This window comes from Miniopterus schreibersii (genome assembly GCF_964146895.1).
Source record: "Miniopterus schreibersii genome assembly, chromosome: 4".
NCBI classification, from domain to species: domain Eukaryota; kingdom Metazoa; phylum Chordata; class Mammalia; order Chiroptera; family Miniopteridae; genus Miniopterus; species Miniopterus schreibersii.
The window spans coordinates 80,491,225-80,757,896 of record NC_138105.1 but is presented as its reverse complement, the minus strand read 5'-3'; the positions used below and the strand labels follow the sequence as shown (position 1 = coordinate 80,757,896).

The window sequence follows — 266,672 nt, the reverse complement described above, 5'->3', positions numbered from 1 at the left end:
TTAGCTGACTACTTTTGTATCCTTTATTAAAATATGTTTTTATCAATTTCAGAGAGAGGAAGGGAGAGGGAGAGAGAGATAGAAACATCAATGATGAGAGAGAGTCATTGATCAGCTGCCTCCTGCATGCCCCCTACTGGGGATCAAGCCGGCAACCTGGAATGTGCCCTGACAAGGAATTGAACCATGACCTTCTGGTTCATGGGTCCTCGCTCAGCCACTGAGTCATGCCTGCTGGGCTACATTTGTAGTCCTATAAATATTCTTCAGCTTTATTTTAGAATACAGTTAAGTTACTTGAAAACAGCTTGGTTCTTTTTTTTCTTTTTTCTTTTTTTAAAAAAATATCTTTATTGATTTCATAGAGAGGAAAGGAGAGGGATAGGAACATCAATGATGAGAGAGTTGTTGATCGGCTGCTTCCTGCATGCCCCCAGATGGGGATCGAGCCCGCAAACCCGGGCATGTGCCCTGACTGGGAATTGAACCCCAGACCCTTTGGTGATCAGGCCAACACTCTAACCACTGAGCACCACTGGCCAAGAATGTTTATGTTTTCTTTTTCATACATTCCTATGGGTTACTTGAACATTTTTTAGAATTCCATTTTGATGTATCTAGTGTGTTTTTGAGTGCATAGCTTTGCCTCACTTTTTTACTGGTTCGTCTAGGTATATAACATCACAGTCTGCTGATGTAGGCATTTTACCAGTTCAAATACAGTGTAGAAGCCTCACATTTGTCATTTATAATAGAATCATCTTAAACATTTCCTCTACATATTTTGAGCACCACACCAAACAATGTTATGTTTTGCTTAAACCATTAAACACAATTTGGAAAACTCAAGAGGAGGAGAAAATTCTATTTTATTGATCCATAGTTTTACCCTTTCTTCTTTCTTAATATTCCATGACTTTTCCTTTCTGTTCCATGAATATCCTTTAACCATCCTTTCAGGGTTGGTCTACTGGGGACACATTATCTACTTTGTCTGAGAATGTCTTTATTTCCTTTTCATTATTGGAGAATTTTGTTTCTGAATATAGAATTCTGGATTGACAGTTCTTCTTTCTTAGCACTTGAAAAGTGTTGTTCCAGTTCCTTCTGGTCTCCATAGTTTCTGATCCAAAATCTGTTAAAATTCAAATTGTTTTTCCTTTATTGGTAAGGTGTCACTTTTCTCCTGCTGCTTTCAAGATTTTTTCTTTGTCTTTAGTGTTCAGAAGTTTGACTGTGGTGTGCTTTCTTTGGGTTGATCTTGCTTGGAGTTTGCTCAGTCTCTCAAGTTTATAAATATATGTATTTTACCAACTTTGGGAAATTTTTAGCCATTATTTGTTCCAGCACTTTCTCAGCCTGGCCCTCTTTCTTCTCTCCTTCCAGGATCCCAATGACAGACAGATCTAGTTATATAGTCCCCCAGGTCCCTTGGGCTTTGCTCATTTTCTTTTTTAGTCTACTTTGTTTCTGTTGTTCAGACTGGGTAATTTCTATTATCTTGTCTTCAAGTTCACTATTTTTGCTGTTCTCTGCATTCTGCTATCAAGCCCACCCAGTAATTTCTTAGTTATATTTTTCAGTTCTAATATTTCCATTTGGTTCTTTTTTATATTTTCTATTTCTTGGCTGAAAATGTCTTTCTTTCTTTCTTTCTTTCTTTCTTTCTTTCTTTCTTTCTTTCTTTCTTTCTTTCTTTCTTTCTTTCAATTTCAAGTGCATTTGTAATTTCTTATTGAAACATTTAATGATAGTTTCTTCAAATTCTTGTCCTATAAGTTCAACATCTGTGTTATCTTAGTGTTGGTGTCTGTTTCTGTCATGCAAGTGAAGTTTTCCTGAGGCAGATTCTCTTAGGGTTTCTTTGGTCTACACTCCTTGTTATCTCTTGGTTTCTGGGTTCTCCAACACCCAGGCCAGGATCTATGGACGGAAGGAGCACAGGACTCACTGTTGCATCTTCCCTCAGGTCCCAAGGTCCTGGTGGCCTGCCTTCTCTCCACCTGTCACATCTTGTTTCACTTGGTTCTTTTGGAACCAATCTCCTATTCATGTTTCATGAGGTCCTTGAGTGATGGTCGTGCTGCTTCTGCTTCAGATGGTGGCTAGTGTCCTGTGGCCTTTAATCTGAGATGGTAGCATTTCCAGCTCTTTGTCCTCTGGGGCTTCCAGCCCTTTCAAGCAGAGTGAGTTAGGAAGAGCCTGAGACAGAACTGCTCTGGGTCAACCCATGAGTCCAAGAGGGTGTAGGATGAGCCTGAGCAAAGGGTCCAGACCCCTCAAAGATGCTGCGAGCCATTTGTGCTAGCTGTCACTCGGAGCTCTGGAGGTGTGGCAGGCACCTGACACCCAGGAAAGTGCAGGAGCCGGTAAGCTCTCTCCACCCACCTAGGGGTTTAATTGGGTTTACACCCCATCCCCGGGCTTTTACACATTCCTGAAATGAACTCATCTGTGGGCACCAGAAGCAGAGGTCAGGAACTATGACTAAGTTCTGTGCCTGAGGGATAGGTTTAGATGATGGGAGGAGGCAAGACTGGAACACTCAAAGTTCTCTGTCAGATGAAGACCTCCAGGGTTCTCCTTCTAATGAAACAAAGTTGAGTGCTCTGACTCACACTGCCTGGGTGGCCTCCTGCCAGGGGGAGTTGTGGCGAGCCCCAGGTTGAGGGAGGGCTTTTTGAATGGTGTGGACTTGTGATGAGCGATTCTGAGAGGGTCTGTCAGCAATCAGGACTTCCAACAGTCTTATCTGGGGGTGGGGGCAAAATGGAGGGTGGAGGGAAGGAGTGGCCACTTGTGGTGCAGTGCAGCCTGAGGAAAATTGTGGCTTACATGGCCTTCACCTGCTGAAAACTGTACATTAAGATAGATGTGGAAAGTTGTGTCTGAAGAGATCCCTTGAAGCTCGGCACCAGGTGTACTAGTTGTTGGTTACCGCAGAACAAATCAGCAAAAGGTCAGAGCTAAACCAAACTCATGCACCATGTTGTCAGTAGACAAAGTTGGCCCAGTGTGGCCGGGCCCTCTGCTCAGGGCCCCACCTGGCTGATACCAAGGGTGGGAAGTTGCGTTCTCATCAGGAGGCTGGTCTGGGGCTAGCACTGCCTGAGCTTCCTCAGGTTACTGGCAGAACCCTGGTCCTTGTGGTTCCAGGGCCAAGATCCCCATTGCCCCAAGTATTGAGAGGCCTGTGAGCTCTCCCTATAGGGAGGGCCAGAGCTGCCTGCCACTGCCAGCTCTCTGGTCCACACACATGATTCTATAACCAGTTTCTTCTCTTAACCTTGCCCCACAGCCCAAGGGACCATGCCCTGGGCTCCAGACCTGCATGCCTGCTTGCTCAGCACAAGGCCGTGTGTGATCTGCTTCCCTGGTGTCCATCTGACTCACCATCTCCCCTGCACTCTGGCCTCTTCAGTGACCTCCATGCACTGACAATGGGGCACATACATTCAGCTTGCTTTGCTCAGATGGGGAGACCACAGTGGGGAGCTTGCCTGGTTGAAGTGGACTCTGCAGTTAGCAGAAGGCACTTCCCTACAGTGGACAAGTCAGCTGGCTTCTGTCAGAGAATCGACTCAGCAAGCAGTAGTCTCCACCCATCCTTGATCCTGGGGCAAAAAACTGACATCGGAAAAATAGATGTTGGTTACACACATCCCGCCTCAGGTCTTGCCCTCCTAGGCAGTGTTTGACTTCTAAGAGTCACAGAATCTCAGCTCAGATGCCTAGCCTTGTACCACATGGGCAAACTGAGGCACGGCAGGGTGCTCAGCCTGGACTGGACCCTCTGTCCCACCCTATACCCCTTAACCCCACATGGGTCCCGATCTTATCTCCACTCTCTTTCTCCCTGGACTAGGCCTCATTTCACCTTTATCACCTCTGTAAAGGCCCGTATCCAAATACAGTCACACTCTGAGGCCCTGGGAGGGGGGCACAATGTAGCCATAACAGTCTCCCTGGATTCTGGCTGTCTCCTCAATCGGAGACTCCGCCTGGACACTGCCTGGACCCCTGCCTGTGCTGCGCTTGGGGAACCCGGGCTTCCTGCACTCTTCACCCTCCGGGGTCATTGCCCTGTCCCGCCTGCTATCCAATGCCTGAAAACCTTCCCATAAACTTGGTCAAGTTTCCCTATTGTTTTGGGAGGTAGAGTAAATCTGGTCCCTGTTACTTAAACTTGGCTGGAGCAGAAGTCTCCCTGCAGACACTAGCCTGCCCCCACACCCCCTTTTCCGCCACATCCCCCTGCTGCTAGCCATGCTTGTCCCCAGGGCCGTCCCTGGAGAACCCACCCTCCTTTTGGTTGTAGCTTCTTCGCTTGGCCCAAACCCGCGATCTGTTTTCTCTCTTTCAAAAATCTGTTGTAATCTCTCATCAGCTTCTCCAGGTCACTTTGTCCCATGGGTCCTATATGTTTTTATTCCTTTATTATCATTTTAGTGAGGTCTTGGGAGGAACAAATCAATGTGTGGGCTCAGCAGTCATCTTTAGCCAGAAATTTTCTCATGTCTTTAGACAGTTAAATTTTCCTGGAAACATTATTTGAAAACAGATCTCCTCTGGAGGACATTTATAATGCTTGTAATTTTGTACTATTACAAATAACGCTTTGATAACTATCCCTGTCCACAGTGTTTGTGCCTCTCTGTTACTTTTCTAGCATAAATGCCTAGAGACTGGGTTTAAAGTTTGATGAGGTTAGCGAGCTCTATTGCCAGACAGCCTACAAAAAAATGTGCGTTTTACCCTGCCCCTACCACTGCTTTCTTCCCATGCTAATGAAGGGCTTTCTCACCCTGAAAGCAACAGAAAGTTCTCCTGTATTTTATTTTCATTATTTTAAAGTCCCTTTAATCCCTCTGAAAATTATTTATGGCAAAACCAGGAGTGTGTGAATTTTTCTTTTTCAAAGAGTTAATTTGTTCTCTTTAAATTGGTTTTTAGTCAGCATATCCCTGCTGCACATTTACACCTCCTCCCACCTCACAGTGGCCACAGGGCCGGACCAGCACTTGGGAGGGACACTTGGGTGGGACACTTGGGTGGGACCAGCTTGCAGCCTGGCTCAGGAGGACGGCTGTCGGGTCCTGCTGGCCCAGCTGTGACACCAGCAGCCGCCTTCACTGACAGAATAGCACCTCACCGGGTGCCCAGCTAACAAACGCATCTCAGGAAATTCTCCCCATCATAGGTCAAGTTTGAGCAAGGACACCGGCTTTCCGGAGAGGTGTCGGTTTGTGGTAAAGTCTTGGCTGCATGCAGTTCTGGGGCAGGCCACACAGTCTGCCTGAAGCTCTTCATTTGGAAGTCCACACAGACAGGAGGGACTGGAGATAAATGAGGTGTCCTTGCAGGGGGTGCTGCTGCTCTCTGCCCTGCAGTTGGGACACCATGGCCAGCTGGAGGGCCCAGGAGGAACAGAGGACCAGATAGCCTGGTGTCCACCTCTCAGGGATACAGGCTGCTGAGTCTGTAGGATGAAGTCATGGGAAAGGCCGCGGTGATTCACATTTGGGCTCCCAAAGGTGAAGGCTGCTCAGCGTCCCTGTCCCTCCACTGCTGACATCTGGACCCTTGCTGAGCTGACAGCCTGCCTCCCTGGCCTCAGAGGAGCCTGCTAACATTGAGGTTGCTCCTGGCTCAGCGTCTGTCCCAGGGAACATGCTGCCCACCTGGGGAAGCTCAGCATGGCCTGTGCAACCACATCCCCTCTGGTGAGCCAGCAAGCCCCTGGAGTAGGGGCACCTGATTGAACACGGTGGTCTTGGGGTCAGAGTCCACAGGCCAGAGGGGAGAGTGAAGAGTCCCAATGCAGGATCTGTGCCCCTAGGCTCCCAGGAGCCTGCAGCCACTGGACTCTAGCCACAGGGAGGGCCCTTTAGGGGCAGAAGCCAGGCCTCGACCACTGCATGTGCCAGCCTAGCCCCTAAGTGGGAGTAGGAGTAGTGCTGCTTCCACTTATGCTCCAGGAGGGAATAGTCTCTCCATCTGAGCACCTGTCCACTTTTTCTGCTGGCCCTGTGATGGGCATGGATCAGCACCCACTGACTGGGACCATGTCCTAGGGGTACCGTTCCTACCAGAAGTGGATAAACCAAGGAAGAAGAGGCTTTCCAGAAATCTGGTTTGGAGTAGATTATTCATACAAAATCCCTTCTCAAATCATGTATCAGTGTCAAATTAGGGGATAGACTACTTCTACTTTAATTAAAAAACACAAATTTGAAAAATGTATTTTTTTACTTCCTTTGAGACTATTTGACTCATGGGTTATTAGAAGTGTGTTGTAGCCCTGGCCAGGTAGCTCAGTTGGTTAAAGCATTGTCCTGATATGCAAAGGTTTCGAGTTTGCTCCCCTATCAGGGTACGTACAAGAATCAACCAATGAATGCATGGATAAGTGGAACGACAAATCAATGTTTCTCTCTCTTCCTCTCTCTTCCTCTCTCTCAAATCAATTTAAAAAGAAAGTGTGTTGTTTAGTTTCCAAGTGTTTGGAAAATTTCCAGGTGATTTTCTGGCACTGATTTCTAGTTTGATTCCACTGTGGTCAGAGAACACACCCAATGACTTCATTCCTTTTACATTTGCTCAGGTTTGGTCTATGTTACATAGCTGTCTGAAAAGAAGGTACATTCTGCTGCTGTTGGGTGGACATCAATCAGACCTCTTGGGTTGTTGACTTCCTCGAGGTCCTAGCTGTTTTTTTGTCTGGTAATTCTGCCCACTGCTGACTGAGGGGCATCCATGTCCCCAATAATTGTGGGTTTGTCTACATCTCCTTTCAGCTCTGCCAGTTTTCGCTTCATGGATATTGAGACTCTGTTGTTTGGTGTGCACACATTTGGAAATTATATTGAAAATACAACATATCTTATATGTGGGATGCAGCTAAAGCAGTGCTGAGAGGGAAGTTTATAGCCCTGAATGCTTACATTAAACATGAGGACAGTTCTCAAGTCAATATTCTAAGTTCCTGTCTTATGAAACTGGAAAGAGAGGAGCAAAATAAAACCAAAGCTAGAAGGAAGTAATAAGAGGAGAAATCAATGCAATTAAAAACAGGAAAACAATAGAGAAATCAGTAAAAACAAAAAGCTGGCTCTTAAAAAAAAAAAAATCAATGTTTACAAGCCTCTAGTAAAACTGAAGAATATAAAAAGAGAGAAGACACAGTCACCAATGGATGAAATAGAGACATCACTATAGATCCTGGGACATTACCTTGTTTATAAGGTAATCATATGAAGAACTTTCTGCTCATAAATTCAACAACTTAGAAGAAATGGACCAATTCCTCACAAACTAGACTACCAAAACTCAACCAAGTTGAATTAAATAACCTGAATAGCTCTATAATCATTTAAAAAATTGATGTAAATAAGAAACAGACTCATAGATACAGAGAACAAACCAATAGTTGCCAGATGGGAGGGGTTTGGGAGGGCTGGGTGAAAAAGGTGAAGGGAGTAAGAAGTACAATTGGCAGTTACAACATATCTCAGGGATGTAAAGTACAGCATAGGGAACATAGTCAATAATATTGTAATAACTAGGTATGGTGCAGCTGGGTACTAGACTTACCAGGAAGATCACTTCATAAGTTATATAAATGTCTAACCACTATGTAGACAGTATAAAAAAGAGAAACCCACAGACTAATATACCTTATAAATATAGAGGCAAACATCCACAACAAAATATTAGTAAACTGAATCTAGCAATGTATGTAAAGAATTATACACCATGACCAAGTGGGATTCATTCCGGGTATGCAAGTCTGAGTCAACATTTGAAGTCAATCAATTTAATTCATCATATCAACAAGCTAAAGGAAAACACCATATGATTGTATTGATGCAGAAAAAGTGTTTGGAAAAAATCCAACACCCATTCATGACAAAACTTTCAGCAAGTAAGAATAGAGGGGAAATATCTCTACTAACCTCTAGCTCATTTCATACACAGTGGAGAAAGATGAATGCTTTCCCCCTAAGAGTGAGAACAAGGCAGGGATGTCTGTTCTCACCACTCCTATTAAACATTGTGTGGGAAGTCCTAGTCAGCGGGATGAGACAGAAAAAGATGAAAAAGCATACACATAGGAAAGGAAGAAATAAAGCGTTCCTATTGGCAGATGACATGATTATCTACGTAGAAAATCCCAATGAATCTTAAGAACCGTTCCCCCAAACCTTCTAAAACTGAGTTCTGTAAGGTTGCAGGACATAAGAACAATACACGAAACTCAACCACATTTCCACACACTCACAGTGAGCATGTGGGAACTGGGGTGTAACACACAGCACTGTTTATAATCACTCCAAAGAAAACAAACTGAACACAACATGTGTAAAATCTGCATGCTGAGATTACAAAATGCTCACAGGGAAAGTCCAAGATGACCTAAATAAATAAAAATACATTTCGTGTTTGTGGGCTAGAGGACTCCATTCTCCCCATATTGGTCTACAGGTCGAACATGATTCCTATCACAATCCCAGCAAAGCTTCCTGTTGGCACAGACGGACTTATTCTAATTTTATACAGAAAGGTGCAGGCCCTGGAACAGCTAAACGGCCTCGAGAAAGAAGAAAGTGAAAGAATCGCCCTACCCAACATTAAGGCGCTCTACACCTACAGAAATCAAGACAGTTGGTGTCGCAGAGGGACACACACAGAGATGAACAGAAGAGCACACAGACATGCACAACTGATGTTTGACAGATGTGCAAAAGCACTTCAGTAGAGGAAGGAACCTTTTCAACAAATGGTGCTGGAGCAACTGAATATCCAGAAGAAAACAACAACAACAACCCCCCCAAAACAAACAAACAAACAAAAAACACCCTTAATCTAAACCTCACAGTTTAGAAAAAAATGGACTCAAAATGGATCATGGACTTAAATGTAAACTGTAAAACTATTAAAACTTCTATTTAAAAAAGAGAGAAATCTTAAGTATCTTAGGCCAGGCAGAGTCTAGACATCACCAAAAGTATGGCTGTAAAAAAGAAACATTGATAAACTGCATCAGTATAAAAAAGTTTTGCTCTGCAAATGCCCATATGAATGGGATGAGAAAGACAAGCTACAGACTGGGAGAAAATACGTGCAAACCAGGCATCTGACAAAAGAATCATACCCCCAATATATAAAGAACTTTCAAAACTCAACATAAAATAATCCAAGTAGAAAACGGGCAAAAGATGAACAAACATTTCACCAAAGAAGAGATACAAATGGCAGGTAAAAATCATTAATATTGAACATTATTAGCTGTTAGGTAAGTGCAAATTAAAACCACAATGAGATACCACTACGCCCTATCAGAATGACTAAAATAAACACAGCAGCAACCCCAAGTGCTGATGAGGGTGTGAGAAACGACTACTCACACACTACTGATGGGAGTGAATGGCCAGCCCCTCTGGAAACAGTTTGGCAGTTTCTTACAAAACTAAATATGCAACCACCTTACCCAGCTATTGCTCTCCTGGGCATTAGTCCCAGAGAAACAAAACCTATGTTCACACAAGCCCTGTACACAAATGTTTACAGTACTTTTGTTTGTAGTAGCCAGAAACTGGATGGAACCCAGATGTCTTTCAATGGGCAACTGGTTAAACAGACTGTGGGACATCCACACAGTGAATTTCTATGCAGCAATAAACAGGAACTGTGGATACGCTTGACAACCTGGGTGACTCTCCAGGGAATTAAGCTCAGAGCAAAAGCCAATCCCATAAGGTTACATACGGTATGTAGCATTTTTGAACACACAAGCGATAGCAGATTAGAGTGTGCCAGGAGGTAGGGGGAGCAGCATAAGGGATCCCGTGCTGATGGAGATGTTCAGTATGACTGTGGTGGCAGACACATAACCTCCACATGTGATAAAAGTGCACCAAGCTAAACACATGTGCACACAGATGAGTGCATGTAGCAAGGTCAATGGACTTTGTCAGTGTCGGTTTCCTGGTATATTGTCCTAGGGTTTTGCAAGAGGCTACCATTGGGGGAAGTGGGGGAAGGGTACAAGGGTTCTCTTTGTTATTTTTTACAACTGCATGTGAATCCACAGTTCTCTCAAAACAGTGTTTTAAAATTTTTGAAACATTAAAAAATACGTATTATACATCCAAGTCTCCAACACATATCTCACAGAGGACAAGACGGTATGAACAGATGGTGTCTCACCATGAAGAATAACCTCCACATCTATTTGGCATCTGACCAAGAAAGGTCCTGTGCTAGGTGCTGCCAAAAGGGTGTGTGCATGTTGGACCAGGATGCTGAACTGGGTGCTGGACCAGGGTGCTGGATGAAGATGCTGAACTGGGTGCTGGACCAGGATGCTGGATGAGGATGCTGGACCAGGATGCTGGATGAGGATGCTGGATGAGGATGCTGAACTGGGTGCTGGACCAGGATGCTGGATGAGGATGCTGAACTGGGTGCTGGACCAGGATGCTGGATGAGGATGCTGGACCAGGATGCTGGATGAGGATGCTGGATGAGGATGCTGAACTGGGTGCTGGACCAGGATGCTGGGCTGGATGCTGGATGAGGATGCTGGATGAGGATGCTGAACTGGGTGCTGGACCGGGATACTGGATGAGGATGCTGAACTGGGTGCTGGACCAGGATGCTGGATGAGGATGCTGGATGAGGATGCTGGATGAGGATGCTGGATGAGGATGCTGAACTGGGTGCTGGACCAGGATACTGGATGAGGATGCTGAACTGGGTGCTGGACCAGGATGCTGGATGAGGATGCTGAACTGGATGCTGGATCAGGATGCTGGAGGAAGATGCTGAACTGGATGCTGGACCAGGATGCTGGACTGGATGCTGGGCCCTTCCCTTGTTGACCTGCAGGGGGCAGCCTGGCCATGCAGGGAGAGGGCTGTGGTGAAGGCTCTGCTGGGCTCCAGTTCCCAGTCCCAGCTGTGTGAGCACCAGTGTTCTCCCCCCTCTCCACCCGCCCTGCCACACACCACACACACATGCACACACGCACGCATGCTCCACAGCCCATGAGCTCATTCTGCCCAGGACTGGCAGCCTGGGTGGGATCATTTCTCCTTGAGCTCTTTGTCCGGCTCAGTTTCAAATGACTCATGAGTGGCTTTTGCTGTCTCCCCCAGGGAGACCCCCTGCCTGGCCCCATAAACCTTCCCAATTAGGCAATGTTTCCTGATAAGCGGCTGTTCACCCACTCTCCCAGACCACCCGAGAGAACTGCTCCCCCTCCCGGGCAGCAGCCTGGCAACATGGCCACCCCAGCCAACTGGGAAGGCGGGCCTCCTGTCCTGTCTCCTCCTTCTCTTTCCCTCTGCCTCTCTCTGTCTCCCTCTGTCTCTGTCTCTGTCTCTGTCCCCGGAAGGAGGGGACTAAGGAGGTCTCTGAATGGACAGTTGAGGCCTCACTATTGCACCAGACGGTGCCTTGAATATGTTGGGTGGCTTGCCCTCATCCAGCCTGGAGTCCAGCCCTCTCCAGAGGGGACATAGGTGCTACCACCTCTGTGCCTGCGGCTCCTGCCTCCCCCACACCCAGTGCAGTCATGGTGGCGCCCTGACTCAGCAGAACTTTGCTGTTTGATAAGTCCTTGGCAGCCTTCTGCATGGCCAGGTGCCCCTTCCCTATGTCAGCAGGCTCAGGACCTGTTGCTGTGCTGACCCTGGCGGTTCACAGAGCCAAGATCTCATGAAGCTGGACGTTTACAAAAGCTCCAGATCTGGTGAGCACTCACAGCTTGCTGCCTTTATGCTTTCCATCCCTGAATGGGCTCTGCTTCAGAGCACACACCCCTTCCCAGGGCCCATACAGCCCTCTTGAGGCTATGAATGTTCTAACCCGTTAGGAAAGTGTGCAGGGTGGAGACAAACCCAGCCCAGCCTGGACCCTTCCTTGTGTGCCTTGCTTTGCATGGGGCAGTTGCAGTCCCTGAACCAGTGAAAACTTGTCCTGCCCCCGACTCTGTATGTCCTCTCCTGGCCAGCTAGTCTGTGCCAGGCAGGCCTGGTAGCCACAGGAATGAAGGAAGCCCAAAGCTCAGCTTCTCCAATGTAGGGCCACTTTGCCATTGGCCAGAGCACACTGTGCTGAGAGAGGTCTGCCCTCTGGGAAAACATTGCTCCTCATGCTCTGCCTGAGGCCATCGAGATGATCTGCAAGGTGACTAAGCTGGGAAAGCAGGAAGCTGGGCTCAGTGGTTGTCCTGTAGCTTGCCCTGTGCCCTTCAGCAGGAGTTCTCCAGGTCTCAGTTTACCATCCAGGTCAACTGAGTAGGTGCTAGTCTGCCAATGGCTGTTCTCCATGAATTCACTTTCCTTCTCCAGCCCGCACAGAAGTGGAGTGGCCAGGGGAGGTGTTATAGGTGACCAGAGTTAGCACAGGTAGATTGGACCAGGTGTGGGGGAGGCAGGAGCTGCAGGCACAGAGGTGGGAACACCTAGGTCCTCTCTGGAAAGGGCTGGACTCCACAGGGGCCTTGAAGGCCACCTTGACTCTCCCTGCAACTTAGGACCGCCCCCCAACAACTGTTGGGGAAGTGGGAATGCACGCAGGGGCAGGGCAAGGCAGCCAGGCCTGAAGCGGGGCTTCACACTGCCTGGGATGGGGGAGCCTGTGTCCAAGGTCCAGCTGAGATGGGGGTAGCTTGTGGTACCACCTCCATCTACTGCCATCTCCCCAGGGGCAGGGGCAGGGGCAGGGGCAGGGGCTGGGGAAGCCTTTCCCAGAACTCAGGTGTATCCATCATCACCTGCACTGGGCACTGTCCCCCGCCATGTAGCCTGGTAAAGCCTGGTTCTTCTGTAGGCTTTGTCCCCTCCCCACATCCCACACTGAAAGTGTGTCTTGGAAGCTCTTCCCTGATACCTGGGGTTTCAAATGGTGTACAGTGGGGCTGCTTAGGGCTGGCTGAGCTGGCAGGACCATGGTTGCCTTCCCCTTCAGAGTCCACAGGAGATGCACATCTTTCCAGATCCCTTGTGCCAGCTGCTGTCCACGGGTCCCAGGCTGGGCCTCCGGCAGTTGCCTCCTTCCTCACACTCACTGGGCAGCTAATAAGAACCCTATGCTCCCAAGGAATGGAGCTCTAACGCTGGCAGTGCCTTCCAGACACAAATTTACAATATCACACTTCATTTTTCTTGGACAAAATCTCAGTGCCTTTAAACATGTCATCACTCTGCACCCCCCACGCCATGCCTCACACTTCCCGGGTGTGGGGGCCAGGCCTTCAGGTGAAGGCACTGGGGGCTGTGCCCACTGTGGTGGGGAGGACAGGGTGCCCCCAAGCCTGCAGCCTGGGTGGGCTGGAGCTTTCTCTGTTGTGCTAGCCTGTTGGTGAGATGACCAAGTGGGCAAGGGAGAGCCCCCTCTCCCACAGGAATGAGCCCCCTCCCCGGAGTGAGGAATGATACGAGGCTGTCACACCCATGGAGAGACAGAGACAGAGCCATGGCAGGCTTCCACAAACTGACATCAAAACTGAGACAGAGCCACAGGTCTCTGGAGGTTGATGGGTCTCAGATGCGGAAACAGGTCCAGGGAAAGTGATTTGCGCAGTCCCCATCTCCTTCCTGCCCACCCCTCACCCAGCCTTACACCAGGAACTCCCCAGGAGGACAAGGCATGCTCACCTGGGTGGCCTTCCCAGAGAGGCCGGAGCTGAATGGTGTCCTGCTCCAGGAACATTGTAGGAGTGAATTTCTCACCCCCTTACTTAGCCTCTCAGCACTGTCCAGACAGGTCACCGAGAGTAGGTTCTCAGAGCCCAGGACTGAGGACACTGGGCCTGAAAGCAGGTCCTCCAAGTTCAGATGCTGATAGGGAGCTACACTCTGCTCTGCTGATCCAGTCTCCGGGCCACTCAGTGTCATCTAAAGGCTGCCAACATTGTGTGGGCATCCAGCGCAGCCCAGAGGGACTCAGAGCCACGCTCTCTTCCTGTGTGGCTGCTGACAGGGAGAACCCCTGGCCCAGAAGGTTTGTAAAGATTATCGATGCCACACCCCCTCCGGTATCTGCTAATTTATCTGTTTTAATTTACATTTGGGGGGTCTCCATCTGACACGATTTGCTTCAGAAGTGGCTCCATCTCCTCTCCTTTCTGCCTCTACCCACTCCAGGCCTTCCCGTCTGTCCCCTGAAGCCCCCTTTTTCCAGTCTCTCCTATACAGAGGCTCTGAGAAGGGGGTCGCCAGAGGATCAGCAGTGGCTAGGACCTTAGCCTCTACCTCATTTTCGACTTAAGGATGGGGAGACAGAGGTCCCAAAAGCTTGAGCTCCTCGGCTGGCCTTGAGCTGGCCAGGTAGCCTCGTTCCCAGGTCAACAGACCAAGGAGCAGCGCCTCCAACCCGCCGCTGGCTTCCTGAGCGGTCAGGTTTCGCCAAGGGCGCGGACATCACCTGCTGTCCCCGCTCCCTTTCCTCCAAACTCCCCGGGGAGCGGATGGGCTCAGTTCATGTCGGGCTGACAACGGGTCCCCAGCAGCACCAATCCCCGGCGTCCCAGCCTCGAGTTCCTACCAGGGCCCGCTCCGGCCCACCCTGCCACCGCCGCTGCCCGGAGTTCTCCCGACAGTTCCCCCGACCCTCGGCGGCCCGGCGTCCACCCGGTGCTCGCCCCCCTCCGCCCCCGTCCTGTCCCGGGGCCGCCTACGCTCCGCCCGGGCTCCGCCTCCACAGCCGCTCGGGAGCGCGTCCCCTCCCTCGGCCCGCTGCACGCTCCCGCCCCTCCCGCCGGTCCCCGAGGTCCCACTGCCCCTCGCACGCCTCCCCTCCCCAAGCGCCGGGCGCGCCCCGAGGCCCGCGAGGACAGCAGGCGGTGCGGCGGGCCGGCTGGCTCGGGTTTCGGCCCGCCCCCGGCGCCGGCGTGATCCCTCCCCGGGCGGGGCGGGCCCGGCCCAGCTGGCGGCCCCGCCCCCGGCCTGGCGCTCCGGGCGCTATAAGAGGGCGGCGGCCGCGGGGCGCCCTGCGCGGGGCCAGGAGCGCGATGGTCAGCCGCCGTGGCGCGGCAAGATGCTGGATGGGCCCCTGCTGGCGCGCTGGCTGGCCGTGGCCTTCGCGCTGACGCTGCTGCTTGCCGCGCTGCGCCCCTCGGCCGCCTACTTCGGGTAGGTGCCTGGCGGCCCGGAGGGCGGGCGGGCGGGCAGGCCCCGGGCGGGGGCGGCGCGGGGGCGGGGGCGACCAGGTGCGCGGGGCTCGGCTGGCGGGGGCTGCCGGGTTGCCTGGAGCTGTTTGTTTGCGGCGCGCGCGTCGCTGGGTCCGCGAGTCCGTGTCCCCGCCGCACCGCGCGGGGACAGGGGCCCGCGTACCTGACGGGCTGGCGTGGGGCTGCTGTCCTCTGTGAGTCCGGAGTCGTCGTTGCCGCGGCCGCAGCCGAGCGCTGGGCTCCCTGGAGCTCGGGGACCAAGGTGTGGTCCCGGATCCCTTAGGCCGCCGAGTTCTTGCCAAACGGCTGGAACCTCCCAGCCCCTGCCCACCCACCCCCCTTGCAGCTTCCCCCTCCTTTCTCTCCTCGAGAAGTTAATTTAACAACAACAAAAAAATACGTACAAAATCCAGATGTTCCTTGCACTGAGCCCCAAAGGAAAAAAAAATAACTCCAAGCCGGAGGAATTTATTTTTCTTGCGCTTTGCTTCTGACGCTCGCTCGGCCCCGGCCCGCGGGAGCGCGTCTGTGGGACCCGGCCGAAGCGCAGGGCCCAGCGGGGCCGTGAAAGCCATCGCGCGCCGTCTTGGGGGTCGTTGCCCTGTGCGCTTCTCCGCAGCAGCAGTGTGCGTGGTTTCCGCGCGTCCCTCTCCGCCGTTCCTTCCTGCCCTTCCTAGCCCCTTGCTCCCAGATCTGGGATATCCAACCCAGCAACCTTTGGGGACCCTCGCTATGATACGCATATGGGCATACTTAAGTTTGGGGTGGCACCGTTAGGGCAGCCTTCTGGCTCTTCTCAGCCTCGCCACTTCCCGCCCCACTCCTGACCCTGAAGCTATGGCCCACTGTCTCCCCCTGGCCCCAGTCCGAGGTGCCCTTCGGCCTCACCCGAGCCGCCGCCCTCCGCCCTTCACCCTTCACCTGTTCCCTAGCCCCTGGCCCCCTCGCCGGCGGGCGGTGGCCTGGCCGGCAGAGGGCCCTATTGGTCCAGAAATGTGGCACCGCCAGGGCAGGGAGAGGCCGACTGGGCGAGGAGCCCTGCAGGTGTATCCTGTTCTCAAAGAAAATAAAATATTTTCATGGGAAACTTTTCCTTTGTGTTTTTCTCCCCCCTTCTCCTTCTGTTCCTTTCTCCTGGGGGTTGTCTTCCAGGGTCAGCTCCATGTCTTACCTGGAGCTCCCACCCCAAGGCACTCTCCTGGCTATCTGTGGGTCTGGCCCTGCCTGGGGCCCAGGCTGTGTGGAGGCTGGCACACCCCTGCACGCCATCTGTGCAGCCTTCACCTCACCCTCATGGGCAGAGGGAGGGTCAGAGGATGGCCGTCTGGCCACAGGTCCATGGGTGAGTCACACCGGCCTGTCAGCCAGCTGTGCCTTCTTGCTGTCCTGGCCCAGCCACAGGTCTGTTCCCCAGGCTCCAGACACACCCGGGGCTTGTCTGCTCTGGCTTGTCTGCTCCAGCTGCGCTTTGCCTAGAGTCTCTGCTGCTGCCCCACTCCTCCTGGGGAGGATCAGTTCAGGGGGAGGTTGGGGTCTTAGCTCCCAGCTACCCACCCCCCATTCCCCCAGGCAGCATCCCTCTTTCCCTGATTTTCCTTCACTCTGCATCTCTGGGGAAGTCTTTGAGCTGTTAGTGTATATTTTAGCTGCTTCTCAGAGAAAAGTCCTGGTAGGCACGTGGCATGTGGGGAAAGCTAGGCGCCCCATGGCTCCTCCGGCCTGCTGACTTGGCTCTCCTTTTTGGCCTCAAAGGCCTCATCAAGTGAGGTTCCTGGGGAGTATAGGAGGCAGATGTGCTGCCCTGGTGACAGCTGGTTCTGCTGGAGGCACTTGTCACCCCTGGCAGCAGGCAAGAGCCAAAACTCTGCTTGGTGGATCTGGAGGGTAAGGGCAGCAGGCCCAGCACCAGCTGGACAGGCAGAAGGAGGAAAGGACCAGGGACTGGATGGGTCCATGCCCAGCATACTCCTCAGGACAATGTCAGGACAGAGTTGATTCCCAAGGGGGTCCAGACCTGGGAGGAGGAGAGGAGGCAACACACACTCTGCTCTATGCTACTGTGTATGGAGGTCCTGCCTCTGGCCCATGGTGACCTGCTGAGCTGGGGTCTAAGGTCCTTTCTCCTGGCCCAGCAAAGAGGCAGAAGCCAGAGGGAGAAGGAGGAGGAAATGGCCCAAGGGAGGCAGGGTCCGGCTGGATCCAGGGGCCTCCCTGTGCAGTGCACAGGGCAGAGGGAGCAGGAGGAAGGACCTGATCCAGGCCCTCTTATCCCTTCCCCCTCTCCGAAATCTCTGCCTGGCACCGAGGCTCACAGTCAGGGCAGCTCCAGTTACAGCCCAGAAACCCAGAGAGGCTGGCCTGGGGGAGGGTCACGTGGGCGGTGGGAGTACTCCCTGCCCCCTTCTTGAGGCTGCAACCCAACCCATGAGCTGCTGCCCTGTTCCTGCTGCCCTCCTCTGGCCTCTGGCCACTAGGCAGGACCTTGCAGGCCGCCCACTGGCTCTCCTCTCTTCCCCCTGGCCTGGCTCTTCTTCTCTGGCATATTAGCAGGTGGCATTTCCATCTGGTTCTCCCGGGGCTTTGGAGATGCCTATGCTGGGGGGCCTAGAACCCTTGGCTGAATGCCCTCTTGGAAGGAGGGGGGAGCCTGGCTCCTAGCAGGAGGGCTGCCCTGGGTCTCTTGGTGAGTTGGGGATATACACTCATGGACCTGGGTGGACTGAAAGTTTTGGCCTGCCTTTGGGGGGGTGGCCCGCCAGCACCTGGCCCCTTTCCTGGCCTTATCCTCAGGTGTGTGCTGAAACCTTCAGGAAGGAACTCCCCAGACCCCAGGACAAGGGCCCTGCTACTTCCTGAGTGGGTAGCCAGGATCTGGGTCTGGGGCTTGTTGCGAACTGTGTCTGGCTCCAAGGCACATTGTTGCCCTTTTCTTAGAGATCCAGGTGCATGCTTAGGCAGCCCCCAGCAGAGGCCCCCAGGAGGTTGCTAGACCTGCATCACAGGGCTGCCCCAGGTGATCAGGCCTGTGGCTTCTAACGGGGTTATTCTTCAAAAGGGGTATCATGAGCCCCAAGGCTGTCTCATAGTATTGCCCCCCCCCCATTCTGCAGGAAGCATTTATAGGCTTGCTTGGGGGAGTGGGGCCCTGATGTGAGGTCTGCAGGCTGGTCCTACCTCTCTGGTCCAGGCTGCCTGGAGGCCTGCATGGAGGAGGTGGCACCAGGTGTGGCACTGAGGGCTCCCCCAGCCAGGATGGGCATTGGCACTGACATATGAGGGGTACTTGGAGCAGATCTGAAAGGCAGCTAAGGCACTGTAGGGGCCAAGTAGGTGTGAGACTTTTTGTTATTGAAAAGTAACTCACATCCTGTAAATTTACCCTGTTATAGCAGACAGTTCAGTGTTTTTTAGTTCATCCACAAGGCTATGCAGCCAGCACCCTATCTAATTCCAGAATATTTTCATCGCCCCAGAAACCTCATATCCCACCGCCCCACCCCCAGCCCCTGGCAACCACTAATCCACTTTCTGTCTCTGGATTTGCCTGTTCTGGATGTTTCATAGAAATGGAATCATATGATATGTGGCCTTTGTGTCTGGCTTATTTCACTGAGCATATCATTTTCAATAGTCATCCATGTTATAGTGTGTTTCAGTGCTTTGTTCCTTTTTGTGACTGAAAATATTCAATTGGATGGACACATGCAGTTTTTCTCATCTGTTCAGTTGATATTGGGACTGTTCCCACCTTTCGGCTATTGTGGGTAATGCTGCTGTGAACATTGGTATACAAGTTTTTTTGTGGACGTATGTTTTTAATTCTTCTGGGTATACACTAAAGTGGAATTGCTGGGTCACATGATAATTCTATATTTAATATTTTGAGGAACCACCAAACTGTTTTCCACAGTGGGGACACCATTTCACATTCCCAACTACAGTATACAAAGGCTCCAATTTCCCCACATCCTCATCAATGATTGCTATTCTCTGGTTTTATAATTTTTAATTATTTTTATTCTAGCTATCCTGGTGTGTGTGACTGCTTTCTTGCTGTGGTTTTTATTTGCACATCCTTGGTGACTGGTAAGGTGACACCTTTTCATGGGCATGTTGGACATTTGTGTGTCTTCTTTGGAGAAATGTCTATTTTGTTCCTTTGCACAATTTTTGGTTGAGTTTCTCTTTCTGATGTTGAGTTGTAAGAGTTCTTTATATGTTCAGAATCTTTCTTGGACTGGGGAGAACCTGGTTTCTTAACCCGTGACAGCATGGTGTCTGACCCCTGTATGCAGAGGCTGCTTCCACCGGTCTTCATAGCTTGGTCCCCAGCCCTGGATGTGTGGGGAGCCAGGGTGCAGGTGATTGCTGGGTTACTAGAGTCTGGTCTGGGAGCCTGGTGGGGGCCCTGGCTGAAGAGGTTGCCCCAGCACTGCTCTGGAGGGGCTGCTGTCATAGGGGCTGTGTATGCAGGATCAGGGAGGTGAGGGCTCCCTCTGCTTCTCCATGAACCCAGCCCAACTGAGGGAGTCCATGTGGCCACATGCCTGCTGGCTTCTCAGAGGGGGGGCACCCAGCTGGTCCCTGGAGGGGCAACCCTGTTATAGAATGATGAGGCTGCATGGTGGGCCTGTGAGGGGGCGAGGAGCAAGATAGGGTGCTGCCAAGAAAATAGGACAGCCCCAATGGGGCACCGGGGCCTCTGTTTGGGGCTGGGGGCTGAAGCTCATCTATGGGTGACCAGAGGAAGACTGGCAGTAAGGGAGGTGACTCCCTGGCTGGGGGCCAAGGGTGCCTGGAGCTGAGCAGTTAGGAGTTTGGATGATAGTCAGGATGGTGCTGTCCATGGAGACCCACCTCAGGACAGCTGTGTCTGGATCCAGAGTTTCAGGGAGAGGCCATGGAGAGCAGAGTACTGGAGGGGAGGGATGTCAGGAGGGAGTGGTTTTGCACCAGGGGAGGGGTACCCAGGTGAAGGACCTTATCACCATGTCTAGGGCAGCCGAGGGGCCACAAGGAGACTATTGAGGGCCCTTGGATGTGGATGAGACCTCCAAAAGTCAGGCAGGGGGTGTGCAGGGTGGGGCTTCTGGCTGGGGGGCACACTCAGGTCAAGGGAGGATAGAGGGTGGTGTGTGGAAGGGCCTGGTTTCCAGCTTTCAAAGGAGGGGGGATTCTACCAGTACCCATGACCCTTCAGAGGGACTGAGGTCCCCTAGGTAGGCCTGGGGCAGGAGTGGGGAGGCAGGTGGAAGGAGCAGGCGGACAGACTGAGGAGATTCTTTGGGGGGACCAGCCACTTCCTGCATCTCTGGTCTCCAATGTCTGTCCCTCCTTTCTCCCCTCTCCCAGCCAGTCTTCTCTGGGGCGCCACGAACCCCCCATCCTGCTGGCCCCAGCCAGCCCTGGTCCCCTTCCACAGTCCCTGGGGGCCTCTATCCTGGCCCCCTAAACCAGACCAGATAGAGGCAGGTGGGAGCATGGGGCCAGAATGGGGCCCTAGGCTGGGGCCTTGTGACGAGTGGTGCTATGTGCAGGCCTTGCGCTGGGGCCTGAGGTGAGGAGGAAGCCACGGCCACCTGGCTCCCTCAGCTGTGTGAGCAGACGTCCTGCCACAGCCGGTGGCCATCTGGATTGGGGGGGTTAGACAGCTGGCCTAATCTTGCTCCTGTCCTTGCCACTATGGTCTTGGACCTGACTGCAGTACTTTGGGCACCAGCAGGACCCTGCCCTGACTCCAGGGTGGCCCCAGCCAAGGGCACTGCCTGCCGCCCGCCCAGGGGCCTCTTGATGTCGAGGACAATAGGGGAAGTGTGTGGGTAGATTTTCTCCTGGGAAAGAATCTGTGCACACGATTCCTCCCCGTGGGCTTTGGGCCCTGGACTCAGGAGGAGTGATGAGCTGATAAGGGCCTGGCTCAGATCACCTGGTCCCAGAAAAATGACACCTGTCAAGGGCCAACACTCAGCCCCCTTAATCCTGGCCTGGGGGCACTACTAGCTCCCTTTGTGTATTGTCCCTGCAGGTGGTGGGTACCCCTGTGGTACCCACCCCTCTCACTAGGCTGCGGGAGGGGGAGATTAGGAGGAGGCACAGTTGTCTGGGAAGTGGGCAAGGCCAGGCCCCACTTGGAGGTGAGCCTCTGGCAGGTAGGGGGCAGGGCGCCATGCTTTAGGTTGGCCTCAGCTGTCAACTCTTCTAGGAAGCCATAGGACAGCCCAGTAGCATCATTCTTTATTGTAGCTGGAGCTCAAGTCTAAGGAGGCCAGGAAGGTCCCTCATGGGATCTCCTCCAAACTGTGCTCGACTGGAGGCCTGTGGTGGTCCCTTCCCCCTGGCTCTAGGCCCAGGAGCCCAGTGTGAGGTTTGAGACACTCATTCACCAGGCAGGCCAGCCCCCCTGCTACCTCTGGCTCTGACGTCTGCCTACTGCACCCATACCTGCTGGCCTTGGGTGCATGGATGGTGGGCCAGGTGCAGCAGACCACCAACCTGGACATCTAGAAGCTGACTTTTCGGGTGGCATGGGCACTGTGCTAAGGGGTGGAGGGCTCCCTGGAGTCCCCAGGGTGCAGGTGTGAGGTGAAGGCTTGGGGCTCTGCTGGATGAGGGTGGGGCAGGGTGGCTGGCTGTACTGCAGACCTGGTGGCCTGGGCTGGGCGATGACCAGCCTGCTTTCCCAAGAGGGCTGATCATTAAGGGACATCTGTGGGCTAGGCCAGTCTGGTTGGCAGGTGGCTGTGCTGGGGCTGCCACAGAAGGGCAGCCCCCGACCTGGGTGGCATGAGGCCGCCAGGCTCTATGACCCGAGGACCAGCCCTCGTCCTCCCCTGCCCCTCCCAGTGGTTCTCTGCTGGCCTGGTGCCTCTGGCCACAGGAGGAAGCCCGGCCGCCCAGCTGGCAGGCCCTGCACCTCGAGACCAGCAGCCGGACGAGGGAATGGAAAAAGGCAAGCCTCAAGCTGCATTTGTTTTTCTTAGCGATACCTGAGGTAGATGTGGCCAGGGAAGTGGTCTGGACCGTGTGGAGAGGCTGCCAGGGGCTCCCAGATCAGAGCATGTCAGAGCTGCTTCCTCCCGGCCCTGGCCACCCTGTCTGTGCCCTGCACCTGGTGGGCCAGCTCCAGGAAGGAAGCCAGTCATCGAGGTGACTCTGGTGGTGGCCAAGATGGGGTCCCCCTGGGGGCTATCTGAGCTCCTTCCTGGTCTCCTACCTGTCTCTTCATATGACATCCCTGTGGATCTGTGACCATCTGTGAGGTCTGGGGTATGGTGACTGGGACACAGAGGTGGCCTGCGGGGGTGTGGTAACTGGGACACAGAGGCTGCTTGGCTGCTCTGGTTCTTCCATGAAGCCACTGCTGCTCATCTTTTCCTTTCAGGCATCAGTGAAGCTGGGGTTCCACAGTCCCCCCTTTCCACTCTGGGGTCCAGCATCTGCTCCTGAAAGGGGCCAGTCAACTAGAGGTCCTCAGGGTCTGCAGGTCCTGCGAGTTATTTTCTCTGGGGGCCACCAAGGGTGGACAGGGACATTTCTCTTAGTGCTGTGGGTCCTGGTGCCCTGGAGTTTGCTGAGTCATATGTCTGCCAGGTGATCTCCAGGGTGGCTGGACCTGGGTGAGACGCTCCCGTTGGGTGGCTGGTCAGTGATAGAACTGGGGGCTGAGAGCTCTTTGTGCCCTGGAATATTGGGGTCCTATAAGGTGGGGAAGCTGGGGTCCGGTGGTTCTCCCAGCCAACGGAGACGACAACCATTATACACACGAGGTCTCCACCCAGTGTGAATGGCCTGTCCATGTGGGACTGCCGTCCTTTCCATGGCCTTCTGTCCATAGCCTCCTGTCTCGGCCTCCTTGCATGTTGGACACTGGGTGATGGTAGAGCCCTTGGAAGCCCCCAGACCCTGTCAGTGCCTCTGCCGCTCACGTGCTGGGTGGAGGCCACAGGCTGCAGGAGAGTGGAGGGTTAATCTCGGAACCTGTGTCTCAGCGCTGGAATTTGTTTTGAATTTGATTCACACAGAAATTAAATGCCGTCTGGTGGGGCTGAGGTTTCCTTGGCAGGGCACTGCGGCTTCTGGAACTCCAGCCTCTTCCCCTCCGCCCAACTCAGGGTCTCGGCTCCCCCCACGCGCAGCGAGCTAAGTTTGCGGGCAGGGTGGCCCATGGGATGGCCAGGCCTGTTGGCAGGAGGAAGGGCCGTCAAAATCTGTAGCCACCCCCTCCCACCCCCAGCAGGAAGTACCAAGATACTTGGACAGGAGCTGTTGGGCAGGGTGGGCTGAGCCTTGCTAGGCTGTTCAGGGGTGGGACCCTGAGGACAAGGACGTCTCTGGCCTTGGCCTGGCTCATACCTGTACCCCCAGCCCCCATCTAGCAGTGTCCATCTGCCACCTGGCTGCCCTTGGGGGCAAGTGTGATGGTATGTGACCAGCTGAGCCCTCAGACGGGCAGCCCCTCTCCCCAAGCATGTGGGCATGATAGCCTCAGGCCTGGCCCTCAGGGATGGGTATCCCCAGACTTGACTCTGTCTATCCTGGGTTCTTTCACACTCTCTCTGGCACTGGGGTGGAGTCTCTGCAGAGTTGCTTCAGGTGGTCAAGGGGTGGGCTCTCAAAAGTACGGGACCTAATCCAGGACGATCTTGTCTCAAGATCCTTACTTTGATCACATCTGCAAACACCCTTATTCCAAATAAGGTCGCACTCTGAGGTTCTGTATGGGTGCGAATGTGGGTCTCTTTATCCTTTGATTCAGGTTATCCCTGAGAACAGTTTCTGTGAGGAAATGCATCTGAAGCACTGCCGAAATGATGGCAGCAGATCAGTCAATGTGCGGCACAAAGCAGGTCTCACCAAGACCTAGCAAGTCTGGAAAAACCAAGTAGAACTGGGGAGAAAGTTTAAGTAATGGGCTGATTTGAAAACAGATTAGAAACTGCTGAAGAGAATTAGCAAACTGGAAGATAGGTCAGGAGAAATTACTGGAGGGAAGCCTGGGCAGGAGGCACATGGAAAACAGAGAGGGCGTGAGACCTGGGCAGGCGAGGCCCCGCATCTTCAGGGCCCAGAGGTGGGGACAGGGTGGTGTCTGGGGAGAATGGCCAAGGATTTCCTGAAACTGCTGGGAGCAATCAAGAGGACTCAAGAGGCACCAGTGTCCTTCCAAGCAGAAACATGAAGATTCGGGCCGGAATATACTTGGAAGTGCAAAACGCTGAGCACAAGAGAACTGGAAAGCCTTCTGAGAAAACAAAACACAGGTTACCCTTCTGGGTCCTCGAGCTGACTGCTCACAGGAGACACAGCAGGACGGTCCACTTGGTGTGTGAAAGAAAGTAACTGGCCAGAGTAAAGTGAAATAAAGACATTTTCAGCTACAGCAAGAGTTGCTCTGAAGGACACATAGATGCGCAGCTCAGGCCTGAGGAGTGCCCTGCTGCACTCCCGACACCGGAAGGAATAAAGCAAGGAGACAGTCACATGAAGGGACAGGGAGCACTGGACAACCTCTTGTCAGGTCCTAAAAGTAGAACTAAGTACACAACAGCATTCAACGGCCTCAGTGGAGTTGTGCTCTCAGTCCTCCTATTGCCCAGAGGGGCCAGTGGTGACCATATTGGATGTGGGTAAGTTATAGACTCATGTCATTTTGAGGGTATTCATGAAAAGAACAGAAATGTAAAACTTCAGACAACAAAGGGGAAAATGGAATAATAAAAACAATCTAAAAGGAGGCAAGAGAGGAGAGAAAGAGAAACAAAACAGGCATCGCCAGTAGAAAGGATGCCCAGGCCTAAGACTGAGGGGCAGGGTTGTGGTCAGGTCCTAGCTAATTAGGCTACATGTGACAGGTCCAGAGAGGACATAAGGAGCTAATACACCAACTCAATGGGTCCTGAGATAAGGAAACAAGGGAGGAGAGTGAAGGATGCAATGTGACCAAGACTCAATACCTGAGCTATGACTCAGGCTCTGCTTGGTGACCTGAGGCTGCAGTTTTGGAGAGACTAAAGCAGTCACAGTGGCAGCTTAAATGCATATTTTAGAAATGGGGAGACTTGAAAGTCCTCAGCAAGCATCTGTCACAGAAATGAGGAGAACAGTTAGCCAAATCCAAAGAATGCAGAGGGAATGAAGCAGTAGTGAGAAGTTAACAAAATAAAAACACACCTGCATTCGAGATGAACAGATCTGTGTCTGTGAAGGTCTTGGAAACATCTGAGGAGCCTGACTGAGGAGGAGGCTCAGGACATGTGTCCTCCTGTGGGGAACATCTCACACATTCTGCAGAATAAAATAAGGGAATGTAATGAAGAGTTTTATGCCAATAAATCTGAAAATTCAGAGGAAATAAAGAAACCCTGAAAAGTAACAGAAACAAATTCAAGATAGAATGTTGACTAATACCATAATAAGTCAAGAAATTGGGGCACTGGAATGTAAACGGTGAGGCTACTGTGGAAAGCTCTGGCAGTTCCACAATTAAACAGAGATTTATTCTATGACACAGCAGTTCCATTGGGGACAAAACCCATGAGAAATGAAAACATGTCTAAGCACCAATGTGTATGTGAGTGGTCATAGTGACATTGTATATAAGAGCTAAAGAGTGAACACCTCACATGTCTGTCAGCTGAGGAAGAAACAATATGTGCTCCATCCTACCGTGGGACGTTATTTGAAAATAAAAAGGGGTGAGGCACTTACACTCACTGCAGCATGGATGAATCTTGAAAACGTGCTCAGTGACAGCCTCATAATGTGTGATTCCATTATATGAATCATCCAGGACAGGCAAATCCACAGAGACGGGAAGTGGGTTAGTGGTTGCAAGGGCAGGGGGAGCAGTGGGGTTGATTGCTGAAGGGTAAAGGCTTTCTTTTTGAGGCAATGAAAATATCCTAAAATTGACTGTTTGCCCATATCTGTGAATATCCTACCAAACACTGAATGGTATAGTTTAAATTCTATGGTAGCGAATTATGTCTCAATAAAGCTGTTTAGAAAAATAAAACAAAAATCCCAGTAGAGAGAAACTGGACCAGAAACGAAATCTTTCCACTGAGAAAAGGTCAGCCTGCATGGCTTCGTGGCAAGTTCTACCAAATAGTTAAGAAGACACAATTCTAATCTGACACAGCTCTTCCAGGAAATTTTAAAAAGAACATTCACTAAGGCACCTAAACTCAGCAGGAAGAACACAGAGAAGAAAATTACAAACAGATGCAAAAGGCCCAGACAAAGCAACGCCAAGATACATCATTCCAGGACCACTTGGTGTCCAATGTGGGAATTCCCTACTTTAGCAGATCAAAGGAGAAAAGTCACATATCAGAAGGTGCAGGGATGACATCTGATGAAGTTCAACATCCATTTATGATTTTAAAAAAGGCACTTAGCAAACTAAAAGCAGAGAGAACTTCTTTAACCTGATACAGGGAAGACACTTCGCGAACTATACATAACAGTGAAATGGTAAAAGCTTCTCTTTAAGACCCAGAGTAGACAGGGACGCCTGTGGCCATCCTTGTCTGAATGAGGGTGATGCCAGCTGTCTTAACAGACCCTCAAGCAAGATGAGTATCTTTCTCTTACATAGTGAGCGTGTTCTGGCTCTGCGGGCACACTTTCCCAGTCTCTGGCCTTGTAGCTCTCTGTCAGCCTTTAGGGCACCGTTGTTTCCCATGTGAGTTTGTGCATGTGGAGGGGATGTGACAGGGTAGAGGATCCTCACTTCCTAGCACTGGTGCACAGCAAGATGGGGAGCTTTTGGAGGATATTTAGGGGACTATATTCATGATATTATAATAGGGTGGGTTTTAAAACCAGGTAGAAGTAACATAGACAGAAGAAGGCTAAAAAAGTTAAGAACTTTCATTATGGAAAGACACCGAAAAGAATAGAAAAGATAGTCATCCCCGGGGAAGGGGGGAAACTCCCACTCTTCCTGCAGGACATCTGTGCCTGGTGTGGTTGCTGTGGGGATTGGATGGTGGTCCCACTGCGCTCTGTAGGGAGGGATTCAGGAGCTTGTGAGCACAAGGCTTCTTCCCTTCCCTCCCCTCCCCTCCCCTCCCCTCCCCTCCCCTCCCCTCCCCTCCCCTCCCCTCCCCTCCCCTTCCCTTCCCTCTTTTTAGAAGTATTAAAGTTTTAGGCTTTACGTTTAGGTCTGATCCATATTGAATTAATATGTTAATATTTGTATATTGTAGAAAGTATGGAGCAAAGTTACTTATTTATTTGTTTATTTGCTTATTGCTCCAGTACCATTTGTTGAAAATATTATTCTTTCTGCACCAAGTTGCCTTTGCAACTTTATTAACAAAATTTGTTTCCCATATATGTGTGGGCCTATTTCTGGGACTTTGTATTTTGTTCCTTTGATTTATTTGTCTATGTTGACACCAACACCATAGTTTCTTGGTTACTGAGCTTTATAATAAGTCTTGAAATCAGGTAGTGTTGCCCTCCAGCTTCGTTCTTTTTTTTTTTTTTTTTGAGTTGCTTTGACTGTTTTATTTTTATCGTTTCCATCCCCCTGATGTCCTGCCTCCCCTTCGGCAGTCATCAGTTTGTTCTCTATATCGTGGATCATTCTGTTTAGTTTAGTTTAGTTTATTCATTTGTTTTTTTTAGATTCCACATATAGGAGAGATCATTTGGTATTTGTCTGTCTTTGTCGGACTTATTTCACTTAGCATAATACCCTCTAAATCCATCCATGTTGTCACAAATGGCAAGATTTTATTCTTCTGTATTACTGAATAATATTCCATCACATATATGCAGCACGTCTTCTTTATCCCTTTATCTATTGATGGACATCTAGGTTGCTTATGTATCTTGCCTTTTACTAGTAATGCTGTAATGAACATAGAGGTGCATATAGCTTTTCAAATTAGTGTTTTTGTTTTCTTTGGATACTCAGAAGTGGAATTGCTGGGTCATATGGCAGTTCCATTTTTAATCTTTTGAGGAACCTCTGTACTGTTTTCCATAGTGGCTGCACCAATTTACAGTCCCACCAACAATGCAACACTTGTTTTTTGATTTATTGATGACAGGCATTCTGACAAGTGTGAGGTGATATTTCATTGTGGTTTTAGTTTGCATTTCCTTGACGATTATTAGCATCTTTTCATATGTCTGTTGGCCATCTATATGTCCTCTTTGGAAAAATGTCTATTCAGGTCCTCTGCCTATTTTAAAAATCAGATTGGGGTGTGTATGTGTATGTGTATGTGTGTTTGGGCATTGAGTTGTATGAGTTCTTTATATATTTTGGATATTAACCCATTATTGGATGTATCATTTGCAAATATCTCCTCTCATTAATTTTGTTGATGATTTCCTTTACTGTGCAAAAACTTTTTAGTTTGATGTAATCCCATTTGTTTATTTTTTCTTTTGTTTCCCTTGCTCAAGGATACACACACACACACACACACACATATGTGTATATATATTGCTAAGAATAGTGTCAAAGAGTTCACTACCTATATCTTCTTCTAGGAACTTTATAGAAAATGTTTCAGTTCTAACATTTAAGTCTTTTACCCATTTTGAGTTTTTTTTTGTATATGGTGTTGGAAAGTGGTCTAATTTCTTTCTTTCTTTTTTTTGCATGTATCTGTCCAGTTTTCCTAACACCATTTATTGAAGAGACTGCCTTTACCCCATTGTATATTGTTGCCTCCTTTGTCATAGATTAATTGACCATATAGGGGTGGGTTTATTTCTGGGCTTTCTATTCTGTCCCATTGATATATGTGTCGGTTTTTATGCCAGTGCTATGCTGTTTTGATTACCATAGTCTTGTAGTATAGTTTGATATCAGGTAGTGCGATGCCTCTAACTTTGTTCTTTTTCAAGATTGCTGTGGCTGTTCAGGGTATTTAGTGGTTCCATATATACATATTAGAATAATTTGTTCTAGTTTTGAAAAGAATGCCATTAGTATTTTTCTTTAATCCTCACCTGAGGATATTTTTTCCATTGCCTTTTCAGAGAGAGTGAAAGGGAGAAGGAAAAGGAGAGGGAGAGAAAGGGAAGGAGGGAGGGAGAAAGGGAGGATGGAGGGAGGAAGAAAGCGATGTGAGAGAGATACATCAATTGGTTGCCTCCACAAGTGCCCCAACCTGGGCCTGGGATAGAGTCTGCAACCAAGGTACATGCTCTTGGCCGGTATGTCCCAGGGCCAATGCTCTAATCACTGAGCCAAACTAGCTAGGGCGCCATTAGTATTTTACTAGCAATTGCATTGAATCTGTAGATTTATGTATGGGCATTTTAACAATTTAATTCTTCCAACCCATGAGCAAGATATATCTTTCCAATTATTTTTGTATTCAATTTATTTCTTCATTGTCTTACAGTTCTCAGAGTACAGATCTTTCACCTCTTCCATTAAATTTATTCCTAGGTATTTTATACTTTTTGATGCAATTATAAGTGGGATTGTTTTCTTAATTTGTCTGATTGTTCATTATTGGTGTATAAAATTGCAACTGATTTCTGTATATTGATTCTGTATCCTGCAACTTTACTGAAGTCATTTATTAGTTCTAATAGTTTTTTTCTTTCTGAGTCTCTAGTGTTTTCTATATATAGTATCATGCCATCTGCAAATAATGAGAGTTTTACTTCCTCTTTTCTGATTTAGATGCATTTTATTTCTTTTTCTTGTCTTATTGCTGTGGCTAGGACTTCCAGTACTGTGTTAAATAAAAGCAATGAAAGTGGGCATCCTTGTTCCTAACCTTAAGGAAAACACTTTTAGTTTTTCACTATTGGGTATGATGTTAATGTGGGTTTATCATATATGCCCTTTATGATGTTGAAGTATGTTCCTTTTATACCCATTTTGTTGAGAGTTTTTATCATAATAGGATGTTGAATTTTGACAGATGCTTTTTCTGTATCTGTTGAGATGATGGGCTTTATCTTTTATTTTGTTAATGTGATGTGTTGTATTAATTGATTTATGGATGTTGAACCACCTTCACATTCCTGGTATAAATCCTACTTAGTCATGGTGTATAATCCTTTTAATGTACTGTCCAATCCAGTTTGCTAATAGAGTGTTGAGAATTTTTGCATCTATGTTTATCAGGGGTATTGGCCTGTAATTCTTTTTTTTTGGTAGTGTCTTTATTTGGTCTTGGTATCAGAGTAATGCTGGCTTCATAAAATGAGTTTGGAAGTATTCCTTCCACATGAATTTTTAAAAATAGTTTAAGAAGGATACATATTAATTTTTCTTTAAGTATTTGACTGTTTCTTGAGTGAGAATTGCATTTCATACTTCCCTGGCCATATTGAATCTTAGGAGAATGCTGAAGATTAAAGGGAAATGCCTGAATGTAGTAAAGTGCATTTAGATCTTGTTATTTCTTTCTGGGAAGTGGGCTCAGCACTGTGAGAAGCGGTCAGCTGGATTAAGCAGGGTTTGAGGGGTTCTGCTGCCTGTCAAGGGGCTGCTGCCTGTGGGCAGTCTCCCGGGGCTCACTGCCTCTACTGGCTGCCTGTGCAGGCCTGTGAGCTTGTCTGTCCTGGGCCAGACGTTTGCTTGGGGTGTGTGTGGGGGGAGCAGGGGAGGTGCAGCAGCTGCGTTGAGCAGCTGGGCTGGCTGGGTGAGCCGGGCGAGGCCTGTGCTGTGCCAGGAAACCTGGGCCATTTTCTGGGCTGAGACAGGTTGAGTGGGCAGAGGCTCCTCACCCAGGCTAGCATGCAGGGCTGAGAGCTTGCATTGGGGAGTGGGTAAGGTGGGGGCTCACCTGTGCCACCTGCTATATGCTGAATGTTGTTTCGAATAGGTCACGCATGCATAGCACAGTGTGTGAGAAGCTCACAGGGTAGAGGGAGAGGAGTGTTTCCTCTGCCCTAGGCCATCTATGTCCTGGGTTGCCGTGTACCTGTAGACATATACACAGCATTGAAGCAGGCAGATCAAGTATGCCATGGAGGGGTGGATCCCAGTTACTTAGTCAGTCTCCAGTCTTTTGTATAGTAGCCCCTTAATTTGTGTTCAGTTTTGTTTTATATATTTCCAGTTACCTGTGGTCAGAAAATATTAAATGGAAAAGTCCAGAAATAAACAATTCATAAGTTTTAAATTGTGTGATGTTCTGAGTAGCATGATGAAATCTTACGTTGTCTGCTCTGTTTCACCCGGGACATAACTTGTCCCTTTGTCCAGTGTTTCCATGCTGTAGTCACTCCCCACCTGTTAGACACTGAGTACCTGTCTTGGTGATCAAATTGGTTGTCAGAGAGAGAGAGAGACCATGTTCATACAACATTTATTACAGCATATTTTATAATTGTTCTATTTTATTATTAGTTGTTAATCTCTTATTGCCCCTAACTTATAAATTAAACTTTATCATAGGTGTGTATATATAGGAAAAAACACAGTATATAAAGGGTTTCGTACAATCCTCAGTTTTAGGCATCCACTAGGGATCTTGGAACATATTCTTGCAGATAAGGGGGGACTACTGTATAACAAACAGTACTTGCAGTGTTTTTGTATGACAGCATTGTGTTGGATAATGTGTGAGTGGTGCATGCATGTACATTTTTAAAATTTTAATTTATTGATTTTGAGAGAGAGAAACACTGATTTGTTGTTCCACTTATTTATGCATTCATTGGTTTATTCTTTTATGTGCCTTGACCCAGGTTTGAACCCACAACCTCAGTGTATTGGGATGGTGCTCTAACTAACTGAGCTACCTGGCCAGGGCCTATGCATGTGCATTTTAAGGTAATATATCTGTACCCTGTATTTCTAGAAAGAGAACTGGTGGGTGATTTTTATAGATATGCCAGTCCAGAATTCCAGCCATGGAGGGACATCTGTTTCTCCTGGCCTTGACAATAATCTTATCAGACACCAATTTGCGCTCATCTGATGAATGAAAAATAACATAAAAATATCATTTTATTTTGTGTTTCTTTGAGTAGGGCGGAGTCTCTTAAAAGTTTTAACAGCAGCTGTATTTCCTACCCTTGAACTCTATGTTGATATCCTGTGTCCTCTGCAATAGACTCCTTTTATATTATTATTATTTTTAAATATGTCTTTATTGATTTAAGAGAGAAGAAGGGAGAGGGAGAGAGAGATAGAAACATCAATGATGAGAGTCATTGATCGGCTGCCTCCTACATGCCCCCTGATGGGGATCAAGCCCACTACCCGGACATGTGCCCTGACCAGGAATCAAACCACAATCTCCCAGATCCTAGGTCGATGCTCAACTGCTGAGCCACGTGCAGCAGGGCCTTTTATTATTTATCTTTAGGAAAAGATATACACAAAGGTGCACATGCGCACACACACAAGCACAAGCAAAGGAAGTTGGCCCTTGGTTTGGGATTAGAGTTGCAACATTTCTCCTGACTTTTGTCTATTGTTTTTTAAAACTCTATGCTACTTTTTCACTTTGTGGAGATTGTAATTTAGAGTTAAATTTGTTAATTTTTCAAGGTCTTCTAGATTCTGATTCACTCTGAGAATAGCCTTCCTGATTCAAGGAGTGTTTTATAAACCTCTCATCTTTCCTCCAGCGCTGCTGTGGTTACTCTATGTGTTTGGGTTTTCTGTCCTGGATCCCTGGCCCCTGTCACTGGAACCTCTTCCACTCACCCAGACCAGCCTTCCTCCCCACACCCGGCACATCATCTGCCCACTTATCTTGCCACCTGTCACCTCCACAAGGGTTTGTCCTCTGCATCCCAGGCCATGAGCCCCGAGGCAGGCCACACACTGAACACACCCTGGCAGTGTAGGGGGTCTGGGGCAGGGGCCATCTGGGTGCTGGTGTTAGAAAGTTAGGGAGGGGTTGCCTTGGGAGCAGAACAGTGTGGCTGCAGCAGGGTTCCAGCTTCACACCACTTCTAGAGCATGGGGGAACCCTGCCTTCAACCTCCATGTATAGTATGGGCACAGTTGGCCCTAGGTGTCGGGGACCCATTCTCGGCCCCCATATGCAGTGTGGATGAAGAAGTCCTGGGTATGGGGGTCCCCTGTCCTCAGCTTCCCTAGACTGAGAGGTAGCATGGCCCCAGGTACAGGTGGACACCTGCCCTCGGCCCCCATGTACAGCATGGACTGGATGCAACCTCAGGAAGGGGACCCTTGCCCTCTTCTCTAGGAAGCAGTGTGGCCCTGGGTGTGTTGGGACTCCTGCCCTCAGCCTCCAAGGGACTGGGAGGCACTGTCATCTACCATCCTTTCCCTCTCCTGGTTCATTCTCACAGCTGCCCTTTCTAGGCTGGCCCCAGGTTCCCCCACATTGGCCCTGCCTTTAGGGGGTCCTCTTGGATGCTGGAATGTTTTGGCACTGCCTGGAACTTGGTTAATCTCGTGCAGGTTGGAGGCTGCAGGGTTTCTGCTGCCTGGCACTCATTCTGGGCACAGCTGTTGACATTCCTGTCTGGGGACAAGTCTCCACTGTGTGAGCTGCCTTTGTGTGGGGAGCATGGCTTTTCCAGCCTCAAGCTTGGGGTCTGCAGGCCCCAGCCTGTTCCCCGTCTGCCTCAGCAGCTGTCTTTGGGCAGGAGGCCTGGAAGTCCACGAAGCCGCCCATGGCAGTCCCTGTTGTGTCACTGTGCCCTAAGGCATGAAACACTAACTCCTGCAGCAGCATTGGGGGTGCAGGTCACTGGCTGGCATGCTTGCCTCTCTAGCACAGCAGCCTAACTCAGAGCGTACAGGCACCTTCTCCTCCAAGGCTTTGCTGTCTCTCTGTCTGCACCACTGGGCCACCCACTCTGGCCCCTCTTGTGCCTCAGGGACCTTTGGGATTCTCCCCCAGCCCTCGCCCATGCTGGTCTCCCATTGTGCATGGGGGTGGCGGTGGCAAAGGGGGCTCCTGGCTCAGAGCATCACTTAGAGGAGAGCTTGCCCTGCAGTGAAGTCTGCAGGGGCTGAAGCTGGTAGGGACCTTTCCAGGGCTCTGCTCTGGTGCCATGCCTTCTCTGAGCATGTGGCAAACAGGGCCCAGACCTGGGGTGTCTTCTAATAGAGCTAGAGTGTGGAAGGGGTGGGGTATGGGGGCGCATCCTTGGTCTGGGGCCTGCTTGTATGGCCCCACCCTCAGGGGTGCCTTGCTCCTGCCTGCCTGCGACTCCTTTCTGCACTCTGAAGCCTTCTGCCCTGGTGTCCCTGCAGCAGCTCCTGGCTCCCTGCTGGGGCTCCTGCCTTCAGGGAGCTGACTGGAGTGAGTGAGGCAGGCCCAGTCCCTTCAGAATCTAAGAGCCCCACTGGGCCCTCAGCAGGGTAGATGCACCCACCCCAGGCAAGGCCAGAGAGGCCATGCTGAAGTGTGTATGGGGGGTGGGTGAGAGGGAGCGGAGGGCAGGGAGGCTTTGAAAGCCAGGACCTAGGTTATCCCCAGAGGAGCATCACTTCTGGGGGTCTGCTATAGGGTGGGGTTCTAGGAGGGCCCACCACATCCCTTCTGCTACAGAAAGCTGTGGCTCTTGAAGTTAGCCTGGTGGCCACTGTGCCCCTGAGTGGCCTTTTGAGTGGTAGCAGGAGGGAGAATGGGGCATGGTGAGTGGACCTTGGTTCCCATAGGTGGGCTGGGATGGGAGGCTTGTTTCCAAAGATGCTCGAATGGGAGTTCTGAGCCCTGCCCCTTCCCCTGCCCAGGTGGGCATCTCTCCCTCTGAAGGGCTGAGGGTCTGGATGTGGCTGGGCATGGACATGCCTGGGGCCCAGATGTACAGTTGCTCTATCTGGGGACACTGAGGCCATAGCAGAGAGAAGGCCAGGCCTGTCATTCCCTGGATGGAGCAGGTGGGGGGGGGGGTAGGCCAGAGAGCAGGCTACAGACTCTGTGGGCCAGAGCGTTGGGCAGAGCTACAGGAGAAACTGGCCAGCTTCTCAGTGGCACCTGGGTTCTGGGTCGGGAGGTTTGCTGTGGTGCAGGTGTTTTGGGAGATCTGTCGGGCTGTGTGTACAGACTGTTAGAGGGCAAGGAATGTGTTATGGCCCTCCCAAGGGCCCACCCCAGCTGGGGACAGCAGAGGTGGGTGTCCAGAAGCAGGGCTTCCCCAACTGGGTAAGCAGGCAAGACAGTGGGTGTGGCGTATGTGCCTTCTGGAGGCCTGGCCTCCTGAGCCCTCACCAGGGTGTGCACAATGGCTCTTCCTCTGGGGTGGTGCTCACCCTGGTCTCTCTGCACAGGCTGACCGGCAGCGAGCCCCTGACCATCCTCCCGCTGACCCTGGAGCCAGAGGCAGCTGTGCAGGCGCACTACAAGGCCTGCGACCGGCTGAAGCTGGAGCGGAAGCAGCGGCGCATGTGCCGCCGGGACCCCGGTGTGGCGGAGACCCTGGTGGAGGCGGTCAGCATGAGCGCCCTTGAGTGCCAGTACCAGTTCCGCTTTGAGCGCTGGAACTGCACCCTGGAGGGCCGCTACCGTGCCAGCCTGCTCAAACGAGGTGTGGTGCACTGGAGGCAGGGCTGCGGGGTGGCCGGGCCCGGGTCAAGGGGGAGGAGCTGGGGGCATAGAAGAAGACCCTCCTTTCCCCTCCCAACTCCTCTGTCCCCGCCCTCTGGCCCCCATCCCTTCCTCCTGCCCTGTCCCCAGACAGGCCTGAATGGTTGCTGGTGGGACTAGGAACCTTTGGCAGTTTTGACAGGGCACTAGGGAGCTCTGATGGCTTTTTCCACAAGCCTGTGGCCAAGGCTTAGTGGTGGCAGGGACGGGAGGGGTTCAGCTGGTGCCCAGAGCACAGAGCCTCATCTCCCCTGTCTCCCTCTGCACTTGGGAGCTGCTGGGGACTCTCATCTGAGCCTCTCAATGGTCTTGTTTAAAAACTGGGTACCTGAGGCCCAGGCAGGGCTCCCCTAGGGCCCCAGGCTATTCTGGTGGGTGGGAAACCCGGATGGATGGGGTCTCTGATCGCCAGGCAAAATCAAGGCCACAGTACCTGTGGATTCCCCATGCATATAAGAGAGCTGTCAGCCCAGGCAGGTATTTCCCCTTCTCCCCACCAAGTTGATCATGAGAGGGTTCCAGCAGTTTCTGATTTGGGGCTTCATCTGGAATGCAGTGGTTCAGCTGCATATAGTGACGGGGCTGCTTCCGCTGCAACCACTGACCAGCCCTGCTGCTCCCTCAGGCTTCAAGGAGACTGCCTTCCTCTATGCCATCTCCTCGGCTGGCCTGACCCACGCGCTGGCCAAGGCCTGCAGTGCAGGCCGCATGGAACGCTGTACCTGCGATGAGGCCCCTGACCTGGAGAACCGAGAGGCCTGGCAGTGGGGTGGCTGCGGAGACAACCTCAAGTACAGCAGCAAGTTCGTCAAGGAGTTCCTGGGCCGGCGGTCAAGCAAGGACCTGCGTGCCCGTGTGGATTTCCACAACAACCTCGTGGGTGTGAAGGCAAGCGGGGCGGGGGTGGGGTCCAGGGTGGGGGGGTGGGGGTGGGAGTGAAGGGGCAGGCCAAGTTCAGAGAAGGCTGGGGGGCTGGGAGGAGGTGAGATCTACTGTCTCTGTGCTTTAGTTCTAGCCATGTGGTACCAGCCACTGTCTTCCAGTCTTCCTGTTTATGTAAGGCTCATTACCTGCCAGATAGATGGAGATTCTAGTTGTTATGGAGAGTGTCCCATGGCCTCCCCTGAAGGGTGCCCATGGCCTGCTGTGGAGAGTGCCCTGTGGTCTCCCCCCATGGAGAGGTAGAACTGGAAAGCCTACTTTCTGCTGGTTGGGGAAGAGCCAGGTGGGTCTGGGCCCATCTGTGTCTGGCCCTGGGTGGTCAAGGCCACCAGGAGGGTCTCTGTGATGAGTACCATCTATCTAGGATTATGACAGATTGAGAGCCCTGCCTGTCAGGGCGGAGGGGTAGGTGATCCTGTTACCAGGGAACTAGGTGGAGGCAGTCTGGAAACTGTGCAAGCCAGAGGTCCCAGGAAAGAGCTGGGGTGCAGCGCTGGTCCAAGAGTTTGTTGGGGGATGCTTCTGCCTCAGGGATCTCATCTGTGGCCAGGACTCTCTTCTGAGGGAACCCAGCTCAGGAGACTCAGGAAAAGAAATATCTTGGTGTTTTGACTGGGCCCTTCTGGGGGCTGCTGCTGCAAGCATGGCTGGGCCTGGCTCCTGCCACCCTTTACCCTCCCTGTAGTCCCTCGGCTCTTGGGTCCACAACACTGGAGTAGGCATCAGACCTTACCTGTGGTCCTTTCTGTGGGTGGATCACTGCCCCCTTAGTTCCCCAACAACTTGGGCCACCAGTTGCCCCCCCCCCCCCAGGCTCAGCCATTGCCTGGGACTGGCAGGGGACGCCAGGAATGTGGAGCCCTAGCCTGGGGGATGTAATTAGAGCGAGCCTACTGTTAGACTCTTTATTGACTAGCTGGAGTTCTGAGTCATGGATGGGAGCTCCTTCCCTCCTTCAGTCCTCTGGGGAGGGGTGTGGGGAGATTAAATCCCCCAGGCAAGACCCTTTCTTTTCCTTTGTACTTCCCTTGTGTAGCTATAAACGAAAAGTTAGAATATGAAAAGTGCTCCATTAGCTCCAGGCCTGGGTAAGTAGTGTTTTAATTAAATTTGTCATGTTTCTCAGCAAAGTATCATTAAGTGCGACTCTTCCATTGCGTGGCCCCGGAGCAGCTATGTTTCTTAATCCCCTTATGTGGCCCTCCTTGGGAATTCACGCCTGGCTTGGGCCACTGGGAAGGGCTTCCTTGCCCTTCCTCTCCACATCCCTCCAGGGACCCCTGTGTGGGCAGTCTGGGCAGGAGACTCAATGGGGCAGCTGGCCTGACTTCCTGACTTTGCAGGTGACACCCAAGTCCTCGAAGGGGAAGGACCCTGTGTGGGTCTCGGGCAGCTTCCCAGAGCCTGAGCAGAGCTTGGTGCTGGGCCACACCTGCTCCTGCCCTGGCCTGCTGCCTTTTACCTCTGGCTCAGTTGGGTGGCACCTATACATGCAGTAGCACCAGTTCCCGATGCTCAGGCAGGGACGTGGCCAGCTCAATTATAGACACCAGTGGCCAGTCCTGCCCATTGGTGTGCAACTCTCCAGAGAGTAGACTGCTAGGTACTGGCTGATGGGGTGCTGATGGTGGGGCTGGAGGGTAGCCTTCCCTGCCCTTGTAGGGGCAGCCATAGACATAGGGAAGGACATCCGGGTGGGAGTGGAGTGTCTCCACAGGGCCATAGGTGCTGTGGTGGCCACTCTAGAGGTCACACTTCTGGCCATAGGATTTCTGCGATCTGTGGCAGTGGGATGGGTGTGTAAGCCAGGGAGCCTGGGTGATGGGTAGTGGTGGCCCTCTGGGCCCTGCCTGGGTTTGGGGGCTTTGGGGTTTGGGCCTAGAGTGGGTGCCGGTTTCAGCCCCTCTGGGGCTATCTGTGGGGTCTGGTTTCTGTTCTGCTAAGCATGGCCCTCATGCTCACCTTCCTCCATCCCTCTCTCCAGGTGATCAAGGCTGGGGTGGAGACCACGTGCAAGTGCCATGGTGTGTCAGGCTCCTGTACCGTGCGGACGTGCTGGCGGCAGCTGGCACCCTTCCATGAGGTGGGCAAGCGCCTGAAGTACAAGTATGAGACAGCACTCAAGGTGGGCAGCACCACCAATGAGGCTGCCGGAGAGGCGGGTGCCATTTCACCGCCAAGGGGCCGGGCCTCGGGCACAGGTGGTGACCCACTGCCCCACACACCCGAGCTTGTGCACCTGGATGACTCGCCCAGTTTCTGCCTGGCCGGCCGCTTCTCCCCAGGCACTGCTGGCCGCAGGTGCCACCGCGAGAAGAACTGTGAGAGCATCTGCTGCGGGCGAGGCCACAACACACAGAGCCGGGTGGTGACACGGCCCTGCCAGTGCCAGGTGCGCTGGTGCTGCTACGTGGAGTGCAGGCAGTGCACGCAGCGGGAGGAGGTCTACACCTGCAAGGGTTAGTGCCAGGTGCCAGGCCGCCATGGGGTTGCAGGCAGAGTGTGCAGCAGAGGCATCTACACTTGCAGACTGAGCCCCGGCTTAGGTGCCCCCAGCACATTTGGGCATGAGGCGGAGGCAGGAGCCCAGCCTGGTCTGACCTCCGCATACCCTCTGCTTCTCCCTCCCCGGAACCCGACAGCATTGCACTGATGCTTTCCAGGCTGTGTCTGTCCTTAAGAGTCCAGTTCCTGTGTCACAGCGCCCCTCACCACTTAGGCTCCCTCTGAGGAGTACGGGTGCACCTTCGTGACCACACAGGGCCTCTGTGGCAGCCTGTTGGCTGTCCTCCAGCAGCTCTGGTTAGAGTCAAACCACTAGGAGAGGGACAGCCAGCTACCCAGGTGTAGAGGGAGGGCACTGTTGTCTCCCTCTGACATCAAGCACTTCTCTTTGGAGTGATATCAGTGACTTTTAAGTTATTTTAATTTAACTAATATATAATAATTATTTTCTTTGTCCCCAGTATGTTCCAGGCTGTGACTCTTCCAGTCTGGAGGGGCCCCTTCCTCTCTCCTCCCCCCCTCCCCCCAGACTTCTTTGCCTGATCTGCTTTGTGTTTGAAACCACTAAGTCAAGAGAGATGTTGCTGTCGTTGTTCTAAAGAATTAAAGCAAGCTGTGTCTGGCCACCTCCCTCAGGGCTTCTGGAAGTCAGGTCCAGGCTGCTGCCCCCAGGAAAGCCATCCTGGGAAGGGCGCCTGTGGGCATACAGCCCTGCACTCCAGCCCCTCAATGCAGATTCTGGGGCCTGGGGTGGCAAGGCTGGCCTGCCTTCCCCAGGGGGTATTCATGGGCAGAGAGGGGCAGGGTCAGCCCCTTGGAGCGTTTATTTCACAAGGAAGGCACAGCTTGCTCTGTGTCACTGTGGGGGAAGCAGGGTGGGGATAGACGTGATGGAGTGTGTCTGGGGCTAGGATTTGGCAGATGGACGGCTGTGTTCCTTGGCCAGAAGGGGAAAGGATGGCCGACACTGACCTGGTTAGGTCTTAGTGTGAGCACTCGTGTGCATATGTGCTTAAGTATGTCTATGGGGGTGGTGTGTGCATGCATGTGCAGTGTGTGCTTGTATGAGTTGCATGTGCACAAGCACGTGTGATATGTATGCATACATGAGTGCACGTGCATACGTGTGAGCACATGTATGTACTCGTGGCACGACTGTGTGAACATATGCAGGTGTTCATGGGTGTGCATGTGCGTACATGGATGCATGCATCTGAGCATATGCCTGTTCTGTATGCATGTGTTATGTGTGCGTATGTTTGGAAGCACGGGTGATGTGTATGCATGTGTGCATGTGAGTGAGCATGTGCCCGTGCGTGTGTGTTGGTGTGGTCTGGGTGGCTGGGGTGTGGCCTGGTCCACCTTGTGCCCTTCCTTAGCGTGGGCCTCTCCTTCCCACATTGACGTGAATGGCAGCCTTGGCTCTGGAGCTTCTGCCCTGGGCCTGTCCTGCTCGGCTGGGTGACTGTGCTTCAAGGGTGCAGGCAGTGTGGAAGCGGGAACTACTGAGCTAGGGCATTCCTCGGAGTCCCAGGGGCTCCAGGAACCCCAGGGAACTGTGTTTTTAAAAGAAAACCTATTTATGTTGATGTGGGTCTCTTTGTCCCTGTTTTATAGTGTAAATAGTAAAGTTTATTCTCCTGTGGTTCAGAGAACACCCCGTGAAAAACTGCTGTGGAGGCCCATCCTGGAAAGGAGCCAGGCGGGCTCCTCAGTGGCAGGAGATGTGGACCTGCCCCCCAGTCTCTGCAGGCCTGGCTGGACAGGGGGTGAGCTATGGTGCATCCTGGTGGTCCCCACGCATCCCTAGCTGCTGGGGCCCAGAGCAGGTGGAGCGGCACGCTCCCTCGACAAGACTGTAGCCAGTCACTACTGGGTCTGGAAAGGTGGCAAGTCAGAGGAAGGATATATATTTTTTAAATTAAATACCACATTTAGCTATTTTTGTCATAAATATTAAGAAAAGTATTTTTTAAAACAAGGCAGACTGAAAATGTCTGCTGGCTGGTTTGTTTATATATAAATATATATCAGAATGTCTTGCTAAGCAAAGAAGCAACTCCCGCTGATGGAGCCTCTCCTAAAGTGCTTCTCTTTCATGTGGCAGAAGATCTCTGAAGAAAACATGTCTGTCGTGGGGCCAGTCCCCGGGTTCAGCCTCTCTAGGGGCTGTGGGGGTGGGCAGCCGAGCTGAGGGCCAGGCGGGTCCCGGCCACCTGCTCCCACCAGCCCCTCAGACGTGGGTCCTGGGCGTGGTTCAGCCAGGTCCGGAGGTTGGGAGGAGAGGGGCATTTACACACGACAACCCTGCTCGGTGTTCAGCCGCTCCTGCCGGCCACCCACTTCTCTACCTCATCTGTATAGCGAGTAGGTGTGTACTCGAGTGACTAGGAGAATGTATTTATTTAACGGCTTTGTGTAACACAACAGAAACAAATGGAAACACTAAATAAACGTATTTTAAATTATAGCCCGACTCAGTCCGATGACTTCAGAGTAGTTATGGTGAGACTCTGGGTGAGAGGGGGACCCATGCCTGAGATAAGGCTTAAGGGAGAACCTGAGAGAGGAGGGTCAGAGGGAGGGCCCGAGGGAGAGGGACCTGAGGGAGAGAGACCTGAGGGAGGGGGACCTGAGGGAGAGGGGCCTGAGGGAGAGGGGCCTGAGAGAGGGGGACCCGAGGGAGAGGGGCCTGAGGGAGAGGGGCCTGAGAGAGGGGGACCCGAGGGAGAGGGGCCTGAGGGAGAGAGACCTGAGGGAGAGGGACCCGAGGGAGGGGGGCCTGAGGGAGGGGGGCCTGAGGGAGAGGGGCCCGAGGGAGGGGGGCCCGAGGGAGGGGGACCCGAGGGAGGGGGACCCAAGGGAGAGGGACCCGAGGGAGAGGGCCTGAGGGAGGGGGGCCTGAGGGAGGGGGGCCTGAGGGAGAAGAGATCAAGTAAGGGTGTTGGGGCAGGACATAGAAGAGAATGAGGTAGGAGAGCTGCCTTGAGGACCTGTGTGGTGGACCCTGATGATGTGAGAGTGTTTAGGGAGCTGAGTGTTTTTTGAAGCCCAAGCACAGCACAGCTGGGCCCACACGTGGGATGGGTGGTTTATCCATGGTCATACCTGGAGAGGGACAGCTCTCAGGTGCGGAGACCCTATCTGAGATCCCTGGTTACCGAGTGGCTGCATTGTCCCGCTCATGGTGCCATCACTGGGGTCCACGTGCCCAGCTGTGTTGCGCTTGGCCTCTGTCCCAGCATAGCCTCAAACTAGGGAGGGCCGAGTGAGCCTTGAGACCCTTGTCTCCCCAAACCTGGAGGCAAAAAGTCTGAGATGAAGGTGTTGCAGGGCCGCACTTCCTCTGGAGGCGCCAAGGGAGGGTCCTTCCTGCTCCCCCTGCAGCTGCTGCTCCTGGCGTCCCTGTCTCTGCCCCTTCATCATGTGGCTTCTCCCTTCTCCACGTCTTCTCCCCTCATGCCCTCATGTGAGGACGCCTGTCATGGAAGGTAAGGCCCACACAGACACCCTGGGATGCTCTCATCTTGAGATCATTAACTAAGTACATCTGCAGAGACCCCATTTCCAACTAAGGTCCCACCCTGAGAGTCAAGTGGGTGTGAATTTTGGGAAACACAGCTCTACCCATGGCAGTCATGGAGACCTGGGTGAGGGGCGGGCGCTGGCTGGGAGGACTGAGCTCTCTGCTGGTGGGCTGGCTGAGCAGGACGCAGACCTCCTCTTGATCTTCAACAAGGCTTCAGTTTCTTGGGCAACCCTTCCCTCCACACTTCAAGGCCCATGTCCTTTGTTGGTCAGTGGGGAGAGGCCTCCAGAATGCTGGAGGGGTAGCCCACCTCCCAGCACATTGGACACTTGCCTCTGCCTCCTTCTCCCTCCCCCAGGAGTGTTTGGGGGCCTTTCAGCCTGACCTCAGGATGGCTGCTGTGGCCCCACTCTCCCTCCTGCCCTCAGTCTGCAGCCTCTTCCAGAAGTAGGTTCCTCACACCTCCTTACAGCAGCAGGTCCCCAACAGGGCCCATTGGTCCGTCCGTCCACCTGCTCTGAGTCTGGGGTGCTCTGTGCACAACATACAACCCCCATTGGTCCCTAGTCCCCATACCCCTCCACCCTCCTTGCTGGCCTGCGTCTTCCCTTGAACTACCTCGTGTGTCCCCCCAGAGCTGTGATGTGCCCTGCTGGACCCTCGGGGGCAGGCTATCTCCAGTCTCACATGAACCCCCTAGTTCCCTGAGAGAAAAATGTGGGGTTACCCTTCTAACCTCTGTGCCCAGGCAGAGGGTTGCAGCATCCCCTCTCCAGCCCATGGACACTGCCATGAAGAGACTGAGGGGCACTTCCTGGCATCAGACCCTGTGCCAGGCCGAAGGCCACCAGGCAGCCCTGTGAGGCCCCTCAGCTGGGCACTGAGCTCTGTAGGTGAGGGATAGGGGACAGTGGGGCAACAGGGTAGAGGGGGGGTTGGAGAATCCCACCACTTGGGGGACCCATGGGGGCCAGTTCTTCCTCATTGCATATTGTAAGACTGAGGCCTCCTGAGTAGGGGTCTCAGGCCCCTGTGCCTGGTGGGAGGGGGCTGCGAGCTGCCCGGGCACGGAGCAGGCAGCTTGAATGAGGCCATTCTTCCTAGGCAATGGTGGCCGAAACTGCAGCTGAAATCAACCCAGTGTGAGAGGGCAGGGGTCAGGCTTCCGAAGGGAGCAGGGGCTGCTGGGCAGGACAGGCAGAGCCTCTACCAGGGCCTACTCTCCTCCTGCCTGGGCACGTGGTCCCCTGCCGAGGAGCCCTCTCTGGGCACCTGGGTCTTCCCTGGATCCTGGGGTCCTGATTATGGTCGCTCTACCTTGTGCACCTGACTAGTCTTGAGTGTTTCTGTATCTGCGTGTGTGCGTGTGTATGAGTGTGTGGAGGTGGACTGGGTTCATGCATCTGCCTACATATGTGTGCACATGTGCATGGTTATGCATGTGTGTGTGTCTACACATGTGTACGTGTGTGTGCCTGTGTGTGTTGTGAGGACAAAGTGCTGGGCTGTTGCTGTCCTTTCTGGCCACTCGCCTTGCCCTGTGATGGTGGTGTCCTGCCTCATCATTGGCCTTCTCTGGCTGAAAAGCCTGGCCCAGCACCTGAGGCAGGGGAAGACCTGCCTTGTCCAACCACATTTGCCTGGTGGCCAGAGACACCTAGGACACTACAAGGTGCTTCCCATCTGCAGGGAAGCAGGCAAAAGGCCTCAAGAAGTTCCGGAGGACAGACTGTCCCTGCAGCTCACTGGCAAGGCCCTGTGAGGTGAGAAGAAAAAGGAGAGGAGCCTACAGGGCTCAGGGCTCAGGTTGGGAGGCTGCTCAGAGTTGTTTCTGATTGGCCCCGCTACTATTTGCAGGTGTGGAGGCAGCCCAGGTGCATGGACAGGTGGGCCAGAGGTAAATCTGGCAGCGGGGAGTCAGGAGATGGCTGGGAATTAGGGGAGGAGGCTCGGACAGGAAGCTATTCAGCTGTATCCTGCCTGCCTTCCCAGACTGACTTCAGAGATGGAGGGTGACCCTCAGCCGGTTTGGCTCAGTGATTAGAACTCAGCCCGCAGACTGAAGCGTCCCGGTTCAATTCCAGCCAAGGGGCACGTACCCCAGTTGCAGGCTCGATCCCCGGCCCTGGCTGTAGGCAACCAACTGATGTGTCTCTCTCACATCGATGTTTCTCTCTCTGTCTCTCTCCCTTCTACTCTCTCTGAAAAGCAATGGAAAAAATATTCTGGGGTGAGGATTTAAAAAACACACACAGAGATGGAGGGTGAGGTGGAGAGGGACATTTGGGAGCAGGAGGAGGAGGGTGAGGAGGGGAGGAGGGGGAGAGGAGAGAGTGAAAAAAGTGAGGCCAGTGATGGGACTGGCCATGGCGGGGGCTGTGTCACCTTACTGTGAGACCCTGGGGAACTTGGGACCATCGGGAACTGGCTGAGCCACACACAGCAGGTGCTCAGGGAGTAGCCCAGGATAGATGGGAGAAGGAGGAGGGAGGCTGCCCAGGAGGGCTGAAAGCTAGGAGTCCATGGGCAGATTAGGGTCACTCCACCACCACCCTGGAAGGCACACAGTCCCTACTGCTGGCCCTGCTCTGGGTGTTCCATGGCCTGAGTGAATCCCACCCCTCCTGAGGCTCTTGGCTGCAATGGAAGCCACACAAATGGGACTGTGGCAACATTGCATTGGACTTGTGTGCTAGTGCCCTGGATGTCCAGGCTGGTTGAGGCTGCGCTGCCTCAACTAGCTTCTCAGCTCCACTCCAGCTGCCTTCTCCCTCCCCACCTGAAATGCCCTCTCCCACTGTGCTCCTCTGAGTCCCTTCCTGCTTACTGCCTGGGGGGTCCTCTCTTGGATGGGATCCTCTCAGCCCACTGTCCAGTGCACGAGTCAGCTTTGGGGCATAGCCTGGCCCCCCAACTCTGGGTGATGGGGCTGCATGCCCACCTGAGCTCCCAGGTGGAGGTGTTATTGGTAGAAATGGAGTTCTTGGGGTGCACCAAGGAAAATAATTTCCTGAGGCCCCCACAGGAGGATGGGTTTTGTGGAAAACTTTATTGATGATGTAAAATTAAGGGGGTTCCCCTCCGAGGTCCTGTCCATCTTGCCATGGAAGAAGTCCAATCTTATCTTCAGCAGAACCAGAATTAAGGCCACTGCCCATAGTTTCTGCTCCATACTGAAGTCCAGTCCAGTCCAGCATCTGGCTAACTTAGCTTGTGTTCCCAGCTGCAGTCCATTCGTGTGGGGTCTGCACTGCCATGGGCCATGCCACTGGTTAAGGCCACATGGCTATGGAGAGAGAACAGGTGAGCACACGGGCGAGTGTGGGTCATGGAGCCAGAGAGAGCAACAGGCAACAAGCACCAACGAGACAGAACAGGAGAGGAGCAAGGGGACCTTAGTGATTTTAACCAGGAGTTTCTTTATACTAACCCACCAACTTTCCAGGATTTCACTCACGTCTGATGGGTCCATAGCTAATCCATTGTTCCCCATGCTAGACTGACAGGCAAGCACCTTCCCAACATCACCCTGACTTCACTGCGCAGGCATCCATCTCCCCCTTTGTTCGATCCCTTTTCCCATGATCTGCAGGGAACTGGTGACTCCCTGGGGAGCGTGAAGCTGTAGCTTCCCGGTGAAGCTGCCCAGATGACCTTGCTTATAATGTCTTTGCTCTTTTCCTACTATTAATATTAATAAACTAGTTAATTTTGATGATAATAGAGGGAGACCCCAGTCTGAGGACAAGTGTCCTGGTCTGCCTGGTTCCCAGGCTCACTTTCCCCATTTGGAGGTGGGGCTGACCATTATGGCTGTTCCCTGACAGCCCTGGGTTCTGGGTGGGGCCAGGCCAGGGTGGGAGGTGGAGCTAGGGGCCTGGGGCAGCTTAGTCCCCTGAACCAGCAAACTGTGAGTGGAGTGGAGGAGGGGTCTAGCAGGTTTCCATGGTAACAAGACCAAACAAATATCCGCACCCCTCCCCCTGCCACCCCTGTGGCAATGACCTCATCTGCCCACCAACCCTGTGCTGTGGGGGGTCCTGGGCTGGCAGGGGAGCTGCAGCATCCATGTTTGTGTTGGGCCCTCGTCCATGGAAACGGCTGGAGCAGGAGCCCAGAGGCTCCTGCTGTGGTTATTAGCTGGGTAGCCAGAGGCCCTTCCCAGAGCAAGAGAGAAGAGGGGAGAGGAGAAAACAGGAGGGGGAAGGGAGAGGAAGAGGAGGCAGGAGGAGGGGGGGATTGCAAAAGAGGGAGGAGAAAGCAGAGGAAGGAGGAGAAAGAGGAGGAGGGAGGAGGGCAGAGGGCAGCGGCTTGATATCAGGACACTGGAGTAGACAGTGGGAAGCCTGCACACCAGGGGCATGGACAGGCTGCAGGGCCTGGAGGACAGGAATTGGAATGTTGGGACCTGGAGGGCAGGAGCTAGAGTGGGCTAAGGCTTGGGGCAAGGTAGCCTGCAGGGCCTCAGTGAGGATTTTGTCACAGGGGCATGGTGCAGTTTCTATGTGATTCTGCCTCCAACTGTGAAGGAGACTTTCTAGCCGACCTACAATGAGCACTGCCTATGGGCAGGGAACGAGCACCTGTCTGCCTCCTGGAAGCCCAGATCCTGTACCGATTCACCAACTGTTAATCGCATTTGCTTTGTTCTCTTCCCCAAAACACACATCTATTTTACCCTTTGAGAGTCACTGGCCCATCCCAACACATCACCTGTCATTTGCAGTGCATCTTCCCGTGACATGGGCAGTCACCCACGACTCCCAACAATTGAACATGGAGGAAAAACCTCATTGTGTAGCTTGTTAGTTTTTTGTTTCCTGATCCGGGACCATAGACCATGTACTGTTTGCCCTTCAGGGCTGCTGAGGTGGGTCCTGGGCAAGGCGATAGCCAGCCTTCCCCTGCTCTGTTACGGGCACCAGAAGCTCTCCAGGCAATGTCCTAATCCTGCCATTCCAGCTGCAGTTACTACATGTTGTTCTGCAAAGAAACTCCCCTTCACAGACTTTTTACTCTTGTAGACACACGGATTGCCTTTTTTTCCATTTGAAGTTTATATTACAATGCTGTTGTTATGCTTTGAGGACTGACAGTTTTTCCAGACATGGCTGGGAGGCCCCTCCAAGTGGCTTCTCCTTCCTTCTCTCAGTCTGTAAGGATGTCCTGCTTTTCTGGATTCCAGGGGTTTTAGACAGAAGTGAAATGTGGTTACAGAATTAATCTGGATGCTCTTGGGAGATATACAAAAAGATGACATTGGAAGAAATAGAGATAATTCAGGACACAGAAGGGAGTTTTAAGTAAAATCATTAGCATCATTAGAAAGGTTTGTGAAGGAATTACACAAAACAAGAATCAATGGAAAAGTAACAATAAAAAGAAAAGCAAACTATTGGAAATAAAAATATAGCAAATGAAATTTAAACAACTTCTCCTTGGCTATCTTGCAGCCATGGAGCTCCCCTGACAGTTTTGGCCAAGGAGATGTTGTGATAAGTTCCTGTGGAGGGGGTCCCTTCTCTAATGAAAAGGCAAAGCTTTACTAAGAGAATGCTCGTTTTGCTCATCACCTCTACCCTTCCACCTTTTTCTGGCCTGGGACATAGGCCATGATGGAGCAGCTGCAGCAGCCATCCTGGGATCATGAGTATGGAAGCTGCGCATGAAGGATGAAGAGGCAAAAATAGAAAAGGCTTGGTTTCCTAGTGACTCCGAAGAGCTACCCCCACATTGCCTCTTCTGTTTCTGGTGTGCGCGTGTGTGTGTTCCCAAGTGATTGAAAACAAATGAACTTCTGTTTTCTTAAACTCCAGTTGGTTGAGTTTTGTTATCTGCCACCCAGATCATTCCTAACCCCACGTGGAGCCTGGAGAAGGATGGACAGGCATCTGACATCGTCAGTAGTTGGGGCGCTACACAAAAGTGGAGCCATACCTTTCAAACTCAGGACTGCCATCTCCAGCCTAGAAGTCGTGCCTCACCAGGCTTGCATTATAAAAACAGAACAGAGGCATTTGGGGACAGGCAAGTTCTCAGAAAGTTCACTCCTGTTTACACACTCTTTCTGGTAAATTATTTGAAAAAGCACTGCACGGAACGATTCAGGGGATGCTGAGAATGAAGTTCTGCCTGGAGAGTAGAGAGAAACCAGGAATGGCTGGGCAGGGGCAGGAACCCCAGGGCAGGGGAGAGGTCAGCTGGGAAGAGGAGTGTAGACCCCTGTGGGGGAGAAGGGAGAGGGAGTGCAGCCTAGAGGCCATTTTAAAAAAGAGTGCTTTATTCATTCACTCACTCAAATACCTGTTGAGCATCTGAGACATGCAAATGCTGAAATTAAAGATGTAAACATTAAAACTATCAGCTTAACAGAGGGAAATACCTTTGTGAACACACCACAAGAACACAAGGCGAAATCAGAGTGCTGATGTTGATTATATTGGGGGAGTAAGCAGGAAGGCATCTCCAGTGTTTGCCCACCGAGGCACTCTTGCCAGGGCCAGAGATACAAGCCACCCCACAGGAAACGAGTTGTGGAGGCTCCTAGAGCCACCAGCAGAGCCATGTCCCCATCACTGTCCTGGAGGGCAGGACACACATCTTTGTACTGGCCACAACTCAAGCACAGGATTGCAGGGGCAGAGAGCCAATTGCTGCTGCCTCTTGTCCACCTGGGGCCCCCCCATCTCCAGGGAGCTGGAAGGCTGAGAGGAGGGGATGATGGACACCAACTGAGCCAAACAGCAACACAGGCTGGTCCAAAAGCACAATCTGGAAGAAAAAGTTCAGAGTAGCGCCACTCAGGTAAATTAAAAATACATAGAAGGGCCCCAGCCGGTGTGACTCGGTTGGTTGGAGCATCATCCTGTGCACCGGAAGGCCATGGGTTCTGTTCCCAGTCAGGGCACATGCCCAGGTTGTGGGTTTAATCCCCAACTGGGTGCGGGAGGCAACCGATTATTTCTCTCTCTCTCTTACCGTTCCTCTTTCTCTCTCACCCTTTCTCTCTCTAAAATCAATAAAAACATATTTAAAAAACTACACAGACAGGCACAGGACAATCCATCACGGGTACAATCTCAGCATAGAGGCACCCTAAAGACAGGAGCATGGGTGAGGGTGCCCCACCACTCATACCCTGTTCTGGGTGAGTGGAAATGAGAGAGCAACAGAGAGCAACTGAATGTGCAGAAAAGAGGGCATTCCTTCCTGCAAGAGAGAGTCGGGGCCAGGAGCCATAGGTAAGCTGGTGGTGCTGGCTCACAGGCCCCGGGAACAGGTCATGGTGAGGGTGTGCCTGCCGGCCACCCACCATGGTCAGCTGTCCAAGTGCAGACAGATGAGGTGAGGGTTGGCCCAGTAGGATTGTTGGAGGCAGGGCATTGAGGGTCTCCCTGGAGAAACAGTGGATGCGGAAGGCTTAGGGGCAGTGAGAGCGGGCCCTGAGGGGGCTGGGCCCAGAGCCTCAGCAGGGCCATAGTCAGCTGTGGTTAAATGGAGGTGGCTGTGGAGGTGCGAGGGGTGAGGTGCCCTGGCAAGGGGCAGGTGTTTGGGAGGGGCTTCTTCACCAAAGCTGGAGCCAGTTCCTACCCACCCTCAGAGGCATCCCCTGCACCCCGAATTTGGAGAAGAGCCAAGTTGGGGCAATAGGCAATGAGCAGGTCCCCACTTTGTGGTGCAGCTCCTCTGGGCCATGGCCTCTGGCCCCACAGTGAAGCTGGGGTGGGGGAACCCTGGGTGATGGGGCTGTGGGCTGATTAAGGGTGACTCCTGGAGGCCCTCTCTCCTTCGAGCAGACTACCCACAGTGTTCCTGTCACTGCACTGGACTACTCCAGGGTGATCAGGCAGGTGTCCTCTGAGCCTGGATATGAGGCCTGAGGGACTCATGACTACGCCCTGAAGATGCTGCCCCCTGCAAGGTGGTGGTGGGCATCTGGACCTCCAGATTAAGGATGAGAGGAGCCAGGGCTTCTCTCAGCCAGATAAGGGCATAGGTGCTGGGGAACCTGGGATAAGGCTGCCTGGTGAGAGAGTGGTGCGGGGGCTGAGGGTTTGAGGGCTGCCTGAGGGGAGGCTGGTAGAAGGGCCAGCTGGGCAGACCCAGAGAGTAGCTATGGGGAGGGGTGGAGGTAAAGGGCTCATGTGTGGGTATACATATGTGTGTGTGTGTATGTGTTTGTGAGTGGGAGTGTCTGTGAGTGTGGGTGTGTGAGCTGAGATTGCTTAGAGGGACTCCAGCCCTGGGCTGGGTGCTATTGAGCCAGGGCTTCCTAGGGTCTGAGAATGGGTGTGTCCAGGGCAGGGCAGCTGGAGCAGAGCCTGGAAGCTTCCAGTATGTGAACTCGGGAACCACCTTCCCTGTGGGATTACCCAGGGGCTGGACCACTGTGGGAAAGCTTAGTGCTTGGTGGCTGAAGGATTCTTGCCCAGGGCAGGGGTGGTGGTACTGGGAGGGGACCTCAAGTGTCACCCTGACCATTTCTCTGTGTGGCCATGACTCTGCATTGGACCCACAGTCCTGCACTCTGAGGCATTTTCTCCCCTACTCCCCACCCCGCCTCTTGCATCTTTCCAAACTCATTTCAGGTGGGGGCCCAGAGAGGGTGAGAGCTTCCAAAGGCCACACAACAGGTAGGGAGGAGGAGAAGCCCAGCACCGGCTAGGATATTGGTCATGTCACTGCTGATGGTGTCCATGGCCAGTGACGTTTATGTTGCTCTGGGAGGTGGGCAGTTCCATGCCAGACAGCTCAGCAGGGCCACATGTGACGAACACATGAAACTAGGACAACAGGGGGCTGTATTGACTTCATTACAGGCGTCTGGGCTGAATGGTCCTCCCGGCCGCTGCCCGGGTCCAATTTCTGCCAAGTATGTAACTTGTCAAGCTGGGGAATGTCTTAGCGGCCGTGGTTGGCTGGATTCCCTTGTCCAGCAGGGCTGGGAGGGGGAGGGGCTGTGCCTGTGTTCCCCTACCCAGCTGAGAGGGGCTGAGAGCTCAGGGCACACAGAGTGCTCAATGCATGCTCATATGTGGAGCAGACTCAGGGAAGACAGGAAGGCCCCATCGAAGCCAGTCTTTATGGAGGTGGAGTCCCCTGGACTCATGTCAGGGGACAGCTGTGTGAGGGCCCCAGCCCCCTAACTGTTCCTGAAAAAGAGCTGAGTGCAGCTGGACAGTACCCAGGGGAACCTTGAGGTGCCCGGCTTGCTCTGCACACGAGGCTTTGTAGAAACCCAGGACCATATCTATTGGCAGTGATGTGCTTCCTGGGCTGGGTCTGTGTGGGGCCTGAAGGGACTGTCCCCAAATTCTCCTGCCTTCTGCTATGGGTCCAGGTGGCAGGACCCTCAGAGCGGCAGGCCATGTGAGTGCCCAACCATGCAAGCCTCAGGTCCAGGGTGTCAGGAGGGCTGGTCCCAGCCTGGAAGAAGGCTCTTGAACAGATGAGATTTGGACTGAAGCAGGGACACGCTCCAGCGGCTGAGAGGAATGCAGGGCCTGCTGTATGGCCAGCTGAGCCCCGCCCCTCCACATGCCCGAGGGTGGGAGCCACCCTGCACCCATGGCCTGGAAACAGCTTAGCTTCTGGCTCTGCTGGGCACCTGGACTATCCAGCCCTTCTGATTACATCCAGGAGCCCCAGGCCAGACCCTAGGGCATATCTGTGTCCCCCAGACCAGACCCCAGAGCAGAGCTGTGTCCCCCAGACTCCAGGGCCAGCTCCAGATTCTCTGAGGCTAACTTCCTGAATCTGCACCTCTTCCAGGTGGGGTCTAAAACCCATAGTCCTTGGGGAGATGGAGGGTGAACACAGTCAGCTGGCTATCCCCTCACCCCATATCATTTGGGTGTCCTGTGCCCACCTCAGCCTGGTGCTGCTGCGGGGTGTGGCGAGCTCTCCTGTGCTCCCACGTCCTTTGGGTTTCCACACCTGGGACAGCATCCTTGTCTTGGCCCAGGTACCCACAGAAAGAGGTCTGTGAGGCCCAGGATAGCCTCTCCTACCTATGGCCTCTACTACTCCCTGGGCTCAGAATGGCAACATGGGCCTAAGGCCCCCTCACCCTTCACTCCTCTCTGCATTGGCTCTCACTTGATCTCCATCCAGTCACCATAGCTGCCCAGGTCCCCGTGTGACCTGGAGGACCCTTTCCCCCTCAGGTGGGTGGGTCAGGGGCTGTGATGACAGCCTCCCTTCTGCATTGGCCTAAAACCCCTGTCTCAAGGCAGTCCTGAGGATTCCAGGACAGACATAGTCTTCTGTCCATCTATCTGACCTTGGACCTTCAGGAGGGTCCTTCTCGACATCCTCAATGCATGGGTGAGGAAACTGAGACCTGAGGGGCTGGAGCCAGCATGACCCCCTCTCTCTGACAGTGCTCAAGAGCCCAGGGGTCCAGCTTAACACCTGGGGGGCCTTGGCATTGGGCCCCAGGTCCAGGTTGGCCCTCAGCCCCACCGGGTGAGGAGTGTCACCAAGGAAGACCCAGTGCTGCCCCCTCTGGCATGACGACTGGGAGTAAAGGCCCAAAACTGATGGAACCTGTTCTGAGACCCTCAGGAGCCCAGGTCTAGGTGGTGACCAGAAGGGGTTAGAGGAGAGTGGCCACAGAGCAGGGCGGATGCTGGAGTAAAGCCCAGAGGCAGCCGGTGTCCTCACTGAAGTTGTCGTCAAGCTTCTGCCCTGGGCACCTCCCAATACTATCTGCACCTGTGAGGCTGGTCCCTGCAGTCTCTCTCCGTTAGTCTTCTCCCAGAGCTTCCAATGCAGAAACAGGCTGCTGTTTTCTTTTTGTGTGGCCTGCCCTCGTGCTTTGGCCCCGCTGGCCAGCGTCCTCTCCCTTCCTGTGGCCCAAACCCCTTAGAGGCCTCTGAACTCTGCCTGGGTCCTGACCCTCTCATCTGCCTGATGAAATCCCATTATGCAAGACTCATGGCTGCTGCCTTCTGCAGGCAGCCTTCCCAGATTGCCTGCTCCAGGCCTAGGTGCACCCCTGAGTGAGAATGTTTCTATCCTCAGTGGGGCTGGGTCTGTCCAGGGAGAGGGGGCCTTTCTGGGGTCAGGGTGGGCTAGCTATGGAAAGCCAGAGGACGGGACTCCTGGCACTCTGCCGGCTGGGACTGCACATGGAGGGGATGCCTAATTGGCCTAATTTGCAGCCTGAGAAGTAGCTCCAGAGAGGGACAGTGGTCTGGGCCGGCTGCCTGGACCCAGGGGGTGGGGAGCTGAGCAGCTTACCCACCTTTCTGCACTTCAGTTCCAGGGGCAGGGGATGGGGGGAGCAAAGTGTTTATGTAAATACTTCGTGCTGCCAGATTCTGGTGGGGTGAAGTCATCCTCCTCTCGCTGAGGGGAGTGTAGCTAGAGCTTGCCGGGAGGGTTGGGGAGGGGCTGAGACAGGCCCAGGCCCACCCAGAGTGGGGTCCAGCAAGGGAGGCCTTGCAGCACTTGGAGCACCAGCAGCAAGATGGGGAGAAGAAAACCCTCAGAGGCCACCTGCGGTGGGCACATCAGGGGAGAGGGACTCAGAGGGTGGGGTCTCTGCCTGCTCCTTCCCTGGCCCCAGACCTTCTCCCAGGGCCCGAGGAGGGAGGATCCAAGGAGGGAGGGCTGCTCACAGGGGTGGCTGACACCCAGCCAGGCTCCTGTGTGACTTGGCCTTATTCCAGGAGGCTGTGAGCCCGGGGGATGGGCCTGCACACCATTGGTGCTCCATAACTGCACAGGGATGAAGGGAGCTGGTGAGGGGGCGTTGGTGCTGGAAAGGGGCTGAAAGGGGCCACACGACAGGGCACATGTTTCTTTTTGCCCGGCTGCCCAGTGGGGCCTTTTAGGTCAGAGGTTTCTGTTTCCATTTTGTAAAAGTTAACACTGAAGGACAATGACCATGGTGACTGGCCAAGGACAGTTCAGAGAATGAAAGATCAGACAGCCATGCTCATGCCAGACTCAGCCACGGTACCCACGGTACCAACAAACCTCAGGAGAGAACATTCTAGGAGGGGCGACAGTGACTGAGAACCCAGGAGCAAAGGGATAAGTAACCCGAAAAAAATGCCATTAGCAGAGAAGGCTGGTCCTTAAGCATGAGACCTGTGGGGACAAGAGGCTGAGGAAATGTGGTCACCCAGATGTGTTCATTTATTTATCTACTTGTTCATTCATTCATTCATTCATTCATTCATTCATTCATTCATCTAATGAGGTTGCTATGAGGCTGACACTGAGCCTCCGGGTAAAGCCAGGTCAGAGACCCCTCAGCCTGCAGGAAGGACCCAGTCCTGTTTTCGCCTGAGACCCACCCCACGTGGGGAGCCGATGATCTCCAGTCCTGGTAGAGCCAACATGGAGGATTGTTCTACAGAATCATTATGTTCTAGGAGGTAGGGGCTCTCCATGGCTGGGAGACTGCAAGGATTTCCAGGCAGGGTCAGCTGGACACAGAGTCCTAGGTTGACCCCAAGCCAGCCATGCACCTCCACCCAAGGTCTTCCCTTCCTCTCCCTGTTCTCAGCCCCTTACTCCTGAGCCCAGGAAGGGGTTTCCCACTGCAAGGCAGACAGTTTGGAACCTGTCAGTAGTTGGCAGATCCTCCTTCCAGCATCTGGCTCAGAGCAGGGTCCAGTACTGTGACCCTCTGTCCACTGAACAGTGGGATGAGCACCCCAGGGGTAGCTGCTGTACCCACTGCTGGTGGCATCCCCAGTGCCTTGCCTACTCCAGCATCGGGCCTTGGTCCTTCATGGTCAGACCCTGGCCTGCTCCCCTTGCTCATCAAGGCTCTGCCTCTAGTCACTCAGGACCTCAGTGGGTGACCCAGGGGTCAGCCAGGGCCCTGCTTCCTGTGGTGTGTCACCCTGGGACCCTGGGGCTAGCTTCCTATGTAGCTCGATGTTGGGTAAAGCACACATTGCCACTAGTGATATCTGCCATGGCTAGAGGCGCCCAATGAGTGGCTTTGCCAAACTCTCATTCAGATGTCCCCCACCTGGCCACCCCTGAACACCCATTCCTCCTGGCCACTTGATGAAGTCTCCAAACAACCCAAACCCAGGCCCCTATTCCCTCCCACAGCTCCCACCTGCCAGGTCTGTGGCCCCAGGACAGAGCCTGGCACAGTCCTCCTCAGCATCAACTCCACACCTTCACTCAGGTGTCACCTCAGCGATGTTTTCTTGAACCCCAGGGTTGTTCTGAGCGCTGGGCCTGTACTTACATGGGACTCACTGAGGGGCAGCACTATCCCATCCACCCCTCTTTGGGCCTTGAGGCCCCTGGTAGAGCCCCTGTGGCCAGAAAGATATTGCAGATGTTGAAAGGAGGCCTGCCCACCTGCCTGGGTGAAACTTCCACAAAAGAAGGAAGGTGCCTGGCCAGTGTGGCTCAGCAGTTGAGCATCGACCCATGAACCTAGAGATCGAGGTTCGATTCCCGGTCAGGGTACATGCCCAGCTTGCCGGCTTGATCCCCAGCAGGGGGCATGCAGGAGGTAGCCGATCAATGACTCCCATCGTTGCTGTTTCTCTCTCTCCTCCCTTCCTCTCTCTGAAAGCAATAAAGACATATATTAAAAGGAAGAAGATGAAGGAAGCTCTCTGGCCCATTCTGGTTTTTGTGCTCTTTCCCTTGTCCTAACCTGGGATACAGATGTGAGACTTGGCAGACAGCAACCGTGCTTGGACCACGAGGAGAGGGCCAAGACTCTTGCACAGACAGGGCCCTGCCTGGCCCGGAGTGGCCCCTCTGTCCCTTCCAGCAAGACTGGACCTATGTTGCCCCTGCTCAGAGTGTGAGCCGAACATCGGCATTGCCAGGCCCTCAGCCCCCACAGTCCAGTGGGCAGAACCTGCCTTTGACAAGGGGCGGGGCGGGGATCACGGAGAGCTCTGTGTTTTTTGTTCTGTGAATTCCCGGAGGAGGGCAGGCACTGGCCTGGAAATCCCCCCACGGGGGCTACACTGCTCCCTAGGAAACCCGCTGACCCCCGTTGTTAGGCCTTTCTGATTCCTTCCAGTCTCACTGTGTGAGGGCGGTTTTAAAAATCAAGTTCCAGTACTTTTTAAAAACAAACAAATTGATGTGGTTCTTTAATACTCCAAAGGCAGAGTCCTGTTGTAAGTGGGAAATGAATTTGAAGGAATAAATAGGGAGATGGGCTTGGGCCGGACCTGTTTCCTCTGACGGAGACGCTGGGGGCCCTGGGTGGAGGGTGGACAGGGAAGGGGCATGCACAACACACCCAGGGCTCCTGTGGCCCTCGTGGCCATCCTGGGGTGGCCTTCATTCACCTATTTCTCTGGTGAGGACACTGAGGCCCTGGGGGGTGAGGGAGGCACAGGATGCAGGCCTTGTATGTAAAACTCAGACCCCTGTTCTCCCTCCCTGGAATGTGGTGGGGGGCTCTGAGGCTGCCCCAAAAGCCTAAGGTAACCACCTGGACCCCCAGGGTCTCTGTGTCCCCTGTAAATGTTTGGGAGAGGGGAGACAGGACAGGGAACTGCCTGAGTCCCCACACTGAGAGCAGTGGCAACCGCATGACCCAGAGGGTCACATAGGATGACAGGCAAGGGAGAAGGGCCAACTGGGGCCACCATATGAACATCTGAACACTGGTCACCAGCTGGCCTCTGGGCCTTTGAGGTGTAAGGGCTCCAGGGCAGCAGGTGCACCATCTCCGAGAAGCTGGCCTCAGCCTGTCCCCTGTGCCCCTTCCTTCTGCCAGCCCCCCTCTCTCTTGTTTTTGTCCACCAAGCCCCTCAGGCCCTCCCCTGTCCAGGCTCCCAGAGGCCCCACAGCGAGGAGTTTTGGGTGTGTGTGGGGCTGGTGTAGACCTCTGAGCTCCTGGGCTCTCTGGCTCACATCTGTCCTGCGATCCTAGGCTGCGACCCCCACCCCACTTGCTCCCCTTCTCATACAGAAAACCCCCTCCCCAGGCCACACTGCAAAGCACAGTTTGTTTTTCTAAGGTTCAGGAGAAACAGACCCAAATGCACCAGGAGATAAGTCATCTCCTTTTACCTTGTTCTGTGTTTTGTTCTTGATCTTTCAGAGTCTGAAGGTTCAAGTATGGTGAGTTGAGTGGTAGAGAGGCTGGTGGGCCCCTGAATCATGTCTGGAGGGGGTCATTTGGGGACATCCTACATGCTCCAACTTGGACTCTAGCTCCCAGGCCGACCCCATCCCCGGGACCCTCATGTTGCAGACTCACCCTGCATCCCCAACAGTGGCTGCTCCAAGGGGAAGATGTCAGGGCTTCCTGCAGGAGGAGGTGCTGATTGTTAGGATGATGCCCCGCCTCCCCGGGGTTTGCGGAAGTCAGTGTGGCCAAGAGGAGGGGACCTCAGGGACCCCCAAATGCCCTCCCCCCTCTTCACAGCCTTCCCAGGGCCCCTTCTGGGAGACCTTCCCTCCTTGAGGCGCCTCCTGAGGCTGCAATGCTTGCTCTGGCCCCATGCACAGAGCCTGTGGGTTTTCACAGGGGGACTTGCTGAGGGAGTGGGCTGTTGGGACAGAACATGAGCCTCCTCCCTTCTCCTGTCTTTGTGGCTCACTGTCCAGCAGGGCTGCAGCTGGACCACAGCCCACCAGCTTGTGCAGACAGGATCCCGGGAGCGCCCACCACCTGCCTGCTGTGGGGGCAGGTGAGGGGGGGCAGTGCTGCTCTATTCTTTTCTCCCAGGGCTGTGTGCATACCTGCCTCCTTCTACCAGCATCAAACCCCAGGGCTGTGTGGAAGCTAGATGCCTGCTCCCAGCCAGGCCCTGGTCTGCTGGAGCCACACTCAGAAGCTGGGGTCACAGAGGCCCTCCCCAGGGGCCAGGCACACAGCTCTGAGACCCGGATGGCCCTCCACAGACCCTGTGGTGCTGTGTGGTGTCACCTGCTGAGCTGGCCACTGAGAATATCTGGCCCTGGCTGTATGTCCTTGCTTTGCTTGCCCTTGGACTCCAAGGTGGGGCCTTGGGTGGAGGTTTTGTCTCACCTTTGCACCTGGATGCTGGCACGGAAAGCATTCAAAGCCATTGTGGCCCCTGGGTGGGACCTGGAGGTGGCAGTAGCCACAGTGGTCAGCAGGAACTGAAAGCATGGCCTTAGCCTCAGGGTGGGGAGCTGTTAAGGATTAAAAGTTGCTTTTTCTGGTTATAAACATAACACAGACTCTGTCTGTTGATTAGGAAAGCAGAAAGAAAAGTGTGCACCACCCCTCAGAGAATCTGGCAGGCGGGGCATCCCTCCTCCCTTGGTTTTCTTCCCTCTCCCCTCAGATTCCCGAAATTCCTTCTCAGTCTCCTTTCTGGCTGGTGGGACCAGGAGCCATAGCCCCAGCACTTCTGTCCAGTCCTTGCCCTGTGGCCTCCAGGCAGGTCCAGGCCAGCGCTCAGCAGTGCCCACAGCCTCTCAGAGCCTACTGCCTCAGAGTCACCACCATCTAGGGTCCAGGGTGGGGGCTGCATGATGCCTGCCCCATGACAGGGCCACTCCCAGCAGCAACATTCATTCTGCTCTGGGTCTCGGCTGGGACAGGAGCTGGTGGATGGCCGGTTCCCACTTGATGCAGCCATAGGGTCTGGGAAGCCCCACAGGGCCTGTGGGTTTGACCACTCTTGGCTTCCTCACAGCATTGTGGGGGCTCCAGGTGGAAGCTGTGTCCCCTGGGGTCATCCTCCTCATGTCCAAGGGATCAGAGAGCTCCCCCTCTGACGGGGGACTCCCCACTTCCCAGTGGGAAGGTCTGAGGTTCTGGCTTAAAAATCTTGGTAGCATTCCTGGAAAATGCAAGAGCCACGTGGATGCACCAGGCCAGGAGTGCACCGCCCCCACCGGCACCCAAAGGGAAGACCTGCTGCCAGGGAAAGCCAGCCCCCAACCCCCACTCCAAGGCCTTTGCACCTCCTCACCTGTCCTTTCCTTCCCTCCCATGGTGAGGCCTTGTGGGCAGCTCTGTCCTCTTGGTCCTTGGAGGGTCCTGTCTTAGCCACCCACCTAACGTCTTCTCTCTGGGTCTTCATTTTTCTTTCTTGGCATTTATTACACATCTTAATTCCATATTTGTCTGTTGTTAGACCCCCACCCTTGCCCACCCCACCCCACTCCACCTTCACTGGAAGTTTCAGCTGGCTTTATCACCATGGTGTTCCCAGGGCCCCAGCAGGCTTGGTGTAGATAAGGTGTCTGTGGGGCCTGGGAGCCTACATGAGGGTCCCTCCTGGGTGGGTGGTGCCTCACAGCCCACTTTCTGCTCCTGAGGGACCTGCTTGCTTCTGGGGACATCCTCCAGGCCCTACCGCAGCCACTTCTATGGACCCTGCCCTGGTGTATAGGGTCCTGGGCTGTGCCACCCCCTCATGGGTCCCCCACTCTTGGCCCTCTTGGATATGGGGTGCTGGGACCCCCACATGAGGCCCCCACATGACGCCTGATATGGCCTGTGAGCAGACCCCACTTCCAACCCCAGCCACCTTAACAGTGCTTCACACTCAGAGAGGTCTTCCCACCCCAGGGTCCCTCATTGGGCAAGGGTCAGAGGAATGTAGGGTTGGAGGGCACCAGGGCCATGCTAGGCCAGGGCCCTTCCAGCTGGAGGACTGTGCCTACACTCCATCTGCCTGCAACCAGTCTGAGTGGAGAGGCCCGGATTCTGGGGGCCTCAAGATGAGGCCTGGATTCTGAGGTTCAGGAGGAGCCTCAGGAGAGGCTGTCTCTTCTGCCCCATCCACTTTTGTGGGCCACCCACACTCTCTCTCCTGGCCAGGCCTTCCCTCTGAACCCAGAGGGACCCTCATGTTCCCCTGACCCCCTTCTGTTGCACTTCTGGAGCTGCCCTTATCACCACCTTCCCTGCCTGCCCACACCCACTGAACATTTGCAGGCTCATCCAGCCTCAGACTTGTGCCGTCTGGATGGATGGATGTGTCCCTCTCTGTCCTGCCAGAGCTGGCCCTTGCCAGGTCCAGGGGGTCCTGGCCACAGCCTCAATCCCAGACTCACCGTGGCCTCTGTGTAGCCAAGGCCAAGTCCCTAACCTGCAGGAGCCCTTGCAGTGTGTGGGACCCCAATGTGGGAAGCACCCTGAGTCCAGATCCTGCTGGGCAGCCGGGGTCAGGACAGCTGCTGGAGCTGGCCAGAGACTTTGCTTCTACTGCAGAGGCTGGAGCCTAGTGGCCATCTATCTGGTCAACTCAGGAGGGCTCCAGAGGAAAAGCTCCAGCCCAGAGGGAACCAGTAGGCCTGTGAGTGTGGGCACAGGGCCCTGGGCACAAAGGATGGCCACTCCATCGACTGCTGTGGCCCCAGAGAGAAAGAGCAGATCCTTGTGGCTGTTAAGCCAGGGCTGGGGCTGCCCAGTCCCCCTCCAGACAGTGTTGTAAGAGCCCAGGACCAGGCTTCCACAGGGCTTCCCACAGACTCAGGGATGAAGACTATCCCAGTGGAAATGCCCTCCATGTGGGGACACCCATCCATGTGGGGACAACCTCCATGTGGGGATAATCCTCCACGTGGGGACACCCCTCCATGTGGAGATGCCCCTCCCCTTGGGGATGTTCCTGGTGTGACAGGGATGCCTTTTCATAACCATAGTTGACTGATACATCTTCATATTCCCTGGTGGGTGAGGTTGCAGCTCCCCCTTCACCCACATCACCTGCCCTCTCTCCTATAGCAGAGGTCGTCCCCAAGGCAAGGGTCATGTTTTCCTGTGACAGGGTCCCAGCAATGGCTCAGCCTACCTGACCCCAAAGTGGAGGGCTCTATGCACTCTCCCCGCTTGGCCTCCGTAGCCTGCCCATGGCACAGACTGAGAGGTGAAGGGAGGCCCAATGGGCTGCCCTCTGTTGCAAATCTGCACAGCCTGTCTAAGCTGGGAGTCTGGGTTTCAGGGTTGCACCTATATGGACCTGGTTCTGCTCCCCAAGAGGATGTGAGCCCTGACACAGCATCCCAGCTGTCCAGGCCACGTGTGTGCAGTGGCCCAGGGCAGCCGTTGACATGTGTGTTATTTCACCTGCTGGATCCAGCGTTTTAGGGCAGGGATGGGAAGGTCATAAAAATGTTGTGGTGATCTATATATTATTTTTATGCTGGTGCTTAATACGATGCCTTTGACACATGTGCAGGACCTATCGTCAGGCCCAGATCCCAGGTCCACTGCACACACATGCTGTGGCCCCCTGTGTCTTTCACACGTGTGCACAGGCCCCAGGGCTGGCGCCAAGCTTCCCTAGTTTGGGTCTGCGGTCCAACTGCTAGCTGCCCCATCCTACTTGCCTCCCACAAAGTATCCCTGAGTCATGGTCAGGGAGGGGGCTGGCCAGTGACAGCTGCCCCCAGCTCCAGGCCAGAAACTAAGGGAACGCCCAGGCTCATTTGGCAGCCATGCCTACATGCATGTGTGAGTGTGCATTCTCCTGGGTGTGTGTGCATGTGTGTGAGAGTGTGTGTGTGTGAATGTGTCTGAGTAGTCTCCGTTTACTCCAGACCAGCTCCTGAAGCCCTGCAGGCCTCACCCTTGGCCTGGATGGACCAGTACTAGCCTTCTCTACCTGCCCTACCTCGACTGGGCCCTTCACACCCCACTGTGGTCCCCAGCCCCAGGGAATGACCCCAGGCTTTCCCCAGAGCAGACAGATGGCAGCTCCCCAAAGTTCCAGGGTGTCTTCTGGTCTCAGGGGACCATACTGAGTCAGGCTCTGCTCCCTAGCTCTCTGGGTCCCAATTTCCCCATGCACACAAGGCTGGCTCTGGCACTGTGTGATGAGGTGAGGGGGGCTTGGGAAAGTGATACCTGCTTCTGAAGAGGAGCCTGAGGAGGTGACCAGGAGGAACACACAGCTTCTGAAGACCAGCAGGTCTCACATATGATGGGTTAGGGCCTCAGGCCTTCCTTACTCACCCCGTAGCTGCAGACTCTGTACATCACTCCTGAACCCCCTGCTTCAGGCAGAGGCCCTGGGTCAGGGCAGCTGAGTGCTGTGAGCTCCGCTTGCCCCTGGCACCTTCATTCTCCTGGGGCCATGGCATGTAGTGCGGGTCCTGAATCCCCACTCCAGAGGGCCTATCCTTACCCTCCCTCTTCTCAGCCACAAGAGCAGCTCCAACACCCCCCCCCCCCCGCACACTTTGCAGGGGCTTCACATCACACTGGGACTGGGATATATAGATGGATGGACAACCCTATGGCTACTCTGGGGTGACTGGGCACTGCAGCCCGTGATGCCTGTGTGCACAGCTACCTGGGATGGCAGAGCATCCCCATGATGCCTGGAAAACCCACAGAGGGCTTTTGGGAGATAATGTGCTGGTAGCATAAGGAACAGCCCCAAAGTGGGCAACTGACACAATAATCGCAACTGCTCACTGCCTGTTTTGGGGGTCTGCCTGGTGGTTCTGGCTGTGGACCTCTTGCAGGTGGCTGGGGCTGCATCCATTCTCCAGTGGGGAACTTGCTCATGACTGCTGGGCTGGGGTCTCAGTGTCCGATCTCTTCACATGCAGCCCAAGTCCCCATGACATGGTGGCAGGTGTCGTTGGACAGGCAGTCCAGTGGCCTCAGCTGCACTAACCTCACTCTAGGCTCGAGGTAGGAAGAGACCTCCAGGGCATAAAGGTCAGGAGGCCCATCTTTTGCTTCCACATGGAGAAGGCTGGTCACAGAGTTGCTTAGTGAACACAGCAGGCAGCTGACACCCAGGGGATGCTGAGCAGAATCAGTGGCTCAGGGCCAGGCCAGCTTTGAAAAGGTTTCACACTTCCAAGTCCTGACCCTGAGCCCCAGCCCAGGACTCAGTACCATCAGGCCCAGGGGCGGGCATCCTGGAGATGCTTCCCTTAGAGAGAGCCCCAGCTGCCTCATAGGGTGGGAGGCCAGCTGTTTCCTCTCTCTGCCCCCATCCCCCGTGGGCTACTCCCTCCCAGGGGCACTGACCACCCCACAGAAGCCGAGTGCCCTCACACAGGCCCGCACATGCCCTGCAGTGGGGGACAGAAAGGTAGGCCTCTCTCCACCAACTCATTCCTCGGGGATGCAGGATGAACTCCGATCCCAGTGCCAGCCCCAGGGTCTCCTTGCCCAAGGTTCCAGACAGTGAGCCCCATCCTGCTCCTGGGTCCCATCCTTTAGCTCTGCCCGAAGTCCCCTCCCAGTCGGCTCTGCCCTGGGATTAGGGCTGGAGGCCTAGGGTCCTTCGAGTGCAAGCCTTACCTGGCTCCTGCCTTCACATACCACTGTCTGGAGCCTGACTTGTCACAAGATCTGTTCTGAGCCCCCTTCTCCCTCCTAAGGGAGGCATCTGCAGAGAGTCCCTGAAGCCCCTGGGCCTGTCCCATTGCTGCTGCTGGGGTGGCGCATCCCCACCTCTGACCTCTCACCTCCAGGTCAGCCCTGGGCACACCCCTCTCCTGACTTCTGCCCTGGGTACCCCTATGCTCAGGAGTTCAGCTCTCCTGTTACTACCTCAGACAGACCCAGGGTTGCAAGGCCCTGTCTCTTCTGGGCTGGAGCCCCTCTCAAGGACTCCTGAAGCCCCAGCAGGTGCTGGACCCAGAAAAGTGGGGGAGGGTCAAAGGGGGCTACAGCCCATGCCCCCACCCCACAGAGTGGAGGTTGGGAGCTCCCTCCCAGCATCTCACCCATCTTGCCCCTATAGTCCCTCCTAGGCCATGCACCTGTGCCACGACAGCATCCAGGGAGGATGCCCCATCCCCATGGGGTGGGCTTTGGGATACTGAAAGGAGGAAGGGAGGGAGGGAGGGAGGCAGAGGCCAGTGGGAATAGCAGGCCCCAGGCCCTCCCATGGGTGGGCCACTCTGGCTTCTATCCCAGTGAGTGTCTACTCCCAGGTAAGACGCGGGCCAGGTGGGAGGAGAGGGAAGAAGACAGGCTGAGGACCTGGAAAGAGTGTTCTCACTGTGAATCATAAATAGGGCTCCACCTCCACTAGATGTTCCTGGAAAATATTTAGGATCCTTGTGGACACATGAAATTCCCATCAAATCTTTATTAATGGAGGCATTTGCTGTTAACCCCTGCCTGACCTCTCTGGACATTCCTGAGAGGGCCTCGGCCTGGGGGTGTCCAGCCCTGCCTTGGGGTCAGCCGGAGGGGTGGGCCGGCAGTGCAGGGCTGCAGCTCTCTGTACTGTCTGAGGCCAGACTGGCTGTGTCTGAGGCTGTCACAACCACGCAGGCCCGGGCCAGCTGAGACCAATACCGAGATCAAGAGAGCGCCTCTGTGGGTCTTCAGCTCGCACTTCCCACGCTCAGAGAACTCAGGGTGGGGCAGGTGGGAGAGACGCTGCCAGGGGCCTGGCAGGGCCTTCAGGGTTTTGGCCAGCTGTTTCCAGAGGTTCTGGACTGTGCACAGCGGTGATCTTTTTATGGAGTGGGAGACTCGTAAAGAACCAAGAGCCCCACTTAGGAGCTGAGAGCGGGGCTGACTCCTTGGGCAAGGAGAGGGAGGTCCAGGCAGGGCTTCTGGGGGAGGGGGCCTGGTAGAAGAGAGGGTCCTGGGGAGGGGAGACCTGGTAGGGCTCCAGAAACCACCCAGGATCTTCTCCTCTCCAGGACTGAGCCAGTGTGGGTGGGATCCCTCAGACCTGGAGCCCCACAGGCCCACCTCTGGTCCCGCACATGCTCCCTGTGGTGGCCACACACCCTTCCCAGTCCACTCCTCGGCTGTAATTCCACACAGAAATACCGGCTGCTTTCATAAAAGCTGCATGTACTTATGTATGTATTTTCCCCAGCTCTGGCTGGGGAACATGCTCCCACCCCTGTTGGGCCACCCCAGCTGACCCCTGACCCTCTGAGATGGAGATGGAGGGAAGGGATTCTGCAGTTGGCTCTGGGGTCTCTCCTGGCTCAGCCTCAAAAGCCCTGGGCCTGGGTCCATTTGGGGTATTAAGCTGCATGAAAGCTGTAGTAGCAGGGGGGTTGGGTGGTCAGGAGGGGCTGTGTCACCTGGATCACTGGGGAGGGGGAGCCTGAGAGGGCCCACCTCCCCATGACCCCAGAGGTAACCTCTTACTCAGGTCTCCCTTCTGCTGTGGGGTGGCAGGCCTGACTGGGATTGGGGCTGGGGGCTAGGGGGTGGTGGTTCATGGAAGTAGGCACTTGGATCCTGCCCACCTGGTGAAAGGTGGCTCACCCCCATCCCAGTCCTGCCTGGGGTCTCAGGGCTCAGCGGTCAGTGAGACCTCTGGCTGTGGATTGGGGAGCTGGCCTGACCATGGAGGTAGGCTAGGGGTGCAGCACTTAACACAATCTCTCTTGAAACAGTTCTGGGACAGTCGGGTGGAAGATTCCCCCCAACCCAGGGTCGGTGGGGGGATCCAGGTTGAAGTGGATGGGTGAGGAGACCTTTCTATCCTTTCTACCCATTTCCTTTTGGTGGATGGCTTTACTCTGACGCTTCTGAAGGCCACAGTTGGGTGTCAGTTTCCAGCACTTATTAAGCACTGACAGTATGCAGCGCCCCTAGCAGTGCTGAGTGGAAGAAGGACAGTCTTAATAGGAAGAGCCATGGTGGGGGTCTAAGTGGATGGCCTGGTTTGCATTCCTGTAGATTACTCACCTGCAAATGGGGAGAGGACTCTGGCCTTGGGGTGTGCCAGTGCCTTTCCACAGACCCTGTGGAGTGAGGGGTGGCAGGACAATGGCCCACAGCAGCACCACTCCAACTCCAGTTTGCAGAGGATAGATATCAAATTTAAATGTGCTTCTCCCCGAAGGATGGCTTCAGGCCCACCCTGTGCACTGAACCCAGGAGCAGGCAGAGCACCTGGGAAGGGTGGGGGGTGGAGAGGGGCTTTTCTAGCAGAGGTGGGGGGCTTCTTGGGAGGGCTAGGGAGGGGCTTGGGCCCCCTGGAAACCCCAGGGTGATCAGAGCTGAGGCAGTGGCCACATCAGCAGGGCTAGGGGCGGGGTAAGCAAACCCACCACCCAACTGTTCTGCCTAGTCCTGAGAGGGACTGGGTTCCTGTGCCCTGGAGCCCTCCTCCTGCTACCCCCATGCCTCAGGTCCCAGCTCCATCCGTGCCAGGGACCCCCGGTGAACTGCCAAACAAACATCCACTCAGAAGCTACAGGCCTGCAGGAGATACGAATATTTGTCCCAGGAATGATTCCTTGAGGGGACAGCTACGATGGGATCCCAGGCAGGTAGCACCAAGGGACAGCCTGGTGCCTGGGGTGACTGGCCTAGTCTCTGTGACCTTCCTGGTGCCTCACCATGAGGCCACAGCTCTGACCTTGAAGTTGGCCACACAGCCTTCTCTCTGACCCAGGAACAGGAACAGCTGGCAGCTGCTGTACTGGCTGAACCCCTAGGCCTCTTGGAGGGTCTTCCAGGCTGTTCTGTGGAGAGGGCTGTGCTGGGCTCATCTGTCCCCATACCCTCTTGTCTATTTGAGCATGGGGGCTCTGGGGCAGAATACCTTCCCCAGGGACCTGCTAGGTCCTGCCCGGTGGGAGGCTTATCCACTGGCCCAGCAGAAAGGGGCTGGGAGTCGGCTTGACTGTGAGCACTAGCTGAGAGTGCTATTTGAGGGCAGTGTGTTACGATACAGCTCACAGGTGAGGAAATAACCTCAGAGGTTAAAAATACCTCCTTACTCCCAGGTAGGGGTGCAGCTGGGCTGACTCCCCATGGAGTCCCCTTACCTGGCAGTTGGGGGCAGTATATAGGCCATCTCATCCCTTAGTTTGGAAGCTGAGAGGCTGGCTGGGTCTTGGTTGGGGTAGGGGTGTTGTCCAACTTTTGGGATTTGGGGACACGAGAGCATCTTTTCTGTTGAGAAAAGAGAACTCCTAGGGAGTGGAAGTCTTGCTGGTCCCTACCCCCAACACCACTGTGTGAGGTACAGAACCCAGGGGAGAGGCAAGGGGCCAGCAGGAGCCACACCCTTCTCCCAACACCAGGTGCTCTCCACACAATGATCTATTGAGGCTCAGAGAGGCCGAGAGGTCAGCCTGGGCCACAGTGGAGGTGGGCAGAGGGAGGGTGGACCATCAGACGATGGGTGTCCATGTGCCAGAGAGATGGGCAGTGGAGCAACAGAGAGGAGGAGCAAAAAGCAGAGGGAGGGGTGATGAATATAAAATTTTAATTATAATCTCAAAAATTTTACATTTTCCCTCATGGGTAATGTTTTTCCTGTGTATGTTCACCCTTTAAAGGAAATATTTGCCTACAGCCAGGTTGGGAAGATACTTTACATCGCCTTCTGGAAACTTTGTTTTGTCTTTCACAGCTGGATCCAAGTGGGCCAGGAACTGACAACGTGGGAGGGAGGGGTTGAGTTTCAACATTTTTCCACATAGATATTGAAAGTACCATTTTCTCCACCACCCTACAGAGTTATTTCTTCTTATATCAGGTGTCCACATGGAGATGTGTCTACTTCTCAGCTCTCTCTGTTCTGCCACCCCAGCTCGTTTTTTAACCTACACCAGCACCTCACTGTCTTACCTCTGTAAGCTTGATTATGCCTTGTGGAGAAAATCCTTCTACCATGTTCTGTCTAATTTACCATGTTCTGGTAAATTTTAGAATCAGCTTGTCAATTTACACAACATAGCGGAATTTTTGTTGCAGTAGCATTGACTTTATAGTCCAGTTTGGGAAGAATTGACACCTTACAGGATTGAGTGTTCCGACTCATGGCCATGACATAGCTCTCTGTTTATCTACAGATTCTTTCATTTCTCTCAATACTGTTTTTGTGGTTTTTTGGGTAGAGACCTTGTACATACTTTGCTAGATTTATTCCTGGGTAGGTAATACATTTTATTCTGCTGTAAATGGTGACCTGTCTTAGGTTGAACTGACTAAACTATTAAAGCAGGCTCACGGAGGGCGGGGTGCTCTCAAAAGTGCATGGAGCAGCGCAGGCAGAGGAGGGATCCGAGCCAGGATGTGGTCTGCACTGAAGCCACAGGAAAACTCTTGCCCAAGAGCTGGTGGCTGGCCATCCCAGCAGTCCATCTGGTTGAAGTTTGCCCTCAAGGGGTGGTGCTAGCCTCCCAGGCCAGGCACTCCCACTTGAGGGAGGATAGATCTCCGAGAAAGGACAGCTGTGAGCTGCTCCAGCCAACACTAATAGCAGCTGGCCAGTGGACACCTCTCCTATAGAGGATCTGAGAGGAAGCCACTCCCTTGCTTCCCTTATTAATCCACTCTACCTAGACAGCTTTATTGGGATTCTGCTGGTCACAATTTCTGAAAAAAGGTTGAGGAGGACAGTTAGTGGGATAAGCCATGGTCTGGCTGTGGCCATTGGTCCTGAGCCCTGATACTCGCCATCTCCCCGTCCCCTCCATTCTACATTCATTCCCCTTCGCTGGCCTTCTGGCTTGCGTGGGGTAACCCAGGTCCTCTTCCTTGAGGATTCTGAGACCCTTCTTAGGCCATGGTGACTGCACTTGCCACTTATAGTCACAACCGGGCATGGGAAGAGGGACACCCCCAGGGTTCACCTTGGTCCCACACATGTCTTTCCACCTCTGCTTCCATTATGTAGCCCCAGACCATAATCTTGTGGTGGTGACCAAGGCCCACTATGCCTGGCAGTAGAGGGATTGATCAAGTGGAATCTATCCCTAGAAGTCTGGTGGGACTCTTACTGCATTCCTTGGTGGAGGTATCTTTACTTTTGGAAACCAAGAGCTCTGCACCATATGGCAACCATTGGTTAAGGTGCATGCCACATCCTGAGATGGCACCCTGTCCTTATAGGGTTTCACCTCTAAGCTGGTACCTCCGCTGCATCTTCCAGAGGCCAATCAAAGGCAGCTTCTGTACTGTGCAAGAGTTGAGACCAGTGGCTCCAATGATTGTTGTAAAGGAAACCCCTTGATGAGGTTCTATGGGATCCTGTGTAGGTAAATCAGTGAGCTGAGACTGGGGTTGGCTAAACCACTTTAGGCCAGAAAGGAAAATCCATCCTCAGAGACCAATCAGTCTTGATAAGGAAGCCTTGTCCCATGCAGGCAACGTGGCCGCAAGTTGGTTGGCCTCTTCAGGGGGTTTTATTGTATAGGGCTTCAGCTTTGGTCTCTTTGGCTGACAAGTGGGCATTCAGTGGGGCACAGGCAGCCAGATCAGCCTTGGTGAGAGGCAGAAATCCATACTGGAGGGCTGAGCCCAGGCTCCATGAGCTCTCTGCATAGCACATGGTGGTTGCTGCCTCTTCTGCAGTGGATGTTCTCAGGTGGCCTCAGCATGTGATGGGACAATCTCACTCTTTGTACATACTCCCATAAGTCCACCACTCTGGCATCTTCCCCAGACCTCCTTCTCCCCGCTCTTCCAGTTTCCTCCTTCCAGGGCCCTGACCAGCCAACTAAGCCATTTGTTGTTTATTTTTAGCTATATATTTTTCATTATCCTTTATATCTTTATCTTGAGCCACAAGGTAGATGGCTAGGTGTCCCACCAGGAGCTCTGCCCATTGGGAGGTCCCCTTACCACTGTTTTCAGGGCTTCCCCTGGATGCAGCAGCAGTTCTTTCATGAAGCCAAACCATCTGTGAGCCAAGCTTTGGCTTCTTCCTTTTCTTTCAGCCAGATTTGGGGGCCTCCAGGAGGCCAGGGGGTTGAGAAAATACACCTGGACAATGGCAGGGGTGTCATGGAGGAACCTGTTTATGCAGCTTACTGTCCCCTCTAAACCTGAGTGGACCCAATCCCAAGGAGCCATGGTAGTGGGCTGCAGGCCCACTTGCACTGTATGTCTGGTGGGTAAGCTTATCCTGGGCAACTCTGGCCACATGTCCACTTGGATTTCATGGTTAGATGCTTGCTTTCTGCTCTAATATATTAGTTCTTTATTTTCTGCTAGCTTAAGTTTAGTTCACTCTTCTTTGTCTAGTTCCTCAGGGTACAAACATATGAACAGATGAACATTATTAATCATTTAAAAAATGTAAATTAAAAACAATGAGCTATCACCTCACACCCACTAGGATGGCTACTATCAAAAAATAGAAAATAACCCAGAAACAACACACTTGGTGGCCAGCTTCAGACCACACCAGAGCACCACTCAATTAGTTTCACAAATGACACCAGAGCCCTACTAAAGTGAACCCCTATCTGTGAGGTTAGCCCCTGCACCACCACTTATCCATTGTAGGCATGGCCAGTCCTTCCAGGGAGTCAGCAGGAGGGTCAATCCCATCTACTGACGTGAAACAGCGATCAAAGCTCAACTACAACAAGAGGGCACACACAACCCAAACAAGGGACATCCCTGGAGTGGACATCATCTCAGGTGATCAGGAAGACTATGCAACTAGACTCCAGAAGTCTCATACCACATAAGGCCACTCTACCAAGATTGAAAAATGCACCTGATCTACCTAATACATAGACACTAACTCAGGGAGGCAGCCAAAATGAAGAGACAAGAAACATGTCCTAAATTAAAAGAACAGGACAAACCTCCATAAAAAGAACTAAACTAAATGGAGGCAAGCAATCTACCAGATACAGAATTCAAAACATTGGGTATAAGAATGCTCAATGAATTTAGAGGAAAAATAGATCAACTCAGTGCTAAGAAACCATAAAAAAGAACCAGTCAGAAATGAATAATACAATAATTGAAGAATATATTAGATGGAATTAATAGCAGATTAGATGAAGCAGAGGACTGAATTAGTGACAAGGTAGAAAAGATCCAATCAAAACAACAAATAGGAAAAAATTTTCAAAATGTGAGGACAGTTTAAGGGATCTCTAGGACAAAATCAAGCACACCAACATTTGCATCATAGGGGTACCAGAAGGAGAAGAGAGAGAATAAGGGATTGAAAACCTACTTAAAGATATAATGGCCCTGGCCAGGTGACTAAGTTGGTTGTAATGTTGTCCCTTACACCAAAAGTCTACGGGTTTGATTCCTGGTGAGAGCACATATGTAGGTTGCAAGTTCAATCCCTAGTTGGGGTGTGTACGGGAGGCAACAGATTGATGTTTTTCTCTCTGTGTGTCTCTGTCTCTCCCTCCCTCTCTGTCTCTCTAAGAAAAAATAAATAAACATATCCTTGAATGAGGGTAAAAAAAGAAAGAAAGAATGACTAAAAATCTTCCTAACTTGGCAAAGGAAATAGACATACAAGTCCAGGTGTCACAGAGAGTCCCAAACAATATAAACCCAAAGAGGTCTATGCTTTTCATAATTAGAATGCCAATGGTTAAAAATGAAGAGAGAAACTTAAAAGCAGCAAGAGAATGCTGTGTGCCCTGAGGCTAATATGAAGTAGTGTTGAATGTAAACTGTAATTGAAAAAAATTAAAATTAAAATAAAAAAATTATGTGATATAAAAATGAAAAAACAAAGCAGCAAAAGAAAAGCAGTTAGTTATATACAAGGGAGCTCCCATAAGACTGTCAGTTGATTTCTCAATAAGAAACTTTTCAGGCCAGAAGGGATTAGCATGAAGTATTCAGAGTGATGAAAAGCAAACCTACAACTAAGACTACTGTCTACCTAGCAAGGCTATCATTTGAACTGAAGGAGAGATAAAGAGCTTCCCAGAAAGAAAAAGCTCATGGAGTCCATTACCACCAAACCACTATTATAAGAAATAAATTAACTAGATTTCTTAAAGAAGAAAAAATTTTAAAAATTTAAAATATGAATAATAAAGTGGCAATAAGTACATACCTATCAATAATCACTTTAAATGTAAATTGATTAAATGCTCCAATCATAGGGTGGCTGAATGGATAAGAAAACAATACCTGTACATATGCTGCCTGTAACAGACCCACTTCAGAGCAAAAGACACACACAGACTAAAAGTAAAGGGATAGAAAAAGATATTTCATGCAAATGGAAATGAAAAATAGTTGGGGTAGTAATATTTATCAGACAAAATAGATTTAAAACAAAGGTTTTAACAAGAGACAAAGAAAGACCCTTCATAATGAGAAATAAATCAATTCAACAAGAGAATTATAACCCTTATAAACATTTATGCACCCAATGTAAAAGCACCTAAATATATAAAGTAAATAATGACAGACATAAAGGGAGAGAGCAACTGTAATACAGTCAGAGTAGGGCACTTTACATCCCTTTGTCAGCTGTGGACAGATCACCCAACCAGAAAATCAACAAGGAAACAGTGACCTTAAATGACAGAGTAGATGTATTTAATTGATATTTTTAGAACATTTCACCAAAAAGCAGCAGAATATACATTCTTTTCAAGCACATATGGGACATTTTCCAGGACAGACCACATATTAGGCCACAAAACAAGTCTCAATAAATTTAAGAAGATTGAAATTATATCAAGCATCTTCTCTGATCACAATGGTATAGAAGTAGAAATCAATCACAAGAAGAAAAATGAAAAACACAAACACACAGAGGCTAAATCACATGCTATTAAATAATGTATGTGTTAATAATGAGATCAAGGAAAAAATCAAAAGATACCTTGAGACAAATGAAAATAAAGGCACAATGACCCAATATCAAGTGCAGTTCATCACCAATGGGAAAGAGCCCTAAGCAGTGCTAAGAGGGAAATTTATAGCAATACAGCCATACCTAAAAAAATAAATAACAAGAACAATCTCAAATACATGATATAACCTTACACCTTAAGGAAGGAAAAAAAAAAAGAAGAAGAAAAACAAATAATGCCTGAAGTGTGTAGAAGTGAGCAAATAATAAAGATCAGAATGGAAATAAGTGAAACAGAGCAAAAAATACAAAAGATCAATGAAACCAAGAGCTGGTTCTTTAAAAAAAAATAAATAAAATTGATAAACTGCTAAATTCATCAAGAGGACCCAAATAAATAAAATCAGAAATGAAAGAGAAGTGACAACTGACACCACAGAAATACAAATGATTATACAAAAATGCCATTAACAATTATATGCCAGCAAATTGGACAGTCTGGAAGAAATGGCTACATTCCTAGAAACATACAATCTTCTAAGAATGAATTAAGAAGAAACAGAAAATCAGAACCGACCAATAACTACTAACAAAATCGAATCAGTAATTTAAAAACTCCAACAAACAGAAGTCTTGGAGCAAATGGCTTCACAGGTAAATGTTACCAAACATTCAAAGAAGACTTAATGACTATCTTTCTCAAACTATTCCAAAAAAATGGAAGAGGAAGGAAGGCTCCCAAGCTTATATTACGAGCATTACATCGATTCCAAAACCTGATAAAGATGTTACAAATAAAATTATAGGCCAATATTCCTGATGAACATAGATGCAAAAAGCCTCAGTAGCCAACCAAAATCAGCAACACATTAAAAATGTTATACATCATACATAATTAAGTGGGATTTATTCCTGGGATGCAAGGCTGGTTCAATAGCCACAAATCAATTAATGAGATACACCACATCAACAAAATGCAAGATGAAAATCATAGTTATATTCGTAGATGCAGAAAAAGCATTTGACTAAATCCAGTATCCACCTAGCATAAAAACTCTCAGTAATGTGGGAATAGATGGAACATACCTTACCATGATAAAGGCCATATATGACAAACCCACAGCTAACATTATACTCATGGGAAAAAGCCAGAAGCATTTTCCTTAAAATCAGGAACAAGACAAGGATGTCTACTTTCAGCACTTTTATTCAACATAGTATTGAAAGTCAAACCCACAGCACTCAGACAAGAAAAAGATACAAAAAGCATCCAAATTGGAATGGAATGTCATTATTTGTAGATGACACGATATAATGATTTCACCAAAAAACTATGAGAATGGCTAAATAAATTCAGTAATATAGCAGGATGCAAAATCAATATTCAGATATCAGTTGCATTTTTATACACCAATAATGAACTATCAGAAAGAGAACTTAAGGCAACTCCTATTTACATTTAAATCAAACAATAAAATATATAGGAATAAATTTAATCAAGAACGTGCTTAAAGACCTGTACTCAGAAAATTATAAGACATTGAGAGTTCTGATCAAGATGGCAGAACAGGTAAATATGGTACTCACATCCTCCCAAAACCACATAAAAATTGCAACTAAACTATAGAATAACCATCATTCACAATGGCCAGAAATCTGGCTGAACAGAAGTTGTATAACTAAGGATAGAAAGAAGCTACATCGAGACTGGTAGGAAGGATAGAGACGGGGAACTGGCTGGTTCCACATCCATATGTGGTGGTTAAACATCAGAAGGGATATCTGGGCTGTAAAGGTCACCCCTGAGGAGTGAGGAGTCCCAGCTCCACACCAAATGCCTTCAGCCCAGGGTTCCAGTGTTGTGAAGAGAAGTTCCAATAACTTCTGGCTGTGAAAACCAGCAGGGATTGTAGCTGAGTGAGACAGAAGTTAGCTGGAGAGCCAGGTGTTCCTCTTAAAGGGCCTGTGCCTGGACTTACTCAGAGTCAATCTGAGCTTCAGGGCTGGGGTAGCAGCTCAAAAGGCATCAGAGACATATGGGGAAGAACTGAATTGTCTGGCATCAGGACTAGGGTTGGAGGGGCAGCTTTCTCCCAGAGTGCTGGCTGGGGCCATTATTCCTTTGCGGAGCCCTTCCTCCTGAAAGAGCTGTCCGGCAGGCACCATATCTGAGTCTCCATCAACCTGGCTCATACTGTTCTCCTAGACCTGGTAATTCCCTGAGACCCTGCCACACCCAACTTTCAGGCCCACCCAAGCTGTTTCCAGTGGCTTTCCATAAAAACGGCCTGTCTTGGCTCATGCTGCACACTTTCCTAAAATCTCTTAAACAAGCAGCATCTGGCCTCAGCATGCCCCATAGCTCTTGCTAAGTGGACCCAGGCCTGGCAGTAGTGGCAGCCAGCCTTGGTTTGCAGCTTGGCCTCTCCCGGGCACCTCAAAGCCCAGCTCAAGTAGCAATCATCTGCAGATTGCATTACAGCTCATGCCAAGTGGTCACTAGCAGGGCACAGGAGACAGATGACCTTGGCCTGCACCTCCCAGAAGGCTTCAGAGTGAGCACACCTGGTGGACAGCATCAGACCACTCAGAAGCATTACTTAACTACCTCCATGAGCAACACACTCAAGGGATGGACTCAGCAGGCATCATAGCCCTGCTGAAGTGAATCCTGCTCCCTAGGGTCAGCCCCTGCACAGAAGCTCCTCTGGTGTGGTCTTCGCCAGTGCTTGCAGCCAATTGGCCTGATAGTAAATCCCTCCTACTGACATGCCAGCAGCAATCAAGGCTCATCTACAACAGGAGGGTGTACACAGCCCGCATGGGGGCCACACCTGGAGTGCCCAGATCTGGTGACTGAGGAGGTTGTGCCACCTACTCTATAAGGCTGCTCTACAAAGACTCGAAAATGTAGCAGCCTACATCTAATACATAGAAACAAATACAGGGAGGCAGTCAAAATGAGGAGACAAAAAAACATGTCCCAAATGAAAGAAAAGAACAAAATTCCAAACACACAAAAAATTAAATTTTAAAAATGGAGACGAGCAGTGCAGAGTTCAAAACACTAGTTATAAGGAAGCTCAATGAAATTAGGGCAGTTATTTTCAATCTTTTTCATCTCAGGACACAAAAATTAATTACTAAAATTCTGCGGCACACCAAAAAATATTTTTTTTGCTGATCTGATAAAAAAAAAGGTATAATTTTGATTCATTCACACTGGACAGCTATTATTGTGTTGGTTGTTGACATTCTTAATTGAGTTATTGATTTTAGAGAGAGAGGAAGAGAGAGAGAGAGAGAAACACTGATATGTTGTTTCACTTATTTATGCACTCATTGGTTGACTCTTGTATGTGCCCTGACCAGGGATCAAATCCACAACCTTGGCCTATTGGGACAATATTCTAACCAACTGAGATACCTGGCCAGGGATGTTATTATTTTTGAATTTGACAATCTAAGGAAAAAGAGGTCAGTGACCCTGACTACATAGTCAGGTATTGCCTGTTTTAAAAATCCGCAGTACACCAGTTGGAAATCGCTGACTTAGGGAAGGAGTAGATGAACTTGGTGAGAACTTCAACAAAGAGATAGGAAATGTAAAAATGGAGATATAGAACATAAAAAAGAACTAGTTGGAAATGAAGAATACAATAATTGAAATGAGGAATACATTAGATGAGATGAAGAATAATTTACAGGGACTCAACAGTAGAGTAGATGAAGGCTGAGGATCAAATCAGCAATTTGGAAGATAAGGAAGCAAAAAACACAAAAACCCAATCAGAACAACAAAAAGAAAAAGGAATTAAAAAATTAGGATAGTGTAAGGAGCCCCTGGGACAACTTCAAGCATATCAACATTTGCATCATGGGGTACCAGAAGGAGAAGAGAGAGAGAAAGAAATTGAAAACTCATTTGAAAAAATGACTGAAAACTTCCCTAACTTGGTAAAGGAAACAGACATATAAGTCCAGAAAGCACAGAGAGTCCCAAACAAGATGAATCCAAAGAGACCCACACCAAGACACATCATAATTAAAATGCCAAAGGTTAAAGACAAAGAGAGAATCTTAAAAGCAGCAAGAGAAAAGCAGATAGTTACTTATAGGGGAGCTCCCATAAGACTGTCAGCTGATTTCTCAACAGAAACTTTGCAGGCCAGAAGGAATTGGCAAGAAATATTCAAAATGATGAAAAACAAAGACCTACAACCAAGATTCCTCTACCCAGCAAAGCTATCATTTAGAATTGAAGGTCAGATAAAAGAGCTTCCCAGGCAAAAAAAACCTAAAGGAGTTCATCACCACCAAACTGATATTATATGAAATGTTACAGCATCTTTTCTAAGAAGAAGAAGAAAAAAAGATAAAAAATATGAACAAAATAATGTCAATAAATACACATCTATCAATAACTGAATCTAAAAAATAAAATAAATGAACAAGCAGAAGAGAAACAGACCCATAGATACAGAGAACATTTTGACGGCTGCCAAATGGGAGTGGGGTTGGGGGGACAGGTGAAAAAGATGAGGGGATTAACAAATTGGTTGTTACAGAATAGTCATGGGGATGTGAAGTACAGCATAGGGAATGTAGTCAATATTATTCTAACTGTGTATGGTGTCAGATGGGAGCAAGATTTATTGGGATGATCACTTAGTAAGTTATGTAATGTTTAAATACTAGGGTGTACACCTAAAATAATAACATATGTCAACTATAACTGAAAAATTAAAAATGATTAATAAAAAAGAAAGAAAAATGAGCAAAGGACCTGAATAGACATTTCTCCAAAGAGGACACACAGATGGCCAATAGATCTAAAAGATGCTCAAGGTCACTAATCATCAGAGAATTGCAAATTAAAACCACAATGAGATATTACCTCACATCTGTCAGAATGGCTACCATCAATAAATTAATAAACAACCAGTGTTGGCGAGAATGTGGATAAAAGGGAACACTCATGCTCTGTTGGTGGGATTGCAAACTGGTGCAGCCACTATGGAAAACAGTATGGAGGTTCCTCAAAAAATTAAAAATAGAATACCATATGACCCAGCAATTTCACATCCGAGTATTTATCCAAAGAAATCTAAAACACACACTTGAAAAGATATATTCACTCCTATGTTCATTGCAGCTTCATTTACAATAGGCAAGATATGGAAGCAACCTAAGTGTCCAGTGATAGACTTATGGATAAAAAAGTGCTACATATGTACAATGAAATACTTATTGGCCGTAAAAAATGAAATATTACCATTTGTGACAACATAGATGGACCTAGAAGGTATTATGCTAAATGAAGTAAATCAGACAGAGAAACACAAATACCATATGATTTTCCTTATTTGTGGAATCTGAAAAACAAAATAAACAAAACAGAAACAAACCCATAGATACAGAGAACAAACTGATTGTTGCTAGATGGGAAGGGGGTTTCAGGCCTGGATGCAATAGGTGTAGGGATTAAAAAGTACAAATTGTCAGTTACAAAATAGTCACAGGGATGTAAAGTACAGCATATGGAATACAGTAAATAATATTACAATAACTATGTATGGCATCAGGTGGTTACTAGACTTCAGTGGGATCAGTTCATAAGTTATATAAATGTCTAACCACTATGCTGTATACCTGAAACTAATATAATATTGTATGTAAACTGCAACTGAAAAATAATTAAAAATTAAAAATAGGAAATAGAAAATGTGAGTAAAGATGTAGAGAAATTGGAACCCTTAGGCACTCTTGGCAGGTACGTAAAATAGTGCAGCTGCTGTGGAAAACAGTGCAGTGCTTCGTCAAATAATTAAAAAATAGAATTACCATGTGAACTAGCAATCTCTACATTACTAAAATGTACGCAAAAGACTTTAAAGCAGGGTCTCAAAAAATATTGGCATACCCACATTCATAATAGCAATATTCACAATCACAAAGTGTCCGTGGAAGCAACCCAAGTGTTCATCAATGGATGAATGAATATACAAAATGTGGTCTGTCCATGCAATAGAATAATAGCCTTAAAAAGAGAGAAAATCTGCCCTGGCAGGGTGGCGCAGTTGGTTGGAGCATCATCCTGTATGCCAAAAGGTTGTGGGTTTGATTCCTAGTCAGGGCATATACCTGTGTTTTGGGTTCTATCACTCGTTGGGCTTGTACAGGAGGCAACCAATCGATGTTCCTCTCACATCAACGTTCCTCTCTCGGTCTCTCTCTCTAAATCAATTTAAAAATAAACAGAGGAAAACAAGTTGTCGGCATAGGTAACAGCTGCACCCGCTGCCGCCTCCTGCAACCACATCAAAATTACAACTAAAATACAGAACCACCATTACTCAGAGCCTCCTGAAATCCGGCTGAACAGAAGCCCTACAACCAGGGAGCTGAAGGAGCATCAAGAGCGGTAGAAGGGGTGGAGAGGCAGGTGGATCAGGGCTGAATCTCAGATACTCAGCCAAGGGCCCACACCTGGTGCCACGGTTGAAACCCTGGAGGGAATCTCGGTGGTGGGGGTTTCCCAGAGAAGTGAGGGCTCCCATTCCCACAGCAGGCCCACAGCCCAGGGCTCCAGGGCTGGGAGGAGACGTTCCCACAGCTCCGGGCTGTGAAACCAACAGGGACTGTCTCTGAGGGTCTCAGAGGCTGCGGGAGCCCCAGCAGCTCCTCTTAAAGGGCCCATGCACGGACTCACTCAGACGTGCTCCCTCTGAGCCCAGCGCTGGGCAGCAGCTGGAAAGGACCTGGGGAACTAACCTGCCTGAAATCCGGGTGAGAGGTGGAGGGGTAGCTTTCTCCCAGGCAGAAGAGTTGGCAGAGACCATTGCTCCTTTGGCGAGCCCTCCCCACACACAGCCGGCAGGCAGGCACCATATTTGAATCACCAGCACCTGACTCACACCTTTGGCCCCGCCCCATGATTCCCAGACCCCCCCCCCCCACCTGCAAGCTCATCCAGGCCATTTCCAGGGGCTTTTCTGTGCAAGTGGCCTCTCGAGCCTCACGCTTAGGACTTTCCTAAAATCTCTCAAACAAGCAGCAGCGGGCCCCATACAGCTTGATAAGTGGCCCCAGGCCTGGCACTAGCGGCAGCCTGCATTGGCTCATAGCTTGGCCTCTCCTGGACACCTCCAAGCCCAGCACAAGTAGCAGCCATCTACGGTTTGCTGTGTAGCTCATGCTGGGTGGCCCTGGGCAAGGCACTGGCACAGGCTGACTTTGCACCTTCCGGGAGGCCTCAGAGACAGTGCACCTGATGGTCAGACTCGACCATGTTGGATTACAACCCTACCACATCCACAGGTGACACACCTAAGGGGTGCACTTGGTGAACACCAAAGCTCCACTGAAGTTAATCCTGCTCCATAGGGGTGTGTCCAGCACAGCAGCTCTCTGGCTGTAGTTGCAGCTGGTCCTCACAGCTGATTGGCCTGGGGGTCAATTCCTCCCAGTGACACCACAGCAGCCAAGGCTCAACTACAACAGGACTGCACGCAGCCCACACAGGGGAGCACCTACAAGGCCCAGCTCAGGTGACTGGGGAGGCTGAGCCACTGGACCCTAAAGGACACCTACTACACAAAGCCACTCTACCAATTCCAGGAGACATAGCAGCTCTACCTAAACACAGAAACAAACACCAGGAAGCAGCCAAAATGTGGAGGCAAAGAAACATGTCACAAAGGAAAGAACAGAAGAAATCTCTAGAAAAGGAACTAAATGAAATAGATCCAAGCAAGCTAACAGATACAAAGTTCAGAATAATGGTTATAAGGATGCTCAAGCATATTAGTAAGAGTATGACGAAAGTAATTGAGAAAATCGATGACATAATAAAGTACCAATTTGAAATGAAGGCTACATGAACTGAAATGAAGAATAATTTACAGGGAATCAATAGTAGAGTAGAGGACACTGAGAATCAAATCAGCAATTTGGAACATGAAGAAACAAAAAACACCCAACCAGAAGAGCAAAAAGAAAAAAGAATCCAGAAATATGAAGATAGTATAAGGAGCCTCTGGGACAACTTCAAGAGGCCCAACATTCATATTTTTGGGGTGCCAGAAGGAGAAGCAAGAGAGCAAGAAATTGAAAACCTACTTGAAAAAATAATTACAGAAAACTTCCCCTACCTGGGGAAAGAAATAAACTTACAAGTCCAGGAAACACATAGGGTCCCAAACAAGAGGAACCCAAAGAGGTCCACAGCAAGACACATCATCATTAAAATTCCAAAGGTTAAAAACAGAGAATCTTAAAAGCAGTAGGAGAAAAGCAGTTAGTTACCTACAAGGGAGCCCCCATACGACTGTCAGCTGATTTCTCAACAGAAACTTTGCAGGCCAGAAGGGAGTAGCAAGAAATATTCAAAATGATGGGAAACATGGAACTACAACCAAGATTACTCTACCCAGCAAAACTATCATTTAGAACTGAAGGTCAGATAAGGAGCTTCTCAGACAAGGAAAAGCTAAAGGAGTTCATCACCACCAAACCAGCACTACAGGAAATGTTGAAGGGTCTTCTTTAACAAGAAGCTAATGAACAAAAGAATCTGATGAACTAAACAGATCCAGAGACATTGATGCATGCAACAGATGATCATATTTCAGAGGGAAGAGGGAAGGGGGGTGGAGGGTGGGAAGAGGTTAACCAATGAAGTTATATGCATATATGCATAACCCATGGACACAGTCAATAACGGGGTGAAGGCCTGGGGAGGGGGTGGGAGCGAGGTGGAGGGGGTCAATTGGGGGGAAAAAATGGGACACCTGTAATACTTTCAACAACAAAGATTAACTTTTTAAAAACTTACAAAAAATAAAGAAAAATTAAGAGACAAAGATGGAGGTACGTTCGTGAAGTGGGACTCCCAGATGCAATAGAGAAAGGGAAGAACTGAAGGTGGATGGGAGAGAATATGACCAGATTGGGGGTGGTAGTCATTGTAAATTAGGCTCAGGAATATGGGGGGACAGCAGGTACTGCATCTGAATGTGTGAGTGAATTTCACACCTAAATCACCTAGTACCTAGTTTTGTATTTTGCGCACTGTAGACTTTAATAAATTTCTGTTGATTTGTACTGAAAAGGAAAAAAAAAGAGCCAGTACAGCATAAAGACATAATTATAAATGTATATGCACCCAGTCAGAGCCTGAATACACATAAACCAAACATGACAGAATTGAAAAGAAATAGACAATTCACCAATCATAGTTATAGATTTCAGTACTCCATTCTAAATGACCGATAGAATACACAGAAAATCAGTAAAAATATAGAAGACTTGAAAACATGACAGCAAGACACACATTCTTTTCAAATACACATGAAACATTTTCCAAGATAGATCATAGAGTAGGCCATAAAACAAGTCTCAGTATGTTCAAAAAGTGTGAAATTATACCAAGTATATTCTCTAAGCACAATGGAATTAAAGTTGAAATTAACAATAGAAATACATTTGGTAATTCACTAATGCTTAAGAATTAAAGAACACACTTTAAAGAAATCATGAAGGGAATGACACAATATCTTGAATTGAATGAAAGCAAAAACACAACATGCCAAAACTTGTGGGATGCATTTAAAGCTGTGCTTAGAGGGTATTTACATCTTTAAATGCTTATGCTGAAAAAAAAAGGTACCAAAACATTCTAAGCTCCCACCTTAGGGAAGTAGGGGGGAAAAGAGCAATTAAACTCAATGCAATCAGAAAGAAAGAAATAGTAAATATCAAAGTGGGAATCACTGAAATAGAAAACCTAAACTAGAAAACCAATAACCAAAAGTTGGTTCTTTGAATAGAACACCTCAAATTGATAAACTTTTTGTTACAACAATCAAAAACAAACAAACAAACCCAAAACAAAGCAAGAGAGAATACACAAATTTCCAAAACCAGGAAAGAAAGAGGGGACATTACTAATGACTCTTTAGAAATTAAAAGGATTATAAGGAAATATTATTAACAACTGTGTGCCATTAAATTAGACACCTTACACTTAAGAAGAAATGAAAACCTGTATAAGAACAAAAAAATTAACAATAAATAATGAATTAATAAATAGATAGATATCCTTCCACAAAGGGAAGCCTAGGTGCAGATGACTTCACTAGTTAATTTTATCAAATATTTAAGGAAGAAACAATACCATACAACAAAACCCAGTATCACCATGACACCAAAGCCAGACAAAAATCACAAGAAAAATACAGCCAATATCTCTCATATATGAGATAAAAAAATATTTAAACAAATTATTAGCAAACTGATCCCAGCAACCTATAAAAAGGATTATATGTAAAGATCAAGAGGAATTAATCATAGGAATGCAAGATTCAACATCCCAAATTAATAAGTATAATATACCTTGTTAATAAAATAGAAGTCAAGAGTCATGTAGACATCTCACAGATACATAACAAGCATTTGAGAAAATCTGACTCCTATTTATGGTAAAAACTCAATAAACCAGGAATAAAAGGAACCTTACTCAATCTGTTAAAGGAAAGCTACAAAAATCCCACACCTAACATCATCCTCACTTATGAAAGACTAAATGTTTCCCTCTAAAGATCTGGAACAAGGCAAAGATATTCACTTTTACCATGTTTATTTATCACTGCACTGGAGGTGAAAGCCAGTACAATGAGGCAAGAAAGAGAAAGGAGACCAGACTGGAGAGTGAGAAGTAAAACTGTCTTTGTTCACAGACAACATAATATTGTATGAAGAAAGTAATAATGAATCTATGAAAAAAATTTAAAAACTATTAAAACTAGGTTGCAGCCCGGCCGGGTGTGGCTCAGCGGTTGAGCGTCGACCTAGGATCCAGGCGATCGGGGTTCGATTCCTGGTCAGGGCACATGCCCGGGTTGTGGGCTCAATCAATGACTCTCTCATCATTGATGTTTCTATCTCTCTCTCTCCCTCTCCTTTCCTCTCTCTGAAATCAATAAAGATATATTTAAAAAAAAACAAAAACTAGGTTGCAGAATATGAGATAAACATACAAAATCAAGTGTATTTTTGTTGCCCACAGAAACACTGAAAAACAAACAGAAAGTATTAAAATTGACTTTCTCAGAACTCTGGGAAAACAGTCAAAGGATCACAGCATTCAAGCAAACACTGACTCCAAAAAAAGGCATCTTCGAGATGGCAGAAAAGCTTTAGGGCATTTTTACGTGTCTTTTCCCTACCTCCAATGCCAGTGCAGTGGCAGTTTTGAAGAGGGAAGCCCATGTTCTCAGTATGGGACCCTGGTTGCAGAAGGTGCATAGTAGACATTACTTGCAAATTACTGCCTGTCTGCCTTAATTGGTCTAAGGGCTACCTAAAAGACTGGCACAGGCACTCATCTCTGTTTTGCCTAGTTCAGAACTCAGGCTGGAAAAATGGTGGGTACTTTTCAAAAACTCTGCAAGCCAAGCTAACAATGTACAGAAGTCCAGGGCAAAAGATTATTGTCAAACCATACAACAGATTGCCTAAAGCCCAGGAGAAGAGCTGGGAAGAATTTCTTTGGGAAATTAAGATATTCAAAAGTACTGCTGTACTTGAGAGAATTGAGGTCAATATATATGCCCAAGATAAGACAAATATTCAGAAAAGACATGAGAAAGACCCTAAGGTTTTATCTTGTGCTGATCCCTAGGTTCAGTGCAAGTCTGGCTAAGTGCTGAAGAAATGCTATGGCACAGAGTCAATCTGCAAAAAGCAGGAGAAGAGATTTGCTTGCTTTGTTTGTTTGTTTTTAGTTCCTGTCTTTCAAGAAAATATATGTCAAAAAAGTAGCTGAATTACTTCAGTGATTACACATGACGAGAAATACAGCCTTTGCAAAATAGTTTTGGAAAGTCATTAAATAACAGACTACTACAGCTATCAACAATTTTAAAAAGCCTGGGGAGGGACAGAAATGGATTTCAAGAGTTACCACACTATAATACTCAAAACTCAACTACATACAATACTCATTATATTCTCAAAAGCACAAAACTCAGTATTCCAGTTTTCAGCAACAACAAAAACCATATGGCATACCAAGAAATAGAGAAATATGGCTTATTCAAGGGAACAAAATAAACTGGTAAAACTTGTCCCCAAGGATTTTAGAACTGTCTTAAATATTCTCAACGAGCTCAAGAAAAGCATGGACAAAGGATTAAATTAAATCAAGAAAATGATACATGAACAAAGTGAGGCTACCAATAAACATAAATTATAAAATGAATCAAACCGAAAATCTGGCATTGAGAAGTCTTATAATTGAAATGAAAACTGCACTAGAAGGGCACAACAGCGTAACTTAGAAGGCAGAAGAGAGAATCAGTAAACTTGAAGATAGGACAACTGAAATTATAAAAACCTAAGAAACAGGAAGGAAAAAAGGAAAAGCAAATAGAGCCTAAGAGACCTGTGGAAGAGCATCAAATGAGTCACCATGTTTTATGGGAGTACTAGAAGGAGGAGAGAGAGAGAAAGGGCCAGAAAAATATTTCAAGAAATAATAGGCCCAAACTTCCTAATTTGATGGAAGATATAAATTTTCTAATCCAAGAAGTTCAACAAACTTCCAGTGGAATAAATCAAAGAGAGATCCCACTGAGACTCATAATTAAACTGTCAAAAACTAAAGGCAAACAAAGAATTTTGAAACCAGCAAAAAGTGACTTGTCATTTGTAAGACATCCTCACTAAGATCAATAGTTGATTCTAAAACAAAACAAAACAAAACAAAAACTATGAAGAAAAAACTGTCCACCGAGAATTTTAGATCTGGCAAACATTGCCCTTCAAAAATGAGAAATTAGACATTTTTGGTTAAACAAGTGCTAAGGGTTTGTTATTATTAGATCTGCTTTAGAAGAAATGTTAAAGGGCATTCTTCAGGTTAAGATGAAAGTATACAAGACAATAACTAATAGAACTCTGGTAAAGGTAAATACATGGGCAAATATATAAACCTTCATTTGTCCTTTTGGCTTGTAATACCACTTTTTATTTTCTACAAAATTTAAAAGAAGAATGCATAAAATAATTCTAAATATAGGTTTGGAACACAAATGTACAAATATGTGGTTTGTAGTTTTTGTATGCTATTAAAGTTAAGCTGGTATCAATTCAAACTAGATTGTCATAAATTTTGGATTTTAAATGTAATCCCCAAGGAAACAACAAAGAAAATATCTAAAATATTGCATGAGAAATTATGAAAGGGATTATAACAGATCACTGCAAAACATTAACTAAACACAAAAGAAATCAGCATTGGAGGAAATAAAGCACAAAATGTTTTACAACATAGAGAAAACAAATGGCAAAATGGTAGAAGTTCTTCCTATTGGTAATTACTTTAAATGAAATGGGTTAAACTCTCCAATCAAACCTCAGAGATGAGCAGAACTGAAGTGTCCATCAATGGATGGGTGAATGAACAAAATATGCTATATAATGGAATATTTAGCCATTAAAAGGAGTACAATTCTGATACATGCTACAACTTTGTTGAACTCTGAAAACAGTATGCAAGTGAAATAAGCCAGACACAAAATCACAATTTTTGCTTCCACTTATATGAAATATCTAGAACAGGACAATTCTTACTGATGTAAAGCAAAATAGAGGGGCTGGGGAGAGAGATGTTATTGCCTAATGGTCACAGAGTTTCCATTGGAGTGATGAAACCATTTTGAAGACAGATGATGACGGTTGTACAAGATTATGAATGTAATTAATGCCATTGAATTATACATTTAAAATGTCAAAGTACATACCTATATTTAGATCAAAATCTAATCTTCACAATAAAAAGTCTCAGCTTTTTAAAATAGAAATTGAAAAGTTGACCATGGATAGCTGAGCCTTCTCAACTGTTTCATAAGAAATAACTTCCATCTTGTTTGAGCCACTGTAATTTTGGATTTCTTTGTTATAACAGCTTAGCTTTTAATCTAACTAGAATAATTAGAAAATAACAAAAAATATAACCAACCAAATAATAAATAATATAAACAGTAAATTCACCAAATTAGAATCCTAAATGGCCAATAAATACATGAAAAGATGCCAAAACGTTCTAGTAATTAGGCCTACAAGTTAAAATCATTTTACATACATCAAGTTGGCAAAATTAAACAGCATGATAACACTAAGTGTTAATGGTATGGTATAAGGAAATATTCATGCCTGTTGATGGTACTGTAAATTAGTGATACAAATTAGTAATATAAGTTAGTGAAGATTGAAGGTCAATTTAATATTTAGTAAATTCATATATGCTAGTTGTACAATCTAAAAATTCTACTCCTAGATATATAATCTATGTAGAAATTCTCCTCAGAGGTTTGGAGGTAAGAAAGGCGTGTCAGGGTATATTTGTAAATGCATGCTGGTATAGTTGGGTTGTGACATGACTGGAATTTAATGATGGGATCTGGGATACAAAATTATCCAAAATCCCAGGAATGCAGCACTCAATTGTGAATTATCCTGTCTATTGCCCCACCCTCCAAGATCCACTACATTAAAGATACCCTCACAGATGGAAATAAAGAGAAGCGTTTATTAATGTTCACTGCAGCATTATGTATAATGGCAAAAAGAAACCAATGGAGGAGTCAAGCCCAGCAAGCACAGAAGCAGGCTTTGCTGCTTCTTCCAAGCTATGGCGGCATAGGTAAATGCAGTACTAGAACCCTCCCACAACCACATCATCCAGAACCACCTGAAATCTAGCTGAATGGATTTAAACTAGGGATTTAAAGAAGAAGCCACATCAAGACTGGTAGGAGGGGCAGAGATGCTGAACTGGATGGTCCCACAGCCACATATGGTGGTTTAAAATCAGAAGGGATATCTTAGCCTTGAAGGTACCCCCTGAAGAGTGAGATCTCCCAGACCAGGGTTCCAGAATCAGGAAGCAAAGTCCCCATAACTTATTACTATAAAAACCAGTGGGGATTGTAGCTGAGTGAGAGAGAGGACTGCTGGAGTTCCAGGCAGTTCCTCTTAAAGGTCCCATTGAAGAACTTACTCAGACTCACTAGCAGCTTGAAAGGAACCAGGGACATATTAGAAGGAACTGAATTATCTGGCATCAGAGAGCTGGAGGGGCAGCTTTCTCGCAGAGAAAAGTTCTAGCAGAGGCCAATATTCCTTTTATGAGACATCCCTCCCCCCAATCAACCTGGCTCATACTGTCTGCCCTGCCCTGGTGATTCCCTGAGATCCTGCCCCACCCAACTTGTGGGCCCACCCAAGCTGTTTCCTGTGGCTTTTCCATACAAATAGCCTCTCTTGCCTCATGCTTCAAACTTTCCTAAAACCTCTCAAACAGGCAGCATCTGGCCTCTGTGTACCCTGTACATTTTTTTTTTTTAATCATTTTTAAATTTTTCAATTGCAGTTGACATACAATATTATATTAGTTTCAGGTATACACCCTAGTGATTAGACATTACAAAACTTATTAAGTGATCATCCAAAAAAATCTCATACCCATCTGATACCATACATAGTTATTAGAATTTTATTGACTATATTCCCTATGCTGTACTTCACACCCCCATGACTACACTATAACTACTAATCTGTACTTCCAAATCCCTTCACCTTTTCCACCCATCCTCCCAACACCCTTCCCATCCGGCAACTATCAAAATGTTCTCTGTATCTATAAGTCTGTTTCTGTTCTGCTTATTTATTTTGATTTTTAGATTCAATTGTTGATAGATATGTATTTATTGCCATTTTATTGTTCATATTTTTTATCATCTTCCTCCTGCTGCTGCTGCTTCTTCTTCAAAAAGTCCTTTAACACTTCATGTAGTACTGGTCTGGTGGTGATGAACTCCTTTAGCTTTTTCTTGTCTGGGAAGCTCTTAGTATGATGCTAGAATAAATATAATTGTTTTTGTAATTTTTAGATGCTTCATCTTGTATAGAAATACAACTGTCTTTTGTGTGTTCACTAGTATCCTATTTTGCTGAATTTATTTATTAGTTCTAATTGCTTTTTTGAGGAGTCTTTAGGATTTTATACATATAAGACAATATCATCTGCAGAGATCATTTACTTCTTCATTTCCAGTGTGATGTCTTTTATTTCTTTTTCTTGCCTAAAGGCTCTGGCTAGAACTTCTATACTATGCTGAATAGAAGTGGTGAAAGTAGGCATTCTTGCCTTGTTCCTGATCTTAAAGAAAACTTTCAGTCTTTCACCATAAATTTTATGTTTGCTGTAGGTTTTCCTATATGGCTTTTCCTATATGGCTTTTTTTCTATTCCTATTTTGTTGAGTGTTTTTATAATCATGAAAGGGTACTGAATTTTGTCGCACGCTTTTTCTGCAACAATTGAGATGAGTATGTGGTTTTTACCCTTCATTTTGTTAATGTGGTGTATTACATTGATCAATTTTCATATGTTGAACAATCCCTGCACTCCAGGAATAAAACCCACTTGGTCACAGTGTGTAACCATTTTAATATGTTGCTGAATTCGTTTGTTAGTATTTTGTTGAGAATTTTTTGCATCAATGTTCATAAAAGATATTGATCTGCAGTTTCTTTCTTTTGTAGTTTCTTTGTCTGCCTTTGATTTCAAGATAATGCTGGCCTCATAGAATGTGTTAGGAAGTGTTCCCTCCTCTTCATTTTTTTTGGAAAAATTTTAAAAAGATTGGGATCAGTTCTTCTTTAAATGTTTGGTAGAATCCGCCAGTGAAGCCATCAGGTCCAGGGTATCATTTTGTTGAAAGATTTTTGATTGCTGGCTCAATCCCTTTACTAAAGGTCTAGTCAGATTATCTATTTCTTCATAATTTAGTCTTGGTAGGCTTTCTGTTTCTAGGAATTTGTCCATCGCCTAGTTGGAATTTGTCCAACTTGTTGGAGTACAGTTGTTCATAGTCCTTTCTAAAATCATTTTTATTTCTGTAGAATTGGTAATAATGCCCCCAATTTCATTTCTGATTTTAGCAATTTGAGTTTAATCTTTTTAAATCAGTCCATCTAGCTAAAAGGTTTGTCAATTTTGTTGATGTTTTCAAAGAACCAACTTGGTTTCATTGATTTTCTCCATTGTTTTCTCTTCTTTCTTTCACTTATCTCTGCTCTAATCTTCATTCTTTTCTTCCTCCTGCTAACTTTGGGTTTAGTTTCTTCTTTTTCTAGTTTCTTAAGTTGTAGTTAGGTTGCTGATTTGAGATCTTCCTTATTTTTTAATGTAAGCATTTATAGTTATAAATTTCCTCTTTAGCACCACTTTTGCTGTGTTCTATAAATTTTAGTATGTTGTGTTTTCATTGTTTTTTTTATCTCTAAGTATATTACAATTTCCCTTGTGATATTTTGCTTTGATACAGTGGTTGTTTAAAAGTGTGTTGTTAAGTTTCCACAATTTTGTGAATTTTCCAGTTTTACGTTATTGATTTCTAACTTCATCCCATTGTGATCAGAGAAGATACTCTGTATAATTCTCTTTTAAAATCTATTGAGACTCACTCTGTAACCTAACATGGTCTATTCTGAAAATTCCCCAAATGCACTTGAGATAATTTGTATGCTGTTGGTGTTCGGTGGAGTATTCTGTATATGTGTGTTATACTAGCCGGTTTATTGTGTTGTTTAAATTCTCGATATCCTTACTTATCTTCTGTCTGGCTGTTCTGTCCATTCTTGTGAATGGGGTAGTAAAGTCTCCAATTATTTTTCTAGAACTGTCTCTCCAATTCTGTCAGTTTTTGTTTCATATATGTGTAAGTGCTTGTAATTGTCATATATTCTTGATATAGTAAGCCCTCTATTAATATATAATGTCTTTGTCTCTTGTAACCTCTTTTTTATTCAAAGTCTGTTTTGTCTGATATTAGTACAGCCACTCCTGCCCTCTTTTGGTTACTATTTGCATGAAATATCTTTTTCCATTCTTTCACTTTCAACCTTCTTGTGTCTTTGGATCTCAAGTGAGTCTCTTATAGACAGGATATGGCTGGTTCTGCCAGTCTATGTTTTTTTTTTTTTTATTGGAAATTTTAATCCATTTGCATTTGAAGTAATTACTGACAAAGAGGGACTTACTTCTGTCACTGTGAAATTTGTTTTCTACATGCTCTATAACTTTTTTGTCCGTCATTGCCAGCATTCTGTTTTATGTTGTGCTTAGTTCATATTTTTTAGTGAAATGTTAATTTCACTTAATTTCCTTTTGTGTATATTCTATAGCTATTTTTTGTGGTTATCATGGGAATTCCATTTAACATCCTAAAGTTAAAACATTCTAATTTTAATCTATAGCATCTTACCTTCAATACCATATTTTTAAAAATTAAGTAAACCAGATTTTGAACTTTCTTAACCTGGTATAAGATATCAGTCTAAAATTTCCAGACCAAAGCATCAACTTAATTGTAAACTATTAGAAGCATTTCCATTAAAAGAAAAGAAAAGGAGACCTAGCATCATTTCTACTGGAGTTTCCAGCCACTGCAATAAGATAAGAAAAAAAGAATACAGGTAAAGAAGGGATGAAGCAACCTTATTTTTATTTGAAAAAACCATGCTTTTAAAAAAATCTAGAACAGTCAAATAATCAATTGACCAGCTATTAAAAATTAGTTCCATAAGGTGGCTGGAAACAAGGTCAGTGTGCAAAAATCAACATCTATGACTGATTAGCAAATGCAATTTAAAAGCATCTTTTACTTAGCCATAAACATTCTAAAGTAGCCAGGTACAAACCTACAAAGAAATACTAGGGTTTTATGCAGAAAATGAGAATAACTAATAATTATTTTAATAGGCTAAAAAAATTACTTTAAGTTAAATTTACAGTCTTAGGAAATTTTACTTTGAAACTTGTGGTCTTGAAAAACTAAATATTAATTCCACACTCAAAGTAGAAGTAACTACTTCTCTGTATACAACAAAGCCAGCCAGGGATAAAGCAAAACTCCATACTGACAGAGAAATAAGTTGGGATTATAGTCCTCAGATACCTGCAACCCTGTAACTGATAGAACACTTTCTTTCCTTAGTGCCATAGAACCATCATCCTACCACAAACTCCAATAAAGGGACTGATGTTGTACTTTGTTCTCTTACCTCTTGGGGAGATGAGTCCCCAGCCTGTAGCCCAGCAGGTAAGGTTCTGAAGGTTCATGTCTGGGGTTGCAAGGCAGATGGGGAGTACAGAGTCAGAAAATACAATGCGAGATTTCAGTTGCACCAGAGCGATGTCACCTCCAACAGGGTGGTACACTTCATATGTGTGATGCATGACAATTTTATTCACCTCAAACCACTGGGTATGACTGCCTGCGATCTTGAGGTGCACAAGGCCCACGTACACATCAAATGCCTCAGTGTGGTTGTCCCTGTGGGGACAGAAAACAAAGATATAATGGCTCAAGTATCTTGAACCTGGGGAGAGGAGCCACCACTAGCTCACAGACACAGAGAGGCCTGGAGCATGGCAGCTTGGTATCCAGGCTCTCAGCCAAGGTATGGAAAAGTAATCTGTTGCAGGACAGTGGGGACTTGGTTGTTGGAAGAACTGCCCCCAAAGAAGTCCTGACCTAGGCCCACGGAAGATCCAGGAAACCATCAGGACCTGCCAGCCACCCACAATCCAAGATGAGCTTGTCAGGTGTAAAGTGGGCTGGCTGCCCAGAGGCAAGTCTCTCCTCAGCTCTCACCCTATGGTGTGCCTCTCATCCCCGCCTATGATATGTATCCTCTCCTCTCATCCTATGATGTGGCCCTTCCCCTCTTATCCTGTGATGTGTCTCCTCATCTGTCCTATGATGTGCCTCCTCTCCTCACCTCTCATCCTATGATTTGGCTCCACACTTATCTCAAAGAGCAGATGGTCCTAAGGATCCCTCAACCCTGTGCCAGGAGAAGCTACCCAGGATGGAGCTGTGTGTTGGCCCCCACTCTCCAATTCCAAGTAGTCCCAGCTCGACCCGTCTTGTGTGGTCAACCACATGGTTCCTGGACCTCCATGGGAGTGGCAACTGGCACCACTCACTCACTTGCTAAAGCAGTGGGCTGCTGACAGGACCCAGTACTCATCGATGATGGACCCACCGCAGATGTGGAAGCCCGCGTAGTGCAAGCTGACCTGCCACGGCCACTTCTTCTCAGGGGCGTCCATGCCCCCTGCGATCTTTCCCGGCATGTGACGCTGGCCGCAGGCTGAATGGAGAGATACAGAGCGCGTGAGCAGCAGCTCCGCAGGAGCAGGCCGGGCCCCAAGCAAAGGGGCGGGAGGCTCTGGCGGCCCACAAGAAGAGTGAGTCTGGGGGAGAGGAGAGGCTGGGGTCACAGGGAGGGGGAGAGAGGAGTAGGAGCGGGCGAGGGGGAGGGGGAAGTAAGGGAAAGGTCTCCAACAGGGAAGGGACGCGGAGGGAGGAAGTGCTGGACTGCCTCCAGAACCACTGCCGACGGGGGGGGGGGCGGGGGTCCTACCCACGCTGCGGTTCGACACCTCCTTCCTGAAGGGGCACCTGTGCGCCATGATTGCATCCCGGGCGGGGGGCAGGAGGAGCAGCAGCAGCAGGAGGAGGCTCCAGGCTTTGCTCGAGGCTCCAGGCCCAGAGCGAGGGCAGAAAAGAGGGGCGACCATGAGGCTGAAGGCCCCTGGGGTGCGACAGCTGAAGGCCGCTGGACTCCCGATGGCTGCCTGACACGCGCACGACGCCCTGACACCGCCGAAGCGCGACTGCCGCCGTGTGGGCCCAGGACACGCGCACGCGCAGGACGCAACAGCCCCAACGCGACCGCCTCCCGCGCGTGAGCGAACCCTGACGCCTGGCTTTGCCTCGGCCAATCGCGGTGTCCCCCTGCCCCTCCATCCGGGCACGTTAGGACGGCCCTGGAGGCCCTGGCAGGTCACCCGCTCACCCACTGGCGGGCGCAGGCGCAGGCGCAGGCGCAGGCGCCCAGTGGTCGGCCTCCAGGATGACAGGCTCCTGGTGTTCTCACCCCCGGGCAGCTGTGGTCAGTGGTCTCCAGGGATCTCACTCCCGGGTCGGCTGTGGTCAGTGGTCTCCAGGGATCTCACTCCCGGGTCGGCTGTGGTCAGTGGTCTCCAGGGATCTCACTCCGGGGCAGCTGTGGTCAGTGGTCTCCAGGGATCACACTCCCTGGATGGCTGTGGTCAGTGGTCTCCAGGGATCTCACTCCGGGGCAGCTGTGGTCAGTGGTCTCCAGGGATCTCACTCCCGGGTCGGCTGTGGTCAGTGGTCTCCAGGGATCACACTCCCTGGATGGCTGTGGTCAGTGCTCTCCAGGGGTCTCTCTCGGGGTCAGCTGGCCAGATACAGTGGAGATAAGGTCACACCGTCTCCCAACATCTAGCCAAGTCCGGGTTTGGTCATATGAGGCAGTATTATAAATAAACGTGCAAGCACAATTCCTCATCTCGATCATACTGATGTGACACTGAACAAAGCAAGTTATATGACCGTCAGAGAAAATAGGGCTGGGAAAGTACACTATACCACTGAAGCCCCCTGAAAACTTCAGAGCTCTGCTGTCCTGACAGGATGTACACAAATGAACAGGACTTTGTTCCAATAAAACTTTATTTATAGACACTGAAATTTGAATTTCGTTTGAGTTTTACATCTCACAAAATATTCTTTTGTTTTCCCTCAAGCACAAAAAAATGTAAAAACCATTCTTCATTCACGAGTTCGCAGAAACAGGTAGTTTGCCAGCCTCTAGGTGTTTCATATATGCACATGGTGTCCCCAAAAATGTATACACCCTTTAATAGCTGATTCTATTACATTTTGAAAGAAAATGTATTTTAATAAACATTGCCTTTATAATTATTCAAGATGTGTATACATTTTTTCAAGGTGTGTATATATATTTGTTGTTTAATCTTTTATTTGGATGTGGTCCTTTTCCATAAAATTACTTCCCCTGGGGTTTATTTTATTTTTTTTAATTGAATTTATTGGGGTGACATTGGTTAATAAAATTATATAGGTTTCAGGGGTACAATTCTATAATTGTACCCCTGTATATTGTATTGTGTGTTCACCACCACAAGTCGAGTCTCCTTCCATCACCATTTGTCCCCCCTTCACCCTTCCCCCCTTCACCCTCTTCTACCTCCCCCCTTTCCTCTACACATATATTTAAATAGATTTTATTTTTTTATAGAAGTTTTAGGTTCACAGCAAAATTAATTAGAAGGTATGGAGGTCGATAATGGGGGTGTGGGGTCAGGTGGTATTGGGAAATCTTTATATTTCTTGATATTAATCCCTTGTCTTTTACAGATGGTCCCTGACTTATAATGGTTTGACTTAACGATTTTTTGACTTTACAACTGTGTGAAATACCCATACAACCATTCTGTTTTTCACTTTCAGTACAGTATTCAATAAATACACAAGATATTCAATGCTTCAATATAAAATAGGCTTTGTGTTAGATGATTTTGCCCAGTTGTAGGCTAATGTAAGTGTTGAGCATGTTTAAGTTAGGCTAGTCTAAGCTATGATGTTTGGTAGGTTAGGTGTATTAAATACATTTTTGACTTATGATCTTGTCAACTTATGATGGGTTTATTGGCATGTAACCTCATGATAAGTTAAGGAGCATCTATACTATATACTGCCAATAATTTCTGTTCTTTCATGGTTACTCGCACTTCAATATGTTTAATATATTTCAAGTGTGTTCATAATTGCTCAATGGAGAATTTTTATGATAGCTGCTTTAAAATCTTTGTCCAATAATTCAAACAATGTATTAGCTTGATGTCTATTGATTGTCTTTTCTTATTGGAGTTGAGATTTTTCTAGTTCTCAGTCTGACAAGTAATTTTGAGCTGTATCCTGTGCATTTTGAGTATAACTTTATAAGTCTCTGGTTCCCACTTAAATCTATTTTAGCAGGCAGTCAACCTGGTAAATTCAGAATGCATATCCTGGCTCAATTTAGTGGACTGTGGTTCCAACGGTAGTTGAGTTTATAAAGTCTCTGCAGGGGTATGCTGCTAAACATTCTATAATGCACAGGACACCTTCCAGAACAATGAATTTTCCAGCTCCAAATGTCAGTAATGCTGAGGTTGAGATACCTTGGTCTATAGGCTCGACAGGGGCCACCTTACTGGTGGGAAAAGGTTTGGAACATAGCTTCCCATCAAGGAAGCCAGCTTCTTCAGTGAATTTTGGAGGACAGAGGGGTGCAGCTTTCCTCATATTTGCCTCAAGAACAGGCAGAATGGTGAGGTTTCTGTCATGTTGGCCCACCCTCTCCTGACCCTTGGCTGTTCTTATGGCTAGTGTGTGTGGGGGGTGGGGGGGTGGGGGGGTGGAGAGGGGATGGCTGTTGGCATTTCCAGGTTGCAGGCTTCTGTAACCCCAAGATGGACACACAGGGAAAAGAAACACCCCAGGGAGCTCCCCAGTGGGTTCTCTTTCCAGTCCTGAGATCCTACCTAGTCTACCTCCTTTTACTCACCTCACAGAATCTTTTGGTAAGGGACTTGTGGTGTTGTGATTAGTGGCATAAATAAAATGGAATGTGTTCATCATTTTTGTCTTAAACCTCAAAGAACTGGAAGTACTTCATAACTTTAATTTTTTTTCTTCTCCCAGCTGAGTTTGTTTCCCACAAATTGCGATTTTCAACGTGATTGATTTGGTGTTTATTTTTCATGTTAGAGGCCCTTCTTAGATGTCTGGTATGGGTGGGAAGAGATTAACCAAAGAACTTATATGCATGTATGCATGACCCATGGACACAGACAATAGTGTGGTGAAGGCCTGGGGTTGTGGTGGGGGGGGAGGAGGTAGAAGGGGTCAATGGGGAAAAAAGAGGACATTTGTAATACTTTCAACAATAAAGATAAATTTTTAAAAAGACTATTAGAATAAAAAGCGATGGGAAACTCTGGGCTGTGGACATGGCTTATTTACTTTGATCTCAGTGAGACAACTGGGTGAGTCATGGGGAGCTGCAGATATCAGTATCTTTATAACATGTCTTCTGGGCTTGTCAGCTTCACAGATGATCAAAAATTCTTTCCTGAATGGCAGGGGTCTTATTGCAGGGTTCTGGCATTTAGGTAGAAGGTATCTGTGTCTAAACATTCTGCATTAAGTATGTTCATCATCTCCTAATCTTCCAATGTTGGCATCCAGGGCCCTAAAAACTGTGCCTGGGACTCCCCAATGTAGATTACCTGTTTTACTCTCTGCAGAAAACAAAATTCCAGATTTCTGCAATAGGAAGCTACGTTAGTCCAGAGGTATGGAGTAGGGAGAAGACTTAGCTATATAGTAATTGCTTTCAAATAGCCCCTACCCCCTCCAATACTCCTAGGGTTAGCATTCCATCCCATAGTCAGATCTAGACATACTGGTTCTTTTTGAGAACTCTGTGCTACATAGATCATGACATTTTCAGCTTTCTTTATGGCTCACTCAATTCTATTAGGTCAGTTACTATTTATAGACCTGCCATTCAGCCATAAAACCTGTTCTGTTAAGGTATAACTTACACACAGTAAAATTTATCCGATCATGCAAGTTTTGACAGCCATATTACCACCACAGTCAAGCTATAGAAGAGTTTCACTGCCCTGCCCAGTCTACTGTACCCCCGTGTAATCAAGCCCTCCTACCTCCAAAGCCCCTTGAAACAACTAATCTAGTTTTCCACCCATATAGTTTTGCCTTTTCCAGAATATCAAATATGTAGTCTAGTTAGCGTAACACATTTGAGATTCATCTATAGGGTGGCCAATAAAACCAACTTGGCCTGGAATTTTATTTTCTGAATTCAACTTCTGTAGCACATACAGGACTGCTGGTTTCTTCTTGAGTGAGTTTTGATGCCTTGTTTCTTCAAGAAAATTGTCCTTTTCATTTGAGTTGTTGAATTATTGGCATGAAGTTATTAGTAAATATGCCCTTATTATCCTTTCAATGTCTGTAGTAATGACCCTCTTTCACTCCTGATATTGGTAGCTTCTGATTATTGTTTTATATATGAAGGCTATTGTTTGTTTGTTTGTTGTTGCATGCTACTTTACTGAATTTTCTTTCCATTCTTGATAGTTTCACATCGATTCTCTTTTTGTTATTGAGTTGTAAGATTTTTATAAATTCTTGATACATTCTCATCAGATACATGGTGTGCAAATATCTTCTCACAGCTGTGTGCTGTCTTTTTACCTTCCTGAATGTGTTCTATGACACACAAAATTTTAATTTTAAAGAAGTCCAGTTTATTTATTTATTTTTGCCATTTATACTTTGGATTTTCTCATCTAAGAAACCATTGCTTAACCCAAGAGCATGAAGATTTACTCCTATGTTTTCTTCTAAGTGTTTTATCATTTTAGCTCCTGGCAGCCTCTCCCTCAGCTCTGGGCAAGGGTGTCACTCAGGGAAAAGATGAGTGGGCTTGGGAAAGGAGGACCGAACGCTCTCCCACTGGCCCCTTCCCTTGGGGGCCAGGCGGACCCTCCCTCTTTCACCTCTCACTGCTGTCCCCATGGCACCTGTGGACAGTACCAGGCATGTGTCCCCTAACCAAACACAGCTCTGGAGTCAGGAGGGGAAAAGGCCAGCCCTGGGCAGGCCTCCTGGTCAGTCTCCTGTGCAAATCCTGGTGGCCAAGGCCTGAGGAGCCAGAGGTTAGGGATGGAGCAGGCCACACATCTGGTCAGAAGTTGGGACCCTCAGCAAGGGGCCGGGAGCCTCCTGTGGTTGGCTGATGCCCTCCCAGGCTGTGGGTAGCCTGTGTGCAAATGTGTTTGTCTGGGGGCCCTACAGTATGGGCAAGTACCACTGTGTCACCTAACTTACTGTTTCCAGATCATTTGTAGGGCTCCCCCCGGGTCTCCCTTCCGAGGTCTGGCACTTGGAAGGTGTGGATCCTTTGCTCCCCCCACCCCATGCTTACTGAAGATCTCTCCTAAAGAAAAGTGGCTCAGCACCCACCCCTCCCACCTTCAACACACTCTGGGTTCCAGCTGAAGCAAGATACCAGCAAGCTCTGCCCTGCCCTCTGCCCCCTCTGCCCTCTGCCTGGATGCCCTCCCTCTGCCCAGGTCCAAATCCCTGGTGGCTGCCACTTCATCCCTCTGCCCCACCATGGTCATCAACTGGCTCTCACCTCCCTGGGGGTTGGTCAGAAGGGCAGGGTCCAGGTGCGCCCACACTTGCAGGGGAGTGTGCTCAGCAAACGAATGAGTGGAATACTTCCTCCTGCAGAGAATTTATCTTGATTCTTTTCAGCACCACATGGGTAGCAGGGCCTCAATCTGTACCTCATTTCTATCAGACTCTGAACATAAGGAAAGAATTGAGTTTGAGGGAGGTATCATTTCCAATCTAAGCAGATTTCGGTTTTGGAACCTTCTCCTTTGAAAATCACAGAAAGCCAATCCTGACAGGAATGCTTTCTTCTGAAATTGCAGAGTAATTTATTTATTTGTTCAGGCCATGCACTCAATGGGATGGCATCTGGAGATAAACATCTGCTTTTGATGAGAGTCTGCCGTTTAGCCATGCGCCGCACACTGCAACTTTGGCCACACAAATGCAGAGTGCCCGGCCCTCTTTCTAACATGAGATGCCGGCCAGAGTCAGGCCAGGTGTGGAGTCTCCCACAGGATGGCCGATTACAGAAGGAGGCTTAGGGCCTCCAGCCCTCCTCTCCCCAAGACCCTGCTCCAGGCCTTCTGCTTTCTGCTTGTCTGTCCCCCTCCTAGCCCACGAGACACACCCAAGCTAGGGCGTCAAGGGCAATAAAAAGTAACTTCCTGGGAAGAGGCACATGCTCCGGAGTCCTCCTCTACTCTGTCCAGGTGAGCCTCATGCAGCCATGGCCCTAATGGAGTTAGGTGCTGGCTGTGTGCCTAACATTGTACAAAGGACTTCCACTTAAACCCCATGGGCCCAACTGGAAGGGTGGAGGAGCCCGACCACACGTGGGTGTCACCAACACGCTCCAGCATCATTTCTGGGCCTGTCTGTGGCTTACCCTGGATGAGGGAGCATTGTAAGCACCTGTAGCTGTTACCAGGTGCGTCTGGGCCTGGGGTGGCCTGTCTTGGGCCTGCAGGTAGCGTTTGGGTTCTTGACTTTGTGTAGGAAAGATATCACTACATGAGTCCTGGTGATTTTAAGAGTATGTTTCACTGCTGGGGACAGTGAAACGAAGGAAGGGCTTAAGGTAGAAGCAGCAACAGGAGAAAGTCAGAGAAAAAAGGGGGCCTTGGAGACAGGTTCAGGGGGTAAGCCCAAGACGAGCTGCCGCTGCCTGCTGCTCCCCTGGTTGCAAGTCTCATGGGGTCCCTTAGAGTTTAGGAGAAAAACAGCAAAGATATAAGGCAAGTGTGTGCTGTAGTGAGATTGTGCTGTGGGTCCTTTGTCTTAAAGCTTTTTCTCTTTCTTGAGCCAGCTGAAATCCTAGGGGAGGCCTCAGGGAAGGGTCTTAACAGAATATTCGTTAGCTTTTTCAGGTATGTCTTTCAATATGTTGATTCATCAAAATGTGTGTATAGAGGGGTCAGGGTTATTTTCTGGTTAGTTTTATTTTTAAAGAACATTATTGAAGGGGGACCAAGACTGAGGCCATTCTGTCCCGGGATGGTCTGGAATGTGTAAACCATTTGTTCCTAAGTGTCGTTGGTTGGGGAAGATAAAATCTTGTGATTCATTAGCTGGCTGCAAATTGCTCAAATTGTTTGGCCTTGCCTAATTATTTTGTCTCAGTTTCCATTATTCCACTTGTCAAGGAATTTCCCCAGCTTCTTACTATCCGGCCTCATAGCCATCTGCTCCTGTCCCCGACCTGCACTCTTTCCGTCTTCCCCATGAAGAGCTGGGGCACAGAGCCAGGTCTCCTTGCCTCTGCTCCTTCCACCAGGTGCCCTCCTGCATGAGTGTTCCTTCCCACACAGTTCCTGCAGCCTTGATGCACAGAGAGAGAAGACCTGAGACCTGGGGGACTGACATCTTGAGCACCTCCGGCTGTGTCTCACAGAGACTGCAGCCATTTCCGGAAAGACTACCAGGCACTGGACAGGTCAGCTTCTCTCCATGCAATCCCTGGATCCATCACCATATCCTTCAGAAGCACTTAGTCCTGGTCACACTGCAGAATTCCAGACACCTCTGACTTGTTTCCTCTGCTGCTTCTGTCAGAGGGAGCCCCCAGAGCCCTGAGTGCCACATGAGGAGCCCACCCCCCTCTGCCCCACTGCCCCTCTCTCCTTGGACACTGATCCCCTCCAGGGGCGGAGCGGTGCTTGTTGAATAAAGTTGGTCACCAGGAGCAGGCAGCATCCTACTTGCTGCTGGACCCACATTACCTCCCATCTGTCCTAAATTCACTGCTGTAAACACCTGTGCCATGGCAGAAACCAATAAATGAAAAACATGAAGAGCGTGGGGAACCAGTTGGAACGTTTCCGTGGATGGGGCTGGTGTCCAACGGGCCACTTTCACTGGAAGTCCCCAGCCCCACCTCCCTAGCCCAAAGCAGATTCTAGTCTTGCTGTCACCTGCCATCAGCTTGCCCGGAACTATATAGCAAGAGGTTCCTGCTGAGACTACGAAGGTGCCCAGTCACGTCACCTACCAGGTCAAAAGCAAGGATGGTCTTGTCCCCATGGCTGTGACCCTCATGATGAGCTTCATCTGCTCCTTCCGTCTCTTCAAACACGTGAGAGAGAGGAAGGGGACTCTCCCAGGACTACAGAACTAAGGGACTCCTGGAACAGGAGCAGCTTCACTGTCGCTCAGTTCCTGACACCACCATAGAACAGATGTCGAGCAGAGAGGCAGTAACACCTTGGGCCAGGAGCTCTGCCTGGTTGTGACATTGGGTCTTCAGGATCCCCATGTTACAGGTGCAGAAATGGGTGTCCAGAGGCAGGCTGTAACTTTCTGAGGCCCCATTGGTGGTGAGAAGAGCCAGCACCAAGGCTCGAGCGTCCACTCCCTTTGGGTAAGTGGGGAGTGAGGGCTGGAACCCGGCTCTCCTGGATGATGGGACAGAGGAGCAGATTCTAAGATGCCCTGACATTCCTGTCTGGTGCACACACAGCTTTTCCCAGTTATTCAATCACATACTAATTAGGTGCTGCCACAGGATTCTACAGATGGAATCATGATCCCTGATCAGCGGGGCTTAAGATTAATACTGGGGTGGGCTTGACCTGATGCACAAGGCCCTTTAAAATCAGAGTTTTCTCTCCAGCTGGTTGCAGAAGGGACGTCCAAGAGTCACGGCATGAGAAGGGTTTTACTGCTGCTGCTGCTGGTGCGAAGACGGAGGGGCCACGGCGGAGGAATGTGTATGACCTCCGGGAGCTCAGCGCAGCCCAGCTGACAGCCAGAAAGGAAATGGGGATCTGGATCACGCTGCCACAGGAGCTGTAACCTGCCAACAACCTGGAGGAGCTCGGAAGAGCCCGGAGGAGGCCAGATGAGGACGCAGCCTGGCCAACACCCTCCCTGATTTCAGAATTCCGGCCCCAGCGCTGTGAGGGAATACATTTTTGTTTTTTCAAGCCACCCAGTTTGTGAAATTTTGCTATAGCAGCCCCAGGGGGAAAAAATACAAATCCTGTTACCTGGATGCAACAAATTTGTTACCTGGAACAAATACCTAAAAATGTGGAAGTGCTTTGGAATTAGATAATGGCTTGAAATTTTTGAGACAGAGGATAGAAAAGGCCTCGACTGCCTTGAACAGGCTGTTGGTAGAAATACGGACATGAACGACTCTGCCAGTGAGTGCTCAGAAGGAAGTGAGGAACACGTCACTGAAAACTGCAGGGAACTGGTTAAAAGGCGAGAGAGAACTTAGGTAAAAACTTGTAAATAATAAACCTGAGCCCTGCCGGGCTTGGCTCAGTGGTTGAGAGTTGACCTAGGATCCAGGCGATCGGGGTTCGATCCCAGGTCAGGGCACATGCCCGGGTTGTAGGCTTGATCCCGTCAGGGGCGTGGAGGCAGCCGATCAATGATTCTCTCATCATTGATGTTTCTATCTCTCTCTCTCCCTCTCCCTTCCTCTCTCTGAAATCGATAAAGATATATTAAATAATAATAATAAACCTGAGATTTCTAAGCAAAATGCTGAAAATGCAACCTGATTTCTTCTTGTTGTGTACAGTAAAATATGAGAGGAAAGAGATAAATTGAGGGAGAAACTGTCAAGCAAAAATAAGCCGGCATCTGATGGTTTGGGGAATTCTCAGTACGTCCAGATTGCGAAAAGATGCTCAAATTAGGAGATTCGTGTTTGGGAACGTGTGCACTGGAGAGAAAACCAACAATGTGGCTAAAGAGATTAAGTGTGTGACTTGTGATTGCCACAACCATCTCAGCAGAAGCCAGGAATGGGATGGGGTTGCCTAGGAAAGATCTGTGGAGGACCCTCCTCTCCGATGGTGTGCATCCCTATGACAAACACAGGAGACACACAAGGTATCTGAGGTTACAGCAGCAGAAAAACTGCATCTTTAGATTCAAAGGGAAAAAATGAAAAAGGACTGTTGGACTTCCAACATTCTACAGGCAGGAAATAGGCTGACAGAGCTACTGAGCTGCGAACATGTTCTACCTTTCAAGGAAAAGAGTGATTCCGAGAGTGGAGTCATGGGTGCAGAGCGCAAGGCCTTGAATCACAGAGGATTCTTTTCAGGTCTTGAGACCTAAAGGAATCCACCCTGTTGGGTTTTGATATTACTCAGGCCCAGAGACTTCCCTTCCTTTACTTCCATCCTTTCCTTCCCTCCTTTTTTTAAGTACTTTTTTTTTAAAGAGCGGTTTTAGGTTCACAGCAAAATTGAGTGGAAGGCACAGATATTTCCCAGATATTTCCTGTCCCCACATACAAACAGCATCTACGACTGTCACCATCCCACACCAAACAGGTACATTTGTTACCACATTTGAGCCCACACTGACACATCCTTATCACCCAAGGTCCATAGTTTACATTAGGTCCACTCTTGATGCACTCTATGGGTTTGAGACAAATGTATCTGCCACTGCAGTATCGCAGAGTAGTTTCACGGCCCTAAAAATCCTCTGTGCTCCGCCAATTCATCCTGTCTGCCCCCGGCCCCTGGCAACCCCTGATTCTTTCACTGTCTCCATAGTTTTGCCTTTTCTAGAATGTCATAGATTTGGAATATGATATGTGGCCTTCTCAGATTGGCTTCTTTCACTTACTATTATTTATTCAGTTTCTTCCATGTCTTTTCATGGCTCAACAGCTCATTTCTTTTTAGAACTGAATAATAGTCCATCATATGCATACAGCACAATTTATTCACTCATTCAGTCCTTTGGATAACAGCCCTTTATCTGATGTATCATTTGCAAATATTTTCTCCCAATCTGTGGCTTGTCTTCTCATTCTCTTGACAGTCTTTAACAGAGCAGAAATTTTTAATTTTAATTTAGTCCAGTTTGTACCTTTAGTGTTCTATCTAAAAAGTCATCACCATACCAAAGGTCATCTAGGATTTCTCCTAGGTTATCTTCTGAGAGTTTTATAGTTTTGTGTTTTAAATGTAGCCTATAATCCGTTTTGAGTTAATTTTTGTGAATGGTATAAGGGCTGTATCTAGATTAAAAAAATTTATTTATTTTTTTGCATGTGGATGTCCAGTTTGTTTCAGCACCATTTGCTGAAAAGACTATCTCCACTCCATTGTATTGCCTTTGCTACTTTGTCAAAGATCAGTTGACTATATTTACGTGGGTCTATTTCTGGGCTTTTTATTTTGTTCCATTGATCTATCTGTCTTCTTTCACTGACACCACACCATCTTGATTACTGTAGCTTTACAGTAGTCTTGAAGTGGGGTAGTGTTAGTGCTCTGCCTCTGTGCTTCTCGTTCAATATTGTGTTGCCTGTTCTGGTTCTTTTGCCTCTTTATATAAATTTTAGAATCAGTTTGTTGGTATCCACGGGGAAACTTGCTGCGATTTTGATGGGGATCGCACTCAATCTATAGATCAACTTGGGAACAACTGACATCTGACAACATAGAGTCTCCCTATCTCCATAAATATAGAATTTCTATTTATTTAGTCCCTCTTTGATTTTTTTCATCATAGTTTTGTATTTTCCTTGTATAGCTCTTATACATATTTTGTTAGATTTCTACCTAAATATTTCATTTTGGGGTTCCTAATGTAAATGATGTTGTGTTTTTAATTCCCAATTCCACATTTTCATTGATGGTACAGGAAGGCTATTGACTTTGTATATTAACAGTGCACCCTGCAAACTTGCTGCGATCACTTGTTGGTTCCAACAGTTTTTCCCCCCCAGATTTTATACATAGACAATCATATCACCTGCAAGCAAAGACAGTTTTATTGTTTCCTTCCCAATCTGTACTTTTTATTTCCTTTCCTTGTCTTATTGCATTAGAGAGGACTTTCAGTGCAATGTTAAAAGGGATGGTGAAAAGGAACATCCTTGCCTTGTTCCTGATCTGGGGAAGCTTCCAGTTTCTCATCATTAAGTATGATGCTAGATGTAGATTTTTTGTAGATGTTCTTTATGGAGTTGAGGAAGTTCTCTCTGTTCCTAGTTTGCTGGCAGTTTTCATCATGCATAGGTGTTGGATTTTGTCAAATGCTTTTTCTACATACATTGATGTCGTCATGTGACTTTTCTTCTTTAGTTTGTTGATGTGATGGGTTATATTGATTCATTTTTGAATGCTGAACTAGCCTTGCAAACCTGGGATAAATCCCACTTGGGCATTGCATATAATTATTTTATGCATTGTTGATCTGCTAATATTTTGTTGAGGATTTTTGCATCCATGGTCTGTAGTTTCCTTTTCTTGTAATGTCTTTTGTCTGGTTTTGTATTAGAGAAATGCTGGCCTCATAGAATGAGTTCAGAAGTAAACAGCTCCCTTGTGGGGATGCTCTGAACACTGGAGCAGACATGAACGTATGATTTTCAGATGAAGCACTTACTGGGTATTGGGAATGGTCCCCGCCCTTGCCCTCTGACCTGCTTCCATCATCCTCTTTTCTAATCTTCACTCTCCAGAGGAATGTCTCAATGCTGTTGTCCCACATTCAGAACCAAACCACCCTTTGGAGCATCACTTCCATTGGAAAATGCAGTCCAAGGCCCAAGCTGCTGCATCCCAGGGACCTCAGGCTGTGCTTTCTCTGCTTGTCCTCACCTCCACTGTGGAGGAGCCCAGTCGATGGCTACTCACCCTTTTCCAGGGCATCTGCCCCAGAGCCTCTGGACAAGGGCTGGCCTCATTAACCTCCCAGCACCAGCTGCATGTGCCAGGTGTGGAAACAGAGGGAGCGCTGAGGCGGTGGGGCAGTTTCAGTGTGCAAAAGAGGAGACCCCAAGGGCAGCAGCCTCAAGCTATCTGTGCACACCCTGAAACATCCAGCAGGCCCACAACCTCCTTCACGTCACATGCAAGCACACAATGGACATGAACCCTGTACTCATGTAGGAAACATGACCCTGCCTAACCCTCTGTCCTGCTTGAGCGGAAGGGATACTCCCGTCCCCAGTATGAGAGGAAGGGGCAGAGGTGGGGATAAGAGATGGTGAATAAAATGCAAAGAGCCCTGAGGAGCAGGTGCTGCTTCAGACCCGATGGGAGAACATGCTGGAGGGTCTTGTGGCGCTGGTACCCCAGGGCAGCAGCCACGTGTGATGGGATGGCAGCCACAGCTTCAGGATGTGTGTCCACATCTGCAGGAGCCCTGGATATGCAGTCAGGGCCTCAGAGCACAGCCCTGACCCAGTCCTTCTCCCAGGTCCCTGCCCTCTAGCCTATGTCTCCCTGCCCAGGCTCAATGGCCTTCACTCTGGACAATACAGATGGCCCCTGTGTGGCTCTCCCAGCGGCGAGTAGCTCCTGGTGTCTGCGAGTGGATGCCCTCCCTTCTCCACCTCCCAGGCCTACTTCTCGCTAAGGAAGCTGAGGGAAGGATGAGACCAAATGGCCCTCTGGGAAGCAGGACCACCCTTGCCTTCAGAAGAGCTGGAGGACCAGCCCTGTGGCTTTTCACTTTCAAAATGAATCAGGGAAAATTGCCTCCTCGACAAGCCCACTGCTATTCCAAGTTTCCAGAAGGGTGCCAAAAGCTGGAAATATCATGTGGACGTGGAGATCAGTTGCAAATGTGAAAACTAACTACAATTTGGGTGTCTTTCAACTTTTACTAAAACCCACAGCTAATAATTAAACTGGCAGCAGTGACATGGGCAGGGGCTCCTCCCAGGTGAGGCTGGTGGGGCCTCAGAGGGGCCTCCTTGCAATGGGGTCTTACTCCAGGGCTAATGCCTCAACCAGTACAGCTGCCTCCAAGAGGGCATTTCATCCAACCCCAAACCAAACCAAATCCCCACCCCGACTGCATACAGTTGAGTTTTTTGTGGTGTTTGAAAATATCTCAAGGACTGATGGATTTTTGTTTTTTCTGCTCTCCTAAAATTTCTGTGTGTGCTGATTCGGTGCATCCAGGGAAAATCACTTGTGAAAACCAGCATGGGTCGTTCCCCATTTTGTTCCCCTCCCCACTGTGCCCCTCTTCCAAGCTCTGCCTTGAAAAGGAATAGGACCAAATGTCTGTGAAGCTCTGGACAGCTGAGCACAGGAAACGAGGTGGTGAAGGTCTCCCAGCCACAACCCTGGCCTGGCTGTGGCATTGGCAGGAGTGTCATGCTGAGGGTTCAGGCCACTCTTGAGTTTGAGGCCAAGAAGGGCAGTGAGTCACCTTCCAGGACAGACAACACTGAACTGAGGTTGTAGCTAGTGATCGGTCACACCCACTGGGCAGGTAAGCAGGCACGGCAGCCACAAGAAAGCCCTGTCACCTGCTCTTCTATGGCCTGCATGCTAAGGACCTATTTGAATTTTCACTGGGTGAGAGAAGAAAATCAAAACAGGAATAACATTTTGTGACACATGGAATTCTGATTTCACAGGTAGTTTTATTGGAACACAGCACACCCATTGCTCACAAGTCCAGGCTGCCTTCATGCAAACAGCAGACCTGAGATGTTGTGACAGACACCATATGGCTCGAGAGATGAAGTAATTACTACCTGTACTTTTATAGAAAGTCTGCTGACCCCTGCCCTAAGCAAACAAAAGAATCAGCCCTTTTTGGTGAAATGTCAGAGCTGTTTCATTTAGGTTCAATGTGGATTTCACAGCTGCATTCGATGAGGGACTTGCACTGTGTCCACCTTCATATAGAGCAGGGGTGGGGAACACTGGGCTCATGGGCCAAAATCATTTGGTCTGGCCCTGCCACGGCAACCACAGGCAGGACTCGAAACTCAATAAATCTAGCTTTTTTCATAGCTAATTTTTAAGTTGATAATTTTGTATGGTCCGTGAATGATGTTATAAATATCCAAATGGCAACTGACAGAAAAAAGATCCCCCACCCCTGATACAGAGAGTAACTCAACTCACAACATTCAGTTTTAGGAACTGCAAACACTTTACAGGGTGACGACAAACTGACAATACATTCACATGACTGGCAGGATAAAGGGCCGACAGATTTTGGTGCAGGAATAATGAATGTGGAGAGCCCAACCCCACACGCAGGCCCAACATCAGTGTCAGAGGATAAGCTCCAACTCAGGAAAGGGAGAGCAAGACAAGAGACACCATGCCCTTATTCAAAGAGCCACTCACGACATGACAATGAGCTCATGTCAGCCCTCATGCCAGTCTCCAGAGGGTCTAATGACCGGGTGTGATCTGCTTGGTGGAGCCATCAGGGCACATGCTATCTGGATGCACGAGATCACCCTGCCTGCACAACTCCTTTCTCTGGTCCAGCATCTGAGCATCATAAGGCCCACTCTCCTCGTGTCTTTCCCCAGGGTGAAAATGTAAGGCAAAGACAGCGGACCAGGTAAGGTGGGAACCATGAGAGATGAAGACAGAGAACTGGCAGTGGGAGCAGTGGAGGGTAAAATTAGATCACTTTGGGTGTGTTAGTCTAAGGAACTAGAGTTTATGCTCCTACGTGGTGGGGTCAAGAAAGATAAAGAGTTTGTGTATCTGATGTGGAGGGGCCAGGAAAAAGTGGAGTTAGTGCCCCTGGGGTGGGAAGCAGTGGGAGGCAAAGGTGAGCACCTGGATGGGGAGCAGTGGGAGGCAAAGGTGAGCACCTGGGTGGGGAGCAGGGGCTGAGGGAGTTAGTTCTTGGTGTCAGGGTTTTTGCAACTTTTGCCTCAGCTTGGTGATTGTTAGATGGGTTAAACAGGCTGGTTTCTGTGTTTTGGGCTTGAGTCATCAACTCAGACTGGCAGATGAATTTTCTGCTAATGAAAGCTTCTAAGGTGCCTCAGGAGGGAGAGCAGCCCTGTGATACCGTGACCTTGGACTTCTGGCCTCCAGACCTGGAGAGCACTCCTGCTATATCGTCTACTCTATGTGGCACTTCATTAGGTTAGCCCAGAAATCTAGTGCTGCACAGTGCAGTCACCCTGAACTCACCCAGACTCAGCACATGGCCTTGCGGGCGCCATCTCAGGAAATGCAGACACTCTTCAAGGTCTAAGGAGCCTCTCCATGTACAGCCCACCAGAATGCTATTTCAAACTGGTCTGGGAAATGCACACTTCACTTTCCCCTCATTGCCCCAAAGGGCCCTCTCATGGACTCCAAACCAAGCAAAAAGCAGCATCAATATGTATCTTCAAAAAATATTTTAACACTAGCATTTCTCTCGTTTCTGCATAAAAATGGGCAGTAAAAGCAAAAATCAACACCTTTTATTTTTTAATATGTTTTTATTGATTTCAGAGAGAGGAAAGAGAAAGAGACAGAAACATCAATGATAAAAACCATTGATGGGCTGCCTCCTGCATGCCCTCTACTGGGGATTGAGCCCACAACCCAGGCATGTGCCCTGACTGGGAATCAAACTATGACCTCCAGGTTCATGGGTCAACATTCAAGCACTGAGCAAAACCGTCTGGGCAAAATATCAACACCTTTAAAACAGATGCAGTACGTACTATTTTCACATTTGGGTAAAAACTAGGCAGCGAAATAGTATTTCAGGTGTTTATATGATGACCTCAAGGTATGCCAGACTCTTAGCTTCAATTAGAAAATTATAATACAACCAAAAATAAACCAGCCTGTTCACCAGAGAGATGGAACAAGTAAGGCTGTGGGTTGCTTAGCGGCCCAAGGAGGGGAGCAGGTGCAGGCGCAGTACTTAGACCCACAGAGTTAGAAAAAAGCAGATTTCATTCGCAGAGGCTTAAACCCTCCTTTTACACCCAACAAGGGAGGAGAAAGAATGGCAATGCAGCTACTGGTGATGCTAGAGACCTGGGATAAAGCCACGCAAAGTGGTCCCTGGGTGCTGGGTTCAGCCCATCCTCTGAATGAAGAGCCACCATGCAGCTGTGCAGGGCTTGCGACGGCTCAGCCCCGTGTTTGAGTGCGTGGGTGCTCTCAATGCACCAGCAGCTCGAGAGAGCCTTGGCGGGATGCCATTCGCCGTGTCTGTAGGCAGAACTCCTTTCTTGCAGCTGCACCTTCAGCGCCCTGCAGAGGACCCTTAGGTGGCTGCCCGTGGCCTTCACAGTAGCCTTTGGTCCTGAGGCAGGTATGCCTCTGAGGCAGGGCTGGCAAGTTTCTCTCTGGTCCCAAGAATGACTTCCTGTGGTTTTCCTATGAAGGCAGCATGCAGGGGTTGAAGAGAACATACCGAGAGACATGATTCTTATCAAAAGCTCTCACCTCTACACTCCTCTGTCCTTTTAGGTCAGTTTTTTCACTCGTCGATTATGCTTGTCAATAGTTAAGGTTGTCCTGTCCACGGCAGTGGCAATGACATCCAAGACCTCATCCTGTCTTTCCAGCTCTGCCTCGGCATCCAGGGCAAGACCCTTCAGCTTCCCCAAGATCTGGCGAGAAGCACAAAGACAGGGGTGACTTTCCTTAAACTCTCAAAAATAGCCAATACTTCCATCATTTTTATAATGCTTAAGGAATTTTGTGAGTCAGTGGGGATAATGTGCCCCCTGTCCCTATGATGGAGCCCAGAGCCAGAGCTTGGGTTTGGGTCTCAGCTCAGCTCTGCCACTGACTAGAGAGCTGTTGGAAGATGATGCATTTGCCCCTGGCCTTGCTCCAGGCCACGGGCAACAGTCTGACCTCAAGTCTCTGGGGTGCTGCTATTCCAACCCATGGTATGCTGTGTCACCAATGCCTTACCACATCCATGAGGAATTCCAGCCACAGCAGTGGGCACAGGAGAACCAGAGATCTGGGGCCAACGACTAGGATCTGAGTTCCAGCTCTTGCCCAATCATTGCGTTCATTACCTATCTGCACCCAAGTACCCAACTGCACACTGAAGCTCAAAAAACAGTATTTAAAAAGTAAAATCCTTTTCTTGTCTGTATATTTGAAATATTTCACATACAAATACAAAAGGCAGAACAGAACATAGCACAAGTAACTCAACTCACACAGCCCTCCCCCCACTTCCCCATGCCCTGGGGCCTGAGAAACTGAGAAACAAGTGAACTAACCAGGGAGTTTGGGCCTGGGGGCTCCAGGAGATAGAGAAGGGACCAGGGTGAAGACAGGGATAGTACAGAAATGCCACAAACCACAGTGATGACACAGGGAAGGCTGGTGGGCGCCCACAGGGTGGAAGTTGCTACAGGTCGGCAGAGTGGGAGAAGTGGATCAGGCTGGACTGAAGGCCCTCCCCCACTTGTGACTCATGTCATCCTTCATACAGTTTCATAAACCAGTAAGAGTGGCCGTTTTATGACAAGTCTACTGAGACAAACTGCACTATGAAATGTACTTTAACTACATTCTTACAGAGCCTGGTTGAAAAATTTAATATTCTCAAGCTGACAAAAGGAATGGTTTTAAGAGAAATTCTAATGACCAACTATTTGCTATAAATGTTAATGCCTCTTTTGGGGAAACTTTTGATCACTGGTTAGATCAAGAAGGAGGAACACAGAATATCAACATGAAGGGCGGTAAAGCCTTGTTTGTTCCATGGGGTCAACCACCTTGTCACATAGGGATAGATGTCAGCATTGAACAGCCTAGAAGACCACCCCAGAAGACTTCAAGTCCAATATGTTGATACAAATAGTGCCCCACAATGATACCAGTCCCAGGTCCCACCAGATGGTCTGGGACAATACTACCCCTGGGAGAGCAGAATGAACGGCACCATGTAGTGTCAGGAGGCGGGGATGGTACCTGTGCCATCACATGGCAGCTCTGCACTTAGAATGACAAGAAGCCTGGTGCTGGCTCAGTGGTTGAGCATCAATCCATGGACCAGGAGATCATGGTTTGATTTCTGGGTTGCCCTGGTTCGATCCCCAGTGGAGGGCATGGGGGGGGGGGGCAGCTGATCGATGATTCTCTCTCATCACTGATGTTTCTATCTCTCTCTCACTCTCCCTTCCTCTCTCTGAAAAATCAATAAAAACATATTAAAAAAAAAACACCACAAGAAATGCCCAACCACTATGGTCACCACCCACTGCCTGGGGGGGCTGCGTCGTCTGATTAACAAGAAACAAAATCAAGGCAGGATGATGGCCAGGAGGATAAGATCAGCTCTTTCCCCAGGAATGATGAGGCTCCAATGAGGTTAAAATGTGAAAACTGTGACATGTATGTGTGGTAATTCAGCCAAGTCTCAGCATGCCTGGACTACAGGAGCCCAGTGCCGCCTCCATCTATGGAAGGGACAGGGATGAGCAGAGCTGAGGTCATCCACATGCAGTCACGTGCAGGTTGGTGGCAGAGGCAGGACTACCACACATCTCTCTCCAAATACACCATCACTGGATCTTCATCATGAGACACGAGCAAATCATAACCCAGGTCATCAGGCTCAGGCACCACCTTTCTGCACCCTCTGGGAGGTGGTGGAAACTCCATCAGTTGAATCACTTGAAAAACTGGATGGTGCTCTGGAAAGTACACCAAAGGGTCAGCCTGCTCTGGAGGGGCTGGGCTGGATGACCTAATACAGGAGGTCTTTTCCATCTCTCATTTGAATGATCTCACAGGGCTGAGGCCCAAACAGTGTACTAAAAAAATCAGCGCTCACCACCATGTCACACAGGTCCTTCCATGCCACTTTCTCTGGTCAACTATTCCCTCCTAATTTACCTCCATATTTAGTGTGATAATAAGGCTGCTCTACCAGAAATTTGCACAAAATGTCCCCTGGAGGACTAGCCTCTGCCACACATGTGCACCTGATCTGGCACCCCCGAAGTCTGTCTCTATGTTGAGTGATCAGGCTGCACAGTCCCCTGCAGCTCTCTCTGCACCCCCTATGTCGTTGTCAAAGTGTGGTCAAGTTCATTTCCAGTTAAACTGTTCTTCAGGCCCCAGACTGTAAAGTTACCCTTGTGCTGTGCTGAGGGGGGAGACGGCTCTGTGCAGGAAGCCACTGTTCCCTTCAGTGCAGATGAGAATACAGAACTTGAAGAGTCCACCGAAATCCATATCCAGACCAGGGCCTGTCACACAAGCACTGTCAGTGATTGCGGTGTCACCTTCCCTCTACTTCCTCTCACCCCAACATCCACTCTCGCAGAAAAATAAAGTTGTCCTTGGAGAGTACATAGAATTGCTTCCTGTTTCTCATCCCCTAGTCATCCTAAATGACGCCGAGTTATGAGGTCCCTGAGATATGCCCTAACCGTCCTTTCTCTGTTAATCCTCAAAGTCACTCCGCTTCACAAACTAGGCTGAGGGTGCCGGGTGACTTGTCTGTTTCCTAAGCTCTCGGGGTGCATCTTCCAGTGTGGCCCTGACATGACTGTTGCACAGATAACAGATGCCACGGTGCAATAACTCAGAGGTAACATCACCAGGACACTGAGAGAAATCAAAAATATCCTGTAAGAAAATGGCAAAAGGGCTACCACCAGGATCGGCAAGCCATTGACACACCAAGGGAGGACTGTCAGCTTGTAGAGCCCTCAGCAACTGTGGCAAGATGTCCAGTGTAAGGAGAGCCACACCTGTAATTTTAAATTTTCTAATATAGTCAAACCTTGGTTCTTGAACATCTCTCATCTTAAACAATTCAGTTCTCAACCAAGTTGTTCAAGGAAAATAATATCTTGGTTGTCAAACAAAACTTCAGTTCTCAACCTGACAACCCTTTCATGCTATATCATCAGTCACACATCTCTCAGGTGACAAAGGAAAATGTGTGAGTATGAGTCAGTTTACCACTAAACCTTGCATTGTTAACATCTCAGGAAATTGTGCTGTGAATATTTTCTAATGGGAAAAAATGATTCAGTTTTTAGTTTTCGAAGAGATAGCGTCTTGAAGAGCCTTCTGGACCAAATTAAGTTCGAGAACCAAGGTTCCACTATACTCACATTTTAAAAAGTAAAAAATAAGTGTAATTAATTTTAATAATATATTTTATTTAACCCAAACAACTCCAAATAGTGTCATTTCAACATGAAATCAATACAATTATTGAGATATGTTATATTCTTTTTTATATGAAGTCCTAGTAAGCTGGTGTGAATGTTTATATATATACATATATGTGTATGTGTGTGTGTGTATATATATATATATATGTATATAGTATATAGCACATCTCAACTTGGACTGGCAATTTTTCAAGTGCTCAGTAGCCACACGTGGCTAGTGGCTACTGTGCCACATAGCATAGGTCCACACTACCATACAACAGCCCCTGTGTGTCCTACATATCCCTCGGCTGGCCACCTTCTTCAGGAGGATGAATCGACTGCCTTTCCCAGTTCACATTTAGACAGTGGCAAAAGCAAGAATACCTACATCCTCAAGTCTGTGTTTAATCAGCACAGTAATAATAGGCACATACCACTTATTTTGTGAGCAAAAACAGCTGACATGCCTACAGAAGTCAAGCATTTTACTGAGTCTGTAGTACAAACAAGGGCTGGCTCCTGCTGAATTTTTTTATTTGGAAAAAGTCTCCAAGAGGATGGCCTTAACTATAGCACTCATTTTATGCAGCCTGTTGAGACCCTTAGATGCTCTGCCAAAAATGTACTTGAAATTAATTCTTCAAAAATACAAGAGAGCTTTACAGCTACTAAGTGTACAAAGACAATTCCTGAGTAAACCTCCAAACTACTGGTACCTCAGAATACTGGTACTGCGTCTTTTTCCTTTAAGACAGGGATTGAAGTAATTAAATGGCATTGAGTGCATTCCATATAACATGGGATGGAAAGAATGGAGACTAGGAAGACTGGCCAAACCTTAAACACAGTTGTTACTTCTGTGGCCCAGGATGACAAGCTGTCTAGTCATCGACATAGGACGCTGCCAGCCTCTGAAATATCAGCTGGCCTCTCAGATGGGCCTTCACTGGGCTCTGAGTCAATAACCAGGCTCAAAGTGGGCTCTTCTCTGCGTTCATATGACACTGATAGATAAACCCACGAGCCTTCTTTCCAGCCATAATCATACCTACGTAGAACTACCTGATTTAAAAAGCATTGAGTTTTACAAGAAAATAACTTTATAAACTCCAAAGAAATATACAGTGCACTTAGCACAGGCAAGACACAAAAGCACCTGTGCCAGTGCTGCCCAGCATAGGGTCATGAAGAAACAGGAGCACTTAGTGCTCCTTAGCTAGAGGGTCGCAGGTGCCCCACAAAGCCAGTGCAGGAGGCTGGGTCCCAAAGGCAGATGCACAGGGCCAGCTCACCAGTGTCAGTGACTGGGGATGGGGCAGCCGAGAAGACTCAGGCAGGAAGTGGGAGACACCATGTGACCCCCAGGACAGAGCAGACATTACTGTCCTCTCTGGAAGGGGAAGAACCTCTACTTGGGTCACATACTATGGTGCCTCCATCCCCCAACACCACAGATCTCAGGACTGCAGCACAGGCACTGTCTGGGTCAAATGAGAGGGGATACAGAGATATTTTAGCCTTCCAACCACTTTCATTTTGTTTATAAAAACATAAAATAAGCTATGGAAAAATAGCTCATCCAGTAGAGTAGGTCCACTTACCAAAATAGACGTGTTGAAATGTTTGCACAAAATTCTAGTTGTTATCTCAACTTATAGTTAGGAAAAAAAGTTTTGCTCTACCTCATGATAAAAACTTCAGGATCCAGAGTATTACCATATTAATGTTAAGCACTTAAAGTGAGTTCAGTATTAGCTAGATTGTCTGCCCTCATCTTGTTATTAAGCTGACTCATTGCAAAACTGTGAATTTTCTTGCAGTGAGAAATTAGCAACCATTTAAGAACAGAGCTGGGATAAATCAAGTTGTCTGCAACTCCAAATAGTTCTACCAGTTGGGGCCATTAATATGCTATAGAGAAGGGTAAGTGGGAAAAATTGGCTTCCAGCACAGGCAAAGCTCTAGAGGCTGTAAAGAACATTCTAGGCTACAATCTGTCACATTCAGACTCACAGACCACCCCTGTGTCCCAGCAGATCCCTCTGCTGCATTCCTGAGGCCCAGACACAGGGTTCTCTTCTAGGGCCCCTGCATGATTCATGCCCTCTCTCAGGGCAGAGGGCAGAAGAGCTGAGCACAAACCCGCCTGATGAATCAGGGCTGTCTCCACACAACCCTGAGGGAAAGGTCAGCCCTCAGTTACAAGTGGCCTTTCCAACTCTAGGTCCAGACAGGGAAAGCACAGGTGAGCACCTCCCATGACCAGAGGGGGTTCTGGGAGCCAACCTACCATCAGACCCCAAACAGAGCTACCATGACAAGAACCAGGTTTTTAAGAGAACAAAGAATGGCCACTAAGTAAGACACTCAATTAACTGAAGGTTCCTCTTACATGTGGAAGTAAATGCCTCAGTGGGGCAATTTTCAGAGTATGAAACATATGGAAAACGCATTAAGCTTGTGGCTTTTCAGAGCTGACAGGGTCACAGCCAATCAAAGCCCCACTGACATGTTTGTCTAGAGCTCACTAAACAATGTGCCAAAATTCCATCCCACATAGTGCAGGCCTCCTCACCTCATCCCTACACGAGCCTTGAGGAGGGACCCTGTCCTATAAAATGTGACAGGAACACTGAGGAAATATGAAGCTTGCTGAACGCCATATGACTCATGTGACAAAGGTACTCTCTGGACACCTGAAGCCAAGCCTCCAACAAATAGTCCCCAGACCCTGTGCTATAAATGAGATGGACAACATTCTCCCCAACACTGGCTCACATGTTCAGTCTAATTCTACTCTTAAAACCACACAAACCAACTTCCCAGAATGAACCAAAATCCACCTAATACCTGTGACTTCAAAAAGTTAATAAAATGATACCAATAATGGATAAGACACCCAGACAGAAGATTAGTAAGGAAACAGAGAGCCTGAACAACACTATATAACAACTGTACCTAACAGATGTATATAGAACACTCCACCCAAATCAGAACATGCACATTCCTCTCCTGGTCTCCAGGACAGACCACATGGTGGGCCACAAAACAAGCCTTAAACATAAAAAGACATAAGTAATAAAAAGTAAGTTCACTGGCCACGGTAGAATAAAACTAGAAATCTAGAAAACTAAAAAATTCACAAATTAACATATTCTTAACCAATGGTTCAAAAGCAGAAATTAGTAAAATTCTTTGAGACAAAAGAAAACAAAACACAACATACTAAAATACGAGCAAACCAAATCCAGGGATTTATCCCAGAATACAAAAGTAGTTCAGTGTAAAAAAATCAATTGATGCCAACACTCAGTGAAGCCACCTGGCTGGTGAACACACTGATGTGCTAAGAGGGTGGCGCACCAGTTGTACTGGGGAGGCACAAAGCTCCGAAAGTGGGCCCCTCTCAGACCTCACCCCAGGTGTCTCTTCATTTGGCTATCTCCAATCTGCATCCTTTGTAATCATAAATAGAGGGAGTTCCTGAGTTCTGTGAATAGCTCTCATGAACTATCAAACCTGACAGGGGTCATGGGAACCCCCCCAATTTGTAGCCCATTGGTCAGAAGTTTAGGTGGCCCGGGGAACCCAGTGCAGCTGGTGTCTCAAAGAGGGGCAGCCTTGTTGGGGACCAGGACCATTGTGGGGTCTGTTCTAACAATGGGTAGTTAGTGCCAGAATTGAACTGCTGTTCACCAGCTGGGCTTGGGGCCAGAATTATGTCAAAGGGCATTATCAAGAAAGTCAAAAGACAACCTACAGAATGAGACAAGTATCTGCAAATTATGAATTTGATAAGGGTTTAATATCTAGAATATATAAGAAACTCCTACAACTTAAACAAAGAGATAAACAACCAATTAATAAATGGGAAAAGAACTTGAATAGACGTTTCTCCAAAGAGGAAATACAAAGGGCAATAAACCCATGAAAAGATGGTAAACAATGCTAGTCACCAGAGATGTGCAAATCAAAACCATACTGAGATGGCCCTTCACATCCACCAGGATAGCTATAACAATTTTAAATTTTTCAAAAAGGAAAATAACTGTTGGTGAGGATGTGGAAAAATTTAAATCCTCATACACTGCTAGTGGGAATATAAAATGGTGCAACCACTATTAAAAACAGTTTGGCAGTTCATCAAAAAGTTAAACATAGAATTATCCCGAGACTGAGCAATTCTACTCCTAGGAATATGCCCCAAAGAACGGAAACTAGGACTTAAACAGACATTGTACATGGCAGCAAAGTCACAAAAGCCAGAAGGTGGAAGCAACCAAGTGTCTATCAACAGATAACGGGTAAACAAAATGTGGTCTATCCATACAGTAGAGTATTATTTATCCATAAAAAAGGACAGAAGTATTGATTCATGCCACAAAATGGATCAGCCTTGAAAACATCATGCTAAGTAAAAAAAGCCACTTAGAGGAGGTTCCTAGAATAGGCAGAGTCAGAGGAGACTAGAGGTTGCCCAGGGCTGGGGGTATGGGGATGGAGATGAAAGAGCTTTGGAAAACATAAATGGTGGTGATGGTTGTACAACATTTTGAATGTAATTAATGCCACTTAAAATGGTTAAAATGGCAAAATTTGCATTATGTATATATTTTACCACAATAAAAAACATGGTCAAAATATATATAAATAATGTATGTATATAACCTTCCACAGCCAGGCGCTCAATAACAAAATAATCAAATACTTGATTTTAAGACTTGAGGTTCATTTAAGTGCTGACTGAGAAGACAGGAAAATGTTCCAGGGAGAACAAGTCATCCTTTCAATTGAAATACCAGAGCATGTTTCCTGCCCCCACGTTCCACTCACTGCAGCCACACAGCTGCTCTAGACGAGGCTAAGATGCTGGTATGGTCTGGAATCCTAGAGTTCCTTATCTGGCAGCTCCCTTCCTGTCCCCAGTTCCTGGGGCGGCGGAAGGTACAGAATATACACCCAAGATTCATGTGCACTGGTATCTGGACCGTGTAGCCCAGGTTTAGCCATGGCTTCTATTTGAGAGAGGTCCAGCACACCTGCACAACCTTCTGTCAGCTGCAGGCGACACACAGCCACATGCCTGGACAGGCCCTACCACTCTGAACAACCACTAGCACAGACAGCATGGGCCTATGCTAGATAGGTGACCACATTAAATGTGAAAAGAACTCTGACGCCTGTTCCGGGGATTTTAGAGGAACCACAGCAGGCAGGGTGGGACGGGGGGTGTTGCATGTCTGCTGTCTGTCAAAGTTGTGCTCATGGTTACCAGTGACCTAGTTAACCAACAGAGCAGACAGAAAAATCATGAATGAATATTTAAAAGGCTTGGCATTTTTTGTAATTCAGCTTTCATTTCATCATGGTAGTTTCTTAAGTAGACAGTGGGGACTGGAAGTCAGGGCCTCGCCTTTCAGAGGTGGTGACTGAGGCCAGGGGAGGAGCAGCCTGTCCAAGTCTATGGGCCAACAGGGCAGGGCCAAGAGCAGAACCTGGACCCTGATTCCTAATCCAGAGCTCATCCTAGGGCACATGTGCCTTTTATTAAAATGTCAATGGAGTGTGGATGTCAGAAGTTACTAAGCACCTTTTCCCAGTTACCAAGTATGGTTTAACATTTAGAAATGACATAGGATGTGATGTAAGGAACATTTACTAATAATTTACAATTAAAGTAACAGATATTGAAATAAGTGGCTCAGCTCACTGGTAATATCTGGACTGGTATCAAAGCCATAAATAAAAACAGCATCATAAAAACCTCCCCCCCAATTAATGAATAAAATGAACAGTCTGGAAAAGGTTCAAAAGGCACAGGACAAGAAGAGAACTTGAGGAGGTATTAAAGTCTGAAATTATCCCACCACTCCTCACTCAAAAATCCTTAATGACTCCAAACTGCTTACAGGACACAATCCTGACCCCCTGCCTGGCAGGAAGGTCCCACTGTCTGTGTAACACCCCTTGTAGGCCCTCCCTACCTGTCCACCCTTTAGGGTCCCCCAGCCCAGCCATCTGTCTTCCTAAACGCACTGGTCCTAGAGCATGGCCTGGCCTGCCACATGGCTTATGCAAGGATACCCTCCTGGTGACTGTGTGGCCACTGCACAGTGCACACACTGACAGTTAATACATTAACTGTTCAGATATTTATTTGGGGTTAAAGAACACTGGTTAAGTATAATCCTCTTATGTAAATTAGGTCTACAAGAAATGACTGATTTTTTTCATGACTCTGAGAGGAGACTGATGAATTAGGACTAGTTTTGATACCAGGGAACTGAGAATAGGGGAAAATGAGTAGAGTCACTGAAGATGAAATGTACTCTATAATTTCTTAAAAAGAAACAAAAGGACATGTTTCTCTTAAGATAGTTTCACAGCAAGTAGAGAACCACAGCACCCTTTTCTGCCCTAGAATTGTCTCAGGAAAGTTCCTGAGAGTTGCTGGCACCAGTTCCTATGAAACATCAATCACTCCCCTAAGAAGGCAGAGGGCGGCACCACAGAGCCCAGAGCAGGGCCTCAGTCACCTCCCGCCCAGTGCCACCGAGAGGTGTCGCCGCCTGCCCCTCCTCAACAGGGCTGCCTCTGCAGTTAAATGCTTATCTTCAAACCAGCCTACCAGTTGTCTGTTTTCCAGTGAATGGACTTTTTTTTTTTTTTTTTAGTGAATGGACTTTTTGATTGAACTGAATGTAACACCACAAATTTTCTTTCAATTTTTGTGTTTATTGTTTATAAAGATAACAGACACAACAGGCAGACTAAAAGCCCTAATGTAATCAAACAGAAAGTTCAAATCTAGGACCTAAAACCTTCCCTGAAATACACACTGTGACTCTCTTTATTGGGAAAGACAAGGGCATCAGCTCAAGTCTTCTGTCGTCACTGTTTTCAGTGCTGGGGCTCCCGGAGCTCACATAGCACCTTCCCTGCAGTCCACCAGGGTGGGAGCCTGCCTCAAACCTGCCTGGGTAAATCAAAACACCAGACTCGTGCCAGCTTTTCATCTGGTTCTTTCCTGGTCAGAGAGAGGCAGGATGAAGAAAGACCAAACACAGGATAAGACAGAGGAGTGGAGGTTCAGAAGTTATAAAGAAAATGTCCATGAAACCGAGACGCCCTCAGGGGAAGCCAAATGTGGTTTTGTTTTGTCATCTCCAAATGCTGCATCAAGTATGTGGCAGTGACAGACTGTAACAAAGAGCCGCAGTTCTGAGGCAGGGAAAATTGGCCCATCCCACATTAGAAAGGAGTCAGGGCACACTGCCAAGCCCATCCCAGCCAAGCCGTGCTCTCCCGCCCCCGCAGGGGTCCTCCTGCAGTGACGCAGCCATGGCCACCACATGGAGCCGCAGTCCCCACCATGCTGAGCTGCCGCCCCAGGAAATCAGGAGCACATCTCTCAGCACCAAATGCAGCTTAAGTCACCAGGACCCATTTCACGTAATGACTCTAATAGCATTTGTAGTAGAAACCGCAGCTGAATTGGGGGTGCTCTTACATTTTTTCTCCCCAGAAACTTAACTCATTCTTCCATATGCTTGAGCTTCATCACACAGCGACATCTCTTCTCTAAATAGGAAACATGTGATTAACTCTAAAAGATCATCTCTAGTGAAACTAGGTTCTCCCAGCAGGAGGGAGGGTGAACAGCTGACAGTAGGAAGCCCTGCCCCTCCTGCAGCAGCTCTGCCCAGCCCACTGCTCGGGTCACCACTTCCTCCGCCCTGAAGCCAGAGTCCTGACTCACTTGGCCGCTGTTCCCAGCACCAATGCACAGGCTCGCTAATAAGACTTGTTGACGACAGTCAGGACCAGCCACACAGACATGTGCACTCACAGGCTGTGGGTACATTCATCCTGACCTCTCCCACCCCTCACAGCTTTCAGGGGAAGGGCCCTATGAAACTGCATGGCCACCTTCAGAATCAACAGATAAAATCACTACATCTCCCATAACAAAGCTGCACGTACCTTCCTCAGCCTCACCACCACCATGGGGCCCAAAAGAGCATGTCTCAGATTCAACACCTTCTTGGTGGGGGGCTCCCAGATACCACCAGCCTGAGACCCACGCTTTCATCTACTCTCAGGAGTATGGGCAAGTCAGCCTTTACAGGTCAGTGGTTCTCAAGCCCAGAGTTGACAAGAGCCACGTGTTCTGGAAGCAATTAGGAACCTGCCACACTTGCTAGTTGCAGCTAAAAAGCAGCATTTCTATGTTATTACAAAAAGTGACTAAGTTAGACCAGGAGGAAAAAGTGACAAAACATGTATATTTAAAATACCCCACAGTAAAGATGAACACTTTTTCCCCAAAAGGAAAGGGCTAAGCTTAAGGAGTCTATGCCGGTGCAGACACATAGAAAACAGGCTGGCAGGCGTGTGTGCAGGACCAATGAACTGGTCTCTCCAAAGCAGAGCTGGGCCTGATGAACCCTTCAAGCTATAAACTGACCTACAGGGCACCGGGACAGAGAGCATACTGCTCACCCTGGGGGAACCAAGTCAGGAAGATGCAAACTGTAAAACATTGATTTCAACAAATAAACTGCAAAGGAAAAAGAAAAGATGACAGAGGGAAGCTGTGCACTGAGGCCCTTCACCGGGCACAGTGCTCAGGCCTCATGGGCTCCTGAGCTACAGATGCACAGCACCCTCCCGAAGTAGGAGGATGGGGAGATTGGAGCACTGGCTTGATGTCTGATGACAGAAGAAATTATTTTTTATTTTTTAAAGGTGAGTATGATATGATGTTGGTTTTTAAAAAGTTTTTATCTTTTAAAGATACACACTGAAATATTTATGAATAAAATAATGTCTACGTATTTGCTTCAAAATTATTAAAAAGAAAAAAAAGCCATCGTATTGACCAGCAATAACAAAGGAAGACAAATTAAAAGTATTTCTATCAAACACTATTTAAATTTCAACTTTCTGGTCACAAAGTTGCAAGCCTCTTCAGAATCCAGTTGAGCACTTGAGAGATGACAGAACAAATGCCCTCAACTAGGTGCACACACACAGCACATGGCACACATGTGTACACACGTACGCAAAAACTCACAGCATACACATAGTACACATGTACATACATGTAGGAAAGAGAAGGGAGTCATCTGCAAGGGAAGATGAAGCCCCCAAAAGTATGTTACCTGTCTGAGCTCCTGGGTGTCCTCCTCGGAAACGAGTGGCTCACACATCTGTAGCTGAAGCAGCCCGCCTTCCTGGCTCCCTGAGGAGGGCTCTCGGTGCCTGGCGCAGTCCACTGGCCTGGATGCTGAAATGCAAGTCAAACAGACATCTTCCATAACTTGCACACAATGCAGAAGCACCTGCGACTTTACAAAGATCGCCCCAGCTCTTTGGGCCAACAAAGTGTCCCCACCGGCATCTGTCCATCTGCAGTCTCTGTACTGCTGTGGTCCCCTCCCTGAGCCTCTGCAAAACCGAGTGGCTGTGGGGCCTGCCCAAGCCTTGCCTTCCACTCCAGTCCAGGGTGGTTTCCTTACTCCACTCTAATCCCAGTGAAACACTGTACATACCCAGGGTCTGGTTCTATAACTGGCTCTCAGAAGAAAGGCCCCTATCCAGGAGTAATCATTTTCTTTATGAGAAAAGACTATAGATTTGGAGTTTAAGACAGTATTTGTTGAAACCTCATGAACCCTACAGGGTGCTGCGGGTCTGGAAAGCACCAGCTGGCTGGCCAAACAAAGGTGACTATGGAGTCATGAGGTGGGGCAAGTGAGAACGCCGTGAGGCCAGGCACTGCTCAGAATGGGTTTCTGCTCAAACAGCACCTGCCCGGGTAATGTCCCTGAGGAGCAGAAGGGCAGCCTGGATGGAGACAGTGCTAACCGTGTGGCTTACAGCCCCTCCCGCGGTGTGCCACCTGTCCTTTATTTAAAGAACTGACTCCACCTGTACCCTGGCACTGGGAGCCCAGATAAAGGCATCAATTAGAGTCTGCTGGCTGCTCTTCTGCACAAACCACCTCAGGTACAGAGCACAATTACTAATTAGGACACTGGAGAGGAGAGCAGGCAGCAGAACGTGCACTGATCTGAGAATCAGCACCGGATCCTTTGAGCAGCCTTCTCTGCTTTAGTGGAATGGAGGGCACAGCAGGGCAACAGTTGACCCCCACATCCTTCCAAGGACTTAGTGGTGATGAGCAGAACCGCCTTTTATCAGAGCGACTTGGAACTCCTGCTAAAGAAAGGAGACGAGAAGCAAACCTGTTGTGGTTTGGCTCTCACTGGGCTGAAGGGCTGCTGCCCAGCTGGTGGACTTCCGGACACACTGACTGCGCCAGCCCCTCCTTGGCGGCAGAGGTCAGCCACCTCCAGCATGCACACAAACACCCCCACTATTCTTATTTCTTAAAATAGTTCTTACAAAGAACATTCCCTGAGAGTGCCTGGCCTCATCCAGGATAAAAGCAGGTTGTAATGAGAACGGGAAGCAGGTTTCTCAGAGTCCTGGGAAGAAGGGCCTAGGCCAAATCGAGTAAGCTCAGGAAGCAGTCAGAGGAGTGAGTCTGCTGGAGGCAAGACCCCAGCCCTCCCCCAGGCCCATCTCTAACTATGCAAGTGAGAAACGCATCCTGCAGAGCCGTCACATCTGTACCACATCTCCAGGTCTGGAAAAGTTTCACAAGACAAAACTTTACCGCAAACCATGCACTCAAATGTCTGCTGTTCTAGTCCATTCTTTATGAAAAGGCTAGTTGAAGCCCTTTTAAACTAATGTCATAACTTGTGTTCTACACTTGCTAAAGTCTCACCTACTCCAACATCCTGGGGGGCTTGTTCATTAGCATGATGCCCATCATTCCTGTGTGGTCTAAAGTGTTGCTGACTGGGACGTGACATATGAAAAGTCCTTTTTAAAGTGTCGGTCTGCAGCAGAGCACCCTCAGCTGGGTTGGAAGCTATCATGGCAGAACAGAGGGAGTATCCTACTAATTATTAGCCTAAAGGAGAGGCCACCTGAAGCATGACATTAAAGTGTTATCTGTGATGACACAATGGCCAAGTGCACTTCACTGGCCCATGAGAATAGCAGTTCTCCGGCCTGAGGGGTAAGGAAATGCCTCCCTCAGTCATTCTGCATGCCCCTTCTTTATCCCCAGCATGCTGGCCCCACCTCCCTCTCCGCCCACACAGGTCCTGCACTCCGCCCTTCCCTCAGCAACCAGTAATCCTAGTATCATTCCATTTGCACACCTTTTAATGAACTTGCTTGGAATTGCCCTTCTGTTTATTTTTTCAGCATTTTCTCACTCCAGGATCTCCCTGACTAGCTTCTGTGAGAGCAAGGTCCACTCACTGACACTGTCCCAGGGACTGCGCTCTGGTGTCCATTTCAACACCTATAGCTATATTACTGACAGAGACGTACTCTTTTTGAACATTTAACAAAAGGATATTACCTAAACAACCAGAAAGCCAAAATGGAGGATATTTCTTCCTGGAATATACTAAGTCAGGGATGTTTTTCAGCGGGATCCCACTCAGCACAAGGCCTTGGCCACCCCCAGTGCTCTGTGTTGACACTGGAGTTGTTGACTCAGTTACCTCAATGCTTTGAAATATCTTCTGAGAAAAATTAATTTGGTTCAGTATAAGATGGTTTTTGTCTCTAAAGTCATTAATTATCTCTGTTAACCAAACTAAGCACACATTGTTCAAGCTACAAGGAAACTTACAGATTTCACTTTCCAGGAAGGAGGGGACATCGAGGAGGACCTGACTGGGTTGAAGGGGCAGCACCAGAGGGCAAATGTGAGGCAAGATTTCCATGGGGTGAGAGGGTGACCAGGGCATCTTTAATTAGGTGGTCAGGGAAGGCCTCACTCAGAAGGTGACAGTCAGTAAACAACAAAGACAAAAATCAGTACCAGAACCCTTAATAGTGCCCGGCACGGACCCTACTCTGACGGAGAGAGATCTGCGGGCTTCCTCCCACACCTGTCACTCCAGGACCATGAGACAACCTGGGAGAATGCTAAGGTTGCTAAAAAGCATCAAGGCCACTAAAGCAAGGAGAGTCTGAGTAACCCACACAGTCAAGAAGAGTATAAGGAGATGTGCAGCAGAAATCTCAAATGTCACGTGGGATCCTGAAAGAGTAAAATGTAAAACCATCTGGATAAAATATGGCCTTTGAGAATAACAACGTATCCATATAGGTTCACTAGTTATGACAATAAACAACACTAATGTCAGGTGACAACAAGAGGAGAAACTGGGTGTGGGAGACATGGGAACTCTGAACTATCCTTGTAACTTTTTTTGCAAGTCTGAAACTATTCTAAAATTTGAAAGATTATTTAAAAGATACGGTGCAGAAAAATAGCAATTTGCAACTGCTCTTCCCTAAGGTGGAAACTGCCCACCGGTGTCATTCTGGGCCCTCACCGGTCCACAAGACACATTACCTCAGAGGTCTCTGGAAAGTTCTTCTGGATGCTCACCCAAAGCAAACACCTGTCTCCTGTTACTAGACTGCCACCTTCTGGCCACATATTCTACCCAAATACCTCATCAAGGAGAGGAATCCATTTCTGAGATGTCAGTCACTGTTTCCACCTTCACTGTCTCTGCAGTTTCCAATGTGGAATAGTAAAAACAGAGGTGATGGCAGACACGACACAGAGGCGACAGTGAAAAATTGGCTCTCATCACTAGGCTTGCAGAGGACACTGAGAAGTTCCTAGCAAGTCAGATACCATCTTGCTTACTAAACTCAGCAAGCTGGCTTCTTCCAAACGCACCATCCCTCATTACCTGAGCCTCTTCAAACCCACAGCTGTAAGGTGCACCTACTCTGCGAGGCAGAGTGGCCTTGCAAAGGGAGGATGGCACCTCTTGCTCAGAGCAGATGCAGACATTCTGCAGGGATCCCACCCAGAGCTAAAGTTAGCACCGAGATGAAAACCCATCTGTCAGCTCATTCCACACACATTGATCCCTTACTGTGAAAGACCAGGCTACAGCTATTCAATCTAGGTGTTGTCGGGAAGGTATTTGTAGTGTGGATGAAGGCCCATAATTGTTGGTTGACTTTAGCTAAGGGAGACTGTCCAGATAATGTGGTGGGTCTGGTACAATCAGTTGAAAGGCTTTAAAAGCAGATCTTTGGCTTCCTGGAGGAGGAAGATGATGTTCGGCCTGTGGTCAGCAGTCTCAGCCTGTGCACAAGAGGTCCAGTCTGCCCTTCCTGACAACAGGCCCTGTGGAACTCGCACTCTCCTATCTTCCTACAGTCTGCCTGTGGTTGTAGAGGCCCTGCACTTGCTTCCTGCTCCTCTCCAGCCCTATATGCCACCTGGGTGCCAGAGTCAGAGCCTGCCATTGCTCCTGACAGTAGGTCCAGCAATTTTGTGCAGTGTGACCTCTATGCCAGACATAGCATGCTCGCATCTGCTATCTCATTCATTACATTCTGTGCCATGTTTTCTACCAGAAACCACCATGCCTAACAACCCAAAAACATGGTGAAACTCTGTGAGAAGGAGTGTTGTGGGTTTTATTTAGTATTTTTTTCCAAGACTGTAGGTGCCGGACACCATGCTTGGCACTGCGGGGTTCTCAATCAGCACTGACGAAGCTAGTGGCTGATGGTGCTCTGTGTGTGGTCCCTCTGGCCAGAGCCTCCTTCTCTCACTGCTGAGGCCCCTCCCAGGAAAAAACGCAGTGGGGTGACTCAGTCAAAACTTGGGACATCAGACCCTACCCAGCTGGGCTTGTACATGGCCTTGCCTGAAGGGCCCTCTGGTCAGGGCCTCACATTGGCAGCTACAGCCCACCCTTCTTGGCTCTTTTATGGGCCAGCTTCAAAGTCTTGCTTTGAGTTAAGGGCCAAAGAAAAACCAGAAATGCCAAGACAATAAGTGTTTAAATTAAGTTTTTACATTAACATTTCTAACATTTTGGATCTTATGATATCAGATCTATTATCAAGTATATTTCTTTTTGAAACTTGAAGCCATGTTAGGGAAATAGGTTACATATTAGAATTAAAATCAATCACTTAAGAGAAAAAAGAAAAGGAATTGGAATCGTAATAAACACGCAGGAATCAAAATTAATAAGACTATTACTTGTAAAAAAAATCACATTAAATACACAAGTAATATTACCTATAACTCTAGTATTAGAAAATATCAGAATATTTTACGACTTTGGGATTTCTTAAACAGGGCTCAAAAACAAACTTAAGGGGGAAAATGGTGGATTTGACCACAGCAAAATTAAAGATTTCTGTAATGGAGGGTGACAGTCTGGGAAAGCACTGGCAGCCTCTCAAATCAATAAGGAATGAGTATCTAGAATACATAAGGAACTCTTGCAAATCAGACAAAACAACAAATAAAACAGAACAGGCAATCCACAGAGCAAAACCTGTGGGGCTAAAAAGCAAATAAGCACCAGATGCTCCATCTCACAATCAGTGAAAAAAATAAAAATAAAAAATACCATCAAGATGCCACAGAACATCCGTCAGAATGGCAAAATTGAGAGGTCAGACAACATCAAGTTATCCCATGCTAGAAAGGAGGCTGGGACCCAAGAACCTCGAGATGTGTGGACATGTGATATATCCACATGTCCTGTCTCCCACACCGGACCACACTGGCCACGCCCAGCTACACCCTTCAGTCCCCACAGAGACCTGCAAGAGAAGACCACAGCCTCACTGCCAGAGAAAGCAAGACTTTCAGAATACCCCCCGGAAGCCATGTAAACCACACAAACTATGCTGCATAGTTTTCAAAGATTCCAATGCCTGAACACACACCTGGAAGGTGGTCTGGAAAGACCTCAATCAAATATGAAGGAAAATAGGAGTGAAGCTGAGTCAGGGTGGGGGGAATGGATACTCACCAGAACAGGTCGGGTTGCTTCCAGTTAAGACCTTCAAGTGCTAGTTCTCAAATTAAATGGAGAAAAAAGTGAAAACACCTAACTCAGACCTTCTCTTTTTGTTCTGAAAGGGTCACCAAAATCCTTTCTGATCTATTTGGAAACCTACAAAGCTCTAAAGTGTATGATAAACCTAAGTGATTTGAGATTCACAGTTGGCAAGTACTAAGGAAAATGGTCTGAAATTATTTTTATTTACAAACAAGTGGGCAGTTGCTAGTGATGCACCATGTTAAGTACGTACCATGGGCAGCTGAGTCTGACTGGGATTTCTGAGTCTGTGCACAAGCTGTGTTGATGATCACTTACCTGCCTGCCATGAGGTTCCAGTGCTTCTGAGCATTAAGGCATCTTCTAAAAACTCGATCTTCTTGCTGAACTGCATTTCTAAAATGGGGACAACCTCTGGCATCTTGGCAGATATCAAACGAAAAGCTATGTCTGGCTTCCCAATGAACCGCTGGCGGATGCTAACTTCATAATGGGTGTGAACCTTAATGTCATCTACATCTTCTCTTTCAAATCTGTGTATCAGCAAAGAATTTGAGTCATGGATTTCCAACCCAGAAACAAGGATGGTGAGCCTTCCTGGTTTAACATGAGATTCTGTTCTTTGGGAAATAATAGCAGGAATTCTGATCACTATCCCTTCTTTTCCAAGAGCTTTTGTACTAGCCATTGAGGAGCCTTCCCTGGACTTTGTGTCTGGTGGCATCTTCCAAAGTTTGAAGCTAAAGGGCCACCAAGAAGGAGATTCCAGTTCTGTCAACAACCTAGAAGATCAAACAAAATACAAAAAAGTGGGTCATTCAATTTTTTATACTTGTTTTTTTAACTGCTTTAGCCTTTATAAAGCACTTGTATCACTTCATAGTTTTCTTTTCCACAAGTACTCCATGAAGCAGAAAGAACAGAAATGATTATCCCCATGTTTTAAGAAAAGACACCTGAGGCTAAAAGCAACAGGGTGTTTGTCTACAGATACAAAGCTAATCAGCAGTGGACATACAACAAAAGATGTATCTTCTGACTAGAATGTTACTCTTACTACACTTGACCCTGGGTAATTCTGACTCAAAATAAATCCTGTTCTTAATTTCTAGAGAGCTAAAAGAACTTCTGGCAGTGACCTGTATTGTCCAATACAGTAATAAGCACATGTGGCTACTCGGTACCTGAAATGTAGCTAATGTAATGAGGAACTGAATTTTAAACTTAAATTTAATGTGGCTCGTGGCTACCATATTGGACAGCACAACTCTAAAGTAACCACTAGTAATACTAACAGATATATCTAAAAAGTCAATAAAAGAGGAAAAAAATAGAAGTAGGTGGAATTAAACACAACCATATTAGTAATCATACTAAATAGAAATGGACTAAATTCTTTAATTAAAAGGGAGATTGTCAGTCTGGGTAAAGAAACAAGACTTGGCCATATCTTGTTTACAAAAGACACTGTGAAATATAAGGACACAGATACAGCAATAGCAAAAGAATTAGAAAAAAGACATATCATGCCAAAAGTAAACTTTAAGACAAAAAGTGTTACCAGGAAAAGAGGGACCATGCAGAATAATAAGAGGGTCAATCCAACAGAAAGATTTAACAATATATGTATGTATCTAATAACAGAACTTCAAAAATTCATTAAGCAAAAATGGATAAAACTAAAAGGAGAAATAGAGAATCACAGCTGTAGATTTCAACAAATTTCTCTCTATGGTTGATACAGCAAGAAGACAAAAATAATTAGTAAGAATATAGAAATTTTGAGCAACACTATTTAACGAACTCAACCTGATTAGTAGTCACAGAACTGCTGAATGCATTCTTTTCAAGTATACTCAGAACATTAAAAAAAAAAAAGACTGCGCTAGCCGGTGTTGCTCAGTGGTTAGAGCATCGGCCTGTGCACCAAAGGGTCAAGGGTATGTACCTGGATTGAAGGTTCGATCCCTGCCTCAGTCAGAGCACACATGGAAGGCAATTAATTGATGTGTCTCTCTCACATCAATGTTTCTTTCTCTTTCTCTCTCTCTCTTCCCCTCTCCCTCTTTCTTCCACTCCTTCTAAACATCAATGGAAAAAATATCCTGGGGTGAGGATTAACAACAACAACAAAAAGTGTAACAAGCCTCAATAAATATCAAGTATTGAACTCATCCAGAGTATATTCTCTGTCTCCAAAGAAATGAAACTAGAAGTCAATAACAAGAAGCTAACTAGAACATTCTCAAATACTTGGAAATTAAATGCAATTTTAAATAAAAGATATCTAAGTAAATTCTAAATAAAATATATGAAGCGAATGAAACTGAATACATAACACACACAAAAAATGGTGAAATACAAATAGAGCAGTCATGAAAGATAAATTTATTGCTCTCAATGCACATATTTGAAAATTTTTTGGAAAGGTTTAAAAATTAGTGATCTGTTTCTATTTTTAAAAGTTATAAATTAGCCTAGCCAGTGTGGCTCAGTGGTTTAGCATCAACCCATGAACCTGGAGGTCATGGTTTGATTCCTGGTCAGGGCACATGCCCAAGTTTTGGGCTCAATCCTCAGTAGGAGGCATGCAGGAGGCAGCCAATCAATGATTCTCTCTCATCATTGATGTTTCTATCTCTCTCTCCCTCTCCCTTTCTCTCTCTAAAAATCAACAAAAACATATTAAAAAACTGATTTGTATGATCTCTTTAAAAAAAGTTATAAATTAAACCCAAAATAAGAAGGAAAAGTAGAAATCAATAAAATTGAAAACAAAAAATATGAAATATTAACAAAGCCAAAGTTGGTTCTTTAAAGTAATTTAAAAAATTAAACCCCTAGCAAGAGATGCTCAAGAAAAAAAAAATAAAGAAAATGCAAATTACCAATACCAGGAATAAAAAAGGGGGCATCACCATAGATCCTTCAGCCACTGAAAGGCTACAGAGGATATTATACTCAACTTACACAGATAAAATGGACAATTTATATGAAATATACAAAACACTTGAAAACCCAACATCTGAAACCAAGGTGAGAAAAAGTTTAAGAATACGGAGAGCTCACAAAGAAACTGAATCTGTAATTAAAAGAGCTTTCATGATGAGGGGGAGGGGACTATGGTTTAGGTGTGACTTCACTGATGAATTCTGTAAACATAAAAAAAATAGCAACTGTACACCAACTCTTTCAAAGACTAGAGCAAAGAGTGAATGCTTTACCCATTCAGTTCACAAGACTACTCTAATTCCTGTTCCAAAACCTGATAAGGGCAATATAAGAAAACAAGAACATAGCAATATCCCTTAATAACACAGATGCAGAATTCCTTATGAAAATATTAGTAAATCAAATCTAATAATTTACAGAAAATACTACATCATGATTAAGTGGTATTAATCTCAGAATACTGAGGTTTGTTTAACATACAAAAAATTAATCAATGTATCTCATTGGTAGAAAAACAGAAGGAAAACTGTATGAGTATCACAAAAGAGGCAGCAAAAGAATCTGACAAAATACCACATTCACTCATGTTAAAACTTCCAGCAAGCTAGAAACAGGAGGAAGTTTCCTCAATCTGATACAGGACATCTATAAAAAACTTATAAGTAATAGCATGCCTAATGTTCAAAAAGTCAATGTCTTCCTTCTAAGATCAGAAACAAAGTTTTAAAAAGTGGGCAGATTTAGAAACTATCTGAATTTTGAAAGCATTCCCGAAGTCATACACAGATCCAAGGCAAAGCCTTATCAGTACTGGGTGTTTAAGCATAACCTCTGTCTAACCACTGGCTCAACACTAAGCTATGCTGACGCCAGAATAACCCATAGGAGCCAAGTCAAGCTTAAAAATTAAAACATTTACAAACAAAAATAAAAGGCTGAGCAGATGACAAATGTTGCACACTACAGTGGAAATATACCCTGCCAAATTAATCTGGGCAAGTTACTAAAATGAACAAAAACGACCACCAATAGCACCACCCTGTGGTGAAGAGCGAGATCAGAATCCAGAATTGCAACAATATATATTTTTAAATGCCAAGTCTCCTAACAAAAAGTATGAGGTATACAAGGAAACCAAAATGTGACCTATACACAGGAAAAAACCCAAAACACCAAACTACACAATCAATAGAATCCATTTCTGAAAGCATTCAGATAGTGAATTTAATAGATAAAGATTTCAAAGAAGTTATAAATATTCAAGAAAGTATAGGAAACCAAATTAAAAGGATTAAAGAACAGCATAATGATGATGATTCATCAAATAGAGGCTATTAATAGAGAGACAGAAATTATATAAAAATGAAGCAAATGAAAATCCTAAAATTAAAGTCACCATAACCCAACAAAGAGAGTCCAGGACCACATGGCTTTACTGGTGAATTCTACCAAACATTTAAAGAAGAATTTATACTAATTCTTATCAAATTTTACCAAAGCTAGAAGAGGAGAAAGCAATTCCAAACACATTTTACAAGGCCAGCATTACCCTGATACTGAAACCAGACAAGGACACCACAAGAAAAGAAATTTATAAGCAAATATTCCAGATGAACATAGATGCAAAAACCTCAACAAAATATTAGCAAACCAAATTCAACAATATGTTAAAAGGATCATACACCATGACCAAATGGGATTTATTCCAAGATACAGGGATAGTTTGACATCCAAAAACCAATCAATGTGATATATACCATAGTAACAAAATAAAGAATAAAAATCATATGATCATCTCAATAGATGACAAACTATCAACAAAGTGGCTATGGAGGAAATGTACTTCAACATAATAAAGGCCATACATGACAAACCCACAGCTAACATCATAAGCAACAGAGAAAAGCAGAAAGGTTTTCCTTTAAGATCAGGAACAAGACAAGTATGAGGTATGAGATATACAAGGGAACCACTTTTATTCAACATAGTATTGGAAGTCCTAGCCACAGCAATCAAACAAGAAAACGAAATAAAAAGCATCCAAACTGGAAAGGAACAAGTAAAACTGTCTCTATTTGCAAATGACATGACATTATATATAGAACCTTAAAGACTTCACCAAATACTGTTAGAATAAACAATTTTAATAAAGTTGCAGGATACAAAATACACAAAAGTCAGTTGCTTCTATACACTAATAATGAACTATCAGGAAAGAAATTAAGAAAACAATCCTATCTACAATCAGATCAAAAAGAATAAAACACCTAAGAATAAATTTAACTACAGAAGTGAAAAACCTGTACATTGAAGACTATTAGACACTGAAGAAAGAAACTGAAGACACAAATAAATGGAAAGATATGCTCATGGATTGAAAGAATACAGTAGTTCCCCCTTATCCACAGTTTCTTTTCCATAGTTTGTTACCCATGGTCAACCATGATCAGAAAACAGTAAATGAAAAATTTCAGAAATAAACAATTTTATAAATTTTAAATTGCATGCCATTCTGAGTAGTATCATGAAATATCAAGCCTTCCTTCATAAAGGGATCAGCACTGCATATGCTACCTGCCTGCCAGTCATTCAGTAGACATCTCAACTATCAGATCAACTGTTATGGTACTGCAGTACTTGTGTTCAAGTCACCCTTACTCTACTCAAAAATGGCCCCAAAGCAAAGTAGTAGTAATGCTGGCAATTTGAATATGCCAAAGAAAAGCCATAAAGTACTTCCTTTAAGTAAAAAGGTGAAAGTTTTTGACTCATTAAGAAAAAAAAACAAATTGTATGCTGAGATTGCCAAGAACTATGGTTAAGAACAAATCTTGTATCCATAAAATTGTGAAGAATAAAGAACTTTGTGCTAGTTTCTGTCCCATCTCAAACTACAAAAGTTACAACCACAGTGTGCAATAAGTACTTAGTAAAGTTGGAAAAGATTAAATCTGTGGGTGGAAGACATGAATCATGTTATGCCAGAAAGCACTGAGCCTATATACGAAGACTTCTGCAAGGGATCCCCTTATATGAGTGACACGAGCCATTTACTACCACAAGTAAGGGATGGTTATACATATTCAGGAATAGGTTTGGACTGAAAATATGAAAATTATTATAGATGCTGCATCTGCCAAAGAAGAAGCTGCTGCCACATTTCCAGAAGAGGTGGGGAAACTGATTAAGGAGGAAGGATACCATCCAAAGCATGTCTTCAATTGCAATGAAACCAGGCTCTTCTGGAAGATGATGCCTAACAGAACCTACATTTATAAAAATGCAAAGGAGGGGGCAAGCTGCAGCAGGTCTCTGGCTCCTGCCCTCAAGCAGGAAGATCTGGGCTCTGGAGTTATGGATTATGAACCCATACACCATGCTCTTACTATAGACACACCACCAGAACCACGATATCCTTGTTTTGAAACACCTGCAAGAAGGGGCACAATACTTTTCTATTAATAAAGCAGATGTTTCATCCTGCTTTGAAAACCGACACAATGGCTTTACTCCCACTGGTGGTGTTTCTAGCTTTGCTGCTTCCATTTTTACCTGCAGAAGGAAAGAATCTAACCTTTACTGCTTTGTTAACCACTCAAACACAAGGCCAAAAAGACATTGCAAATAAACACAATGAACTAAGAAAATCAGTCTCTCCACCTATCAGCAACATGCTAAAGATGGAATGGAGCAGAGAAGCAACAGCAAATGCCCCAAAGTGGGCAAACAAGTGCACTTTAGAACACGGTAATGCAGAGGGCCCCCCAAAAAACTATAAAATGTGGTAAGAATTTCTATATGTCAAGTGAGCCTATAACAGGATAAAACTATATACTACTCTAACCGCAGAATAGAACTAAAATATGAATGTACTAACAAAACAAACTTATACAAAAATCTACATAAAGCAACCCATATTTATCTTAGTAAATGTTAAATCCAGCTTGTTACTCTAACACGATTTTTCCTCTCGAAACTAGAGCTTGCACATTAGAAGTTTTTTTCAGTATACTTTACAGGGATTTGCAGTTGATTCAGTTCTTGTGTGAATCTAAGAAGTAGCCTGACCTTAAGACACTCTCTTCCCCCAGGAATTCAGCTGACAAAAAACCAGATGGCCAACACAAGGATGCTGACCACAAAGATCCATATCAAAGCCTACAAGAAGATGTCCTGCATGCCCCACACTAAAACTTACACTAACCAACAAAATAACATTGATTAAATGACATATAATGAACAATACTTTTCCCAGATCAGGAAATAGGATGTATGCCTTAAAACAAAGGCCCAGTGAGTCATGCCTGCCATAAATTGCTAACAACCTTTTTTTGAGCATATTGCAGAAACCGTTCTGGATCCTGCCTTGGAGCCTGGAGTGGCTTGAGACCACAAGACTTTGGTTGACATTAAAGATCTGCATCGGGACCAGCAAGAACACTGCCTGCATGTCCACAGTCCCTTCTCCCTGATTTGTTTGTTCTGCTTTCCCTCTCCTTCTTGATAAAAACCCCTGCCTGCACTGAGATGTTAAGACTGTTTTACAGGACAGAAGTCTGCCATCTTCTCATGTCGCTGGCACTTGAATAAACCACTTTCCTTCTCACCAGCACCTGTCTCACAAGCTTGGCTTTCCTTGCATCAGGCAGCCAAACCTGCATTTGGTTTCAACCTTACTGCCTGGTCAAATGCAATCCAAAACTGGTATGATGAGAGCCACGATTTTGTCTATTGTCAAAGACTTCTAGTACAGTTGTTGAACATTATACCCTATTTGCTACTCATCTTACCATGTTGGGTATGGAATTGCAGATTGTCCCAATCAAGACAGTCTAAAATATTACTATGTTTGTCAATATTGTCCTGTTGGTAATAATGTTAGTAAAAAGAGTACCCCTTACAAACAAGAAACATTCTGTGCCAATTGCCCTGGTAACTGTGACAATGGGCTATGCACCAATAGTTGCCAGTATGAAGATATCCTTAATAACTGCGATTCCTTGGAGACAATAGCTGTCTGTGAACATGAACTGCTCAAGGACAGTTGCAAGGCCACTTGCCAATGAGAAAACAAAATTTACTCAAATGCTCAATGTTCATTGCACAAGACTAAGTGGAAAAGGGATGCATCACTTAACTGACACATGCTAGAGGAGAAATTGTAGGCATGTTGGTTATAAATTTGATTCCAGTTTTTCTCTTGGATCTTTACAGAAATCTCTCTCATACATCAATTTACAAAAGCAGCATAGTCTATGACAACTTTGGACTTTAATATAAACTTGGTACTTTAATAAACTGAATCAAGTTGAGGATTTTTAAAACTGTATAACCACAAGACTCAGGTCACCAGAACTTTGGATTAAAATGAAGAATTATGCTTCCTGAAACAAAATGCAAAAATAAATAAATAATAATCATAATAATACAAAAACAACTAACATCACTGTCATTCCTACTACATAATTTTTTACATGTATAAAGAATGAATTCAAAGATTGGCATCTAACTTTTCTTATGGCCTCCTCTTTAAGAAAGTAATCAACTTTTAGAATAAAGTATTTATCTAAGCAACCACATAGATCTGATTCTTGTGCAATATTTTATAGTATTTATAATTAACTCCAGCTGAACAGCCCAGATAAATGATTATTCAGAAAAAATTTCCAAAATATTTGCCTAAAAAATTAAACTTTAACAAAAAAAGAGGGGAAAAAGTGCAAAGTAGGCACCAGTATGGAAGGACAGATTAACTCTGGTACTATGTAGCAACACTGAAGGAAATATGATAAAGCCAGACATAGTGTACAGTTTGAAGAAATCACATGCTCTAAAAAATATCCCAAAATTATCTGCCCATATTCCGGCAACATAATCAGAAGTGTGGTAACAGCCATCTTATTTATGGAATGGTTCCATCAATGCATCACAAGAGTACAGTACAATACGAAATTTTGAGAGAGACCACATTCATGTAAGTTTTATGACAGCATATTGTTATAATCATTCTATTTTATTACTAGTTATTTTGTTAATCTCTTATGGTGCCTAATTTATAAATTTAACCTTATAGGTATGTATACATAGAGAAAAAAGCCGTAATATATATAAGGTTCAGTACCATTTGTGGTTTCAGGCATCTACTGAGGGTCTTGAAACACATCCCCCACAGACAAGGTGGGAATACTGTATTGTTACAATATCCATATTACCCAAAGCAATCTACAGATTCAAAGCAATCCTTATCAAAATACCAACGGCATCTTTCCAGTAAGGGAACAAACAATCCTAAAATTTGTATGGAACCACAAAAGACTCCAAATAGCCAAAGCAATCTTAGGAAAGAACAAAGATGGAGGTATCACACTTCCAGAGCTCAAACCACAATACAAAGCTACAATAATCAAAACAGAATGGTATTGCCATGAACACAGGCACATAGAACAATGGAACAGAATACAGAGCTCAGAAATAAACCCACAAAATTAATTTACAACAAAAGAGCTAAAACATACAATGGCGAAAGGAGAGTCTCTTCAATAAGTGGTACTAGGAAAACTGGACAAATACATGAAAAAAAAAAGGGAAGGAAGAAACTAGACCATTTTTTTACACCATACACAAAAGTCAAGTCAAAATGGATTAAAGACCTAAATGCAAAACCTGAAACTATAAAATTTCTTGGAAAAAACATAGGAGGTAAGCTCCAAAACCATGCCATGGTCTTGGCAATTATTATTATTTTTTTAATATATCTTTACTGATTTCAGAGAGAGGAAAGGAAGGGGAGAGAAAGAGATAAAAACATCAATGATGAGAGAGTCACTGAACAGCTGCTGTCCACAACCCGGGCATGTGCCCTGACCGGGAATCAAACCCTGATCACCTGGATCATAGGTCAATGCTCAACCGCTGAGCCACATCCAGCTGGGCTTGGCAATGATTTTTTAGATAACAACGAAAGCAAAAATAAGTGGGATTACATCAAGCTAAAAAAAGGCTTGTGCACAGCAAAGGAAACCATCAACAAAATGTAAAGGCAACCTACAGAATAGGAGAAAATATTTGTAATCATACATATATCTGATAAGGAGTTAATATCCAAAATATATAAAGAACTCAACACAGTAGGAAAAAAAGTCAATCCAATTAAAAAATGAGATGAGGATTTCAGTAGACATTTTTTCAAAGGAGCTATAAGATGGCCAACAGGCACATGAAAAGGTGCTCAACATCACCAATCATCAGGGAAATGCAAATCAAACCACAATGAGATATTATCTGACACCTATTAGAGTGGCTATTATCAGAAAGGCAAGAAATAGCAAGCACTGGCAAGGAGATATGGAGAAAAGGGAACCCCTATGCACTGTTAGGTGGGAATATAAATTGGTGTGGCCATCATGGAAAACAATATAGAGATACCTCAAAAAATTAAAAATAGAACTACTATATAATCCAGCAATTCCACTTTTGGGTATGTATCTGAAGAAAACAAAATAACTATCTCAAAAAGATATCTGCATCCCCATGTTCACAAAAGCATTATTTACAATAGCCAAGACATGGAAACAACCTAAGTGTTGATTGATGAATGAATGGATAAAGAAAATGTGATATGTAGATATATATATATAGATATTATTCAGTCATAAAAAAAGAGGGAAATACTGCCACTTGTAACAACATGGATGAACTTTGAGGGCATTATTTTAAGTGAAATAAGTCAAATGCTGTATGATCTCACTTATGGGGAATCTAAAAAATAAAATACCAAAATGATGGATACAGAGAACAAATTGGTGGTTCCCAGAAGCAGGGTTTTGGGGGATGAGTGAAATGGTTGAAGGTGGTCAAAAGGTACAAATTTCTGTTATAAGATAAGTCCTGGAGCTGTAATGTACAGCATGGTGAATATAGTTAACAATACTGTACCGTATATTTGAAAGTTGCTAAAAGAATAAATTTTAACAGTTACCATCATAAGAAAAAACAATGCATGGTAATGGATGTTAACTAAACTTATCATGGTGATCAGTTCCCAATATATGCATACATCAAATCATTATATTGTATACCTAAAATGCACATGATATTATATGTCAATTATATCCCGGTTTTAAAAGTACAGTAATGGAAATGAAAACTTCATTAGAGAGGTTCAATAGCAGATTTGAAATGACAGAAAAATCAGTGTGTGAAGACAGAACAATAAAAATCATACAATCTTAAGATCAGAAAAAAAGAGAGGAAAAATAAAGAGTTCCTCAGAGACCTAGAGGATACCACTACTAACATACACATAACACGGCTAAGAGGGACAGGAGAGAGAGAAAGGGACAGAAAAGTTATTAAAATTGTCTAAAACCCCCAAATTTCAGGGGGGAAAAAACACAACAACACACGAATCCAAGAAGCTAAACAAATATGAAGCAGGTGAAACAAAGAGATTTATATCTAGATACACCTTAGTTGAACTTTTGAAAGCCAAAGAAAGAGAGAACACTTTGAAAGCAGTAACAGAAAAACTATCTATCATGAACAAGAGAACCACAATAATATTAAGCTGACCTCTACCAGAATAATGGAGACTAGAAGTTACCGGGATGATATATGCAAAGTTCAGAAAGAAATAAAACTGTCAGTAGACAATTCTATATCCAGCAAAACTATCCTTCAAAAAATAAGGCCAGCCCAGCCGGGCATGGCTCAGTGGTTGAGCACTGACCCAGGATCCAGGCGATCGGGGTTCGATTCCCAGTCAGGGCACATGCCCAGGTGGCGGGCTCGATCCCCAGTCGGGGGGCGTGCAGGAGGCAGCCGATCCATGACTCTCTCATCATGGATGTTTCTATCTCTCTATCCCTCTCCTTTCTTCTCTATGAAATCAATAAAGATATATTTTAAAAATAATAATAATAAGCCCAAATAAAGACATTTCCAAACAAATACTGAGGGAACTCATTGGTAGCAAGCCTGCCTCCTGCAAAAAAAAACAAAATACTAAAGCCCTCCCAGGCTTGGCTCAGCAGTTAAGCGTCGACCTAGGATCCAGGAGATCGCAGTTCGATTCCCAGTCAGGGCATATGCCCTGGTTGTGGGCTCAATCCCCAGTTGGAGGCATGCAGGAGGCAGCCAATCAACGATGCCTCTCTCATCATTGATGCTTCTATCTCTCTCAAATCAATAAAGATATATTTTTAAAAAAACACAAAAAAACTAAAGAAAGTTCTTGGGCTGAAATGAAATGATACCCCCCAGAAGGAAACTCAAATCCCTACAAAGAAACAAAGAACACTGGTAAAGGGAATCGTGTAGGTAATTAGACAATTTAAATGTTCTTGTTTACTTTTCCTAACTGATTTAAGATTACTACATAAAACATTGTTTTTAAAATTATACTGGAGGGTTAGTAACATATAAAATATAACATATATGATATATGATAGCACAAAAGAGGGTTAGGAGAATGACAAAAGACAGTAAATCAAATCCACAGGCAGGAATGAAAAAGCTCTAATGTAATATATTAAATTAGTAGTAATCTGAAGTAGATCACAAGTTATTGTATACTGAAATATCTAGTATAATAATTAAGAAAATAAGTTTTAAAATATTACTAAAAGAATTTAAATGGTATACTAGGAAAAAATCTAACTCATACATAGAAGGTGGTAAAAGAACCAGAGAACAAAAAAAGATATAGACATAAAGAAAACAAACAGCAGTCACAGAAGTAAATCCAACCATATCACAATAAGATTAACATAAATGGATAAAGGACTGTAATCAAAAGGTAGAAATTGTCACTCCAAATTAGAAAAAATAAATCAGACTACATACTGTTTAGAAGAGTCACATTTTTTATTCAAAGAAAAATAGATTGAAAGTAAAAAGATATATTGATAACAGAAACAGTGACCATAAGGAAGCTACAAAAGCTATGTTGCTACTACACACATGACTGAATCACTGGCCACCAATAATTGGTTCAACCTCCAGCCTTTCCTTTCCCCCAGGGACTGAAATTTCCAACCCTCTAATCACAGGTTGGTTCCCCTGCAGGCCAGCCCCATCCTTAAGGGCACAACAAAATCATATTAACATAACAAGAAACTCTCCTCAGAGGAAACTCCAAGGGTTTCATGAGCTCTGTGCCAGAAACCTGGAATGAAGACCAAATATATATTTCTTAACTAAAAGTCACAATATCACAGATGGCAAATTGAAAACACATTTCCCCCAAGCGCAAAGAGAAGAGACATCAGCATAAAATTTTGGAAACCCATAACAGACTTAGCAAATCCAAGAAAGTTAGCTGTAAGGCAGCAGTGGGAGAAGCTGAAAAATGACCCAGGTTGCATGGCAGAACTCTAACTGGAAAAATAAGTGGTGCCAGGAACCTCTGAACACAGGGGTGAAGTTGGGGGCTGAAAATAGAAGAGCATATGGGAGACCCCAACATGACCCACCCCTGCGCTTCTGAGCCTCACTCAGAATTAGAAGGTCCAGAAGGTCCCACTCGATTGAGCCTGCACAGTTGGGGGCAGTCTGCTGAGAAGAAAGAAAATTTCCACCTGAACCAGAAGGCATGCCCAGGCCCCTCTTACACAAGACCGCCCATAATCTCCTGAGATAGCACGGGAAGTCCACAAAGCAACAAGCACATTTGGAAACCAAAAAATAATTCTTGGAAATTAAAAATATGACAACAAAAATAGAAGGGTAAGAAGATAAAATAGAAGAAGTATAAAGGAAAACAAAAGCACGGGACAGAAAAATGAGAATGCTGTTAGATTAGTCCAGGAAGTCAGATAACAAAAAGGAGCACATTTTAAAACCTGAGGGGAAGAAATTATCAAACAAATAATGAGAAATGTCCTCAGATGTGACGGAGAAATGAGAAGACTCGCTGAGGGCCCTGGACACCAGGAGCACAGCCCTCCAGTAGCATAGCTTTCCAGAAGCTGTCAGCGGCTCTGCAGAACAAAATGGCCCTGCATGTGCCCGTCCTGTTCAGGTTTCCTATTCTCACTGTCTCCATAGTTTTCCTAGGGTGCTATTTTGCAGATTTAAAACATCTAACAAATAGTATCCTGCTATATCCCCAAGAGGAAAACTGACAAAGGTTTAGTCACCTTCATCTCATTCTCCAAAAGCACCCTTCCTGAGGGTAAAATCTAGGGCTCTGTTCCCTGCAACTGCAGCAACAGACCTTCACAGACAGGCACTTAGGAAACAGCAGGTGGTGAGTGTAGGTAAGGTCCCTCAGGGGCAAGGGTTCCCACTACCACCACCCCTACAGCCCTCGTCCAAGAGATGTGGGCTGTGCTCAGGGCCTGTAACCAAGAGGCTGCCTCCCTGTCCTGAGCTCCCAGCAGCCCTCCAAGATGTGGGGAGAGGCTATTCCTACTAGACTCTAAGATTCCTGGAGGACTCTGCATGTCTTACTGTCAGGCCAGTGCTTCTCAAAGTGTGGTCAAAATCACTTAATAGCACCGTGACATTACAATCTGGCTTTGCTGCTCTCATTGTCAACAGGACTATACACAGGGCTTTCCAAAGGGTAGCACAGCACTCACTGCAGAAGCAGGTATGGGAACCCAATGTCTTCTGCTAAGCCTCACTTTACAGAGGTGCAAAGTCTCAAATAGTGCCGCTCTTCACTGAACAGATTTTGCTTTAGAAAGTTCTTATTTCTTTAAAAAAAAATGTTACTTTTATTACTAAGTCATGAGTTTATTATTGTACTCTTTAAATGAATAAATAACTTTTTAATTTTTTAGTTTTAAAAAACATGGTCAATATAACATAACCCACAGAAACAAAAGTTTTCTGGGGGTCTCAATTTTTAAGAGAGTAGAAGGACCCCAAGGCCCAAGGTTTGAGAGTGACTGGTCTGGCAGCTCAGGTGGCAACTTTTGAAGCCAAAATGCTTCAGCTGAAACCTGGCTGCTCCATAGCTATGTAAAAAAAAATTAACTGCTAAAAAAATAAACTATGCTAATAAACTTAGTGTGTGATCTTGAACAAATTCCCTGGCCTCACAGCCTCAGTTTCCCCATCAGCAAAATGAAGTCAACAACATGTTCTTCTTGGCTTGTTTGGTGACTGAATAAGGTGATTCTCATTGAACATTTACACCAAACCTGGCAACAGTGCCCTTTCAATAAACACCAGCCCTTACTGTCTGTATGCCCAGAGCAGCCAGCCCAGCGTTAACTGTCCACAACAGGTATAACCCATGTTTTCTGACTGTGTGTTAAATATGGGATATGGAAGACACCCCAGCCACCAAAAGAGCAGCTTAGGGCTGCAGTACTTTTCTCTACCTGTCAGCCACATCCAGGTCAGAATCCATATTGTCCAGGCTGCTTGTTATGCTGTTCAGCTGCTCACCCTGGTAGTGTAGGACTCTGGCTGCATCTTCCAGACGCTTCTGGGAACAGGCCATCAGACCAGTCAGCTCCTTCCCCTTGGTCACGGGGGAGGATGACGCCTCCACAGCAGCTCTTGGCTGAGACAGCAGCAACTCTCTCCAAAAGTGCTCGATGACATGGAACACAACATTCCGACTAGGCTGCAAGGAACTAAACCAGTGCTTGACATGGTTCTTTTCCAGGATGGTGATAGAACTGAAGATAAAATGAGAAGCCTCTTTCTTGATCTCAATTATATCAGCAAGGGGAAAGCTGACAAGAAAGTCTCCAGTCTTTTCAGTCATAAATTTTAGTGAGAGTGAAGTTAACAAAAGTTTTCCAGGAACCCATCGCTTCTCAAGTTCTAAATAGTAGGAGCACGGCCAGGTGTGGACGCAGAGGTCTCTGCTCATCTGGTTCCTGGGTCAGTCTGTACCAGAGCCAAGGCCACTCTGCTCTGAAGTAAAAGGGACAAATTAGTAGGTCTGTGAGGCTAAAATGCGTCATCACACTTGGACTAGAGACACTAGGACATCTATGGTGAGGGAATGGTCTGGATTCAGAACAAACCTGAAACACCAGCAGAGTAGGGTCCTTGCCTAGAAAGAGCTCTCACCACAGACGTAACAGGCAGGACAAAGTCTTTGTCCTACTCAGCAGAGAGGACACGGCCACGTCTCAAATTTGTGCATTTCCCAAAGCCCCACCAGAGCACCCCCACTCGGACCAAGGTCCATAGCTGTATGTGACTGAAGGAAGAAAACTGCTGGAAACCACCATCCAAGATCTTTCACACAAACACCATTTCGGCTGTGACGACCCCTATCACTGCACATTCTTTACAAGTTTCTAAGCTAACAAAGAGTCTTCATTTGAAATTTTTATAAACTTAATTTCACAGAGAAAATATTAAACTGATAAGAACAGATGCTCCACTTGATCGAGAAGCAATCACAGAGAAAATAATCCTACAAACTTTTCCCCTCTTGTAATCCCAAATAATTTTTATATTGTTCCACACAATTATGGAGTTATACGCATACATTTAATATAGTTTTATAGTTTTATCTATAATTAGTATTTATCAGTGCAATTTGAAAAGTCATGAAGGATTTGAAACAACACTTATAGAACATTTAGCCTAACCTTGTCATACAGACGAAGAATACAGGCATGAAAGGATAAGGGCCTTGTACAATGTCAAACCACAATGTCACAATGTTGACGTGGCTAAACCTAGGCCTGCTAAGGCTCTTCCAAGTAGAGGTACACCTGCAATACTGCACATCTTTCACTTCTCTCTCTCTCTCTTTCTCTCTCTCTCTCTCTCTCTCTCACACACACACACACAGACACACACACACTCTTCAATGATGATGTAACTTCACTTATAAAAATGAAAAATAACTAATATTATCTCTTAAAATACTGAAAAGCATGAGCTTTCACGGTGTGGCTAGAGGCCATTAGAGACTCTCTGCATTTGGTCAACAAGTTTTAGCCACTGTGCCACGCTGGACTACAAGGACAAGAGAAATCGACAGTGACATAGTCCTGGGCTCCTGGAGCTTAGAACCCAGTGGAAGTGTATGCATTTCCTCACTGAGCTACACTCTAAAGATCCAGACTCTTCAATGTAATTGCTGTAAAGACATCACTTCAAGCAACAAGGCTTAACAACAAAAAAAGGTGGAACCTACACCTGAAGAACTTGCGTGGAATTGATTCCTAATTATACAAAAACAGTGATGTGAGAAAAGGCAATGTATCATCAAATACAAAGGGAGTTAACACAAATGAAACCCCTAAGCTCGTAGGGCTGTAGGCATGGTCAGGACTACAGCAGCAGCCTAAAGGGTCTCCTGCCTTTGGCATTTGCCACCCTGCACTGCCACCGCAATCTCTCTAGAGAGATTACCTCTCCAGTTCTTACCTCTCCCTGCGCCCATCCCTCATGGGGCTGTGTAGAGCTGGCACACTCACTGCACCTGTATGAGGCAGGATGACCACTTGTTTATTTGTAAGCTTTTGGGTATTTTGTTCATAATCCTAACAGGGAACACTTTGTGACTGAATGAATGGAACAACCACTCATGGTTTACAGTGTTTGTCCAGCGGGGATCCTCAGCCCGGCTGAGATCAATGTTGCAGGCTAGCCTCATGCTGCTGTTTAGAGTCCTATTGATGGCAGCCTTGATACTATTATACAAACTGCACAGATCTGGTCCCAGTCAAATTAATCAGAGTGGCTGATAGAGTGAAATGGGAATATTCACCAAGGCCAAGATGATACAGAAACAAGAAGTGGACATTACTGAGAGGCAATTCTCCTTGGCATTTCTCCACATTTGGTGTCAGTGTCTATCTCAGACTATCTCATAGCTGTAGATGCTATCTCCCTTCTGGTTGACCTGGATGACAGGGCACTGTCCTCTTGGAGACAAGGGTTAGGCAGGTTTGTTAGCGGCCCCCTTACAAAATTGGAGGGTTCCTTGCTGTGACACAAACCCACGCTATGTGCAGTGTGCACCTGGGCCCTCAGAACCTGGGGCACAGGGGAACAGATGCACACATAAAGCCTGCTGTGCCATATCTAACAGGCCCTTTCTCTTTGACCAGGGTCCCTGTCTGCTGCTACATCTAGAAAAACTGTGGCAGGTTCACAGCTAACCTGCCAGTTTCACATCCTTCACAATAACTGACAGTGATGTGCACCACAAAGATCATTCCGCTCAGGGTATGGGTTCTTCACATGAGAATCTCTAATAAAACTAAATATTTAGGAAGCAAACTCCAGAAACCCACTTAATTGATTCATAACATCCTAGGATGTTTCTATTGGACTTAAGGGAATATCAAGGCTTTCCCCAAATTTTAATTCACTTTAAAAATAAGCATATGAAAAGTTCAGAAACTGGAAGTCAGAATGCTGGTTACAACTGGGGAGAAGAGAGGGGGCCTATAGGTGCCTCTGTGGCTGGTGATGTTCCACTTCTTGTCCTGGGTGTACTCATTTTGTGATAATTCAAGATTTGTGCATTTTCTATTCTTATGATTTATTCATTTCTTTGCATTAATCTCTCAATAAAAGATTTACTGTATGTTTAACAATATAAACTGTATTAAAAATTACTAATAAATGTACATATGAAAGGTACAACAGAACTGAATTTCAGCTGGATGCTACAATTTCACAAACATCTGAAATCTCTGCCCTAGGCAGAAGCACAGCTAGAAGGCACACCACCACATGGCTGTCACACTGACAACAGCAGATGTGCCATTCATTTGCATGTGACCCCTGGTCAGTTACTTAGCCTCTCTGCCTCCATTTTCTGGCCTGTAAACAGGATAGATTTGTCCCTATGCCACACTGCAGTGGTAAGGTTTAACTGAATTGATATATCAAAGGCACTTAGAAGAGCACCTGGCTCCATAAGGCTACACGTGACATTATGATCATATTTAATCCTACAAAGTATATAGAACTAACTCTGCTCATCCCTTAGATGTGGGAAAAGTCTACAGCTTCCTCTGGACCCTTCTTTACTTCTCATATGACTGCTAGAAGAGTGTCTTGTCCAGAATCTGCCATTTGGCCTAATTAGTTTTCACTATCTGATCAGAGGTGGCTACAAACAGCACCTAGCCACAAAAACAAACAAACACACACACACACAAACACTCACACACACAAACATGATGATGAAGAAGAGGAAAAGAAAAGATGGAAGAATGTGCCCAAAATTAAGGTGCCAAGTTAAAGCAAGACAACTCAATCCCACCACAGGACAAATAAATTTACCTTCTATGTTAATCTGACTCAAGTACTTCACCTGGAAATTCTCTTCATCACAACAGAAAGGGCAGGCCCACACTTCCCAGATGCGCACACATGCCAACCAGCTCGTGTTACTCAGTCCCACACATCAGTTCAGATCACCAGCTGGGCTAATTACTAATACCAGAAATCAGGACAAGCCTATAAAAGATCTGCCATATTGAGTGTGAGAACTTTGTCATCATCGCAAAATAAAATAAGATATGGGACTCAGAAATAATATAAAGAAATCAGGGCTGGTGGGACCACAGAGACCATCTGTCCAACTCACATTTCATAGATGAATGCATATAGCAAGTCATGGCAGAAGCTCTAAAGTCCACTGATAGCCTGGCCAATACTCTCTCAAAAGTACTAACATCATCGAGTGTTTCGCAGAAGCATCAATTCTGATAAAGTATCAGCCTTAGGGTCTGGATATTTAAGGAGATACAATACAGTTCAGACACCAGAGGAATATACAAGTGAGGAGACATAATACAAATAAGCAACAGTAAGACTGCACATACTTGCACTAAAGAGCAAAGATAATATGTGGTAAAGAACATCCTAGAACAGACTGTTGTGGATTAAGTCTATAGGGAAGGCAAGCCTTCTACTTGAAGAACGTGGTAGGACTGGAACAGGAAGCAGCAGGCCAACTGCACCTTCTCACAATGATGGACATCACCACCCCAGGCCACAGAAGGACTTGAGGCTGACAGGGTCAGAAATTTGCCCAAGGAGACAGGAACCCAAGAATCTGTCTTCTTAGCTAGGATGACAATCAATGCCAGACCAAGGGGAATCTACACTAAAAATGCAGAACAGCCTCAGGCTCTCATCCTGGGAGACTCTGTGAAGGAGCTAGAAAGTCCACCCTTTCCTGTCACTGGGAAGCCAGCAAGGAGTTCCTCAGGTATCTTCTTGAGGGGCCTGACCTGTGAGCTCTCCACATACGCTGGACCTTGCAGAAGCTCACCACGGGGGCAGAGCAGCTGGTCCTGCCTTTCCTCTGTGCCAATGGCCCATGCAGGATGGAGGGAACCTTAAGGCACCTGTGTCTTCATCAGCCCTTTTTCCCTAGTGAGAGGAGCACTGACCTGGGTACTCTGAGACAAACACAGACAAAATGCAGAGCATGGCTGAATGGGATTGGCCTCTTACAGGACAGGGAGCAGGTGCTGCAGGCCCCAGCTTATTCTGACCAACATAACCTACCATGCACACAACCTGCTAGACTGTGAAAAATGCAAAAGGTCTCTACTTTCAGAACTAGGGGATGACTATGGCATCAGGATAGCCATGGTTTTCAGTGTTTCTGTGTCTAAGACAAATGTCGGGCCTCTGTCACAGCAGCATGCTCACAGTCCTGGTCGGCCCTGAACCTGGCTAGATCCTGGCCCTCCTACTGAAAGAAACCTCCCACCACCTGGCCACCCCGGCTGGCCATAAACCATGTCCAACTCCTGGAGAGAGTGGGGGAGGGGTATATCTTGTTCACCATTGCCCTGTACTTTAAGAGCTGCGTTTAGCATGGAAACTGAATTTATGTTAACAATCTCCTGGCCTGAGCACTGAGGGAGATTATGCACAAATGCCCCAAAGAATTACTGAGTCTGGCTTGCAGCATCGGAGGAGACACATTGTACTCCCAACTTCAGTTCTGCCACAAACTTTATGACTATGGAAAAGTTAGTTCCCTTCTGAGCCTCTTCATCCACCATTAAAATAGCTAAAAGACCTAAGAACAACATCAGCTCTAAAATACAAAATTCAAATGGGAGAAAAGAAAAAGGAAAGATGAGTTAGGAGGAGAACCCAGACACTTCTCTCGTCCTGGCTATAAGAAAGACGAGCAAGTACTTAGGTTTGACAACCACCAGGGAAAACGCAACAGGAAAATCCTGTGGCCACAGCTTTTCCTAACGCAGTTTCTATAGCAGCTTTCTCAACAGACCACAGTAAAGAGGACCAAGTGGCTCAGCGGTTGAGCATTGACCTAGGATCCAGGAGATCGGGGTTCGATTCCCGGTCAGGACACATGCCCGGGTTGCGGGCTTGATCCCCAGTCGGGGGCGTGCAGGAGGCAGCTGATCAATGACTTTCTCATCACTGATGTTTCTCTCTCTCTCTCCCCCTCTCTGAAATCAATAAAGATATATTTTTTAAAAAAACACAAAAAAGAAAACAAACAAACAAAAAGAGGACCAAGTGGAACTCCACCTACATGCCCCCATCTCTCCTGGGTGCGCTGTCTTACCCCAGTCCGTCTACAGCCCGCAGGAAGAAGTGTCCTCCTCCCTCAAAGGCCAGGCTCTTGTACCCTTGGCCCCAACCCTCTCCTTCTCCAGCAACATCAACTTCTCCTTCCCTCTGGCCCCAGGGGCTCACTGTCCTGCTAAGGGGCAGAGAGTGGATAGTTTAGGCTCTTGGGCATGTGGTCTCTGGCACCATGCTCACCTCTGTCGCTGTAGAGTGGAAGCACCAGAGACTATACAGAACAAAGAGCACGGCAGCTCTGATACACCTCATTTATAAAAAAGGAGCAGCAAATGTGGGCAGGGCCACAGTTGCCAACCTGTCCTTGATCTTCTCCTCAGTTTACACATCTTCTCTAGGAGCTATACCTGCAAACAGACAAACACATACCTGCCCCACCTCCCCACAGCCCTGACTAGCTGCTGCTCCTCTAACAGACACTCGCTGCTTCCCTATGCTCATCCGTTCACATAGGTTCCTATCCCCGCCACGCACTGGCACAGCTCTACACAGGCCTCAGGGTGGCCAAACCCAATGCCGGCATCTGCTGTAACCTCTGTCCAGCACAGCTGCCCCTCCAGAGAGACACCACATTCTGGCTCCTGGGCTCCCACCCCAGGTGGTTGTTCCAGTCTCCTCTGCTGGCCCATCCTCTCCCCCGACTGTTGAATGTTGGAATGACCAGGACACAGCCCTGGCCCTCTTAATCAACACAACACTCTCCTCCTCAGTGAGTCATCACAGTTCCATGTCATCATATGCCACCTCTGAGCTGCTGCCTAACAAACTTTACCTCCAACCCAGCCTTTCTTACCACAGACATCAGAGTAGCCTAGGCGTCTCCACTTGACCATCTAATAGGTATCTCCACCTCTTCTAAACCCCAGTGATGGCACTGCAGGTGAGTTCTCCTGGATCCCCTCCATCTTCAGCCCTCCTAACAATCTATCAGCAAGTCCTGGCAGCTGTGCTGCATCAGCCACACCACCAAACAAGGCTGTCACTACTCCTTTGGACAACCTCTCAACTTCCCTCCTTGCTTCACTCTGCCCCCACCAACTATTCTTCATCCAGCAGCCAATGTGACAGTCATAACACAAGATTAGAAAATGACATATAAAACCAGCTATCTTACTTCTAGATATATATTCAGAATACTAATTCAGCCATAAAAAAGAAGGAAATTCTGCTATTTGTGACAAAATAGATGGACCATGAGGGCATTATGTTAAGTGAAATAAATCAGATAAAGAAAGTAAAACAGAAAGTGCCACTTTTCTGCCAAAACCTTTCCCTATGTACTTCACTCTTCCCTCCCCAGCCCAGGAGGCTTTGCTGAGCTGCAGCCTTACCATCCAGCCCTTTCTACCTGTGTTCCACTGTTCCTACCTTAGAGGCCCCACTTGCTGCTCCACGACTCTGAACAGTCTCTGCCCCAGTGACATCGTCTCCCTGGAAACGGAGGCCTCATCAAACACAGCACTCACCACAACTCCAAAAAGCCTATGAATGTGCTCACATGAGGACCAACTGGGTCAACATACTGAAGAAGCAAAGATCATACAGAGTGCCTTGTGCACAATGCCGGCACCTAGAAAGTACCTGCGGAGTGAATCCCATGCCATGTGGAAACATCGACTGTCCACTGTGGACTGTTTTCCTCCTTCCATATGCCGACCCAGGTCCAATCTACTCTAGGTTTTGGAGTTCTTATTCGGTCCTCACCTGCTGTAACCTAGAACCTATAACTTTTAGTGAAAGACTTACAGACCTGCGTGGACTCTAGAGCTAAAATGGAGAGGGAAGGTCATGGCAAGGCTCCCCAAAGGTGTCTGGAGCTCATCGCCAGAGTGATGCTCTGGGTCACTGGACCACATTTATGATGCACGGCAATTAGTATAACATCTCTTTCAGCCGTTGCATCAGACCTGTGCCTACAGTGAGACTTAGTATCAAGTAAACACCTATTTTTAGTTAATTTCCAGAATAACAGAACCAGCAACATTTTACACACCTTCCAATAACTCCTGACCACAAGAAGGCTTAGAGTCAGAACAGTGGGAGCAGTGTCTCCAGGTGCCATGGCCAGCCTTTTCCATTACCTTCACCTCCTGCTCCTCAGAGGCACCCACTCTCAACCTGGGAGGTTCCAAGTGCTGTTGGGGTGTTTTATTGAAACAACATGGCATATTCACAGGGTGTGCCCCATCTTTCTAGCTCCTCAGAGCAAATAGGATTTTATGTAATCCCCACTGCATTTCCTACAAAGTGCTTACTTTTAAACTCCCTCCTGCTGTTTTCTCTCTGGCCCTCTGAGGGGGTGTCACTGGGAAGTGCCCGCCCCCAGGATGTGACCGCAGTAGGTCTGAGTGGGGTCCAAGCATGTACATTTCTCGCCAGTTCCAGGTGATGCCAAGGCTGCCGTCTAGTGGCCTTTGAGGGACACAGAACTGGTTCTGTTAGAGCCTCACGTGTACAGTAGTGGTGACACTGCCAGCACCAGGTCACAGTGTGGACTAGGGGAAATACAACACAAATGCCTGGAACAGCTAGTACCCCAGAAAGGCGCTCTTTCCTACCCTGATGACCACCTCAGGGAGCATGTGGACCTACTGGCCCAAAGCCTCCCCTTTCTTAGGATATTTACTTTCAATCACATACCTTCAGCAGCTGGATTCCTCCCAGGCAATACCCACCTGAATTTCCTATTTCTCCCATGGGGCAAACTTTGACCCATATTTCCCAAATCTTTATATATTTATGAATACTTTGCTTCCCACACTTTCCCACTCTGTCCCCATGACCCACAGCTGTGTGAGTGTACAGGGAAGGAGGGAGGGAGGAAGAGAATAAATACGAAGGATTGGATAAATCAATGAACACATGTCTGGAAGGATAGCTCTCCATCAAAATAGGAAAACATGCTCATCTCTGGATGGGATTACGGGTGGCTCTTTTTCTCCATTTTGCCTTCCCCTGTGTTCTCACTGTCTACGTTAGCCCAGTGAATGCCACACCTTAACCACACAGGCAAAGGAGGCAGATGGGGCACAAATCACACACCTCCCACTGCTCCACTTACCACACGCTTTTTCCACCCCAAGTCCCATCTCACCAGTGTTCTTTTTTTTTGTTGTTTATCCTCACCCAAGGATATCTTTTCCATTGCTTTTTAGGGAGGGAGGGAGGGAGAGGGAGGGGAAGAGAGAAAGAAAGAGACAGAGAAACATGGATGTGAGAGACACATCAATTGGCTGCCTCCACACATGCCACGACAGGGGCTGGGGATCTCACCTGGAACCCAGGTACATGCCATTGACCGAAAATTGAACCAGTGACCCTTAGTGTGTCAGCAGATGCCTAACCATTGACCCACACCAGCCAGGGCTTGCCAGTGCTCTTCGCTCCCACCTTAGAACCCCCTCCATCTAGACCTCAGACTCTCCCAAACTCACTTTCCTCCTTGTTCTCCCCTCCTTCACCTTTCCCCACTTCTGTTCTCCTTCTGGAGAAGCTTCATACCGACTGAACTGTAAACCAAAGCTCCAGGACTGAGTCAGAAGTCTCTCCCCAGGAACAGACTACACAGCCACATCTAACTTTCCCTCCAGGAAATGAGATGAAAGAGTTCTTACTTGCTTTTTCTTCTGGTTTACTGTGTTGGAGATGTGTGAAGTTCTGCCAGCTCTGTTCTTACTTGTTGACACCCACATACATACATGTAATCTGCCAAGTTCACACAGTTATGAGTCTGGTTTCTTTCTTCCCATGCTGATCTGGGTAGGTTTGTGAGGTTAGGGCACTGATTTCTCTGTTAGGCTGAGACAGTGACATGTAACCCCCATCACGTTTCCATTCATGTCCCTGCATTTTATTTAGGCCTGCTACGTATGCCAGCTCAAGTCTGGACCCTTGATCCCCATACCCTCATTTCAGGTCTTCTTATTCCTCCACAATCCCTTCAGGTCCCTAGCACCTCCCAGGGCACCTACCATCCCCTCCAGGTCCCCACTCTCTCTCCAGACCTCCACTATTGTTCAGGTCTCCACCATCCCCCTAGGCTCCCACCATGCCCTCCAGATCCCCTCCATCCCCTCAGCTCCCAGCATCCCCTCCAGGTCGCCATCATGCCCCTAGGCCCTCCATTATTCCCTCCAGGTTTCCATCATCACTATAGGCCCCCATTGTCTCCTCTAGATTCCCACGATCTCCCTAGACCCTCTTATTCCCCTCCAGGTCTCCATCATACCCCTAGGCCCCCACCATCCTCTCCAGGTCCCCCACCATCCCCTTAGTCCTTCACCATCCCCCAGTACCCTACCTTCAGCCCTTCTGCCCCTTTCTCAGCCCAGCCCAGAACCCACCACCTACCCCAGTCCCTGGGGCACTGAAAAGAGGAGGGGTCCACACCGCGGCAGAGGCCCAGATGCAGACTAGGGACGACACATTCCTGAGTCTTGAGGCGCGAAGACGACGACTCTCGGGGTCGGCGCTGTTTGACAATCTCAGAGGCAGTATGGGGCCAGAGCTGGGTCGGATGTTTTGAGGGCCGTTCCAGCGCCCGCCTGAACCTGCGCCAGGTGAGGGCCGCCGCGAGTTGTACGCATGCGCTCAGGGCCCGGCGCTCTCCAGCTCCGGCTCCGGCAGGAACTATGCCCGCGGCTTTTTGGTTCCTCTGGGCGGTGTCTGGCCGACGGCACTTGAGTGTGGCTCGCGGTCTCGCTCCCGCCGGCGCGGGTGCAGACAGCGTCTGGGCCGGAAGTAGTTTTAGGAAATGCTTCCTTTTCACCTCCCTGGTTAAAATGGAAGGCTGTGGGAGTCCTGAGGTTGTGTTCCGGCTTCCGCCCTTCGCCGGGCGGCGGCGCTGGCACTCTGTCCTCGGAAGCCTCCCCGACCCTGGCAGCCCCTACGTTCTCGGTTGACCCTCTCCTCCCTTCCCGACCCCCCACCCCCAGAGGTTCTCCATCCCTCCTCTGAACCTTTTGTCCCCTCCTGACCATCCCCTCCGCCCCCGGCAGGCCGTCTGTCCCTGGCAGCCCCGCACCCCATGAATTTTGAGCCTGGCCCGGCATGGACAGGGAGACGCGGGTGTTCGCAGAGAGCCATTTCCGAGGCCTCCGGGGGCGTCTCCCCGGCGGGGTCTGCCCCACCCCCGACCGTGTGGACTTTATCGAGACGCCGGACTCCTTTTCCTACACGGATTTCTTCAAGGGTTACCTGCTGCCCAATGTGCCCTGTGTTTTCTCCAGCGCCTTCACCGAGGACTGGGGCAGCAGGAGGCACTGGGTGACACCCAGTGGGAAGCCCGACTTCGATTATCTGCTTCAGAATTATGGTAAGTACTGAGGGCGAGCACAGGACTAGATAGAGCAGAGTCCCCTGATTCTCATCCTGCCAAATTCCCTTAGGCCATACTACATAGGGCGCAAATGAGGGCAGCCACTGAGAGTTTGGGGGGAGAAAGCATGAGTGGCTTCCCAAAAGAATTCATGCGGAGACGGTAGAAGCAGTGAGTTGGAGGATGGTCAGGGTGAGAAAAAATGGACAAGCTGGGGGACTCAGAAAAGCTTGTGCCTGACCCTCCCTTTTCAGGAGATGTAGTTGTACCTGTTGCAAACTGCGGGGTCCAGGAGTACAACTCGAACCCTAAAGAACACATGCACCTCAGAGATTACATCAGCTACTGGAAAGACTTCATCCAGGGAGACTACTCCTCTCCACGAGGCTGTCTCTACCTCAAAGACTGGCACCTGTGCAGGTAAAGATGTGGCACACTGGCCCTGGCACTGCTTTTTCCAGACCTGAGCAAGCCCTGGCTGCCTGTACACAGGAGATCTCGTCTTTTCCCCAGTTAGGAATTTTAATCCGTACAAAAAATCCAGCTCTCTGCAGCACAATGTGGCCATCTCATGGTATGCATGCAGTTGGGTGCTGTGGGGAGTGGGTCTGATGGAGGTTCAGGTGGTCTCTGGTTATTACATCTTTGTCACATTTGCCCACAGCTGAAGGCTCCACCCCCATGGAACTGGCAGCACCCAGCCTTTGTTCTTCCACTCAGACGTCCCCTGGAAACACCCCCATTTTCCAGGTCCAGCCTGTTGTGCTGCCAGACTCCTGACTGGCGGCCTGCCTGAGTCCTGCACCCAACTGCTAGGCTTGCTAAGGTCCAGATACTCTTTCCAACGGGACTGTGTTCCATCTGCTTAAAATCTCCATCACTGCTGAGCAACACCAACTCTTTAAAGAGGATTTTTCTTTGTCTGCTCCCTCCTACACACTTCCACCTGGGGAGCTCAAACGATGCTGCTCTGAAAACATCTCACTCTCACTGCCATGCCCACTTTCTGAGGTGGTCCTTTGGTTTTGTTTCCGTTTCCCCCACCCAGGGACCTGCTTTTCACCAGCAAAAACCATCCTAATCAGACTTCCCTCAGCTGGCACATAGGTGTTCAATTAATGTTGGATGAGTGAGTGCACAAATTGAATTCTTGTTTTGCTGATTTGGAAACTAAGGGTCAAAAAGGTAAAATGAGACTAGAACTCAGGCTCATGTGATTCTAAGACCAATGCTAGAGTACACAAGACACACCACCCTCTGCCCCCACCCACAGCATGTCCTTGGTGCTCCTGCCACAACTCTTTGTACTGGGTATGGAGCTCTCTGTACAGACAGTGGTTAAGGTGTGACCAGACACTGGTCCTGACCCTCAGGGACTCATAGGCCCAGATGCTTATGCACTGTGGATTTGAGCTTCAGATAAGCAATGAGTGGCGTTTTGGTTTGGTTTGGTTTGGTTTAAATATATCCCAAGTATCGAATGGGGCATACTTGTACTGAAACCATTTTGTTATTTGAAATTAGGTTTTAACTGAGTGTTTTGTATTTTCCCTGGCAACCTTAAAATGAAAAGAGCAGAGCAGGCCTGGGCCAGGCAGACAGGGGAGGTGCTATCTGAGCAGGGCGTGATGAATGAGCAGGAGTCTATGAGTGCACAAAGGCATGGTGTTTGGGGAACTACAAGTGGTTTGGTGGTACTGGGCTCTCCTCATGGCCTCTGACCAAGCATGATGTACAAGCAAGTCCAGAAACTTGTTCCCGCCTGTCATTCTCCCTTGGGCTGGTTTAACATGCTCCTGTGTTGGGATCCACCAGTGGAGTGAGGGTTTGAGAGGCTGAGGGTGAAAAGGACCTTGGTGTTCATGGCAGTCCTTGTGCCTGGGCTGTGGCCTTGTGTCTGCTCAGCAAAGTCAAAGTCATTGGTGTAGTTGAAAACACCCAAGCGACCCACAATTTCAGAAAACCAGTGTGATTCAGATGATGCATTTAGAACCCAGCTCAGCCATAGTCTAAAATCCTGGAACTTGTGCTGGAGGCCCAGAGCACCTGGGTTGCTACCTCCATGGATTGTCTAGACCCTGTCACAGCACCCCACAGCCATCTCATCTACCTACCACTCTGGTTCAGTTATTTGGGCGAGCTCAGCTGGGGTCACTGAGAGCTGTGGTCATCTGGCTGTCAGACTAGGGCTGGGTCACCTGAGGTGGCCCCACTCAGCCTGGCAGTTGGTGCTGGCTCTGGAAGGTAGCTCAGGGTCCCTCACATTAGTGACCACATTGGGCTTGGGAGCATGGAGGTGGCTGCATCCTCATGCCGCTTGTTCTCTGAAGGGACTTCTCTGCCGAGGGCCTATTCACCCTGCCTGTGTACTTCTCATCCGACTGGCTCAACGAGTACTGGGACGCCCTGGATGTGGACGACTACCGTTTCATCTACATGGGGCCCACTGGCACCTGGTAACCGTGTGTCTGCTCCTACCCACTGCCCTGCACATTGTTCCTGGTCACTCTCCTAAATCATGCCGGCTCTCTTAGAGCCTTTGGGAGATTCCCCTTGGCCAGACCATGGAGTTAGCTGCTAGGTCTGGCATTTCCAAGCCCACCTCCTTCTTTCCTTTGTGGCCCTGCCCAGAGCCCATGCCCCTCCTGCTGTATGTTCTGAGTGGGGAAGGTCTAGCTCACCCCTGTGGCTCACAGGTGAGAGCTGGGGATCTTGAGTCTCCGAGTGTGACCAGTCTATTTGGAAGAACCAAAGCCCACACCCAGGCAACGAGGCACCAACAGGGACTCTTCGCAGGTCACCGTTCCATGCCGACATTTTCCGCTCCTTCAGCTGGTCTGTCAACATCTGCGGGAGGAAAAAGTGGTTATTCTTCCCACCAGGGCAGGAAGAAGCCCTGCGGGATTGCCATGGGAGCCTGCCCTTCGATGTGACTGCCCCCGCATTCCTGGATAGCCGCCTGTGCCCTGTGCCCAAGCACTGCAGCCCACCGCTGGAGGTCACACAGGAGGCAGGCGAGATGGTGTTTGTGCCCAGCGGGTGGCACCACCAAGTACACAACCTGGTAGGGTGGGCACACCCTGCTTCTTCACATGCCTGAGAGGTAGCCCAGGCAGGCAGGGAGACACGCCATGGGGTTTTGCCAGGCTGGCCCTGACCCGCTTTTGACTGGGCCCCTTGGTACCTTTCTTGATGCTTCCTGAAGAGAGAGGGCTGTGCTGCCCCTCCTGACTCCACAGTTAGCAGGTTGTCCCTTTGGGAGAGCCCAGGTGTGTGACAGGGCAGGCCATAGTGAGGCTGGTTGACCCCACACAGCACTGCTAAGGGTTCCATCCCCTGTTCCCTCACTCCCACATTACTTTCCTAGTCCTCACACAGTGGGGTTGTCCAGGGCCCCTGGGTAGTCCTGCTGTGGGTTAGCTATGGACTCAGATGATCCCAGACTCTCTTCCTTCTTTCCTGCTGCCACCCACTGGGAGACAGGAGGGAGAGTCCTTCCCAGCTGAGGAGGGCTAGGAGGACCTCAGGATGGGGAAGGGGACAGTGCCCCCTGTGAGCTTGTGGGTACAGCCTGCAACCTGCCTCTTCCAGGAGGACACTATCTCCATCAACCATAACTGGGTCAACGGCTGTAACCTGGCCAACATGTGGCATTTCCTGCAGCAGGAGCTCTGTGCCGTGCAGCAAGAGGTCAGCGAGTGGAGGGACACCATGCCTGACTGGCACCACCACTGCCAGGTGGGGCGTCTGGCCTGGACAGGAGTGGGGACAGGGAGAGGCCATGACCATGGGAGGTTGGGGGGAGCTCACCAGGGCTGCAGTCGGGGGAGGGATGGCTACCTGGCCTGCCTGTAAGAGGGTCGGTCTGGGGCTGAGGCAGATCACAAAGGCTTCTAGGCTGCGGGGCTCAGACCAATCCATCATTGGCTAGCCCCCAGGTATCTGTCTCCATCCTCAAAAGACTGGTCCATGGCTTAGGGTCCTTTGTAGCTGGGGCTCTGTCCACAGTGAGCAGAAACTTGCCCGGAGTTTCAGGTGAACAGTAGCTCACTGGCCTCCCCTCTCTGCCCCAGGTCATCATGAAGTCATGCTCTGGGATTAATTTTGAAGAATTTTACCACTTCCTCAAGGTCATTGCTGAAAAGAGGCTCCTCCTAGCAAAGGAGATAGACCCTGGGGAAGTGGAGTGCAGTGAGCGTTCTGGGCTGGGCCCCCAGCAGACCATTTTTGACATCTGCCGCATTGCTGAGGTGCTGGCATCTGTGGTGGTCAACCCCGACTTCCAGAGAGTGGATACCAGCATGTTTTCGCCACGACCAGAGGATCTCCTGCAGCAGCTGGAGGAGGTTGTGGCTGCCACGGAGTCCCTTTAGTGTGTGCCATGAGGATCACAAGACACATCCTGACAGGACCCATCCTGACACATCCTGAGGCACTGGTGTGGAAAGGCAGTTGCCCTGCTGCAGGATCCCTCCCAAAAATAAAGCTCCATCCTCCTCTGCAGGCTGGGACATGCCGCCTCCCTGCTGAGCCTTGTTGCCTTGGCCTCCCAGATATGGCTTCTGCACTTAAGGGTCTGGTCCTGTCCCTGTCCCGTCCTGGCATCCTGGGACTTCAGTACCTGTCCAGAGGGTCCAGGTTCTTTGTCCTTCTGAGGCCCAGATGGACTGGGGACTCGGATCCAGTGAGAGGGTGGGTGGAGAGTTGTTGGTAACTTGGACCTGTGGCAAGGAAGCTTGGAGTATGCTGGGGACTTGGGAGTGTGAGCAGCATGTGGCTGCGTTTTCTTGATGTCCCTAGCCTTCCCTCAGCAAAGGCTAGCATGAAGCTGATGAGCCTCCCATCCACAGCAGTACAGGGCAATGACTTGTCTTGCAGGCCCACTCTACAGTAGCACCATGCCCCACAAGTTCACACCTCTCCCTCTGGAGCAAGCCCCCTGGCATGGGGTAGTGACACTAGAGCCCAACCAAGGCACCCCCATGCTGCAGGGCCTGTGTCTGTCCCACACTTGAACCAGTTTAAATAGCGCCCTCCACTGGCCCCTGAGCCTGAGATGTCATTGGTTGGTGTTCTAGGCCAGGCTTCCAGGTATCATAGGCAGTGTCTTCAGGGGACACTCAGGCCCTGCTACTAGTAAATGGCAAGTCAGGACACTCATGTGTTGTCCCCCTCCTGCTTACTGCAGCAACGCCTTCCCCTTTAGAGGCTCCAGAGCCACCCCTCTGCTCCCAGCCAGCAGTGAGAGGGCCCTGATTAGCATCTAACTGCAGGCCAGATGGAGCCGGGGCCTCTCCCACACCTTGCACATCCATTCTGCACCATCCACCTACTTGTTGCACACCTATCTGCCATCCAGAGTCACTCTGCAAACTGACTCAACAAACGCTGTGTTGATTCATTCGTTCTATCCAACTCCCAATCTTTGCACCTCTTCTGTGCCAAGCAAATCAATTATTACACACTGTTCTACATTTTAACCTTTGCACCATCCAGTTTCCATTCAGTTGTATGAGTGTTCTCCAGGGAAATGGAACCGGACTGTATGGAGAGAGATGGAGCTGGTGAGAAGAGCTGACGTCGTATTCTTGGGTCCAAAGGCTGGACACAGGCAAGGTTTCTGTGTTATAGTTTGGAAGCAAAATTGCTTCTTCATAAACCTTGGTCCTTGCTCTTAAGGCCTCAACTGATTGGACAAGGCCCATCCACATTATGGCAGGTCATCTGCTTTACTCAATCTGCTGAGTTAACTGTGAACCTCATCTAAAAACTCTCGACAGCAATATCCACACTGGTGTTTGACCAGGTGGCGAAGTTGGCACATAAATGTGACCAATGTAATCACTCTGTGCTTGTTCACTGGCCCAGGTTTCCACGTATCACTGCTCCTTCCAGCACCTACTTAACATGCCCACGTTGACACTCAGCAGTCTGTCTCCTTGCAGTCACTGTGGACAATCCAATACCCTCCCCCCCTTGGTGTACTCATCTGCCCCCACAACTCTTCCATTTGGCAGTCCCTCTGCACACTTCCCTGAGTGTTTTTCAACCACTGGTTTGGCACAGTGTAAACTATTCACACTAATGGTAATTCTGCAACCACCCTTTGCACACTCATTCTATACCAACTTCCACTATTTGCACACCCTCTGCCATTTAAGCATTGTACACTTGCTGTGTAATTCAAAAGCTCTTACTCTCCAATCTCACACTTAGCCATTCAGAGTCACCTTTACCCACTCACCATGTGCAGTTCAACAACTAATCTATGCATGTACATCTTGCTCCATCCAGCTTTTACTTTAGCCCACCCTCTGGCATTTAACTGCTCTTTCCATGCTCACAAACTCACTTCACAGCCGTGTGTTGGTCAACAGTATCTTGTTACACACTCCCTGTGCAAGAGCCGCTCAGAACACTTAGATGGAGCCTGCAACTGAGGTACACGCCCTTGGCCAGAATTGAACCTGGCCCTTCAGTCCTCGGGCCAACGCTGTAACCACTGAGCAAACTGGCTAGGGCAGGGCAACATTTTGACAAGATGCAGCGCTGTATCATCTCGTCCCCTATATTACACTCTGCAAGCAGACATGCTTGTGCCTGATCCAAACTTCATTTTTGGCAAAAGAGAAACCTATCTTATGAGAGAAAAGTGACTTGGACCGATCTCCAAGGCATGCGTGGGCTCATGCCTTCCATTTGTGCCCATGGTGTGACTTAGAAATGGCAAGGGACCTTCCCACCACCGGCCACACTCAGCTAGCGAGGTTGGGAAAAGGGATATAAGATAATGGCCAAGGTTGGGTTAACGAGCTGTAGTATGGCCAGGAGTGCAAGCTACTCCTGGTGTAGTGACTTCCTCTCTCCTCTGGACAGGGGTCAGTCAGACCAGGTGACCAGACCATCTATCTGAGGCCTAAATGTGCCACTAGCCCATGTCTGACTCATAGGGGACCATTTTCAGCATCCTCATACCTCAGGCTCACCTTATCAGGCCAACTACCTCTCAGCTGTGCTGCACATTACTTTTTTTTAACTAAAATGTAAAGTCTAACATGAATATTAACTCAGGAAGTTAATTTTTATTATGTACTTAGGGGTTTGTGGGAACAATGTCAAGGGGTCCAAGGAATAGGGAGGCAGGTGCTTCTCAGATATGGGGCTTGTACTTCCATTGCAAGGTGATGTAGCTCACCTGCCTGCCCATCCCCCAGGGAGGGAGCAAGTGGTCAGTTCTGCCATCTGGAGGCGCTTTTCCAAATGCAGGTAACCTTCACTGGCTTCTTCAGAATGGGATAAACTGGGATTTGAGCTACATCACCCAGGAGGGCTTCTGATTCCTAAGTGATGTGATCTTCCAATTAGGTAGGTACCGAGGTGTGTTGGGTCAGTGAGTGGGGGGCTCCCCACACTATTTGGTGGGGACTCAAGATGCAGTTACATCCCCTTTGTGTTTCTCTTATTTAGGACCTGGTTTTACAGGTAAGACACAATAATAAGTGGAGCAATGTTCTTCCACTAGACAGATATATGAAGCAGATGGAGAACAATCTTCCAGCTGACAAGCCCTTAAGCGAGAGTGCAGGAGGGTGGGACAAATGTATAGCCTGCTTCTATTTGGAATTTCCTCCTCCCATGGCCTTATAGATTCATCCCTCCCCGCCCCCCTTTCCTGGCAGATCAATAAAAGAAGCAAACAATTTAGAAAAGGAGAGCCCCAATATTTATTTTTTGTTCAGGATATGACTTAACAGTTTTATTGCATTTACTGCTCCTCCGTGTGCAGGTGTCTACACAGGCACAGTAATCAGAATTATAAAACCTGTGGCTCTTCCACTGGGTTTGTGGCAGTAGCATAGGTGACAAGGAGCCTGGCTGCCTGCCGATGGACATGCAAATAGCAGGAAATGCCCACCTGGTGGCTTTGATCCAGCCACCACCACTCCACAGCCTCTGTGCTTTCTCGACATTGAGCCTGGCAGACGTATTACCAGTCTTCCAGGAACAATAAGAACATGGTTTTCGTTGCTTGAGGTTTCACAGCCAATGGTCACTCCCAATCCAGAACTCCAGGCCACAAATTTTCAAGGATATGCTGCTTCCATAGCAGCAAGCCAACTCCAGCTTCTGTTGACTCATCTGTTAATCAGGGATGACCAGATAATTGCAAGGCTATCTGGTTTTGTGGACTGAATTGTCTCCCCACCACCCAAAATTCATATTTACGTCCCAACCCCAGTACATCAGAATGTGGCCTTTCTTAGAAATATGGTCATTGTGGATGTTACTAGTTAAGACAGGAATATACCAGAGTAGGCATGGGGGCCCTGATCCAGTATGACTGGTGTACTTATAAAAAGGGGAAATTTGGAGACAGACAAGTACACAGGGACACCACATGAAGATGAAGGCAGAGATGGGGTAATGCTTCTACAAGGAACATCGACTGCCAGCAACCACCAGAAGCTGACCCTCACAGGGCTGACCCCCTGACCTTGGACTTCCAGCCTCCAGAACTGAGGCAATAAATGTCTGTTGTTCTAAGCCACCCTGTTTTTGGTACTTTGTTAAGGCAGCCCTAGCAAGTGAATATGAACAGCAGGCTAAGTTAATACGTATGCAGAACTTGACCTCACAGGAGGGTGTTTCCACGGCCCCTCACCCAAACAGAACCCCTCACTGGGACTGAGCTCCTCGTTCCCGGACACAATGGAACGGGCAGGGGAACTTAAGTGCCTTTTGAATGATGACAACTGCTTCTACCCTACAACCATTTACTGGGACCTTCAGGGTACAAAGAAGTGACATTTAGCAGGGTATGCAACATACAATTTAAAATGTGGGTATTGCCCTCGGTGTACTCAAAATCCCTAATAAGCAGCCACCATCATAAATAAAAGTATGACACAGTTCCCCTTCGCAAGCAGCTGTATAGCACCCTCAAGGCTTTTGACCCTGAAAGGGCTGCCTGATAACAGTGGGTGCTCCTTGGGTCAGCTGGTGACATGGCAGGATTGGTGCCTGGCCCTGCTCCCCACATGCACTTCCTGCCTCACTGCCTTTCTCTAGCCATTACCCTGCCCACAGCTTCTTGCTCTCAGATGGGAAGTGCAGTTACCCTGGAACCTCAGAATAGGGGTGGGAGGTTCAGACAAGGTATCATGGTAGTGTAGTGAGTTGGTGGTTAGGGACAGAACCCAAGGGGTCACCACATTTGGGGCAGCCATCTCTCAGCCTGCTTGGGAAGCGCTGGATGGGGCTCTCTCCCAACCCGAAACACCGGGCGAGTCCAAGCTGGTTACGCACCTCCCTCCCTGCTTTTTGGCACAGCAGAGACAAAAGAAATGCTCAGTTGGTCACTATCTCATTTCTACCTGAGAGCAAAGGGTGGGAAGGTGAGGTCTGTCCTGGGGCAGGTACCTCCCGGGGAGGGTCTGGCGTCAGTAAGAGTTGAGAGCCTGCTTGGAGCGGCGTTTCATATGCAGGCGCTGGTGGCGCAGGAGGTCGGAGTTGTGCAGGAAGCTTTTGACGCAGTACCGGCACCGAAAGGGCCGCGCCCGGTCCTTACCGTGCACGCTGCTGCGGTGCCTCGCCAGCTGATCAGGCCGCTGGAACAGCTTCCCGCAGTCATAGCACTGGATGCTCAGCCGGGCCCGGCCCTCGGCCAGCGGTGCATCAGGCCCCCCATCTGTGGACCCCGCCACCCCCTGCTCGCTCCCCATCACCGGCCGGGGTCCACTTTGCGGCAGGTGGATCCGCCTGTGGCAAAGCAGGTGCGAGTTGAGGCGGAAGCTCTTCCCACAGGCGCCGCACCGGAAAGGTTTCTGGGCCTCGTGGGCTTCCAGGTGCCCGTCCAGGTCCTCGCTGTCACTGAACAGCTCCCCACATACCGAGCACTCGTGCAGCTTCTCCTGCTCCCTGCGGCTGCGCAGGTGCCGGATGAAGTTGACCCTCCAGCGGAAGACCTTTCCGCAGTTGGGGCACACATAGGACTTCCCAGAGGTATGCACCTCGCCCCCAACTGAGGCGCCATTCTGCTGGGGGGTGGGGGTGCCGTGCTGCTTCCCCAAGGGGCTCCGCGGCTCATCTGCGCAGTAGGGACCCAGCTGGGAGTCTTCGTCCCCAGAGCTGGACAGGACGATCTCGATGGTCACCTCCTCATCCAGGCTGTTCTTAGGGGGCGGTGAGTCACCTCCAGCTGCAGGAAAGCAATGTGGAGGTCACTTAGCATTGATGCTGGAGTAGGTTATGACACTGGGTGGGGGCTGTGGGGAGAGGGTGAATGTATTTTGCATGTGAGAAGGCCGTGAACTTGGGGGACCAGAGGGTGGAGTGCTAAGGGCAGAACTGCATCCCCTAAAGTTATTATACTTAAGTTGTAACCCCAAATACCTCAGGATGTGACTATATTTGGAATTAAGCTCTTTCAGGAGATAATTAAGTTAAAATGAGATTATTAGGGTGGGATGTAATCCAACTGGCATCCTCACAAAAAGAGATTAGGAAACAGATGTGTGTAAGCTCAGGAAGAAGACGGCCAGCTACAGGCTGAGAGGCTACAGGAGAAGCTCCCCTTCTGATACCTGGATCTCAGACCTCCAGCCTTCAGTATTTTGAGAAAGTCAGTTTCTGTTGTTTGAGCTTCCCTAGAAGGTTGATACAAATGCATATGGGATGACAACCCTCAAGTCAGCTAAAGTGACCAAAAAGAGATGCCAAGTTTCTAAAAAGGGGACATAAACAACCATTAGTGCTCCTGTGGGCCATTCACACAACAAAGTTAGGAATTGCTACCAGATGAGGTGGGATTCCTAGATGTTCCCAAAACACCAGAGAAAGAGTAAATCCAGGGAGCTCTAAGCTCATCAGTGATGAGTACAGAAGGGAGTATGTGGGCTGTGTGTTGGGGACGGGGTCCCCTGAATTGGCTATTAGGATAATAGGGTAACAAGGAAGAGTTGTGATCTGAGTGCATGTTTGAATGTATATTAAATCATGTAATCCTCAATAATAACCCCACAAGGCAGCTCTGATTCCTATCGATTCCTACCTCTGTTTTACAGAAAACAATTTAAAGGAGAGAGAGTAAGTTGCCCAAAGTGTCAGGAGAATTGAGCTCAATCTGGATTGGGCCATGCTGTGCGTGGCCTGGGAATGGATAATGGATGGTTCCCTGTGAGCTAGAGGGACTGAGGAGAGAAGCAGGGAGGACAAGAAGCCAGATGTGAAAAAAGAAAAGACAAAGGCATTATAAAAAATATATTTTTATGTTAGGATGGAGGAGCTTTCTTGAAAGACATAAAGCCAGAAAGGAGATGAATATTATATTTTAAAACTGTGAAAAACAAATGTGCTAAAACAATACACATAGTTCTAAAAAAGAAACACAGGAAGAATTATGCACACACCCCACACTCTCCCAGACCCTCTTTACCTGGGCAGGTGCTCTGAGCAAGTGTCGTCTGCTCGCAGGCCTGGAATTCTGGTACCTGTAGCTCATCCCGTTTTCCTCTTTCCTCGACCTGGAATGGCTGGAGACTTGGAAAGTCTTTCCAGAGAAGAAAATGGAAAGGTGGATTTGTCATACAGCTGCTGCACTACCTGGAGGAGCATCTTAACAGATGCCAGGCTGTGATCCAAGGGCAGCCCTGGGCTCCCTTCTTGGGCAGCCACTCAGTCAATGTTTGTAGAGCAAAGAATTTGTAGGCAAAAAGGTTCTGAAGCTGGATGGAATCAGCATGAGTCCCGGATCTGCCCCATCTACTTGCCTGTGAGTAAGTGACTGCCATCCCTATGGTCATTTCCACTTCTGTGGTGGGATTTCCACAGGCCCCAGGGCCCCTCGCAAACACTGCATGAACACAGTCTGCACAGAGCCTGCCGGGCAGACGGGACAGGGAGCTGGCCACCCCAGAGGCCCTGCATGCTCATTCCAGGTGAGGATGCGGAGCCATACCTGATTGCACTGTGCCAGCTCTAGGTCCTGAAGGGGAAGCAGTGTGGGGCTACTGTTGATACTGTACAAAGGTTTTTGCCCTAAAGGAGCAGTGTCTCAAGACACAGTGGTTAAAAACATACACAAGAAAGCCCAGGTAGGGGGACTGGGAAATGCTGCTGCTGAGCTGTGCTGTTGTCAGCCAAGCCCCAGCACCCCGTGCCTCAGTTTCCTCATACCAGCAGTATGTGGTGGAAGGACTAGAGGATGAGACACCTGGAGGTACTGTGCCTAGTGCTCCTTCTCTACTGACCTATGGAGAATGTAACCTCACTTGTGGGGGGCCACTGGCTTGTCAGCACAGACCAGGTGCTATTTATAGCAGAGGAGAAAGAGATTTCCATTGTGTCCAAGTACCTGGTTGAGGGAATGAGAGCCCCACACCAGGCAAAATAAAAACCTACATTCTTTCTGTGAGGAGTTGGGGAGGAAGCAAGACGTGTTCTACCAAGACAGAGTCTGGGACTACAGAGGGATGCAGAGAGATGGCAGGGAGTGGCCCACTTCTGGCCGGCACCGCACAGTGACTCACCCAAGTAGGAGACCTGGGTAGCATCCTTCCCCTGGAGGTCCTGCAGCTCTGGAACACATGGCTCGTTCTCCTCACCCTGGGAGAGGTCCTGCTGGGTTCCTGGGTCATCTGTTCACAGAAAAGGGGAGGATACACATTCCTTAGTAACCTGGAGGGATGCAGGACAAGCCATGGCAGTGACAGGGCCATGCAGCGCTGCAGAGAAGCTGAAAGGCTTGAACAAGCAGTGAGGGCAGGGGAGGGAGCATACTAGTGGGGCAGCTGTCAGGCCCATGGGTTAGAAAGCCAGAACTTCAGAGGCCATAGGATCAGAATGATAGAAGAAAAGCAGATGCACAGGAACCTGTTATATTTGGTTTCATATGCAAAACAGCCAGTAAAAGCCTGATTTACGTGTGACAGGGACATGTGAGGGTCCCTCTACTAAGTGCCCTCAGGGTCACTGTGTGCAAGTGACCTGCTATCAGGGTTGGAGGGTGGTCAGCAAGATCAGATGTGGGCCCCCCAGCTCCCTGGTCTCAGGAGAGGGCAGAAGGAGGTCTTACTTGGAGGCAGTGAGACCCCGCAGTCCTCTCCAATGATGAACTCCCCGTAGAAGCCAGTCTGGGCAGGGTCTAGAAGGGACCAGTCTTCTTCTGAGAAACAGAAGATCATGTCCTCAAAAGGAGAAACCCGTTTCTGAAACCACAGAACAACAGTGACGCCTCAGTCCAGGGACAAGCTAGGGAAGGGTTGCTGCAAACAAGAGAGCCAGCTGGAGCTGAGGGTACAGCCCCGCAACATGTGTACATGGCAGGGAGAGAGCAGAAGGCTGCTCCCTTCCCAGCTCTCGCCTGGAATCCACCTTGTTCCTGTCTGGTTTGGCCGAATGCAAGCCATGATCTCTCTCTGGTGGCCAAGGGTGTGCAGAAACAGGCCCTCCTGCTTAGTGCAGGCAGGGTGCAGAGTCCCAGGCAGCCAGTGAAGACCATCGACACCACCAGGCTCAGCCCACCATACAACATGCCATTTCTAGAGTTTATTTTGCACACATGCAGTGTTAGGTCCGTACCAGCCTATGCACGGCAGCATTGATGATCATAGGTATTATATTATCAATACATATTGATCATAAAGACTGAAGACGAACTCTGTGCTGATCACCAGAGCACTGATTAACCCCAAGACATTCTGCCAGGTTTGAGCACACTCCCTGCCCGGAGCGAGGGCTTTCTCTGCACAGAGGAGAGAAGCAGCTGCGCACAAGGTGATCTAGGCTGTTCAGCGCACAGAGCGTCCAGAAGTCTGGATCGCCAGCAGCGCTGCAGTGGGACCTGGGGTCAGGCGTGGCCGGGAGACTTCTCTTAAACTTGAGTCAGACCATGGGAACGTGTCCAATTCATTTTAATTTAAAAAATGGTGACATGTCCCTATTATACCAGAAGGCCATAAAAATAGAGAAATTCTTTACAAAATGGAAACAGATATTTGCCATTGAAGCAAGAAGTTATTTGGGTCTTAAATGTCCTATAAATATTAATATGACAATAGAATGATAACAATAAATGTCACTGAAAAATTATTCACTTTGTTTGAAATAATCTGGGGTCTTTACTACCTGAAAGAATACGGGAGAAGGAAGGCGTGACTAAGGAGAACTCCTGGTCTGGCTGACTTTCTGTTCATACTGTCTAATCCCAGGACAGAAACACGCACCTCCACTAAGCACGTCACTGTGCGTGTTATCTTATATATGTGGTCGGAGGAACTGCCCACATGTATATTCACTGGATATTGGCTTAATGAGGCACAATAGTCATCAGGTGTGAATGAATCAAAATTATACTTTTTTTCGCCCAGCCGGGCATGGCTCAGCGGTTGAGCATCGACCTAGAATCCAGGAGATCGAGGTTCAATTCCTAGTCAGAACACATGCCCGGGTTGCAGGCTCGATCCCCAGTCGGGGGTGTGCAGGAGGCAGCCAATCAATGACTTTCTCATCATTGATGTTTCTATCTCTCTCTCTCCCTCTCCCTTCCTCTCTCTGAAATCAATAAAGATATATATTTTTTAAAAATACTTTTTTTGTCAGATGGGCAAAAAATATATTTTTTGGTGTGCCAGAGAATTTTAGTAATAGTTTGTGTGTGCCATGAGATGAAAAAGGTTGAAAATCGTGGCTCTAGATGATCATGTTACTTGGGTGGTTGCTCTGGGGCTGGGATCAGGTGGGGGTGGGGGAGCGCAGAGCTGGAAAAGGACAGTTTTCAACAAATATCCTTTGGACTCTTCCTCCCCTATGTACAGTTTTTTCACATTAACCCAGAGGCAGCAGAGAGCAGAACAATGAGCATAAAGGGCACAGAGCCCTTAAGGTCTTGCCTATTTGTCAAATTTTCCCGTCTCTCATATATGTTGGGCGGGCATGTTTACTCATCCCCTGGGTCCCTGAGGACTTAAAAGGCATCACAGTATGTTACCCCAACAAGTGTCCATGTAAATCTTCTAAGAAAAAGGTTATCCCCCACATCAGCAAATTTCCTATGGCACCATGGTTCTCAACCAAGAGGGACAGATTCTGCACGCAGAGGATATGTGGCAATGCTTGGAGACATCTGTCTGTCTCCACTGCCACTGGGGTGGGCACTACAGACATCAAGAGGATGGAGGCACGGACGCTGCTCAACACCCCACAGTGCCCAGAACAGCCCCATGTGACAGAACTGTCAGCCAAAATGTCAATAAAGCCGTAGTCTAGAAAATGCCCTATAACATCCAAAAAACTTAACATGGGTTTGATAATATCATTTAGCGTCCTTTAAACTATGAAATGGTATTACCTTTTTCAAAGAAAGGAATTATGAAGACTCCCACAGGTGACTGTGACAAGAAGATTGGAAATTGCTGGGTCAAAGCTTTCCAATGGGCCCTAGAAATCTTGCTGAACATAAATTGTGTGTCAATCACCAGGTGTACAAATGAAATTCAACAGTCTTATGTTAATAAGTCAATGGTTATGGGCTTACAAATACTTGTTTTGTTTTGCCCAAGCCCATCCGAAAAAAGATGAGGTTAAATGTAATGTTCCCATGGGTCCTTGGGGAAATTTCTGGACAATTATGGGAGAAAGTAACAGAAGTACACCCCATGACTCACTAATTCCACTCCCAGGACATTTTCCTAAGGAAATCATCAGGATGTATGCAAAGGTGTGTGTAAAAGAACATAGAAGGTATTGTTTGGTAGAATCACACCTCAGGTTTCTTCTTTCCGCCTTTTTCCAGTGTCTGAAGACTTAGCCTAAGCACAGATCATTTCAGTTTCATTGCAATTTGAAACAAAATACCCATGCACCCACCTCTAAGATATAAACACTATAAACAGGTTATAGTCTTTGCTTTGGGTGGAGTGGTGGGTGGGTCACAGACTGCAGGCAGTTGAACTCAATGAGCTTCTTCTGTCCCCAGTGTTTGGTGTTTATATTCAGTGCATGTCTTTTAAACTCTAACTCCATCTGAATATAGCCTGAAATGATGTCACAGCACTGTTTTGTATGGTTTTAAATGTTGAACTTGCCTCACACTCCCATTCTGTTTAAGACTTACTCACGGGCATATATGTAGGTCTAGTTCACTGACTTAAACCGATGTGTAGAATTTCAGTGTGTGGTGATTTCACCCATCCTTTTGTCAATAACGTTTAGGTTTTTCCCAGTACAGATATTCCTCGATCAAGATGGGGTTGCATCTCGATAAACTCATTGTAAATTGAAAATATCCTAAGTTGAAAATGCATGTAATATCACACCGTAGAGAATGGGTTGCTGACCCTTGTGTTGGCGGGGTTACAGGGACTGTGCTCAGTGCCCTTCCCAGCACCATAAGAAGGCACCCATTTGCATATGGTCAGCCCAGGAAAACATCCAAATTCAAAATCTGAAGCACAGTAAATTTCTAGTAAATGCCTATCACTTTCCTACCATGGTAAAGTTGAGCCATTGTAAGTCGGGACCGGCTGTACTTTGCTATTATAAGCAACAGTTCAATGAACTCTCTCATATGTCTCCTTGCCCATGTGCAGGTGTGTTTACAGGGTAGGAGAGTTACTGGACCAGTGGGGAAATACATCTTCACCAACATGGCACACTGCCACCCGGTTCTTCAAGTGGTTTTGTATGGTTTTAAATGTTGCCAGCACTGGGGCTGCCAAAGGTCTATGGTTCTGGCCCCTTGGAGGGAATGCAGCGATCACAGTCCTGAAACTACCCTTTCCTTGATGAACATCCCTCCAGGGCTTTATTGGCCAACAGAATTTTTCTTCTTTGAGATCCTCTGTTATATGCTTTGCTCATCTTTCTGCTTCCTAATAGGTTGCTTTTCCTATTTTTTAACCAGCTTGTTTTAAATTGTAGATACACCTCACTACTATAAAAGATAACATTATTTCAATTTTTATATTAAAAAATTCTAAATGTGTTACAATTGCTTAACAGTGGTATAAACAATCAGTAACATTAGCACTATAGGACAAACTGCAAGAAAATGTTTAACAAATTGGTATGGTGATAATTTTTATAAAAGAGCTTCAAAATCAGAAATGTGGTTTTGGAACAAAAATAGACCAACACAAAAGAAAAGAAAAAGTCCAGAAACCAAATTTGGCACACATAAAAGTTTAATCTACAAGAAAAAAACAGAACCCTAATCAATGGAGAAAGAGAGAGATGACTTTTAGCCAATGTATCTGATATAGTTGGTTGACTATTTAGAAATAAAACTAGATTCTGATCCTTGATCACAACTAACATAAAAATAAAAACCTTAACGTACCAAAAGAAAAAAAATGGCTTTCAGAGAATAAAAATAGAGGGACTGACTATATGAAGAACAATTGGCAGCTGTTCACATAAAAATTATAAATACCTACACTAAAACAGCATGAATGAAATTAAAGACCAATGACACACTGATTTAAAATATAGGTGCAGAGCTCTTATAACACAAGTAGAAGAGTCTTTCATTTCAATTCTTTTTTTTTTTTTAAAAAAAGAGGGAACTAAGAAAGTAAATATCTTAAATATAAGAAAAAAGTTCACATTCATTAGCACATAAAAATACGCATATAAAATACTTCTATGAATCACTGCTTTGATGAAGAATCAAAAAGTAAGGTGATGAAATTTCAACAATCATCTTGTCATTATATGTAAAAATGCGTTAGAAACATTTTAAACACCTTGGCCTAGAAGCTAAAATTCCTACAACCCAATCAGAAAATCCTCTGGAATCTTCAGAAAAGCTACTATGCTAATAAGTAAAATTAACAAGGTTGCTGGATAGAAGGTGAATATAACAAAATCAATTGTATTTCTATACAAACAACAACAAGAAGATGAAATATATTTTTAAAACCAGACCATTTACAATAGCATCAAAAACCATGGAATTCTTGCCAGGCCAGGGTGGCTCAGTGGTTGAGCATCGACCTATGATTTGGGAGATTGCAGTTCGATTCCCGGTCAGGGCACATGCCCAGGTTGAGGGGTTGATCCCCATTGAGGGGTGTGCAGGCTGCGATCTCCTGAATCATACCACTGAGCCATGCCAGCTGGGCAAACTATGGAATTCTTAAGGAAAATATGTACAAGATGTGTCCCACTTGAACAAAAGAAATGAAGGATTTAACAAGTTAAGATGTCAATTTGGCCCACAAGGCTCTATAGATTCAGTGTAATCCCAAGCAAAAAATGTTAGGAAGATTCTACAGTTTATATAGACATAGAAAGCACTCAGAGGCAGCCAAAAGAATTTGGAAAACTGGAGGATGCACAGTACCCAATTGCAAAACTTACTATACCATCACAGTGATACTGGCATAAATGATCAAAACAAAGCTCAATTGAGGTTGAGCCCAAATGCTCAGATATGTGTAAACAAGCGTGCCAAGGAATTCAACAGGGGAAAGGAAAATCTTTTCAATGAATGCTGATAAACAAATATCAACATGGGGAAGGAAAAAAACCCTACTATACCTCCTATCATATGCAAAAAAAATAACTTAAAATGAATCAAAGACCCAAAAGTAAACTGCAGCTATAAAATTCCAGAATAAAATTCTTGGTGACCTTGAGGTAGACAAAGATTTATTAGAACACAAAAAGCATAGATGATAAAAGAAAAAAAAGTCAATAAACTGAAACATCATCAAAACTAAAGATGTTCAATCTTAAAAAAATAAATCATTAAAAACAATGAAAAGGCAAATCATAAAATGGTAGAAAATATTCCCAATACACACATCTGACAAAGGACTTCTATCCAGAATATATCTATTTTTAGAAGCTCTTAAAACACAGTAAGACAAGCGATCCAGTAAGTAGGGAAAATATTTGGACACTTCATAAACGATGCATTGTGATCCACAGCAGATGAAAAGATGCTCAACTTCATTAGTCAACAGGGAATGTAAATTAAACCACAATTAGATATCCACTTCAATGGCTAAAGTATGTGTTGTTTTTTTAAATGACAATACCAAGGGATGGTGAAGATGTGAAGCAACTGGACTCCCATTCATTGAGGGCAGGACTGTAAGCAGTCAAGCACTATGGAAAATGGCCATTTCTTTTGCAATTAATCATATACTGATCCTATGACAACCTCAACCCTAAGCAATAACCTTAGAAATGAGAATATTCATTCACAGAAAGACTTCCGTATGGATATTTACAGAAGCTTCATTCGTAACAGGCAAAAATCAAAGTGACCCAAATATTTATCAATAGTTGGTCAATGGATAAACCAACTGCGACACAGCCGTACAATGCAACACTATTCAGCCATGGAAAGGAACCAACCACTGAAACACACTAAGCGAATAATGCTTAAGTCACTGGGCAGAGTAAGAGAAGCCTGACACAAAACACAACATATTGCATGACTCCATTTACATAAAATTCTAGAACAAGAGTGGATCCATTCAGACAAAAAGGAAGTTAATGTTGGCCTGGGCATGACAGCCCAGCTTTATTACAAAGGGGTGCAAGAGAAATTTGGGGTGATGGAGATGCTCTGTATCTTGATTGGGGTGATAATTACTTGAGTGTAGGCGCTTGTCAAAAACTCTCCACACTTTGCACTTAAATAGGTGTATAATATGCACCTATTCATAACAGGTAAAAATGTGTTTATACCTCAAAAATATGTTTAAAAAGTAAAAATATAGATATCATTTCCGGTCATCATTTTGGTGAAGATTAAAAACAATGTTAATATTAAAAAATCTATAGAAAAATTACACCCAAATTCTACAAATGTCATATTAAAAATTACCTAAGAATCCTACCCTGGTGCTCAGCGCTGACAGGGCCCCTATGTGGCACACTACTTTGATGCCACCCTCAGAAGGACATGACCCAGCCTAGCGTTCCCACCAAAACGTGTGACTTGAACCTCAATAGGAATTAAACCTGACTGAGGTCTAGCCTTCACTCTTCAGAATTATCAATGCCATGACCACCATGGAAACCCCAAGGAGGAAACACTGGAGCCGGGACAACGAAATGAGAAGCACAACCCTGGTGTGTATTATTCAAATGTTAAATTTCCAGAATGTGACAAACACACGGTAAGTCCCTACTTAATGCTGATGATAGGTTCTTGGAAACGTGACTTTAAGCAAAATGATGTATAAGAAAACCAATTTGATCAGAGGGTCACTGACATCAACCAGACCAAGTTCCTATGGCATATTTCTGGTCACAAAAACATCACCAAACTTCTAAATGGAGACCCCAAATCCTTCTCATATCAAACACTGAAATAAATGTTAAGCTATACAGACATTTAAGAAAGATTAACAAGAACATGTAAAAAATGACTTTCCCACGTACTGATTCAGTGTCATTCACAGTGGCCAGAGCAGGGCCTCTCCAGGCAGCTCAGGGCACAGGCAGGCCCCAGGCCCCACCCTGGCCAGGACTCTCTTCTAGCCCTTCCATCACTGGGCACCCACACCCACACCCACACTCAAACCAGAATGAGGCAGACACACCAATTGCCCTCATGCACATCTTTGGGACAAGGAAGGAGAATGGAGTCCCCAGAGAAAAATCATGCAGACATGGGGAGAATGGGCCAGCTCCACATGGACAGTGAGTGGCCCTGACCCCAGCCAGGAACTGATCTTTTCCCCCCTCATCAATGTTATAATGAAAGGATACTGAATAATACAACGTTATTCGAGAACCTACTGTACTGTGGTTAGGTAAGCAACTGTCCTAGCTTTTAGAAAATATGCTCCCGTATAAACAGAAAGAGAGGCACAAAGTCTGCATCGCACTCTAAAAATTCAGGAAAAACTGTGTACAGAGGTCGGAGGTGAGGCAGACAGGGAAGGGAAGAGAGAATGAATACAGAGAAATTACAATGAAAAGGTATTTGGAAATCTCTGTCCTATTCTTACAATCTCCGAGTTTGAAATGAATTCCGAAGAAAAAGTTAAAATAGAAAATTTCAAAAATGTCTACAGTGGATAATGAACAAAGAAAGAAAAAAAAATGTCTACAGTGGAATCAGGAGTTTGAAACAGGGCTTTTCAAACTCAATGTGCATATAACTCAGTGGGAAATATGGGTGAAAATACACACTCTGCCTCAGTCGGTCTGGGGTGCAGCCTGAGAGGCTGCATTTGAAGGCATCCCCAAGTGGATTTGCTGCTAGAAAGGGGCAAGCGTGGGGGAAGCCTGTCCCCCAGGGACAAGTTCCAGGAATGGAAGACAGGCATCAGAAAGCCACAGACTTGTAGAAAATAACTTGATGTTGGTCTTGAAGGGGATCAAATACGCCACCCCAAAATGAGCCAGCTTGGCAAAAAGACTGTTTTGAGCTGAAGTAAACAGAGAAACAAACTCTGAACTTCCCTTTATGGAGGAAGCCCATTCCCCTCTCCTACCAGGAAGGGCAGAATGACTCTGGGTTACCAGGCAGAGCTCTAGACTCTTTTCAGCCCAAGTCAGCATAACAAACTACTAAGTAACCCTCATCTCCATCAGTGTCCACGTATATTTACCTGCCCACAACTTACTGCCCCTTGAAGCTCAAAATCCTTTTCCTTTGTCTTGTCATTTCTCCATGAAAATGGTATATAAGCTCTGACTGCTGTCTCGAGATTTTCATTTCATTTCTGTGAGGCACCCACAGGCATATGAAATCAGTCTTTTTTTCTCCTGTGAATCTCTCTTGTCAGTTTGCAGGGCCCCGGCCACTGAACCTAAGAAAGTAGAGAAAAAGAGTTTTTTCCCTCCCTGACAGTCCCTTAATGAGGAAAAGATGCTAAATGCCACCACTGATGAAATGTGAGAGGAATCTGGGCTCTGGGACAGCACTGGGAGGGGGGAGTGTCTGGCTCTGCAGATTCCCAGGAAAAAATAGGCAGCACATACTATCAAAAGAGATACGGATCTTTTTCCCTTTGACCCTTGGTGTCTGAGACAACATAGTAGGCAAGGTTGCTCACAAGCTGTGGAAGCAAACCAGAGTGCCAGAGCAGGTGAATGAGCAGTGGCCCTCCAATAGCCACCTGGACAACGCTGACATAGATACTTATTAAGATACCCAGGCAGTTTTGGTGTCATATGAGGAAAAGCTTACACTTGGGGAAAAGCATAAAAACAGGATACAGTGCTCTGCAGTGTGACCCCAGCAAGACACAGACACAATGGCAGAGAAAAATCCAGAAGAAAGTGCATCAAAACACTTGGAGACCTTCTGAGGTAACTGGGGACATGTAACAACATACTTTCACTTTCTAAATCGTGCCAATTTTTACAGTGACAATGGATGGGGGAAATTCTGTGGCCTTCTCAGAGACAGGGCAGATGTGTTTTTTCCTGATTTCTTCCAGTAATGACAGCTCAAACCCTGACAGGCTAGGGATATGGGGTCCCAAGGAACGGAACGGTATTGAGGACCCTGGTTTTTCTTATGCCTCATATATCAAACTTGAAGCTGAAGGAGCTTGCAATCCAGGAATACCAGCAGGCACAGAAAAAAATAAAACCCAACAAAACCTGTTCACTCAGCCATAGAATCAGGAAAGGGCAGCAGAGCTAGACAGACAATAACTGCTCTACTTCCACCAAGCACCACAGAACAAACAGGGAGCCTAGACTTCCCTTATACCAGGCTGCAGTGAGGGGTCTCAGGAGGGCCAAGGGGGAGCCAGGACTTCAGTCCTTGCGGGCCAATGGCAGCCCTTTCACATGCGTGCACAAACACGTGCGTGCACACGCACGCACACACACACACACACACGCACACAGACCATTGGTGAGCTCCCACTTCCACTCAGGAGTCCCCTTTAGGGACAATGGAGACCACGGAGGAATCTCAAACTTTAGGAAAAAAGACCAACAGATGTGAGATGTGAGAACCATCTGACAAAGAAGAAGCCTTGATAAAAATCCTTCAGTGAGCAATTACCAACACACTAAAAATAAATGAAAAAGCCTCTGCAAAGAAATAGTCTCAGCAAAGAAAACAGAAAGTAACAAGAATAATGCAATGGAAGTGTTAGAACTGAAACCACAATACAGGCACACCTTGGCTTACACTGCAAATCTGTAGTTTAGTGTAGCCACCTTCATTAATTGTCATAGCTAGATCTCTGGATAACTTGCTGCAGTTTCTTTTTATTTTTTTTTTATTTAATTTTTTTAATCCTCAACTGAGGATATTTTTTTCCACTGCTTTCAGACAGAGTGGAAGAGAAGGAGAGGGGGGGCGGGGGGGGGGAGAGGCATGTGAGAGAGAGACATCGATTGATTGCCTTCCCCACGCACCCAGACCCGGGTGAGGATCGAGCCTGCAACCAAGGTACGTGCCCTTGGCTGGAGTCGAACCCAGGACCCTTCAGTCCACAAGCGGATGCTCTAACCACTGAGCCAAACCGGCTATGGCTTGCTGCAGCTTCTACATCAGCACTTGCTGCCTCATCTTGCACTCTGGTGGTATGGAGACAGCTTCTTTCCTTAAACCTTATGAACCAACTTTTCTTCTGCAACTGCCTCACCTCTCTCAGCCTTCAAAGAATTGAAGAGAGTTAGCGTCTGGTTCTGTATTAGCCTTGGGCTTAAGGGAATGTTCCGGCTGGCTGGGCTTTTAGCCAGACCACTAAAACTTTCTCCATATCAGCAATACGGGTTTCGCTTTCTTACCATCTGTGTGTTTACTGGAGAAGCACTTTTAATTTACTTCAAGAACTTTTCCTTTGCATTCATAACTTGTTTAACTGTTTGGCACAAGAGGCCTAGAGATCAGTTTATCTTGGCTTTCTTTCTTTCCTTTTATACTGGGAGATGTCATTTAGAATTTTCATAGCTAGAAAGGAAAAATCAGTGCCTGGCTTCAAAGCTTCAGAGTATAGGCTGACTGTAGTTAGGCACTAATGCAGTTTGTGACTAAGTTGAAGCTGTGCTCATGTACATTCTGAAAATTCTAGGGCCCTTAAGAATTATGCTAATCTACTCTGGTTGTGCTCTATATATCACATCTGTTTATAACATGGTTTACTGAATATTTAAGCCCACTGTTCAGACCTACTGCACAGAAAAGATTCTTTTGAAAATATTACTGCTCACTGACAGTGCACCTGGTCACACGAGAGCTCTGATAAAGATGCAGAATGAGATTTTGTTGTTTTCATGCCTGCTAATACAGCATCCATTCTGCAGCCCATGAATCAAGGAATAATTCTGACTTTCAAACTTATTTAAGAAACACATTTCCTAAGACCATAGGTGCCGTAGTGATTCCTCTGATGGATCTAAGAAAAGTAAATGAAAACCTCTGGAAAGAATTCACCATTCTAGATGCCATTAAGAACTCACACAAGTTAACATTTTAAAAAATATTCCAATTAAAAAATGGACAGAGGACCTGAATAGACATTTCTTTAAAGAAGACATGCAGATGGCCAATAGACGTATGAAAAGATGCTCAACATCACTAATCATCAGGGAAATGCAAATTAAAACCATAATGACTTTTCATCTCATAACTGTCTGAATAGTAATCATCAATAAATCAACAAACAATAAATGCTGGCAGGACGTAGAGAAAAGGGAACCCTCATGCACTGTTGGTGGGATTGCAAACTGGTGTAGCCACTATGGATAACAGTATGGAGTTTTCTCAAAATATTAAAAATAGAACTACCATATGACCCAGCAGTCCCACTTGTGGGTATTTATCTAAAGAAATCCAAAACACTAATTTAAAAAGATATATGCATCCCTATGTTTGTGCAGAATTATTTACAATAACCAAGACATGGAAGCAACCCAAGTGCCCATCAACAGACAAGTGGATAAAGATGTGACATAAGCCCTGGTTGGGTAGTATCACAAGGTCACATCTGGAACAAAGGAGCACTCTCTCTTAGTTTTTGCTCCCTTTGCTCTTGCTTTCCCTGCTTGCCTGCGCTCCTGTGACTCCTGTTGTAGGGGATGTATTCCCCCTGTGCCCACGTGGCTCATGGCCATGTGGGATCTACACAATGGACTAATGGACTTTAATTAACTGATGCTGAACTGGACCCGGCTGCAACATGGAACAGAAGCTCTGGACACTGGCCCTCCTTCTGGCTCTACTGGAACCCCAGCTGCACCTTTTTCAGGACTGGTTTAAGGGGCAGGGGTCTTTGCAACCTGAGGAATGTAACTCCATGCAAATAAAGTCATCTACCACACCTCACTCTCCCATCGGGGCTTCTGAAAGTGCTCAGTTTCAGTGGTACCTCAAGAACCTCATACTCACTCATGTCTGGGACATCTGACCCACTAATTCCTCCACGTACAGAACCTCTCATGTATATGGGATTCCTGGTATGTATGTATTAAATTTGGTTATTTCCTCTTGTTAATCTGTCTCATGTAGATTTAATTAGTAGACAAGTTGAAAAAACCTAGAACAGCAGAGGAAAATTTCTCCCTCCCCCTCACAATAAAAGGAAATGTGGAACATAAGGAAGAAAATGGTAAACCAAAATATGGCCAAGTGCAATAGGCTTTCCTTCTCCTTCTAAGTTTTCTAAATAAGGTTTGATAGTTAAAGTAAAATTTTAACATTGGGATGTGCTTCTAATGTATTAAAGAAACTATTTAAATCAATTGTATCAGAAAAGAGGAAGGGTGAAGAGAAGTCAAGGATGTGGTAAGTTATGCATATACAATGTAATACCAGAGCAATCTCTAAAAATGCTATATTGACAAAAATTCTTTGGTTGACAAACTTTAGTCAGGCTCCTGACCCTACTCCTGGGCTCATCTGTGGACTTCCTTGTAAAAACCCACCCCTCATATCTGATCATCCTGGATATCTGATCAGGTTCCTCACCCTCCACCATCCCCAGGTGACATCTGATAGCACTGGCCTGTCTTTAGCAAGAATCCTGTTAGGTCACTTTAGCCAGAACCCCCACTGTGATACAGTGATTTATAATATTTGGTCTTCCCCACTTTCTGGCACAGAGCTACTAAAACCCTTGGAATTTCCTAAGTGATGAGAGCAACAAAAGTTCTTTAGTTATGTTAATGTGGTGAACCTTACCTAAAGATGGGGCTGTTTGCCAGGGGAACCAACCAGTGATTATAGGGGTAGAATATCAGTCCCAACCCCTCCCCCAACCTCCAGAGAAGGAAGAGAGACTGGAGATTGAATCAATAGCCAACAGCCAGTGATTTAATGAATCACAACAATGTAATAAGGCCTCCATAAAAACCCAAAAGGATAGGGTTCAAAGTTTCTAGGTTGGTGGACACGTGGAGATGCCAGGAGAGTGGTGGGCTGAGTATGGAAAACCCTAGCCCTTTCCCACATACCTTGCTCTGTACATCTCTCCTATCTGGCTGTTCCTGAGTCACATTCTTTTATAATGAACCAGTGATCTTGCAAATAAAATGTTCCTCTGAGTTCAGTGAGCCACTTTAGCAAATTAATCAAACCCAAGAAGACGGCTGTAGGAACCTCTGATTTATAGCTGGTCGGTCAGAAGGAAAGGTGTGGGCTTCTGACTGGTGTCTGAAGTGGGAGGAGTGGGTGTGGTCTTCCAGGACCGAGCCCTTAGGTTGTGGGATCCACGTGTTCCTTGAGAATTTTTTGTGGACAAGGGGGAAACACCCCCACATTAGAAATTGGGTCTCAGAACACCCCAAAGTTCTCCTCATCCCTGATGTTTCCTCTTAGTAATTTTCTATCCAATGACCCTCAATCCTGCTCCTTGGCTACAAATTCCCTCTTGTCCATGCTGTATTTGGAGATGAGCCCACTATATGTCCCCTACTATAAAATCCCATTGCAGTGGTCCCTACATCTATCACAATGGTCCTGAATAAAGTCTGCCTTACCATCTTTAAATAAGGAGCGTTGTATATTTTTTCTTTAGCAATATAAATACACTCAACAATATACTAGGTGAATCAAAATGGAATTCTAAAAATGTTTGAGTAACCCATAGAAAGGCAAGAACAAGAAAACAGGGAAACAAAAAGCAAGATGGGAAAGGACAGATTTAAGCCCTAACATGTCAATGATTATGTTAAAATACAAATTATGTTAAAATACATCAGTTAACACAGCAACTGGTAGTGGATTAAAAAACATAACTGGCTTGCTGGGCATGGCTCAGCGGCTGAGCATCAACCTAGGATCTAGGAGATCGAGGTTCAATTACCAGTCAGGGCACATGGTAACTGAACCTTGGGTTACAGGCTCAATCCCCAGTCGGGTGCGGGGGGGGGGGGGGTGCAGGAGGTGGCTGATCAATTACTCTCTCATCATTAATGTTTCTCTCTCTCTGAAATCAATAAGGATATATTTAAAAAACAAACAAACAAAAAAACATGACTGAACTATATGCATACCTCAAAGATACTGAGGTTCGGGTCCAAACCACTGCAACAAAGCAAATATCACAATAAAGGGAGTCACATGAACTTCTTGGTTTCCCAGTGCACATAAAAGTTATGTTTACACTACACTGTAGTTGTTAAGTGTGCAATAGCATTGTCTAAAAAAAAACAATGTGCCCCGCTCTCTTCGGCAGCACATATACTAAAATTGGAACAATACAGAGAAGATTAGCATGGCCCCTGTGCAAGGATGACACGCAAATTCATGAAGCATTCCATTTTTTTTAAATATCTTTATTGATTTCAGAGAGAGGAAAGGAGGGGGAGAGAGATAGAAACATCAATGATGAGAGAGTCATCATTGATCGGTTGCCTCCTGCACGCCCCCAACTGGGGATTGAGCCCGCAACCTGGGCATGTGCCCTGACCGGGAATCAAACCCCGATCGCCTGGATCCTAGGTCAACGCTAAACCACTGAGCCACGCCTGGCCAGGCGAAGCATTCCATTTTTAAAAAAATAAATGAAGATAAAAAAATAAACAGCATACATACCTTAATTTTTTTTTAATTAACTGCTAAAAAAAATGCAAACCATCATGTGAGCTCTCAGTGAGTAATAATGTTTTTGCTGGTGGAAGGTCTTGCCTTGATATTGATGAAAACACAGTATTTGCAAAATGTAGTAACATGAGGTCTACCTGTATGTGCTATTTAAACGAAACTCACTTCAAACACAATGATGTAGGCAGTAAAAAGATGGAGAATATATATTATGTCATCATTAATCAAAAGGAAAAGAAGTAGCTATATTAATGCCAGAAAAGGTAGAATTTAGCATAAAGAAAATGATGAGACAAACATTAATAATAACAAACAGGTCTATTCCCCAAGAAGGCATTTCTACATATGCATGTAAATATGTGAGTAGCAATTCTAATGCATATGCACCAAACAGAGAGCTGCATAGGCAGAAACTGAAAGAACCAAAAGGAGAAACAGACAAATCACTACAGTTGGAGACGTCAGCACCCCTCTCTCAAAAACCAGAAGAACAATCAACTACACAGAAAATCAGGAAGGATCTAGAAGTCAATAGCACTATCAACCAACAGGCTCTAATCAACATTTACGGAACACCCAATAAGAACAGCATGTATGTTCTTTTCAAATACCAACAGAACATATGACAAGACAGACCACACATTCTGGGCCATCCCAGAAAGAGAGAAGAAACCCGCCCAAAATCTGAAAGAACTGACATCATACATTGTGTTCTCTGATCACAACAGAATCAAACTAGAAATCAGTAATAGAAAGCTAACAGGAAAACCTCAAGCCTTGGAAATTAAACTATACATTTCTAAATAATCCTTAGGTCAAAGAATGTAGCTCATGAGAAATACAAAATATACTGAAATGAATGAAAATAAAAATGCATCGTATTACAATTTGTGGGATGTAACTAGAGCAGTATTAAGAGGAACATTTACAGTGCTAAAATGCCTGCATTAGAAATGCTTACATAAGAGGACGTCCCAAATCAATAACGTAAGCTTCCACCTCAGGAACCTAGAAAGGAAATAATAAAATAAACCCAAAGCATGCAGGAGGAAGAAAATAATAAAGATGAGACAAAAACTCAAAAAACTGAAAACATTAAAACAGGAGGGGGAAAAAGAAAAAAATCAATGAACCAATGAGTTAGTTCTTTGGGAAGACCAATAAAATTGAAACCTCTAGCAAGACTAAGAAAAAAAGAGAGGAAGACATTTCCAGTATCAGGAATAGAGCAGGGATATCCCAGACCCTGCTGATGACAGGATGATGGACTAGCACAAATAACTCCACGCCCATAAGTTTGACAACTTAAGATGAAAAGAACCAATTCCCTGAGCAACACAAACCACTACAGCTTATCTACTATGAGGTAGATAGTATGAATTGCCCCATAACCTTTAAGGGTGTTGAACCTATAATTAAAATACCACTTCCGCTCCACTCCCTCGAACTCTCCTGGGTCATATGGTTTCACCAGAGAATTCTACCAAGTGTTCAAAGAATTAACACCCATTCTGCACAATCTCTTTTAGAAAATAAGAGGAGGGGACACTTCCAAACTCATCTTATGAAGCTAGTATTACCCTGAGACCAAAGCTAGACAAAGTCAGTAAAGAAAACCACAAACCAATAATCCCTCCTGAATAGATACAAAATCCTTAACAAAATAATAGCAAACAAAACCCAGTAATATATAAAGAGATTTTATACCAAGACAAGAAGGGGTTTACTTCACGGGATGCAAGGCTGGTTCAATATTAAAAAGTCAGTCAACGTAATCCACCTTATTAACAGCCTAAAGAAAATTCACATGTTCATTATCAACTGAAGCAGAAAGAGCTTTGACTAAATTCAATACCCATACACAATAAAAAACCTCAGAGAGAAAAAAAATTGAGGAACTTCCTCAACTTGATAAAGAAAATTTACAAAGACTTATAGCTAACAGCATATTTAATGGTGAAAGATGACGCATTCCCCCAAAGATTGGGAACAAGGAAAGGATATCCTCTCTCACCACTGCTATTCAACATTGTGCTGGAAGTTCTAGCCAATGGAATGAGTCAAGAAAAGAAAATAAAGGCATAAATGCTGGAAAGAAATATAATTGTCCTTATTTGCAGATGAAATAATTGTCTACATAGAAAATCCAGGACTCTATATATAATACCATTTGCAATTGCTTAAAAAATGAAGTACTTAGGTATAAATGTAACAAAACACATACAGAACTTGTATGTTGAGAATCACAAAACAGTGATGAAAGAAATCAAAGTGAACAGAGAGGCATATCGCATTCACAGATCACAAGACCCCAGACAGTAAAAATGTCAATACTCTCTAAATTGACACACACATTTAACAAAATTTATATCAAAATCTCAGTGGGACTTTTTGCAGATATGGGCAAGGTTATTCTAAAATGCATACAGAAAGGCAAAAAAACAAAAATACATAATTTTGAAAAAGAAGAATAAAATATAAGAGGAACCGGTCTACCCAATTTCAAGACTAACATATAAACTGTGTACTATTAGTAGAAAGAAAGAAAAATACATCAATGGAACAAAACAGAGAACCCAAGAATGACCCATACTAATATGCTCAACTGACTTTCGACAAGAAAACAAAAGTAATTCAGTGGAAACAAACTTTTCAGCCAATGGTGATGAAGCAACTGGACATCCACTAACCAAAAAAAAGTACTGTGATCTAATTCTCCACTGCATCCAAAAATTAGAGATCACAGACAAATACAAATGGATCACAGATTATAGACTTAAATGTATTCTGGACCTAAATGTAAAAGGGATAACTAGAGGAAAAAACATAAGAGAATCTTTGGGATCTAAAAATAGGCAAAGAGTCCTTAGATTTTATACCAAAAGAATGATCCTTAAAAGGAAAGATTAACAAACTGAACTTAACCCAAATTAAAAACTTTTGCTCTGCTAAAGACCCTGTGAAAGGGCTGGGATGACAGGAAATATTTGCAAAACATACATCCAACGAAGGACAAGTACACAGACTATATAAAGAGTTCTCAAAACTCAACAGTAAAAAAAGCAAAACGATCCAATTAAAACACAGGCAAAAGTCATGAAGAGACCTTTTATGGAAAGGATATAGAGATTGCAGATGAGCACGTGAAAAGACGCCCAACTTCATTAGCCATGAGAGATATGCAAATTTAAATCCAAAGGAGATAGTGTGCATCTATCAGAATAGCTAAAATAAAAAACAATGAAAGCCAGCCAATGAGTCTGCTTACCTGAATGTGTTTCTGCAGAAATTTAGACAAAGCTGGCAATAGTAAAGCCATGTTACGAGCCTTAAAGACATTGAAGTCATTAAGGTCCCTGAAAATGGCAATAAGAAAATAAATTAATTAATTAAATTAAAACCAGTGACAACATCAAATGTTGGCAAGATGTGGGGAATATAGTGCGAATGTAAAATGGTACAGTCACTCTGGAAAAAGATACCAGACAACCCAACAATTGCATACCTGGGCATGTGTCCCCAGGGAAATGAAGACTGATGGTCACACAAAAATCTGTACACAAATGTTTACAGCAGTGTTATGCAAAATGCCCTAAACTGGAAACAACTCAGATCTCCTTCAGCAGGTGAATGGTTCAACAAACCATGTGGTACATCCATGCCATGGGGTCGTTCCTCAGCAATAAAAACAGAACAGACTACTGATACATGCAAAACACTGGTTGAAGCTCCAAAGAATTATGCTGATTGAAAACAACCATCCCCTGTAAGATTTGGTACGATATTGGCAAATCAATAAACATTATACACCACATAAACAAAATGAAGGATTAAAAACCACATGATTACATCAATAGATGCAGAAAAAGCATTTGATAAAATCCCACACCCATTTATGATAAAAACTCTCAGCAAAGTGGAAATATAGGGAACATACCTCAACATAATAAAGGCCATATATGACAGACTCACAGCCAAAATCACACTCAATGGGCAAAAACGACAAGCATTTCCCTTAACATAGGGAACAACACAGGGATATCTGCTTTTACCACTCTTATTTAACATAATACTAGAAGTCCTAGCGACAGCAATCAGACAAAAAGAAGAAATAAAAGGCATCCAAACTAGAAAGGAAGAAGTAAAACTGTCATTATTTGCAAATGACATGATAGACAACCCCGAAGATTCCAACAAAAAACTACTAGAACTGATAAATGAATTCAGTAAAGTAGCAAGACACAAAATAAATACGCAGAAATCAGTTGCATTTTTATACGCCAATAATAAACTATCAGAAAGGGAAGCTAAGAAAACAATACCACCTGGCTGGTGTGGTTCAGTGGTTGAGCATCAACCTATGATCCAGGAGATCGCAGTTCAGTTCCAGTCAGGGCACATGCCTGGGTTTCAGGCTTGATGCCCAGTAGGGGGCATGCAGGAGGCAGCTGATCAATGACTCTCTCATCATTGTTTCTCTCTCTCTCTCTCTCCCCCCCTCCCTGAAATCAATAAAGATATATTTAAAAAAAAAATACCATTCACAAGTGTTTAAAAAAAAAACAACACTTAGGAATAATTTTAACCACGGAGGTAAAAGACCTATACTCAGAAAACTGTAAGACACTAAAGAAAGAAACTGAAGAAGATACAAATAAGTGGAAGCATCTACCATGTTTGTGGATAGAAAGAATTAACATTATTAAAATGTCTATACTATCCAAAGCAATCTATAGATTCAGTGCAATTGCTATCAATATTCAATGGCATATTTCACAGAACTACAACAAATATTCCAAAAATTTCTATAGAACCACAAAAGACCCCAAAAAGCAACTGCAATCTTGAGGAAAAAAAAAGAACAAAGCTGGAGGAAACATGCTAGGTGATATCAAACTATATTACCAGGCCGTAGTAATCAAAACTGCATGGTACTGGCATAAAAACAGACATAGATCAATGGAACAGAACAGAGAGCCCAGAAATAAACCCATGCCCTTATAGTCAATTAATATTTGACAAAGGAGGAAAAAACATACAATGGGGTAAAGATAGTCAATTCAATAAATGGTGTTGGGAAAACTGGACACATATGTGCAAAAAAAAAGAAACTAGATCATCCTCTTACACCACACACAAGAATAAACTCAAAATGGATTAAAGACTTAAATGTTAAACTCGAAACCACAATAATCCTAGAAGAAAACACAGGCAGTAAAATCTCGGACACTTCTCGTAGCAGTATTTTCTATGATATATCTCCTTGGGTACAGAAAACAAAAGAAAAAATAAATGGGACTACATCAAACTAAAAATTTTTTGCACAGCAAAGAAAATCATCAACAAAATGGAAAGACAATCCACTGAATGGGAGAACATATTTGTTGATACATCTGATAGGCGGTTAATATCCAAAATTTATAAAGAACTTATAAAACTCAACACCAAAAAAACAAACAATCCAATTAAAAACTGGGCAAAGGACCTGAATAGACTCTTCTCCAAAGGAGACATACAGATTAACAACAGACATATGAAAAGATGCTCAATGTCACTAATCATCAGAGAATGCAAATTAAAACCACAGAGAGATATCAGGTCATGCCTATCAAAATGGCTATCATCAATAAATCAACAAAGTGCTGGAGAGGATGTGGAGAAAAGGGAACCCTCATGCACTGCTGGTGGGAATGCAGATTTGTACAGCCACTGTGGAAAGCAGAATGGAGTTACCTCAAAAATTAAAAAATGGAACTGCCTTATGATCCAGTGATCCCACTTCTGGAAATTTATCTGAAGAAACACAACACACTAATTCGAAGGGGTATTTGCAGCCCTATGTTCATTGCAGTGTTATTTACAATAGCCAAGATTTTGAAGCATCCCAACTGTCCATCAGTAAATGAGTGGAGTAAAAAGCTGTGGTACATTTACACAATGGAATACTACTCAACCAAAAAAGGGGAAATTTTACACTTTGTGACAGCATGGATGAACCTGGAAAACATTATGCTAAGTGAAACATGCCAGTCAGAGAAAGACAAGCACCATATGATTTCACTCATATGTGGAATCTAATGAACAAAATGAACTAACAAACAAAACTGAGACAGACTCATAGAGAGCAGGCTGACAGCTGTGGGGTGTGGAGAGTGGAGAGTGGGGGAGGGACTGAGCAAAAAAAAGAGAAAACTCATGGACAGTGACAACAGTGTGGTGACTGCAGAGGGGAGGAGGCTGGAAGGAGGGGAGAAGGATTTAGGGGGGATAAATGGTGATGGACAGAGACTTGACTTGGGGTGGTGAACACACAATACAGTGTACAGATGATGTGCTATAGAACTGTGCACCTGAAACCTGTATAATTTTGTTAACCAGTGTCACCCCAATAAATTCAATAAAAAGAAAAAAAAGCCCATCCCTAAATGTGACACACTGTATGAATCTACCTACTTAATGTTCTTGAAACAATACTATTAGAAAAAACATCAATGGTTATCAAAGACCAATGAGAAGCTGTGGTGAGAGCAGTGGGTATGGCTGTAAAAGGCAACAGGAAGGATCCTTCTGAAAGCAAATTTCTGTACCCTATGTGCATTAATGTCAGTATATGGCTTTTGACATTGTATTGTATCTACAAGACACTATCATTCAGTGTAAAGAGTATAGGGCCGGGTTATTTCTTACATCTGCAGGTCAATCTATGATTACCAAAATAAAATAAATAAAACTTTACATGCACCCATGTTCATAGCAACATTATTCATAGTAGCCAAGAGGTGGAAGCAACCCAAGTGTCCATCAAAGAATTAAATGCCCCGGCCTGTGAGGCTCAGTTGGTTGGGCATTGTCCTATGCACCAAACCAAAAGATTGCTAGTTAGATTCCTGGTCAGGGCACATGCCTGGGTTGTGGGCTGATCCCCAATAGGGGGCCTGTAGGAGGAAGCCAGTTGACGTTACGCTCTCACATTGATGTTTCTCTCTCTCCCTCCTTCTCCTCTCTAAAAATCAATAAAAATATTTTTTTAAAAAGAATGAATGGATAAGCACACTGGGTTATATACACAACATGAAATATCATTTAGCCTTAACAAAGAAAATTCTGACAAATGCTACATCATGGATGACCCTTGAGGACATTACACTGAGGGAACTAAGCCAGACTCAAAAGGACAAATGCTGTATGGCTTCACTTATGTGCACTGTCTAGAGTGAGTGGGATGGTGGGTGCAGGGAGAGAGGTATGGAAGGACGGGGAATTATTACTGAATGGTTGAGGAGTTTCAGTTTGAAAAGATGAAAAAATTCTGGAGATTGGCTGCACAGTAATAATGGGAGTATACTTACGATTACTGAACATTTAAAAACACTACTGTACATTTAAAATGATTAAGATTGTACATTTTGTTGTATGTATTTTACAATTAAAAGTAAAAATTAAAAAGAAAAAACCCTAAAAAATAAGCCCTTCAGGATGGTGACTTTTAGTGCACTGGGCAGAACAATCTTCAATGGAGAAATACACAGCACTGACTTATCAAAATCTGTATCTTCTACTCACTGTGGCATCTACAGGGACCTGGAGAAATTCAAAGATGAACACCAAAGCTCAAATTCACAGCATCCCCTTGCAAGTCATGCTGGTCAAAGGCATCAGCAGATGCTGGAACACATGCATGTTCCAAGGGAACAGGTCCAAGGGAATGGATATTCCCCACTGCATGTGTCTAACAAATTCCCTCCCATCCTGATTGGAACCCCCTCCCAAGTTTAAAGTCCTGTTAAATGCACTGTGCATAAAACAAACTATGTTTATTGTCCTTCAGATAGATAGTCTTCCATCTGCTGAGAAACAGTAATAGGGTCCATGCCTTTATAGCACCGCCATTCTTGCAATAACTAAATTTCATGCCAGCTGATGGAAAGTGTTCACAAGAAAAACTAAGGGGGGGTATGGTCAGCAACCACAGCCCCAGGCAGAAACTCGGAAGGAAAGAGATGAGTGAGGACACCTGCCAGACCAAGACCAGCTCCCACCTGGGGAGGACACCAAGAAAGTAAGCCTTATGTGGAAATTCCCTAACAGGCCTCTGCACGGCTGTGTGACGGTATCAAAGAAATATACATTTTCCCTTTCCTTTTTCACTGGAGGGGACACCAAGATGCCAAGAGGAAGAGAGAGAGATGGGGACTCCAGAATGTTCGTTATCCACACCATTGTCCACACGGGCTCCTGAAAGTGACGGCACAGCCAGCACAGTGAGCAGCCCGGACTATGGGGCAGGAGGAGGGATGGGAGTCACATAAACTCATGTCGTCCTCTTAGTTTTTCTAGGCTGGGGCTGAACAGCCTGTGTGGCCAACAGAAGGCTGGCCAGCGTCCTGGAAAAGCTTCCCTGTAGCTGACAGAGAGGCAAAGTGGGGTTTTAAGGGCTCTTGCAGAAGTCACTCACCAGGGGCAGCTGGAGAGCGGTCACCTGCTGTGTGTCCCTCAAGCTCGCTTCCTGAAGGAGGGACGGGTCTTGTGGAACTGAAAAAGATGAGAAAACGGTGTCTCATAATCCAAGGTCGCCTTTCTTACCTGCAAAGGGAGGATTACAAAATAATGCAGGTAAAAAGCTTTGGGCAAACCACAGACATGACAATGGGCACTTTAACAGGGAATACCTGGGTTTGAGTTGGCCCTGCCACTAAGTCGCAATGTAACTTCCCACAGGTGCAGGGGCCTCAACTTCATGATCCGAAATATTGGGAAAATAAAGGTTAGAGCTGAGTCAAGATATCAGTAAGAGCTGCCAGCAATGAAGATTACTGTGGGGCTCCAGGGTCACAGAAATGCATACATCTGGAAGTTTATAAACTATAAACTCCAGAAGACTGTGTCATTGCTAGGTGCCCCTGGAAAAAGCACTTGTTGCAGTGCCCTAACCATCACTATAAAGTGCAGAGTGTAGCACTGGGACCACCTCTCTAGGCCTGACTTTGAGGCCTGGGGGGCAGGACTGCTATTCCAACAGGATTTCTCTCCCTGACTGGCAACTACACCTTGCTCAGGCTTCTGTATGCAGTGAGCGACATACCTGGCCCAGGGTGCAGCCATGAGAAAACAAGCTGTTTCAAATGGTGCTCCTTTCACAGAATAAGACTTGGAAAGCTGCACTATTGTCTCTTGGTCTCCTAAAGATTGACCCCAGGTCACATGTCAAATCAGTGTAAAAGCTAACACATCCCTCACCAGGAAGCAGCAGGGACAGGTGTAACTATTTAGAACTATTCTGCCTCCTCGGGAACAGGAGGCAGAACAGGAGACAGCTAGCCAGCAGTGACATTGGGGATCCCCGAGAGGCAGCCTCCTCACTCTGCTAGGGGAAGCTCAGGCTGGGTGGGTGTGGATGTTAGGGGTAATTTCATTCTGCTCTCATACTTGCCACCTTTTGGGGGATGAATGACAGCCTCACCCTACCTTTCCCATGGGACATGAGTACACGGACACTTTTACACACCACTGTGGAAAACTTTCAGCCTCTAAACAAGATCTAGCTTTTGGGGAAGATTTTTAAGATTAGGAACTATATGGTTTTTACTGGAGGCTCATCCCAACAATAAATCACTCGTGTCTTTAAGGTCTTCCTAATAACTAGCTCACCATGTCTACTTTGTCCATTTTTATTGCTCAGGGAAAATGAAAGAGCTGAGCCTTTTGACCAGAAGCCCATAACTGGCTTATCTCTGAATAAGTCCAAAGAGGCACCAGCTAAGACTGGGGCAGCTACTCCTGAGGGCATTCTTGCTACCCACAACCTGCATACCACAGGCTGCCTGCACAAGCAGTGTTTATTTGGGCTAATGGTTGCTTCCTTTATGCCTGTCATTACAGTTTAAACTGTGTCCCCACCAAATTCACATGTTGAAGTCCCAACCCCCAGGACCTCAAAATTTGACTATATTTGGAGATGAGGGTCTTTCAAGAAGTAATTAAGTTAACAAAATCTTCAGGATGGGCCCTAACACAATACGACTGATGTCCTTAAAAGAAGAGATTAAGCCCTGGTCGGTGTGGCTCAGTTGGTTGGAGTGTCTGTCGTCCTGTGCACCAAAGGTGGCAGGTCTTTGACGTTTAATAAGTATTTCAATTAAAAAAGATGCATATTAAATTTCTTTACAGGTGAAACTATATTGACTTCTGTATAAATCAAATTCTTCAGCCTCTCCTTGGTTAAAAACCCAAGTTTGTGGGTTCGAGCTCCAGTCAAGGCATGTGCAAGAGGCAACCAATTAATGTTTCTCTCTCACATAAATGTTTCTCCTCACTTGAGCATTCCTCTAAGTCAACTTAAAAAAATAGTTAAGATGGTGCCCAGCCGGGAGTGGCTAAGCAGTTGAGCATCAGCCTAGGATTCAGGAAATCACAGTTCGATTCCGTCAGGGCACATGCCCAGGTTGTGGGCTTGATCCCCGGCTGGGGGCGTACAGGAGGCAGCCAATCAATGACGACTCTCATCATCGATGTTTCTATCTCCCTTCCTCTCTCTGAAGTCAATAAAGATATATTTTTAAAAAAATAGTTAAGATGGTAAAATTTATAAAAAAAAAAAAAAAAATAGAGAGATCAAGACACAGACACACACAGAGGGACAACCACATGAGGACACAGGGAGATGATGGCCATCCACACACCAAAGGGAGAGGCCTCAGAAGGAACCAGCCCTGCTGACACCTGGATCTCGATCTTCTAGCCTCCAGTACTAGAAGAAAGTAAATGTCTGTTGTTTAAGCTGCCTTGTCTGTGGGACTTTGCTCAAACATTCCTAGAAAACTAATACAACTATCTGGATTTTTAACCAAGGAGGGGCTGAAGAATTTGGTTTATTCAGAAGTCAATATAGTTTCACCTATAAAGAAATTTAATATGCTTCTTTTTCAATTGAAAAACTTATTACATCAAAGACAACTGTGGATCTCAAGAATACTCTCTCCTGGCATCCCCTCTCCTTTCCATCTGCTATCAGCACAGTGTGGCAAGTCTGCCGGAAGTAACCCTCACACCACAGAGGTCACTTACTTAACCTGAGGGCAGCACAACTTCCCACCAGGCTTACTTCAACGCAAAATCATGGACTGGCTCAGGACCCCTGCTCAGCATTTTATGGATAGAATTCTTTAGTCTTCAAGAAACCCAATAAAGGTAATGATTATTTCCTTTGGATGGACCAGGAAACTGAGGCTTGAAGAGTTTAGAAGCATGCCCCAGGTTATAGCGAGAGGATTCAACATCAAGTATAGCTGGTGCCAAGACCACCTACCTGTAGCCACCAGCACACTTTGTACAGATATTCAGACACGGCTAGGTGACAGTCAAGACCCAAACCGAGACACCAACCTGTTCTCACCCTCTGAGAATACTTCTGTATTTCCTTGCAGCATCATAACAAGCCTGAGATCAGGAGTTGTTTAGCCGGGAAAGAGAGGTTCAGGGAGGCAAGAGGACATGGCCTCACTCGGCTCCTGACACAGGCCCTACTGGGACAACCAACAGTGTACGGCTGTCCCCCCAAAATGACAGAAAAGTGCCCTCACAGAGAGAAGACGGTGCTGCCTCAAAGACAGCCCCCTACAACACAGGTCCCTCTGGGTGAACGAGACACCATGATAAGAACAGACACCCTCAGGAAATTCTGATTCAATTACTCTAGGAAGGAATCCAGACCTTGTAAGGGGTTTGGCTGAGGTCAAGAGCCACCGCCAAAGCACAAGGTGGGGTATGCAGGCCCCTCTCCCACCCCTCAGGCTCCCTACCTGGGTCCCCACTGAGTTGGCCTGGAAGTCTGCTTGGAAGCCCGGGGCTCTGGGGCAGAGCCACAGGCTGGGCTTCCTGGCTTTTTGCAAGGTGGCTCTGGGGCTCTGCTGGCAGAGGCTCCTGCTCCTGGTCCGGAGGGCCATCCCCATCGTCAATCACCACGGGGTCCTCACAGTGCTTGAGCTGCAATCCCAGAGAGAATTTTTCAGGACTCGTGGAGAGGTCCCTAGCCAGCAAGGGCCAGAGGCTGTGCAAATCCCTCCCTTGGCCTACTGACCATCACCTCTACAGCTGACCACTGGAGGCTCAGCCCAGGCCTTGGACAAGGCTGTAAAGGGGAAGAACTTATCATCCTTCTAATAAGAGCCTTTAGGGAATATAATCTGATTTACTGAGAAACCAACACTCATGTATGCCTAACCAAAGCACAGAGTTCTAGACAGAATTCCTCATCCCTGCCAGGGGCGCTAGGTGGCCCCCCTCTCCACAATGCTGCCCAGCCCGCTCTTACCCTCTCTCCTCCCGACCTCCAGCCAGCCCAGAGCAGTTGCTCCACTCACCCACTGCCAGGGTCTCCCTGGCTCCCTTTCCAGTGCTTCCACAGCAGCCACAGCCTGCTCTCCACTCTCGGGCTCCTGGGCACGCACCCAGCCCTGGATCTCCCGGGGCAGGATGGCCAGGAACTGCTCCAGCACCAACAGCTCCAGGATCTGCTCCTTGCTGTGCCGCTCGGGCCGCAGCCAGCCCCGGCACAGGTCCCAGAGGCGCTGCAGGGCCTCACGGGGGCCCGCCGCCTCCTGGTAGCGGAACCGGCGGAAGAGGCGTCGAGAGGACTCCGGGCTGGGAAGCTCACCCTGGGGGCCAGGGCTCTCTCCCGGTGGGCTCCTCATTTTCCTGGGCTCCTCACTTTCCTTTGGAGCCAAGACTCGGGGGCACAGGGCTGTGGGCATGATGGGATTTGATGGGGGTCAGCAGCAGAAGACGACCCTATTTCCAAACAGAAATCACTGGCTTCAATACTCTGGTCTCTTGCAGTAGGTGTCGAAGGTGGTGATGGGGAAATGACAAGGCCCAGAGACCAGCCCTTGGGAAAAGCCCTGGGACATGTGAGAAGTGTCAGCGTGACTGGTCCTTACACAAAGGGAGAGAGGGAACTACCACCCCCCGACAGCATCATTACATGATTCCCCTAACTGGTCAACCAGACAAACAAGGCAGGAAGTTCAAGAGAAAAGCAGTGGCGTTTCAATGTGACAAAGGCATTCAGAGCATACCAGGACACTGACAGGGCTACATACAGGAAAGAAAGAGAAGGAATTAAGACTCTGCGATACCTTCGGTGGTCAGGTCCTCCTGGAGAGGACCCAAGAGGGCTGAGCCAAGTAGGCTGCTATCTTGGGGCTTCTGATCCAGTCACGGTTCCTGCCCTTGAGCCCTTTGAATTGGAAAGACAAAGGCAGATATTCCGGATAAGAACCATGAAGGCACATCCAGGAGGGGAAACTCACCCTGCTGGTGGCCAGGGCCAACTATTGGTACTAGATCTGCTGGATCCACACAGCCAGAACTGCCCCTGCCCCATAGAGTCTGCACTGAGAGACAGGATATGAAGCACATGGCTGAGAAGATACCAATACAAGCCCTGGCCAGTGTGGCTCAGTTGGCTGGAGTGTCGTCCCATATACCAAAGGGTGGTGGGTCCAATCGCCGGTCAGGGAACATATGGGAGGCAAATGATCCATGTTTCTCTCTCACATCAATGTTTCTCTCTTCCTCTCTTTCTCAAATCAATCAATAAAAACATATCCTTGGGAAAGGATTTCAAAAACAAGAAATAGGAGTTAAAAGTGACAGCCATATCCTCAGATTCCTGGAGAAAAGTACTGTCGTACATTTAAGAACACCAGCAGCCCGGCCAGTGTGGCTCAGTGGTTGAGCATCAACCTATGATCCAGGAGATCACTTTTCGATACCCTGTCAAGGCATGAGCCCAGACTGCGGGTTCGATCTCCAGTGAGAGACATGCAGGAGGCAGCCGATCAATGACTCTCTCATCACTGATGTTTCTATCTCTCTCCCTCTCCCCTCCTCTCTCTGAAAACAATAAAATATATTTAAAAAATAAAAATAAAAACACCAGCACTTTGTCCTGGCTGGTGTGGCTCAGTTGGTTGGGCATCATCCTGTGCACTGTTCAATTCCTGGTCATGTGGTGAGCTGCAGGCTAGATCCCTAGTGAGGAAGCAGCCTATCCGATGTTTTTTTTCCTCTCTCTCCCTATCCCTTCTTCTCTCTCTAAAAATCAATAAAAACACCAGCACTTTCAGATCAGCCTGCCCTGGCTGGCTCAGTCTGAATAATGAACTTCAGCATATATTTAAAGATGCCTTGACCTTCAACCCTGCCTCTACTGGCCTTCTCTACCCTTGTCACCTTCAAACCATGATGAAGGCACCTTACACACACCAAAGATCCCCAGGCAGGACAGAGGCAAGGCGCTGAAGGCACAACCTCCACATGAGCATGGTGGGGCTCAGGGCCCCTCCATCTCCCCAGTGAACACACACAGGCCACATCAAAGAGTAACAGCCACTATTTACAGACTATGGGAGCCAGAGAAAGTCCCTCCTCTTCTCTCAGGCCTCCAAGACCATGGGGCACAGTCACTGGACCTCCACACCCAGATTGTATGAGGCGCCCCAGCTTATAACCTCCGACAGTGCAGAGCCCCATGGAATACAGGCCTCACTCCAGTTTCACAGGAAGGCCAGAAGAACCACAAAGCCACGGAATGGCAGTCAGAAAAACCCAAGTGTCTGGACCGCTTTCCTTTCCAACGGAAAACAAAAAGACTAGCAGAAAAGGACTCAAGGAGTCTGTCTGGGCACCTTAGAGCGTGCCCCATGGCAACCTTCCTTCAGTGCCTGCTCCTGCATCTGGAACCGGGCCCCACCACCCCAAAGTCCCTGAGCTCGGCCACCACATCTGCGGGGCCTCTGGGTTCCTCAGGTCTGCCCCAACCTCGGGTACCCAGGCCCCACCCGCAGCACTGTGTCCGATGAGAACCAGCCCTAACCAGACAGCGGCGTTCCTCTTTGTCACCCAGGCACCCGGCGGTAGGAGGCTCAGGAGTAAAGCCTGATGAATGAACGAACGTGGGTCCCGGAGGATTCCCGCGGGGCGGGGCGGGGCTTAAAGCAGCTCAAGGAGGAGGGACAGCGCGGGATCAGCAGAAAGGAAAGGGAGGGCATTTTAGGCCAGGGAAAGAGAGCTCTCCTCGCCCTCCCTCTCCCGCCTCCCTCCCACCGCGCGTGCGCGCGCACTCACACGGGCGCGCGCGTCCAGGGTCGCCAGCTCCCGGCTCCTCACCTCAAACAGCCTGGAACTCCGTCCCAGCGTCCAACTCAAATCGCTCCCGCCGCGTCGTTAGTCTCCGCAGCCGCTCCTCATCCTTCCCAAGGCGGGCTCTCTGCAGGGCCCGATTCCGTCCCTGGCCAGCCAAGCCCCGTCTCCTGCTCATCCAGAAAACCACGGCTCCACTTGGGAGGGAAGCAGCAGGAACAAATGCAGGCACCTGAAAAACAATATTGGTGTTGCCTTATCCCCCCCGCCCGCAGATCAACCGACGACCGGGTCCGGGATGGGGGACGCGCGGGGTCAAGGGGCGCGGGGCCGGGAGTCCGGGCTGCTTGGGGCTGGAGGAGGCGGTGGGAGGCGCCGCACGGGCCGCTGGAGGCCGGCCGCACTCACCCCCGCGACGCGTCCCCGTCGGCCGGCCGCGCAGGCTAGGCTGCCGCCAGAGCCCGCCGGACGCGGAGGAGAGGAAAGGCCGGACCCTCCGGCTCCCTCCCCTGGGACACTTCCTGCTCCACTCTAGGACCGCGGAGGTCTCGGCGTCTCAGTGGTTCGCTCCCCGCCCCCCGGCCGAGGTGTGCGCGGGCAGGGGTGACATCCGACACCCCCAGCCCGGCCCCCGCGCCGCCCCGCCCCCCTCCTCGCGCGTCCGGGCCTGGGCGCCCGCGGGGGTGTGGGCCCCGCCGCCAGGGCCCACCTCCGCGCGTCGGTGCGTGGAGGGCGCAGCGGGGACCGCGCCCGCAGGCGGTGGCCGAGGACACTGCGGGCGCGGGGGCGCGCGGCGGGGGAAGGCGCCCGGGCTGTCCTCGCCGCTCCCACGCCCCCGGCGCTTGTGGATGCCCGGAAGGGCCGATCCGGGGCCGGGGCTGCAGGCTGGAATGGGAAAAGGAAGCCGCTCCATTTAGGAATCCCTCGTGACCGCCCCCGGCAGGCGCCACCCACTGATGGCCAAAACCTGTTCTCGCTGCGGGCTGCGGGCGCTAAAGAGGCGAGAAGGGCGAGGGGAACGCAGACCCCCCCATCTCCCCGCCTCCCCAGCCTTGGGACACCCGGGTGTCAGTTTGCACTTTCTTGGGGTGAAACAGATTTGCGGAGTTTGAGTTTAAGGGAGGTGGCCCGCTGTATGGCCTTTCCGATCAGGAGGACAAGGCTGGGGGTGCGCAGAGGGCCCGCTGAACCTCACCCCGAGCGGCTGGTGGGGGAAGCCTGGTGCTCTTGGTCCACACTGAGCCAGCGGCGCAGGCAGAGGGCAGAGGCCTTTGGAAGTCTAGTAGCCGTGAGAGGCAAGCAGAAATTAGGGCCTTGGGATCCCCCAAACACTACCCTGTGCTGAACATAGCCTGAGTCAGGAGGGGTCTTCCAGAGTCCGGAGCTTGGGTGAAAGCGTGCCTCGGACCCCCTGAGCAGGTCCAGTGATTCCCTCAAACCTCTCCTCATCGACCACGCACTGAAGTTAAACTCTCCCTCGGAACAGAAGGCAGAGAAAAGTCTCCATGTACAAGAGGGTCATCCGACTGCAGACACCTCTGTTTTCAGTCAGACTTTTTCCAGGGCAGCAGAACAAACCAGTGCTTCCAAAGAAAATGGCCTGGTTAAGTGGGTGAGGAGGAGGTGAGTGGGCCAAGACGCCAGACCCTTGCCCTGTATGTCTCCTCATTGCATGACCTCCTGCCTCCCCTCTCTTCCTTTAGGAATTATCACTCCTGACTAGTGGAAGTTACTGGGAGCCACATTTGTCAAATGCCTGGACTGTGACTTCAGCAGGAAATGAACGAAAGCAAAGGAGTGAAGCTCTTTTTAGTGAACAGTGACTGTTCCCCCAAAAGCCAGATGCTGTCAGGATCACCCAGAGATCTCACTTGGAGCCTTTGATACCAATGGGAGCCACCCTTGTGGGACCTCACTGAACACTCAGTATTAAGCCCCCCTCTCTGGAGCACCAAGCAGCACCATTGTGGCCATGGAGCAGAGGAGAGCCTCCCCATGGGAGAGACCAAGGACCAATGAGATAGGCTGGACTTAGGTGCTTTAGCACAGCCCAGCCTGTGGCACTGCTCTGGAGGTAGCCCCTCTGCTGGAGCTCCCAGCTCTGTGACTGGCTGGGGAACCAGCTGTTGAGTGTTGGAAATTTGTGCTCCTCCTTCTGCCTCCTGCAGCCCTAAAGCAGGTAAAATGTAGAGCCCAGAGATTGCTAGCACACAGCATCAGGTCAGTCCCCACTGCCCAGCCCAGCTCCTTCCCCTGAACAGATATCTCCCTGCAAACTGTTGACCCATCTCAGCTCAGAACTTGCCCTTACTTTGCATTTCTCTTGTATTTCGATAAGCACAGGGGTTAAGAGTCAGAGCACCTGGGTTAAATCCTGCCTCCCTGACTCTTCACTAGATGATCTCAGGCCAACTTAACCTTTCTGTACCTCAATTTCCTCATCTAGAAAACAGAGATCACGCTGCCAACCTCACTGGTGAGTACGGAGTAATTCGTCATTCAACAAACATACCAAGCACCTACTAGGCTCTCTTAGAGCTAGGTACCTTTCCAGGTGGCTCAGAGTACATCCCTGAACACAATTAGCTACTCGGGGGAGAGGGAGCAGGCAGTTAACAAAATCAATACCCTGATCTGCTAAGTGATCCATGCTGCAGAGGAAAAGTAAAGTGGATAGGCATCAGGTAACAGTAAGGGGGTGCTGGATCGTTGTATTAAGTCAGGGCAGTGGGGCTCTCTTGGGAGCACACCAGTGCCTTTCCCATCCCTCCAGGCTCTTTATCTTTACCTTTATCTCCTAAGCTGCAAGGGCCCTTCTTTTGCCTCTGTAACATGTTTCCTGAGCCCATTTTTTCTACAGCTCACTTTTTCTGCTTCTTTGACTTTCTAAATGAACTTTCTTATTGAAAAGAAAAATAAGCCCGGCCAGGCATGGCTCAGTGGTTGAGCGTCGACATAGGATCCAGGCAATCAGGGTTCGATTCCCGGTCTGGGCACATGCCCGGGTTGTGGGCTCGATCAATGACTCTCTCATCACTGATGTTTCTATCTCTCCCTCTCATTTCCTCCCTCTAAAATCAATAAAGATATATTAAAAAAAAAAAAAAGAAAAATAATTTCTCAGCAGGCTGAGAAATTTTAAGAAAGAACAAAGTTGGAGGTATCACACTACCTTATTTCAAACTATACTAAAAGGCTCTAGTAATCAAAACAGTATGGCGATGACACAAAGAGAGACATAGAACAATGGATCAGAATAGAGAGCCCAGAAGTAAACCCACACTTATATGGTCAATCTATAACAAAAGAGGTAAGAACATACAATGGGGCTAAAGACAGTCTCTTTAATAAATGGTGTTGGAAAAAGTAGACAGATACATGTAAAAGATAAACTCAAAATGAATTACTGACTTAAATATGAGGCCTGAATCTATAGAACTCTTAGATGAAAACATAGGCAATAAACTTTTTGACATTGGTATTAGCAATGTGTTTTTGGAGAGGTCTCCTAGGGCAAAAACAAGAGCAAAAATAAACAAAGGTAACTATATCAAACTAAACAGCTTTTACACCACAAAGGAAACCATCAACAAGACAAAAAGAAAACCCACTGAGTGGGAGAAGATATTTGCAAATTATATATCCAATATAGGGTTAATATCCAAAATTTATAAAGACCTCATACAACTCAACATCAAAAGAACAAAATAACAACCAGATTAAAAAATAGGCAGATCTACCTGGGTGGGGGGGAAGATTAACTAAAGAACTTATATGCAGATATGGACAGACAATAGTGTGGTGAAGGCCTGGGTGGAGGGCAGATACAAGGTAGAGGGGATCAATGGGGGCGGGGGGGGGGAAGAGGGGCATCTGTAATACTTTGAACAAAAAGGATAATTTTTTTAAAAAAATGGGTAGAGGTCTGGCTCAGCCTGAATGGCTCAGTTAGCTGAACGTTGTCCCACGCACCGAAGGGCAAATGCCTGGGTTTTGGATTTGATTGTGGTCAGGGCACGTAGGGAAGGCAGCCGAAGGAGGTTTCTCTCTCACATCGATGTTTCTCTCTCTCTTTCTCTCTCCCTCCCTTCCATTCTCTCTAAAATCAGTGGGAAAATATCCTCAGGTGAGAATTAACAAAAAAATGTAATAAATAAAAATGAAAAATGGGCAGAGGTCCTCAACAGACATTTCTCCAAAATGGGTATACAGGTGGCTAACAGACACAGGAAAAGATGCTCATTGTCACTAATCATCAGGAAAATGCAAATTAAAACCATAATGAGATATCACCACACACCTGTGGGAATGTCTATCATCAGTAAATCAACAAACAGGTGTTGGTAAGAATGTGGAGAAAAGGGAGCCCTCATGCACTGTTGGTAGTATTGCAAATTGGTGCAGCCACTATGGAAAACAGTATGGAGGTTCCTAAAAAAATTAAAAGTAGAACTACCATATGATGCACCAATTCCACTTCTGGGCATTTATCCAAATAAATTGAAAACACTAATTCAAAAAGATACGTACCCCCTATGTTCATTGCAGCTTTAATTACAATAGCGAAGATATGGAAACAACCTTGGTGTCCATCAGTGGATGAGTGGATAAAAAAAGATGTGGTACATAGATACAATGAAATATTATTCAGTCATTAAAAAGAATGAAATCTGGTGCTCTCCCTCCTGGGAGCGCCCCCCACTTTTCCCTCCCCCTCTCCATCCCCCCAGGTGCCTCACCTTGACCTTCCTCACTTCTAAGCTCCAAGGGCCCTTCCTTTGCCTCTATAACTTGTTTCCTAAGCCCATTTCTTCTACAAATTACTTCTTCTACCTCTAAAGAAAAAAAAATTTAAAGAATGAAATCTTACCATTTGTAACAACATTTATGGAGCTAGACATTATTATGCTAAGTGAAGTAAGTCAGACAGAGAAAGACAAATGAATTCACTTGTATGTGAAATCCAAGAAAACAAAAAGTAAAGCAAACAAAACAGGAATAGATTCATAGATACAAAGAACAAACTGATAGTTGCCAGAGGTGGGAGGGGAGGGGACTGGGTAAAAAAGGTGAAGGAATTAAAAGGTACAAATTGAAAAAAATTTTAAATTAAAGAAGTACAAATTGGTAGTTACAAAATAACCACAAGGATGTAAGTACAACATAGGGAATATAATGAATAATATTGTAATAAGAGGTGTTATGCTCCCCAGAAAAGATGTTATCAGACAACCCCCTGAGTTGGAGGGAGAGGACTGTCCCCTCCTTGGCTCTTGTCAATGTCATAGGACCAGTGACACTGGGTAGCAGCGTTGTAACAAGTGAATTTATTAAGGAAGCAAGGCAAGCAAATGTATTAAAAATGCACTTGGCATAAAGCACAAGTGGGCACCCAGCTAATGTGAGCACGTGCCTGGTGGGGGTTCAAAGAGTTTTATGCCCTTCTCCCTATAGGTTTCAAGGTTCTTCTGCTGGATATCTTGGGTATTAGATTAGGTTTCAAAGTCCCCCTTTTCCTTTGCTGCATCTTTTCTTGGGACGTTTGTGCAAGTACTTGGTCAAGTCCTAAGACAGCTGACTTCTTTGTTCAGTGGGTGAAATAAAACCCTCCCTTCTTTCCTTTCCCCTTCCCCCTTCCTGCCTTAGCAGTTCCAGGGTGATTTAAGCTATGTCTTCTCTGGTTAGGGAGGAGGGGTATAAACCATTTGCTCTCAAGTGTCCGTGGTTGGGGGAGATAAGGTCTTGTGATTCACAAGCTGGCTGCAAGCTGCCCAAACTGCTTGGCCTTGTTTAATTTTCTTGTCTCAGTTTCCCCATTCCACTTGCCCAGGAATTTTCCTAGCTTCTTACTATCCTGTCACAGAGGTACTAGACTTATGAGGGGATCAATTCATAAATTACATACATGTCTAACCATTACGTTGTACACCTGAAACTAATATATTGCATATCGACTGTAATTTTAGGATTAAATTTAAAAATAATAAAATAAGGCAGCTGTCTCTATGGAGCATGCCTGGGCCTTTCCCTACCCCCTTCCTCCCCAGGGCATGCTCTCTCTCTTTTATGGAGCTCACCCTCACCTCTCCTCCCTCTTTCATCCCTCAAGATGCTATCTTTCTCCCTCTTCCTCCTAAGCTCCCAGGGCCCTTCTCTGTAACTTTCCAAATAAAGTTTCCCTTATACTTTGACAATAACAATAATAACAAAATAAAATGTGTTCCCCAACAGGACATGTTTAAGTCTCAATCTCTTCTGTGGCCTTATTTGGAAATAGGGTCTTTGCAGATGTAAACAAGTTAAGGTTATACTGAATTAGAGTGAGCTTGAAATGCCACGATGGTATCTTTATATGCAGACCACGTGAATATATATGCACAGGATGAGGGCCATGTGAGGATGGAGGCAGAGATTAGAGTGATGTGTCTGCAAAGTCAGGAACACTAGGGATCGCTGGTACCACCAGAAGCTAAGAGAAGGCAAGGAAGGAGTCTTTCCTAGAGCCTTCACAGAAAGTGAGGTCCTGCCCAAGCCTTGATTTTAGACTCTGGCCTTCAGAACTGCGAGAGAATGAATTCCTATTGTTTTAGGTCACCTGGTTTGTGGCGATTTGTGAACTCAGTCCTAGGAAACTAACACAGGCCTAGAAACACCCACCATACACACCCATTGGCTTGGCCTGCAATATTAGGAAACTTTCAGCCATCTTACTGTTGTGCTTGTTGTATAATGATTATTTGCAGTCTCTTGTTCACAGTGTCTTGTAGATAAATTTGGACCATTCAATGACGCGAGAAACTTGTCACCGTCAGCTTTTTCCTGCCTTTTATCTGCCACACCTAACTGGTTAAAATGGACAGTGTCCCTATCCACTTCTCCTTTGCATTCTGGTTGTCTTTGTTATCTCCCAGAATATTGAGATAATTGCCAACAGCCCTGCCGGCCTCATCTGAGTTAATTCAATTTAGCATTCTCTGGGTGTCAGCTCAGAGCAGCCTGGCTCAAGGATGAGCAAGTGAAGCTTATTCTTGAAGATGTGAAAACCTCATAGACTCAGCAGGAAGATAAAATAAATGAACAAGTGGCCCTTATGCAAAGAGGGAGGCCTAACCTTTGGGGGAGAGGAACCAAATGCCTCCCTGGTGAGGTCTGGAGGACAGGTTTATAGAAGATGATTTCCCTGCAGAGGTGTTCACAGCTGGGAGGGAGGCCTGCAGATAAGGTGGGTCTCAGTATTTATTTTTTTAAAAAAATTATGTTTTTACTGATTTTAGAGAGAGAGGAAGGGAAAGGGGGAGAGAACCATCGATCAGCTGCCTCCTGCACACCCCCTACTGGGGATCAAGTCCGAAACCCTTGCATGTGTCCCTACCAGGAATAGAACCAGAGACCCTTGGGTGCGTGGGATGACACTCAACCAACGGAGCTACACTGGCCAGGGCCCAGGGCCTACTTTGAAGGGAACGAACAGGGCAGTCAGCAGGCAGGCAGAGCTTACAGGAGCTTTGGACTTACTTGCCTGGTCTGCCCCGAGTGGCTCAAGTTGATGTTAGTTATCAGTTATGTCTGGTTAAGTCTCATTGGAGTTTCAGTAGCTTAAAAGCAGAGGGAAAGGCATCTGGGAAGCTTACAAAAAGGTGAGGCCCCTTTTTTTAACTTCTTTTTTTTATTTGTTGATTTTGGGGGAGGGAGAGCAGCATTGATTTGTTGTTCCACCTGTTTATGCATTCATTGCTTGATTCTTGTTTGTGCCCTAACCAGGGACTGAACCTGCAACCTTGGGGTATTGGGAGCACCCTCTAACCAACTTAGCTACCCAGCCAGGGCAAGATGAGAACTCTTGAAAACATTTGCTATTTGGAGGGAGGAACTGTGTGGCAAACTTGGAGATGAAGTTGGAGGTCCTCATACACCAGGCTAAAGAGTTTAAATTTTACTCTGCAAGCCAGTGTTTCTCACACTTTTTTGCCTGCAGCCCAGAGAAAGGCACACACATCAAGATTCACTCTGATAATACCTGCTCTATTCTATTCTGCTAGAAAAAGGCTGGGCTGTTCTTGTTGGCAATAAAAAAAAAAAAAGGGGGTGATGGTGGAATTTATGGAATGTAACCTCACAGGTGGTCTGATCATAAATTTCTTACTGGGCAGATCATGATAGATAGTCATGCCCCAGGCATATAACATTTTTAGCAAAAGTTTCATCTTTGCCTTAAGCAAGCCCTGTTTATTGCCTCTGCACATATATCTAGGTTAACACATCTTTGCAATGCCCCCTTTGAGGTTCCTCCTTCTAAAGAGTGACCACCCTCAGCCCTGGCTGGGTAGCTCAGTTAGTTAGAGTGTCATCCTGATACACCAAGGTTGTGGGTTTGATCCCCGATCAGGGCACATACAAGATTCAATCAATGAATGCATAAATAAGTGGAACAACAAATCGATGTTTTTCTTTCTCTCTCTCCCTCTCTCAAATTAATAAATAAGTAAAAATTAAAGAAAAAAGAACTGCAAAACTGTCATTTTCTGGACATTTTGAGGTATTGCTTCCTGGCAATTGTCATCAGTTTGGTCCAAAGAAACTCATAAAAATTTTCTGCAGGTTTAGATGTTCTTACATTGACAATTCTCTCCTGAACCAAACTCTACTCAGGCTTCCCTGAGTATTTTTTCAAGTAGAACTGACTTTTGGGCTTCCCTGTTCATCTCTGCATCATCCAGTTTTAGAAAGAATCATGTCAGTTTAACCAGAACCCCCACCCTCGAGATATCTGATCACCCTGTCTGGCCAGGTCCCTCATTCCCCACTTTCTCTTAGGTAATGCCTTCAGCAGAAATCCCCTTCGGTCAGGTCAGTTTAGCCAGACCCCCCTTGCCTTTCAGGTTTCCTCTGAGTAATATTCTATTCTCTGACCCCCACCCTACTTTTTGGCTACAAATTTCTACTTTTCTTTGTTTTCAGAGTTGAGCCCATCTCTCCCCCCACTACAAGACCTCACTGAGGTAGTCCCCACACCTACCCCAATAGTCCCCAGAAAAAAACTGTCTTACAGCACTCATCAAATGTCATGGGTAATTAAAAATTGTTTCCAATACTGTCAAAAGCCATTGTGAGGGTTCGGAACCAGTAACCTCAAGATGTGTTTCTGTGGTATGTAGATTGTTTTAAACTAGAGGCAACCAAGACCCCGTGGGCTGAAGAGAAATGTCTGCCCCACTTAACTACCTAGGAGAATTTGAATTGGGGGCCTTGCCCATAATGAGAGTTATTTGTGGTAGGCAGTTAGACAGACATGAGCAGAGCAAGACTATGGGCCAGGTACAGAAGGTGACCAAGGTGGAAAGCCCTGGGTGCCTAGCAAAGGAAAACTGTAGGGTGGGACCTCATTCCCATGGTGGCCTTTCCTCCCCTAGCATATCACTGGTCATGTGGTTTGAACGCCCTGACCTTTCCTCCCTAGAGATAACACCTAGGCCTCAGCTGTATTTCAGCTCCAGGCCCAGAAAAGCAGCAAAACCAGATGAGCTACATCACCACTGATCTCAGGACAAGCTGTATTGAATAATGGCCCCCCACCCTGGTGCCGACCAATCAATCAGTGGAGACCTAGATCCTGAAAGGACACATTTGGAAAGGTGCTGAGTATTCTGTTGAGATCTTTTCCTGGAACCCCCCCCCCCCCCCCCAAAAATCTCCACCCTTAGGACAGAGGACCCAGAGCATTCTCCCTCCCAGGAGCATCACAGAGACTTTCCCTTCCACCTCCCCTTCCCCTTCCCCATCCCCAGGCGACAGGGAAGGGAAGGTAGAAGGGAAAGGCATAAGTACCTTCCTCACTCCCATGCTCCAAAGGCCCTTCTTTTACCTCTATAACTTGTTTCCTAAGCCCATTTCTTCTAGGAATTACTTTTTCTACCTCTGTGACTTTACAAATAAATGTTCTCTTATAGTTTGAGTCTTTCCTCTGAATTCTTTCTTAGCCAGAACTCAAGTACCAAGGTTGCTGAACCCAGGTCCATCCACAGGTCTAACAGTTGGTGCCATTCCCAATGCCTACAAGTTATCTATAGGGCAGGACAAACTTCTAATTGCTAAACATCTGCTCTTATTACCATCCTGCACTGACCCTCTGAAGCCCCCAAGGCACCTTCCCTCATCCCTAGCTCAGGATATCTTATGTGCCATATTTTCCCTTTCTGTCTCTGAACCTCTCATACATACAGGGTCCCCATGCATACGTATGTATTAAATTTGTTTTTTTGCTAATCTGTCTCATGTCTGTTTGATTATTAGACCAGCTGAAAGAACCTTGAGTGTAGAGGAATTTCTTGTCCTCAACACTATAATGGGTCTTTAATATAATGGAGTGTTGATGAAAGGTTCTCATCAGGCACCAGCACCTTTGACAGGTACCAGAGTTCAGTTAGCATTTTTGGAAAGCCCAGGAGGGAGAAGTGTGGGTTGCTGGCTCACTGGCATGACAAGGAAATAGACAATTATTAGTACAGGAGTTGAAAGTGGAAAGAGGCTGCCCTACAACTGTTATTGGATCCAACAGTCTATCCAGGTTGAAGAAAGACATTGTCAGGTAAAAGTTCTCTCGAAGATGCATGGAAAGTCTGGGAATCAAAAACTCTCAACTTGGTCCTGGCCGGGTAGCTCAGTTGGTTAGAGCAACCTCCTGATACACCAAGGTTGTAGGTTTGAATCCAATCAGGGCACATACAAGAGTCAACCAATGAATGCATAAATAAGTGGAACAACAAATTAATATTTCTCTCTCTCTGCCTCTGATCAATAAATAACAACAACAACAACAACAACCTCTCAGTTTGTGGCAGTTTGCAGATGTGAACAAAAAAAGGGGTGCTGTAATAAATCATACCTTCCTAACTGGGCAGGTCATGGTGGGCAGTCACACCCCAGACTTATAACTTCTTGAGTAAGAGGTTGTTAAGCAGGCCCTGTCCATTGTCCTCGTGTACCAAAGGTTAACACACCTTTGAAATGCCAGAAGTAATATCCCTCCAAGGCATGACCACCCTCAAGAAAGGACATTACCTTAAGTATCCTGTAATCTAATCCCCGCTTCGCTTTCTTCCACCTCTGTGGACTCTTCCTTAGGTTCCTTCCTTAATTTCAAATGCATAAAAGAAGCTGCCAAACTGCTATTCTCCAGGACATTTGAGATCTTGCTTCTAGGCATGTTATATCAGTTTGGCTCAAATAAACTTCTAAAAATTCTCTACAAGTTTGGATATTGTTACATACACAGAGAAGGGGCATCTCAAAGCCCGCATTGTAGGCTTTATTTACTTATTTATTTTACTGTTTAGAATATAGTTTATTTATTTTGCATAAGGGAAGCCAAAATGACGAAATCCATTGACAATTCTATCCAAAACATTTTGTGACTCAAATTAGAGGTGTTTATAATCCTAATGAGTTCTGCATGAATGGAGAAAATAATGAACATCATTAGAGAAAAGAGAATGAGCGGTTGTTTTGTTCTACTCTGTGGTCACAGTCTCCACATATAAGCAGGAAATTTCTGTAGGAGTCAAAGTGCCGTAATGAAAACATTTTAGAAATGACATTTGTAGTACAAAGAAATAAATCTAACCACTTTTAAAGAAAGGAATCTAATGTGTCTACGAACAAGCACATTACTTTGTGGTATAGATAAGGGCGTCAAGACTAAGAGTATAACTACATGTGCCAAATGTTCCTATGGAAACAGAAAAAGTCAGCTAATAGCATATATAGCATTTATATTAATCATAATTCAGAGAGGCTGACAACCCCTGTGTGAGCTGTGCATGCCACTGTGGACTTTAGAAATAAGAAAGGGCTGCCTTCTAAACCTCGCCCCAAATAGTAAAAGCTATAATTCTGCCCCTGTTCGGTGGGCCTTGGATCTGTTTCATGCTATTGGCCTTCCTGGGGCCCCCCAAGCTGTGCCAGGAGAGAGGCTAACAGGACTCAACAAATGGGGCAGATGTGAACACAGCTGCCATCCTGTATGGCTTCCTTGATCCAGGGCTCCACGTGAGAAATGTCCAAACCTGTAGAGACTTTTTATAAGAGTTTATCTGAGCCAAAATGACAACATATGTCAGGGAGCAAGACCTCAAATGCTCTGGAGAATAACAGTTTTGCAATTTTTTTATACCTTTGAAATTAAGGAGGAAATGTAAGGAAGATTCCATGGAGGTAGGAGAAAGCAAGGGGTAACTGCATTACAGGGTAGTGAAGATTATGTGCTCTCTTGAGGGTAGTTGGATGGGCTGCTTCCTGCATGCCCCCAACTGGGGATAGAGCCTGCAACTTTGGTGCCACGACTCAGTGGTAGTAAGAAGTGCTAGGTAGGGCAGGCCCTTGCACACTGGCAGGGGTGGAACAGGTCTGACGTAGCTCTTCCTTTTCCCATAATTGAATAGAAAGAGACCTCAGGGATGAACGTTTATTTCCAAATTACCATGCAGATATTTGAAATCAGAATCCACCAGCATTTCAGTCCTCCACTTCTAGGGAAGAAAGTTTAAGGAAATTTAAAAAGCATATAGTTTTTTTTCTTAGGGACTCTCCTATAAAAAGGAAGCTACAGCAGAGTATCTAAATGTCTAACCTGTGGACAAAAAAGGGATGCTGTAATAAATGATAACTTCTTAACTGGGCAGGTCTTGGTGGAGTGACATCCCAGGCATATAACTTCCTTAGTAAAGGCTTGTCTTTGTGTCACCATAAAAAACATTCAAATCTATAGAGAGTTTTTTGAGTTTATTTGAGCCAAACTGTCGACAATTGAGGAGAAGCAAAACTCAACATGAGATTGAGAACATGTTCCCGAGAATGGCAGTTTTGCAGCTTATTTTATACATTACAATCAAAAGAGGAGACATAAGTGGCCTACATGAAATCCACTGGTGATAGATTAGGGAGGCAGCAGAAAGCAAAACAGGAAAACCTCTGGGATTGGGTAAAAAGTAAAATGATAGACACATAGGTGGGTACAGGATAGTTAACAGTCAACAATTAACTCAATAACAATGAGAGGTTTTGTGGTCTCCGCCTGTACTTTGGGGGGTCCTGAGAAAAGGAAAATTACTTTGATGTTCCAAAGATGCCAAAAGACTATAGACAGGCTCAGTTAAGGTAAAGATTGACCTTTGTCAGAAAAGATGCTGGCCTAGGACATGGCTACTCATCATAAGCTGCTTTTAGTTAAAAAGTGTTAATTTCAGACCATCCTTTGGGGCTATTTTAGGTCTTTGAGTTTGTAAGGCCATGTGCCCTGACTGGGAATCCAACCAGCAACCTCTTGGTGCATGGGGCGGTGCTCAACTAACTGAGCCACACTGGCTGTGCTGGATATGATGTTTCTTATATGGACATATCACTATGTTGTACACCTGAAACTAATGCAATATTGTATGTCAACTGTAATTGAAAAACAAATAAAATAAAAAAAAAAAAGAAAGCAACCATGTCTATACCTCTTAATTGTTCTGACAGGTTGTTGATGCACATTAAAGGCATAAACAAGAGCTAAAGGCTAGAACTGCTTGGGCTGAGTACTAAGAGGTGCCCTCACCCTCAGAGATGCCTCACAATCTCCAATGACGATGAGATGCTCCCAGAGTTGCAGCCCACTGCCGGAGGGCAAGGCTCCTCTCTGTTAGAGTTGCAGTCTCCTTTAACTGTCTCTCCTTACTGGGATCTCCAGCCTATGGGGGCAGTGAGGCCTTCCTTCACCTTCCATCCCCAGAGCCATTTTAAGACCCTTTTCCCTTCTCTCCTACTAGGGGATTATGGCATGATCTGCGAGTCCAGTTTCTCTGGATTGTTGGTGGCACAGCTCCAGTGAGAATGATAATTAGGAGCCTGTCTTTAAAACTGGAACCTTGAAACAAACCCCCTTTACCTATTAGGCCTGTGAGTTGTGCTGGGCTCAGTCAACTTGTACGTTGATTCCAGTGTTACTGTTGTTTAATGCAGAGGAGAATTGAGATCAGATGTCTGAGCACATTGCCCTACTTGGGGAAATAAGTCCATAGACGCTGGGGTTTCTGAAATAGGACTTCTGTTTTCTCAGGATCCGCAAGAAGTAGGAATCAGGGGAGAATCCAACAGCCCAACCACTGGTTACCTCCCACAGTTCTCCCCACAATTTGATGAGTTCCTCTCCAGAATAAAAGGAGACTTCCTCCTCTAGAAATAGTTTTGGTTTGGGTATCAACTTGGAGCCTGGAAAGCCCTCAGGAATAAACACACAACCTATGTTTGCAAAGTGCCGCAAGGACATGGTTTGAAATCCACCCTAAATAACCTACCTTAAGGGTACGCTATGCATTTGAAAAGCAATCCAATTATACAGTTAAAAGAGGGGTTAGAGAAATGCAGGATTTAATCAGAACAAAGACAAGCCTGACCTTGAGGAAGAAAAATGTTAAGATTTTTGTTGTTCTTGTGTTTGTGTCTCTTGGAGCACATGACAAAGTTCTGGTTATAAAGGGACCCTCATCACACTGTGTCTCATTAAGTATTGTTCCCTGAAATTTCTTCCCATTTTATATATACATGCATACACATGAATACTTAAGTACTAGATATGGTACCTTTTTAAATATATCTTTATTGATCTCAGAGAGAGGAAAGGAGAGGGAGAGAGAGAGGTAGAAACATCAATGATGAGAGAGTCATTGATCAGCTAGCCCGCAACCCTGGCATGTGCCCTGACCGGGAATTGAACCCCAATCGCCTGGATCCCAGGTCGATGCTCAACTGCTGAGCCACGCCCGGCTGGGCTGAAAAATATTTTTAAAGTGAGTACTGTGCATGCAACCCTCCCTGGCTAGAGCCTGGGTGAGCCACTGTGCAGTCCTGGCCCAAGTATTCCTGAGGCGTCCAATGGGTCAGGCTTGGAGCCTGCCAGGAACAGGCACCCAGATATCCCAGAAGGTGGGATGGAACCCAGGGTGACAAAGACGCTATCCACTGTGCCAGTGGGGCTCCACACCTCACAGGGTCTCCAGCCGCACTCGTGCTGCGGGAATGTGGCATCTGAAACAGATTCAGAGGGACATGCACATTTGGTGAAATGATGACCGCGAGAGCCACAAGCTCTGGACTTTTTTTTTTTTTTTTTTAATATATCTTCATTGATTTCAGAGAGAGGAAGGGAGAGGGAGAGAGATATAGAAACATCAATGATGAGAGAGTCATTGATCGTCTGCCTCCTGCACGCCCCCGACTGGGGATCGAGCCTGCAACCCGGGCATGTGCCCTGACCGGGAATGGAACCCCGATCGCCTGGATCCTAGGTCGACGCTCAACCACTCAGCCACGCCCGGATGGGCTCTGGATGTTTTCAATACAAATTGCAAGGTCACGAATTTCCCCTTGGAGGAACAAATCTGTCCCTTGCACCCCAAGTTTAGTGCTGAACTTCCTACCAGTTACTTTGCTGTAACCACCAGAGGGCACCAATATGCTTTTGGAGCTTTCAGCGTTAGGGTTCAAAATTGTATGTGAGTCCAGACCCGGGTTATAAAACGACTGGCTTTCTTGGCTTTCCACCTGCGCTGCACTGATCAGGGAGCCACAGAGGGGGTTGTGCGCCCAACCCAGTGCCAGACTCCCCACGCCCTGGCCATGCTGAACCCCTCTCGCTGTAGCAGCCCACTGCCGCCAGAACACAGGCCCCAGGCCCCAGGCCCTAGGGCAGGGCACGCCGGTGCCTTTATTTCCTGTCTTTTTTTTTTTTTTTAGGGACAGAGGAAGGGAAAGAAAGAGAAAGGCCGATGTGAGAGCAATCTGCACCCCGGCATTTGCCCTGGCTGGGAATCCAACAGGCAACCTCTCCTGTGCATGACAATGCCCAACCAACTGAGCCACACAGCCAGGGCTCTCTTGTCTTTTTTTGACTTACAGGTACAGGGTTGACTTCAGCTGAGCAAGGCCAAGGCATCTTTCACGCGCCCTCTGTGGACACACGTTGCCCATTCTGGACAACCATGTGAAAGGGAGTCACCCTGACCTTCCGCTTCTGTGCCTTTGCTTTGCAGCAGCAAAGGAATGGAAAGGGCCTTTTCTCCTCTTTTGTTTTTCCTCTTATTTCCCCCTCCCCCTCCCAGTCCTTCCTTCCCTTCCTCCCCCTCCTCCCCCTCTTCTCCCCACCTCCCTTCTTCCTCTTCTGTCTTTTCTTTGTACAGAATTAGGGATTGAAAAGCCCTGGAGGGCAGTTCCCAAAGGAGGCCAAGAGGGTCAGCCTTAGTGTTGTGACTTTGGCCAATCTCATGGTTTTTGTTTTTAGAGTTGGTTGTGACAATGTTGTTAGAAGGAGATAAACTACGAAACTTTAGTACATTGTCGTTGTATATATAGTACAGGCGCAAATGGGAATATTGTCTTATACTATTAGTCACCTCTATAATTGAAGTTGTATATTTCTAGATATATCTTTATCTGTTTCTGATATTTTGGGGCATACTTTTGTGGACCCTGAAGAAGAAGATATTACTAACAAGGACTCCTAGTAGCTAACTGGGCTCAAATTTAAAAAACAGAGCCTGCCCTGGCCGAGTTGCTCAGTTGGTTAGCATGCTGTCTAGATACACCAAGGTTGCAGGTTCTATCTCCTGTCAGGGTGTTACTGGGAAACCCGGTGGGGCTTGGGGCTGCCTGTTGTTGCATCCCATTCAACGGAGGCAGGGTTGAATCATATAAGGCATTTATTGAGAAGGCCGGCCAGCCAAGAAGACAGGGAGCATATGAACATCTCAAACTTGTCTTAAGGAGTGGCCTTGAGGGATCGGGTTATAGGGGACAAACTGGGGCTGGGAATGGAATGCTGCTACGTGCAGTCCTGGAAGTCATTCTTTTGATCTTGGTCGCCTGGGGATGTCTCAATAAGGTGAGATCTTCACTCTTTTGATCTTGGTGGCCCGGCAGATGTCTTGATGATAAGGTCAAATGATAAGGTAATGGCTTAACCCGTTGTTCACAGCTGCGCCACCTCCTTAATTGCTTCACTCTAGGATCAAGGGGAGTGTAGGGTGCAAAGGCCTCTAGGAAAAAGAAGCCTAAGGGAAAAAAACAAACTTAAATCCTTGCTTACATAAGTACGTTTCTACAATTTTATAAGTAATATAATTATATTTCAGATTAATTCAGGTGCTCAATCTTTGGAAATTATATGTGCCCCTATCAAGGGCACACACAATACTCAACCAATGAGTGCACGAATGGGTGGGACAAGTTGAAGTTTCTCTCTTTCTCTCCTTTCCTCTCTATCTAAAATCAATCAATAAATAAAATTAAAACAAAATAAACAAACAAAACCAGAGTCTAACAGCTATACACAAGAGCCTCTCAGGCAAACTGCACTGCAGGAAGAAGCCTACACTGAACTACCCACATCTGCACTGAACCGCCTTCTTGCACGGTTTCTGCCAGCTGAGCCAGCCCTTATGGAGTTCCCGGAATAGCAATTCAATAAATAGGACTGAGACTTTTCTGTCCAATCAGAGCTGGGCAGGTACAGCCCGTCCCTGACCAATCAGAAGTGGCCCCATTCCGACCAATCAGGAGGGTGCTTTTTGGAAATTTAGGAGATTTGGGGTACTTATTTACATGAGGATGGGTTAATCAGGGACCCGGTGGGGGACTCCTCTCTGTAGGTCAGCTCCCTTCTGAGTGTGAGTGCACTTTGCCTTTCCACCTAAGGAGGGAGCCTGCAGGTTTCCAAGGGGCTGGAGGGAGCGACCACATCAGAGCCGAGCTGTGAAGCCGGAGAGGGGCCTGGCCCCAGGGCGGCCTCATAGCTGTTCTGCTTCATGATTGAGCTGTAACACTATTGAGCTGTTGCTGTATCACAGCTGAGCTGTTTGCACTGAATAAAGTTTCCTTTTTTACACACCCCAAATTGGGGATTCCTGTTGGTGTTGAATTGTTGCCAATGATCATCAGCTGACACCTTTTATCTAGGATGGCTCTGTGCATAGTCCCCGGGGTTTGAGCTGTGAACAAGGCATACAGATTTCATGTACTTCAGTGGTTGTCAATGTGTGTGTCTGTGTGTATGTATCACCTGCACAAAATAGTTTGTTTTTTTAAAAAATTATTTTGTGCCCTGGCTGGCATGGCTCAGTGATTAATTTTTATTTATTTATTGAATTTAGAGAGAGAGAGGGAGAGAGAGAGGTCTATTTGTTGTTCCACTTACTTATGCATTCATTGGTTGATTCTTTTTTTTTTCTTCTAAAGATATCTTTATTGATTTCAGAGAGAGGAAGGGAGAGGAAGAGAGAGAGGTAGAAACATCAATAATGAGAAAGTCATTGATCAGCTGCAGCCCGCAACCCGGGCATGTGCCCTGACCGGGAATCGAATCCCGATCTCCTGGATCCCAGGTCGATGCTCAACCGCTGGTGGCTCAGTGATTAGAGCGTTGGCCTGCACACCAAAGGGTTGGGGGTTCAATTCCCGGTCAAGGGCATGTACCTGGGTTGCAGGTTCCCCACCCCTGAACAGGGCCAGTGCGGGAGGCAACCAATTGATGTGGCTCTCTGACATCGATATTTCTCTCTCTCCTGTCTCTCTTTCTTCCTCTCTCCCCCTCCCTTCCACTCTCTCTAGAATCAATAAAAAAAATATCCTTGGGTGAGCATTAACAAAAAAAAGTTATTTTGCTTAAATTGGATCATGAGATACATATATTTGGCACAGAGTTTTCTTCACTTAGCAACATTTTCTGTACTCGATATACTATGAAATAATTCTCCATTTGTGGGCGTCCTGTTTGTTTTCATTCTCTTTGTACAGCAAACACTTCTTTCCTGAGCACACCTGAGCACAAATCTTGTGGATATGAGTCAATGTTTCTTCAGGAGAGATACCTAGAAGTGGTGTACTGCATCAGAAGTGACTGCAAATTGTGCTTTTAATGTACACTTCCAGGACAAGGGATAAGCACATCTATTTGCCTACGTTGTAGTCGATGACAGATACTACCCAGCTTAAAGTTTCAGCTAATCTGACAGGTGAAAATGTTTTTTATTGCTATAATTCGATTTTCCTAATCACTGGGGAGACAAAGATCTTTCTATATGACTATTTTTATATCGATGACAGCCAGCATCCAAGATGGCCCTGCTACTCACACCCTGTGTGGCCTCTCCCAAGTGTGTGACGAACAACATAAGGCAGAAGGGATGCTTTGGTCCCCTCCAGGACCTGGTTATAAAGAGCTGTGGCTTTCATTTTTTTCACTCTCTTGCTCTGTTGTTCTCTTTCCTTGTGTCCCATCACCAGCTCTGGTGAAGCCAGTGTTTATAGTGAGCAGTCCTGTGATGAGATCCCTGTGGCCAAGAACTGAGCCTCCTCCCAGCTGCCCAGTGCCAACTTGGAAGTGGATGCTCTGGACCTCCTACAGCTCCTGGGAGGCTGGGAGCCAGAACCACCTGCCTAGCCAGCCCCCTCCTCAATATCACTAACCCATAGATACTCCCTTATTATATGTGTGGCAACGGATGGCAATACAGTGTCTTATTTGCTTGTGTTTTTTTGTTTATTTGTTTGTTTTATAATATATCTTTATTGATTTCAGAGAGAGGAAGGGAGAGGGAGAGATAGAAACACCGATGATGAGAGAGTCATTAATTAGCTGCCTCCTGCACGTCTCCGACTAGGGATTGAGCCTGCAACCCAGGCCCTGACCCAAATCAAACTGCAGTCTCCTGGATTATAGGTCAATGCTCAACAGCTGAGCCACGGTGGCCTGGCTTATTTGCTTGTTTAAATGTGTTCTTTGACACATTTTGGATATTAATAATTTATTAGATAAAATGAGAATCTTTTCACAAATATATCCTTCATCATTTGTCTTTTAAACTTTATTTATGACATCTTTTGTCAAATACAAGAATCCAGGAAATGTGAAGCTGATCTTTCCAAAAGTGATTAGGGGAATAAACATTTTAAGTTGAAGGAGGGAGAGAATATTGTAAAATTGAAGAAGATTCTTCAAGATGTGTTGGGAAGAGTTATGACTAAGAGCCCTGAGACAAACCCACACTCAGGATTGGGACCCATGCAGACACCATGGAGATGTTGGCTTCATGGAAAAGAGTGTTTTAGGGGGATCGATGAGAGCAAAGGATTTGGAACTGCAGATCAGCAGTTTAGCTGTGGCTTCCCTCAGGGTCTAATCCTATGCACATATTTACATTCACTGTAGAGTAATTTCTTCACCTGTCAAATAATAGTTCTCACCATATAAGGTTATTATAGGAATAAAACATTTAATGGATGTGCTATATCATGCTGTACTGACACATAATACTTCTAGATTACAGAATAAAACATTATGCATAGCATATGTGCAGTTACATAGGCACTACAGCGTAATTTACAATATGGTCTACCATATACACGGAATCATTGCTTAAACATAACAGGCATCGTAGTGCAAGCTGTGATTATTATGTAAATTTCAGTCCCTTATCCATAGATTGGGGATGATGATATTATCCAACCGTGTACACCAGACAGGATGGCTGTGAGGGTTAGCGATAATAAGAAACATATATTTGGTCCTTGTTGCCAGTTTCTGACACAGAACTTCTAAAATCCTTGGAATTTACTGAGTGATATGGGTGAGAGAAGCAACTTTTGTTTTTCACAATAATCCCCTTTCAACCTTACCTGAGTTTATGCCAAAGGAGTGACTCAAGGTGGGGCCCTTGGGTAGCTTCAGGATGGGGGCTGGTTGCCAGGAGAACCAACCATGTGATTAGAGGGTTGGAACTTTCAGCTCTACTCCCAGTCTTTGGAGAGGGGAAGGGGGCTAGAGATTGAGTTCGCTCACCAATGGCCAGTGATTTAATCAATCATACCTACATTTAAAAAAAAAATCATACCTCCATAATGGAATCTCCAAAAAACCCCTAAGTGACAGGGTTCAGGGGGCTTCCAGATTAGTGAACATGTGGCAGTTCTAGGAGGGCAGCATGACTAGGGAGAGCATGGAAGCTCTGTGCCCACCCCCCAATGCCAACCTAATACCTTGTGCTGTGTGTCTCTTCCATTTGCCTGTTACTGAGTTGTATCCTTTATAATAAACTAGTAAAGTGCTTTCCTAAGTTCTGTGAGTCATTCTGAAAATTTATCAAACCTGAAGTGGGGAGTGGGCATGGAAACCCTCCAATTTATAGTCAGTCAGTCAGTCAGTCAGAAGTACCAGCGAAAAGCTGGACTTGTGATTGGCATCTGAGTGGGGGCAGTCTTATGGGTTTATTGTTAAACTCATGAGATTTAACAATAACTCCAAGTTGATGGTGTCAGAATTGAGTTGTAGGACATCCAGTTATTGATTAGAGAATCAGAAAAGTAAAGAACAAATCCACACATTTGGTGTCAGAAGTGTGAGTAAATTAATTCAGAGGGTTCAATAGGGTGATGTCAGCAAATTGTTTTGTATTATGCTGGAGCATGATTTTTAAAACAAAGAGTAATTTATTAATGACTACTGTGAAATTACTGAGAAAAAAGAATCGAACAGGCACTGTGTACTTATTCTTTTCAAAACTTGGTGCTGACCCCTGGAAGAGACAGGCAAGGAGGCAACTGTGTGTAAGGTGGACTGAAATTCTGCTTTAATGGTTAGGAATAAATGAACATAAACAAACCTGGATAGTGAGACATTCTTACCCACTGGGTCATCTGCTTCTTCCTCCTTCTTCTCACTTCTTCTGGATTATTCCAGAAGTGGGTGTCTGAGCAGGTGTATGCCACCAAGATAGAGATCAAAATTGGGGAGTGCTGGAGGGAGGGGATTGTAGGGCCATGGTCCTACCATGGAGCTCTAGAGACACAGGCTAAGCAGGCAAAGCTTTGTCTCAGTGAGCTTGGGCTGCTGGGGCAGAGTGTCACAGACTGGGAGCCTTCAACAACAGAAATTACACCTCACAGTTCTGTGGGCTCCAACCCTGAAAGCAGGGTGCTGATAAGATAGGTTTCATTCTGATGGCGCTTCTCTTGACTCGCAGGTGACTCTCATTTGTGGAATGCTCAAATGGCCTCTTTGCTTTTATGGAGAGAGAGCTCACTCTTCCTCTTTGTATGAGAGCACTAACCCCAACACAAGGGCCTTACCTTCAGAACCTCATCTAATATTAATTACATCCCGAAGCCCCCCACTTCCTCAGACTGTCATATTGGGGGTTAGGGTTTCAACATACAAATTTTGGGAGCAGGGGACACAAATATTTGGTCCATAACAGGCTTGGACCACAGCTCATCTCAGTCATAACAGACTGCCTTGTGATCCCCTGGAACATGAGACCATGGTAAGCCTATGAGGAGCTGCTCTGAGGCTGTCTCCCACTCAGGTTCCTGTCTCCTTGGGGAGGCTGTCATGCATTTTCTCAGGACTTTCATGGTTCTAATGCAGTGTAGGGTCTTCTGGCCCACCCTGCTGGGAATAGGGCTGCTTAGCTACAGTCTGGGATGGGCTTCTCCAATGGGGCATCCCACAACTTGCCCTTCTTGTTGGGGTGTTGTGTCTTTGGTGTGGGGGGTGAGTTGCCACAGAGATCTGGCACTTTTGATTACTTTTCTGTTTGCTGTGTAAGTAGTCAAGTGTCTGGGCCTAAAAGTGGCTCCTCATGTCTTCACCAGCTGAATTAGTCAAGTCTTGTTTTGTATTGTGTGTGCTTCACACAAGTCCAAAGAGGACCCCCAGTGTGTGGTGGGCAATGTGGGTGGGTGTTCCCAGTTGTCACAGGACTGAGGAACTTGACTAGCATTTTGTAGGCAGGGGCCAGGATCTGTCTCAAAGGAAATTATTTCTCTTAAAATGTGAGTACTACCTCCCATTAGGAATACTTCTCTTGTGACTGGAGTTTTGAACCTTTGACCACATTTATCCGATTTCCTCACTCCCCACCCCTGCCTCTGGTAACCACAATCTGATCTGTTTTTTCTGCATTAAAAAAAAAATTCCTCATATAAGTGAGATCATATAGTATTTGTCTTTCTCTGTCTGGCTTACTTCACTTAGTATAATGCCCTCAAGCTTCATCAATGTGACAAATGGCAGGATTTCCTTCTTTTTCATGGACGAGTAATATTCTTCTATGTTGTGAACAAAGAGGTGCCACCATAAACCGTAAATTCCTAATTGGGTAGGTCCAAGTGAATTGAGGAGAAGCAGAGGGAGACAGGCAGACACCTGGTTTGCAGAGCTCTATTCTGTGGGCCCCAGGACTGAAACACTCCTCCCTGCAGTAACTTTTGTCGGTCTCCTAATGATGGCATGAAGACAAACAGTCCTCAACTCACTAGTTGGCACAAACTGCGTGATCTAAACCACTGACTACCATTAAGTTAAGGAAAAGAGAACAGGACCGTTTGTCACTCTGGAGTGCATCACATAGAGTTTTCATATGAAAAAACAGTTCAATATCCAACAGCTCCCATCTGGAGTGCCAAGCAATGGGAATGTACAAGAAACCACTGTTTTTTTCACCCACCCACAAAAATATTTGAATCTATCTTTTGTAATTCTGGTTCAGTTTCTGTAAAGAGAAAACTGAGTGCCTTTTTCAGTGACTCATACAACTTCTCTTTTCAGTCCTGACATCCCTAATGTATCTTCTACATTTTTCTAAAAAATTCTCTTTAATTAGTTTATTTAACATTTGCAGTTGACATACAATAGTATGTTAGTTTCAGGTGTACAACACAGGATTTTTTCAATAGGTAAGAGATAACATAACACACAGTAGGGTGGTAATGGCAGCTCATGGAGCTTTGGGAGCCAGGGCCTCCAGATGAGCAACTATAGCTCTCAAATCTGGGTAGAGAATGCCACTTCATGAAACCCTGTGACCTTTCAGGGGATCTGCAAGGTCAAATGATTTTTTTCACTCTCACAAAGGAACAATGGAACTCTCAAAAGGCAACAGGACATGTGAGATCATAACACACTGGCTGCAGAAGGACCTGTGAGAGTCCAGCTGTTTTGCACTAAAGCAGGCATTAACGAGAGATGCAAAGTGTAAAACATGAGACTTTTTTATTTATTTTGGGAAACAATCATTTTTAAAAAATGTGTTACTTAGGATGACATGTTTATTATTATTTTTAAATAAATCAATAATAATTTAACATTTTTTCTCAGTTTAAGTTTTGGATACAGTAAATATGTATCAATGTGATCCTTACACAAAAGTCCTAGGTTTGCCCGGCCGGGTGTGGCTCAGTGGTTGAGTGTTGACACATGCACCAAGAGGTCACCGGGTCAATTCCCAGTCAGAGCACATGTCTGGTTGGGGGCTCAATTCCCAGTAGAGGCGTGCAGGAGGCAGCCAATTGATGGTTCTCTCTCATCGATATTGCTATCTCTCTCTCCCTTTCCTTTCCTCTCCCTCTAAAAAAAATCAATAAAAACATATTAAAAAAAAAAAAAAAAAAAGACCTTCAGGGAAGGGAGGTGGGCCTAGACAAGTCAGATTTCAGGACTGACTGCTCTTGCAACCAAATGATTTTTTTTCTCCCAAAAGTTCACCCACCTCTCTCCTCCCTCACCCATTTGTGCCCCCATCCCCTCCAAAGAACTATATTAGTGTTCATCCAGAAAGGTGTCCTCATTCCCTAGTATCTGCCCTTCGCCAGCCTCCTGGGCTGCCAGCGCCTTGTGACTGTACATCAGTGACGACTCCTTCCTTCTCCGGGGCTGTTTGCACTCCCCTCTGCTCCTTGCTTTTCTTTCCTACTCTTTCCTTCACCTGCTGGCCAGGATGCAGGGCTGATTGCCACTAATGCCCATGACCAGCAGAACGCAGCAGGAGAGAAATGGGGGATCCCTCACCCCTAGCAAAGCAAAGAGGTCAGCTTTGGGGACTGAGACCAGGTGAGGGAGGGAGGCAAGGCAGCCCCGTCTGCTGAGAGGTCTGGGGGAAGAGAAAGAGGCCAGGCTGAGGTGCTGAGACCGCCTACCCCTCACCTCAAAATGCGGTGGCAGCCAGGTTCTAGAAAGGAGAAGTGTCCAGAGTATGGGCGGGAAAAGTTGTGACAGCAGTTCCAGGCCACTTCCATTTTTTTCTTTCATTTTTCTTTCAGTTTGAGAATCCTAGTGCATTAAACACACACACACACACACACACACACACACACACACACACACACCCCAGAAGAAATGACAAGCAGGACTACAAAGCTGTGGTGTATTTTAAATGTTTACCTTGGAAAAAACCTCCATTTATAGAAAACTCAAGGTCCAGTGCAAATAAGCTTATTTCTATGTAAAAAAAAAAAGAAAGAAAAAGGAAAAAAAAAAAGGGCATTGATGGGAATATCTGATCCAATGCAAAACTCTGACTTTTAAAAAAATATTTATTTATTTATTTATTTATTTATTTATTTATTTATTTATTTATTTATTTATTTATTTTATCATAATGATCTCACTCAGGCACTAGATGAACCTGGGTATATTATAACTAGGAGACTGAGCAACAGCTGTTAAGGAAAAACATTTCTGACACTTGTTAAAATGGTAAGGAACACCTTATATAGGACAATTGTAACAGAGGTCTTGCAATGAGGGAGCCAGATCCGCTCAACTCCAAATACAGTGAAGACAGCTGGGGATTTACAGGCAGGGAGAAGAGTGAAAATTCCTAATGGAGACCCTCAGTAAAGGTTACCAGAAGCTCTACCCTCCGGCTAAGCTGCTGCAAAGGCCTTTGGGGCTCAAATGCTCTCAGCTCGCCAGGCCAAGACTGGAGCCAGGAATTTACCCTCTGCCACTTGGGGTTGGAGGGATGAGAAATATTAGCTTCTTGTCCTTTCAGGGGAGATACTTTATTCCTTGGTTGAGAGAGGAGGCTGGAGGGGGCCCCATTTTCTTGGCCTCACTCACCAGAGTGGAGCTTTCCTCCCTCTGAGCAGGGTGGGAACAAATGGGAGGGGAAGGAAGGAGCTGGTCCTGGCTCAAAGGCTACAGGTTCTAACTGTTAGTAGATTTTCTTGAGTAAATGTGTCTTCATTTGCTGTCTACCTTAAGGGCATAGGTTTAGTATTTTTAAGGTTTTGATCAAAAGTCTGTGGGTGGACGGCTGGGATAGCTCAGTGGTTGAGCATTGACCTATGAACCAGGAGGTCACAGTTGGATTCACGGTCAGGCCACATGCCTGGGTTGTGGGGGTTGTGGGCTCGATCCCCAGTAGGGGGCGTGCAGGAGGCAGCCGATTGGTGATTTTCATCACTGATGTTTCTATCTCTCTCTCCCTCTCCCTTTCTCCATCTGAAATCAATAAAAACATGTTTTTAAAAAAAGTTTGTGGCCCGCTTGATGCCATATTTGTTTATTTCTGCCCAGAGCGTTATTTCTTCATCTTTAAAGGTGGGCCCAAGGGTTGCACCCCCTGAGACAGTTATTCCTAAACCACTTTGTGCTTTTTGAATGAGTAGATTCAGTCATTCCTTTATTTTAGGAAAGTTTTCTTTGTCTTTTTTTTTTTTTAAATAGCATTTGCTCTTGCCTTCAGGGGCAAAAATTATACATGAGTTGGATCTCCTTTCTCTTATGCAGCCTTCCTTTATTTATTTATTTTTAAATGTATCTTTATTAACTTCAGGGAGAGGGAGAGATAGAAACATCAGTGATGAGAGAGTCATTGATCCGCTGCCTCCTGCACGCCCCCTACTGGGGATCGCGAGCCCACAACCCGGGCATGTGCCCTGACCTGGAATCAAACCAAAATCTCCTGGATCCTAGGTGGATGCTCAACCGCTGAGCCATGCTGGCCAGGCTATGCAGCCTTCCTTTAAAATTCTCTTAAACATTTGTCCTTCCCTCTTGCTTTTGCTCAGTTTCTGGAGTACCCTCTCCACAAGACTGAATGATTTAGCTGATCTGGGTTTTTGGTTTTTGTTTGCTGCCCTTACTTTCACTTCTGTAAGGCTTTCCCCTTTTCAGTCAATATGAGTCTGTCAGCCCCACATTTCAGCTCCTTTTCTTCATGTTCCCCTTATTGTCCAGCCCTTTATGTCTCTTCTTCACTCATTTACTTTGATAGATAATACATTCTGTGAATTATTTCATGGAGAACCAGTGGCTCTTAATTGTATTAGTTTTCTATGGCTGCCATAGCAAATTGCCACAAATGTATTGGCTACAAAAACAAAACATTGCCCTGGCCGGGGTAGCTCAGTTGGTTAGAGCACCATCCCGATACGCCAAGGTTTCAGGTTCAGTCCCCGGTCAGGGCACATACAAGAATGCAGAAATAAGTGGAACAACAAATTGATCTCTGCCCCCCAAAAGAAATCAATAAATAAAAAATCAAAAAAATTATTTTATAGTTCTGCAGGTCTGAAGTCAAATATAGGTCTCACTGGGCTAAACTTGTGGTGTTGGCAGGCAGAATTCCTTTTGGAGTCTCAGGGGGAGAATCAGCTCTGTCCTCTTTTCCAGACCCCAGAAGCCCATTTCTGGACTCCCTCTCACTGGGATCCCCCTGAACCCTTCTACCCCTTCTTCTGCTTCTGAGGGCCCTTGTGATTGTATCTGTGCCACCTGGATAATCCAGGACACTCTCCATGATTTAAGGTCAACTGAAAGCAAATTTATCCCACCTGCTGCCTTAATTCCCCCTTTTCATGTAATATGGCATATTCTCTGTTTGGGGATTCCCATGTCACCATGCTGGGTGGCCATGGTTTTGCAACCACACCAATTTCCACATGCTTTACTCCGTGACGGGATAGTGACTCTTCATTATCTGTTGTTTGCCAGATGCCTTTACATAGTTTTCATGATAATTCCTTTAAAACTATGTATCACTTTTCTTGGAAATAACACAGCTTTTCCTGGAGTAGCTCTTTTTGGAAGAGCAGCTGGGGAAGGGCTAGTGCATCCCCAGGATTCTGTGGACATAGTTCAGGAGGGGAGTGTCTGTGAACTAGAGTGAGAAAATTTTTAATCTTGATTTTTCTGTAATGAATGCAGGCAACACAGCCCAGTAGTGCCTCTAGATCCTATTCCTTTGTCACTAGTAGAAATTAGAGATATTTTCATATCACTTTATAGTTGATATGCTGAAATATCAGTTACCCTCATCACCACTTCCAAATTATACCAGTTATTTCGCCCACTGCTAGATGTCAATAATTGATGCATAAATATCACAAACTTAAAAAATATTTTGGTAGCTGCACTTGACTATAAGGCTACTGTCATAGCTTATGTATTTTATGCATTTGAAAACAGTGTCCTGGCCCAGCTGGCGTGGCTCAGCGGTTAAGCATCGGTTTATGAACCAGGAGGTCAAAATTCGATTCCCAGTCAGGGCACACGCCAGGGGTTGTGAGCTCGGCCCCTAGTAGTGCGTGTGCAGGAGGCAGCCGATCGATGACTTTCATCATTGATGCTTCTATTCTCTCTTCCTCCCTTTCTTTCTCTGAAATTAATTTTAAAAAATGAAAACACTGTTCTGAGAAGGATCCATTCATGTCATCCATCAGGCCACAGTGCAAGGGCCAGCCTTTCTGCCTTTTGTCTGGCTCTCGTTTCTCCTCTCTCTGCTGGGTGTGGTCCCCTCCCCAGAAACAGGAAGGCCCCTTGACTCAAGACTTGTCAAAACCCTGCCTGGCACAGAATTCGGTAGTTTGGCCTTGTCTTGGCTCATGGGCACCAGTGTGGGTTGGACTGCAGTCACTAAGTTTCCCCCCACACTGGTAACAGACAGCCACCAGTCTTGAAAATAAAGGGTCCCGTTTCATCCTGTTACTGGCATTAGATTTTTGGGTTCCTCAAGATAAAAACTGACAGGAAACACAGGAGAAATTTCCAGAGAGATTTTACTAAGCTTATGCTCCAGAACAAGTGAGGCAGCACAGAAGAAAGGAAGGTCCTCTGAACTGGCTCTGGGGCTGGCTCTGCTTGGCTGTTTTTCTAAGCTGGGGACAAAGCAGGTTTTCACGAAAAGACTGGCTTTTTGAAAAAGGCAGGCTTGTAGAATTTTCCATATGGGGGTTGGAGAAGCAAGTGCTTAAAAGAGAGATACAATTTAAAATATATATATATCTTTATTGATTTCAGAGAGAGGAAAGAAGAGGGAGAGAGAGAGATAGAAACATCAATGATGAGAGAGTCATTGATGGGCTGCCTCCATCACACCCCTGACTGGGGATTGAGTGCACAACCCAGGCACGTGCCCTGACTGGGAATCAAACTGAGATCTCCTGGATCCTAGGTTGATGCTCAACCGCTGAGCCACGCCCAGCCGGGCAAGAGATACAATTTTTTATTTTTATTTTTAGCAGGGAGTGGAGGGGTGGTGACATTCTTGTGGTCAGCTTATCTGGCATTCCTTCTGGCTACCTGGTGTCCAGATCCTTGGGATCAGGCAAGGGGCGGTGGGGGAGTAGAACCACTCTGGTTCTTCTTCTTCTTTTTTTTTTAAATCCTCATTGGAGGATATTTTCTCCATTGCTTTTCAGAGAGAGTGGAAGAGGGAGAGGGAGAGAGAGAGAGAATCATGTGAGAGAGACACATGGATTCGTTGCCTCCCACATGCACCCGAACGAGGGCGGGGCGGGGGATCAATCCAGCAACCAAGGTAAGTGCCCTTGGCTGGAATCAAATCTAGGACCTTTCAGTCCCCAGATGGACGCTCTAACCACTGTGCCAGACTGGCTAGAGCTGGTTACTCTTATCTGGTGTCCTTGGGGTCCCAGGCCCAGGTCCCTATGCTGTCTCAGTCTGAATGTCCTGCCACTGCTGTGGTCTATGGGGCTCAAAGGCAGTAAGTGGCTTTCCCATATACTGGATCTTGCAGTGCTCAGGCAGTCAAGGCTGGGCTTGCTGCTGTCCCTTAGTGTGTGTCCCCTGTTCTAGAAGGCCCTGGCTTCTCTGTATGTCTCTCAGAGAGTCTCCCTTGTCATGTCCTTCCTCATCTCAGTTTCTGGCTCCAAGCACCTTGGGACCCTCTCATGACTGATGACTTCATAGACATGTAAGTCCTTTCTCTGTTTCTCTTTCTTGTTTTCTGGATTAATTTTTTTCTTTAATATATCTCTATTGATTTCAGAGAGAGGAGAGGAGAAGGAGAGAGAGAGATAGAAACATCAATGATGAGAGAGTCATTGATTGGCTGCCTCCTGCACGCCCCCTGACTGGGGATCGAGCCCGCAACCCGGGCATGTGCCCTGACCGGGAATCGAACCCCAATCTCCTGGATCCTAGGTCGATGCTCAACCGCTGAGCCATGCCCTGCCGGGCTCTGGATTAATTTTAGAGATGACACAGAGGTTAGAGTTTCTCCTGCCATGTTTAACAAGGTGTTTTTTTTGTTTTGTTTTTTAGCTTTTTTCATAACTTTTAATAAAGTTCTTTATAACAAAGAGATGACACAGAATCATGTGAAGTAGGAACATCTTACAGGCAAAAATGTGTGTGTGTCTGTTTTCCAGTCTTTTCTGTATGCTTATGTAAATATTTAAAATGTTTAATCCACCTGCATTTACATAAGTGTATCTAATAAAGTGAAATATAACTGCTTACTTTTAACTTTGTGAGTGTCAGGAGTAGCATTTATGCTACAGCTTTTCTTTAACCTCTTCTGGGCTAAACAAGAGAGAAATCAGGAGAGGAAATGTATAAAATAACTGATTTTTTAAATTGTAGAATATAAACATAACATGAAATTGATCATTTTAACCATTTCAAATTTATAGTTCAGCAATGTTAAGTACTTTCACATGGGTGTGCAACCACCACCACCATCCATCTCCAGAACTCTTTTCCTCTTGCAAAACTGACACTCTGTCCCCATTAAACAACTCCCATTCCCTCCTTCCCTCGATCCTTGTCAGCCACCCCTCTACTTTGTATTTCTGTGAATTTAACTACTCTAGAAACCTCATATAGGTGAAACCACACAGTACTTGTCCTTTTGTGACTGGTTTATTTCACTGAGCATAATGTTCTCACACTTCATGTAGCAGGTGTCAGATTTTCCTTTCTTTTTAAGGCTAAATAACATTCCATTGTATGTATAGACCACATTTTGTTTATCCACTTAATATTTGATGGACATGTGGCGCGGTCCTACGTTTTGGCTATTGCAAAAAATGCTGCTACAGTTTTTTGTTTCAGGACCAGCTGCAATGACTAATGACCCTCTGCCTTGACACTGACCAATCAGTAGAGACCACAACCCTGAAAGAGCACACTTCGAAAACTGATGAATATTTTCTGAAACCCTCCCCTGAGAACTCCCCTAAGATTCTTGCCTGCCAGAGAGAGATAAAGGACCCAGAACTCCTCTCCCCAAGGGGAGCAGCCCCTGCCATTCCATTTCCCTTCTTCTCTCACTTCTTCTCCCACAGGCATGTATCTCCTAAATTCTCAGGGACCCCACAAGACTTGCAACCAGGGGAGCAATGGGCAGTGGTAGCTCATCCCAGGCTAACCCCTGAACCTATCTCCAGGGCCCCCTTTCCTCTGACTTCCCAGAGAGCTAAGGCAGCCCAGCTTAGGCTCTCCTGTTGCTTCTTCTATGCTAAGCCCTTTCTTGTTTTACTGTCCCCAGCTTTAATAAATGTTGCCTCACAGTCACCTGGACTCGTGTTGTGAAATTCTTCTTGCAGGTAGTCAAGAACCCACACTCTACCAGCTGGCCCGAGGCAGACTGGCCAAGGGTCCGGTCCCCTTTCCGGTAACAGTGTTTTCCTTTTTCGTTCACTGTCACTTGTACCTTATGACATGTTTGGCCAGATGAATTAAGGCTCTCTGCTATTTCATTATCCAGAAACTCTAATTTTCCTTTTGGACAGTAAGTTCCCAAAGAAATTACTTCATGGGGAGGATTAAGTTCAGCTTCTCAATACATTGGATTTTCAGTATCAATATTATCTTAGGTTTTATTAACCTTTGTTCTAGATGTTACCTTTAGGGAGGAAAAGATAGGGGGTCTAAACCACATCACCAGTGATATGCTAGGGGAGGCGAGGTCCTTGTTTTCCCAGTTTTGACCCTTGTTAGGCACCTGGCGCTTTCTGTCCTGGTGACTTTCCCTACCTGGCCCATTGTTCTTGCTTTGCTCATGTCTGTCTAACTGCCTCTTACAATATTTTATAATTTTTAGAAACATGTCCTTCCTTAACAAAGCAACATATTCATTAACAAATCTAGATTTACTTTTCAGTTTCTCTGTAATGTGAATGAAAAAGGAGCCCCATACTAAACCTGACAAGCTCAGAGGAAGCCTGCGTGGTAGGTCTTACAAACTCAGAGAGCTAAAGTAATAAAAACCAAAAGTCAGTAAACTTAGGTGAGCTTAGCAATTAATGTTAGTGTTATGTATTATTTAGAAATAGTCTAGATATATAATAATTTCTATCATTTTCCCCCCTTCATTTTATTTTATTTTTTAAATTTTTAAAAAATATATCTTCATTGATTTCAGAGAGAGGGAAGGAGAGGCAGAGAGAGAGATAGAAATATCAATGATGAGAAAGTCATTGATTGAGCCCGCAACCCGGGCATGTGCCCTGACTGGGAATCGAACCCTGATCGCCTGGATCCTAGGTCGACGCTCAACCGCTGAGCCACGCCCCGCCGGGCCCCCCTTTATTTTAATGGGCTTAGGAACAAGTTATAGAGGCAAAGGAAGGGCTCTTGGAGCTTGGGAGTGAGGAAGCTAATGGTAACTCACCTGACAGGGGAGGAGGAAAGGGAAGGGAAAAGGAAAGGGAAAGGTGCCGGCATGCTCTTGGGAGGGAGAGCCAATAATTTCTATTATTTATTTATTATTATTATTATTTTTATCTTTATTGTTGAAAGTATTACAAGTGTCCCCCCTTTCCCCCCCATTGATCCCCCCCCCCTGAATCCCTCCCTCTAGGCCTTCACCACACTATTGTCTGTGTCCATGGGTGATGCATATATGCATATAAGTTCTTAGGTTAATCTCTCCCTACTCACCCACCCACCCCTGCCTTCCTTCTGAGATTCGTCAGTCTACTCCCTGCTTCTACGTCTCTGGGTCTATTTAGTTCATCAGTTTATTTTGTTCATTAGATTCTGCATTTGAATAAGATCATGTGATACTTGTCTTTCTCTGACTGGCTTATTTCACTTAGCATAATACTCTCCAGGTCCCACTATGCTGTCTCAAAGAGTAAGGAATCCTTCATTTTTACAGCTGCATAGTATTCAATGGTGTAAATGTCCGAGAAGATGCTTGATATGATTTCAATCTTCCTGAACTCGTAGAGACTTGTTTTGTGTCTTAACATGTGGTCTATCTTTGAGAATGTCTCATGTGCACTTGAGAAGAATGTATATTCTGCAGCTTTGGGGAGGAATGTTTTATAAATGTCAGTGAAATCCATCTGATCTACTGTATCATTTAGAATCACTGTTTCCTTGTTGATTTTTTGTCTGGAAGTAAAGTCAGTGGGGTGTTAAAGTCCCCTACTGTGACTGAATTGCTGTTGATCTCCCCTTTAAAGTCCTCCAGAAGTTTTGTTTTGTTTTTTGCAGCCTGTGTGAGTCTTTTGTTCTGCGGTGGTCTCTTATAGATGGCATATATTTGGGTCATGTTTTCTTATCCATTCAGTTACCCTATGTCCTTTGATTGGAGTATTTAATCCATTTATATTTAAGGTTATTATTGATAGGTACTTATCTATTTCCATTTTATTTCTTTATGCCTATGTTTCTCATTCTATTTCAACTTGTTATTATTGCAGTCCCTTTAACATTTCTTGCAATGCTGGTTTGGTGGTGATAAACTCCTTTAGCCTTTTTTTTTGGTCTGGGAAGCTCTTTATTTCACCATCTACTTTGAATGATAGCCTTGCTGGATACAGTAGTCTTGGTTTCAGATCCTTGTTTTCATTACCTTGAATACTTCAGGCCATTCCCCTCTGGCCTGTAGAGTTTCTGTTGAGAAATCAGCTGACAGTCATATGGGTTCTCCCTTGCAGGTAAATAATTGCTTTTCTCTTGCTGCTTTTAAGATTCTCTCTTTGTCTTTAACCTTTGGCATTTTAATTATGATGTGTCTTGCTGTGGGCCTCTTTGGATTCCTCTTGTTTGGGGCCCTCTGTGCTTCCTGGACTTGTAAAAGTATTTTTTTCACTAGGTCGGGGAAGTTTTCTGTAATTACTTTTTCAAATAGGTTTTCAATTTCTTGTTCTCTTGCTTCTCCTTCTGGCACCCCAATAGTACAAATGTTGGGCCTCTTGAAGTTGTCCCAGAGGCTCCTTATACTATCTTCATATTTCTGGATTCTTTTTTCTTTTTGCTCTTCTGGTTGGGTGTTTTTTGTTTCTTCGTGTTCCAAATTGCTGATTTGATTCTCAGGTCCTCTACTCTACTGTTGATTCCTTGTAAAGTATTCTTCATTTCAGTTCATGTAGCCTTCATTTCAAATTGGTACTTTATTATGTCATTGATTTCTCAGTTGTTTTCATAACAATGTGCTTGAGCATCCTTATAAACAAAATTCTGAACTCTGTCTCTGTTAGCTTGCTTGGATCTATTTCATTTAGTTCCTTTTCTAGAGATTTCTTCTGTTCTTTCCTTTGTGACATGTTTCTTTGCCTCCACATTTTGGCTGCTTTCTGGTGTTTGTTTCTATGTATTAGGCAGAGCTTCTATGTCTCCTGGAATTGGTAGAGTGGCTTTGTGTAGTAGGTGTCCTTTAGGGTCCAGTGGCTCAGCCTCCCCAGTGACCTGAGCTGGTCCTTCTAGATGCTCCCCTGTGTGGGCTGTGTGCACTGTCCTGTTGTAGTTGAGCCTTGGTTGCTGTTGGCGTCACTGGGAGGAATTGACCCCCAGGCCAGTTGGCTGTGAGGACCAGCTGCAACTACAGCCAGAGAGCTGCTGTGCTGGAGACACCCCTATGGAGCAGGATTTACTTCAGCGGAGCTTTGGTGTTCACCAAGTGTGCCCCTTGAGTGTGTCATTCGTGGATGTGGTAGGGTTGTAATCCAGCATGGTCGAGTCTGACCACCAGGTGCACTGTCTCTGGGGCCTATCGGGAGGTGCAAAGTCAGCCTGTGCCAGTGTCTTGCCCAGGGCCACTCAGCATGAGCTACACAACAAACCGTAGTTGGCTGCTACTTGTGCTGGGCTTGGAGGAGCCCAGGAAAGGCCAAGCTATGAGCCAATGCAGGCTGCCGCTAGTGCAGGCCTGGGGCCACTTCTCAAGACATGTGGGGCCAGCTGCTGTCTGTTTGAGAGATTTTAGGAAAGTCCTAAGCATGAGGCTGGAGAAGCCACTTGCACAGAAAAGCCCCTGGAAATGGCCTGGGTGAGCTGCAGGTGGGGAGGGGTGGGGCCTCCGGGAATCACAGGGCGGGGCCAAAGGTGCGAGTCAGGTGCTGGTGATTCAAATATGGCGCCTGCCTGCCGGCTGTGTGCGGGGAGGATTCGCCAAAGGAGCCATGGCCTCTGCCAGCTCCTCTGCCTGGGAGGAAGCTGCCCCTCCACCTCTCGCCCCAATTTCAGGCAGGTTAGTTCCCCCCGAGTGTCCCGGGTCCTTTCAGGCTGCTGCCCGGCGCTGGGCTCAGAGGGAGCGCGTCCGAGTGAGTCCGTGCGCGGGCCCTTTAAGAGGAGCTGCTGGGGCTCCCGCAGCCTCCGTGACCCTCAGCCACAGACCCCGCTGGTTTCACAGCCCGGAGTTGTGGGGACTTCTTTTCCCAGTCCTGGTGCCCTGGGCTGGGGGCCTGCTGTGGGGCTGGGCCCCCTCACTCCTCTGGGAAACCTCCGCCACCGAGATTCCCTCCCGGTTTAACCTGCGGCACTGGGTGTGGGCCTGTGGCCTGGTCTCCAGGATTCAGCCCCGATCTGCCCGCGTCTCCGCCCCTCCTAATGGTCTCATTGCTTCTTCAGTTCCCTGGTTGTGGGGCTTCTGTTCAGCCAGATTTCAGGAGGTTCTGAGTGATGGTGGTTCTGTACTTTAGTTGTAATTTTGATGTGGTTGCCGGAGGCGGTGGGTACAGCGCTTACCTACTCCGCCACCTTGTTTACTCATCTAAATGCTCAATCTTTACAACAGCTACTGTTATCCCATTTTACAGTTAAGGAAACCAAGGCACAAAGGGACAAAGTCATTGCCTGTGCTGCTCTGCTGGACGTGGACACTTGTTCTTCTTGCTCCAGTGTTCCTGCACCCACCTGGGGTGCTGATCGCCCCTTACTCATCACACTCTATTGAACTCATGCCATTGTCAGACTGTGGTCCTGTGGCCACTGCCTGAGCCAGGAAAGCTGGTGTGCATGCTTCTCTCTCCTCCAGCTCATTAGGGATAAGGCAAGGTGCTTTCCAGCTTTGTGTTTGTGCCTGGTACAGACCAGGTGCTCCATAAATGTTAGTCAAACAAGTGAGTCAGAGTCTGGGAGTAGAGTTTGTGCTTAACTGAAAAAAAAAAAAGAAATCAGGATTTTGGAGAGATATCTGCATTCCCATTACTCACTGCAGTTTATTCACAATAGCCAACACATGGGAGCAGCCATTAAAGAATAAAATCCTGCCATTTGCACCAACATGGGTGGACCTAGAGGGTGTTGTGCAAAGTGAAATAAGTTAGTAAGAGACACATACCATATAACCTCACTTATATGTGAGATCTAAAATAGTCAAACTCATAGGTACAATTTCTGTTATACAAGACAACTAAGTCCTAGAGGTCTACTGCACAGGATAGTTCTGAATCTAATAATACTGTATTGTGTACTTACTATTTGTTAAAAGGGTAGAACTTATGTTCAGTACCCTACACACACACATATCATCATCGTCGTCATGTAGGGGGAAATTTTGGGAGCTGATAGATGTGTTTTTGGCATTGATGGTGATGGTTTCATGGTGTATAGTTACCTCAATAAAGTGGTTAAAAAATAACAGGCAAGGGAGAAAACCTGTACTGTCAGTCGCTGCCTCGCACTATGTCTTAGAGAGCACTGGATCTATGGGTCTCATTCTCAATCTCCTACTCACCAGCTTCCGGGGGGATCCCAGCCCACTCCTCTCTGTCCTCGCCACACTGACATCGCTGCTAAGAACCCCCTTCCCTTTGGCTCCCACACACCCAAGGGGCTACCTAGAGAGGCCAGACCCTGTGATATGAGTAACCGTTAGTCTCTGCCTTTGCCTGTGATGCAATCTTGGCCACTCCACACTGAGACCACATCCTTCCTGCTCCTGCTGGGCTGCTACTATAAATTCATCAGGTTTCCTCTTGGGCTGTTTCTGAGGCCGGCATCTGGGTGAGTCCAGCTTCTGGGTGAGTCTAGCTTTGTGGAGCAGGGTGGCCAAATGGGCCTGGGGAGGGATGGGGAGAGTATTTTTAGGGACAAAACTTGACTAGGGATTTCTTCTTCCAGCCTCCTATGTGTCCTTCAACAATGTTTCTGGAATGTTCTTTTAGATTTATCATTATGTGGGCTCTTTGTGCATATGTGTGTGGGGGGGTGGGGGGTGGGGACAGGAGCAGGATCACAACTTATACCAGGATTCCTGCTGATTTCCCCAGCATCCCCCAGGTAGCAGATGGGTGGGAATGGACATCCTTCGAAACCAAGAGACAGAGGAGGGAAAGGTCAGAGTGAGTGCAGTAGGGTTAGGAATAGGAGAGCATGGAGGAGAGATGGAGTCCTGATGTGAAAGTCTGGTGGGGCCAGTCTTTTCTAACCTTTTTCATCTCATGGCACATAAACTAATTACTAAAATTCTGTAGCACACCAAAAAATATATTTTTTGCCAATCTGACAAAAAATAGGTATAATTTTGATTCATCCACACTGGATGGCTATTGCTGTGTTGGCTGTTGTCATTTTAAAGTTGACAATCTAAGGGAAAAGAAGTCATTGCCCCTGACTAAATAGTCAGGTACTGCATGTTTTAAAATTTTTTGCAGTACACCTGTTGAAAATTGCTGGATGGGGTGAATAGGGAGGGTCTGAACAGCTGGAAGATACCCCCTCCCACCACCAATGTGTAGGGGATGGACTCCGGCAGGTTGTGAGGCCAGAAGTGGAGAGGCAAGGATGGAACTAGAAGAAGGGTGGATGAGCGTGTTTGGGGTATCGAACATCAAACTATGGTCATCATGAATCATGGATTTGGCTACTCCCTCTGTTATCACTTATGGATTTGGCTGATTTGCTTTACCCAGCTCAGTTATATGAAGGGTCAACTGCAAACAAAGCAACATGTCCATCCATCCTATACCTAGGAGACGTGAAAGAGTGAAAGAGCTGATTTCTAGTCTCTATGGAACTTGGAGTCTAAGTAGGAAAACTGAGTTGGTGAACACGATAATGAAAGTCTATGTGATAGGAGGTGGGTAAAGGGGGAGAAAATGGGGGAATATCTGTATTAGTGTCAACACTAGATTTTAAAAATATAAAAAAGAGAACATTTATATGTGATAAAGGCTGGGAAAGTGTCTTTTAACCATCTATTTTACTGTCTTTGATCATTTCTGTTCTTATCTGGTTGAGATAACTAGTTAAGTAGTGGAACCAATGGTCTCATGCCTTTTCAGGCTGTAAAAAGTGCAGCATTAGGGGCATGAGCTCAGAAATCGGTGAGCCCAGTCTCAATCCTGGCTTTGTCCCTATCTGGCTTCGCCTTCCTGACTTGGTCTCCACTTCCATCAAATGGGGTGAGGTACACACGTACTTCATAGAGCTTTGTGCAGGTGAGATTGGAGGAAGCAGAAGTGCCTAGCCCATGAGACACTCTCAGTCAGTGTGAGTGACACTAATTATTATATCACAGATTTTACAGGAGACATTAAAGAGATGTATGTTCATTGTTCCCCTGTGCACCTAAGTTCTGTCACACTGCAGTTTTCTCCGTCAGTGGGTTGTCAGAAGGGCAGTTTTGGGCCATCCCTTCCTCCTCCCACTGCATGCTCTCTCATCTCTCTGGCATTGCCATAATTACTCATTTTTGGGTCTTCTCTTTTTGTTCATCCATCTTTCCTCACGTCAACAGAGAAACAACGAACCAGGGTCTTTCAGTTAGAAGGAACTTAAAAACCATTTTTTCTACTCTGTCATTTTATAGATGAGGAGACTGAAGTTGAGAGATAGTGACACGTTTGCCCAAGATTGTAGCCCAGTCATCAGTGTGACCCATGCTCTCCTGGGGACCCCACAGAGGTGGTGCCATGATGCAGTCCTGGGCATTCACTACTGTGCTGGTGTGACTGTGTTTGTGGGTTTAATTATTGTTTCTCTCCACAGGGATGCCTTTCTTCTATGGCTCAGGACACTCGAGTTGAACCAAGAGCAAAACTGTCTGGTAGGTATTAGGCTCACTTTTCAAAACGGCAGATGGAATTCATTACAGTTCAGTGATATATTTTCCTTTCTTTCTTCCTACATTTTAATCATTTATTTCTCTCTGAGGGTGGACTTTGAAGGAGACTCTCCTTACCCATATGCTGTTTCCACCCCTCCTTCCCAGTGTGGACCTATACCCCAAGGCCCTGACCTGGGCTGCAGACAAGCATGACAAGTGTCCGCTGCAAGCTGGCCTACTACCTGGAGGACCTGGAGGACATGGACTTGAAGAAGTTCAAGATGCACTTAGAAGACTATCCTCCTCAGAAGGGCTGTATTGCACTCCCTCGGGGCCAAACAGAGAAAGCAGATCCTGTGGATCTAGCTACCCTTATGATTGACTTCAACGGGGAGGAGAAGGCATGGGCCATGGCAGTCTGGATTTTTGCTGCAATCAACAGGAGAGACCTTTATGAGAAAGCCAAGAGGAATGAGCCAGAGTGGGGTGAGTAGAAGGAAGATAGCATCTGCTTTAATTGTAAGATACACATAACATAAAATTTACCATCTTAACCATCTTTAAGTGTATGTTTCAGTAGTGTTCAACACATTCATGTTGCTGTACAGTCAATCGCCAGAATTCTTTTTCATCTTGCAAAATTCTATACCCATTAAACAACAATTCCTCATTCCCTTCTCTCGGCCCCTGGCACCCACCATCTACTTTTCTGTCTCTATGAATTTGACTCCTCTAGGTACTTCTTATAAGTGGAATCACACAGAACTTGCGTTTTAGTGGTGACTGGCTTATTTCATTTAGCGTAATGGCCTCAAACTTCATCCATGTTGTCACATAAGACAAGATTTCATTCCTTTTTATGGCAGAGTAATATTCCATGGTACGTATATGCCATATTTTGCTTACCTATTCATCCATCAATGGGCATTCAGATTTCTTCTAGCTTTGCATTATTGTGAATAATGCTGCTATGAACATGGGTGTACAGATTTCAATTCTTTGGGTATATACCCAGAAGTGGAATTCAGAATTACTGAATTATATGATAATTCTGTTTCATTTATTTGAGGAACTGTCATACTCTTTTCCATAGTGCCTGCACCCTTGTACACTCCTCCCACCAACAGTGCATAAAGGTTCTAATTTCTTCACATCATCGCCAACACTTATTCTATGTTTTATTTAATAGTAGCTATCTACCCTAATGGGTGTGAGATGCTATCTCATTTTGGTTTTGGTTTGCGTTTCCCTGTTGACTAGTGATACTGAGTGCCTTTTCATGTGCTTGTTGACCTTTTATCTTGAAAGAAATGTCGATTTAAGCCCTTTTGCCATTTTTAATTGAGTTGTTTGTTTTTTGTTGTTGACTTTATGGAGCTCTTTATATATCCTGGATAGTAAGCCCCTATCAGATATATGATTTGCAAATATTTTCTCACATGTCATCTATGGGTTGCCTTTTTACTGTTAATGCTATACTTTGATGCATCAAAGTTGGTGTATTTGCTTTTAAATCATTTATTTTTCTTGGCTTCATCTTCTTTCTGCCTCTCATGATAGTGCTATGAGAAGATGGAAGAAAGCAGTTTACTTTTTTCTAAATCCCTTAGAAACCCAAGTCAGGGCTCGAGTACCCCTAGGAAACTTCCCTGGTTAGTTCCACTTTATCCAAATCTCTCCTATGTCTGATACTTCCTCCAGGTCTCCATCAAGCTCCTCAAGTGTCTGCTTGCATAGCCAACAAGCCTCTGGCTCAGGGGCAACCTCTCACCTTACAGAACTAGGCTATATGTGCGGAAAAGCCTCTCTTAAGACCATTACTTTGGGCATGGGAAGGGTAAAATATTCTTTTCCTTCCTGTGGACAGGGTGAGGGTGAGGTTCTTCCCTTTGGTTTGATGTTCTGAGCAAGGGAAGGGCACTAGGAGGGCTCAGAGTAATCTAGAAAATGGCGGGAGGATGACATTGAGCTAGTGAAAAGGAGATGTAAATGAACCAGCAGATCAGAGGAAGCATGGAAAGGCGTGGCAGCAATGTGGGTGACAAGGAAGAGAAAATGACATGGCACAAAGAGAGGTGCAAAGCAGTGGGTGTTATAAACAAATTGCACATAATAACACAATTATAATTATTTAATGGGCATAGATTTTTAGTTTTTGCCAGAATTTTGGAAGTGATTTCCCAACAATGTGGAGTGAGCCCATATGAAGTTCTGGTTGCCTGTGGCTGTGTCCACATCAGAACCAATGCCAGGATTCAACGCCAGCTATGTCTGGTTCAAGTCTGGCTCTTAACCACTGCGACATCTTGGCTTCCACATCTGCGTTTTGAGGTAGAAGAATTATTACTAGGGTTAGAACTTCTTTTGGGAGTGGGGTTGGGGGAGTGGCTAGAGTTAGGCTTTAAATAAGAGTTAAGTTGTGGTTTTGGTTTGAGATAATATTTGGATTTTGTTTTGTGAACGGGTTACCAATAGCATTTGCGTTCAGGATAAACAGAGGCCTATTAGGAATCCTTCATGTCCCTCTTGGGTTCCTGCCCACTTAAAGTTATCCATACCATCCATTTCCCCTGGTGTCTTGCTCTTGTTCTACTGTTTCTAGATTTCTCCTAGGAAATGCCTCTTTGAAATGTGTCATTTAGTAACTGTTTAGGTCTGTAATTCTCAACTGTGGATGCAGGTTGAAGGTTTAAAAATATAATGGGCCCAAACCCCACCTCACCTGGGTTGAAAAGAATCATAGGAGTTAAGTCCTGGAATCGGTATTTTTAAAGCTTCATGGGTGAATCTAAAGTCAGCCAGGATTCTGCACCACCAAGTTAGACATAAACCAGGTTGGTAATTCTCCCTCTTGAAGACCCAGAACATGAGTAAGATGAATTCCAGGCACTTGGGGTCAGGGAAGGATGATCCTGCTGGCCCATGGCCATCTTGGGGATACTGGGGAGCATGGAGATGGCTTCAACACCAGAACACCATGGGGGGCGGGGGGTGGTCAGCTGCCAAAGACACAAGAGGAACAGAGAACCCTGCCTGCTGCACGTTTGCCAGGCACTTTCTAGGCCTGGGAGAGAGATTCTGAGACAGGATTCTGTGGGCTGCAATGTTCAGAAGGTGGATCAATGCTATCACTTTGAAATTAGGACCACGGAAACACCCCTGACAGGACCTTCGGCTGCACACCTGTCATTTGCAGCTCTGAGCTGTGTTTGGTAGATGTCCAGGCAGATGTGTTTTGGTTTGGCAGATGTCTAGGCAGCTGTCTCTGACTTGTGCTTGGTGTTGGGTCTCAATTACATCACCTTAGTCAGGAGTCCTAGCTTTTGAACCTTTGCATTTTTTTCCTTTTAATTTCAGAGAATGCGCATGTTTCTGTGGTATGCCGGGAAGAAAGCCTCGAAGAAGAGTGGATGGGTTTATTGGGGTACCTTTCCAGAATCTCTATTTGTAGAAAAAAGAAAGGTAATCATGGGAGTGGTGACTTCAATTGGGTTTGGAGATGGAGTGTAGTGTGGGAGGCACTGGAAAGCTAGGAAGCTGGTCATCACCTCCTGCTCCTTGGATGCAAAGGCCAGTCTCAGAAAATCCACTATAGCTGAAGACACGGATACATGTTAACCTGGCTCCTTGCAGTCCCCAAACCAAGGGGCGGCCATTGAGTGTTTCAGATTTTAAAATGCATGGCCAGCAGGGAGTCAAACTGAATAAAAAGGGTTTTTTGGCTGGGGCAGCACAAAGACACTTTGCTGTTCTTCCGCTCAACTGTGTATAGGAAGATTTTGACATCCCAGATTTATACCCAAGTAGTGGAGAGGAACTGTACCTCTGTTTCTTAGCTCCTGTCACCACCCCCTATGGACCACAGACCTCTGTTGAGAGCTCAACTCAGATGGATGTGCCTGGGCTTCTCCCAGAATCTAACATTCTGTCTCTGCCACAGATTACTGTAAGAAATACAGAAATCACGTAAGAAGCAGATTCCAGTGTATCAAAGACAGGAATGCTCGTCTGGGTGAGAGTGTGAACCTCAACAAACGCTATACCAGGCTGCGTCTTGTCAAAGAACATCAGAGCCAGCAGGAGAGGGAGCACGAACTCCTGGCCATTGGTAGGACCTTGGCCAACCAGCAAGATGGCCCTATGAGTTCCATAAACTTGGAATTGCTGTTTGATCCTGAGGACCAACACAGTGAGCCTGTGCATACGGTGGTGGTCCAGGGATTGGCAGGCATTGGGAAAACAATACTGGCCAGGAAGATCATGTTGGACTGGGCGTCAGAGAAACTTTACCAGGACAAGTTTGACTATTTGTTCTACATCCACTGTCGGGAGGTGAGCCTGGGGACACGGAGGAGCCTGCGGGACCTGATGGTCAGCTGCTGCCCTAACCCAAACCCACCCATAGACAAGATTGTGAAGAAGCCTTCCAGGATCCTCTTCCTCATGGATGGCTTTGATGAGCTGCAAGGAACCTTTGATGAGCAGACAGAGGAGCTGTGCACAGACTGGCAGAAGGTGGAGCGGGGAGACATTCTCCTGAGCAGCCTCATCAGAAAGAGGCTGCTTCCTGAGGCCTCGCTGATCATCACCACGAGGCCTGTGGCCCTGGAGAAACTACACCACTTGCTGGACCGTCCGCGGCACCTGGAGATCCTGGGTTTCTCAGAGGCCAAGAAGAAGGAGTATTTCTTTAAGTATTTCTCAGATGAGCAGCAAGCCCAGGAAGCCTTCAGGTTGATTCAGGAGAATGAGGTCCTCTTCACCATGTGCTTTATCCCCCTGGTCTGCTGGATCGTGTGCACTGGGCTGAAGCAGCAGATGGACAGTGGCAAGAGCCTTGCTCAGACCTCTAAGACCACCACTGCTGTGTATATCTTCTTCCTCTCCAGTTTGTTGCAGTCTCGAGTAGGGAACCAGAAGCATCATGTTTCTGCCAACCTTCGGGGTCTCTGCTCGTTGGCCACAGATGGAATCTGGAACCAGAAAATCCTGTTTGAGGAGAGTGACCTCAGGAACCATGGCCTGCAGAAGGCGGATATGTCTGCTTTCCTGAGGGTGAACCTATTCAAAAAGGAAGTGGAATGTGAGAAATTCTATAGCTTCATCCACATGACTTTCCAGGAGTTCTTTGCTGCCATGTACTACTTGCTGGAAGAGGAGGAACAGCAGGTGCCAAAGAACATGCTACAGAGTCGTTCGGAGCTCCCCAACCGAGACGTGACAGTTCTTCTTGAAAACTATGGAAAATTTGAAAAGGGGTATCTGATTTTTGTTGTCCGTTTCCTCTTTGGCCTTATCAACCAGGAGAGGACTTCCTACTTGGAGAAAAAACTGAGTTGTAAGATCTCTCAGCAAATCAGGCTGGAGCTGCTGAAGTGGATCGAAGCAAAAGCCAAGGCCAATACCCTGCAGATGCAGCCCAGCCAGCTGGAGCTGTTCTACTGCTTGTATGAGATGCAGGAGGAGGGCTTTGTGCAAAGGGCCATGGACTACTTCCCCAAAATTCAGATCAATCTCTCCACCAGGATGGACCATGTGGTTTCCTCTTTCTGTATCAAGAACTGCCACAATGTGCAGTCCCTTTCCCTGAGGCTGCTCCACAACTCCCCTAAAGAGGAAGAGGAGGAGGAGGAGGAGGAGGAGGAGGAGGGAGCCCCACACTCCCACGTGGACCAGGGTGTTGTCCCAGGTCCTCACACGGCCTCTTCTCATCGGTAAGGCAAGTGGTAGAACACGCCCTCTGCTTTTTAGCCACTTTTTCTTTGCTCTTGCTCCCTCTCCCCTCTTCTCAACTGACTTTCAAATGCAGTTGCCCCAACCCTGCAATGCAACCACCGCCATTTCTAGCAGAGCCCTTCACTGGCAGAGACCGGCCAGCAGAAGAAGGGTAGCTGGACAAGTGGAGTGAGAAAAAGCCAATGAAATGATGGAGGCCTGAGTGAAAGGGTTTGTAAGTTCAAATTGCTTGTCATCCATTTGGGTCCCCGGTTCATAATAGCCAGTCAATACCCAAGGGGCAGAACAAGCCTAGTGACTCCATCCCAGGATCGCGAGGACAGAGGGCCCTTAGCGCCGAGTGCTGTGTGGAGGTTTCTCAGCGAGGCCTGAGCCGGCCTGGACAGAGTGGTGGGTGCGGTGAGCGGAGGAGCGAGGAAAGGGATTTGGGCAGTGGGGTGTGGTAGGAGCAAGATATGAATGTGGTCTGAGGAAGAGTGTATGTAGGAGGCAATGGGGAGGGGCATGGCTTCATTGGAATAAACATGATAAAGGAAAAGTGAGGAAAATAGGGCCACACTGTGCTTGCAACCAGGCTGCACCACCTTCACAGTCTGTTCACCCACTTGCTGGGGGGTTGAAGCCTGTGGCTGTATTGATACAGTGAAGCAGTTATTACCTGATTTCTGAAGTCCTTGCACGGAACTGCCAGAGGCACAGTAGCTGTGGGAAGGAGGCCACTCTGAATGCATGGACTTTTACCTCTGTAGAAGACATGAGACATTGGATAAATTAAGGAGAAAGGCAGCTGGACCCTTCCATCGGCAGCAATGAATTTTCAACTTCTTTTCTCTGACTCTCTAGCACCTTTATTGTGTGGTCATCAAGGACCACCCTCTGGAGCTTCAGTGGTGGCTAAGACCAAGGTTCTGCTCCCAGACACTTAAGGTTCAGTTGTGGGGACAGCTGGGAAATGCAAACAGATTGAGGAAGATGGGCTCTGGAAAGAACACTTGCAGAATGCACCTGAGGCACCCAGAGGGGGAACCCCCAACCTGCCCAATCTTGAAGGATGGGGCATGGAAGAGCCGAATGCGGCAGGGGCAACTCAGACAAAGGAGCACAGGCTCAGAGGGTGGGAGGTGGGAAAGTGGGATATGTCCATGGTGGCAAATAGTTAAAATAGCTAGAAAGAAGATGGGGGAGGGTGGAGAGAGAGGGAGTGAGAGAAGGGGGCCGACCAGCTCGTTAGAGCCCTAAAAAAAGTAAAGTTGAGAAAATGAGAGACCTGAGCAAGATCCCACAGCTGTGAGGAAGGCTCACAGAGACTCTGAAACTCCTGATGAAAAGCCTGGTGCAGTCTCTCCAGATCCCAGTTCCCTTCTTCTGAGGGCAGGTGCTTACTTTGTGTGTTCTAGAACCTTCTCGGGACCAGCGGCAGGGGCACCCACCCAGTGCCAGTTAGAAGTGCAGGCCCAACCCTAGACCTATGGAGCCAGAATCTGCATTTGAACAAGAGCTGCATGTTGGAATCACCTGGAACTCTTAGAAACATCAGTGTCTGGTCCTACCACCAAGAGTGTGATGTTAGTCCCAGGGTGTAGCCTGGCCTAGGGACTTTGGAGAGCACTGCTGATGCCATTGTGCAGCCAGGGTGAAAACTGGTCTCTGTGCCACTTGGCAGAGTGACAGCTGACCAATGAGGGAGGGAGGAGGGCACTGAGGGAGAGGCCAGAGGGAGTTCGCAGTCAGACAAGGTCATAGGCTCACACTGTTCACCATACTGTGTACAGAGCAGTCTTACCAAGGCTTCCTGCCTTCTTCACTCTTTGGTGGGCAACCTTTGGTTTGGTGATCCATTTCTTAACCCTGGGAGGCCATTGTCTGGATGGCTGCCGGCCACTCCTGCCCCGTAGCTTGGTGCTGTTCTTACTGATTTTCTTCTTGCCTCATTTCTTCCTTCCAATGTCTAGGTTGGTGAACTGCTATCTCACATCCAGCATCTGCCGGAGCCTCTTCTCTGTCCTGGGTACTAACCGGAACCTCACTGAATTGAACCTCAGTGACAATCCTCTGGGGGATGAAGGGATGAAGGTGTTATGTGAAGTGCTCCAGAATCCTGGATGTAACGTTCAAAGATTGTGGTAAGAATCTCTGTGGTGTGTGTATGTGTGTGTGTGTGTGTGTGTGTGTGTGTGTGAGAGAGAGAGAGAGAGAGACGGAAGGAAGGAAGGAAGGAAGGAAGGAAGGAAGGAAGGAAGGAAGGAAGGAAGGAAGGAAGGAAGGGAGGGAGGGAGGGAGGGAGGGAGGGAGGGAGGGAGGGAGGGAGGGAGGGAGGGAGGGAGGGAGGGAGGAAAGAGGGATATTGAGAGAACTGGAAGAAGGTCTTAGGGACCAGATCAATGGTTTATTAGTTTCTTAGGGCTGTCATAGCAATGTACCACAGACTGAAAGACTTATAAAACAGAAATTTATTTTTTCACAGTCCTGAAGGCTGGAAGTTAAGATAAAGGTCTGGGCTGGGCTGGTTTCTACTGAGGCCCATCTCCCTGGGTGCAGATGGTTCCTTCTCTCCATGCGCTCACATGGTCTCTCTCTGCATGTCTGATCTTCACTGCTTACAAGGATGCCAGTCATGTTGGATTAGGGCCTGCTCTAATGACCTCATTTTAACTTAATGACCTCTTTAAAAAGCCCATCTCCAAATCCAGTCACATTCTGAGGTCCTAGCAGTTAAACCTTCAATATACGATTTTTTTTGTGGGGAGCACAATTCAGCCCATGGCAAGTGAGAAGGCAGAATGGATCAGAGTCCTGTTGTTTGGGAAGTATTGACTAGAGAAGGATGAGGGGAACTGAAAACACGTCATTTGCTGGTGGTGTGACAAAAATTTCCCATTTCCATTATCTTCCATTTCCTTATTGGCCATGCTCGTAGATGGGAATTTGAGAGTTTCATCACATACAATGACGGCTACTGGGCTGGAACCCATCAAGACATTTTGTATAGATTGAATTGTCACAGGGAATCTCCAGTAACTTAATTCTAATGTGCTGGCGTTGAGCCCACACACAAGTCAGACTCGTGTGCCCTGAGCTGAGCACATGGTGTCTGGGCCGTCACAGCATCCTGTTCCATAGCACAGCCTCATTGTTGACAAGCCCGCCACTCTAGGATGCCTTTTCCCTCTGTCTCTCGCTCATCATCCCCACCCCACCCCCAGTCTTACCAGTTTTACCTACTTTACAGGCCATTTCCCACGTTCCTCATCCTCACTCCACCAGCCCAGGTCCAACAGCCACAATCACTTGTCTGGATAGTGCAATGGCACCATCAGCTTCCAAGGGCAGGGTTTGTGTTTGTCTTGCCATTGTCACTACAATGCCTGAAGAAGTGTCTTAACACACATTACTGCTCAAAAATACACACCGAAGCCCGGCTGGTGTGGCTCAGTGGTTGAGCATTGATCTATGATCCTGGAGATCTCGGTTTGGTTCCCTGTCAGGGCACATGCCCGGGTTGTGGGCTCGATCCTTGGTAGGGGTAGTGCAGAAGGCAGCCCACCAATGACTCTCTCTCATCACTGATGCTTCTATCTCTCTCTCTCTCTCTTCCTCTCCCTTCCTCTCTCTGAAATCAATAGAGATATATTAAAACACACACACACACACACACACACACACACACACACACTAAGGGAATACTGAGGCCATTTGTTCTCCCTGCATCCAATGCAGAGGTCCATGCAGAAGTCAGAGGGTTATTTAAAAAATTCTACCTTAATCATGACATTCCACTTGCTTAAGAGCTAATTCTTTGCTTTTTTTTTTTTAAACTGGAGTACAGTCTTTTAAAATTGATTTTATTGGGATAACATTGGTTAATAAAATTAAGTTTCAGGCGTACAATTCTACAACACATCATCTGTATATAGTATTGTGTGTTCACCACCCCAAGTCAAGTCTCCTTTCATCACCATTTATCCCCCTACACCCTCTTCTACCTCCCTCAACCCCCTTTCCCTCTGGTAATAACTATACTGTTGTCTGTGTCTATGTTTTGTGGTTTTTTACTTTATCCCTTCACCTTTTTCACCAGCCCTGCAATCCCCCTCTCCTCTCATAGCTGTCAGTCTGTTCTCTTTCTATGAGTCTGTTTCTATTTGTTTGTTATTTTATTTGTTTATTAGATTCCACATATGGATGAAATCATAAGGTACTTGCCTTTCTCTGACTGGCTTATTTCACTTAGTGTAATAATCCCCAGGTCCATTCATGCTGTCACAAATGGCATGATTTCCTTCTTTTTTTATGGCCGAGTAGTATTCCATTGTGTAAATGCACCACAACTTTTTTATCCATTCATCTACTGATGGACATTTGGTCTGTTTCCAAATTTTGGCTATTGTAAATAGAGCTGCAATGAATGTAGGGGTGCATCTCTTTGCTCTTTTTACAAATTACAAATCCTTTGTAATTTTTGCCTTGAAGGTTCCTTCTTGCCTTGAAGGCTCTGGCTGGGTTTGGCACTTCAGCTGCCTCTCTGCCCCCATCCCACACTACTATCCTCATTACCCCTGTGATTCCAGGGAGTGAGATATAAACAGGGAGACATGGGTGATTATGAGATGTTTTGTAGATAAATACAGATTTAGTTGTCCATTTGTTTTTAGTTGGTGTGAAGATGAGGACAGAAAGAAAGGTGGTCCAAAAAGCTCTAGGACATCTGAACTATTGGCCTGGAAAGAAACTAGGATATTATTCTTTTTCCTAAGACAGGGACAAATCATTGTTGCTGTTGGTAATGGTGAGTGTATGTGTGTGTGTGTGTGTGTGTGTGTGTGTGTGTGTGTAAAACAAATCAAGCATCAGAGCTGCTTGCTCCTTCAGTGTGGATAGGGGTCTGGGATTAAACCAATAAGCAGAATAGCAGGGATGGGGCTGGCAAAGAGAAGCTCAGCATCTGTCCAAGGGAGTTTGAACTGTTAGGAACATGTGGTAAAGAAACGGAACCCACAGCTTCACTACCCCTTTTATTTACAGAACAGGAACATGCCATTTATATATTTGAGAGTTGACCATTGTTTACTAACAGAGTTCACTGTTTGATGCTTAGCAGTTGTGGTCTCATGCTGAGAGCTAGTCAGCCTAAGAGCCAACTTCCCTATATGTCTTGGGCTGTATTCAGGATACTTTCACAAAAACTTTATTATGAGTTTCCCTTTGTAACACAAGTGCCCCTGTTTGGGCTAAAAACATGCACAGACCAGAAGGCAATAGGAGAGGCAGCTGGGTTCTGACACTTTCTGCTTTTGTGCTTGGCATCAAGGTTGAGGCGGTGTTGCCTTTCCCATCAGTGCTGCTTCCACATCTCCTCTGTCCTGAGCAGCTCCCATATGCTGGTGGAACTGGATCTGAGCCACAATGCTCTGGCAGACTGTGGAGTCAAACTCATGTGTGTGGGAATGAGGCATGCATTCTGCAGTCTAAAGAAGCTGTGGTGAGTGTGAATTCATTTCCTTCAGGAAGCATGAGCAGTGGCTCAATGAGCTCCCGCAGACTGGAGTGTTAGTGTGAGCATGGCCTTGGCTGCTCAGACGTTCCCCGTGTTACCTCCAGGTATTGATCGGTAATTGCGTTAGTTAGCGTTTGCTGTGGGAAAAGCCACATACTGAGCACTGGAGGGGAAACTCAGTCAAAGAAATTACGTTGCCTTTAAGATGTTCACAACCAGTGTAATGCAGTGCTCTAGAAGAGTCTTGGGACTTTATGACAGGCCCTTCATCTCTATATTGATTAGGAAAAATGGGGCTAAAGCATTGCTGACACTTGAGATTCTGTGCAGCCCTTCACTGAATGCTTCTGGGACACTTGAATTTTGAAGGAGAAAAGAAAACACTTGATAATGGTAGGGTTGATTTACACCTATTAGGATGGTTATTATAAAGCAATACAAAACAGAAAACATCAAGTGTTTGTGAGAATGTGGAGAAATTGGAAACCTCACACATTGCTGGTGGGAGTGTTAAATGGTGCAGCTGTTGTGGAAAACAGTGTGTCAGTTCCTAAAAAAATTAAACACAGAATTGCCATAAGATTGATCAATTTCATGTCTGGGGATATATCCCAAAGAGTTGAAAGGAGGCACTCAAACATGTATTTGTAGACCCATGTCCGCAGCAGCATTATTCACAATAGCCCCAAGGGAGAAGCAACCCAAGTGTCCATCAATGGATAAATAGATTTTTTAAATGTGGCATGTACACAAATACAGCCTTAAAAGGAATTTTGACACATGCTGCAACATGGGTGAACCTTGAGGACATTATAGTAAGTAAAATAAGCCAAACATAAAGGTCAAATTCTTTATGATTCTTTTATGTAAATGAGGTCCCTAGAGTGGTCAAAGTCATAGAGACAGAAAGTAGAAGGTGGTTGCCAGGGACTGGGGGAGGAAAATTGGGAATTATTGTTTAATGGGGACAGAGTTTTAGTTTGGGATGATGAGGAGGTTCTGGAGGTGGAGAGTGGTGATGGTTGCGCAACAGTGTGAATGCACTTAATGCCGCTGAACTGCACACTTAAAAATGGTTACAATGGTAAATTGTATGTTGTGTATATTCAATACAATAATAAATATGTGGAGCTGGGAAGATGTAGTATCGGCAGACTTAGAAGGTGTTTACTTGCTATTACACAAACAGAAAAGGAAATAAAAAGTTAATATAGAGCTTGGATGCACTCTTTCCATGTGTGGATTGGGCTAGAGGCAGTGATAGGACAAGTGCTTCCTTGATTCACAGCAGAGAGGATGAGAGGTGTGTTCACATTCTGCCATCTCTGTGGAAGGTTGGTCAACTGCTGTCTCACACTGGCATGTTGTGCGGATATTGCATCTGTCCTGAGCACCAGCCAGTCCCTGACCAGACTCTACTTGGGAGAAAATGCCCTGGGAGACTCAGGAGTTGGAATTTTATGTGAAAAAGCAAAGCATCCACGATGTAAGCTGCAGAAACTGGGGTAAGTGTTCATGGTATCTCAGCAGAAAAGCAACCTCTTTTTAAGGATGCATTATTGGGAAAATGTGGAGGTTACTGAGATGGAGTGAGGGTGGAGAACAAAGGAGACAATTTCTGAAGGTCTTTGAAAGTACTACCTACTGCTAGTAAGGTATGTAAGACTATAGAGTTGGAGACTCTCAGAGTCAAAAAACCCAGAGATTGTGCCCCTCAATTCTCCACTTGCTTCTACGACACTAATAAGGGTAGTCACCTGTTTTATGTGTGAACACTTCCAAGCAAATAGGTCATTGCTACACAATGTGGCCACTGCAGTAAGAGAGAGTTGTTATCCCGACAGGGTACCTTCTTTGATTTATGTGCCTTCGTTCTGCTCCCAAGAGACCTGCTGAGGGGTGTTAATCTCAATTCCTGGAGAAAACACTCATCCTCTAGATATTTTCATCTTTTGCCTGAATGTCTCTAAGTTCTCAATTAGGACATGGCTTAACACCATCACCCATGTAGTCATGTGGTTCTAGGTAAGGGCTGGCCTGCTAATGTTCCCATTTGTAGTGCAGTGCCCAAACCTGAACCTGATCCTCCTAAAAATGTGTGGTGGAACTTTCATCTTCCGCGGCAGGGTGCTGTACTGTCACTGGTGGAGTCTGTGATTTGTTTGTGTTTTTGGCAGTCACATCAGATCATGAGTTTGTTACCTGCGAGCCGCCCAAGTTGGAGGAGACTCTCCTCTCCATGGCTCTTGTCACACTTGTGAGAAAGAATTCAGACCAGTGACAGAAAGCAGTATTAAAGCAAAGCAAGCAACTTTACTAAGAATACACTTAGCTTAAAGCACAAGTGGGCAACTCAGCTAGTCTGAGCACCCCATCTGGGGGTTTAAGGGTTTTATACTTTTTCCCCCTGTAGGTTTTAAGGTTCCCCTGCTGGGTAGAACAGATTTCAAAGTCCCCCTTTTACATTGTTGCAGCTTTTTCCAGAATTTATGAGAACATCTGGTAATATTATCTTGGCAAGTCTCAAGACTGCTGACTTCTTTGTTCTGTGGGTGAGGTAAACTCCCCCTCTTCTTCTCCTTCTGCTCTAGTAGCTATCTATCCCACCTAAGTTCAGGTTGGAATTTTGCAGTAAATAATAAGAATTCTAGAGTGTTTTCTAACATCAACAACCAATTCTCTACAGATACCAACTGGGTGTCTTACAAGTCAATTCAATTTGACACCAACTACCCAGAATCAGCACAGATCTTACAGGTTAAAGGCTTAGTCCTACAAGACCACCCTCTCCCCACCAACATCAGATGCTGGTTGCAAATGGTTGGTTCCTCAGGTTACTCACACTTCTTTCTGACTTGGCTACCAATTTGGGGTTTCCATGACACTCTCCTCAGGTTTAAAAATTTGCTAGAATGGCTCATAGCAATCAGAACAACCATTATTATGTTTATGCTTATTATAAAGTATATTATAAAGAATACACATCACCAGATGAAGAGACACATAGGATGAGATCCAGAGGGTACAGAGTGCAAGCTTCTATCCCCATGGAGCTGGGGTGCTCCAACCTGCCAGCATGCAGATGTATTCACCAACCTAGAAGGTCTCCAATTTGTTCTAGAGATTTTATAAAGCTTAATCTCCAGTCTTCCTTCTAGCTCCTTTCTTGAGGTTGGTGGGTGGGGCTGAATGTTTCAATCCTCTAATCACTTGAACTCTCTGGTGACCTGCCCCATCCTGAGGCTATCTAGGGGCCATTTAAGTCACCTTATTAGCATAAACTCTGCTGTGAGCAAAAGGGGCTCATTCGAATAGAAAAAAAATGCTCCTATTACTCAGGAAATTCTGAGAGTTTTAGGAGCTCTGAGCCTCCATTTACTCTACTTATATTATTTTTCTTCCCTAACAGTTTGGCTTTTGCCACTGTTGATTTGTTCAACACACATGATCTAGGCACTCTTAGATCTTTGTTGTGATGTCAGTAATGGTAAGTGAAACAGACCAACAACCTTTCACATTCTTATAGAGGTTTCATTATCTCCTCCCTGAAGTCCTTTTTGGGGCACCACTCAGATTTTCCTGTTAATTTTATAGCTTCCTCTTCTCTGCGTCCTGAACTGACTTCTCTTCTTGTAGTTGGGAAATTTCATCATGCTTTTCTTTTTTACTAAATGTTTCTACACTCCCTGGGAACTCTTTATATACCTCTAAAAAACCATCTGTCTACAGATGGCTCCCAAAGCTGGTCTTAAACCCAGATATTGCTCATGAGCATTTTTCTTTCTTAATGGACTTTTATTGTTTAGAGCAGTTTTAGATTCACAGCAAAATTGAGAGTACATGTCATGAGGAAGGGAACATCCCTGAAAGGAGTCTTTCATACACATTTGTGTCTTTCCACAATGCAAGATTTATTAGAGGAGACCTCCCCAATAAGCCAATAGAGTCTCATGAAGATTACATACAGAGAGGGGGAGCTTACTCTATAGAGCAAGCATCTGTTGTGAAGTTCCAGTCACAGGAGGCTACAGTGATGGCATACATCCGGTGGAATGGAAGTCCAACAGGTCTCTGAGCATGGCCCATGGTACAGCTGAGCTCAAGCATTGGGTGGTGAGAGCTTTGGTTCTTATAGCCCACAAGGAATGGAGGTCCCACTTATATCAGTGTCCAAATGGAGTGGTTTTGGGCATTCTGGGGTCCTCCTAAGGGCATTGCCATTACACCCCATTACCTCAGTCTTGACATAGCATTTGACATAACAGTCATGGCTGACAGTGATTCCGTATTTGATTGTCAAATGAGTCCAAAAAGTCTGTTCTGCTCTTGTTCTATACGTGAAGGCACAGAGATTTCCCACCTACCCTATGCCCCCAGATACACATAGTCTAGGCCACTATCAACATCCCTCACCAGGTGGTACATTGACACATCATTATCACTCAGAGTCCATAGGTTACATTACAGTTCCCTGTTGGTGTTCTACTATTTGAACATGTATCTACAGTATCATACAGAGTGCTTTCAGTGCCCCCCGATCCTGTGCTTGGCCTATTCTTTCCTCTCTTCCCCTAATCCCTGGCAACCACTGATTGTTTTACTGTTTTGTAAAAAGTTTTGTCTTTTCTAGAATGTCATATTGTTGAAGTCATACAATATGTAGCCTTTTCAGATTGGTTTCTTTTACTTAGTAGTATTAGTAATATGTATTTAAGTTTCTTTCATGTCTTTTCATGACTTAATAGCTCATTTCTTTTAACATTCCATTGTTTGGATGTAGCAGAGTTTATCCATTCACCTACTGAAGGACACTTTTGTAGCTTCCAAATTTTAAATAAAAGTGCTAGAAATATCTGTGCACAGATTTTTGTGTGGACATACATTTTTTACTTCTTTGGATAAATACTGAGTGATATTGCTGGATAATATGGTAAAAGTATGTTTAGTTTTTTAAGAAACCATAAAACTGTCTTCAAAGTGGCTGTGCCATTTTTCATTTCCACCAGCAATGGATGAGAGCTCCTGTGGCCCACATCCTCACCAGCATTTGGTATTTTGGTGCTTCAGCTTTTGGCCATTCTAATAGGTCTGTACTGGTATCTTGTTGTTTTATTTTGCATTTCCTTTATTACGTATAATATGGGGCATCTTTACAGATGCTTATTTGCCACCTGTATATATCTCCTTTGGTGAGGTGTCTGTTAAGGTATTTGGGCCATTTTTAGTCAGGTTGTTTGTTTTCTTGTTTGGTTTTAAAACTTTTTTGTATATTTTGGATAATAATCTCTTATTAAATATGTCTTTGTAAATATTTTCTCCCCATGTGACTTGTCTTTTCATTCCCTTGACAGTATCTTTCATAAAGAAGAAAATGTTAATTTTAATAAAGTTAACTTATCAATTATTTCTTTCCTGGATCATGCCTTTGGTATTGTATGTAAAACGTCATCACCAAACCCAAGGTTCTCTAGATTTACTCTTTTATTATCTTTTATGAATTTTATATTTAAGTCTGTTGGCTGTAGGTTTGTCATAGATGGCCTTTGTTACATTGAGGTATGATCCCTCTGTTCCCACTTTGCTGAGAGTTTTTATCAAAAATGGGTGTTGGATTTTATCGAATGCTTTTTCTGCGACTACTGATATGATCATGTGATTTTTGTCTTTCAATTTGTTTATGTGATGTATCACGTTTATTGATTTGCGAATAGTGTACCAGCCTTGCATCCTTGGAATAAATCCCACTTGGTCATGGTGTATCAACTTTTTAATATGTTGCTGGATCCCATTTGCTAATATTTTGTTGAAGATTTTAGTATCTATGCTCATCAGGGATATTGGCCTGTAATTCTCTTTCTTTGTATTGTCTTTATCTTGTTTCAGAATTAGGCTAATGCTGGCCTCGTAAAAAGAGCTTGGAGGTTTTCTTTCCTCTTGGATTTTTTGGAATAGTTTGAGGAAGATAGGTGTTAGTTCTTTGAATGTTTGGTAAAACTCCCCTGTGAAGCCATCCATACCAGGGCTTTTGTGTACTGGGAGTTTTTTGATTACTGATTCAACGTCATCAGTTGTTACCTGCCTATTTAGGTTTTCTGATTCTTCCCGATTCAGTTTTGGAAGATTGTATTTTTCTAGGATTTTGTCCATTTTATCCACATTGTCCACCTTGTTGGCATATAGTTGTTCATAGTATTTTTTACAATCCTTTGTATTTTTGTGGTGTCAGTTGTTACTTTACCTGTTTAATTTCTGATTTTATTTGGGTCCTTTCTCTTTGTTTCTTGATGAGGCTGGCTAAAGATTCATCAATCTTGTTTATTTTTTCAAAGAACCTGCTCTTGGTTTCATTGATCTTTTGTACTGTTTTTTAGTCTCTATGTCATTTATTTCTGCTCTGATCTTTATTATTTCCTTCCTTCTACTTACTCTGGGCTTTTCTTATTGTTCTCTTTCTAATTCTTTAAGTTGTAGGGTTAGTTTATTAAAATTTTTCTTGTGAGGTAGGCTTGTAGTGCTATGAACTTCCCTCTGAGGACTGCTTTCACTGTGTCCCATAGATTTTGGTTTGTTGTGTGTTCATTTTCATTTGTTCCCAGGAAGTTTTTGATTTCTTCCTTGATCTCATTGGTAACCCATTCATTGTTTAATAACATGCCATTTAGCCTCCATGTGTTTGAATGATTTTGAGTGTTGATTAGTTGATTTCTAATTTCATGCCATTGTGATCCAAGAAGATGCTTGACACTGTTTCAATCTTCTTGAACTTGTAGAGACTTGTTTTGTGTACTAATATGTGGTTTATCTTTGAGAATGTCCCATGTGCACTTGAGAAGAATGTATATTCTGCAGCTTTGGGGTGAAATTTTCTGTAAATGTCAATTAAATCCATCTGATCTAGTGTCTCATTTAGAATCACTGTTTCTTTGTTGATTTTTTTTTGCCTGGGAGATGTATTCAGCAAATCAGTGAGCTATTAAAGTCCTCTAATATGTTTGCATTGCTGTCAATCTCTTCCTTAAAGTTCTCCAGAAGTTTTAAAATATATATTTAGGTGCTTCTATATTGGGTGCATATATGTTCACCAGGATTATATCCTTTTCTTTTATTGATCCCGTTAGTATTATGTAGTGACCTTTATTGTCTCTTGTTTTGGCCTTCATTTTGAAGTCTATTTTGTCCCTTATGGGTATTGCTACCTCAGCCTTTTTTTGTTTCCATTTGCATGGAAAACTTTTTTGCATCCCTTCACTCTTATCCTGTGTGAATCTTTTGTTTGAGGTGGGTCTCTTGTAGACAGCATATATTTGGGTCATGTTTTCTTATTCATTCATCTACCCTATGTCTTCTGATTGGAGCATTTAATCCATTTACATTCAATGTTACTACTGATAGGTACTTATTTATTGCCATTTTAATTATTGATATTTATGTTGTTGTTTTTCTCTCTCGATTTCTTCTTATTACAGCAGTCCCTTTAACATTTCTTGCAATGCTGGTTTGGTGGTGATAAACTCCTTTAGCCTTTTTTTTGGTCTGGGAAGCTCTTTATATCACCGTCTATTTTGAATGATAGCCTTGCTGGATAGAATAGTTTTGGTTTCAGATCCTTGCTTTTCATTATCTTGAATACTTCATGCCATTCCCTTCTGACCTGTAGAGCTTCTGATGAAAAATCAGCTAACAGCCTTATGGGAGCTCCTTTGTAGTTGCTTTTCTCTTGCTGCCTTTAAGATTCTCTCCTAGTCTCTAATTTTTGGCATTTTAATAATGATGTGTCTAGGCATGGGCCTCTTTGGGTTCTTCTTGCTTGGGACTCTCTGTGCCTCCTAAACTTGTGTGAATTTTCCTTGACCAGGTTAGGGAAGTTTTCTGCCATTATTTCTTCAAACAGGTTCTCTAACTCTTGCTTACACTCTAGACTGCCTGGCACTCCTATGATGCAAATATTGTTACATTCCATATTGTCCCACAGCTCCCTTAAATTGTCTTCCTGTTTTTCAATTGTTTTTTCTTTTTGAAGTTCTGATTGGGTGATTTTTTTTCTACCCTGTTTTCTAATTTGCTGACCTGATTCTTGGCTTCCTCTAATATGCTGTTTATTCCTTCTAATGTATTCTTCATTTCTGCTACATCATTCATTATCGACTGGTCATTTTTCTATATCTTTTCTTATGCTGTTGAGCATCCTTAATAATCATTACTCTGAATTCTATATCTGATAAATTGTTTATCTCCATTTAATTTAGCTCTTCTTCTGTAGACTTCTCTTGTTCTTTCATTTGGGGCTTATTTTTTTGTCTCTCCATTTTGGCTCCCTGTTTGGGTTTGTTTCTATGTATTAGGTAGATCTGCTACAACTTTCAGTCTTTTTGGATGGTCTCTGATACAGGGCAATGTCAGATGCTGTTTGTTACTGGCTTGAGTGCCCTGTTTGGAGCCATCAGCCATCCACAGCTTGTGGCCCCCTCTGCTGGGGCTGGGTGTGTTTGGAAAGGATCAAGACGCACACCAAGGCCTGCTTTTCCTAGTCCTGGGTCCACAAGCAGAGCAGACAAGACTCAAAGCATCCTGAGATCTGCTTCTTCCTGCAGGATGATTGTTAATCTCAGTCTCTCTGTTTTAATTTTTTAAAATCCTCATCAGAGGATATTTTTTTCATTGCTTTTTCAGAGAGAGTGGAAGGGGGGTGTGTGATATCAGTGTGAGAAAGACACATCAATTGGTTGTCTTCCACACATACCCAGAACAGGGCCGGGGATCGAGCCTGCAACTGAGGTATATGCCCTTGGCCAGAATTGAACCCAGGACCCTTCAGTCAGTGGGCTAATTCTCTAACCACTGAGCAAAACAGGCTAGGGCTATTCTCAGTCTTTTAATGAAATTCAAGCTGTAGACCACAGCAAGGCAGAAACTCCACAGGGTGGGGCAAGAGGTTTCCCAATGGGTGGGGCAGTTTTCCCAATGGGTGGGGCAGTTTTCCCAATGGGTGGGGCAGTTGCTTCCTCCTCAGGCAAAAGCTTCCTGGATGGTAAAGGTTTGCCTGAGAAAGCTATTCTTTGCAGTATGGTGGAATGAGTCAGCACAGGAATTCAGGCCGCTGCCCTCTGAGCTCTATCCCTAGAACCCTCAACCCTGAATTCTCCTCACACAGCTCCAGTCCACTCTACTCTCCCTCTGCCAGAGCCCAAGCTGAGTGGCTGCACATGAAACTTTGTGTGTTGGCCCTTTAAGAGGGTGCCTGCATTTCCAGCAGTCTCTTCCTGGCAGACAGAAACCTCACTGCATTTCAGAGCCAGATGTTATGTGCTCTGGCCTGAAGAGACCAGCTTGGGGTTTAGACCCCAGAGTTCTCAGTGGGAACCCCCCCCCCAGCTGAGATATCCCTACAAAACTTCAGCTGCTGTCTGTGGGACCCAGCCAGCCCTCTCTCACCTCTGCACTTCCTACCAGCCTCTATGTGGTCTCTGCTTTATGTCCTTGATCATAAGAGTTCTCTCCAGCTAGTCTTCAGTTGGTTATTCAGGATGGTTTTTCTATATTTAGTTGTAATTCCAGTTTGGTCCTGGGAGAGTGTCAGTGAAGCTTCCACTTAATCCGCTGCCATCTTGGGATCCTGTTTTATCTTTTTCCAAAAGTTCTTTTTTGAAGTCAGAGTAAAGTTGGTATATCTTACCTTGGCACATACCTTACCTAGACCACCTCTAGGTTGTTGCTTCTGCCCTCTTGTCTACCACACCCTCCACCCTATTTTGAATTATATTGAATTCATTTTTAGTTCTAAGAGACTGGTCTGCTCTTCCACCCTTCCTTACCCCTGCATACCATTTTGCTTTTGCTTGGAGGGTTACCCTTACTCTCCCACCTCCACTGTCCATCTAGGAAGTTATATCTTATTTTTTAGGTAATTTCTTTCACTCTCTGTTTTTTCCCAATTTAAAAATACAGATAAAAATAACACTTATATCTTGGTTTAGTAATAACTCAATCAGATAATCCTGTTAGAAGTTATCACACAACCAAGTACACAGTAAATATTCAACAAATGTAAAAACTTCCTTAGTTTTCTTTGTGAGACATTTTTGTGACACAAGTTATGTCATTATTAAAATTAAAAAACATATAATAGTTTAACTTAATATGGTAGATGACAAGATATCTGTGCTGTAGATGAAAAGGGGCCACTGCTAACCTGACAAGCTCAGGGAAAGCCTATGTGGCGGCCTTGCAAACTCAGACACCTAAAGTAACCACAAAGGATGTTATGAAATAAACTTTTTAACTAAAAGCAGTTTATGACAGATAGTCAGGTCTTAGGCTAGAATCTTCCCTGACAAAAGTCAGTCTTTATCTTAACTAAGCCTGTCTTATTGTCTTTTGCATCTAAGATAACATACCTTTGGAAAGTCAAGGTAACTCCCCTTTTCCCAGACCCCTCAAGGCACAACCATTGCAACAGGGCAGGGACCATAAATCCTCTCATTGTTATTGCTCTCATGTTAATTATTAACTATTAACTATCCTATACCCACCTATGTAAAAGATGTATGTGTCTATCATTTTATTTTCATCCAATCTCAGAGGTTTCCCTGCTTTGCTTTCTCCCATTTCCCTAATCTGTCACCAGTGGATTTCATATAACCCACTTGAGTCTTTTCTTTTGATTGTAATGTATAACATAAGACGCAAAACTGCCATTCTCTGGAGCATTATCTCAATCCATTGAGACTTTGCTTCCCAGCAATTGTTGACAGTTTGGCTCAAATAAACTCACAAAAATTCTCTATAGGTTTGAATGTTTCTTATGTTGACAGTGCTCAGTAAATGAGGAACTGAGCTGAACCCATTGGTTGAAACCAAGATACACAATTGTTGGTTGCATTCTTCTAGTCTAATGGATTGGTTGGTAGGACTCACTTGTTTGATTGCCTAAGCGTTTTGTTATGTGACGTGTACCCATCACTCAGTCTCAGTGGTTACTAACATTCTGATCATCCAGATGTGACTTATTCATAACAGAATCTCTCCATCTGCTTGTGACTACGGCCACTTCCCTATGCTCCTCAAACACCTGTTTCAAAATTCCTTCTAGTTGTTTTTTGGAAATAACTGGTAATGTTTGTCATTCTATAACTTTCAAATTATTCTTTTCTTTCCATTTTGATGTCTGTCTTCAGTCTTCTCACATGTTCTTCCATCTTTGCCAATGTTATACAAAAATACCATTCCCCTGGCCAGTGTGGCTCAGCTGGTTGGAGTGCCATCCTGTGCATGAAAAGGTCACGGGTTGGATTCCCAGTCAGGGTACATACCTAGGCTGTGGGTTCAGTTCCAGATTGGAGAGTGTGTGGGAGGCAACTAATTGATGTATCCCTCTCACATCAATGTTTCTCTCTCTCCTTTTCTCCCTTTCTAAAAAACCCCACAAAAACCATAGACTGAGTGAATTAAACAACAAACATTTATTTTTCACAGTTGTGGAGGCCAGATGCACATGATCAAGGATCCTATAGATGATCTGGTTCTTGGTGATGACTTCCTCGATTGCAGTCACACAGCATAGGGGTGAGGGTGTTCTCTGGGATCTCTCTTATAAGGGCACTAATCCCATCATGAGGGTTATGCCCTCAAGACCTAATCAGACTTCCCAAAGACTCCATAACACCATCACATTGGGAGTTACAAATTTAACATATGAATTTCGGAGGGATACAAACATTAGGTCTATAACAGTTAGTAATCCTGCAAATTCCTCCTGCATATTCACTGAGGACCCTGAGAGGAAATTCTTCTTAGCTGGAAACAAAACTTACTAGAAGCCACTTGAAACTTGCTTTGTTTCTGCTCATCCCTCTTGGGTTTCATTTCCCTCTTGTCTGGCTCAGTTTGCTTTTACTCTGTCTCTTCCACTTACCCCAGCAAGGCATCTGCTGAGACAGTCATCTGTCTCTTTTATGGAGCTAGAGACAGGCATTTGTGCTTTCCTCAGGTTATATCCGTGATGCTAGCTCCTGACCTTTAAGTTGGAGGATGTAGCTTTTCAGATAAGATCAGGTTCCTGTGGTGGGATAGCTGTGCAATGTCCAAGGAAGGCTGGACATTGAGGACTCTTCTCCCCATTTCTTCTGCAGGTTGGTGAAGTCGGGCCTTACATCAGATTGTTGTCCAGCTCTGTCCTCAGTGCTCAGTGGCAACCAGAATCTCACGCACCTTTTCCTACGGGGCAATGCTCTTGGAGACATGGGGGTGAAGCTACTGTGTAAGGGACTCTTGCACCCCAACTGCAAGCTTCAGATGTTGGAGTAAGTTCCTTAGCTTATTACAGTGATGAGAATACATGGTGGGTAAGAAGAGGGGTGTCTAGAAATGTGATGATGAGATCATCTGTATCTAAGAAGTGGTGGTGTCCTCCGAGGGTTTGGCTTATTACAGAATCATGGGACTGGGAAGAGTTCTACTTCTAGAAAGTGTAAAGTTAAAGGCTGGAGTTCCTTTCACCACAAACTTGTCTACCACAAAAGATGGGGGTGGTATGGCTCTTGTGCTTTAAGGAAATTTGGGAGGAGACATAGAATTTGGGAAATATCAATTCAGAAAGTGCTATTGCTAACTGGATCTGGATAATCCAGTAGACTTGGAAAAAAAAAATACTCTCATCTGCAAAGAAGGGAAGGGTAATCACGGCACATACAATTATTCCAAACTTGTTCATCCTGCACTTTTTCTTTATTGGAAACATTACAGGCTAAGATCTGGGAGACCTGGAGGAAGGGTAAGGGAACATTTTCTTTGAATCACCCTCTTTCTTGCAGACTAGACAATTGCAGCCTCTCCTCACACTGCTGCTGGGATCTTTCCACACTTCTGACCTCCAACCAGAGCCTGCGACAGCTGAACCTGGGCAACAATGACCTGGGAGATCTGGGAGTCATGCTGTTCTGCGAAGTGCTGAAACAACAGGGCTGCCTCCTAAAAAGGCTTCAGTAAGTGCTCTCTGAAGAGACATGAGGAGCGGGGCTCCGAGTTCTAAGGAAAAGTTGGCCAGTTACCAAGATCCAAGATGGTTCCTTTGCACTCAGGGTGAAGTTGGGCCTGGGCCAGGTGTTGCAGATATTTTTAAACTAGGGTAGATGAGTCATGAACTACATATTCAACTTCATCCAGACATTTAGAATATTCAAGGTTCAGCTGGGTGTGAAAAGGCTTTTCATCCATATTTCTAAAAGAAATGTAAGGCCTAATGAAAGTAGCCAAATGGAGTTATATTTCTCTGCAGGGCCTTGGACTTCATAGAACTACACCTGTCTATGGTTCATCCTGATTGCAAAGGTCTTGGCATAGAGGGGTATTGTTGGTCTTGTTTTTGAGGATTTCTAGATTGGAAGAGTGTGCTTCAGAAACAGCAATATGAGAAATTCCATAAAATTCAGCCAATGACGTGTATTGGAACAATTGGCTCCCTTCCATCACCAGAACGCTACTGAGATACTCATTTCTACTCTAATAAGAGCTTCCTGTTAGTGTTCTGACTTCAGTCAGCCCTGAGGATCACACACCCCACTGAAGACGTTTCCTTCATGTGGCTTTAGAGGCAACATGCTGTCCTCTGGGTTTTCTCCTATGTTATTGGCTCTTTCTGCTCAGTCTTCCTTTTTGCTTCTCATTGTCCCGAACTTTACATGCTGAATCCCTGGGACTCACCCATTGCCTAATTTTTCTTCTCGACACTATATCATCTCATCTTCTGGTTTTATCCTATGTGTGCTGTACCCCCAATTTATATCTTATTTGACATTTCCACGAGGGTGTCTAATAAGCCTCCCAAACTTCACATTTTTAAATGCAAACCTGGGCTATTCCACTCTGTCTGAGACTTGCTTCTTCCCCTTGCTCAGACCAAAAAATTCAGGTGTCACCATTGATACCTCTTCCTCCTGATGCACATGCACTCCATTGGCATGTCCTGTAAGCTCCACTTTGACAGCATGCCCACTCATTGTCCATGTCTTGCCAACTTCATGCTTCTTACCCTGGTTCAAGCCACCATCGCCTCTTGTCTGGATTGTTACGGTGGCATTCTGCCAGGCTACTCTGCACTTATTTTTTTTACCATAGAAGATGGAGGGTATAGCTAAAACAGGACTCACTCCTATGCTCCACACACTTTCTATCACATTCCAGATAAGAGCCATAAACTCATAGCAAAGCCTAAGACCCTCTGTGATCTAACCCTGCTGCTTCCACAAATTCATCTTCTCCTACCCCTGTTCCTTCTGCTCCTCTCACACCGGTCTCCTTGCTGTTTCACGTAAACACTGTAATCTCTGGAACTTTGCCCTTGATGTTTCCTCTGCCTGGAATTCTCTCCCTTGTTCCTGCACATCCTTAAATTATCTGCTTGAAGTTCTTCCTCTGTGTGTTTCTTGCCATCTTACTGAAAGCAGCAGGCCAGCAATGCTCTTTCCTCTTCTCTTCTTATTTCCCTCCATAGTGTTGACCACCATCAGATATGCTCTTCTTTTCTTGTTTATTTATTATCTATATCCTGCTCCAAAAGTATAAATTCTATTAGCCCAGGGACTTCTGTCCTTGTCCATGACCTCAAGGCTGAGAACCGACTGGAATGCAGGTTTGAATAAATAAAAGTTTGAATCAGCATTGCATCCCTGTGCCAACACAGTGGAGCACACTGCAGGAAAAGCCAAAATTCTCAGAGCTAAGAGAAATAGAGGAACAAAAGAAGGGATGAAGCTGGGATATTGCTGTATGTGGGATCACTGACCAAGCCCTAAAGGACACTTTGGGGATGAAGGAAAGACTGGGGAGTCCATGGATGCAGTCAATCTGTCTTGTCAACTCGACTGCCATACAAAAATAGCATAGAATAAATGCCTTAAACAACAGATATTTATTTCTCACAGTTCTGGAGAGAAGGAATGTTCAAGGTCTGCTGGTTCAGTTTCTGATGAAAGCTGTCTTCTGAGCTTCAGATGGCACCCTTGTGCTGTGTCTTCACATGGCAGAGACAGAGAATAATCTGGTATCTCTTCCTATAAGAACACTAATCTTATGGTGAGGACCTACCCCAATGACCTCATCCAACCCTAATTAGATCCCAAAGGTATCATCTCCAAATACCATCACATTGAGGGTTATGGCTTCAACATATGAATTTTGGAGGAACATAAACTTTCAATTCACAACACAATCAAATCAAGATTCTTTGGAATGAGGCAGGGCAAGTGGTATGATTTCTCAGTTGAGTGGCAAGGAAAAGAGAAAGAATTTATGTCAAAGAAGACTTTAGAGGCGTACCAAGCAATTGCAACATGTGGACTTTATATGGCTTCTGGTTAAATAAAAATAGTATAAAAAATTATCAGACAGTTGAGGAAATTGAAACATATTGGACATATGTTGATATTAAGGAATTATTGTTAATTTTTTACCCTGTGATAATGGCATTCTGGTTATGTTTTTCAAAATCTTCATTTAGTGCCATACCATGAAATATTTATAGGTATGTGACGTGCAGTGTTTAATTGAAACAAGATTGGCCATGAGCTGCTAATTGTCAAACCTGCCTAATGGGCACATGGGAGTTCATTACACTACTCTCTCTATGTTTACATATGTTTAAACATTTTCAAACTTGAAGGTTACAAATATAACATAAATCACCTTATGTATGAAGTGCAGCACTGGAGAGCTTAGAGTGTGGGAATAAGGGAAGTGAGATGAGATTTTTTAAAGGCCAAAAACTGAGTGTTCACTTGAAGAGTATAACTCAAGGCTCTCTGTTTGCTTTTATAGGTTATGTAAAATGTATTTTAATTATGATACAATCTGTGCATTAGAAGCACTTCAAGAAGAAAAGCCCGAGTTGACCATTGTCTTTGAGCCGTCTCAGCAGTGATGGAAGCAGGCTGCCGGACACCAGTGTTCTGTGGCCCAGTCATCCAAGCGTAGACAAGTGTGAGCGAGCACTCCTCCAGCCATGGTTAACATCACCACTCCCCAGATCTCTTGGTCCAGCGTGGGAGAGTAAAGTCTGCCAGTCATGCCTTTGCGGAGAGAATGTGAGCATCTCCTTTGCCCCTGGGTTAAAGCATGTGGACAATGAAATCATCTATATCATGTGGTTCGGGCCACAGCATTTTAGTCAGAGGATGTGCTCCTCTTGGTGACCTCATATAACTAACTCATTTACTAAAGCACTTTTTCTGCCTTTTTCTTCCCCTTTTTCCTCTTTCTAAATCTCTTTCCCCTCATATCTGTTTCCCTTCTTTGTTCTGTTCACTCCTGTCATCTTTCTCTCAACTGACCATAACAGAACGAGTTAACTATATATTATGTTGCAATTTTGTGGCAGCAACCTATTTATTTTTAATTTTTGTAACTGATATTTTCTAATAAAATAATTGATGTTTATTGTATCTGGTTGAAAATTCAGAAAATATAGAAACTTTGTTGTATTTATTGAGTTAAACTTCTTTCTTTCTTTAATTTAATTTTTATTTTTTAAATTTATCTTTATTGTTGAAAGTATTACAGGTGTCCCATTCCGGCCCCCCCCCCCAATTGGCCCCCTCCACCTCATTCCCACCCCCTCCCCAGGCCTTCACCCCGTCATTGTCTGTGTCCATGGGTTATGCATATATGCA

At 46.5% G+C, this 266,672-nt stretch overlaps 6 protein-coding genes and 1 long non-coding RNA gene across 16 annotated transcripts; 4 read left to right on the top strand and 3 right to left on the bottom strand.

The window, feature by feature from the left end:
* Positions 1-14,947: 14,947 nt before the first annotated feature.
* Positions 14,948-41,607, top strand: WNT9A (Wnt family member 9A). Its single transcript, XM_081135187.1, has 4 exons — positions 14,948-15,140; positions 35,376-35,632; positions 36,317-36,579; positions 38,618-41,607. The coding sequence occupies exons 1-4, from the start codon at positions 15,046-15,048 to the stop codon at positions 39,095-39,097; spliced, it is 1,095 nt and encodes a 364-aa protein (XP_080991313.1). The 5' UTR covers positions 14,948-15,045; the 3' UTR covers positions 39,098-41,607.
* A 42,591-nt stretch (positions 41,608-84,198) lies between these two features.
* On the bottom strand, positions 84,199-93,639 carry PRSS38 (serine protease 38; the record flags this gene model as incomplete). The annotated part of the gene is made up of 5 exons (XM_081135483.1): positions 84,199-84,206; positions 84,318-84,377; positions 92,223-92,494; positions 93,155-93,317; positions 93,591-93,639. 5 exons carry the CDS (start codon positions 93,637-93,639, stop codon positions 84,199-84,201), a joined length of 552 nt encoding a protein of 183 aa, XP_080991609.1.
* A 14,462-nt stretch (positions 93,640-108,101) lies between these two features.
* SNAP47 (synaptosome associated protein 47) lies at positions 108,102-155,697 on the bottom strand. Of its 8 annotated transcripts, none has more exons than XM_081135022.1 (6): positions 155,363-155,697; positions 154,627-154,767; positions 144,823-145,366; positions 129,857-130,320; positions 123,770-123,894; positions 108,102-111,074 (listed from the first exon to the last, which is right to left on the bottom strand). In XM_081135022.1, exons 3-6 carry the CDS (start codon positions 145,320-145,322, stop codon positions 110,928-110,930), a joined length of 1,236 nt encoding a protein of 411 aa, XP_080991148.1. In that variant the 5' UTR covers positions 145,323-145,366; positions 154,627-154,767; positions 155,363-155,697; the 3' UTR covers positions 108,102-110,927. The 8 variants fall into 8 exon arrangements, 7 of the variants coding, with proteins under 7 accessions (XP_080991148.1, XP_080991149.1, XP_080991152.1 ...); XM_081135023.1 differs by having other exon boundaries at positions 154,627-154,717; XM_081135026.1 differs by having other exon boundaries at positions 154,627-154,717; positions 155,402-155,697.
* A 21-nt stretch (positions 155,698-155,718) lies between these two features.
* JMJD4 (jumonji domain containing 4) lies at positions 155,719-160,857 on the top strand. 2 transcript variants are annotated; one of them, XM_081135020.1, is made up of 6 exons: positions 155,719-156,326; positions 156,584-156,749; positions 158,660-158,785; positions 159,126-159,393; positions 159,921-160,067; positions 160,403-160,857. In XM_081135020.1, exons 1-6 carry the CDS (start codon positions 156,062-156,064, stop codon positions 160,700-160,702), a joined length of 1,272 nt encoding a protein of 423 aa, XP_080991146.1. In that variant the 5' UTR covers positions 155,719-156,061; the 3' UTR covers positions 160,703-160,857. The 2 variants fall into 2 exon arrangements, with proteins under 2 accessions (XP_080991146.1, XP_080991147.1); XM_081135021.1 differs by having other exon boundaries at positions 155,737-156,326; positions 159,921-160,019; positions 160,403-160,839.
* Positions 156,762-157,531, top strand: LOC308556044. Its single transcript, XR_013998665.1, has 2 exons — positions 156,762-156,903; positions 156,994-157,531. It is a non-coding gene; the product is annotated as an uncharacterized lncRNA (long non-coding RNA).
* A 4,908-nt stretch (positions 160,858-165,765) lies between the features above and the next one.
* Positions 165,766-199,975, bottom strand: ZNF496 (zinc finger protein 496). 2 transcript variants are annotated; one of them, XM_081135018.1, is made up of 10 exons: positions 199,855-199,975; positions 199,474-199,678; positions 197,439-197,539; positions 196,665-197,091; positions 196,104-196,287; positions 192,761-192,837; positions 169,402-169,534; positions 168,857-168,964; positions 167,764-167,877; positions 165,766-166,527 (listed from the first exon to the last, which is right to left on the bottom strand). In XM_081135018.1, the coding sequence occupies exons 4-10, from the start codon at positions 197,052-197,054 to the stop codon at positions 165,770-165,772; spliced, it is 1,764 nt and encodes a 587-aa protein (XP_080991144.1). In that variant the 5' UTR covers positions 197,055-197,091; positions 197,439-197,539; positions 199,474-199,678; positions 199,855-199,975; the 3' UTR covers positions 165,766-165,769. The 2 variants fall into 2 exon arrangements, with proteins under 2 accessions (XP_080991144.1, XP_080991145.1); XM_081135019.1 differs by having other exon boundaries at positions 196,665-197,044.
* Positions 199,976-238,931: 38,956 nt separating this feature from the next.
* On the top strand, positions 238,932-266,388 carry NLRP3 (NLR family pyrin domain containing 3). Its single transcript, XM_081136047.1, has 9 exons — positions 238,932-239,267; positions 242,139-242,243; positions 242,722-244,495; positions 246,470-246,640; positions 249,826-249,996; positions 251,346-251,516; positions 262,140-262,310; positions 262,821-262,991; positions 265,822-266,388. Exons 1-9 carry the CDS (start codon positions 238,991-238,993, stop codon positions 265,922-265,924), a joined length of 3,114 nt encoding a protein of 1,037 aa, XP_080992173.1. The 5' UTR covers positions 238,932-238,990; the 3' UTR covers positions 265,925-266,388.
* The last annotated feature ends 284 nt before the right edge of the window (positions 266,389-266,672 follow it).

What these genes read in the sequence shown, in the direction of transcription:
- WNT9A (XM_081135187.1), top strand. Translation starts at nt 15,046, where the DNA reads ATGCTGGATGGGCCCCTGCTGGCGCGCTGGCTGGCCGTGGCCTTCGCG. An exon ending in CCCTCGGCCGCCTACTTCGG is followed by an intron (nt 15,141 to 35,375) that starts GTAGGTGCCTGG and finishes CTCTCTGCACAG; the next exon opens with GCTGACCGGCAGCGAGCCCC. An exon ending in ACAACCTCGTGGGTGTGAAG is followed by an intron (nt 36,580 to 38,617) that starts GCAAGCGGGGCG and finishes CCCTCTCTCCAG; the next exon opens with GTGATCAAGGCTGGGGTGGA.
- SNAP47 (XM_081135022.1), bottom strand. Translation starts at nt 145,322, where the DNA reads ATGAGCAGAGACCTCTGCGTCCACACCTGGCCGTGCTCCTACTATTTA. An exon ending in TGGAACCTCATGGCAGGCAG is followed by an intron (nt 123,895 to 129,856) that starts GTAAGTGATCAT and finishes CTTGCATTTCAG; the next exon opens with CATCCAGGCCAGTGGACTGC. An exon ending in ACACCCAGGAGCTCAGACAG is followed by an intron (nt 111,075 to 123,769) that starts GTAACATACTTT and finishes GCTTCTCGCCAG; the next exon opens with ATCTTGGGGAAGCTGAAGGG.
- JMJD4 (XM_081135020.1), top strand. Translation starts at nt 156,062, where the DNA reads ATGGACAGGGAGACGCGGGTGTTCGCAGAGAGCCATTTCCGAGGCCTC. An exon ending in AAAGACTGGCACCTGTGCAG is followed by an intron (nt 156,750 to 158,659) that starts GTAAAGATGTGG and finishes TGTTCTCTGAAG; the next exon opens with GGACTTCTCTGCCGAGGGCC. An exon ending in ACCACCAAGTACACAACCTG is followed by an intron (nt 159,394 to 159,920) that starts GTAGGGTGGGCA and finishes TGCCTCTTCCAG; the next exon opens with GAGGACACTATCTCCATCAA.
- ZNF496 (XM_081135018.1), bottom strand. Translation starts at nt 197,054, where the DNA reads ATGCCCACAGCCCTGTGCCCCCGAGTCTTGGCTCCAAAGGAAAGTGAG. An exon ending in CAGGGAGACCCTGGCAGTGG is followed by an intron (nt 196,288 to 196,664) that starts GTGAGTGGAGCA and finishes CTGGGATTGCAG; the next exon opens with CTCAAGCACTGTGAGGACCC. An exon ending in CGGGGTCTCACTGCCTCCAA is followed by an intron (nt 168,965 to 169,401) that starts GTAAGACCTCCT and finishes TTCTGTGAACAG; the next exon opens with ATGACCCAGGAACCCAGCAG.
- NLRP3 (XM_081136047.1), top strand. Translation starts at nt 238,991, where the DNA reads ATGACAAGTGTCCGCTGCAAGCTGGCCTACTACCTGGAGGACCTGGAG. An exon ending in TGCAGTCTAAAGAAGCTGTG is followed by an intron (nt 249,997 to 251,345) that starts GTGAGTGTGAAT and finishes TCTCTGTGGAAG; the next exon opens with GTTGGTCAACTGCTGTCTCA. An exon ending in TGTAAGCTGCAGAAACTGGG is followed by an intron (nt 251,517 to 262,139) that starts GTAAGTGTTCAT and finishes TTTCTTCTGCAG; the next exon opens with GTTGGTGAAGTCGGGCCTTA.